Source organism: Tamandua tetradactyla, chromosome 2 (assembly GCF_023851605.1).
Source record: "Tamandua tetradactyla isolate mTamTet1 chromosome 2, mTamTet1.pri, whole genome shotgun sequence".
Classification (NCBI taxonomy): domain Eukaryota; kingdom Metazoa; phylum Chordata; class Mammalia; order Pilosa; family Myrmecophagidae; genus Tamandua; species Tamandua tetradactyla.
The window spans coordinates 196,710,944-196,954,736 of record NC_135328.1 but is presented as its reverse complement, the minus strand read 5'-3'; the positions used below and the strand labels follow the sequence as shown (position 1 = coordinate 196,954,736).

General features: G+C 45.0%; 3 protein-coding genes and 2 long non-coding RNA genes across 13 annotated transcripts; 2 read left to right on the top strand and 3 right to left on the bottom strand.

The window, feature by feature from the left end:
- Window positions 1-549: 549 nt before the first annotated feature.
- On the bottom strand, window positions 550-29,616 carry SRSF4 (serine and arginine rich splicing factor 4). The gene is made up of 6 exons (XM_077150543.1): window positions 29,390-29,616; window positions 11,307-11,449; window positions 10,296-10,408; window positions 5,844-6,058; window positions 2,283-2,372; window positions 550-2,082 (listed from the first exon to the last, which is right to left on the bottom strand). The coding sequence occupies exons 1-6, from the start codon at window positions 29,494-29,496 to the stop codon at window positions 1,215-1,217; spliced, it is 1,536 nt and encodes a 511-aa protein (XP_077006658.1). The 5' UTR covers window positions 29,497-29,616; the 3' UTR covers window positions 550-1,214.
- Window positions 29,617-29,695: 79 nt separating this feature from the next.
- On the top strand, window positions 29,696-36,956 carry LOC143674614 (uncharacterized). The gene is made up of 3 exons (XR_013171131.1): window positions 29,696-29,935; window positions 36,137-36,268; window positions 36,491-36,956. It is a non-coding gene; the product is annotated as an uncharacterized LOC143674614 (long non-coding RNA).
- MECR (mitochondrial trans-2-enoyl-CoA reductase) lies at window positions 34,139-76,839 on the bottom strand. 7 transcript variants are annotated; one of them, XM_077150550.1, is made up of 10 exons: window positions 76,821-76,839; window positions 55,506-55,603; window positions 54,933-55,064; window positions 47,897-48,040; window positions 45,213-45,315; window positions 43,973-44,075; window positions 43,001-43,074; window positions 40,800-40,860; window positions 40,566-40,638; window positions 34,139-38,731 (listed from the first exon to the last, which is right to left on the bottom strand). In XM_077150550.1, the coding sequence occupies exons 2-10, from the start codon at window positions 55,549-55,551 to the stop codon at window positions 38,574-38,576; spliced, it is 894 nt and encodes a 297-aa protein (XP_077006665.1). In that variant the 5' UTR covers window positions 55,552-55,603; window positions 76,821-76,839; the 3' UTR covers window positions 34,139-38,573. The 7 variants fall into 7 exon arrangements, 6 of the variants coding, with proteins under 6 accessions (XP_077006665.1, XP_077006662.1, XP_077006660.1 ...); XM_077150547.1 differs by lacking the exon at window positions 76,821-76,839 and adding an exon at window positions 70,029-70,047; XM_077150545.1 differs by lacking the exon at window positions 76,821-76,839 and adding an exon at window positions 69,821-69,960.
- A 279-nt stretch (window positions 76,840-77,118) lies between these two features.
- PTPRU (protein tyrosine phosphatase receptor type U) lies at window positions 77,119-180,660 on the top strand. 2 transcript variants are annotated; one of them, XM_077150542.1, is made up of 31 exons: window positions 77,119-77,254; window positions 92,958-93,089; window positions 95,948-96,219; window positions 96,738-96,819; window positions 96,919-97,034; window positions 97,406-97,580; window positions 97,994-98,287; window positions 114,461-114,769; window positions 117,978-118,087; window positions 118,443-118,644; window positions 118,992-119,094; window positions 121,647-121,920; window positions 123,177-123,213; window positions 123,982-124,120; window positions 128,697-128,726; window positions 131,360-131,517; window positions 161,156-161,346; window positions 161,978-162,053; window positions 162,551-162,627; window positions 168,442-168,478; window positions 169,078-169,175; window positions 169,268-169,384; window positions 170,081-170,235; window positions 171,069-171,204; window positions 171,815-171,964; window positions 173,886-174,059; window positions 175,273-175,413; window positions 177,520-177,645; window positions 177,759-177,916; window positions 179,086-179,221; window positions 179,483-180,660. In XM_077150542.1, exons 1-31 carry the CDS (start codon window positions 77,182-77,184, stop codon window positions 179,543-179,545), a joined length of 4,341 nt encoding a protein of 1,446 aa, XP_077006657.1. In that variant the 5' UTR covers window positions 77,119-77,181; the 3' UTR covers window positions 179,546-180,660. The 2 variants fall into 2 exon arrangements, with proteins under 2 accessions (XP_077006657.1, XP_077006656.1); XM_077150541.1 differs by lacking the exon at window positions 128,697-128,726.
- Window positions 180,661-198,798: 18,138 nt separating this feature from the next.
- Window positions 198,799-201,976, bottom strand: LOC143663979 (uncharacterized). 2 transcript variants are annotated; one of them, XR_013166264.1, is made up of 4 exons: window positions 201,842-201,976; window positions 201,583-201,655; window positions 201,408-201,489; window positions 198,799-199,491 (listed from the first exon to the last, which is right to left on the bottom strand). It is a non-coding gene; the product is annotated as an uncharacterized LOC143663979 (long non-coding RNA). The 2 variants fall into 2 exon arrangements; XR_013166263.1 differs by lacking the exon at window positions 201,583-201,655.
- Between the last annotated feature and the right edge of the window lie 41,817 nt (window positions 201,977-243,793).

Genomic DNA, 243,793 nt, shown 5'->3' with positions numbered 1-243,793 from the left:
CCAGTAAATTCATGGATGGCAGTCTGAAAAAGTGGCTTTCTATCCTTTCAAGCATGCTGCTGCAGCAGATAATGAAGGCCCTCAAATTTCCTCCCTATCTGAATGTCCTTCAACAGTGTCTCTAGGACATGGACCAGATTGGAATCACTGTATCTCCTATGACTCCTACAGAGTGAGGCTGGACAAGTAATGCAAGAGTGACTGGGTCAAAGGTCATCTGGCCAATTTTTTTTCTGCTTGAATTTCAGTCAGTTTATATCATAATGTGGTGAGGTTATGATACTGTAGATTTGATGCAAGAAGTTTAACAATCAGTACAGAAGAAGGAACTCTATGTTCATGAAGACCTCATCTGGTGATGTTTCGAGTTCCCAAACGGATTGGCCATGAGCTTTGTAAGTAGAGGAAGGATGGTAAATTCCTGGGAAATTTGCCTTTATACTGTTGGGTGAGAAAAATCCTTCAGTAAAGTGTTGGTTCCTACTCATGCTAAGAAAAGAGCAATTAAGATATATCAGAAAATGCAACTTTGATTCAAGCACTGTGAAATTTTGTCAAGCAAAAATAGTCTTTATTCAAATTTAATGGAAACAGGGGTCACTATACTTTGCAAGACGGGGAAAAATAAAATTAAAAAAAATTATTTTCCTTTTTTTTTAATATAAAACAATATAATCACAATACCAGAATATGGAACTCTACAGTTTATTTCCTATGGGTTACTGCAGGTATCAATTTCCCTCGACTGTGCTATTCACAACTTTGTTAAGTCCAAAAATATGAAACCAAGGTGGTAGCAAACTTAAGACTTAGCACTTTCACTAAATGGCATACATCAAAGGGCATCAATTCAAGGGCAAAAATGGTCGAACTCACCATACCTACCTATGTCATCATTCCAGCCTTAAAGCCGTCCAGGTACTGAGCTCCCTGTAAGAAAAGCCAGGCCTGAAAGCCAAGGCAGTTTGGATATTCTACTGTGGGCTCTGAGTAAAGGGGGGGTTTCAAAGAGAAGATTTTTTTTCAGTCGAGCAGGAAGGCCTGGCGCCGGGAGGCTTTACGGAGAGGAAGCACTTAGATTTAACAATTATAGACACACCATTAGGGGAGTTAAAAATGTACAGCAGTGACGTGTTCTACTCAATCACTTGTGCTACGGCTACCAAACATGTACAAAAGACTTCTCGGGTAGTTCCGACCGTGGTTGTAGCCAGTTAGGACCTTGAGTGGGACCTTGATCTAGATCGGGAGGGTGATCTGGAAGCTGACCTGGATCTAGACTTGGACCGAGACCGGGTTTTTGAAGCTGACTTTGATCTGGAGCGTGATTCTGATGGAAGGTTTGGTTTTGATTTGGAATTGGACCTGGACCTGGACCTGGACCTTGACCGGGTCTCCTGGTTAGTACCTGGATCCTCACTCTCCCCTTGGACTTCCCTCTGGCCAGACTCAGACTTGACGTGTTCCCGCTCCTTTGACACTGAGCGGGATTGCGATCTGGACTGGGAGCGGTCAGTGTCTTCCTTCTTCTTCTTCTTGCTACTGCCTGACTTGCTGTCTCGCTTGCCGCCCCGCTTTCTGCTCCTCTCACTCTTGCTGTGGCTATGGCTGCGGCTGCGGCTGCGGCTGCGGCTCTCCTCCCTGCTTCTCTTTCTTCCCTTCCTCTTGTCTTTGCTTTTGCTGCGACTCCGGCTTCGGCTTCGGCTGCCTCCCTTGCTCCTGCTCCTACTTCTGCTCCTACTCTTGAGGAGGTTTTTTTCCTGACTCCTGCTCTTCTCCTTGCTTCTACTTCTGCTCACACTCCCTCGCTTCTCCTCCTCCACTCTCCTCTCTTGACTCCTGCTCCTACTTTTACTCTTACTTTTATGCCTACTGGGACTTCGGCTCTTGGATTTCCCAACGCTGTCATTGTTTTGGATCTTCTCTTCCGCTTGGTCTTTACTCTTGCTGCGGCTTTTCTCTGCACTGCGGCTGCGGCTGCGGCTCTTGTCATCCTTGCTGGGGCTCCTGCTTTTCTCCTTCTTGCCCCGGCTCCGGCTCTGGCTCCGGCTGCGGCTCTTGCTTCGGGAATGGGAGCCCGACCTGAGGAGGCAGAAGGGATGTTTGAATCATGCGCCGCTATACGCTGCAAAACAGTGCATGGCTGGGACTGGCCAACGGCCACTTTCTGAACCCCTATGATTCCAGTCCAGAGCCAGAAAATTGGTAACATGATTAAAACCAAAGTGAGATATGGCACAGGTATTCCCAGCTGACCTCCTCCACTTATACCAAAGACATACCTGGATCGGGATCTACTCTTAGAATGACTGCTTTTGCTGCTCCCACTTCGGCTTCTGCTCTTACGGGAATGTCTGCTTCGAGAGCGAGACCTAGGGGAGAATATATTTTTCTTAACACTCGCTGATAAAAGTCTCTCTGATTAGAGTCAAGCAAGACAGGAGTCAATCAAGACATTCTTTCAGTCAAAAGATACAATATGGACATCTACTGTTCGCCAGGTGCAAAATCAAAAGAGAACTCTCTCTTGTGCTCTAGGCCCACAGATCCAGTCACTGTAAATGAACTACCTGGATGGCACACCTGAAATTCATAGCCCCTCTAAGGTGGAACACACAACTTACCCCCCCCCCCCCCCAACCTCCTCCTTTAGCTGAGCTCCTTATTTTCACTGATGATGCCAGGTTACTTACTCAGCATCCCCACCAAAAACCATCACCACCTTTGACTTTTTTATTGATTGCAACCCATTCATCCCTGTTGTTGCCTCCCTGGGCAAGTCAATACCATCTCTCCCTTGTTCCACAACAGCCTCCTAACTAGTATGTAACTTGCATACATTTTTGCCCCTTTCTTATCTATTTACCTTGTGAATGATTTTTTTTTTTAAATTAAAAAAAACTTTAATAAGCCCAAACTGTTAACTCTTATTTTCTACAAAAAGCAACCAGGGTTCTTTGGGGGAAATGAATGATTCCAGGTATGGGGCAGGAAATGCACAAGATGGGCCCAGAACATCTAATTATGACAGAAAAAGGGAAATTTTCAAAGACTGTGGGTACCACCACCACCACTTGTGAGGACTCTTGTCAAAAATGTCGGACCTGCATCTCAATCACAGCTTTCTAAACCTAACTTCCAGTTTATAGGAAGTTCAATGATATCAAGAGGAAATAGATAAATCTAGAATATGGGATAGTCTTAAAAAAAATTTCAAAGAAAAGTGAATGCCATGGTAGGGAGGGAGATGGTAAGGATTGCTCCACACTAAAGAGACATAAACACCAATTTTGTAACATAAGACTGGACCGGATCCTGATGGCAGAAAAAACAAAAAATAAAATACAGCTATGAAAGATATTCATGGGAATAGGGGGAATCTGAATATGGCCAGGATGTTACATGATTTTCTGGGATTTATTGTTAATGTTCTTATATTAGAAAATAGAATTGCAGTTATCCTCATTCTTAGATTTGAAGTATTTAGGGGTAAAATGTCTTAATTTCTGTAACATTTTCAAATGCTACAGAAAAATAAATATTTGGTAATGCATGGTATGTGTATACAGAGAGCGAGAGCAAGCGAGAGAGAAAGAGAGAGAGAGAAAGAGAGAGAGAGAGAGAGACAGAGAGAGCACTCACACAAATGTTAACAACTACTGAAACCAGAAGGAGGGTTTATAGGTATTCATGAACTATTTTTTAAACTCCTTTATGTTTGAAAATGTTCACAATAAGAAAACTGGAGTAAACATTTAGTAAAGTACTTTCCTATAAAAACAAGAGATACTGAAAATGGAGGACAAAGGAGCTACTCGAAGAGCCCAAGCATAAGAAAAATTATGACAGGAGCTAATGAATGTACCAAATACATAAACAGCCAACAATCCTTTCCTAATGAGGTTGAACAACTACCCTCATTACCACCTTTGGAGGTTAGGGACATTTAATATTATTAAAGTTGGTAAGTAGTGGGAAAGAATCAAACTTTGATTCTTTATTTTGCATTAATGCAAAAATTTTATTTCAGGGTTATAAAACATCAGACCAGAGAAATTTTCCCTTTTAGAATTTCATCTTAAATGCAAAAAGAATGAAAAAATTAGAAAGTCATCATTTTACAATCATCAGTGAATGGCTCTAGGTGATCATTATTAAGAAATGCTAAAAACTATTATGTGAAATACTGATGTGAAATGTTATAATGGATGGTTCAGGCTGACAACTCCTGGATAGACAGATCAATCTTATAAGTGAGCCATCCACACATCACATAAGTGATGCAACAGGAGTAAAAGTAAGTGGTCCTGCCAAAATACTGATCTTACCAAAAGAGTACAGCAAATTTGGGGGCTAGGATAAAGGAACATGTTAAATACCACACAAGGGTTCAATCAGCAGAATCTGAACTATGGGCAAGTCTTCACAATGACCCTGTTTCTTCAACAACAAATGCATGGAAGATAAGAAGGTGAAGGCAGGGCGGGCCACGGTGGCTCAGCAGGCAAGAATGCTTGCCTGCCATACCAGAGGACCCGGGTTCGATTCTCGGTGCCTGCCTATGTAAAAAAAAAAGAAGGTGAAGGCAGATACGATAGCAGTTAAGAGGAAATTTAAGGAAAGGAAAAAAAAAAAAAAAGAGAGAAAATGTTAAGAAAAATGTCAACTGAATGCAACATGTATACTTAGTTGGGATCCCAATATTAAAGCAACTGCTAAAATACATATTTGAGGGAAATCTGAAAACAAACGGTATTAAATGGTATTATGGGGTTACTGCTAATTTTGCTATATTTGGTAAGGGCATTGTGGCTTTATTAAAAAAATGTTAGAAATATATATTGAAAACAGGCAGATTGACAACAGGATAGCTAAACAATGCATCATGAGGAGGTGATGAAACAAGACTGGGAAAATACAAGTTATTAAAGCAGGATCGTGGATGGGTGGTAGGTACACGGGGATTCAGGGTTCATGAAATGAATTTCTCTGATACTGTATATATAACTAAAATTTCTCATAAAAAGTATAAAAACAAAACAACAAAATCTGGACAGCATAAAAGTATCTAATGACTTCCTGCTGCTTTTGAAGCCTTCACCTGCCCTCTGGGGTTCAGTATGGTCTGGTCTTTGCCTGCCTCATCTCAAGCCATTTCTCCATTTCCCTTCCTACATGGTCTCTACCCTGGGAAAGTCGTCCACTCCCAGGCCTGCCCAAACCCACTGTTCTCTGTTTGAAGGCACCCGCTCTCTGTCTGCTCACCATCTCCACTTATCCTTTATGGCTCAGCCTCTATGACACTTTCTTAAAGAAGGCTTTACCACTGCCCCAGACCTGAGGTGCTGTGTACATTTCCTTCAACCCCTTTATGCTGTTAAGTTTTGCTTAATGCTTGGTCTTTTCCACAAGACTCAATTTCATGAGGACATCTGCCTTGTTTACAGCTGACTCTCCAGTGCTTAGAGCAGACCCTGACACAAAGCTGGCACTCAGTATCTGCACAACAGCTGCTAAATAAGACAAAGTATCCACGACTATGTTAGTTGGCAGAGTAACCATGGACCAGTGGCCATTTGCCCCTGACCTGGTTATGATCCGGAGCACCCATGAAGACATGTAAAGGAAGGCCACTGGTTTCCTGCCTCAGAGTCAAGATTTTACTTCTATTTGTATTCACGACATGAGTTTAAGAATATACAAAAAAATGGTCAATATGAAATTTTGAGTTTTTGAATGAGATGGAACCAATAGGGGATTACAGGATTACAGGTAAATGGATTATCTATGTGCTCACTAATGAATTTATGGCATGCTCCAATGTAAGAAGACATCAACAATACCTTGAATGACTCCGGCTCCTGGAGTAGGACCGGCGTCGTCGAGAACCTGGCTTGTCTTCAACTAATCTGATTTTTCTGCCATTGACTTCAGTTCCATCTAACTTTTCCAAAGCTCTTTTCATATCAGAATAAGACACAAATTCAATCACTCCTTCATTTTTGCGCTCCTTATGAGCATCTGCATAGGTCACTTCTCCTGCCTGACGCATATAATCCTAAAGAAAAAAAAATTCCTGAATAGGTTAGGACATCTTTCTTTCACAAAAATACCTGGTGAATTATCATAAAAAGTTTTGACTTTGCTTTAAGGAGAAATGCCAACTTTTCTTAGAATAACATTTACTTTTAATTATTTCTAGCTGTCCACCTTAATGTCTTTAAAGTGTCAGGCATTAAGTGGCTGGTAGAGATGATTATATTAAATTTTTCCTTTAAATAAAGTTTTCTGTGAATATAAAAATATTCAGTTAACTATCATTTTGTGAATTTTATAGTGGCAAGTTCTTATTTACAGAAACCCATGTTGATATATTTAAGTTAGGTCTTTTTTTTCTTTCGGTGCATAGTCCAGGAATGCTGGGTCTCCCGCATGGAACGCCAGCATTCCATCATTGAACCACTCTGCACCTAGGTCTTTTACATTTCATTATAAACTCTAGAATGAAAACATGTTTAGATATTAGCAAATATCCAAGGCCCTAAATTTTATTTAAAATTATTGTTACATCATTACTTCAAAACAGATGAAAGGCAACAGAAGAGTTATTTATTGTCCAGTTCTGGGTCTTAGAAGTGGGATGATCAGAAACTAAAGGGCTCCAGGTTGTTCCTTTCTATGATTAGCCTTGAAACCCAGAGTACCACTCCAAGAACATAAACTAGTTTCATTCCTCTCCCTATGAGGTCAATACCCCCTTCACAACAAAAAAAAGTTACAATGGCCATTGCCCAGATATTCCTGAAGACTGAATGATCAAATGAGAGGGACGAGATATAACTGAGAAATTAGGATTTAATAAATGGTTGACTACTCATTAGATAGATATTTTAGTTTTAAGATAACCAGAAATAGCTGAAATCGCCTAACTGTAATCCAATAGCCTGGATCTTATAATGACTGTATAACTATATAGCTTATAATATAATTGTAAAAACCCTATTATTGACACTCCCTTTATTTAGGGTATGGATACATGAGTAATAAAATAAAGACATGCATGAAAAAAAAATGTCGGGAATATGAAAGAATACCCCTATGTAAACTTGGATATTAGTTATAGTACTACTTTAATAATCTTTCATCAATTGTAACAAATGTAACTGCTGTTATAAATAGAATTACAAAAAAGTATTATTAGTTGTAACGAATTTTCCACACCAATGCAAATATTGGTGACGGGTGGTATACGGGAATCCTGTATTCTATGCATGATTGCTCTGTAAACCCCCAACTTCTCTAATGAAGAAAAAAAAAGTAGAATGACCATCTATGTCACTTCACTATTATAGATCTCTTTTCTCCTCTTTCAGGGGACTTTATATGATCCAATGAGACAGCACAACTAACTTATTTTATTACTATTTAACCTTCTTTAACCTCTTTTGATGAGGAAGGCATTGTCTATCCCATGGTGCCAGGGCCAGACTCATCCTGAGAACCACAACCCTATGTCGTCAGGGAGATTTTCACCCTTAAATGTCTTATACCATAGGCAATTCATTTTTATATTACTTTCTAATCCATATTTTACAAAGTTACAGACATTGAGCACACGTCACTTCATGTTATTTCTTTGCCCACTGCATCATAAACATGTTTACACGACAACATATATAAACAGTCTTCATAATTATTGTGCTCTGTACTTTTCCGGAGGATTCCCCAATTATTGAACTTTTAGGTCGTAGGCAGTCTTTTGCTATTATTCACAATCCTGCAATGAACAACTCTGTTAAAAATTTCTTTACTTCAAATAAATTTACAGGAGTGTGGGGTTCTGAGTAAAAGGCAGAAAGTCTATACAATTTATCACCCAAACTGGGATATATGTGAGAGTGAATGACGACGCTATACTAGCCATGCCAGGACTGTGACTGTCTTGGGAAAATCAAGATATATAATCACTTTGGTAAAAAGGGCTTTAAGTGTTTCACCAACTTTTGTTCTATACTGCAATAGTTCCAAATTAGAAAATTATACTGATAGTAATAATACTGATAACAGCAGTAGCTAGCATATTGGATGCTAATTCTATGATAGGTATGTTTTAATTAAATTAGTCTTAATTACAGCCACATGAGGTCAACACAATCATTACCCCCTATTCCACAGGTGAGGAATGTGAACTACAGAAAAAAGTAAACTATTCAAGGTAATTCAGGTAGTAGGTGAATGAGTTGGGTTCTGAACATAAGCTGTAACTTTTGGAAAGTGTATTCTTAACAACACACCACATCACTTTCACCACTGATTCACAATACCATCAGCAGTATACCACACCACATAACTTTCATTTCAATGCCACTGGCACCGGGCACTATGAATTTACACGTTTAAAAACTAATAGCCCTGTGTTTTATTTTTGATTAATAGTATTCACTGTGCCAGGAACTGCTTTAGGCTTTTCATATAAAAATTCATTCAATTTTTACAATTACCTTGAGCAGAAATTCTTATCAACCTCATTTTACAGTTGAGGACTATGAAGCACAAGACATAAGTAACTTACCAAGGTCATGTAATCCACAGTGGCAGAGCTGGGGTTCAATCTAGGCAGGCCAGTGCCAGAACCCAGTTCTTACTGACACCTTGGCTTACTAGGAAATCTACTCTAGTTTCCTTAATATGCCCAAAGGTTCAGAGTATAAAACCATGTGAGGACACTGGCTAGGCTCCATTTTAACCAAAAATTTAAAAACTTTAAGAAATTAATTTAATACTATGTTTAGTGATACCACATGAAGGATGGGTGGACATTTTCTATTCACGAAGAGAGTAGCTTTCCAGTTTTTATGCTCCAGAATACTGGAATAATTCCTTCAGCAAAAGCAATCTTGTTGGCAGACACCCAGTAAAAATCTGCTAGAATGCTGACATCAAGCATGATGTACTAGAAAAAACACCAGAAGAGGAGTCAGGAGTCCTGGCCCCAGCTCTTTTGCTAAGATTAATGTGTGGCTTAATTTTTTCTGGATTTCAGATCTCATGATATATGAATGTTGATGGGGATCAAATTTTAAAAAGGGAGAAAAAAGGACATAAAAGTGCTTTGAAAAGGCAAAATTACATGAATGTGAAGAATTTTTAACTATTCTGAATTTTGTAAATATAATCACTCATTTTGCTGGAGATGACTAGTTTAAAGATGGAATGAAAACTGAGAAGACAGAAAACTGTGAAATTCTTTTTCATTTGTCTTTCTGAGACCACCCTGGTTAAGACACTACTCAATAAGCTTTTCTTCCCTGTCAAATTAAAAAGCAACACTGTTCTAAAAAATGAGCTGGGATAGCTACGCTAGAAGGCTAAGAAAGCACTGATACTTATTCTTATTTTTAAGCTTCTAAATTAAACAACAACAAAAACCCAACTAGGAGTCTTGCCTCTTCTGATCCCCCCTTACTGACATAAGTTACCTTCAAAGTGTGGTTCCTAAAATGGGGATGCCAAGAATGTTAGTACTTAGTATCAGGGTGCTACAGTAGGGGCCCTGTTTAAATTCAAGAATGTGGAGTCTAACAGTTATTTAATTTAAATTCAGGTGATTTGGCTACTCGAAGGCTAAGCTATCAGGTATACACTTTTCTACTGAATGGCAGATGCTAAAGTCTACATTAGTGTCAAAGATTGGTACAATGACACTAAGAAAGCAAATCTTAAGATACACTGCTCAGTGGTCATTCCATGGTAATTTGCAGAGTTCTTTTTCCTTCATGTTCCTGAAAGTTTCACATTTCACAGAGTCAAAAAGAAGTATTTCTCTATCATGGATTCAATAGTGGACATTAATTTTTGATACCAAAATTTCCTCAAGAAAAATATTCCATGAAAAACAAATAAATCTTCTGAAAGAAAAGGCCAGTTACTCTGTTTCACCAATGAGGTTTTACACTGGAAAGCTGACATCAACTTGCATGTTACAATTAATGTCACAGGAAATACTGGTGCATTGTACCTTCTTTTTTAATTGGTAAGAAACTACATCAGCATCTTCCTATAACATTCTCAACAAAGGAAAATTCATTTAACATAGATGGCCCCATAGTGTACAGTTATAGTAAGATTCTGACATCTTTTATATTGCTAGGGAAACTTTCACTGGAGACTCTCCAAATAGTTTGGTTAGTTTTGCACCCACAACATCAATAGGTGCCCGGGCCCACATAATATAACCTATTTTCCAACCTTAACTCCTACCCAACCTCACCCCAGAAGGTTAATGAAGCCCAAACCTTTAGGTCTTGCCAGCTGCATCGACTTGACAAATTTTCCACAATAAGTCTGTACTCAGTGCGGGTAGGAGGGCCATATTTATCTCGGCCACTTCTTCTATAACCATATCCACCTTTGGAAGGTTCAAATAGATAAAGATTACTTCAGAGGAGGAAAAGGAAAAATGACAGAACACATATTTCCCTTAGATAGATACTAATTAGCCCCCCACTCCCACCCTAAACAACAGCACAAGTATTTAATTCTACTCCCACCCTTAATCAAAACTAAATTGGTTTTTATTTTTTAAAAAAGCAGTTAAACATAAAAACTTAATTTGCAAAGTTAAAAGTATACATATTCGTTAATATTTATATTTAAGATGAACATGCATAAATTAAAAACTATCAACAATTTAACAATTAAGAAATAAGTAACCAAATTACTAAATCAGTTACTGGTGTTACTCACAGTGATTAAAGATTTTGTGAATTTTTATATGAAAAAAAGATTTTCAGGCACCTATTTCAGTTTAATCTCATCTGTGTCTAACCCTTGGGATCCTCACCACCCAGGTCTAATGGGGAAAGGTTGCGGTCGTCACATGGCTTCCTGTTTTTGGTCAGCCAAGGGCCACAATGGTTCAAAGAGCCACGCATGGAAAGGTAACCCAAGGTCAGCAAATGGAACAGGCAGTCATCTTAGCCTCAAAGGATTCTTTTAATTAAAACATTGAGGTCTTTGTTAAATCTATGTTAAACAATTGCAATTACAGAGAAAAAAAAAACAACACAAACACACATCATTAAACATATTTATAAAGTATTAAAACAAGATATTTGTCATTATTTTAATAAAAATTAAACATTATCAAAGACGTTTATTTGCAATGCTACATTTAAAAAGACAATTTATAAAACAAATGGCTTAAGCATCAAATTTAAAATGTAACATCAATTAATCAATAACTTTAAAATTAATATTTAATAACAAAGGCATGTGATTGATACAAATGCCCTTTAAATGCTTACTGCGTCCAGAACCGTAACTGCCATCTCGACGTGGGCCACGGGCATGCTCAACAATTACTCGCTCACCACAAAGGTCTTTGCCATTTAGTTCATAAACGGCATCATCTGCATCACGCAGATCATCAAATTCCACAAAACCATATCTATAAAAAAAGAAAACAAAATCTTGATTGGAACCATTTTGACATCCAGCTTCGCTAATACTGAAGAGAAAGCAATGAGGTTCATGCTTAGCAAAGGTTAGGTGGGTTTTGTAAACTAAGGGGTGAACTTTCTCTTCCTTTCCGCTGAAACCACTCTGCTTTGTGCCAACAGGCACTGCAAGAGGACGTGGAGACTTCTCAAAGCAGACACTTATCTTCCTAGTAGGATCATAGCTAGATACAGACCCTTCCTTTGTTCCCAAGTAGTTGCTGGCAATTGCAAAGACTTTCACAGGGATGTGTGGTATAAAGTATATATAAAAAATTATAACTGTACAAGATGGTATATTTGCTCTTTTAACATCACATAAAAATTTATCTTTTTAAAAGTCTTAGCTCAAAAGTGACATTTTAGAGAACAATGAGGCCTATAGTCAAACACTGTCTTAACAGTTAAATCTTGTTTTGGAATAATAAATCTCTGTGAAAGAAAAAAAATTAAGTTCCTTTCTTCTACTTAAACAAATTAGTTGCAAATGAATTCACTGCTCTAAAAATTATCAGTAAAAAAATTCTGAGCTATTCACTTCCATTTGATATTCAAAACTCATTTTCTATGCTGTTTAGATAGGCTGGAATTCTCTAAAATCCATATACAACAGTGCAAATGTCTTTTCACTGTATTGCTAGGAATTATCTAAGTAAAGAGGTTTGGAGGTTTAATACATACCCATAAAAAAACACCGCTACCTCCCAAATCCTATTAATCCTTTTGAAGAGTACAAGTTATGAAAACTTAAGTGCAAAATTTAAAAGATAATTATAAGCACGGCAAAACAAATGCCCTGTCAACTGTTATGAATAAGCCTTTAGTTTGGTTTAACATGGCTGTGACAACTCTTTCTTTGTGACTACTGCCTATATTTAAAAACTGAACCATCTTACTGATCATACCTAATCACAAAAGAAAGTTACAAGCAGTTTCCGTAAACTTTAACAAGGCTGTGTACTCAGGTAAACATGACTAGTGTTCCTCAGCATTTAAATGGATTCTTGCACAAAATTAAACTAAAACAGGTTAGAAGTCTCACAAGCAGTTCAACCATCCTGCTCACAAGAATATTCTAGTGTTTCTTGAGCATGTAATGCTGTACTTATTAACATATTAATTGTCAACACTCAGAACTGCCGAATTTTTCCATTACTAAAGGATTCCTTTCTAACAGGAATCTCTCAAGGTGATAGACCTTGTACTAGGTTATAATGCGTAACTAGCTAACTGTGAAAGGTTCTTTATGCTGAAATGTTTATGAGTGGCATTCAAGCTTTAAGTCACTGAATTTCAACTTCATTAAAACAAAAAAATTAACAGACAAACCCAGTTATTTAATGGGAAATATTGTGTAGCAATACAATTTAGAAGTCACCTGGCTCAATTTATGGGCTGTGAAGACTTTATAACATGGCCTCATGCTTCCATAAGCTAGAAATGCTAAGCTTATTAATAATATTGATTTGAATATGCTGTTATATTTGACAAACCAAGTCAAGCATTTTCAAACCATTGACTTACTAAAAATCTGTAATAGAAAATACATTGTATCAGTTTTTCTTTGCTTAAGCAAAATGAGTTATATGGAAAGTGTATTATCTTTTCAGAGGTAAAAGTAATTAAAAAAAAAGCCAACAAGAAAACAAACCTAACTTACTTTCTACTTTATTTCTAAATAGGTCATAAAAGACTAAAAAAAAACAGCACAACAAAAAAATCAGTCCCTTTCTTAATTTCATTGAGACTAGTCATGGGTCTGCTTTGCCCATAGCCATCACTGTCCTTGGCACCATCTGAGAGCCTCAAGCCAAGCAGAAAGGGAGGAGAGCAAGCACTCAACACTGGCAGGATGAAAAGGTCCTCACTCTTCTTTCAGTTATGAACTGGCTCAGCACCACTGGTTGACCACAACTGATCTAACATGATGCCAGGAGAACACTGGGCTCTGAGGATTATCCAAACAAATAGAAAAATCCCAATTCTTCAAAAACAGTTAGAGGTTTCCAACTACTTGAGGGTCAGTGAATACATGATCCTTATCTTTATGAGTCATGAAATTATCTCTACAAGTTATAAAATGGAAAGCCAAACTATTGTTATTAGCAAAATGATGCTTGTCAGATCTATGGGGAAATGCCATCTCCAGACTGAAAGATAGCCTTGTGTGGTTCACTCTGCTCCGAGGCTTATACGCAGAGCAACTTTCTCTCTGAACTTTCAGGAAAAGTAATAAGAATCCATTAGGTGGAGGCACATGTATTTAAAAACAAAAGTTAATGCTCAGATAGACACATCTCTCCTTGCTGCTGAGGCGGAAGCAATGTACGCATTATCAAAAATCTTCCCCGAGTTGGAGGGACCAATCTGTGATGTCAAGAGGAAAATGGCCCCAACAGTCCTTCTGTAATTAATATCCACTTTCTAAAAGGTTCCAACAAGAGGGTCACTCAGTAGTCACATTTTTTAGGGGGTAGCCAAGTCACTATAAAAAAACTGATGAGATCTAATTTATTAAACAGAAAATACTACTCTGTGAAAAGCCACAAAATCCATTTGGGGCGTTTTGATGTCAAAGTCCAGTCTGAGAATCAAATTGGGACTGGACAATCATTTCTCCCTGCCACTGACATGGTAGATAGATTTGGAAGGTTAAAACAAATATCTTCCCCCACAACAAGCCACATCTAATACAAGACTCCTATTCTGAGAGCAAACCAAAGGCTAGGTCAGTTTCGTTCCTTCTACCAAATTACTGTTTATTTAGCTCTACTTTACTGGAATAACTTTAATTTATTCAATAAACAGAGTGAATTTTCTTCCAAATAAAGCAGTTAAGACTAGATAATAAAAATATTATCCAACACTAATAAATAATCTCTATGTACTAGGTGATGCCATCTTATTTAATTAATATTTGTAATACCCAAGAGCTAGGTACCATTATTATTCCCATATCACCTATGAGGAAATTGAAGCACAGAGGATGAAGTAACTACAACGAAAAAGGGGCAGAGCTGGTGTTCAAAGCTGTGTGGTCTGGCTCCAGAGCATAAACTCAGCCATTAACAGAGGAGCAGCAAAGAATGGCCTTGGTCTCGCCTTTACTTGTGAAATGAGGGGTCTATGCTACGCTGGCTTGCAGGTTTCTCCTAACAATGAAAGTATGATAGATGACTGTTTAAATGAGCAATCCTCTGACTTAATATTGGGATAGTTTAAACTTGAAAATTTGGTAGGTCTGGACCAACATGGTAGTATTCAAAATCCTAGTCACCACAGGAATACAATAGTGACAGGGACAAATTTAATTTTTATCATTTAAAAGACTTTGTAATACTATTGTATGGGTTCCAATTTTAATTTTATTTGAACATTTTAACTGTCCCTGAATTAAATTTTAGTGCTTTTGACAAAGCAAAGCTCTCTCTGGAACTGACATCAGAGAGTCTTTCTAAATTATCTCAAATTACCTTTGGGCTTTATAGACCAAAATAACATGAAATAACACAAAAACTAATTGATTTTCCCAAATTCATTTTGAATCCTTTGTCAAAGTAAGGATGGGTATAAAATACGCACATGCATGTATGCATACATACATATGTAGTATGTACGCATAGGTGTGTAGGCTACATTTATATACATAGCTCTGGTGAGACAAAACAACGTAACAGATAAGCTCTATTTCTAACTGCAGACATTCCTCTTCTCCTCTATTAAAAACAAAGACCATCTTTCAATAATTCTGGTATGAGAATGAAAAGACTGGAGGAATTTGAGAGAATGAATCTAAGACAAATTTAAAATCCCTTTTACACAGAGATTGACAAAAACGATCCAATATTCTGCATCCTGACTCAGAGCTTTCACATCTTCCAGGCTTTCTCCTCTATGCCTATATGAAAGAATAAAAAACATGGCCTACATATTAAATAAATAATACTTTACATTTAAAAGGGGGAAAAATCTTTTCTTCAGTGTTTCTCTGCTACTGTCTTTTCCCAAACTTGTTCCTCTAGGTCACTATTTTTCTTGACAAATTTAGTTAAAAAAGAAAAAAAGGAAGAGATTGCTGCATTTTTTTCCCTGAAAATAGTAGGTACTGTGATTCTGAAGAATAGACAGGCACCTCATCTGGACAACATCAAGTAAAATCCAGACTGAAAAGTGGGTTGTTTTAAACTTTAATCTTTTTATAGATCATGGTTAATGCTCTAGTTTTCCTTATCTAATGGGTGATATCTGGCCAGCCATCTGTCAGAACTAGAATGACATTTTTAAATTAAGGTACTCCAAGATTTCAATTTTAGAAATGTTAATCATGCTTCTTCACCCAAAAAGATTTATCACCTCAGCTCACACGATTGCTAAATAAGCTTGTCCTGATGCTAAAAGCTTCCACTGATGTTCCCAAATACCACTGAGCCTTCCCGCCATGTTTTACTGAAGCAGATACAGATTATTATACTCTTTGTAAAATAGCTGAGGATAATATCTGTCTTCCAAACATCTTCACAGAAAACAGGGAGACTGGAAAAAAATTCTGTCTGAAAGATGATGAGCATGACTTGCTCTGAAAGTACTCTGATTTAACGGCTAAGTGGACAATATGTGATTAAGAGGGCGTTCAATACCAGCAAACTGATGGGAAGTGGATATGAAGAGCAGGGAAAGCAAGCCTCCATGCGTGTGACCACAGTCACCCACCAACACTGCTTACCGAGGGGCATGCCTTGGATGCTCTCTCTATAAGAAAATTTTGCCCCTTTCCAGAGGATCTCCGCTCACCTTCGTCCTAAACTGTGCCACAAGCTTTTCTTTGTATGTGGACATGACAGTCCTCAGTCACCATCAGCAGGATGTGAGTTTTGTTTTCCCAAATGGTGAGCCATTCCCACATTCACTCATTTCCTTGTAAGAACCGAACCTCTCCATGGCTGGTCAGGATTAGGGATGTTGCTGTAGCCAAGGAAAAATTTTCATCTGTTGAAGTTAACCCATGGGTTGGTTTGAACCCTTAGTCTAGAGTCAAGGGCACTTAAAGAGTACTTTAAGGGCGATTCCTTAAATCTATTTTGAAAGAAATGGCACTCAGTGGGTAGGAAACAAACAGCTTACTTTCAAAGTACTCAGTGCTGGTTCTATGTTTCAGTCAACTTGGTCTTATGTGGAAAAAAAAAGATCAACAGGATAGTAATAAAAAGGAGTCATTCTTGCTTCTGAGTAAAGTGCTTAGAAAACTGAAGAAAGACACTTCTGTAACCAACTCTCTAGTGCTCAGGTGAGGCCAACTCACAGAAAAGCTTGTGACTGACAACAGTGCGACTGCCCCTGATTCCAAAGGTATGCAACATTTCAGGGAACCAGCAGTCAAGGCCATCAAAATAGAATGAACCAGTGTCACATTTTCTGCTCTGGGTCAGCAGTTAGGGTTACAATTTGACTTTCCCGGTAACAGAGAGTTGTTTAAAACCCACAAAATAGTGCTTATTTTTCCAGCCACTAGGAGCTCCTACCACATCCAGTAGGTTCCTGAGATCCTTTTTATCCTGAGACAAGAGGCTGCTTTAGGCATTCTGGCCTCCCCTTCTTTAGCCTCAGAGGAGGGAGGGCCATCAAGGCCACCCGGAGAAGGTGGATGACTTACCCGTGCTCATGAGTGGCAGAGCTGGGGTGCGACTTCAGGGCTCACCATAACCCAGTCTGGGGCTCTTTTCACGTCGGCAAACTGGCAGTTCCTGCATACCAAGAGCTCTCTGATTAGAGCTAGTGTGGATTCCTGGTCTGCAAACGTTGGCCACAGCTCAGTCTGCACTTGATTTTTCCCCACCTTCAAAGAAGAAAACCTACCTCATGATTTCTCTTATGGATCCCCTGGCCATCTAATTTACTCCCAACAACCTAGTAATCACCTTTGACTACTCTTCTCTGGTTGCCCATTCATTCCGTTGCCAAGTTCTACAGTTTTCTCATTCTGCAGGGCTGTCTCTACTTATTTGATCAATTTATTTAATTCTAGATTATGCTACTGCTACTTTGTCAATTTTTCTCTTTATATGTAGCATGGGAAGTTAGCTGTTATATCTCCCTTTGCTCAAAGGTCTATAAGACCCCTAGATATCTTTTTTATGCCATTCTCTAAACCAGAAATACTGTGACTAAACAGGGCAAACCAAATCAATTTTATTCCAGATGCTTGAGAATGATCTCTTTCATGAAGCCTCAGAAGCCTGACTCCAGTCATTTTAGATACAGCACTCCTCTTCAAGTGTATGTATTATGTGGCAATGTTTTTATGGCTTTTCAAGCCTTGTTCTTTTGTGTGTGCTTATCCTCTCGTCTGATTATGAGCTCCTTAACAATAACAAAGGCTAATATTTATTGGTTATTTAGCATAGCACCTGGTGCACAGTAAATAATCAATTTATATCAACCATTTCCCATAACAAAATAATGTACTGTTATCTCAATTTTACAAATGAGACAACTGAGGCTTGGAGAGGCTAGCCAACTTGCTCATTACCAAGGAGCTCATAAGTGGTAGACCTAAATTTAAACCCGGATCCATCTGACTCTAAAACCCAAGCTCTTAACCATAAGCTATACTGCCTCTGTAAAGGCAGATGCTACTCCCCCTGTACCACACTCCTGGGAACAATCTTTTTCATTCAACAAACCTTACTGCTTCACTTAATGATAATCTAACTTCAGTCAGGGCAGGTTGTGTTAAAGTTTTTTTGATACAATAGGGTGAAGGCTCCAGGGAAAAAAGAAATTGATCTTAGGGCAGGGTGAAGCACCTCTAAGCTGGGGGGTGGGATATGTGACAAACAGGTTACTTTCACTCTTGTCTTTTGGTTCCCATTAGCCAGTGCCAGCCATCTGGTCCTTCCGAAAACATGTGTGGGTTCAGAACATAACAGACTGGAAGAATAGAGGAAAAATAAGATTATTCTGTGCAATCCCCATTCTGGAGGTCCCATATCAACCCCTGGAAGTCTACCTTTGGTTCCAAGGTCCAGAAAAAATTAGAGTTACACAGAGGAGATAGAAAGCTGGGCCTAAAGGTGGTGGGTTTGAATGGATACTGACAATATTAAGAGTCTAAGAAAACATTTAATTAGTTTTGCAAGGGATGGTGACTGGGACCAAAAAACAAAACAAAACAAAACAAAACAATACATAAATGGTGGGAACAAAACGGATAAGAAATCAAAGAATACTGGTAGGCTTACAGACTTTCAACTATATCAGAATTACAGCAGCATCAGAAAACTGCTCTGTTGATGGTAAGCATAAGATTTGATTTGATTTTGAGTAATTTTGAACTATTATTGACATGACTATTCCAGCCTACCAGGGCTCCCCTTCTTCAAATTCCTAATATAATTACTACTAATTTTGAGGGAATGTGTTATTGTGGGTCAAGTACTATACTAAGAGCTTTGCACACATTATATATCATTTAACTTTCACACCTCCGAGGTTTACTGTTACTTCACAGATGAAGAAGTTAAAACTTAAAGAACTTGCCTAGGATACCCAAATTCTTGGGATTCTTCAAATCTAGGCCTCAATGAAATATCCACACTGTCATGCTCTACTGCCTCTTGTATACAATGGAAAGAAGTGGTCCATAAGACCAAAAACAAAGTTTGAAAAAGATCTAGGAGAACAGAAAATCAATTTTGCCAAATTATGTTGCATAATATAGAAGACAAATACGGCAACTGATGAGAAATAGTAAATGGCAAGAAACACCATTTCTGCATCTGATGTGCTGATACTAATAAGTTGTGAAAATTTATTCGCTACCAAGTAACTAGTAGAACCAAACCATAAATTATCAAAATTTTAGCACCAGTTTAGGAACTAGAGAAAGGTAACAAATGATTAAAATACTTGTATCCCAGCCATGAGAATCAAATATATTGTTGAGAAAATTCAACTCATGACCTTCTCTCATTTGCTGAAAGAACTCGAAAGAAAAAGAAGTCAAATCAAGCCCATAGTGCTGTGTCCACAATGCATATGCCAGCTCATCTCTAAAGAGCCATTACATTTTGGGATGAGGAAAGTAGAATAGGCTAGCCTAAAAACTGATTAATAAAAGAAAAGTTTCCAGAATTGCAGAAACTAGAGCAATCTGTATCAAATTCAAATTTAGTCTTACTTTGTAAATGTTTACATGAAATCTATCTGCCAACTTGTTTAACATCCAAAACAGTTTAAAAAATGAACTAAGACTGCAACACTACTTCACTTTTATGAGGCTGCAACATATTTTTAAGCCTCTAAAATGAGACTATCCAAAAAGCAACATAATTGCAAATAGACCGTGGCTCAAACTATAACCATAACATATATACCTGTCATAACTACACAATACAATACAGAATAATGTATCATTTTGACATTTTTAAGTACATGGCTGCTTTGTTTAAAGGGAGGCCAACACAATCACACCTACGTGCACTTCAATTTTCTGACACTCATCAACATAAGGGTAAATGAAATTAAAAGGTCTCACAAGAAAAGAGGGTCAACTACTCCCTGATGACATAGTCAAGTTCATGAAGGCTCAGTCATAAATTAAAAACAATAATAAAAACAACAACAACAACAAAAAACAAAAACAAAAAATACAGCTCAAGAGACAGAAAGTCTTACCACTTTAAAATAAAAGTCTTTGGACATGAAATAGAATTACTGTATTTGTTACTTTAACTCAGTGAAAAAAACAAGTTTACACTCAGCAGACAGAACTGATTCTACACCAAAGCTACAAACACAAAACCAGTTCATACTTACCTCTAAATAGACACAACGAGAGGGTTAACAGGTGTTAAAGCCTCTTAGGGATTATGCCTCTGGGACCATCTTGGCTGTTCCCATGCCCTCATAACTGCCTCAAGGTCCCAGGGCTGCAGTCTGTTTTTCCTTCTTCTTTTCTAACTTTTTTTTTTTTTTAATTTAAAATGTTGGTTACAGCTGCCAATCAGAGCCCTATTTCTTGGGGATGTCCTTCCCCTGAAATCAGTTACTTTATTCATTTACTATTTTAATGTATTTTTCTGATTCTTTTAACATAATGGAGCAAATACTTCATTTCACCCATGTGAAAGAAATTTCTAATGAATGTCTCTGGTCTGTGATTCCTGACTCCTTTACTTCAACCTCCTGCTCACCTCTTTCATTCCTGAAGGCTGAATTCTGCTTCCCTATTTTCTCTAAGTCTTGGAGGTCTCTGTTCAGGAAGGACAGCCTTTCTGGCATATATGACTAAAGACATGGCAGGGGGATAACAACTGTCACTTATGTGCTTCTCCAGGCATCATTTACATTTCAGAGACTGCTAGACTCAGAGACTCTCATTTCGGCACACAGTTAAGGTTAGGGAGGGCATTTCCTCAAAATATGCCAAAGTACGGGCATGCCAATTGAGAATACAATCTGAACCCTCATCTTCAGGACACTCCAAGACCAGACCACTCTAGGAATGATAACAGGGCAGAGATCATTTACAGGCACAAATCTTGCCATAGTCAGCTATGACAGAGCTGATACCATTTTATAGCTTTCAAAGAGTAGCCTAAGAATCCCTATCAGTCTCCATCCAAGTTAACACCATAAGACTTAGCATCTGTGTCACCTGGCAATAATTTAATTTGTTGGCAGCCTTTGTAGAGAGACCAAAGACTGAACAGGCTGTAGAACCTGCTCTTACCCTTGGAGGCACGTCCCAAAAGGACAGGACTGAACCATCTGGAAGAAAACAGCACGAGAGCAAGCAGCATTGACTGCCATTGCCCATGCTATATTTGGACAGTGAATAAAAAAAAATCTTCAGTTGTCAAAATCATTTTGCAATTTTGTGTCGGTCATTTAATCATCCTATGCCTCAGTTTCTATTTCAGTAAAACTATGGAGAGCTCTTGTTCCTAAGGTATTTGGATAAACTTAGCTGAAAAGAAAATTGTACAAAGCACATTGCTACTATTTTAAAAAGTTTTCAAATTTCAATGTTAGGTTATAAATTCATAAATACCACTCTCATTGGAGTTATTGGAGATGATTGGAGTGCCTTTCCTCTCAAAAGTACAGTTTCCTGTTTGGGTTACTTAGAAGCATTATAAAATTTTTGGTGTCCAAATGACATTTTTTTATCTAGCCTACATTCTGTGTCTATCATCTTTTAAGAAAGGACAAATACTTTCACATGGTCCTTATATCCAAGACACCTCAGTAAGGAAGGGGGAGGTATCACACTAAGGCAAAGGGGTTAGAACGACTTGACTAATGAAAAATGTTTACTGAGACCAAACCGACCGGGAAATCCACAGCAGAGATGGGGGTCTTAAGAATATAGGGCAATTCATGCCAGTAATTTTTGGTCAAAATCTCAAAACAATATTTTCTTTTGGCAGTGACTTTTCAAAATGACATAAGTTACCCATGTCTAAGGAGAAAAACTGGCAAACTCTAGGTATATTTCTACGAGGACTAAAAATAGAGATGAACAGATACCTGTATACCAATATTCATAGCAGCATTATTTACAATAGCCAAAAGGTGGAAACAATCCAAGTGTCCATCAACAGATGAATGGATAAACACAGTGTGTTACATACATACAACAGATTACTGAGCCTTAAAAAAGAATGAAGTTATGATACATACTACTATATGCGTGAATCTTGAAAACATTTTGTTGAGTAAGACACAAAAGGACAAATATTTTGTGATTCACTTACATGAAATATTTAGAATAAGTAAATTCATAGAGACAGAAAGTAGATTAGTAGTTGCCAGAGCCCGGGGGGGGGGGAGAGGGGGGGAGGTATGAGGAGTTATTACTTAATGGGTCAAGAGTTTCTGTGTGGGGTGATGAAAAACATTTTGGTAATGGATGGTGGTGGTGGTAGCACAACATTATGAAAGTAATCAATACAGCTGAACTTTACACTTAAAAAAGAATAAAATGCGAACATTTGTACTATATAGATATGTTACCACAAAAAATTAAAATTTTTTAAAAATAAATTTTTTTGGAAGTAGGTGAATATCAATAAGAGATTTCAGTATAAAAACAACTCAGTCACATTTGTAATAGTTTACTACTAATAAACCAATGATAAAGTTATTATTGCTATATAATAGGTCTATTAATTCACAGACCCATTTCTCATTTATTATCTGTTCAAGAAATTGCTCCTGGTTAAGACATATTTGACCATTTTAATTTGTTAAATTAGCAAATGACAGGGGTGTGCCCATATATTGCTGGTGGAAGTGTAATGGGGCAGTTTTTCTGGAAAGTTATCTGACTATATGCAATGACAGTCTTAAAAAATGTTCATTCCTGATGGGACACACCAATTCCACTTCATGAAAGCTGACCCAAGGAATGATAAAAATGCAAACAAAGTTTTATGCATAGATATCCATCACAGGATTATTTATAAGAGCAAGTACTTAGAGACAAGTTAGGAGAAATGGTTGGGGATAAACAATGGGCATTAAAATTGTTTATGAAGATTTTTATGGAGTAGAAAAAGATACATTTAAGCAGAAAAAGTGGAGCATAAAATTGCATATAAGAAAAAACTGCATATTAAGACTTTGCCTATATTAAAAGGAATCTTATTTTCTACTTTATATTTTTGCTATTTTCTAAATTATCTGAGTCCATATTTATTCTACAAAGTAGTTTTTTTAAAAGTTGTTGAATTTATGCTTTATGATGAGCTTTTAAGGCTGTAAGATGAATTTTTCATATATAATTTTAAACATGTGATCAAAAATCATAATCTCCAGGGTAGCTGAGAGTTCAGAAAAAATAAAAACTCTTAAACATGGCAGGTGAAAATAAAAATACTATGTTTAGAGGGCAGTGGAAACCAAAAGCTAGCAAAAGCCGTAAAAATGAGTATATGCTGTGATTCTCAAAGTGTACTTATAGGAATCTTCCCTAAAATAATAACTATAAACGTGTACAAAGATATATGCAAAGGATATTCACCACACTATCATATATGTATAAAATAGTGAAAAACCAATGGCAACCTAGATGTCTAGCAACATAACATACAGGGAAATACTATGTACCCATTATAAATCAAGTTGTAGGAGAATACTTAATACAAGGTAAAAACAAGAAGGTAGAATGTACCGATGGCCAGAAGTTTGTTAAAAAAAAGGGGGGGGGGCACAAGAAGTGTGTGCAAGCATGTGTGTGAGAAAAGGCAAAACCTATATGCCTAAAGTCTAGTGTTATCTCTGGATGATTATCTTTTTTGTTCTTGTCTTTTGTAACCAGAAACAAACATAAGCTGTTTTGAAATGTTAAATGCATAAATAAAAGTAAAATAAAGAATGGGTCTTTAATTTTGACAATATATGACTAGGATTGTTCAAACCCTCCTTTAAACAAAACAATGTTTTAATCTCTGTTTAAGTAACCATAAAATTAATCCAGAACCAATGCCCTCCTTTTCTTCACACACATACTTGGTACATGTGAGTCCAAATGTCACATTCTCGAGGGCACAACTGACCATGAACAAAAAGGAGGTGGGATCCCTATAGGTAAAGTGTTGGCTTTTCCTTTATTCATTCCATTATCATAAAAATGATAAAGCATTTATCTGCCCTTTGAAGGTAGGGAGGGTGAAGGTAATTTCTCACAATAAGAATATACTAAGTAGTGGGGACAACAGACTGAGCCCCCAATCTTGGGGTTTGTTCATATGAAACTTAATCCTGCAAAGATAGGCTAAACCTACTTCCAATTAGGCCTAAGAATCAACCACAAAAGAACCTCTTTTGTTGCTCAGATGTGGCCTCTCTCTCAGCTAACACGACAATCAAACTCACTGCCCTCCCTCTCTCTATGTGGGACATGACTCCCAGGGGTGTGGACCTTCCTGGCAAAGTGGGACAGAAATCCTAGGATAAGCTGGGACTCGGCATCAAGGGATTGAGAAAACCTTCTCAACCAAAAGGGGGAAGAATGAAATGAGAAAAAACGAAGTGTCAATGGCTGAGCAATTTCAAACAGAGTCAAGAGGTTATCTTGGAGGTTATTATTACGCATATACAGATAATCACCTTTTTAGTTAAGGTGTGATGGAGAGGCTGGAGGGAACTGCCTGAGAATGTAGAGCTGTGTTTCAGTAGCCATGTTTCTTGAAGATGATTGTATACTGATATAGCTTTCACAATGTGGCTACGATTGTGAAAACCTTGTGTCTGATGCCCCTTACCTACCTTATCGACAGAGGAGTAAAACATATGGATTAAAAATAAATAATAGGGGGGAACAAATGTTAAAATAAATTTAGTAGATTGAAATGCTAGTGATCAATGAAAGGGAGGGGTAAGGGGTATGGTATGTATGAATTTTTTTTTCTTTTTATTTCTTTTTCTGAATTGATGCAAATGTTATAAGAAATGATTATGATGATGAACATACAACTATGTGATGATATTGTAAGAATGGAATAACCATATGGTAAGAAGGTGTTTGTATGTTGGTATGTTTAAGAAATAATAAAAAAGAGAATATACTAATAGTCAATTGGAAACCAATAAGCTGGAACATTAAACTAATTATAATATATTCCCATTATTCTATCTTTGAAAGAAAAAACAGAAACAAAACATAAACTCCCTTCAGAGATCCAGTCTAGAGAAAAATCCCTGTGTAGATTCTGGGGTTGGCAGATTCATCTCTGTATGTTATGCCTAACAATGTCCTGCAGCAATCAGGGATTGGAATTTGACTCACTGAAAGTCTTAAACAACATGTTAAAAAAAAAATTAAGTGTCTTTAATACTTCTACTTGAAGGAATTTTCAAGAAGGATGAAAACATTAGTTTTGCCTGCAAATACTTCGGTATTCTGAAAGTCCAATTAAACAGACTTGCATATTCCCTGAAAATCCTTGCTATACATGATTTCACTGTTATACGAAACACAGGTTCTGAAATTTAGAGACAAGTTTCCCTTGAGTTTTAATTCATGCCTTTAATCAATTTGGGGGCTTACCCTTTCAGGTGCTGGGCAGGTACGATAATCTTTGGATGTGTCAAGTTTTAAGAAAACCTGATATTAAGATTTATTTAAGATATAAAGATTATTGTATCAAAACAGCAACTATTATACTAAAAAGCCTTCTATACTTTATATGACTGTGAATTAACAGTTCATTTATTTTTTTAATAGCCCATAAACAAAAAAAAGGCTGCCTTTCTGTGATACTTAAAACTGCTTCAGTTCAAAACAAATCCTTTCATAAACAATTGATTTTGTAAATCTAAATAAACAGATACCATATTTAACTAAGGAAAATTATGACATTCAATAGGTGTCTGTGAGGTTGACTACATATTTGCATATATATGTGCAGATAAAATGTTAATCTGCTGTTCTGTTTGGCTCACAAGAATTTTCCAAGTTTTGTCATGAAGTGATTTACTAATAAAAGAGAATATGATCAAAACTAGTAAAAGTTACCATGGAGATGGGAATTCTCTCTATACAAGTGTTACTAATGTTGTTTCCTTGAAGCACTCCTATGAGTTTATCCAACTAGTCTCATACTGGTTCTTGCTGGAGTTAGTGTAGCAGATACGAATATAGGAGACCGTAATGAGATCTGGAGGGCACAATATGGTCCGAGGGGATCTACACCAGTTTTGGGCCCCAATCTAAACCACCTTTCTAAAATGGAGACAATCTAAAAGTGGTTGTTCTCTGACCATTTCAGAATTGACCCAAATTTTAGGGATTAGAGATGTATTTCTATGCGGAGTCATCAAGGCTATCTTAGGAACCCATGTGTTCTAAAGTATCACCTATGGTTGCCTGGTACAATAAAATGGCAGGTAATGAACTACTGCATACACACTTCTCCAAACCCCAAAAAGGTCCCCAGATCCTCTTCTGGGTACTCATGTCCTTTCTTATTTTTGCCAATGTACTATAAGTTTTTTTTTTTTTTGCATGGGCAGGCACAGAGACTCAAAAATATAAGTATTTTACATCTTATTTAATCTTGAATGCTAGCCTTTCAGTCTAACATATTTACTGACATATCTCACTTCTACCACAAAATTGAACTCTTCAAAGCCCTATCAATCCAAAATCTGTTTTTGAGTTTCAATTACTGATAATCACAATCCAGTTATGTTCAAGGATGCATCTAAGTAGGGAGAGCCGCTATCCTTCTCAGTTTCCAGAATTATGAGCTTACACGTGTTGCTAAATTATGCCATCTTTTCCTTTTGTATCCACTTCTTCCTTTCAGATTCACCTGCATTTCTGCCACTAAGTCCAGTCATTTCCTGTTTAAAATACATCTTTATCATTAGTCGTCTTCCCAGAAGTCATTTTACTGTGCAATGATTCCTGAATACTGCCAGGTCACACTGAGGGTCCTTTACTTAGTGATTGTCACACCTGTCTTCAAATTGCTCAAGTAACTTCCATTATTCATTCCAACCTTGACTCTCAATCACTGATTTCATGCATATTGTGGTGTAGTAGGAGATCTATAAGGACAAATAGTTCTCAAAAGAGACCCAGGTATTTAGGGTCTTAAAGCATCTGTCCTTCCTCTTATCATTACCCAGGTTGCTCGATTCTTCCCTCCAGAGCCTCTGAATTCCTATTCATAATTTTGAATGTTTAGTGTAAAATCATATAATTGTTGTTTCTGGTTTATGCTGTTATATTTCTAGATGCTTCATGAGGCTGATCAATCTAAGCTAGATTATTTTGCCATCTCCTCATTACCAGTTGTGGCATATCCTATTCCTGGGCACTTTTCTTTCTTCATTCCAAGCCACAGTCAATCCATTCTTCAAAGATCATTTCAAACAACTTTTTTTTTTCAAGTAAACCCATCCCAAACTTTACTTGTTTGAGTTGAAAGTGAGAAGAATCAATCCTTAATTCAAAGTGTACATGTTATAAAAATAAGCACTTAATTTACCCAAGAGCACAACTATTTTTATTATCATTATTTTTTGCTTTCTCCCCCAATAACACTTAACACAGTATTGGGTGTCTTGTTGGTTGGTTAGCAATAAATATTTGGTCAATTAACCAGTTTCCCTATTAACATTAATATCATTTTTTGATCACTGAGTATCACCAGAGTAACTTTAGAAAACAGAACTAACCAAATATGTTTTGCTATAAAAAAACACTTGCATTTGAGGATGAATCCTAATGATCACAGTCAAATTTCTTTCATTATAGCTACTACTTACTGGAAGCCTATAAGCCAAATGCTTTACGTTTATTACCCTTAATCTTTCTTTTTCATGAAACAGATTCACACAGTTAACTTGCCCAGAGCTAGTAAGCACTGAAGCTAGGATTTGGCCCAGGCCTATCTGGCTTCAAAATTCATGCTTTCCCCACAAAATTTATTCTGTCAATTTAGTTGGATTCTAAAAACAACAACAACAATGTTTTAATTTTATATCTCAGGTCTATTTCTATGTACCATAATTACAGGAACAAAATTTCATCACTTGTTTCACATACCGGCCTTAAGAACTGAAGGTCCTAATGCACAAAATGGGTAATCGCCTAAGCCTTTTACTCTAAACATTTTATTGAGGACACTTTACTCAGCAAGAAAGTAATTTCTCCTAACAATCAATATGAAATGGCTTTTAAAATCCAGACCACAATTTTAGTGTCTGGTAGTACTAATATTTCTCAAATGTGCAACTTACACTTAGTTATCTTTCATAACTCTTCAATCGTCACTTGTTAGTACTAAACTGGGGGGTAAACTGTAGTCTTATTAGACCTGTTGCAAAGTAGAGAGCTTTTTTTTTAAAAAAATAAAAAGCCAAGGTCACTTTAAAACGCGATGTTTAGTGCCCTAAAATCCTCCCCCTAATCTCTTTAGGTTCTATATCCATATTTTTTAAGGCTTACCATCTATCATTTACAGATTCCCAGTTTTCCTCCACTGATTATCTTCTTCAGGTCTGACTCATCGGTTTTCCCTGAAACTTGTAGCCCCATACGGGTCCTGCTTTGCCAAGTAGATCAATAGGAATACAAGTATCAGACCTCAATCGGTCAGGCAAAAAGTTTGCAATTTTGAGATGTGTGTCTCCTTGTATTAACTAGCTGACGCAGAAACTAGCCAAGGAGGCTACTATTCCCCAGCAGCAAATTCTACAACGACAAAGCAACTTTTTGGCAAGTTGGAGAACGGAAACCACAGTATGGAAACTCTGCACCCTTGTAGAGGGAACGGTAAAAGCTTTCAGCACGGCAAGACGATACTTTTAGAAACTATCACTACACTAATCAAACCGGAGTCTCCCGCCCAAAAAAGTGTGATATATGGCAAGTCAAAAAGGGCTTCCCTCCAAAGCTCCTGCTTCCGGGAAAGATACGTGGTGACCGTCTGATTCATAAGGCTGGGGAGAGGTTAAAAAGGGGCAGGAAATCCTGTCTGTTTTTTTCCAGCCTTCAGAGCAGGAAGATTGGTCTCTACTCCGAGACGAAGCAGGCCCCAGTCCAAGGGTCTGGGAAAAGAAAAACCCAAGCCTTTCTCGGAGCCATGGAGCTGTCCCCTCCAGCCTGGAACCCCAATTCCACTCGGATTTTCCTGCTTCGATTCCCACTCAGATCCTCACCACGGCTCCCATTATCCCGCCACCACCCCCACCCGCGCAGGCGCACTGGGCACCTGGGCCTACCCGCGCCCCCAAGACGCCGTGACTATGGCGGAGCCGGACTAGGCCGGGAGCTACTCCGTGCGGGACAGGCGTCCCTCTCCCGTCCCCGTAGCCTGCTCAGCAGTGCCGGAGTCCGTCCCCACCCAAGCCAGCCCTTCCTCTGCCCTCCTCACCCGTTTTTCAGATCCACCTCCAGGATCTTCCCGTAGCCCTTAAAAAAGCGCTCCACATCGCGCTCCCGGGCCTGGTAGCTCAGGCGGCCGATGTACACCCGCGGCATCCCGGCAACGTTGGTGGTGGCTTGGCCTGGCCCCGGCCCCCTTAGGCGGCGGCCGGCGAGCAAGAGCGCGGCGGCGGCGGCGGGGACGGCGACGGCGGCAACGGGCGGGCGGCGGGACAGACGTAGCCTAACCCGACGACGTACGCAAGCACGTAGCTCGCGAGCACGCGCCTCCCGCTCCCCCGCCCAACCCCCCAGGCGAAGGGTAACGGGAAGAAACGAGCGTTAGCTTCCCGCCCGACGAGGAGTGAAGGGCGGGGCCTGTCCTGGGGTGCACCAGCGTGAGGCGGGGCCAGATGATCGACGAGGACGCTGGCTGCGCGGAGGCCGTTCGCGCCTCCACAGGGTCTCTCGCGATCTCGCGGTGGCAGAGCTTGCCCTTCTTCCCGGAAGTGTTTGCATTTCTCCCTGCCTGGCTTGGTCCTCAGTAGAGCGCAGGGTTCGTCCTTTTGTCCCATGAACCGGGGGTGGTTTCAACTTAAGAGAAATAGCTATGAAATTAATCCTGGCCTCTAAACGTTTATGTATCTGTGGTCTCGGGCTCGTTACGCGACCTCTCTGAGCCTTGCTCATCTCTAAAAGGACAATAGGAATTACCTTTAGACTTGTTTTGAGAATTATAAGAGTAGGCGTGTAAAGCACTTAATATTATTATTCTCAGGACATAGTAAGTGCCCAATAAGTGTTACCAATGTCATTTTAAAAACAGGACGCTGCTAAAGAAGCAATGTGGTAATGGAAGGGCTGGGATTTTGGAGCCATAGGAGGCATGACTCTGAGAGTTTACTTGAACTGTCTAACCTATTTCCTCATCTGTAAAACGAGAATAACTTACACCTATCTCAATGCACTACCTAGACAGGTAAATGGGGGTAGTGTATACGGGAAGTACTTGGAATAGTGTCTGAAACGTGATAGCCCAATAAATACTGGTTCCCTTCTCAACTAGATTTACCTGAAACCACAAAGGGGTTTTGTTTTTATGTATTTATGAAAAATGTATTTATATTTGGAAAGAATAAATCATTTCAAAATTCAAACAGTTCAAACAATATACAGCAAAAAGTCTTCCCACACTTGTCCTCCAGCCACCTGGTTTCCTACTCCATATGTAATCAATATTTATGGGAAGAGGTTCTTACTACCTGAATTGCAGGAAATGTTGCATTTGCTGATCTAACACTTTAATGGAGTCTTCTTGATTATACAGTGTTCCCGATGAGAGCGGAAGTTTCACATTTCCTGGCTGGACTATTTTCTTGTGTGTTTTTTTCTAATTGAAAGAGATACCTCTACCTTCGATAAAAATATTGAGAAAAAAAAACACTTTTGTTTACCTACTCCAGAGGTAAACAAAAGTTTCTTAAATGCCCTTCTGGAGGTATTTCACATGTATAAAGCAAATAGTAGTATACTATTTACACAATTCTGCACTTAATATCTTTTGAAAATAATTCCACAAGACTATAAAGAGGAGGTTCCTCAGGACCTTTTATGGCTTATAATATATTATTTTATGCAGAGTAATTTATTTAACCACTGAAGGGCACTGGAATAACTTCCAATCTTTTGTTATACACAACTACTGAAGTGAATAACCTTGTATATACATACGTGTAGGATCTATTCCTAGAAATTGGGTAGTTGGGTCAAAGGGTATGGACATTTAAAGTTTTGATAGATACTGCTTGACTCTCCTTTAGAAGTGCCTGTTTCCACACATCTGACCAACACCAAATTATCAAACTTTTTTATCTTTCCCAATCTGATAGGTGAAAAATGGTATCCCTGGGTATTTTAATGTGCGATTAGCTTGAGTGGAGAGTCTCTTTTCATGTCTGAGCCATTACATTTCCTTTACTTTATTTATATACTTTACCCATTTTTCTGTTGTATTGCTGGCTCTTTTTAAAATCAGTTCAGAGGAGCTCATTACATATTGGGGAAATTAACGTTGTCATGCATTGCAAAATTTTTTTCCCAGTTTGCTTGATTTTGCCATCATAGTTTTTGCCATGAAAAAACATCTGCTATTTAAGGGATCAAATTTATTCATTCTTTATTTTATTTGATTCTGGGCTTTGTATTATAGTTTAAAAGTCAATCCTCACTCTGAGATTAAAAAAAAAAGAAGAAGAAAGAAAGAAAACTTCCATGGTGTGTATTCTATTACTTTTAGTGTTTATTTTTATATTGGAATCTTTGATCCATTTGGCATGTAGTAAGGTATGAAGGTCATTACATGATTATGAACTAGCACCATCCTGAGTTGTTAAATAGTCTGATAAACCCATTGTTCCCACGGGGGGGGGGGGGGTGGTGGTGCGGGGGGAGGGATGTCTCCAAAATCTGCCCCTCCTCCTGAGTTTCCTAACTCAGGGAGTGGTACCTCCATCTAGCTGAGACCCTCCTTCAACCACCACATTCACTCTATCCTGATTCTTCTACACTTGATCTTAGCCAAAAGGCCAAAAAGGAAAGATTCTTGTAAATATTCACGAATCCATGCACTTCTCTCCATTTCTGCTTACTAACCTAGTTCAGTCCTCATGTTGTCCACACAAGGCCTCAGGCCTTCCTTTTCCATCTTATCTCAAGTACCCCTTATTATGTTATCACCCTGATTTTTCTTTCATAGCAGTTACCAGTCTGTAGTTACCTTGTTCATTTATTCATTCATTCACTTTTTCCTCCACTAGAATGTATGCTCCCATATTAGTTGTTTTCTATTGTATTCCTAGTACCTACAAGGGTGCCTTTTACGTAATGTGTGTTCAAAAGAGTTATTGAATAAATTTCCCTGGACCACTTCAATGGCCTCCTATGAGATATAGACTCAGGGAAATCTGAATACTCTTCCCATTGGCATGTCAAGAATAAAATGAGGGAGTCCTGAGAAGGAGACTCGAAGGCCAATCTTGAGGCCAACAGAATCAGGACCGACTGGTGTGGTGAACAGAGTCAGGAGACTTGGCTTCTGGTGCCAGGTCTGCTGCTCGCTGTGTGACTTTGAGCAACTTACTTTGTCTCTTCTTTGTGCCTTCTTCTGTAAAGTTGTGATAAAATCTAAATGACACAGAGATGTTGTAAAAATCAAATGAAGATGACATGAAAGTGCTTGTATACTGCAAAGGATTGGGGGTATGGGGAGGGCTTTCTTCCCTTTCAGAAATGCCATCATCTCCTTCTCACTTGCCTTTAGGCCAGCCCTGCTGTTCTAGGTACTTTTCTGCCTTTAGGTGCAGGCACGTGTAGTGCCAGGAGTTCAGACTGAGTCTTTTTTTTCTCTACCATTTCTAGCTGCTTCTGGCCTGAGCCTAATGCTCCACACAAGGCATGCACTTGCCAATAAGTATGGGGCTGATAGATGCTGAAAGCACAAGAACAGTGGTGCCTGGCACACACAGGTTAATGTGAGAACATCTCTCTCCTGGGTTTCAGCCTTTCCCTAAGGGAAACCGGCTTTATTATCTCATCTCCCAAGACATTCATCAATATTATGTCAGTTGCTGTAAGGAGTTGCAGGGTTGAAGTCCTGGAAAAAACAGGAAAGAGCCAGAGGTGAAGTCACAGGGTTGCAGGGGCACCAGAGTTTTGGTTTAGGAGGTAATACCTGTTTGTCTCCTTTTAGTCTCCTGGAGCCAAGGGTTTCTCCTATTGCCATTTAAAGAGGATATTGTTTGTTTTGTGGGCCAGAAGAGGTGTCTCAACTCCACAGAGAGATTATTTATCCTGAAAATTAAAAAATATCCTGCACTTGTAAAGTATAGAAGAGATAATCCATTTTAAGTCAGATTCTCTTTTGATATTCTGTTTTGTCTCAGTCTCCTTTCCTTTTTCCTCTGCTGGCTTCTTTATTAATATTTACTATGGTAAAATATGCATACCATGAAAATTACCATTTTAAAGTTTACAGTTTACTGGCATTAAGCACATCCACAATATTGTGCAATCATCACCACTGTCTATTTCCAGATTTTCATCACCCCAAACAGAAACTTTGTACCCATTAGGCAATAACCCCTTTTCCCCTTCTTCCCAGCCCCTGGTAACCACTACTCTACTTTCTGTCTCCATGAATCTGTCTTTTCTATGTAGCTCATATTAGCAGAATCATACAATATTTGTCCTTTTGGATCTGGCTTATTTCACTTGGCATGATGTTTTCAAGATTTAGCATGTATCAGAACTTCATTTCTTTTTATGGCTGTGTAATTTATTACTTTACGGATTGTGCTGGTTTGAAGGGATGTATTTCCCTAGAAAAGCCATGTTTTAATCTAAATCCCATTTCATAAAGGCAGAATAGTCCCTATTCAATACTGTATGTTTGAAACTGTGATCAGATCATCTCCCTGGAGATGTGATTTAATCAAGAGTGGTTGTTAAGCTGGATTTGGTGATGACATGTCTCCACCCATTTGGGTGGGTCTTGATAAGTTTCTGGAGTCCTATAGAAGAGGAAACATTTTGGAGAATGAAAGATTCAGAGAGAGCAGAGCAGAATGACATAGCCATGAGAAGCAGAGTCCACCAGCAAGCGACCTTTGGAGATGAAGAAGGAAAATGCCTCCCAGGGAGCTTCATGAAACAGGAAGCCAGGAGAAGAAGCTAACAGATGACGCCATGTTCGCCATGTGCCCTTCCAGATAAGAGAGGAACCCAGACTGTGTTCACCATATGCGTTTCCGGATGAGAGAGAAACTCTATGTTCACCATGTGCCCTTCCACTTGAGAGAGAAACCCTGAACTTCATCAGCCTTCTTGAACCAAGGTATCTTTCCCTGGATGCCTTAGATTGAACATTTCTACAGATTTGTGTTAATTGGGACATTTTCTTGGCCTTAGAACTGCAATTTATTAAATTCCCCTTTTAAAAGCCATTCTGTTAACCCATAAGAAAGTAGAATACTCAAAATGCCATCATGTACACTTATTTCCTATTTTATATCTAAGGAGAGAGGATCCACCTACGGATAACCATATTTTCCTCTGCCATTTAAGACTGCTTAAGGCTTGGTTTTTATTAAAAACAAATCACAACAACAACAACAACAAAAAGCCATTCTGTTTCTGGTATATTGCATTCCAGCAACTAGCAAACTAGAACATGGATGCACTGCATTTTGTTTAACTTTTCATCTGTTGATGGACAATTTTTCCCCCCTTTGGTTACTGCGAATAATGCTGCTGTAAATATCTATGTACAAGTATCTGTTTGAGTCCCTGGTGTCAACTGTTTTGGGTATATCTGTGAGTGGAATTTGCCCAGTCCTATGATAATTCTGTTTAACTTTTTGAGGAACAGCCATATTGTTTTCTATAGCAGCTGCACTAATTTTGCATTCTCACCAGAAATGCATGAGGGTTCTAATTTCTCCACATCCATGCCATCCTAGTGGGTGTGAAGTGGTATCTCAATGTGTTTTTGATTTGCCTTTCCCTAATGACTAATCACATTGAACATCTTTTCATGTGTTTATTTATTTTCAGATCCACCGATTTTAACATTTTGCCACCTTTGCTGTATCATTTCTTCTCTCTCTCCCTCTTTTGCTGGGGCTGTTCTAGTGGTGACAAGTCCTCAGTTTTTGTTTACCTGGGCATGTCTTAATCTCTCCCTCATTTTTGAAAGATAGTTTTGCTGGATACAGAATTCTTGGATGGCAATTTTTTGCTTTCATCACTTTAAACAGTCTTCTCATTGCCTCCTTGCCACCATGGTTTCTGATGAGAAATTGGCATGTAATCTTATTGAGGCTCCCTTCTATGTGATATGTTGCTTGTCTGTTGTGGCTTTCATAATTCTCTTTATCTTTGCCAACTGAAAGCTGGATTATAACATGGTGAGTGAGGTATTTGGGTTTGTCCTGTTTGGAGTTTGTTGAGCATCCTGGATGTGTATATTCATGTCTTGTATTAAATCTGGGATGTTCTCAGCCATTATTTTCTTGAATATTCTCTCTGCCCATCTCTCTCTCTCTTTTCCTGGGACTTCCACAGTGTACATAGTGGTTCCTTAGGCTCTGTTCACTTTTCTTCATTTTTTTCTTCTTTCTGCTACTCACACTTGATGATTTCAATGGTCTCATCTTCAAGTTCACTGATTCTATCTTCTTCGAGTGCCAACTGACTGTTGAACCCTTCTAGGGAATTTTCATTTTGGTTACTGTGGCCTTCAGTTCTGTTTGGTTCCTTTTCATAATTTCCATCTCTCTATGTTTATCTATTGTTTCCCTGACCTGATTTTCTTTAGTTCTTCATCCATATTTTCCTTCAGCCCTTTGAACATATTTAGAACTGTCAATGAATGCAATAACCAGGGGAGTTGCTTCAAAGGTAAGGAAAGAGTTTTATTGAGCAAAAGCAACATGCATGTGGAGAGGTCTCAGAATGGAGGCTTGCTGAGAGTTGCCATTTGGACAGCTTTTAGAAGTAGGGTGAAGGGCAGTTATGAGTCATTTGGGGCAGAATGTCTTTGGGCAAATGGTCAGTTCATTAGCAAGCCCTAGGAGCAGGACATTTGGGCAAAAGGTCGGTTAATCAGCAAGCCCCAAGAACAGTATATTTGTGTAAAATCTTGGCCATCTGGTGAATATCTGCGGATTTTGTCACCAGCTTTCGCTTGTTTTTCTCACAGGGGAGAGGTTTCTGTTGTCACCTCAAAGGATCAATGGCATGTCAAGTCAACTAGCCTTCTTCTCTTCTTCATAGCTCCCTGGATAAAGTTCATAGTTCCCAGATAAAGCAGAAGCTCAAGCAAATCAAGATGGTTAGTATAGTTATGAACCATTCCATTTTCATAGGACCATTTAAAAAAAATGTTTGGAACTTAAACAAAAAAAAAATGTCTGGAACTATGTCTGGAATGTCCCATATCTGATCCTCCTCAATTATGGTTTCTAATGCTTTACCCTTCTTTGCCTGGACCATCACCTCGTTTTTTTGTGCATTTTGTAATCTTTTGTTGAAGTCTGGAATTTTGATATTTTAGCAAGTTATCGTTGGAGGTTAGACTTCAACTCCAAATGAAGAAGGAAAATGCCTCTGGGGGAGCTTCGTGAAGGGAAGCCAGGAGAAGAAGCTAGCAGATGATGCCGTGTTCACCACATGCCTTTCCTTATGAGAGAGAAACCCTGACGCTGTTTGCCATGTGCCTTCTCACTTGAGAGAGAAACCCTGAACTTCATTGGCCTTCTTGAACCAAGGTATCTTTCCCTGAATGCCTTTGACTGGACATTTCAATAGACCGGTTTCAACTGGGACATTTTCTTGGCCTTAGAACTGTAAACAAGCAGTTTATTAAATTCCCTTTTTAAAAAGCCATTCTGTTTCTGGTATATTGCATTCCAGCAGCTAGGAAACTAGAACATATAGAAATGTCTCTTCTTCCCTAGAAAACAGTTTCCTCCCAGTCTGTGGTCTCTGGCACTGCACTGGATGTCCTACTGTCAGTTTGTCTCAGGTAGCACAACTTGAGTGCTTTCCTACAGCATTTTATAGGAGAACTCAGTGAGCCATCTTCTACATGCAGAACAAGTTCTGAGACAGTGAGTCTCTCAGGCCAGCACCAGAAAGATTGGGGCAGAGATACAAGCTCCTGGCAAGTGGATGAGGTTTACTCTGTCCCCTCTGGAACTAGAACCAAGAATCTGCACTCGAAACCTAGGCCAGCTGCACACAGAGCTGGTAAGGGGGTGGGGGAGGGAACAGCCAGGGCACCCACTGCCTTTAAGTGACCTTTTTCTTGATTCAGCATTTGCTCTGTTACTGCAATCCTTTAACTGTTATCTGGAGCTTTTAAAAAGATGTTTCTGCCAGTTCTTGCTGGCTGATCAAAGCTTTTGTAGGGGGGGATGGAACCCTAAAGCATCTCATTGCTCCATTTTGATCCTTCTTTGTCCATTTTTTATTTGGGTTGTCTTTTTCTGTTGTTGAGTTGTAGAAGTTTTATATATATATAAATTTTTAAAATTTTTTTTGCATGGGCAGGCACTGGGAATCAAACCCAGGTCTCCATTCTATGGCAAGAACTCTGCCTGCTGAGCCACAGTGGCCCACCCTACATATTTTTGATATTAAACTCTTATCAGATACATGATTTCCAAATATTTTCCCTTATTCTGCAGGTTGTCTTTTTACTTTCTTGATAATATCCTTTGATGCACAAAAGTTAATAATTTTGATAAAGTCCAATTTACTTTTGTTACATGTGCTTTTGGTGTCATATCTAAATAAAGGTCTTGAAAATTTATCCCTATGTTCTCTTCTAAAAGTTTTATGTTTCACCTCTTACACTCAGGTTGTTGATCCATTTTAATTTTTTTACACAGTGAGAAGCAGGGGTCCAACTTCATTCTTCTGCATGTAGATTTTCAGTTTTCCCAACACCATCTATTGAAGAGACTATTCTTTCCCCCATTGACCTCTACCCATTAGATGCCTTATCATCCCCTCTGTTGTGACAACAAAAATGTCTCCAGACATTGCCAATTGTCCCCTGGGGGAAAATCACTTATGGCTGTGAACAACTGGTGTGCTGTCTATTTCCCCAGTGAGGATGGAAGTTCCATGAGAGTGGTCCAGCCACTAAGATTCCATTTCCTTGACTCCCCAAGCTGAGTTTGGTAACCACACTTCCTTGTTCATTCTTCCCCTGCCCCTGACTAAGCTGCACATGCACACCATCTGAGAAGTTAAAGACAGTATCTTACTGGCTTTTGTACCTACCAGTACCTGCCCAGGCTTTGGTTTCAGGGTGTCAGGAAATGAAACAAATGAATAAAAAGCAAGGGGAAGCTTCTTAGTGCTTTGAGGGGGCAGGTGCATTTTCATCCTTCTTGGCAGGGATGGCTTCTATTTATTATTATTATTTTTTTTAGGAAGTTCACACTTTATTAGATATTTTAAGGTTGGCTGTGGGGAAAGCCCTGGCTGGCTTCACAATCCTCCTAGTAGGCTAAGTAACAGTGAGGAGAGGAGTGGCCTGGGGAAAGTCAGTGGCACCTACTTAGGGTCCTGATACCAATCCTGCTGGTCCATCTCCCCACCCATTTGTTTCGGTTCCTCTGGGATTATTACATGATGAGAATTTGTTTTGAAGACACAAAAGGCTTCACTGAGGCTTCCAAGGCATGCTGGTAGTCCTGCAGTGGGACTTCTGAGCAGGCGGGGGCCATGAGTCGGCCTTGGTGGATGAGATCGCACAGCGTGAGGATCAGCTCCTTGAAGTGGTCTGTGGAGGATTGGAGGAAGGCAGACAGGGAGAATCAGCTGGGGCTCAGTGAGATGGCATACGGGCTTCCCTGTGGGCAGGAACTTGGGGCTGAGGTTCCAACATTGCCTCAAGAGCCCTGGCTTTGCCGGGATAACATGGGTATGGAGGCAGCCTGGTGCCCTCCTGTGGTAGATTAAATCATGTCCTCCACAAAGACAGGTTCAGGCCCTAACCCCCAGTCCTGTGGGTGTGAATTCATTTGTAAATGGGATTTTTGAAGATCCTATTAAGAGGAGGCCAAACTGAACAAGGTGGGCCTTAATCTGGTATGACTAGAGTCCTTATAAGCAAAGGAAATTCGAATATGGAAATACAAGTCATAGGAGGAGACAAAAGGAGACAGATCACCATATGACAGAGGTAGAAAATGAAAGCCAGCAAACCACTACCACAAGGCTACAGATTTCAGAGAAGGCATGGCCTGCCAATACCTTGATTTTGGACTCCTAGCTTTCAAACTGTGAGCCAATTAATTCTTATTGTTTAAGCCAACCAGTCTGTGGTATCCCAGGCAAACTAAGACACTGGTCGTGTTTAGGACAGTAAGGGCTGTGGTGGGGAGTGGCCCCAGGAGTGGTAGGCAGGCAGAGACTCCCCTTTAGGAAGCAGTGGCTGAGATGGCTCAGGCCCACAGAACCTGACTGAGGTGCAACCACAAGTCCTGAATGGTGGGAGGGTAGGATTACTCTGAGGCAGGGAAGCCTGAAGAGGCACATAGGGAGGGAGGTGTGCTCAGCATCAACTGATAGGGAACAAGTGAGATTTGCTCAGGGAAAGGGGGGACTCCCTTAGAGCAGCTGACATCCCCTCCCCTGGCCTGTCTCCCACTAAGGACCCTATATAGTACAGGAAGATGGAAGCAAAAGCCTCAGCTGAGGAGTGTTTTTCATAACAAAAATTCACTCAACATTCAGATATAATCATATCAATTTCCCACTTAAAGCACTTTAATGGCTCCTTGACTGCTTTTAAGATAGAGTCTGAACTCCTTCAAAAGGTTTATAAAGCCTTTCACTATCTGGTCATGGCTTACCAATCCAGGTTACCCTCCCATGTTCAGCCTAATGCTCCAGCTGCTCAGAACCACTTCAGTGCCCCTGAGTCAGGCTGTCTATGGTGGGCTTTGCACTTGCATTTTTCTGCCTGAAATACCATATCCACACCATCAGTTTCCTTCCCTCCACCTGGATAAGTCTATGCCATTTTTCATTCTTAGCTTCCATTCTAGTCCTCCAGTAGGGAAGAATAGTGTACTGGTTCAGATCCTGGAGCCAGAAAAACAGCCAGGATGTGAACAGACCCTAGGCAGGGAAGACTTTGGGCGAGCTACTTAGCCCCTCTGAACCTCAGTTTCCTCCTCTGTCAAATATGGCTAATAATAGTTTAAACTAATTATGATATTTAAACTGTAGCTGAGGTTAAGTAATTTGCCCCTGGTCTCACACTAGGCTAGGCAAAGCCTATAAACAGGAATGGTGGAAGCAGGATTTGCATCCAGCAGGCTGGCCCCAGAGTACGTTTTCTTTACTTGGCTGTCTTAAATGGCAGCCTTCCCTATAGTCAGCTACTCAGGACAGGGGCATTGTATGTCTTGTCCTAAGGACTAGCTCAATTTAGTCCAATAACTATTTGCAGAATGCAGTTGAGGCTGAAGACTATTTTCCTTTATCCTGCTGTGGAGTTGGAGACTCAATCACTTCTCCAGGGCTCAGAGTGGCTGGCTGCTTCTGCAACCATTCTTAGGCATTGTCCTCTCCTGTGGCCCTTAGCCTTGGGACAGTCACCCACTCACCTGGACTGTGGTCCTTCTTCCACTGGGACAACCAAAAGCCCCGAAGTTTGATATCCTTAAAAATGAGCAGGCTCTGTGGACACAGGAAGGACATGTTAGAGCTTGCAGGACAATCTTTTCACCTACTGCTTAAGGGTACAGATATCTCCTTCAGGCACAGGGGTACTGCTTGAGTTTAGACAGTTGTGAAATCAAAGAGGCAGGGCTGACACATGTCCACCCCCATCAGCTTACCACAGAGGCTGTGACTGGCTGCTTTGCCATCCCCCCATAGGTCACCATGGTTCCTCTAGGCCTGAAGAATCCAGAAAGAACAGAGTGAGCACAGGCAGAGAGAGTCCTTCTTGAACCTGCGACAGTACTTGCTCTCCAACCCCAGACCTAATGAATCAGGAGGCAAGAGTCTGTATGAAAGACAACAGACAGCAAACAAACAAGTAAACACCCTCCAGATGACTTGAATCTTTCACCAGGTTGGGAACCCAGAGACCTAACCAACCCAGTAAGGTTTGGATTAAGTGCTGTAAAGATGCATGCTGTACCAAGGAAAGCTCAAGACTGAGTTCGGTCCTGGCTCTCCTCCTACATACAGATCTGTGACCTTGGGTAATGCGGAAAACAGTCCAGGCCTCTTTCTCTTCATTTGTGAATGGTTATTCTAAGGATTGATGAGATGATGGACAAATCACTCTACAGATTAGGGACAGTGTGGGTGGGATGGAGGACGATGACAATTGTTCTCTCACTGCAAAAGGTGCCTTGTCAGTATGTGTCCTTTACCACTGTGCGTCCACCTCAGCAGTCAAACATAGTGATGCTAGAGAGGACTCTTGAACCTTCCATGCTTGATTTTACCTAAGTTTTCCTCATTCCCTGCTTTTTTTTTTAAGGAGTTTGTTGATGAAGGATGACCGAGAAGCACATTTTGGGACATAATAAGGGAGACTTTCTGTAAACTATAAAATGGAAGAAGCTACAATGTGAGAAGGGTAACTCTTTATCTTTCAGGCTGGTGGAGAGAGGAGTTTGGTCTTAAGTACTCCCTCAACGGCACTTGCTCTAAAAGTAAGCCCTTCCTCCTCTGTGTCTCCACTGCACGCTAGCTAACATGCACTGGGTATTTATTCTGCCAGGCACAGTTCTAGGCATTGTACATGTATTGTCTCAGTGAATTCTCACAGTAACCCCAAGGGAGCACTATTACTGCCCTCATTTTGCGGATGAGAAAGCAGGCCCTCCCTCATTTTATAATGATTTGTACATCTCAGTGACCCTTAAACTCCTGAGGTAGAAATATATATTGCTCCCATTTTACAGACGAAGAGACTGAGGCCTAGACCATTTTTTCATGCACTACATAAATTTTCATAGGTCCACAGCTAGCAAATCACAGAGCTGGGACTTGAACCCAGTCACTGGAACTCCAACTCCTACATACAACATGATGCCACATCTTACAATGATGTGGAGATACAGTCTGCTTCAGAGACTGCCCGGGGGAGGGCTGAAGAGGTGTGCTCTGGAGTCACATTGACGCAGGGTTAAGCCTGGCTCTCTGGCTTCCTAAACCTTGGGCAAGGTAATTACCTCTCTGGACCTTGTTTTCTTTAAGTGTAAAATGGAGATGGTAATAGGTGTTCATGAGGAGGGGTGAGGCAAGCACTCTTCAGCGTTTTTTTAGGATTATTCCTAAATAATCAGTGACTCTCTCATGGCTCTTTGGCCACACAACTCATCTGCCTATCCAGCCTGTGAGTTCTCAGGGGGTTATCTTGGTGTCTCAGCCATCTCTGTACCCAACAGATAGTGAGTGCTTAGCAAATATTTGTGAATGGAATCAAGGTTTTGATGGGATTCCTTCTCTATTCAGAATGAGTCCTCTTGGGTGCCCTTCAGCTCAAGAAGTTTATATTAAAAGAAAGTAAAAGACCCAAAGGATATGTAACACACTGTTAGCAGTGCTCATCTCTCTTGGTAAGGGTATGCTGGGTAGCTTCCATGCCTAAATTTTCCCTTTGTACTTTGATATGCTTCCACCATCATTTGTAATAAGCCTTATATTACATCTAAAATTAGAACCTAATTTTTTTAAAGCTAATATTTTTAAAAGCCAAAAAAGCTAAGAATAAATGACTTTTTAGGGTGCCCCCAGATTATGAATCCTTGATCATTTCCCTATCAGAGAAAGCTCTACAGTCTGCTTTTCCTTTGGAAAAATAAGGCTAAACTGGCCTCTTTTTCATCTACAATGGTGGAAATAGAAAAAGGAAGAACCCACTTAACTAGGGGATGACTTTGGTCCTACTTTCCTACTCAGCGTTGAGCTGACCTGGCCTTGGCTTTCAATGGCCACTGAGACTTGGACACCTGATTATTCTCCCAGCTAAAGGCTTAGAGAGCTCTGGTGAATTGGACCTGCAGGGCGAGGGACTTACGCTAAGTGCCGCAGTAGTTCTGTAGAGCTTTTCCCACCGACACAGTTGAGAGCAAGCTGGGGCTGAGGCATGTTCTGCAAAAGAAGGAACCACAGAAGGAGGAAGAAAAGAAAACAGGATGGATGCTCATGCTTCTGAACTCTCATTTTTCTCTGCCAAGAGGGACTTACTTTGTTAATTTAATCCTGTTGTCCATTGCAGGACTTGGTTCAGACCTAATTTTCTTGAGAAAAGAATAAAGAGCATCTATGTTCAGTTTCAACTGACTTCATCTTTCTGAGTGTCCCTCTTCTCAGTACTTCTGACTCAGTTTATATTGGATGCGCTGATCTATTATCTCAGAAATGTTCTCAAGTGGTGTGTATTCTTAAGGGAATATGCAGTTGGTCTTCTCAGATGAGATGGAGGTCACTTGTCACTGGATGGTGGATGTTCTAGAATGTTAACAGATAACCTAGGGCTCAGTCTTGACTCCATCATTTACTAACCCTGCAGTTTTGGTCAAGTCCTTTTTCTTTTCTGAGCCTTGGCCTCCTCATCTATAAAATAGATGATACCTACTTTATAGAGCTGTTGTAGGAATTATTAGATAAAATGTAAGGTAGTTGCTTAGGAAACTGTACTTCTTTTCTTTCTCTTCCCTCTCTGCATCTCAGTTTTCTCAGGTTCTCTTCCAGCTCCAAGATTCATACTGGGATGTAAGCTAACATTGCCCACTGCTAAACACTCAAAACTGCAAATCACATAGGGTTTTCTAAAAACTTTTTCAATTACTTCTACCTCCCTCAAAGTGTCACCTCAGGGTACTTAATGCTGTTTCCTGGCTAAGGGGAATGGGCTTAGTTCTTTAAGAACAGGTGAGGGAAGGTTTCCTATGAGGAACAATGCAACAAGTCCCCAGCAATTCTAATACAAGTCACTTTTTTCAGGGAGATAAATGTGGGTGGAGTGGTATATCCCTCATTCTAGTACCTTCCAGAAGTTTTTCATCTCAGGCTTTCTGAGTTCCTCCTCTGTGACAACATGCTCAGCTCCCAGATTCTTCAGTCTGTCGCTCAGTCTCTGGATGTCAGGTCTGGAAACCAAACACAAGCAAGGTCCTTGGTCACATCTGCTTATTTCCTCCACCTAAGGCTCCTAGGACCCCTCTGCCATAGTTATGAAAAACTGACTTCCTCTTTGTGTGAAGCTGGGATTGGGGTCTTGAGAAGGGGCCACCACCTAATTTCATCAGACTCCAACATCTCTTGGCCTCAGTTTCCTCACTAGTATAAGATTGCTGGACTGGGTGATTTCTACACCCCTGACTGCTTGAGGATGCTAGAAACCATCATGCCTAGGGAGAAGTCATCTCATTTCCTGATTTCTTCTAGGGAAATGACAACTCTACTTCTTTCCCATTCCTCTCTTTTCAAGGGACTCTTCAGAGTGCTGTGCAAACAAACTCCAGCCCAGGAGTGCTCCAGGCCTCTTTGGTCAAGATAAAGAGAATAATTTCTGTTAGCATAACTGTGGGGATGGGGAAACTGATGCAGGTAACAATTCTCCTACAGAGGCTGGACTTCATGACAGATACAGCCATATTCATGGATAGTGAAGCTTAAGGCAATTAGATGATCTGATGGAAAGAAAACAAATCAGGAAATGAAGACTGATGTGTCAGTTTTCTCATCTGTAAAACTGAGATGACAAACCTGTCCCATCTCCTTCACAACTGTATTTGGCACTTCAGAGTGCCACACAAATTCAAGGGTAAAAAGAACCTTGGGGTAGACAGTTCACAGAAAAAATAATATGGTTTAAAACATTTCCAAATATGTACTATACAAACTGTGGTTTTGAAAACATGGGGTTATCTCAAATCAAGTGTCTCAAAGACTCTTAGCTGTTTAATCAGGTATTCTCCACTTCCTTCCTTCTCTCTCTCTACATTTAAAAAATTTACTCATCCTATAGCCAAAGGCCACCTGGACTTCATTTCTGGTGGCTGACTCATTTGTTTCAGCTGCCAAGTCTGTTCGTAAGCTGTGTCCTAACTGTGAAGGCGCCAACTCATTCAAGGGCGCCACCTGGTGGAAATGTGGGCCCTTGCAGGGCAGTAATCATTTGGAAAATCCAAGTCTAAGTCAAAAGATTGGAACTTTTCACACCTTCCAGGGATGCAAGCTGGAAGGGCCCAAACTGTGATCTGGGATTAGGCCTCCCCACGCACCTGTCTCGTACCACATTGATGGTCCTCAGGCCCAGGGCTGCGGCAATCTGGATGACTGCTTGTCCCACGCCACTGTTGGATGCATTCTGGATGACAGAGTCTCCTGTGGAGCCAGGAAGAAACCCAAGTCAAGTGCTGGAGACCTGTGATAGATCAACAGATTTCAACCTGTGATCCTGGTATAGGGCAAAAGATGGAAGCTCCAGGCTCAAAAGGGACCCAGGACCTGGCAGGTAAACTTTCTAAGACCTTGGACTGCTGGTCTCTGTTCCCCCAATATCCATGATGCCTGACAGGACTTGGCAAACTCAGAGTTCACTCTGGACATAATTTAGACTCTGCTGTATAAATGGCTTTATATCCTTCATCTTCCTCTCAACTTTTAGGCCTTCAAGTCTCTGCTTAGGTTATTTCCTTGGTTTGCAATGTTTTCCTCTTTCCCTTTCTTTCCATTTGACATCCTACTTATCTTTCTAATCACAGCTCAAGTGCAGCTTCCTTCATGAAGCCTTCCCAGATTCTTCTCCCTCTCTGGGCTCCCTCAGCAATCTGCCTGCACCTCTGTTAATGTACATCCCATGGTCTCATTTTCTCCTTAATTCTATATAGGTCCATTTCTATCAACAGTTTGTACCTTCTGGAGGGGAAAAGCCATGCCTTCTTCCTCTTTGTACTGCTAATAAAGTTGCACTGCCTTGAAATGGGACTATAGCTACACTGGCAGCCCCTGAAATAGACTCATACACAGACTAGACTCATAGTCTGCGGTCAAAGTTCAAGCTTAGCTTTGGAATTAGCCAGTATGGGAGGCAGTGTGGCAGGTTGAGAAAAATGTGCATTCTGGAGCAAGACAGACTTGAATGTGGAGTCCTGACTTCACCATCTACTGTAGCTGAACTAGAGGAGGCAAGCATGACCTCTTTGAACCTCACGTACCTCCCCATTTAAAGGGATTCCTTAGGTGCATCAATTTAAGTGTTGCTATGAGTGTCAAATGCCAACCGTACCCAGGAAGTGGTCACCAAACACTAACATATTTGGTTTTTTGAGAGACAGCAGAGATTTGGTGCACAATGTGCTAGAGATAGTGGACCTCCTGGAAGAAGAGTGCCCACTCTCCTCAGCCAGGGGACAGCACGCAGGCTGTGGACCCATTAGTGGGCTGTGAAGTCAATCTAGTGGGTTGCAAGCAGAAATTTTTTCCCATGAAAATGGAAGAGAATAAAATAAAAAATAAGAAGAGTGTATCACACATATTAAGGGTAAATATTGTTCCATGAAACTTTGGTTTCCATTATACACATATATTTATATATCTGTGTACTGGGTCTGGGTCACAATATAAAATGTAATTCTCACTATAGGACTATATCCCAAGTTTGTTTAACACTGATCTAGACCATGCTACCTCAGCCCTGAGGCAAAAAAGTGTCATGATGCACAGGGGGCACTTGAGGTGGGGTGCTATCAGCTTGCCCAGAACTGTCCACTACAGTTGCAGCCAAAACCAGAGGGGGCCTGAGGGGATGTAATACAGAATACTAAAGCATCTGCTGCACTAGGGTACAAGCAAAGGTTCTTGGTCATATCTGCTTGCTTTCCTCACCAAAGGCTCCTAACCCCTCTGCCACAGTTGTGGGAACCCGAGTTTCTCCTTGAGGGAAGCTGGGATTAGGATTAAGCCAGGTTTTGAGTAGGGTCTACCACCTAAATTCATCATACCCCAACTTTTCTTGGCCTCAGTTTCCTCATTGGTATGAGGGAGCTAGAGTCAGTGATTTCTATAGCCCCCACCCACTCGAGGAAATGTGCCATGCAGGGGCAACCCTCAAACAAAGAGGATGGGAGTTTGTGGGTGACTGCCCCAGCCTCCTGTGTTTTGGACAATGACTGTACTCTATGTCAGGCACTATGCTAAAAGTGTTACAGTGCAATATTTCAGTTCATCCTCATAACTCCTTAGTCTTCATTTTAAAAATGAAAAATCTGATGAGAATCAAGAGGCCAATTCATGCAGCCACAAAAGGTGAAGCTTGAGTTCAGACCTAGTGGTTTGATATTAGGCCTCGAGCTCTTAACCAGTGACAAGGATACTGCCTTCACCACACTGCTCTGAAGATTTAATGTGCTCAATGGTGGTACTGCAAGTAAAGACACTTAAGTAAATTGTAAAGTTCTATATAAATGTTGAATGAAAATTAAAAAAAAATTTAAATTATTATTATTTTTTGCATGGGCAGGCACCGGGAAACGAACCCAGGTCTCCGGCATGGCAGGCAAGAACTCTGCCTACTGAGCCACCGTGTCCCACCCTGGATGAAATTTTTACCACTAAGTTCAACACTTTATTCAAAGCTCAGGGACTGTGTCTATATTGTCTGGCTTTATATTGCTAGAGCTTAGCACAGCTGAAATCCTTTTTGCTGAATGAAGAACTCCATCCCAAGCTCTAGGGAAAATGACCTTTTAGCAGTTTTCATGAGTGTACTCCTCAAGTTTTTTAGCATGTTTTCCAGACACCAATCTATATCTTTCTAAGTAAAAAGCAACACTACCGTACTTATCCAGGTTAGAGGCTGGCTCCAGATTCCTCCCTGCTAAGTTCCCAAGGCCTCAGGGTCAGGATTTGGGTCACACCCCAGTGGGGAGAACCTGGCTTGCTCCCTCCACTTGTGGGGTCCTACCTGGCCGCAGCTGCTCGAAGTCCATCAACATCCGGTAGGCTGTGCAGGGGTTGACACCCAGGGTGGCAGCACTCTGAAGAGGGATGTCACTTGGAATTTCGATCAGTGATTCCTCACTGAACACAGCCTCAGTCTGCCAGGTTCCTGAGCCAGGGGATGAGCACAGGATAGTGAGGGAGGATTCTCTGTATCCCCAACCCCAGCTTACTCTCTCCTCAGTAAACGAGCAGCTAGGACAGCAGACTTCAAATAATACTTAGAGAAAAAAGAAAATTGTGGAGACTACCCTATCTCTATTTAAAATAATTTTTTTAGTGTGGTTACATATATACAGCACAAAATTTCCCATTTTAACTCCTTTTAGGTATACAATTCAGTGGTGTTAACTGCATTTACAAGCCTGTGCCGCCACGCCACCATCCTTTACCAAAACATTTCTATCACCCCAAAGAGAAACCCTGTACCAATTAAGCATTAACTCTCCATTTCCCACCCCTACCCCTGGTAGCCTGTATTCTAGTTTCTGACAATGAATTTGCATAGTCTAATAATTTCACATAAATGAGATTATACAGCATTTGTCCTTTTGTACCTGGTTTATTTCACTCAATATGAAGTGTTCAAGGTTCATCCACTGAAGTTCCATTGAGTCCTTATGGTAGATTTTGTTTCCCATTTTACAAATGTGGTAATGGAGGTTCAGAGATGTTTCCTGATTAATCTAATGCCAGCAGGTGGCTAAGATTCTCAAACAATACTGGACTCAGAAGGTAGAATCAGTAACGCCATTCCAGCTAAGAGGAGCTGAGAAAGCATCCTTTTCTTATTCAGTTCTCCTTCTCATCTAAGGCAGGCTGACTCTAAGCGCTATTATGGATAAAAGCATGAAAGCTGGAGTTAAAGGCCTCAGTGTGAGACCTGGTTTTGCTACTCTGCTATGTTGAGTAAATTTCTAAATCACACTGAATTTTGGCTACTCTAATGTGTAAATGACACTGGCCACCTCCAGGAGCTGTTGTGCAAATCAAATGAGATGAGGGAAGTGAAACAATCTTGTAAAAACCTGGAAAGAAATGACCATTAGCCCCCAGGTCATATTCTATTTTCAGACAAGAGAAATCACAGTATGTCAGCACTGCCAAGACTGTTAGAGTATCCAGTTTAAATTCTCAATCAATAGGTGAGGAAACTGAGGCAATGGGAGGGTGGAAGTGACCTGCCCAAAGCTACGTGGCTCATCTGGGGCAGAGGTGGATCTGGAACCCAGGTATCGGTGCGATCTCTCTCCATCTCTCTCTTTATTCTGCACCTATTCTGAGCCAGGCATTGTGCCAGGTATTCGGACATAACACTCAAACAACACAGACATGCTCCTTTGTTTCACGGGGCTTTCAGTCTAGTGAGTAGAACTGGTGAAAAGCAAACAAGAATTGGTGAAAAGCCAAAGCTGCCAGAATGCAACACACTAGAGATGGGTGACTTTTAATAAGGGCATTTTTTATTAAAAATTTATAGTTCTTCAGAGGAAAGGCAGCTACTTCTCATCTGAGGTTGCCTGTTAGATGGGAAGGCACTCAGCGACGTCTGTTGGCCTTCTTTCCTGGCGTCTGGGTTCCGACAGCTTTCCCAGGGACAATTCCTTTCTGCATCTCCAAATATCTGAGCTGAGCTGTGAGTGCTGAGATGAGGTATGCTGAGCTGCTGAGCTCTCTTTTGACCACTCTTTTAAGCCTCCAGCTAATTAAATTAAATCTCATTTATTGTGGAAGACACTACCCCTAGCCAATTGCAAATGCAATCAGCCATAGATGGATTTTACATATTGATGACTTAAGTCCACAGATACAGAACAACGGGGCATTACCACCTGGCTGAGTTGACAACTGAACACTGACTACCACACATATCAAATACTCATAAATTATAAAAAGATAGTAGAGAGAATTACTTAAGACTACTGTGAGAAGGTGACAGGCTGACCGTTAAAAGATAGAGATGTTAGCCATTCAAAGAATAAATGAAGAGCATTCTAGGCAAAGGAAAAAGCATATATAAAGACTGGGGCAAGGCAGATATAAGAATGGAACTGAAAGAACACACTGGGGGGCAGGGTGATGGGAAGAATGGCTTGAGATGTGGCTGATGGAGCATGGGCTAGGCCAGCATTAGATAAACTTTCATGAGCTTGACCCACAGTTACCAAGAGTTACATTTTAACTCAGTGCATTTATGAATATACAAATATACATAATGGAAACCAAGGGTTCATGGAATAATATTCACTCTATGGGTGATGTACTTTCATGCTATTTGCAACCCACTAGACTGATTTCATACAACCAGTGGGTCACAACTTGCATTCTGAAAATAATAGAGGGCTTGTGCAGGGCCTTGAAGGTCACAATATGGATTGTGGATTTTGTTTTGTGAGTGGGAAGCCTCTAATGGGTTTTAAGATGAGGACTGAGGTGATCTTATTTAGGCTTTAAGATCACTTTGTGGCTGTATGGAAAAGGCAGTGGGGTAGAGGAGGGCAGAGTGAAGTGGAGAGAACAATTAGGAGGCTTTTGTAGGGGTTGAAATAATGGTGGGCAAGACCAAGACTCTGGCAGTGGGGATGAAGAATAGGAGATGGATTCAAGTTATATTTTGAAGGAGAATCAACAGGATAAGATGAGGATTGGGTGAGGGGTGTCATGTTCTTCCTTGGACAAACAGGCTCCAAGATAAAGCAGAGGGACAGACCTTAGAGTTAGAGAGATACAGATTCAAGTTCTGACTCTGCCAGTATTTGCTCCACCACCCAAAGGAAATTATTTGGACCCTTGCTGTCTCCAACTGCTGATGGCTGTGGTGTCTCAGGGACTCTTGGCTTACACTGCCAAAGTTCTTGAGTCCACCCACTGTCTGGTTTCTGGGATTCTAACAGTGCCCTGGTACCACATGCACATGGTCAGCTGTGGGTAGCAGGTGGCTGCCCATGCGATTCCAAACTGTGCTGCAGGAAAGGGGAAACAACACGGGTTTTGAAGGCTGTTCAATCCCACAGAAGGTGTGTGTGGTTGAGAAATTAAGAGATGGAGAAGCTGAAGGAAGGCCATATGAACTGTTCATCTCAGATTGAGGAGGTGCCCTGGTATTCTCTAGCCTTCACCCAGACTGGTTTTCAAATCTTCATTGTCATCTTCATAATCCCATTCACTCTAGCGCACATGTACCATACTCTGTACTCTGAGCTAGATGCTTAGTGTAGGGCTTTCTACATATGAACTGAAGGCTGCTTTCTAATTCCCCTTAATAGCACAACCATGAGCGTCCAGGCCTTGACATGGATTTCTGGGGCTTAACAGTTCCTAATCCTCTTCTCAAGAGAGCCTTGGTGGGCTCATGGTTGGCTCTGGGGGCTTTCAGCATTTTAAAGTAGAAACCCTTAGACTCTGGAATTGGAGAGACCTGCTTAAAAAAAAATCCTCACTCTCTTACTCACTGGTTGTGTGGTCTTGAATTTATCATTTACCTATTTTGAGTTTCAGTCTCCTGATCCATAAAATACAGACAATAACACCTACATCAGTGTGAAGAGAAAATGAAATGACATTTGCACAGAGACAATCACTGTGTTGCACATAGTAGGTGTGCAACATATGTTGGTTTCCTTTCCTGCTCCTGTGCCCCATGCACCTGAGGACTCCCATTTCTCACACATGTGCAGCTGACCCTTATCACCTAACACAGGGGCCAGCAAACTATGGCCCATGGGCCAAGTCCCGTTCCACTGGCTGTTTTGGTAAATAAAGTTTCACTGGAACACAACGACGTTCACTTGTTTATGTATTGTCCACGGCTATTTACAGTGCAGAGTTGAGTAGTCATAACAGAGATGACGTAGCCCATGAAGCCTAAAATATTTGTTATCTGGCTCTTTAAGTAAAAAGTTTACCTATCCCAGCTAATGCACACAGAAGTTTACTTTGCAAAGCATCAGTGTCCTCAGTTGAACTATGTAAGAGTCTGCTGAGATAAACAAGGCAGCTACTATTAGCTCCATTTTAGGGGTGAGGAAACTGAGGCTTAAAGCAGTTGTGATTTAAACAAGGTCAGACAGTGGAATTGGAAGGAGAACCTGCATCTGATTCCCAAGCCAGTTACTCTTTCTAGTGCCCTGTGCTGCCTCAGGAGGGTTTTCAGTGAGACAGTGAGTTGGCAAAGAGCTAACCACACCCTTTGGCCCAGTTTCCTCTGGGGCTTGTTGCATGTGGGAAAAGGTTGGCTACAGGCACAGGGAAAGCTGGGCAGCTCAGTACCACAAACAACTACCAGGATCCAACCAGGTAAGGACTTAGATCTGTTTAATAACTGCCACTCTTAATAAACTGCTGTTTCACGAGAAGAAAGACCCTATCTGTTTGCTGCTGTATCCAGAGCCCAGCCCATTGGAGATGCTCACAAAATGTTTACTGAACAAACTGAATTTATTATAATTCTGACAATTATAAAATCCTCATCCTTCCCGATTGGTACCTTGTTTAAAAGACTTACCTTTTCTCCAGGGAGATACCACCACCACCACCACCACACATGGAATTATATGTACATCTGGCAGACATCCTTTATTCTTCTCTTCTCAAATTCAAATGATTTTCAAGTCCTGTTATTTTAGCTCTTAAGTCTACCGCCTCCTCTATAGCCCTATGGCAATATCTTGTTCAGACCCTCATTACTGAAGTCTCAACTGTTCACCACCTGCTCACTGGCCTCTTGCCTCAACTCTGTCCCTCCAGCACAAATCTGACCAAATTACTACTCTACTTAACTCTTCAAGGGGTCCCAGCATACCTCTCCAGTCTCATGTCTATGTCTACCCATGACCCAGTCATACAGAACTCCCTGCAGTTCTCTGATCATGCTGTGCCTTCCCCTGTCACTGCATCACTGCAGGTACTGTGCTCTTTGCCTGGAAAGTTCTGCCCCTCCCCACCCCCTGACCCAGCCTCTGTCCTCTGGCTCCTCCTTGTCAGTCTTCCAGACCTAATTCAAGTATTGCTTATATGTGAAGCCTTTTCTAATGCTTCCCAAGATAGGGAATTCTTGCCTTTGCATCAACCCCTTGATTGCAGCACTGATTACACTACTAGTATTATGTGCTGTTTCCCCATTCCTGGTCCCTCATCCCCAGCCTGCACTTTGAGGGCAGGGACTGTTTCTAATCCATCTTGGTGTGCCCTTCACTCAGCACAAGGGCTGCCCATCATATCTAGTGAAATTCCTGCCACTCATGATTTGCTCAGATAGCTAGGTTCCTGTAGGACAGGGTGGAGTTGTTTTTGGCAGCTTCCCTGATCTCAGAGAAACAAAGGGTTGGTGGTAGACTTGTTACTGTCTTTCCTGCCTGGTACCTTTTCCCTTCTATAACTGCTCCTTCCTAACCTTTGGGGCTGTCAACCACAAGGCCCTACATGCCAAACCACAGGGGCTGGCAAGAGATCCAACCAGGTCAATCAGAGTGGCCCAACTCCATCCCCCCTGGTGACTGGTACAGGGAATGGGCAAGGATCCCACAGGGTCTTTCAGAGCCCTTCTGGAAGAAGGATGTGGTTGTGCTGGGGGGTGGGGGGTGGGTGGGTGGAGGGTATGATCATTTGTTAATTCTCAGGTTGCTGTAAACCTTGGGTTGCTGGTGGCCATCTATAAAAGGCATATGTCAGAATGAGTTAGAAACTGAGCTCCAACACTTACTGACTGGGTGACCTTAGGCAAGTTGATTTATACTTACTGCTGTCTCATCCACAAAACGAGAATAATAAAACTATCTACCTCAGCTTGTGGAAATTACTGATTTAATGTATATGTAAAGTGCTGAGAACAATGTTTGGCACAAAGGCAGTGAACAACAAATATTTGTTGTTATAATACCACTATGTGCCCTGTGCTAAGATCCCTTTTGAGAGTTAGTGAGGAAAGAGCCAGAGCTCCGATGATATCATTGGAGTTCCTGGATACAGCTGTGCCTGAAGCTTTCAATCTCTTGCACTTCCCAGTTTTATGAGCCAATTAACTTTTTTTTTTTTTTGGTAAAATAAGTTTGAGCTGGGCCTTTAAAAGTTATAACCCAAAGAGTCCAAAACACTGGAGTGATGTGGGAAAAATACAGAGGAACCCAGTGAACACTCTCTGTTTGCTGTGTGAGTCTGGGCAAGGGCTTCACTTCTCAAGCTTCAGTTCCTCATATGTCTGAAGGGAAGATAGTGTCTGCCCTGCTTCCCTCTTTCATAGCTGCTGTGAGAATCCATTTGTATAAGGGATGTGAAAACCATTAGATGCTAAAAAGCAAAAAGTCACAAATTGCTTCTTAAAATGTGTAAAGGAAAAATCCCAGCTCCTAACTCCTTAGCTTGGCTTTCATAGGGCTTTACCGCATATGCCCCTTATCTAGCTTTTTAGCCTTACTTCTCACTTATGCATTCCTTTTCTATATGCAAACCTCTGTGGAGGCAACATCAGACTTCCCACTATTTCCCATACCCACCTTTGCATCTTTGCTCATTTCGTTGTCTCCAAATGAAATGATTTTTATGGAACCTCTCCATGAAACCTTTTCTAACCCTTCCCCACAGCTGTCTCTATCTCTCTTTCTCTCTCTCATACACACACACACAAGTAGCCAGAAGTTCTTCTCCTTCCTGTGAACACTAAGCACTGCCTTAATCATGGTTACTGGTTTAGAAATTTCTTCAATTAGATTTTAACTTCCTGGAGGGCAGGGCCTGTCTTATTTGCATTCCTTGCTGTGAGGCAGAGATTCAGAGAATCATGGCTCTAATCAACGTAGGCCAAGAGGAGAGCTGATGTAGCACCTCCAGGGCAAAAGAAACTGAGAATTTCTGCTCACCATGTTCAGCTCCCGTCCCCTCTGGAGTCAGGTATATGGTCTTAACAACAAACCCTGCATTGCTTAATTACACTGAGTCAATGAGTTGGTGTGGGTGAAACAGGATCTGGAACAACAAAAAAGCTGCTGACATCTAGAGAAACTCACCCAAGCCAGCATTTGCTGGAATCACCCAATCTCCTGGTTTCATCCTGGTCACACTGCTGCCCACTGCTATCACCTGTCCAACGCCTTCATTCCCTCCAACAGCAGGCAGCTTGGGAAGGAGGCCATAATTTCCTAAGGGGAAAGGGCACAGAGGGTCATCCAACAATGTCTGGCTGGTGAAAGAGCATGAGCTTTGGAGTCAGATACACTTGAACCCAGTGTGGGCTCTACCTCTGATTGGCTGTGTATAACTAACCTCTTTGAGCCCTGGCTTCCTCATCTGTGAGGGGAATTACATTCTTTAACTCCCATGGCTATTGTGAGGATTAGATGAAATAATGTCTGAAATGAGCCCAACATATCATAGACCCTTCACTGTGGCTGCTTTACTCCCCACCCTAATTCTCCTAACTCTCAAAAAGCGTCATATTTTAGAAAGTCTGCAGATGGCTCATCTGGAGAACAGCTGCTGCTAATCACAGGAATTTCATACCTGCACCTGAGGAGGAAAGAAAATGAGATGGCAGCTAAACAAAAAAGCCCATTAACATAAGCCACAGAAACCAAGGTTACCTTGGATCATATTTATGTCAGATGGATTGACAGGGGCCGCCAGCATCTTCACATGGACATCTGATCTGCCCACAGCAGCCAGGTCCACGTTCTTCAGTCTAAACACAAATGCAAAGAGAGAGGTTAATGTCACCAAGGCTAGATGGGGCATCTTTCACTCAAATCCTCTCCACAAAGTAGGTCAAGCAACAGTTTTTTTTAAATTATTTTTTTAATTTTTATTTTTAAATACCAAAAAACACCAAACAAATGCAAACATTCTTAACTTTTGATCATTCTGTTCTATATATATAATCAGTAATTCACAATATCATCATAGTTGCATGTTCATCAGCATGATCATTTCTTGGAACATCTGCATCTATTCAGAAAAAGAAATAAAAAGAAAACAGAAAAAAATTCATACATACCATAACTCTTACCCCTCCCTTTCATTGATCACTAGCATTTCGAACTAAATTTATTTATTTATTTTAAAAAAATTTATTAATTAAAAAAATAAACAAAATAAAACACACATAATTAGTAATTCACAATATCACCATTTAGTTGCATTGTCATCATTTCTTAGAACATTTGCATTAATTCAGAAAAAGAAATAAAAAGACAATAGAAAAAGAAATAAAACGAACACAGAAAAGAAAAAAAAAAAGCTTGTACCTACCATGCCCCTTACCCCTTGCTTTCATTGATCACTGGCATTTAAAATAAATTTATTTTAGCATTTGTTCCCCCTATTATTTATTTTTATTCCATACGTTCTACTCCTTTGTTGACAAGGTAGATAAAAGGAGCATCAGACACAAGGTTTTCACAATCACACAGTGACATTGTGACAGCTGTATCATTATTCAATCATCCTCAAGAAACATGGCTACTGGAACACAGCACTACATTTTCAGGCAATTCCCTTCAGCCTCTCCATTACATCTTGACTTACAAGGTGATATCTATTAGTGAGTAAGAATAACCTCCAGGATAACCTCTCGACTCTGTTTGGAATCTCTCTGCCGTTTACACTTTATTTTGTCTCATTTAACTCTTCCCCCTTCTGGTCGAGGTTTTCTCAATCCCTTGATTCAAACAACACTTTTGAGCTGCCACTGCGTGCCCAGGAATTAGGGTTTGTTAGAAAAGAGGTGCTGTGACTAATTAGCATAGGATACACACAAACTCTCACTCCCTCACTCCCTAAAGTGGATAATTCCTAGTGATCTCTCCACTTGACCATCCACCTTGGGACAGAGAAGAGTTAACAGCTCTACTGGCTTGAATTAGCCCTGGGTTTTTCAAAACTTGCTTGATCATAAAAAATCACCTGGTATGCTAAGCATATACATTCTAAGGCCCAGCGTCAATCTACTGAACCAGCATGGTCAGATAAGGGATATTGAAATTCTTACAAAACACACCTATCTGGGAAACTCTGGGCCAGTCCACCTGTTATGTTTCTTTTTTGGCTTCGACACATGTAGGATAGAGGAGACATTTCTGTCAGTTGCAGAGGAAGCCCGGGAAGTGGAAAGAAGCCTCTGGATGGCTGTGACCCACTCCCAGGGGTGGTGGCCCCTCTGGGTGAGGATCCAGGCCTGATGGAAAGGATACTGGACAGGGTCTTAGGTGTGAAGCCTCACCACAGGATGGCTGTCACTTTGGTCAAGTTTCTTCTTTGCTCTAGGCCTCTTTCTCCATTGGTAAATGGGGGTGGGAGTGGGGTTTAGGACTTGATCACTCCTAAAAGCCTCTATCATTTTAAGTACCTGTGTTAATTCCCTTTATTCACCATGGGCCCTAGACACTGGTACCAATATCTTTATCCCATTGGAACTTTGGTTAATGAAAGTTCTCCAGCCAAAGAGCTTTTGAGGGAGGTTCACAGTAACAGTGTTGATGTATTACTTTTATAATTAAAAAGCAGTGTTTTTAAAAAAGGAGACCTGCAACCCAGAGGCACTGATCAGTGTGAACTCATAGGTACCCTTGACTTTTTAATTACCAGAAACTCTTTTTCTTTCTTTCTCCGCATTCCTGAGACTTCATGTTTGCAATGCTCTTCTCTGCCCGAATGTATTTAAGCAATGTTTCCTCATTTTTACTTACCAAAGATACTGCTACCGAGGTTCTTAGCATTAGGTAACAGTGTCACTACACTAAACTGATGTAATTCCACCCACTTCCTGCAGAAACCTGACCTTTTAATTATACCCGAGGGTTGATCTTGGGGTAAAAGTGTGATTTTCAAGAAATGCTTTGTACTAATAGTAATAATGATGGCCCATATTTATGAAGTGCTCATTAAACACCAAGTTCTGTGTGATCTAATTTAAGATGCAATGCTCCTGGGAATAAAGTATTAATATTCCCATTCTGTTAAGTAGGAAACGGGCCTCTGGAGATGGCGAAACTTAGGGTAATATGACTGGTAAAAGGCAGGAGGCTTAAATAAGCCCAAAGCCACTGTTCTTCCTGACCATGGTCTACCTCAGTGTCCTGAAATTAGTCTGGGATGCCCCCTGACTACAAGGAGCCCTGAATATCTGGGAATCTACGATCTGGATCATGACCCAAGCAAGGGAGGCCATCCCTCACTACGCTTGAGAGACAGCGGCCCAAAACCCCAACAGGCAAACACTCCACAGAAAATGGTTAACTAGGAATGAGTTGCTAACCATGGACAGAGAGAATAATGAAAGGGCTCTTTTAAGTATTAAGGGATGTAGGTATTTATGTCCAACTAGAGGAGAGGGAATCCTTGTTACAACTACTACAGTTTATTGAGTGTTTATGAGTTAAGCATTATGCTAAGTGCTGTTTCATTTAATTCTCAGATACTGTAAGTCTGATTTTATAGCTAAGGAACAAAGGTACAAAAGCAGTAATAATTTGCTCAAGTTAAGATCACCAAAAACAGTAAGTAGCTGATCTGATTTGAACTCTGTCACTTCAATGCTGGTAAAGCCAGCTGGTGAGGGGCTTATCCCAGACCCGACAGAGGGTAGTGAAATCAGTGACAGCCTGGATTAGCATGCAGGACTGATCTTCACTGGACCTGCCATGTTGACCCTCCTTAAATGGTATACTTAACCCTTCTGACAGAGCATAATGGGAGCACCCTGCCATGGGGGGAGGGTCAATGGGCTATGCACCTCCCCGTCAGACTAGGCAGGAAGGCACCAACCAGGAAGGTGATGTTTCTCCATGAATGTATGCATAAGCCTGCATTCTAAAGAAAAATCCCCTATGGAGTAAATGGATTCTGGACTAGCTACCCTTTTATATTATCCATACTGCTTCTCTCTTGCACTTTGACAGTTAATCAAAGATTTCTATAGACAAAGAGCATGCATTCAAGATACTTTTTTTCCTACACATTTTCTACACCCACTTCTTCAGTCCAGAATTCCTTTTCCATAGCTTCTCTATCTGCCAAGAAATTCAATGCACCCTTTAAGCCCAAGCTCAATTTTTACTTCTGTTAGATGTGTTCTGACCCACTTCCTGGCCCTGCAAAAAAAAAATCACTGGTTTCATTCTCAGTGCTCCCATTATACTCTGTCAGAAGGGTTAAGTATACCATTTAAGGAACACTTTATAAGAGTTTATTGCTGTTTAGTTTACAAAGCTTTTTCATTCATTTTTTTCAGTTGATCATGGTAAGTCATAGGTTCACAATTCCTTTTCCAAAACTCTTAGGGTTAGATGTACCCCAGAGTTCAGAACCATGTATTATAAAGACCCCAACAGGGGCTGGAGCAGCATCTTCTATTCAGACACACAAATGTTTCTACAGCAAAAGGTATGAATATTCACACCAACTGGGATGAATAAAGACCATATAAAAACCTCCTCTCAGGTCAGATTTTGCCTCTGAACAAGTTATGAACAACTGTCGATTTTCAGAGCTTTCTGGATTTTGGAATTATGTTTGGATTTGGATGCAGACCTTAGAGACTCCAGAGTCCAGCGCTCCCTTTACACTTGCTGACAGCAAAACTGGGTGCTAAGTACTCCATCAGTCTATGAGCTCATGGAGAGCAGAACTTTTAGTCTTACTTAACTTGGTTTAGTACAGTGTCTTGGACAGAGATTGTTCAATGCTTCCTAAAGAAATGATTTAACTTTTTCTCTCTAGTGAGAAATTGGGGCATAAAATTGTCAGTCATTTAGGAAATTTCAAGAGGGGGCTCAAACCAAAGGAGTTTAGCTATTGAGGCTTATACTTGTTTTTGGTTCTGGTGTTAAGGAAAATATCCCTGAAGGATGGGCTTAAATAAAAATGAAGATTATTCTTGAGAGTCTAAGTTAAGCAAAGACCCCTTGCTCTTTTTCTCACCAGAAAGTGCAGATAAAATTTCAAGAATTAATCTCCATATCTATGGTCATACAAGTAGCTCTAAGTTCTTTGATGGAGGGTGTATTTCAGAAAGTGCATGAATTTGAAGTGAAACACGCAGTCCTGGGGTTACATCCTGCCTTGGTCATTTACTAGCTAGATGGAACTCAGGACGCTCATTTATAAAATGGGGATAATATTAGAATCCAGCTCAAAGGATTATAGTTAATGTACATAAAGCATTTACTAAGTATCTGGTATACAGGAGATGCCGAAGAAATGGCAGCTGATATCAGTGGGTAGGAATATACAAGGAAACTTTGCAACAATTAGCTGGCTATACTTCTGAAAGAACCACTGAATTCCTGAAAGGAAGACAGCAACTTTTTTGAATACTCAAGTGAATTTAATTTAATAAACATTTACTGATGGCCCTACTAAATGCCAGAGACACTGTGCCTAGGGGTTTAAAGATGATCTAAAATAAAATCCCCTGCCTGGGCGCTTGGCTAAGTAGGAACCCACTAGTGGAAACACTAGGAGAAGGACTATAACAGAGGCAGACTCCTGGTGCTGAAATTGACTGAGAGCGTCTAATGTTGCTGGGAGGAAGAAAACGAGGGTTAGAAAATAGACTCTGGAAAAAGAGATACCTAACTGCGGCTTCAGGGTTAAACAGGAATCGATTGGGTAGACCTAGTAAGGAAGGAAAGCATTCTTGCCAGAGGGAATGGCAAATAATTTGACCTGACAGTAGGCCAGGCAAGAGGTGTGGTATGAGTTAGAGCTGTGGGAAGGGAGAGAAGGATTTGATAACCCAGAAGTGACAATGATTGACACTTGGTGGGGAGGAGGCAGGAAGTCTTTGGTGGCTCGTGGCTTTTGGCTTGGGCAAGTGGATATTGAGATAGGGAGGAAGGTAAAGCACATTGGGAGTGAGAGGGAAGGTGACATATTTGAAGTTCTACGCAGGGGACTTGCAGCAAGGATACTAAGCAGAGGATGCTTATTATGGGTGATTTGGTTGGGCAATTAAGTGACAAGTAACACGGATGGCCTACTAAACTCCAAGCATTGTGCTTAGCATTTTATATACATGAAGAATTCAAACACATAACGCATGCATGTATACATACCCTATTTACAGATGAAGAAGGTGAGTCCAGAAGTTAAGTAACTTGTCTAAGGTTAGTAACTGGAAAGCTTGATCTTACGTTTTACTCCAAAGCACAAACTATTAAACACTATGCCAGTATCCTCTAAACTGTGTTTGTGGAATTCTCTTTCTGGGAGATATTATTAGGTATTCTTTGGGGTTAAATATGTTTGGCAAATGCTGCCTACTAAGCTCCCTTTGTAAGATTCAGACAGCACATGAGAACTGTGGTCTCTGAGAAGTGGCTTTGTGTACTTCAGAACTTCCCAGACTTAACTTGGGCACATGAATACCAGCCTGGAGAATATCATTCCCCTAAGGAGCAGTTTTGAGAAATGTTGTGCTGGGCTACAAACCTCTCTCAGTTGTCCTTTGTCTTCTGGGGAGCCTAGCTGCTCTGTGCAAAGTGAGATTTACAGAAGTGGGAGGGAAGAAAAGTGGGGCAAAGAGAGACCAAGTAGGGATAAGGGTACAGGGGATGGAAAGACGAAGCTGCAAACACAGGTGGGTAATGGCAGGGGGCAGGCCTGACACATGCTGCATGCCCAAGGAAAGGTGTGTTGGTTCAACTGTGTCTCACCAGGGACACTACCCCAGCCTGCCCCAAGAAATGCCATCAATGTCACTGATACTGCTGTTCCCGCAGACAGTTCTAACGGCGTTGTCAAGGATACCATTCTGCCAAGACGGGAAAGAAAGTAGGGGCCGAATATGAATCCCAGGAGTTGGACCTCTGCTGTAATGCTAGCAATCTCTTCACTTTTTTTTTCTTTTTTCCAAATTAAATTCACCAGAGGAGCAGGTGGCTGTCATGGAGTGCAAATAAAGCACCCAAACACAGCCCAGCAAGACCTCAAGTCATTTTCTGGGACTGTTCATGTCCTTCCCCTGAGTCTAAAAATGCCGAGTAACCCGGAAGGATGCCACTGTCTTCAAATGACAGATCCTAGACTGGATAAGGTCACAATGCCTCCTTTGAGGCTGAGGTTCTACAACTGTGAGGTTGCATGAAGTACAAGGGAGACAAAAGCAGGCAGAAGAAAGAACCATTTAAGAAGGGGGAGAAAGAGGCTAGTACACTGGGGACTGGTTCAGTTATATTTGCCCTTTAAGGGGGCGTTGCAAGTTTGCTAAGATATCTTTTCTGTCTTCTGCCTTTAATTAGCAATGATTTTTACTTATCTTGCATCTTCCACTCAATCACCTCAAATAGGTCAATATGAGCAGAAAAGACAGGCAGGGAGAGATTGTCACTGGCTACAGGTACTTTCTCATCTGCTTAGGAAAGAGAGGAAAGAATGTACTTCCCATTATGGGGCACTGGGTGAAGGAAACTGACACCTTATACTGTTTTCCCCAGTCTGACTGGAGTCCCCATGGTCATGGACAAGCCGCCCTCTGATTTAGTGAAATGCCTGGCATGCTAGGTACATTGTTCTGCAGTGTGATTAATAATTAATAAGCAGGGCACAACTGGGCAATTGTAAAGGAACGAAGTGTCTCAGCTCACAGCTTTTAACAGCTCACCCCCCAGCAAGAGATGCTGGCAGCCTCAACTTGTGGGGATCTAAGGAGAGCTCCTTTCCCTGAGCAAAGCCCATTTTTTCCACGTCAGTTGATGTGCCACACATACCTCCCTCTCTCCATGTGCCTCTTTGGCTTCCCAGCCTTGCAGTAATCCTGCCTTCCCTCTATTTGGGATATATCTTTTTGCTCATTAGCACAATCGTGAGTGGAATCAGAGACTTAGGGCAACTTCTGCAAGTCTCTACGCGGGGTTGGAAAATAAAAAAATCAATCCTATCAATTCCCTAAATTCTTTCAACTAAGGTTACCAGAAACCTTGCAAGCCCCTTGCAAGCCGCCATCACAGACATCAGAGAAACCCTGCTTGAAAGAAGCTGCAGCCTCTGCTGCTTAGTTTGCTGAGGCCTAACTCTTCTTGTTCCAGAGAGAAAGACTGGGCCACAACAGGAAGCAGAGTCTCTGCCTGCAGCAGCTGTTGTCTCCTTGACAGGTACAAAGGAGGCTGCTACATGTAACCAAGGGCAAAGTGGGTCCTTGGTGAAATCTCCTGGCCAGGACCCCAAATTTCTAGCAACACTGTTGCTCCCTGGATGTTGCTGGAGCAGGCAGACTCATGCTGTTTCAGTTTTATAGGATTGTTGGTGCTGGAAGAACTGGTCTAGATATTGGAAAGAGGATTCATGTCTCCTAAATTCTGTGGCTGCAGCATTATGTTGAGAAAGATGTTGAGGCTTCATCTAGTTTAAGCAGGAAAGAGTGTTGTTTGGGGAGCATGGGGTAAAGAGGTGTGTAGATTCTGAGGCATATAGAAAGGGGAACTCTGAAGGTCTGTTACTGGCACAGAAGATGGGGATGCCAGCTTGCATGCCCATATTCACCACTGCTGACCTTGGTCAACCCCTGATTGTATCAAAGAATAATTGAAAAGAATGTAAACTGGAGTGAATTCCTCACTCTGATCAGTGGCAGAGTTGGGACAGTACCCAGGTCACCTGGCTCCCAGGCCAGTGCTCTTGCAGGTGGCCCCAGTGAAACCTCTTGAGCCACAGTCTAACTTTGGGGTCACCTTTGTTTCTCCTCTAAAAAGGAGACTGCTCCCAACCACCCCTGCAAGGTAGGAAAGGCCTGGAACCATACCTGAGAGCTGCAGTAGCTGCTAGGAGAGGGCCAGACTGTAATAATGACTGGCGTTGCACTGGGTGGCAGCATTCCTCCTAGGAGCTCTGCATATAGGGGGACTCCCTGCCCCTACTGCCCAGCTATTGTGCAATTCCTTGGAGGTATGCCTGCCAAGTTCCACCTTCTGAGGCAAGAATGAGGAAACTAGACCAGACAGACTTGCCTCAAACTCCATAGTCTAGTGGTGACGTCCAGATGAAACAGAATGTCCAAGCATACAGGATGTGGGATCCGGCTTAAGTTTCAATCCTGTGTCCTTGGGCAAGTTCCCTCTGAGCCTCAGTTTTAGCAGATTCCTCTCTCACAGGATGACATACTGAGTGTGAAAGAAGCACTCAATGAATATTAATCAGACATATCACGTTTTCTCTTGCCTCTGGGTCTTTGATTGGAACAATTCTATACTTTCTCTCCTCACACCATCCATCACATCTCTTGGGGGACTCAACGTCGACTTAGAATTCTCTGGTTAGCTCCTGCGGGGATGAGGCACCCTCTTCCACGTACCCATGGCACTCTGAACATACCCTATCCCGGCACTTCCCCCCACAGATAACAAGTCCCCAACTCCTGAACTAGACTGTGAGTTCCTTGAGGGCAAAGACCATATATTATCCATTTCTGCCCCCTCAGTGTCTAGGACTTAGTAGGCCGTCAATGAAAAAATGCTAAATAATTAATAAATCAATGAGTTCTGCTCCCATTCCCTTCATTCATGCCCACAATAAAGAGCTCCAGGCAATTTTAAATAAATAAAAAAAGCAGAAATCAAAATTCCAGTTCTTAATAGAACACCAAATCAGGTTTTTCTTCCAAAGTACTATAATTCTGGTTTAAAAACCAAGTCACCTTACTATAAGACATGTTTGTTTATTTTGGACATTAGCCATGACACCCAATAGATGGAGGTAGCAAAAGGGTACAATGATTGAGAAGCAGAATGGCAAACTGTGATACATTTATGATAGAATTTGGTGCAGCTACAAAAAAGCAGGAATATCAAAACACACAATGAACTGAATAAACCTTGGGGACAACGCGTGGTGCAAAATATGCGAGAAACAAAAGAACAAATATGCTAAGGTCTCTTTCAGAAAATATTTATAAGAAAATTGGAACCTAGATTGTAAGCCCTTACAGCAGCTACACTTAGTCTGAAGTTACAAATGTAGCTTCTAGATTCTGAGACACTGAATTACATGTGTATCAGTCAGTATTTCCTTGGAACTCTGAGTAACTCTGTGACACCTAAGACCCAGAAATGGAGTGATACAGCCTTAAAAGTTAGCATAGTTATATATATAATAATAGTTAAAGTAACTGAAAAAGAGATCAGGCCTCAATTAGAGTTAAAAATGAAGTCAATCTGGCTCAGTCTAAGGTAAATCAGAATGCAGGGTAAAAGATGATAGTGTATGTACTCTAGACCTTCACCTACCATATGAGACCAAAGGCAGAGAAGCTTATTATGTCTAGAACTTAATTTTTTTGTAACACATAATCTAAATCAATCTGTCTCGATAGCTCATTAAAAAGACCCAGCCTCCCAGGGTTCAGAAGAGGAACAACGCCTTGTCATTCTGCATAGCTTAATGTGATACCAGGAGACATCTCAGACTAGGGTAAGCTGATAATTAAAAAAAATACTGGTTGAGTCCCTTGAGGGACTGAAGGAGGGGGTAAGAATGGAACTATTAAAATTTCCCATCTGGAAAACTCTGGGTACCACAAGAAAATAGGACAAGCCCTTTATTTTGAGGCTTTCCCTTACGATGCTTATTTCTGTAGGGGTGAAGCTAAGACTACCCATAACGAGGCCTAAGAGTTGATTAAAGGAAACCTCTTTTATTACTCAGATGTGGTCTCTCTCTCTCTCCCCAACTCTGCAAGGAAAATCATTACCCTCTTCTCTATATGGGACATGACATTCAGGAGTGAAAATCTCCTGACAACGTGGGGCATGATACCCAGGGATGAGTCTGCCCCTGGTACCATGGGATTGACAACATCTTCTTCACCAAAAGGGGGAAAAGAAGTGTAATAAAATAAGGCATCAGTGGCCAAAAGAGATCAAATGGAGTCAAGAGGTTATTCTGGAGGCTACACTTATGCAAGCTTCAGTGAGAAAGTGCTAATTGCCATGGTTTGCTAAACTCCAACCACCATCACTCCTTTTGACTCTTAAGAACATCTAGGACTAGAATTGAGATCTTATAAAAGTTTCATGCACTAAGCCTACTTTCCTGGAATCTATAATTCCCAGAGGGTTCCTAGGTCAGATAAATCCTGAAACTCAGAGGGCCCAACATTTCCAAGATTACCAATTAATACAACCCCCTATCCTTTAGTGTGGACACCCCTTCTCAACATGAAGAAGTCAGAATGAGCATTGCCTAACGATCCCTATGGATTGGGAGAAGGATCAAAGAAGAAGGAGGAGGCATAACAGAGAAAATAAGATCTAACAAATGAGTATGACTGCTAAATCACTATATTAATATTCCTTCTAGCGTCCAATGTTTTGGAGCAGCTAGAAGGAGAAATCAGAGCTGGTGGAATGGTAGCCATCGACAATCTCTGGGATCTGTCCTGTAACCACTTGTTGAAGTGTGCTTTGAAAATTATTGCTTTTTCTTTTTTTGATTTGTGTATATATATATTACAATAAAAAACATTAAGAAAACCAAACCAAACCACTTGCATCGTTTTGGTTTTAAACAGACATTCATTTTAAACACTGAAATGTAAAAAGAAGAAATTCCCTGAGGGTAGAGTATCCTACTGTAAGAACTCATTACCTATACAACCTTGGTTCCTACCATCTGCTTCCCAAAGTTCCACAGGGCCTAAGAGAGAATAGGTACATGTCCAAGGGCTTCATAGCTTAGTTTCAGGAATTCATTTGGTACTAGCAGCAGGTAGTTGAGAAAGTCACAATGATAGGATGCTGTCTTATGAAAGCTTAAGCATCCAGAAAAGGGAAGGAGACTGAGGAAAGTATTTCTGCTCTCTTCCCCAGGGTAGGGCTGCCCTGCCTGTGAAGAGTAGACTCAGGGTCACCTGAATGACTATATTTATACTGTCTGTTTTGACCCATCTTATTACCAATTTTACACCCCATCTCATTCTGAAAATATTTGAAATGGCTGGCATTATTTCTTCAGGCATGTCTATATAGTGGAATTTTAATAATGAAGGGACATCTTACTTGTATGATTTTGGGGAAATGACTTTTGACCATCTCAAGTCTCAGTTTCCTTACTTGAAAAATGGATTATTGTGATTTTTAAATTCCATAATATATGTAGAGAACTTAGCTCAATGCCTGCCACATAGTAGATGTATAATAAATGAGAGCTGTTTTCACCATAAGAACTGGAGAACAGCAAAATCCTGCAAGGGGACCTTCAGGAACAAAAGAAGAAGAAATTGGGGTTCCCAGGCACTATTTGACAGAGAACCCAGTACTCTCTACAAGGGACAATGGTCATGAAGCCCTCTAAAATTTCTAGGATGTTTGTCATTCTCTCCTGCACAGTTTTAATTCGTTTAGATCAGCAATTAAGTAATTTTTTAAATGAAAAAGGCCAAAGTGTTTATTTAGTGGAGCCCATTTTATGGGGAGGGAAGAAACTGCAAGAGGCAGAGGAAAACAGCTTAGTAGAGGAGAAAACAGCTGGAATGTTTGGGGGATATTTCAAATGTGGACATGAGAACAGGAACTAGCTGGAGGCCTTAAAGTTCTACAACACCTGAGGTCTGGGTAGTGGACCTGTGCTACTGGGCAAAACCACCTCATCCATTCCTCCGGTTCCCAGAGCTCTGGCCCACAATGAAAGTATCACAAACCACTCCAGTGTGGGGAACACTATTCACGGACTCTGGGGAGCTCCCTGATTCTACCTGGTATAACCGGAATGTGTAAAGGACACCTGATTCTTTCTGTGACAGTGCGGATACCCTAAACCTCCTAAGACACGACCGCAAAGAAGAGAATCCCAGCCTCTGACCTCAGTCCACACATGGACAAGATAAGTCACCTGAATTTGGGTTAGAAAGGAAAGCTTCCCTTCTGAGGCAGAGAGAATTACTGCTCGCCTGACAATGTGTCCAAAGGGCACTGGTTCTCAATCCTGGCTTGGGGATCAAAATCACTTGGAGTTTTAAAAAAACACATATGCTCAGGGACTCCCTAGACCTATTAAGTACCTTAAGGGTGGGGCCTGGGAACACGTAGTCTCTAAAAGTACCAAAGGTGACTGAGATGTGAAACCAAGGTTGAACACAATGCTTTGTGTAAGTCTCATGGTTTGAACTGCTGGGAAATTACCAGGCGAGTTTTGTTTCAGCTTCCCTGACTCTCTAAGAGGAGGGAACCAGGCACAAGAGGTTGTCCTCAGCTCTGTCAGCCATCTTGCCTAACCCCTCCACACCGTTCCTCAGGGTTGCTGAACGTCCACGATGCCCTTGTCATCACCATATACCTGATTCTTCCCTTCTTTTAAAAACAAGCACAGTAACAACTCAATAAAAGTGCACTTCTTGCTGAAATTAGCCCAAAACTAACACTTTCGGAGCACCTGTTTTATGGCAGGTCCTGCATTAGAAACATAAATTACAAGCCAGCATAGGCACTAAACCATTGATCCATTTGGATGCTTTCCTGGAAATGGAACAGTGTTCCTCTGAGCTTTACCAGCTCACTATGGCAGAGTCCTCAGGGAGATGTCTTTTCAACATGGTGATTCACTATCTATGGTCAACATATAATTTTGGGGGTTACTGACTATGTGTCTTTTCTGTCTTCTTTCTAATTGCTCTAATGGCACATGTGGCTGGGCTGAGTGCATGACCTTGAATCTGAGGCTTATCACCTCCAGCCGTCAAAAAATCTAAACTGTATCTCAATCACTAAAATAATTCCATGGTTGCCTGTCCTTTGGAAAACAGTTAAGCTAATTTTTAAGCAGTTGAGAATTAAAGCAGAGTTGTAAAGAAGGGGCTGTAGAAGAGCTAGTGGGTGCTTGTGGAGATCATTACATTGATCTCAGCTCATCAGCACTATAAGTTATGCTTGTGTGTCTCCTTTTGGATGATGAAACTGAGGTTCAGAGAACCTAAGTAATCTGCCAAACACACAGTGTAAGACAGGGATTTGACCTGATTCTCAGACCAGTGCTTTTGCCTTAGCTATACTCCAGTGGCTCTACTAGTCCTTCTGAACAGCTAGAGCTATTTATTTACGTGCAGATTTATAATGATTGGCAATTCGCATACTTTTTTTATCATCCACAAGCAAAGATCCTGGATTAAGACCCAAGAGAATTTTAAGAAGGCATAATCATAAAAGTAATGAGGGGTCAGAGTGATTTGCCCAAGATCAAACAGCTCCTAAGACGCTGAGCATTCGACCTTAGGTTCATATGGCTCTAAAACTGGAGTTGCTGCTGTTTTTTTTCTTTTTTTTTAACTACACTAAAGGAAGGTTCATATATAATGCAGTGGAGAGGAAATCACAGAAGTAGGAGTCAGGAGCTATGGATTCCTTAGCCATATCGTCACAGACAAGTGACTTGCCCTCTGCAAAATGAAAACAATAATCTCTGGCCTACTTTACTAAGAGATAAGGTTCCAAATGAAATAATGAAGGAAAAATATCCTGAAAATATCTTCCACGGATTCAGGGCATTATAGAAACCAAAAAATAATAGAGGGTAAGAACTCAGGCAGGTCAGTCAGACGGGTTCAAATGTCGACTCTGCCACTTACTGTCCGTGTGACCTCCCGCAAGTGATTTTACCTGTCTTATGCGTCAGTTTTGTCATCTACAACATCAAGCGGGGGCACCTATTTAAATAAAGGACTGCCTGACACACAGTACTCGATCAATACATGTTAAGAATTATTATTTCGATTACCATTATAATTGGGCCCCTCAGTCTTCAGCTACGGGAAAGCATGAACTTTTTGAGCTATCAAATGCTCTTTGGGCTTCAGTTTCGGTCTTGCTATTCTCTGCCCCCCTTCTTCGGACCCTGGTCTTCCCTTCCTATCCCCTTTTTTCCCCTCTCGAGACCCGGGCCCCTTCCCCAATCTCGGCACTGCCTCTTACTCGACGACCTTGGGTGGATCTCCGTGGTGCGCATAGATCAATGCCCGGACCCGGGAGGACTGGGTGGATGAGGAGCAGGATGATGCTTTCGGCTCATGGCGGCCTGAAGCCGGTAGAAGGCACAGCCGCAGCAGGCCCCGGGCTCTAGCCCAGTACCGCGAGCCGCACACCCACATGGTCCTTTCAGGCAAAACAGAACCGGGCGCCCCGACTTACGTCATCCTCCTGCGACCGCGCGCCTGCGCCCCGCCTTCCGCCCCGCCCCCAGACGAAACCCGCCCACAACCTGGCCCGCTCCTCCTTCTAAATGGCTGTGTACTTTCGCGCCCCAGGTGGTGGCGCTTTGGGAGACACTGTGGGGAGACTACGTGGGAAGTGGAGGAATGTAAGGAAGAATAGCGAGGTTCCGAACCCACCAAGGCTCTACTCCCAACCAGAAGAGTCTGGGTTTGACCTAAAAGCTGTGCTTGCACCCAGGCCTGTGCTTTGGTGTTTAATTTTTGGGGCAGTCAGTTACTCCCTTCTGGCCTCAGTTTCCCCTTCCCGCTACCATTTATTGAGTGCTCACTTTGTTAGCTCCTTCATAGGCATTTAATCGCCACTACCCTGTAGGTATAGGGAGACAAAGCCTACTTTCCTAAACTGAATACGGTGGATGTAAACTGATAAAAGGCAAGAATACTGGGCTTGGAGTTAGAGGATTTGGGTTCAAAGCCTAGCCCGGCTTCTTCCTAGTGGGTTACCTTGGGCAAGTGACTAAAACTCGGGTCATTTGTACATAGGAATAATGTGCCTCCTTCAAGGAAGAGTTGAAGAACAATAGATAAACGTTATCGTGGATGTGAAAGTATTTGTCCAACCTTAAATGTATTCAGATATAAGGGAGAAATCACAAAGAGAAGAACGCTCTCTTGAAATACTCCCAGTCTACAAAGAGATTAAGAGGAACAATGAAGTGCTTTGTAAAAAAAGGGTAGTGCAGTGAAAGAGCTAGCTTAGTTTTAGGGGAGGGAAGACATGAATGTAAATAATTAAAATCCCAGATAAACATAAAAGCAGGACAGAGTAAACTGCTTGGACTCTGAAGGAGAAGGGATGGGGGTGGGGGCTTTTAGAAGAGGTGCTATTGGAGCTGGTCCCCAGACTCTCAATCTTCAGTGTCCATAAAAATCACCAGAGGCCTCACTTCAGCTACTGAATTAGAAATTGGGGAGGGGTCCAGCGAGCTAGAGTTCTAACAAGCTCCCAGAAATATTCTGATGCAGGTAGTTTGGAGAACAGGCTTTGAGAAACACGGAGCCTGTGCTTTGAAAGAAAAGGACGAGTTCCTTTCTCTGAATTTTATTGACCTGAAGTTTGCTGGCTGGTGTTCTCTCTGAGAAAAAGAGGACACTATGTCCTATAATTAAGGGTGTGGGAGCTAGACTTGGTCAAACCTGGCTTTAAGTGCTGGCTCTGTCATTTTATAGCTATTTGATCTTGGTCTCTCTGGTCTCCATTTCCTTATCCTTAAAATGGGGGGAAAATAATTGGAGCATTTCAAGGTTGAGATAGTATTTAGTAAGCAGCATTTAGCACAATGCTTGGCATAGGGAAGCATTTGATAAATTTTACCAGGGATTCATTGTGAAGATTAAATGAGAAATAGCACACTCAGGCTAGAGTTGGGCTCATAGTAAATGCTCAATAAATGTCAGTGCTTCTTTTCTTTTTTGGTTAACATATGTGTTAGTATTATGTACCCCAGAAAAGCCATGTTTTAAATCTCACTCAATATTGTAGGGTGGAAACTTTTTTATTAGACTATCCCCACAGAGATGTGATGTGCCCAGTTGTGGGTGTGACCTTTTAATTAAACGAGATGTGACTCCATCCATTCAAGGTGGGTCTTGATTAGTTTACTGGAATCCTTTAAAAGAGGAAACATTTTGGAGAAAGATAAGAGCCGACAGAGAGAGCCAACGCAGATGCTTTGAGAACAGTTGCTTCAGAGCTGACACTGAGACCTGGATGTTTGGAGATACTAGGTCCAGCAGATGTCGCCATGTGCCTTCCCATGAGATGCTAAGCAAGCCAGACCCCAGAGTTGTGTCCTGGAGATGCTAAGTGAAGGCCCACAGATGCCAAGTCAAGAACCCCCAAGGAAACAGACTGAAAGCATTGGAGATCACAAGGGACCAGCAGATACCAGCTATGAACCTTCCCAGCTGACAGAGGTGATCTGGACAGCATCAGCCTTTCTTGGGTGACCTCTTGTTGGTGCCTTTGTTTGGGCATTTTCTTGGCACTACAACTGTAAACTTGTAATTTATTAAATTTCCTTTTTAGAAGCCATTTCAATTCTGGTATATTGCTTTCTGGCAGCACTAGCAATAACTAATACAACATATATACCACATAAAATTTCTCATTTTAACCATGTTCAAGTATACAATTCGGTGGTACTAATTATATTCACGATATTGTGCTACCATCACTGCCATCCAATTCCAAAACTTTTTCAACACTCCAAACAGAAATTCTGTACTCATTGAACAATAATGCCCTATCTTTTCCACCCCCTTCCAACCCTCCCAGTCCCTGGTAACCTGTAATCTACTTTATTTTTCTATGAAAATACTTCATATAAATGGAGCCATATGATATTTGCCCTTTGTATGGGTTTATTTTACTCAACATGATGTCTTCAAGGTTCACCAATGTTGTAGCAGGTATTAGAACTTCATTCCTTTTTATACTGGATAGTACTCCGTTGTGTGGATATACCATATTTTATTTGTCCAGTCACCTACTGATGGACATTTGGGTTACTTTCACCTTTTGGTTAATGTGAATAAAGCTGTTATCAGTGCTTGTTTTTATCATTAGAGAAGAACACGGTAGGGGAAAAAATCAGTATCACAGTTGTACATTCACATACACATACTACCTGATCCTGCTTACTGTATTTGCACAGTGACACACAGGCCTATTTGTACTAGGAGGTACACAGTAATCCTCTGTTGGTAGTCTCTCTAGGTGACACTGAGCTGTTGATATCATCTTCCCTACCAGATTGGGTGCTTCTCTGGTATCCCCTGAGCAGTCGAGTCAGGAAGCTTAGAGTATCATCCAGCAGGCCTCAGCACTACAGTTTGTTCTCCCTCTATAGCCCACCTTTAGTCCAGGCTGTCAGCTCTTGTTTGAACCATGGCTACTGCCTTCTTCCTAACTGGGATCCTTTCCCTGTACCCCACCTTCCCCAATTCCTCCTTTGCCCCGTGTTTTGGTTTGCTAACACTGGTATAATGCAATATGCCAGAAATGGAATGGCTTTTACAAAGGGAGTTTATTAAGTTGCAAGTTTAAAGTTCAAATTAAGATATCCAGGGAAAGACAGGCCAGTGGGTCCAGAACACCTCTGTCAGCTGGGAAGGCACAGGGCTGGCATCTGCTGGGGTCTTTGGCTTCTGTTTTTAAACAGCTTCCCTGGGGACATTTACTTTCTACATCTCTAAACTTCTGGGTCTTGTGTTGGCTCTCTCTGTCAGCTCTGTTGGCTGTGAGCTCTCTCTAAAATGTTTCCCATTTTAAAGGACTCTAGTGAACTAATCCAGGCCCACTTTGAATGGGAGGAGTCACATCTCCATCTAATTAAAAGGATACACCCACAGTTGACTGGATTATGTCTGTAGAAACAATCTAATCAAAGTTTCCCACCCCTCCAATACTGAATCAGGATTAAAGGACATGGCTTTTCTGGGGTACACAACACTTTCTAACCAGCACACCAGGCCTTGAGAATTATTTGTTTTTCCTAACAGAAAGATCTGATTTTGTCTTTTTCCTTGCTTAAAGCCCTTCCATGTCTCCTTTTCCCCCAGTGCTTAAGGGAGAGACAGAAAAGCCACCATGCATTGTAGAACACAATGAATTGTTGATATATTAATTTTAAAATGGGGTAAAAAGAAACCATGATTCTATGCTAATTTTATTCTCTCACACCACTGACATGTACTTAAGTCTTCAGAAAAATGTATGAAGGAAAAGTACCTTAAAACAGAAATTTTATTTGCTGTAATTTTAAATAATTTTATTTATTGTAATTTAACTTGCCTTCTTGCAAATTAGGAAAAGATAGCTATCATTTTCATTTAATGGCAGAACCCCTCAGCTTGGCTTGAGGAACGCCTGGTTCCTCAGGGGATCAGTTTGAGGACCACCAATCAGGGTTCAAGTCCAATGGTCCTGAGTTGCATTCCGCATCTTTTGCCTTCGGACTCTTACGGTCTCTCTGGTTTTATCTCCTGCTGTCTGCCCAAGCATGGCCTACGATCCAACCATACCCAATACCCACTTTTCCCAGCACTTCCACATCTTATGCCTTTATCCAGGCTGCTCTTTTTGCCTGAAATGTTCTTTCCTGCTTGCTTACCTGGGAAACTCCAGGTTCAGATATCATTTCCTTGATGTCATTTTCCAACCTCCTAGGCTGAGTCAGCGAACACTGCCTTTGTGTTTTCCCAGTATTTTCTGGTCTTTAGGACATCATCTTTTGTTATTTATGTGCCTACCTCCTCCTCCAGGCAAGAGTGGGGACTGTTTGGTTCATCTCCATGACACCAGCACCCAATACAGGGCTCAGCAAGCATAGGTGTCATAAATGTTCCATGAGTTGGAGGTAATTGAATTTCCTTGTGACCTGGAACTCACTGTCTGAGGTGCTGTCTCCTTTTCTCCACACCCAGGCAGGCCATGCTGGGCCAGGGCCTTCCTTCTCCTTTCCCTCTTCTCTCCAGGAGTACAAGGATTATAGAGGTTTGATAGTGGAATTTTCTTTTCTATCTACCTGTTGCTGTGTTCTTTCTCCCTCTATCATAGTCTCTGCCATCTTTCCGAGGACAGAGTACAGGGGTTTGGAACCAGTCAGATCAGGATTTGAGTCTTTTCACCCTTTACTAGCTGTGTGTCCTTGGCCAAGTGCCTAATGCTCTCCAAGTCTTGGGTTCCACATCCATAAAATGGGGTGGATGGTAAACCCTTGTCATGAGGCTCCTGTGTGCGTGCTCTGCAAACAGCATCCTCGGCTGCTTCTTTTCTTATCCACCCATTTTCTTTCTCTGAATCTCCTTTTCTGGGTCTCTCCTCTTTGCTGTGGTATTTCTGTCTCAGTTTCTTCTCCATCACTTTTCACTGTACTTGCTTCTGTGCCTCTCTCCCTGTGCCTCTCTCTCTGCTCAATTCTGTTTCTGGTTCTTGCATGCTTTTGTCTCTTTTGACTATTCCCTGGCTCAGCCTGGAGCTCCTCAGTGCTCACGAGAGAGGAGAACAAGAGCCTGGGATCCTTTTGCTCTGCTTCCTCCTGGTCCAGGAAACTGTTGGATGGGTGAAGCCAGTCAGGCCCTGCCCCAGCTGCCCTGACTTCAGAACATGGAGGCGGGGCACAGGAAGCACCTAGGTACAATTTGAGCCCTTTGACTCTGTTCAGTGTTGCTACCTGCCAGTCAGTCTGTCCCATTCCTCTGGCCTGAAGGACAAATGCAACATCTGCCCATGGGTCCTTCTGCTTCCTCAGTGTGTTTTCCATTTAGCTGGACTTTAAAAGAAGCAGATCAGAACTTATTATTCTTCAGCTTAATGCTTCACTGGTTTACTACTCCTCTTAGGGTTTAGCCCAAAGCCTCCTTCCTTGCATTATCTCCAGGCCCTGCTGACCTCTCTGGCTGTACCAGGTTCCCTTCTTCTCCCCACCAGCTCCACTTTAGTCACCCTGGCCTCCTTGCAATTCCTCAAACCATCTGTTCCTGCCTTTGGACAGGTTGTCCTCTTGCTGCAATGCTCATTCCTGCTGATCTGCATTTCCTTCTCATACTTCAGGTTTTGGTTAAAATGTTACCATGTCATCTCCTTAGGGATGCTCTCTCAGACCACCTTATCTAAAATAGATCCCTAATCTGCTTTCCCCATAATCATATTCTTTATCACAACATTGCATCCATTTCTTTCAGAGTGCATGTCTTGGGTTGTAATTATATATTTATTTACATGTTTGCTTTTGGTCTCCCTAATCGAATGTAAGCTTTAAAAGGGCAAGAGATCATGTCTATATTCATTCATTCACCCATTCATTTACTCATTCAATATTTTTAAGCACAAATTACATGCCAGATACTGGGCACTAGGATATAAGACAAAGCTTTTGCCTTTTGGACAGAGACCAAGACAAACAAACACATAATAAAGTAGGTCCTGTGTTTAAAACTGCAGCAATCCCATCCCCCTCAGTGTTTTTTTCTGTATCCTGTGTCACTGTCTCCTATGCTATAGAATTTGCTGGTATTTTGGTTGTTTTGTTTGTGTCCTCCCACTAGAATATAAGGTTCTTGGGTGTGGGTTTTTTTTTTGGCTGTTTGGTATCTCCACCCTGGCTCACAGTAATTGTTTAATAAATGAATCCATATCCGGCAAGCATGTATTGGATAAATGGGTTTCTTGAACGGAGCTGTGTCTCTCAGCTCCAAGTCAATTCAGAAAGACTTGACTCAAATCCTGGTGCTGCTCTGGCCTAGTTCGTGCCCGTGGGAAAGTCCCCACCTTTCTGTGCCTCAGTTCCTCAATTGTTGTAATGGGGATAATAAGAGTATGTACCTCCATAGAGTTATGGTGAAGATTAAATAAGGACACGTGGGCAAAGTATATAGAAAGTTCCCTCAGTAAGGGAGGGCGAATTTGCAGGTTTTTGTGCAAGGGCTTGTACCGGATTGAAGCCCAAATATATCCTCTGTTGCAAGAGAGTAGAAGTGAGGCAGCCTTCACATGAAAAGGAAGAACTTTCTAAAACTTGCATCTCCAAAAAACCAAGAAGCACTCTTGGTGGAGATGAGCGCCCTGTCCTTGGAGGTATAAGAATGCGCATTTGGCCAAGGTAGAGGGGACTCAAGCATCAGATGAGTCACAAGGCCTGACAACCCTGTCACTGTTCCTGAGGGCGCTAAGCCGCAGCTAGGCGTGGGCGCTGAGCGTTCTTACCTGAGAAAATCGGTGCCAGAGCAGTTGTCGGTGGGTGTCCAGGCCCGGCCATGGGACCTCCAGGCTGGGAGGTGGGGGGTGGGGTGGGGGTGCCGGAGTGGGGGAGGGGCGCGCTCGGCTGACCGGCGACCGACCGGGGCAGCAGCGCGCATCGAGGCCAGCAGGGGGCGGTGCGAGACCGCGGAAAGCGCAGTCCGGCCTGACGTCAGCGCCCCGCTCGCTCGGGCTCCCGCTCTGGACTCGGCGCCAGTCCCGCGCCGCGCCGCGCCGCGCCGCTCCGGCTCGGATTCGCCTCGGGCTCGGCTCGGGTTCCGCTAGCGGCGCCCCCCGCGCCGGGCCCCGGGGCAGGCGGTGGCGCACCATGGCCCGCGCCCAGGCGTTGGTTCTGGCGCTCACCTTCCAGCTTTGCGCGCCTGAGACCGAGACTCCGGCAGGTAAGCGCGCTGTGATCCGACCTAGCTTGCCCCGCCGAGCCCCCGGGGCCCGTGGCGTAGCTCGGAAGAAAGTGTGAGTGGTGGGTGACTGGGCGCTATGAGCGTGTTCCTTGTGTGTATATCTGAGTATTGGATATACAATCATGTGTGCAACGTGTTGTGTGTCTGCTAATGTTGTGTGTCCGTGAGTTATATGTGCAAGAAAAGGTACTGTGTGTTGGGTGTCTACGAGTATGTCTGGGTGCATGTTGTGTGCATCAAAGCATTGGGTGTGCTCTGTGTCTGCCAGTGTGTAGTGTTTGTGCAGCCGAGTGGATTGTGTGTTTATTTAGTGTGCATCTGAGTTTGGTTGTGTGCCTGGAGTTGTCTCAGCAAATGTGTTGCATTTGTTTGCGTTTGTTATTCCGTAGCCGAGAGTGCTGTTTGCTGTGTGTCTGAGAACGTGTTGTATGTGTGGCCGGGAGTGCTCTGTGTATTGAGTGTGGGTCAGGAAGTGTGTGCTTGTGAGATACGTGTACGTGAGTGCAAACTGGGCACGGGTCCGGAACGTGTGTGTCCGTATGCTGTTTTGTGCGATGTGTACGTGTGGGAGCGTCTGGGGTTTGTAGTGTGCGCCGACGGGGGCTGCGTGGGTCCGAGTGAATGCCAAGTGTGCCGGGAATGCGTGTGTAGGAGCGAGATGTGAGTGTGTGTGAGTGCGTCCGTGCGTACTGGCTGCGTGTCCAGGAATGTTGCGAGTGTGGTGCGCGCCTGGGCCGTGCCTGTGTGTATGCCCGGGGCCCCCGGACCCCCCGAGGTGGCATTGGCAGTATGTGTGTATGTATGTTGTGTGTGTGTGTTCCGTGTGTAGCCGCGCGGGGCCGAACAAGTTGTCGCGGCGGCGCCCCTCCCTTCCCCCTGTCGGGCCAGGCCTGAGGCTCGGGAGGGAGGAATGAGGGGCCCGGCGGCCGCCGACTCCGACATGTCGGGCTGTTTTGTTGTTTCGCAAGTTCCGAGCCGCGCCGGCGGGCGGCTGATCGGAGGCGGTGCCTGGGCTGCGGGGGCCGCACGGGTCGTGTGTGTGTGTATGTGTGTGTGTGTGTGTGTGTGTGTGTTCGCGCACGCCTAGCGGGGGCCTCGCCGAGGGGCTGGCGCGGGAGGTGGCCGGGAGGGGCGGGTGGGGGCGCGCCGAGGCCCGGCGGCTGGCGGCCAGGAGGGGAGGGCTGGGCTGGCGGGCCCTCCCGCGGTGGCCGGGCGGCGCGGCTGGACCCACGGCGGCTGGGCGGAGGCCCTTCTGCGACGTCGGGGCGCGGGCAGGGCCCGGTCTCCGCGCGCTCGGCGCTGGCTCCTCGTACCTAGTACGAGAGCCGCGGACGCCGGCGTCTCCCGGGACACTCCCTACGTCGACTTCGCAACTTTGTGCAGCCTCCCCCGCCGGCCGGGACCGCCGTGTATGAGAGTGAGTGTGAATGTGTGTCTCCGCGCTTCTGTCTGCTGTGTGATCGCGCTCACATTGGGTGTGTTTCGGGGTCTGCTGTCTTTTGGAGTGTGTGTAGACACGTACGCGCGCGGGTGTTGGGGAATCTAAATGTGTGCATCCGGAGCTTGCGTCTGTGTCAGTGGGCCCATCGGAGTGTGTGCTGTGGGCCCTGAGTGTCTTGGTTTGTAGCTCTGAGCTGTGTGTTCGGGGGTGTTTGGGTGACTGTGTGTGTCTGTTCCAGCCCCCTACCCACCCTCACTCCCCGAGCAAAACCCGGCATCACCCCGGGACCTGCGATCCCAGGACGTTGCCGGCTCCAGCGGAGTTGCGCCAGACCTTTTCCTCTGGGCGCCTCAGCTCCCGCGTACCCACTAACTGCGCGGCTCCGGCCGGCGATCCTCGGTGCTTGTTAACCGCGAGACGCCGGAGGCGAGGATCTGAGCTCAGCCACGTGCGGGAGCCGCCTCCGCGGGGAAGAGACTCCTCCCGGCGCTCCGCCCGGGAGAGCCGGCCTTCTCGGGATCAAGTTCGCGGCCCGCCCCCTCGGGCCTCTGAAAAGGGAGCTCCTGAGGCTCCAGCGGTGGCTCCGGTAGCTGGCTCTGCGTTCGGGCCTCCCCCCGCGGCCTCGCGGCACAGCTTTAGCTTTGACCTCCCGGTACCCGAGAGGAAGCCTAAGGCGATCTGAGTCCCCATTCCCCGCTCTCCCCCACCCCCGCAGCCGTTTTGCTCACCTACCCTACCCTGAGCTGAAACAGCTGATCCCGTTACTCTACGCTACCCCCATCTCCGCACCCCGCGACGCGCACCTCCCTCTCCCCCTCACCTTTATCCCGAAAACACTTACATGCTCAGAACTCCTGCCAGTTGGGGGAACTGTCAAGAATTGAGGTTTAGGAGTGAGACCTTGAGCAAGCTACTCCCATTCTTCGGGCCTCAGTTTCCCCATTTGCCTCGGTGGTAAAAATAATGGTATACGATACTTGGTAGAAGTAGGGCTTGATTTGCTGTGGAGGGCTGTAACAGAGCCCCAGGCTGTGATCTGAGGCCAGAGGGATCTGGATTCAAACTCTGTGTCTGCTGCGTGCTTGTCCCAGCGTCCTTGGGCAAACAGCTTCAGTGCTAAGCTTCTTTTTACTAGTCTGAAAAATGGGGGTGGTGGTGCAGTGGGTAAAGTTCCTGACAGTCTTGTAACATTCTTACTATTAGAGCTTAATTCTGAGGTCCTTAGTACGGGGTGTGGATCACCTTCTTCCCCAATCTGGGTAGAGCCAACCCAGCTCCCTGAGTCCCCCAGGTAGGGGCCAGTATGTGATGGCATGTCTCTCAGCTGTACAAACTTGGTAATGTATTTTGCTGCATTCCAGCTCATTTTGTCCTGGTGGTGGCTGGAGTTGTGGACAGCAGGAATGAGGGAGAGGCTGCCCAGTGGTTTCAGGTTGGGTAATAAAGGCTTGTCTGGGCAGTGCTCCCTTCTCTCTGGGCCTGGGGGGAGGGGAACCTCCAGGTATTGGTGAGAGTGGCTCAGGGGGGCACTGAGCTCCTGGGCAGCTTACTGCACAACTCTGGTGCCAGGGAAAGTCCAGGATGGGCAGCCTGCCATCTTTCTGCTGTCACAGAAGTTAAGCTGGGCTTGTGGGGTAGTTTTTTCGTGCAGGTCTGGGTTAGTTAGAGTGCCGGGGGTGCCATATGCCCCCCCTTTCTCCTTCTCCTCTCCCAGGGAACTGCCTCCAGATGTGCCCTGTCCTTATGCCATCTCAGGGTTTCACTTGTCCTCACCCATCTCTCCCCTGCAGGAAGGCTCCAGTCTCTTCCTTCCATCATACTCTTTCTCTGGTGCCAGGGATCTTTCTAAAACATATTTTGAAGCTTGCTTTAAAACACTTCGAAGGCTCTCCATTGACTTTAGGGTCCCTCCCTCTTGGCCAGGTTGCTGGCTTTAGCTTCTGCCTACGTGGTCAGCCCCATCTTGTGGCACTTGCCCCTTATGCCCTATGCTCTGGACAGCCTGACACACTTACCAATAGCTCCTAAATGCTCATTGCCTGCAGTCTCTTCTCTGGGCCTTTGCACAAGCTGTTCTTTCTCTGCCAAACTCTCAAACTCGACCTCTCTACCTGGTAAATTCCTGCTCCTCAATCAGGTCTCAGACATCACCTCCTCCCTGCAGCCTTCCCTGATAACTCCCTGACCTAATGGAGGTTGATTGGATTTTTATGTAGCATTGTAATTAGTTTATCGATCCTGTTTCCTTTACCAGTCCATGAGCTCTTTGAGGGCTGGAACTGGGCATTTAGTTCACCTCTGAAGCCTCACTGCCAGGCACAAGGCCCGGCCCTCAAGTGCTGAGTACATTGTAGGAGGCATGAAAGAATGAATGAAGTCTAGTGGGTCAAGTTCAGAGCAAGAGTCGCCAGATGGGGGTGCACTGACTCCACTGAAGGTAGGAATTGAAGAACCAGTTTTTCCCTCTAGGAATCTGGAAAATTCTTCTGGGGGATAGTGGTGTATTGTGAAGTGGCCATGTAGAGAGTGTCATCTGGGAGCTGTGGGTAGGGGAGGTGAAATACCTGGCGGAAAGGGAAGGCAGTGGTTCTCCTGCCTGCCAGCCCCTCATCCAGGCTCCCAGCACTGCCTCCTCCTGTCTTCTAGCTCCTCCCCCAGCAGCTGGCAGGGCCAGTCTGTCCCCCAGCGCTGGTCCTTTGTGCTAGGGGCCTTGGCAGTTGATGAGGCACAGAGTCTCAACCGTCAATCTGAGCGTCTTCGGAGAGGGAGGGAGGGCGCTGGGGCAGGAGGAAGAGGGGGAACTTCCTGGCAGACTCCCCTCCATCCTCAGTCCCAGCTCTTAGGGTGGGCAGCTGGACTCACAGCCACTTTCCTGGTTGTGTGTGAGATGAAGGGAAGGGAGGACAGCTGTCATCTGCGGTGGCCCTTGCAGGCAGGGCTGGAGGAGGGAGCACCTGTGGGAATGGCTCCAGTAGGGCCTGGCCATCCCCTGGTGGAGCGTGTGCAGGTGTGACTCTGGCATCGGGGCTAAATGGTGTGTGTGTGTTTGTATGTGTTGGTGATGGGGCTTGGTGGATCCCGTGTTTGCGGGATAGGAAGAGTGTGTGTGCTAGGGGCTAGAGAGTGTTATTATAGCCTGGGGCATAGGACACATGTGTGGCCTGTCAGGGTGTCCAGCCACCTGGTTCCCCAGGAGTTGCAGGATCTTAGTCTGAGTTAGGGAGAACAGCCAGCTGTTTTGATAACCAGGAAGCCTGATGCTAGGGTTTTGGGGGACCTGAGTGTTAAGTTCCTGGAGTTTGGAGCAGAGCTGTTTGTGTGGGTGGTGTCTCAGTATCAGGGTGTGGAAGGATCAGGGTGTTCGAACATAAGGATATCCCAGTGTTTCTTGGTCTGGAGGTGGGTGTATCCTGGTGTCTGAAAGTCTCCAGATTAATGGGTGCTCAAGTGTTGGAGTGTCTCTGTTGTGTCCAGATGTGGGGCTGTCCAGACACTCTGTGTCTAGTGTGGGAGTGTCTCTGTGTCCAGGAACGGGGTGTCCATGTGTTGGCTAGGGAGTACCCGGGAGTTGACCTGTGGTTGTTGTGTCTCTTTGCACGTTTAAGTGTGGCGGTGCCTTGGTGTCTTGTGGAGGGTGTGTCTGTGTATCCTCGAGGGAGGTGCACATGTGTTGGGTGGGGAGTGTCCTGGTGATTGTGCCCAGCTGTGAGCCAGGGTCAGGGGCCATGCCAGCCCAGCCTCTGGCATTCTCTTCCCTGGGGTTTGTCTCCCGATCTTCCTTTAGGCCCCCTCTTCTGGAGGGGCGGCCAGGCAATCTAGAGTTGTTATCAAATAGAATTTTCTGCAATGATAGAAATATTCTTTACCTGCATGATCCAATCTGTGATCACTTAACAACATGTGGTGAGTTAAATTAATTAAAACAAAAATTCAATTCCTAGTTGCGCTGGCCAGATTTCAGGTCTTTAGGAGTCACGTGTGACCAGTGACTACTGTGTTGGAAAATGTAGGTAGACAACTTTTCCGTCATTGCAGACAGTTCTAGTGACAGCACTGGTCTAAAGGTCTGAGACTTGCAGCGTCTTTAGTGAGGCCTGGGCCCCTCCTGGACTGGAATTGGTCTGGATGAGGCATTACTTGGCAGCTACTGAAAAAGGTTTTGTTGAATCCACGTCCATTTTCCCCAGCCTCTTATTTCTATCGCAGTAGCCCTTTCCTTGGTCTCCATTCTGTTGCCAGCCTCTTGCTCTCCAATCCTTCTACCACCCTGTAACCACAATGGATGGGAAGAATGGGTATTTAGAGGAATTGCTGAAGGTTTGGAGTTTGAGGGCAGAAGCTGAGCTGGGGAGAGGTGGTGGTGGTGGAAGGATTGGGATGGGAAATTGGGAAGTCGTGTGGTTGGGCATATTTGATGGGCAAGGTCATGGAAGGGGGTGGGGTGCAGCTGGGGATGAAGGTAAAACTGGGGGTTGGGGACAGCTGGTAGTTGGGGACAATGGAGGATGAGGGATTGGCTGTAGGATAAGGATAGCTGAAGGTTGGGGGGGACAGCTGGTATGGGGGACAGCTGGAACTTAGGGACCAGATGGAGTCAAGACAACAGGCGGATGATAAGACAGCTAGAGGATGAGAGGTGACAACTGGGAGTGTCAGAAACCTATCTGGACAGGATAGGTGAGTCTCAGCTGAGAGAGTGGGAAATACATTGCTCAGAATGTGTGTATGTGAATGTGCACATGTGTGTACTTGTGTACCCTCGGGGTATGCACGTGTGTAAGTAGGTGTTTGTACCATTGTGATGGTTAAAGCAGGGCCTCAGGAGTCAGACCACCAGGATTCTGTTGGCTCCCGCACTTACTAGCACATAACACTGGGGCAAACCTCTCTGGGCCTCAGTTTTCTCATTTGTGAAATGGGCATAATAGTACAACACACTTCACACTTCATCGTGAAGATATGTCTATTATATATCCCTGTAGAGTTTAGAATAGGTCCTGCATGTAGTGAGCACTGTGTAAGTGTTTACAATGAAATGTGTGTGGGTTAATGTGTGCCTCCCATGTGTTCAGAAAAGTTTGTTCGTAGCTTCTGATGAAGTCCCTTTCTGGGGATGGTGGTGATGGTGGTGACCAGTTGGGTTGGCTGGTCGGGCTCTCCTCATGCAACCTTCCCCTCGTTCACCTCACTCCCTGCCTGCCCTGCGCCAGAGCCTGATCCACTAAGTCTCCCTCTCTGTCCCTCCCCTGTCCTGCCCTGCACTACCCTGCCCTAGGCTGGGGGCCAGGGGATGTGCTGTAATTGTGCAAAAGCTTTTCAGCAGAATCTGAATGAATTGTTTGCCTGCCAGTGATCTGGGACTCTGCCCTGCTCAGATACAAATACTTGGATAATGTGCTCAGTTCTGGGCTGTGTGTCCTGTGGGTGGCAGTGGCTTCATCTTGTGCCCTTGGAAAGTCACTGGAGTGGAAGAGGTTGGGAATACAATGTGGGGAAGTCCACAAGGTAGATGAGGCCTGAGTTCCCAACCAGGGGTTGAGTCAGCTTAGCCTGGCAGAGCTATAGGCGCTGAGTTTGCCAGTGATCTAGACTCCTTTCCCTTCCAGTGCATTACTGGGAGGCACCTGCAACCGTTCTGCCAACAGTTTTGCACTGTGCCGCGTCTTTGTCTTACACTGTATAATTGCAATATATCATGGCTCTGGATTGCTTTGGGTGTGTGCGATCTGGGGTAACTGGGCCCAGCATCTCAGGGCTGAGTCACTGTGTTGCATCCTTGCATGGCACTGCATCTCAACCCTACAGTGCACAACTGCACAGGAATTCCTCATTGTATTGGATGTGTAGACTCTCCTGGCTCTCTGTATGCTCTAATTCTGCATTGCCACCAATGTACCATATCTCTGTCCTGAATTGTAGATACTGCCATTTGTACTTTTGCAGCTTTCTTCTATGCTGCCTTAGTCTCCCAGAAGTAAGCATCGAATTGAGAAGATAGACTCTCCTGAGTTTCTGGACAGAAGCCCCTCATATTGCACCACTGCCTGAGACCAACATATGGTTTTCTCCAAAACCGGCCACATTGCATGTTTGCATTGTAGTATGTTTCTGTTCTACACTGCGGTATCCCGCTGTGTAATCTACATTGTGTTGGGTGTGCTCTGCTGGGTTTGGGGCATAGCTCCTCATATTTGGATAACTGCACTTTGTACCAACACATGGCATCTTACCACAACATTGCATCCTTGCAGCATGTGGCATCCTTGTATTGTACCACAATACTGCAATGTGCATCTTCTCTGCATAGGGCATGTGGACTTTCCTAAGTTTCTGGGCATAGCTCCTCTGTCTTCCACCGTTGTGGTGTACCAGTGCAGTGCACCTTTGTCTCCCACAGTGCATCTGTACCACTGCTTTGCTGCACTGCATGGGGTATGCACTCTCTCTAGTCCCAGCCCTTTATATTGTACCACTGCTGCAGCAATCCTACCCCTTTGGTATCTCTGCCTTTCACTGTATTACCACGGCAGGTGTCTACTTGTGTCCCTTCCCACGTTTCTGTTGGCAGCCCTCTTTGAACAACATCTTTGCATTGAGTGTCCCCAGTGCAGTGCACTTCTGTGCCCCACTGCACGCTGCTCAGAGAGCCTGCGCTTATACTGTAAGCTGGAACCTCTTTGTTGGGCTTCAGAACTGTCTTGGCTTTTGAGGGAAGTGCCTTTGCACAGAACTGCAACAGTGTATCTATGCACCACACTGGATCACTGCTGTGAGCCTCTCCCTGGCAACGTACCTGTTTCACCTTTGGTTGTGTGCATTCTGCTGGGTTTCAGAACCCAGGACCTTTTCACTGAACCCACCGATCCCTCCATTTTTGTGCCACTTTCTACCACTTCTCTGGGTATCTGCACCTACACTGCTCCTTGGAACTCTATCGAGCATGTGTTCTAGACAGGGTTTCTGTGCCCAAAATTTCCTTTTACACCACACTGCCACTTTTCCTTTCCTACATCTCTGGACTGCTTGGCATGCCTACACCAAGCATATGCCTTCAGTGAGAATTTATGGAGCTCCTACCATGTCCCTGTCCCTGTACTAGTGTCTGGAGAGAAGGAACTGGTAGGGCTTGAGCTTACCTCCTTGGCATTCCTCCATACACCTCTCGTTTGGCACTGAGCGCCAGCCCATTGGACCACTATGTGCTCTGCACTTCACCTGTGCGCTGGGCCTCTGTGCAGCTCTGGGTCATGCCACAGGGATGCGATACCCCACACCACATTATGCACTGATCAGTTCTGCTGTGCCACCCTAGATGCCTCTCCTGGGGTCTGTGTACACTGTGAGCCTTGCCCGCTCCATTGTGTGACCCTGTGGTGCTGCTGTATAGTGTAGAACTGCTGCACTGCAGGAGACCTATACACCTTCATTATATAGCGTTTTCTCTCGATGGTATCTGTAAAAAGCTTGGATTGGGCAGTTCAACAGTGACTCAGTGGCAGAATTCTTGCCTGTCATGCCAGAGACCCGGGTTCGATTCCTGGTACCTGCCCATGTCAAAAAAAAAAAAAAAAAAGCTTGGATCTTCTCACTGCTTGGGTCCCAGCACAGCCCTATGCCTCTCCACTCTGCCCTGCATCCCATGTAGGACCTCCATACTGCATGGCATCTGTGTGCTCTTTGCCCATTATATGTCTGCTCAGCACAGCTCTTTATTTGGCCCTTTGTCTCTACGTGACATCCAGGTCCACTTGTGTCTTCCCCTTACACTGCCAATGTGGCTATCCTACTGTTAACCCCAGGATTTGCGATGCATATTGATCAGGGAGATGGGAGTAAGTCTGGCATCAGTCCCCAGCTGCTGCAGTTGGCTCCCTAACTCCTCAGTGGAGATGGCAGGATGTTGGCATTGCCGAGCTCTGGGTTGGCTCCTGTGGGTGGTGCTGGCTCTGCTTTCTCTCCTGAAGGCCCAACACTGGGTAGCTTCCATGATTGCAGCCATGCCGATCCCTGGGTGTTTGGAAAATGGACATATGGCTGCCAGCACTGCCCTTAATTTTACATCAGTTATTCAGGGCTCTGGCTGCAGCTTCAGGGAGCGCTGGCCTAGGTCTGGATGTGTTGATCTGGGCAAGAAAGGAGTGAGGTGGAGTGGGCCAGGTCTCTGGGCTAGGGTCATGGTCCTTGATGCTTAATGGAGTGGTCACAATCAGACCAGCAGGGATCATAGAGTCAATAGATCCAGCCACTATCTGCCATCTATTACACACAGAGCTGGGGATGGCGTTCAGAGATGTAAGAATCAGTCCCAGACCTCAAGAGAAGAGGGGATGAAGGTGAGAGGAGCCTGAGATGGAGCTGTAGTTGGCGTGAGGACACTGGACAGGGATGGGTTGGGTAAGACTATCTAGAGGTGAGACCAGTGTTGGTTCTGGGGTTCGGTTGAGCTACTTAGAATAGGGGTGTGATTTCAGTTGGCTAAAAAGACCAGAATTGTCGCTGGGTTGTATTTGGATTCCATAGGCCAGAGATGGGGCTGTGCTTGGGATTCAGTGTGATCCTAGTCCCTGTGTTTGCTCTCGGATGGGAGAGGTTTTGTTTTTCCTGGGGCCACTCTTGGGACCTGGGTGTTCTGTTGAGAAACCAAAGCCCGCATTGCAAACAAGGCTCTGTTTACCTAGAGTCTTCAGAAAACTGCTGCTGTCACAGAGCACATTCCCTGTCCGGTGGTGAGGAGAGGCTGTGCACACATGCATGTGATGCTCACAAACACATACATGTACCCCCTCTACCTCACTCTCTGCTCCCCACCCCCACAGGCACATGTGTTGGCTGAATGTGCCCTTCTACCTCTGCACATAAATATCTACCTACACACCTACAACTTCAGGCACACTTCCTGGGAGACCCACACTTTCAGGCATCCATGCTCACCCTCATATATCCTTCTCACCACAGTGCCTCTGCCCTCAATCATTCTTGCTCACATGCATAGTGAAACAACTGGGATCAACTTTCCAGAGCTGGATGTCACCTGAGAGGCTCCCTATTCTCATTTCCTAGGTGAGGAAGCAGGGGATCAGAGAGGGCAAGCTACCTGCCCAAGGTCACACAGGGAGTTAGAGGCTCAGCAGGAATAAGACCCAGGGCTCCTATCTCCCAATTGAATGCCTGCAACTTGGTACTCTCAGCCCTGCATACACACTCTCATGTATTTGCACCCTGCTTATGGAAACACACGCACATGGAGGCATTGAGACCATCTACGAGGGAGAGCCGCTCCTGTACTCTGGTTCCTCCTCCATAGGTTGCTTTGCCCCTCACATCACCCCATCCAGAACCCGGCAGGATGTGGGTAAACCATCTCTGTGCCTTCCCAAATTGTGGCTGACGGTTGCTCAGGCAACCGCCTGCTAGACTGGGAGATTAGCTGAGGAATGTGGCTGGGCCAGTTTGAGCTGAGGCTGGGGGAGGTGGTGGGGGTCCTGAGTTGAATCAAGCCCCCCTCTCAGAGAGGCTGCAGGGAAACTGGGTGCCCAGCGAGGGCCTGATCTTCTCTCCCTTCCCAACCCAGTTGAGAATGTGTCCTCTATGCTTAGACTAATCTGGGGGAAGGGAGTGTGTGACTATTTGAGTGTGAGGATCTGTGTGTGTGTGTGTGTGTGTGTGTGTGTGTGTTTGTCTTGTGCTTCTCTCTGTGGGGCTCTGGATGTGATTGGGATATGTGCTGTGTGCACCCAAGATGGGTACTTGAGGTCTCTTTTCTTAGTAGTTCCTGGCATCTATCTCTGAACCCCAGACTCTGGTCCCAACTCCCTGTTGATTCTGCAGTGCCTTCTGAAGGAGCCGCCACCCTCCTCTATGGTTTATAGGGTATATCACTCCTCTCATCTGATTCCGGGCATTCCCCTGCTCAAACATCTACTGTAGCTCCTTAATTCTTCATGTCGCCAAACTCCTTGCCCTGATATTTTTGGTCTGGCCTCAACCCTGATTCCCTACAGTCGTATCTCTCATTAGTGCAACCCCTCTGGGCTCCCCTCTGTGCCCTGGACAAACTGTGCTACTCGTTGCCTTCCTTTGCTCCTCCTGGGCTCTTTGACTCAAATGCCCTTCTACCCATCGTTTCTGGCCCAATTGAAACCCATCCTCCAAGCTCAGTTCAGATGCATCCTCCTTCAGGAAGCCTTTCCCCTGCTGCCATGCCCTCCTGAGATCTCTAGCTTTCGTGGACCTCTTGGGCACCTCCAGTCCCCCCCTACCCCTCACCCTTTTGTGGCCTTGACTCCTTCTCTGATGGTCTCATATCCTCCCTCCTACCCAGACTGGGAGGTCCTATGAGGGTAGAGTGGAGTCTCAGTTACTCTTGTGCCTCTAATAATGCCAGCCTGGGACCTGCTTTGTGCAAAGTGTCAGTGGCCAGAGGTCCTGGGAATGAACTGAACTAAATATGTGGCCAGCAGAAAGTCAGGGTCTTTTTCTGTTTATACCTAGTCTCCTTGAATAAAGGTAACTGGTTCCAGTCCCAGCTTCTTCACTTTGTAGCTGTGCAAGCAGCCTCATCTCTCTGTGCCTCAGTTTCCATCTGTAAAACTGGAATAATAATAGCACCCACCTTCTGGGTCACTGTGCAGAATCACTGGCACATAGTGTCACAGTGGTGAGTGCTGGCAGCCCCACCTGGTGGTGTTGGTGTACATGTGTGCCCGTGGTTGTGTTGATGGAGTTGAGAGGGATTCCCTGCTCCCATTCTTACTCCGAACCCAAATTCTGATCTAATTTTTTCCCCCTGGGCTGGTGGCCTCAGAGTTCTCTGGGCCTCCAGTAAGAGCTGGGGCTTGGTTTTGGGGCTCTTGCCTCCTGGGCCCTCCAGGCTGGAGGTGATGGGGGCCTTTTTCCAGGGCTGGGGGAGGGCTGCTTGCTTCCATCCCAGGGTGAGCTGGGGTGCAGGTGGGAGTGGAGCCCTCCTTGGGCAAATGTCGCAGAGATGTTACTCTTAAGGGTTGTGGCTAGAATGGGTCCTGGCCCAGAGAGGCAGAGCTGGAGATGGCCTGGCCGATGATGCCAGTCAGCCTGGGCTCTGGTCTGTTGGTCTGGGGTTGCTCTGGCCCAAGACAGTCTGTGAGACTCTGACCAGGCAGAGGGAGTCATTCTAACCGAGGAGTCACCTGTTTGGGGCAGGTGGCAGGGGTCATCTGGTGGAGGTCAGGAACCACTCTGGCTGGAGTTACCTAGCTTGAGGTCAGTCAGTTCCATGGTTATTCTGGCTGAGCTCAGATGGTCGGGTGATCATTTGGACGACATTAGGGGCTACTCTGGGCAGGGACAATCAGCTGGGGGCTACCCTGGCTGAGGTCAGTCTGTTTGGGGCTCATGAACCTGCATCAATACATCTGTGGGACCACATGACTGAAGTTAATCTGAGGGTTACTCTGACAGAGATCAGATGGTCTGTGGGTCACTCTGAGTAGAGAGTTCAGTTTGGGCATTGTTCTGAGTGGGTTAGGCAGTCTGGAAGTCCTGGCGGGTCACGTGGCCTAACCCTGGCTAAACAGGACAAAAGCTGGGTTTCCTACCGCCATGCATGAGACAATCCGGGGCAGCTGCCTTATTACTTGTGAATGAACAAGTTGGATCTGAGCCCCAGCCTGGCTCTAGATCCTGGACTTACATTTTGGCAATCCCTCTGCCTCAGGGAAAACTTGGTTGAGAAGACCCTTAGGGACAGGCCTAGTTCTGGCTGAAGTCAGCTGTCCCCCTCCTCCAGGAAGCCCTCCCTGACCATCCCTGCTGGCCATTTCCCCACTCTCATGTACTGCGGATCTTTTCTAGAGGGGGGGCTGGGGACCCTCCCAGCACAGACAGGGATTAGCATCCACCTCCCCTTGGCCATAGAGCATGATGCTGACCAGGGCTTTTGAAATTGAGAAGGAAAGAGCACGTCCAGTTAAGGTCTTGCTCCAGCCCTGGAAAGAGGCTTCTGTTGTTCTGTCCCATCAGCGCAAAGCTAGCCGCATACCCACATCTCATTGTTTCACATTTTGAAGGGACCAAGAAGGGGAAAGGGAGACCCCAACAATGACCAGCTCCTTCTGTGTGCCTGACTCTGCTGCCTCTGTTTCCATGTGCCACTTTCTGTGATCTGCATAACAACCCAGAGAAGTAGGTGTTCTAAATGAAACACCTGAGTGTCCTGGAAGTGACATCATCTGGCTGCATATGCACATTGTGTGCCCAGCACTGTGCCTGGCTGTGGCCCTCACTCCCTAGTTGCTGTTTATTCCCTCCTCTCCTTGAGACTGGGAAGCAGCACAGGTCCTTTGCGTGTTGAAGGTTTCTCTGGTAGGAAGCATGGATTTTGGTGTCCAACCAACATGGATTCAAATCCTGCCTCTGTTTTTTATGTAAGCTCAAGCAGCACATATTAAGAGCTGCTGTTTCCTCAGGACTTGCTATGTGCCAAGCCTTATGCCAAGTGGACCCCACAGTAAATCCTGAACAACTGAGGCTCAGAAAGGAGAAGTGACTTGCTCATAGTTACAAGGGTTGGTAAGTTGCAGAGATTCCATCCCAAATTTGTCTGATGCCAAAGCCCACTCACTAATCGACTGTGTTATACCGTGGGTGAATTTCTTTACCCTTTGGAGTCTCAATTACCTCACCTGTCAAATGGGGAGAAGTACCATGAGCTGGAAGGCATCCAGGACAGGGCCTGGCACGATTTGTTCCTGCTTCCTAGCTATTCGCTTGGGCGTTTTCCTGGATCTTGGGTATCTCAGGACTATCCCTGATGGGGCTCCAAGCACTTAAGTTTGGCAGTGAGTGCAGGGGACTGGTTTGCTGTTACTGGTTTGCAGTGGTGTTGTCAGATTTATTAGGTGCCCACATCAGGCGTTAATGAGCAAGCTATGATATACAAACCTCATTAGCAACCAGAGGGCTTGCTCAAACCACCCCTCCTGTTCACATCGACTGCTTTCTTTTAAAAAATTGAGATAACATATAAAACAAAATTTCCCCCTTTAACCTTTTAAAAGTGTACACTTCATTGGCATCACTTACGTTCACAATGTTGTACTGTTGTCGACACCATCCATAACCAAGACTTTTTCACGACCCCAAACAGAAGCTCTACCTATTAAGCAGGAATTCCCCATTCCCCATTCCCCCCTCCCCTAGACCTCTGGTAACCTCTAATCTACTTTCTGCCTCTATGAATTTGATTATTCTAGATATTTCATGTAAGTGGAATCATACCATATTTGTCCTTTTGTGTCTGGCTTATTTCCCTTAACATAATGATTTCAGGGGTCATCCATGTTGTAGCACGTATCAGCACTTCATTCCTTTTTACGGCGGAATAATACTCCATTGTATAGATCTACCACATTTTGTTTATCCTCTCTTTGGTTGATCAACACTTTCGCGCCCCTTCCATCCTGCTTTTATCCTCACTTAAACTGTAGAATTGGTTTCAAATCATGGGGGATTTGCTTCCTCTGGTCATATGTGTGCCCAGGCCATACATGACTGCACTTCCGCTTATCACATCCCTGGAGGCAGAGCCCTTGGTTGGGGGACCTTGGGAGATGACTGAATCCCTTAAGCTTATCTACCAAAATGAGAATAATAGTGGTACCTGCCTCCAAAGGGAAGGCCCAAAGGAAACTCTGCCTTTATAACATTTATTACTGTGCCTGGAATGTCAGCAGGAGATGATTGGTGCTGATTGTTATTATTAAGGAGATTTCCGTGAGTTCTGGATTAAGGTGTTCAAGACACTGCCAGTCCTGGTATCCACTGTCAGTCCTCTCTGTGAAAACGGGGGAGGCAGGTGACAAGGCACTTGACTAGCAGTCACCAGAGGGTGGTTCAAATCCCACCTCTGCCATTAACTAGTTATGTAACATTAAGGAAATCACTCAGCCTCTTTGGGCCTTAGTTTCCTCATCTGTAAGATGGGCATAATTCTAGTCCTGATCTCATGGAGTTGCTGTGAAGCTCCAATGATATCTCAGTAATGATAACTTGGGAGAGGGCCTTGGTAGAGGGAGAGGGGGAAGGGGGAAGAGTTTTTTTTTAAATGGGAAAGAGCAATAGGGTGAGGGCCTGAGGAGAGAAAAGGGTGGGAGGAGGGTCTGCATAGAAGGAGGGAACATGGGGGGACCTGGAGGGCAACTCCAGGTGCCCTCCCTGGCTGGCAGCCCTGCCTAAGCTTGGACTAACCAGGCCCTGCCCTCACAGCTGGCTGCACTTTTGAGGAGGCGAGTGACCCAGCAGTGCCCTGCGAGTACAGCCAAGCCCAGTACAATGACTTCCAGTGGGAGCAAGTACGGAGCCACCCTGGAACCCGGACCCCTGTGGACCTACCCCATGGTGAGACTACTCCCTGTGCTCTTTCCTTCCTTTCACACCTTTCCAGGGCACACCTACCTGCTCTGTGACCTTGGGCACATTACTTAACCTACCTGGGCTTCATCTGCTTTTGCATCTGCAATGACATACATGATGCTGTGAATGTAGAACTCTCTGGATGCTGTCCCACTGTGCACATCAGGTAGTTTTATCTGTAAAATGGATGCAGGACAGGTAATCAAAGATCCTTACAGCTATCAATTAAAACCCACTTCCCCTTGCTCCCCCTGCAGCTCACCTCAGGATTGACTCCACTCCTGCTGGGTCTTTCTGAATTTTCCATTTCCTGAATCCTCCGCTCTCTTCTCCCTGAGAACCTTTGAATCTAATCTCCCCAGGGCTTGAAGATACTGACAAAGCAGTGACATTGGGGGCTAGATGAATGTAAAATCTTCCTCTGTTCCTGTCTTCCTGGAAGTCCCAGATCCTTCCTAACTTCTACCTGGTTCTGCCCCTATTTCAGGATGGGGCACTTTTGGCATCCTGAGCTCTAGAATGGAAGCCAGGAGACTAATTGCTTGGGCTCTAGTACTGGTCTTCGACTGCCCCCCTAGAGTCCTGGCTCCAGAGTTATGAAGATCTGTGTTCAAATCCTGCCTCTGTCCCTTTACCAACTGTGTGTCCTCTAGCAAATCACTAACCTCTCTGAGCCTCCATTTTCTTAACTGGAAAATGATGAGAACAATATCCATTTCATAGGGCTATTGAATAATGCCTATGAAGTGCATGGCATGGGGGTGGCATGTAGGGACTCAATGTTTACTTACCATTGTTGACGATCTTCGAGGACCCCTCAAAGTAGTACTCCTTTTTACTCCCTGGGTTCATAATCAACTGGGAAATAAAAAAAAAGGAAACACAGAAGGATGCCTAAGTATCAACTTTATTATAAGTAAAGGCTGGGTCAGAGGATATAGGATAGTGGGAGAACCAAATGGGCTTGCTGAACTGGACAGCCTATGGACCTCTTCCCCCCTGCCCTATGGCAGTACCAGGCCAGGGTTTTACTGCCTAGCCCAGGGCATGGCTGAGATTGCACGTGCTGTCAGGGGCAGAGGGACCAGCAAAGCCCTCATGATGGGACCAGGATTTTATTACAGCCATGCCACTTCCTGGCACAGGTGGCCTCCACTTGCCTCCCACTGCTCTCTCTGCCTCCTGGAGGCCCCCCATCTCCCCATTCTGTGCGTTTATTCATACTGTGCCACTCCCTGGGGCATTTGTCTCTGCCTCAGTAGGTTTCTCAGCTCCTTGTTTGACCTCTGAGCTGGTGGGTGTCATGGTCGGAAATGGCTAAGAGTGATCTGTCAAGGCACCTACTGTGGCGGGGACCCTGGGCGCTGTATCCCCAGGGCCCAGCACAGTCAGCACTCCAGTACAAGGTAGCTAGTTTGAATTCATTTTTGTAGCCCTGGCTACCATGTATGGGCTCTCTCTTCCCCACATGCAAGCAGAGGCATACCCAATGAGAAACGGGAGAAAGAAATTTAGAATTTCATGAGGGCCTTCTGCTAGATGTTGGGTATGCAGTGGTGAGAGAGACAGATGTTCTCAGACCTCTTGGGGTTCATGTTCTAGGGGAGGGTGTCATGGTTGGGGAGAGAGAGAAGGAAGGAGGCAGAGTCATGCTCAGAGAGCAGGAGAGAGAAGGAAAAGTGATGTTAACAAAAGGAGTAAATGAAAGAAAAGGGGAGGGACGGGTAGTGGGAGAAAAAACAGGGGGAAAAGAAGAAAGAGAAAGTCAGAGGGAGCGGGATGAAAAGGCAAGAACCAAGTATCACATTGGAAGGGAGAGAGACAGACACACACACAGCTGCTACCGGGAGTGGAGAGAAGGGAGGAGAAGCAGGCCAAGAGCGTTTTGGGGGCTGGATGAGCTGTCCTGGGCAGGGGCAGCTGACACACACAGGGACCTGGAGTTTGTTTAGTCTCACACCCCACCAGGACTGATCTGGGGCCACCTCCCAACTCGGGGCTTGCAGAGATGAGTGAGACCCTCTCCAGCAGAGTCTCTGGGGACCCTCCCCAAGCCTTGTCGCTTGGGATCTGAAATGAGCCTGTGTTGGCTGGCAGCTAGTCCCAAGAGGCAGTGGTCCTGGATGACTGAGAGTGCCCCTTGGCAGCTGCTGGGACTTCGCCCCTGAAAAGGAAAGCCGTAATCCTCCCCTGCTGGACCCGGGAACTCCAGCCACCCGGCTCCTCACCAGCCTGGGTGTCTGGTGAAGGAACAGGCCTGCCTTTTTCCAGATGTAAATAAAGAGAATTTGTATCCCGGAAGTTTAGACTCAGAGCATTGGTCTGGAATAGAAGTTAGAGTTTCATTCAATATCTGTTCTACACAATCATTCAGCTTGGAGTTGGAGCCTGTACTCACACACGCAGATCCACACGCCCTTTATTAGCGTGATCCAAAGGCTGGGAGAGAAGCCCCTGGGGACCTCTGGAGGGAGGGCATGGGAACAGGTGGCCTTCGAGGGCTTGTTAAGTGCCAAGCTCTTGATTCCTGAGACTAATAACCTGGTGAATTCTTGGAAGGTTGTGCATCATACCGGTCATGAACTTGGTCTGTAATCTGTAGGTGGTAAGGAACCATAGAAGGGTCTGAAAAAAGACAGATTTGTGTATTTCTTTGCTGCTCCAATCCTTTCCTTTGGGAGAAGGGCCCAGGGAAGTGAAGGGACTTACCTAGTAAGTCTGAGCTGGGCAAGAACCCCTTAACTCCTGGTGAGTCCAAATGCCTGAAGCTCTTTGTTTCTGTCCACCTCACCCTGGCCCTGCTACCAGCCTCCTCAGCTCCCACCTCTTCCTGCTCTTTCCAGGCTCCTACTTGCTGGTCAATGCTTCCCAGCATGCCCCTGGCCAGCGAGCCCATGTCATCTTCCAGAGCCTGAGTGAGAATGACACCCATTGTGTGCAGTTCAGCTACTTCCTGTACAGCCAGGATGGGCGCAGCCCAGGCACCCTGGGCATCTACGTGCGTGTCAACGGAGGCCCCCTGGGCAGCGCCGTCTGGAATATGACCGGATCCCATGGTCGTCAGTGGCACCAAGCTGAGCTGGCTGTCAGCACCTTCTGGCCCAATGAATATCAGGTGGGCTGGGATTAGTCTCTGGTCATCGGGTTGGGGATGGCGGGATGGGGGGTGATGTCAGCTTGAGGCCAGGGAGTAGTGAGCAGCTGAGATTGGAGTTGGTCTGTGTTCAGGGTCATGGGTCAATCTGTGGTCAGCATTGGGTTATTCAGTGACTGAGGTCAGTCTCAGCTCAGCAACAGAGATCATTTGTAAATAGGAATAGTCTATGGCCAGGGTCAAGGGTGACTTGGAACAGTGCTGACCTGGAAACCCTGTTTGGGTGGGTCAAGAATTTTGCTGCTTGAAGGTAACTGTCCAGGATTGGGATGCAACCATTGACCTTGACTTTGTTAGCTCTGGATGCTGAATTCCTTTCTCCCTCAACTAACTGGTTTGGTAAGGAGGGTCAGTGTGAGCTGGGGAGACCTTGATTGTTTGAGGAGGATGGGGCTGGGGTCGAGCTGAACAGAGGCTCTTCCGGGCCCCAGGCAGAGCTGGGGGGATGCCAGTGTGACAGGCCCTTCTGCCTCCCCCAGGTGCTGTTTGAGGCTCTTATCTCCCCAGACCACAGGGGCTACATGGGCCTAGATGACATCCTGCTTCTCAGCTATCCCTGTGGTGAGTCCCAGTGGGTACAGGGGTGCGCGGCCTGGGTGGTAGTGGCTCCTGCTTGCAGGGGCTGCAGACTCAGGTCACAGTGCTGCTCCATTCCTGCAGCAAAGGCCCCGCACTTCTCCCGCCTGGGCGATGTGGAGGTCAATGCTGGCCAGAATGCCTCGTTCCAGTGCATGGCGGCGGGCAGGGCGGCTGAGGCAGAGCGCTTCCTCCTGCAGGTTTGTAGTGGTGGAGGTGGGGGGGGGGGCTTCTTCCTGGCCATGACTCCCTTGCATATTACTGAGTTCCTGCTTCATCTTCCAACACCCCCCCCCCCACACCTGGCCTGTCCTGCCTCCATTCAGGGTGAGTCCTTAGGCTCCCATCTGCCGTCTTTGGTACCTCCCTTCCCACCCCACTCCCCTACCCAGAGCAGAGAGCACTCCAGGACTCCCAGCTCTCCCACCGCAAAGCAACCATCTTCTCTTCATCAGCCTTTATTCTTGCATACCCCTGTGGTGGAGCTAGTTCCAGGAGCCCGAGGTCATTCCTGGGTAGGGATGGCCTCCCTGGCACCCCTGACCCTGATACGGTCCCGTCTCCCCCGCAGCGTCAGAGCGGGGCGCTGGTGCCTGCTGCTGGCGTGCGGCACATCAGCCACCGGCGCTTCCTGGCCACCTTTCCGCTGGCCGCTGTGGGTCGCGCCGAGCAGGACCTGTACCGCTGCGTGTCCCAGGCCCCTCGAGGCGCGGGCGTCTCCAACTTTGCCGAGCTCATCGTCAAGGGTCAGTGCGGGGACATCCGCGGCGGGCGCACCCTCTGAGTGCCGCTTGGGTTGGGGTTCTGATTAAGGGACCGGGTCGATGTAGGCGCCAGGGTCTAGGCAAGAGCCGGGCGAGGTGGGGTCTAGCTGTGAGGCTCCGGGGAGGGGTTCAGCCACTGGAGGTGGGTCTTGGGGATTCTGGGGGGCAGTGCGAGGGAGGATGTGAGCTGAAGAGTGAGGGGGGCTGGTTGTCTTACTCAAGGTGGGCGGAGGCAGACTGTTGAGCCAGGTCCCTAGGGCATGGGGGTTTAGTGGCGGCTGGAGAGGCGAACTGGTCCACCAACGAGGGCACTTGGGTATGGGTGGGGGTGCGAGTAGGGACCTGGGTCTCACAGCGGCAACTGCCGGCTCCCCTCCGACCCCGTCCCCTCGCAGAGCCCCCCACCCCCATCGCGCCCCCACAGCTGCTGCGCGCAGGTCCCACCTACCTCATCATCCAGCTCAACACCAACTCCATCATTGGTGACGGGCCGATCGTGCGCAAGGAGATTGAGTACCGCATGGCGCGGGGCCCCTGGGCCGAGGTGCACGCCGTCAGCCTGCAGACCTACAAGCTGTGGCACCTCGATCCCGACACCGAGTACGAGATCAGCGTGCTGCTCACGCGCCCTGGTGACGGTGGCACCGGCCGCCCGGGACCGCCGCTGCTCAGCCGCACCAAGTGTGCAGGTGGGTGCGCACCGCCCCGGTGTATGGCGTCGAGAAGACAGAGTGGTAAAGGGCCACGTTCCAGACGTAGTATAGCCTGCATCTGGGCTTCTACAACTTTCTAAAACGTTGCGATTTTTTCTTAATCATTGTTATGGTGAAGATGATAATGATACTTTACTTTTTGCCAATTTTACACGTGTACACACACGCACATTGATTTAAAACCCTCAGCAACACCGTGATGTAGGCACCCTCCTCATACCCATTTTACAGATGCGGTGCCTGAGGTTCAGAGATGTTAAGTGACTAGTCACACAGCTAGTAAGTGACAGAGCTGGAATTGGAACCCTGACCATCTGGCTCCACCACCAGATGGTTCTTAATCCTACATCATACTATCTAGGCAAAATGAACAACTCAACACCATCAAATAGAAGTGTATTATTGAATTCCAGCTGGATTTTCTTGTCTGCAGGGGCAGCGAACTTGAGGCCTCCTGTCCCTTGTTAAAAAGGGTAATGCAGATGTAGGATCTAAATTAAGTACACCCACACCAGAGGAGACTCTAGTTTTCCAAAGTGAAATTGAGAAGACAACAGTTTTCTTGCTCTGAGACTTCAGTTTCTATTCATTGGAATTTTTATTGATAATTGTAGCCACCCATGCAGTTGTAAGAGGAAGTAGAGCGATCCCCTATACTCTTTACCTTGTTCCCAGCAATGATAACATTTTGCCAAGCTATAGTGTGCTCTCATAACCGAGGTATTGATATTGATGCGATTCACAGATCTTATTAACACTTCCCCGGTTTCACTTGTTCGTATTTGTGTGTGTGTGTGTATGTATTTAGTTCTATAGAATTTTATCACATGTAGGTTGTGTATTTACCTCCACAGGCTAGATATTGAATGAGTCAGTCATTTCAAGGAACCCTCGTGTTGCCCTTTTATAACCACACTCATCTCTCTCCTACTCCCTGCCTTCAACCTCTGATAACTACTGATCTGTCCTCCATTTATAGAATTTTGTTACTTCAAAATGTCATATAAATGAAATCATCCATATGTAACATTTTTTTTTTTTTGGTTTCAGCTTTTTGAGACATAATTCACATCCCATACAATTTACTCATTTAAAGACTAAAATTCAGTGGTTTTTAGTATATTCAGAGTTGTGCAGCCATTACCAAACAATCAAATTTAGAATATTTTATCATTCACGAAAAAAAATCCTGGACACTTTAGCAGTCAGCCCCATTCCTCCCCTCTACCACCCCACCCCCAATTTTAGGCAATCACTAATCTACTTCCTTCTCCATAGATTTATCTATTCTAGACATTTCATTTAAATGTGATCATACGTGTGTTCTTATGCAACTGATTTTTTTTTTCCTCAGCATAAGGTTTACAAGGTTCATCCATATTGTAGCATGGATCGGTCCTTTATTGCTTTTTTGTGGTCAACTATTATTTTCTTATATGGATATGTCACATTTTATGTGTCTGTTAATCAGTTGATGGACATTTGGGTTATTTTCATGTTTTGGTTATTGTGAATAGTGCTGCTATGAACATTTATATATGAGTTTTTATTTGAAAATCTCTTTCAATTCTTTTGGCTATATACCTAGAGTAGAATTGTTGGGTCATATTGTAGTTTTATGTTTAACTTATTGAGTAACAGCCAAACTTTTCCACAGCAGCTATACCATTTTACATTCCCACCAATAAGGTACAAGGGTTCTAGTTTCTCCTTATACTCATCAACACTTGTTCTTTTTCTTTTTTTTTCAAGTTGTAGGCATCCTCATGGGTGCAAAGTGGTATCTTATTGTGGTTTTGATTTGCAATTCCCTAATGGATAATGATGTCGCACATTTTTTATGAACTTGTCTGTGTATCTTATTTGAAGAAATGTCTCTTTGAGTCCTTTGCCCATTTTTAAATTGGGTTGAATTTTTATTGTTAAGTTATAGGAGTCCTTCATATATTCTGAATTCTAAACCCTTAACATATATACAAATTGCAAATATTTTCTCCCATTTTGTAGATTGTCTTTTCACTTTCTTGATAGTGTCCTTTGATATGCAAATGTTTTAAATTCTGATGAAGTCCAGTTTATCTATTTTTTTTGTTTTGTTTTGTTGCTTGTGCTTTTGATGTCTTATGTAAAAGACATTGCCAAATCCACGTTCATGAAGATTTACCCCTATGTTTTCTTCTGTGAGTTTTATGGTTTTAGTTATATGTTTAGTTTTTTGATACTGATTTGAGTTAATTTTTATATATTCTTTTACATTAGGATATCCAGTTGTCCCAGCTTCGTTTTTTGCAGGGACTGTTCTTTCTCCATTGAATTGTTTTAGTGCTGGGATTGGCTTGTTTTACTTGTTATAATTCCTGGAAATACATCCAAATTACTATGTGTATTAATAGGGCATTACTTTTTATGGCTGAATAGTATTCCTTGGTGTGAATATGCCACAGTTTGTCTAAACAGTTACCTACTGAAAGACATCTGTTCTAATTCCAGTTTTTGACTATTAAAAAAATACTTAAAAAAAGTTGCTATGAACATTTGTGTATAGTTTTTTTTTTTCTTTTTTCTTTTTTACATGGGCAGGCACCAGGAATCAAACCCGGTTCTCTGGCATGGCAGGCGAGAGCTCTACCACTGAGCCACCGTGGCCTGCCCTGTGTATAGGTTTTTACTTCTCTGGGGTCAGCACCTAAGGGTGAAATTTCTGGATCATATGGTAATGGTATATTTAGTTTTACAGGAAATTGCCAAACCATTTTTCATAGTGGTTGTACTATTTTACATTCCCACCAGCAATGTATGGGTGATCTGTTTTTTTCTTATCAGCATTTGGTGTTCTTACTTTTTTTTAGCCATTCTGAGAGGTGTGCAAAGATACCTCATTGTGGTTTTAATTTGAATTTCCCTAAAGGTTACTGTTTTAGTTGTAAGCTGCCAGAATGCAATATACCAGAAATGGAGCAGCATTTACAAAGGGAATTTAAAGAGTTGCAAGTTTACAGTTCCAAGGAAGTGAAAGTGTCCAAATTAAGGCACCGACGGAGGTTACCTTAACTCAAGAAAGGCCATTGGGTCTGGAGAACCTCTGACAGCTGGAAAGTCATGTGGCTGGCATCTGCTGGTTCCTTGCTCTGTGGGCTCCGTTGCTTTCAGCCTCTGTTCCTGTGCGGCTTCCTCGCTTTCCTTCTCCGGGTCTCGCTTTCATCTCTTGGCTTCCCTTGGCTCTCTCCAGTTTCTGACCTGCTTAACGTCTCATGGGAAGGCACATGGCAACATCTGCTGGGCTCTAAGCCTCTCCAGACATCCATATCTCTGTAGCAACTGTTCTCCACGTGTCTACATCTGCTCTCTCTGTCAGCTGTATCATTTCTGAGGTTTCTCCCCAAATTTCCCCTTTTAAAAACTCTAGTAAACTAAACAAGACCCACCTGGAATGGGTGGAGTCACATCTCCCCCCCATTAGAAGGTCACATCCACAATTGGGCACACTGCATCTCTGTGGAGATAATCTAATCAAAAGTTCCCAACCTACAGTATTGAATCAGAATTAAAAGAAGCAATTGGCCTCACAAGATTGGATCAGGACTAAAGCATGGCTTTTCTGGGATACATAATACTTACAAGCTGGCTACAGCTATTGATGTTGAACATCTTTTCATGTGCTTATTTTCCATCTGTATATCCTTTTGATGAAATGTCTATTCATGTCTTTTGCCCATTTTCTAATTAGGTTGTTTTTTACCAGTAAGTTCTGAAAGTTCTTTAGGTATTCTAAATACTAGTCCTTTGTTGGATATGTGGTTTGCAAATATTTTCTCCCTGTCTGTATTTTGCCTTTTTATCCTCTTTGCAAAGGCATTCACAAAGCAAAATTTTTAAATTTTAATGACGTCCAATTTATCAGTTTTTCTTTTTATGGATTGTGGTTTTGGTGTCAAGTTCAAGAACTCTTTGTCTAGCTCTAGATCCGAAAGATTTTCTCTCTCTCTTTTTTTAAGTGTTAAAGTTTTACATTTTACTTTAAGTCCATGATCCATTATTAGTAATTTTTGTATAAGGTGTGAAGTTTAGGTCAAAGTTTATTTATTTATTCATTTAGCCTATCCATGTCCTTCAGTGTTCTTTAAAGCTGGTCTAAGAACCATCTAAAATTTAGCTGAGTGCCTTGGAGTTCCACTCTTGGGGAGATCTTGGGTAGTGAATTGAGTGCTCCAGGGGGAATTGCTTTCTAGCTAAGGGATCTGGGACAGGTTATTTAGCCTCTGTTTTGGTCAGCTAAATGCTGCCAGAAGGCAATGTACCAGAAATGAAACGGCTTTAAAAAGGGAATTTATTACTTTATAAGTTTACAGTTCTAAGGCCATAAAAAATGTCCAAACTAAGGCACCTGGAGAAAGATACCTTGACTCATAAAAGGCCGATATCTGTCACATGGGAGGGCACGTGGCCAGCATCTTCTGGTCCTTGTGCCTGGTTCTGTTGCTTCCAGCTTCTTCTGCCAGTGGATTCCTCTCTAAGCATCTGTGGACCTTCTGTGTTCTCTGGGACACAACTCTGGATTCTGGCTTGCATCTCAAAGGAAGGCACCTGGTGATGTCTGCTGGGCTCTGCATCTCCAAACATCCCTTTTTGGGCATCTGCTCTTTATGTCAGCACTCCAAGCATCTCCAAATGTCTGCATTTCTGTCAGTTCTGAAGCAGCTGTTCTCCAAGCGTTGAAGCTTCCTCCAAAATGTTTCCCCTTTTAAAGGACTCCAGTAAATTAATCAAAACCCATCTCGAATGGGCAGAGTCATATCTCCATTTAATCAAAGGTCACACCCACAATTGGGCATGTCACATCTCCATGGAAACAATCTAATAAAAAGTTTCCACCCCACAATATTGAATCAGGATTAAAGGACATGGTTTTTCTGGGGGTACACAGCACTTTCAAACCAGCACAGCCTCTCTGAACTTCAGGCCCCTTGTTTTATAAAGTGGGGGTGCTGATAGTTATCCTTACCACATAGGGTTAGTATGAAGATTCCTTTACAAATATTTATTGAGTGCTATTCAAGTGCCAGGTACTATTTTGGTTGCTTGGATGTATGACTGTGAACAAGACAGACAGGCTACAACTGTGAAGCTCCACTCACATCTGATGGGAGGAGACAGATGATAAATAAGTAAACAAGTGAAATATTTAGTTTGTCAGAAGATGATAAACACTGTGAAGAAGAATAAAGCAGGGAAGGGATGGGCATGTGGGTGGGAGGGTTATTATTTTTAAAAGGCTCAAAAGAGTGTCTTACTGAGAAGGTGCTACTGAGCTGAGAACTGAAGGAGGTGAAGGACTGGATCATGTGGAAAGCTGGAGAAATTGCCATGGAAAGGAACTGTTCAGGCAGACTGAAAACAAGTGCAGAGGCTCTGGGGCTGGAGCATGTTTGGCCTGTGTGGAGACTAGCAAAGTCTGGTGATAGACAGGCCGATGGCAGGAAAGGTGGTAAAAGTCCTGCTGGGAATGTGGGACTCTTAAGCCATTTTATGCTGAGTGAGCCAGGGAGCCATTGGGAGGATTGGAGAGCAGGCGTCATCGCTTTTGTTTAAAGGGATCATTCTGGTCCCTTTGTGGACTGGACTCAGGCTGGTAAGGGCACTAGAGGGGAGACCATTGAGGAGGCTACTGCAATGGTCCAGCTGGGAGAGTGGTAGCTGGAGGCAGAGTGGCAGTGGTGGAGGTGGTGAAAAGAGTTTGCATGCTGGATTTATTTTGAAGGTAGAGCCACCTAGACTTGCTGATGGATTACATATGCTGTGAGAGAGCGGGAAATAGTGAGAAAGCCAAGGCTGACTCCAAGGGTTTTTTGCCTGAGTAGCAGGAAGGATGGAGGTGTCATTTGCTGCAATGGAGCAGACTGTGGAAGGAACAGGTTTGATGGGGTGTCTTAGGTCAGGAGTTCCGTACTAGAAACGTTGACTCTGAGATGCCTATGAGGTGTTCAAGTGGAGATATACACCAGGCAGATGGATATACGAGTGTGGAGTTCAGGGAAGAGATTCAGGCTGCAGATATGAATTTGAAAGTCACCACCATAGAGATGGTATAGATGATATTTAAAACCATGAGATTGGATTTATCTGGTGGTTCTCAACTGAGGGTGATTTTGCCCTGCCTCCAAGAAACTTTTGGCAATGTCTGGAGACATTTTTGACTTTCACAACTGGGGGATGGTGTTACTGGCATTGAAAGGGTGTAAGCCGGGGATGCTGCTAAACATACTACACTGCAAAGGACAGCTTCCCACAAGGAATGATCGGTTCTGGCTGAGGTTGAGAACGTCCGATTTAGTCCTTAGATTCTAAGGAGTAAGTGTAGTTGAAAAAGGGAGGAGGAGGTGTGAGGCCTGAACTCTGGGCCCCTGCAGCATTTGGGATTAAATGTAGGTGATTGCATGTATGTTACATTGAATGTATGTGATGTAGAGTGCCGAACACATAGTAAACATTCATAAATGACAACCATTATTAGTATGTTGTTTTTATGTTCTTAAAGCTACCTCTGGCCAGGCACTTAGAATAAAATAAATCAGACCTAGAGTGTCCATGGAGAATTCTCTGTTCCATTCCCTTTAATGAACAGATGGAGAAACTGAGACCCAGAGAGGAAGGGACTTGCCTCTGATCATACAGTGAGTGAAGGACCCAGATTTTGCAATGGTTGGTGCCTAATGATCTTTCCACTTCACTGAACTATGGTTATTCCCATTTTACAGATGAGCAAACTGAAATTCAGAGGTTCAGTCATGTGCTAAATCTACAGTGAGTCCACAGAGGAGCCAGAACCAAAATTTGAATCTCCTGCTTTCTAATCCAGTATTTTTGACAATAACAACAGCTGCATGTGTGAGCACCCACTATGTGTTGCTGCATACTTTACACAAACCAGGCAGGAGGAAACTGGAGCAGGGACCAGGCAGACATGACCCTGACAAGTGCCTCTGCGCCCGCTAATTTCATACTTCTGTTTGTTGACATCATACCCCCTGTGCTGGTTTGAAAGGAAGTATGCCCCCTAAGAAAAGCCGTGTTTTAATATAAATCCCATTTCATAAAGGTAGAATAATCTGTATTCAATACTGTATGTTTGAAACTGTGATCAGATCATCTCCCTGGATGATGTAATTTAGTCTAGAGTGGTTGTTAAACTGGATTAAGGGATGACATGTCTCCACCCATTTGGGTGGGTCTTGATTGGTTTATTGGTGTCCTATAAAAGAGGAAATATTTCAGAGAATGAGAGATTCAGAGAGAGAGAGAGCAGAGAACACTGCAGCACCACAAAGCAGAGAGTCCACGAGCCAGCAAACTTTGGAGATGAAGAAGGAAAATGCCTCCCGGGGGGCTTCATGAAACCGGAAGCCAGGAGAGTAAGATAGCAGATGACGCTGTATTCACCATGTGCCCTCCAGCCAAGAGAGAAGCCCTGACTGTGTCTGCCATGTGCCTTCTCACTTGAGAGAGAGACCCTGAACTTCACTGGCCTTCTTGAACCAAGGTATCTTTTCCTGGATGCCTTAAATTGGACATTTCTATAGACTTGCTTTAACTGGGACATTTTCTTGGCTTAGAACTGTAAACTAGCAACTCATTAAATTCTCCCTTTTAAAAGCCATTCCGTTTCTGGTAATAGTGCATTCCGGCAGCTAGCAAACTAGAACACCCCCTCCTTTGCTCAGGACTGTGGCTAGTGGTTGTTTTGCTGTTGGCCAGCTGTGTTGTCATCTGCTCCATTCCCACGAAGCTTCCCGTTCACAGTATTATTTATTGTGAACATAGTCGTATAACATCAGTAAAAGTTGTTTTGAAAAAAAATCACCCTAAATCTCATTATTCTAGCCCAACAGCTGCTTTAGTTTTTCTGCCTCCTTCAAATCTCTGCCCATATGCCTACAGTACACATTTTACACCTTTGTCACTTGATGTTGATAGCCTGCTGTTTTCTGCTTCATTTGCTTAGTGGTATTACATGTATTATGCTGTTTATAATTATTAGGTGAATTGGTTGTGTAGCAGCCATTGAGTGGCCTCACATTACTGGACTGTTTATCTGTTTCCAGATCCCTGTTTTATAAGTAATATGACATGACAGAACTCCATGCTTAGGATTTGTTTTTCTCCTGAGTTATTTCATTTTTATTTTTGGGTGTATGGTCTGGGAATCGAACCCCTGTTTCCCACATGCAAGGTGAACATTCTACCACTGAACCACCCGTGCACCCCTTCCTGAGTTATTTTTTAAGAATAGATAGGAATGGTTTGAAATGTGCTTTTGACACATACTGTTTTTTTAAAAATGGTTGTACTAATTTATACTGCTTCAGTACCTCATATTAGTGCATATGCATTTATTTATTAATTACTGCAGGCTGGCAGTTTGACACACATCATCATCTCATATAGCTCTCATGTTCACTCTCCAAGGTAGGAATTATTATCTGCATTTTTCAGCCAAGGCAAAGCAGGTTAGGTAACTTGCCTGAAGTGAGAGCAAGGGAGGGATGGAGATGGGACTGGAACTTTGGAACACCTGAGCCCAATCCGCAGCCTCTTCACAAGAAACAATTGAAAGCCTCAGTGTTATTGTGTACTTATCAGTGTTATTAGAATCAACACATTTTGGCCTGATTTAGCAGATGCAAAATGTTATCCTTCTTGTTTTAATGTGCATTAGACCTTTGACTCTGAGCGGTCTGTAGCCCTGTGGAATTTAAAGAGATGGGGCTTTGAGGTTCCCAATTTCTGTTTTGCCAGTGTGTGTTGGCAGCTGAAAAGAGTGTGTCTGGATGCCAGATGGTCTTTGGAAACACAGAGAGACTCATTAATTCACACCCCTCAATCAACATATCAGTCTGTAGTCAACAAACTGTTTGAACACCCTGGATATGCTGAGATTTATTTGTTCGGGGTAGGGAAAGAAGAGAAAGTGGACCTTTTTTTCAAAGTCCCCTCAGTCTAGCCAGGTAGATGGGAGGTGACACAGCTATTGGAGATCAGATTCCAGGTATGAGGTTGGGAGCTTTATCCTCCAAGACAGAGGTTGCTATCTGGTGCTCTACAAGGTGATTTTTAAAAACTTGAGTAGATTGCCAGCACTTAAAGATCTGGAAATTTCACATAAAAATCTGAATTTCTGGCTTTTCTTCACAAATAGGAGGATCTGGCAACTTTGAGCCAGCAGTCCTGCATGACAACAATTGCCTGGAGCTGAGAAGAAGCTACCCCTTTTAGATAGGACACCTAGTGTCCTGTTTGCCATAGTTCCCACTAGGTCTGTCTCACAATTTACATCACAGTTTTTATGCTCGTCTCTAACTGCTACAGGAAGGCAAAGGAAGCAGTGCATTTCAGCCGAGCCTATAGAGCTGGAAAGGAATGTGGGGCTGGCATTCCAGGGGTTGGAGATGGTGTCAGCAGAGCTTCAGGGAACCAAGACCCACACTCACTAGTGCAAAGAAAGAGGTGGTACTTTGGCTCCCAGAGACCCATGTCATTCCAGACAATCAGGGAATAAAGTGAGGATTTCTGCACAAGATGGCAAACTCCACCCTGTGCTAATTTGGAGCTGTTATGTACCCCATGAAAGTCCATGTTGTTTTAATCCATCCCTGTGGGGCCAGACCCATTGTGGGTAGGACCTTTTGGTTCAACTGAGATGCGACCCAGCCCATTCAGGGTGGATCTCAATGCCTTTTTACTGGAGTCCTTTATGAGGATAAAAGAAAGAAAATGCACAGAGACATTTGGGGAGAGCCATTGAAACCAGAACCCAGGAGAGAAGGACTAGCATACATTGCCATGTGCCTTCCTATGGGACAGAGGAACCCCGGATGCCAGCAGCCTTTCCTCAGAGAAGGTATCTTCCTCTTGATGCATTAATATGGACATTTTTCAAAGCCTCAGAATTGTAAATTTGTAAGCTAATAAATCTTTCTTGAAAGAGCCACCTTATTTTTGGTATATTGCATTCTGGCAGCTTTAGCAAGCTGAAACACAACCCCTCCACTCCAAACACATAGGAACAGTGCATTAAAATAAAACAACTGGCCAGGAATTAGAGAGGAAACCCAAGTGTATAGGTGGGCTTGCAGGTAGCAGCTCACAAGGAGCTGTGAGTAATGGGAGCCAGCTCTTTAGTGTCCACGTGGGATGGAACTTGGTGTGCTTTGCTTGTGGCGAGAAGGGAGTCAGACTCTTTGTAAGAACATAGGGGTAGTCCTTGCTCTTAGCAGTTGCTGAAGTAACTCTCTTTGGTTATTTCAGTGGACCCATGTTAGACTGGAGACATCCCCCATGCCTGTGGCCCAGGGAAGAAAGAGAAACTACTGAGTGGGAACAGGGTAGTGTTGTACTTGGGGGCCAGCGTCCAGAGCCATGCTACCCATTCTCTCCCAAGTCTTCAGGGTTAAGAGCAGGCTGGGCTGATATTTTCCTTTCCATCTTCTTTGCAAAGAGCATTCTGAGAAAATTAATCATATAAAAAATGATAGTAGGGTTGTGCTTATTCTCAAGAGGCCAAGCAGCAAAATTTTCTCACCTTTCATTAAGGCATGTCCTGAGATCCTCTAACTGGGGACACTTTGTAGGTGTGCACAGAATTTGAGAGTAGTGGAACTTTATTTCACAGGATCAGGATGCAGGAGAGAAAAGGATCATCAGAAGTAAACTTGGTTTCTTCCCTCATTTTACAGATGAGGAAATTGAGGCCCAGAGAGTGGTTTGCTTAGTATCACACAACCAGTGTGATGCAGAGACAGAGCTGGTGGCTGAACCTCTGCACTCCATTCTAGCTTTTCCTCAGGAGTCTCAGTTTCTTTATTTATAAAATGGGGTTTACCACCTGGCCCCTTCAGGTAGATAAGAGGCTGTAAAGCATAACAGCGTGCTCCTATGTGCTGGGGTAGCTGTCTTTTTCCTGAGGCATTGGTGTTTTCTTTTTAACACAACACCATGTCCAGTGTAGTTTAGAGGAGAGGGAGAAAACACTGCTGTTTCAGTTTGCTAAAGCTGCTGGAGTGCAGTATACCGGAAATGGGTTGGCTTTTACAATGGTGATTTATTAGCTTACAAACTAATAGTTCTAAAGCCATGAAAATGTCCCAATTAAGGAATCAACAGGGTAATACTTCTCTGAAGACAGGCTGCTGTTATCTGGGGTTCCTCTGTCAGCTAGCAAGGCTGACATGGCCAGCATCTGCTGGTCCTTTGCTCCTAGGTTTCATTGCCTTCAACTTCTGGTTCCAGTGGCCTCTTTTCTGAGCTTCTGTGTGTCCTCTCTTAGTTTCTCTGGGGCTTTTCTCTGTAAGATCTCTGGGTGTTTCTCTCTCAGCTCCTTGGCTTTTTCTGTCCTTTATCTTCTCATAAAGGGCTGCAGTAAAAGGATTAAGACCCACCTGGAATGGGGTGGGTCACATCTCAATTGAAATAACCTAACCAAAAAGTCCTATCCACAATAGGTCTGCACCCACAGGAATGGATAATAGCTTCAAATTAGCACACCTACCTAACACAGGCACTCAAGGACTCAGACTGAAGGAGGCTGCAGCATCTGGAGATGAGGTCTTGATGCTTATCATCAAGACCATGGCAGGGGATGAGAGGAGCAAGGGTTGCACACTGGCTTTTTTTTCTTATATTAATAAACTTATTTTTAATTGTGATAAATTATATATAACATAAAAATAATTTTAACCATTTTCAGTGGACAATTCTTAGACATCAAGCACACTGGCAATACTGTATAATTTTCACCACTATCTATTTCCAGACTGTTTTCATCATTCCAAACCAAAACTCATACTCATTTAGCTATAACTCCCCACTGCCCCTCCCCAACCCCATCCCTCGTAACCGCTCTTCTGCTTTCAGTCTCAGTGGATTTGCTTATTTTATTCAAAGTATTTCATACATAAGATTTTCAGATATACAATTTTGTGATTTTGTTTCCGGTTTATTTCACTCAATCTAATGTCTTCAGGGTTCATCCATGTTGTAACATGTACCAGCATTTCATTTTGTTTTACATACAGCTGAATAATATTCCATTGCATAGATATAACACATTTTGATTGTCCATTATCTGTTGAGGGACACTTGGGTTGCTTCCACCTTTTGGGCTGTTGTGAATAATGCTGCTATGAACATTGGTATACAAATAACTGCCTCAGTCCCTGTTTTCAATTATTTTGGTACATTCTTAGGAGTGGAATTGCCAGGTCATATGCTAATTCTATGGTTAACTTTCTGAGGAACCACAAAACTGATGTACTATTTCACATTCCCACCAGCAATGTCCTAAGGTTCCTGTTTCTCTGCATCCTTGCCTCCATTTATTTTCAATTTTTTAAAATAATAGCCGTCCTACTGCATGTGAAGTGGCATCTCGTTTTAGCTTTTATTTGCATTTTTCTGATGGCTAATGATGTTGAGTGCGTTTTCGTATGCTTATTGGCCATTTAAGTAGCTTCACTGGAGAATGTTTATTCAAATCCTTGGCCACTTTTTTGTGGGTTGTCTTTTTGTGATTGAGTTGTATGAGTTCATATATATTCTGGATATTAAACCTTTGTCAGGTATGTGGTTTCCAAATATTTTCTCCCGTCCTGTAGGTTGCCTTTTCACTTTCTTTTTTTTTTTTTTTGAGAGGGAGGAAGGGAAGGAAAGACAGAGAGAAGGAAGGAAGGGAGGAAGAAAGGGAAACATCTTTAAACATTTTCTTGTTTTATTATATTTTGTTTGTTTGTTTGTTTTTTACATGGGCTGGGGCCGGGAATCGAACCGGGGTCCTCCGGCATGGCAGGCAAGCACTCTTGCCCGCTGAGCCACCGCGGCCCGCCCCCCTTTTCACTTTCTTGATAATATTCTTTGATGCACAAAAGTTTTAAATTCTGATGAAGTCCATTTTATCTGTTTTTTTCCTTTTGTTGCTTGTGTTTATAGTGTAGAATCTAAAACTCCATTACCTTCTACATGGTCCTGAAGATATTTCCCTATGTTTTCTTGTAAGCATTTTATAGTATTAGCTCTTATAGTTAAGTCACTGATCCATTTTGAATTAATTTTTGTATATGGTAAGAGATAGGGGTCCATGGTAATTCTTTTGCAGTTGGATTTACTGTTGTCTCAGCATCATTTGTTGAAGTATCTTCCACCATTGAGTGAACTTGGTACCGTTATTGAAAATCAGCTGGCTACAGATGTGTGGATTTATCCCTGGAATCTTTATTCCATTGTCTATATGTCTATCCTTATGCCAGTACCACACTGTTCTAATTACTGTAACTTTGTAGTAAGTTTTGAAATCAGGATGTGTGAGTCTTCCAATTTTGTTCATCTTTTTTAAAGACTGTTTCAGCTATCCATGACTTCTTGCAATGCCATATGAGTTTGTGGATAATCTTCTCCATCTCTGCAAGGAAGGCTGCTGGAATTTTGATAGGGATTCCAGGGAGTTTGTTGAATGCTTTAGGAAGGAGTATTGACATTTTAACAATATTAAGTCTTCCAAACCAAGACCACAAGACGTCTTTCCATTTAATTAGGTATTTTAAAATTTCTTTCGGTAGTGTTTTGTAGTTTTCAGTGTACAAGTCCTTCACCTCTTTAGTTAAATTTATTCCTAGGTCTTATTCTTTTGGATGTTGTAAATGGAATTGTTGTCATCATATATTTTGGGGCTCTCTTGTGAGGTACATATATGTTGATAATCATTGCATCTTCTTTCTGGATTGAACTTTTTTTTTTTTATCAATGTATGATATCTTTCTGTGTATCTTGTAATCTTTCTTAAAGTCTATTTTGTCTGATAATAGTCACTCCAGCTCTGTTTTGATTACTGGTTGCATGAAATACCCTTTTCACTCTTTTATTTTCAGCCTGTTTGAATCTAAAGTGAGTCTCTTGTAGATGGCATATAGAGTATCCTTTTTCATCATTCTGTCAATCTCTGCCTTTTAGTAGGGGAGTTTAATCCATTGACATTTAAGATAAAACTGAAAAGGAAGCAATTACTTCTGCCTCTTAGCTATTTGCTTTCTATATAGCTTGTATATTTTTTGTTCTTTAGTTACTCTATTACTGCCTTTTTTTAGTACTTAGCTGATTTTTTGCAGCTTTAATGCCTGTCCTAACATCCTCATCCCACCCTGACTTACCCTTAAACGCTTGTCCTCCCATGGCACCCTGTCTCCTGGTAAAGACTGGCCGTCTATAGACTCTAGCCTTTGCCCACTCCTTCTGCCTGCCCCATGGTATGCCTGTCCCCTTCATCCGTCATCTCAACTAGGGTAGTACAAGCAGAACTGGCAGAGGCACTCCGCCCAGGCCCTGCCCTCTGCTGTCTCCCTCCTTTCCCCACAGTCCACTCCACCTGTCCCTCTCTGGCTGCTTCCTCTTGGTGATAATTATTCTATGCCAAAACAGATGGGAAAGGAAACACAATAAAATGAAAATCAATTAAAAAAATTCTGAGTATTATGTTGCTATAACTCTGGAAATTTAACTCTCCTACTCCTCTGGGATGGCTAGGTTTTAAACATTGATCTTGTTGAGAGCTGGAGCTGTCAAATTCCAAACCATTTTTACTTTAGCTAAAATAGGGAATGGAAAGATGAAAGAGGAAAATGGGAAGAGGAGAGAGAGAGAGAGAGAGAAAAAGAGAGAGAGAGGTGGGGGTTGGTGGAGAGAAGGTACTGCTTTTTAAAGATCCCTCTGCTGCTTTTGCCTGAAGGGGATGGAACAGTGACTGTCCTTAGAGCCAGGCCCCCAGAGAGCTGAAGTTGATCAAAAGCAGTGATCAGTGATAAGACCACATGCCTGTGGATTTTGGTGGGCCAGGTCCTTATATCCCACCCTGGCCCCAGCAAGTTGCATGTGGAGCCTGGGCTGCAGTTCCCACTGCTGCCTACCATACAGCTGGGGAATGGGGGATGGTAGGGCTGCACAGAGGGTGGTATTTAGAGACATTTACCAACCTCTTTCTCCAGCTCTTTCCTTGATGCCACACAGAGTTCCATTAGACTTCAGAGTTTTGAAATAGATGAGTCACACAGTTCCTGCCAGTTCAATATTTGGTTTGGTGGAGGAACTGATTCTTGGAGCTTCCTTCTGTGCCATCTTCCCACAACCCTCCTTTGTGTGCTCTCTTTAGGCAGTTGAATTCCTCATAGAGAGGCAAGGTAGTGGCAATTAGGAGCACAGTTCTGGAGCTGGCCTATTCAGGCTTGATCCAGCCTCAACGTTTACTGTCTTTGGGACTGTGGGCAAGTTATTTAACCTCTCTGTCTCCATTTCCATATCTGTAAGACAGGACTAATAATAACAGCTGCCTTATTGGATTTCAAGAGGATTAAATTAGATAAAGTATTTAAAGCTTTAGGACAATGCCTGACACATAGGAAGCTTTCAGTAAATGTTAGCTGCCATTATTATTATCATTACAAAACAGATTGTGTTTCCTTTTTTTGCTTTGGTGACCAGGGGTCTCACCACTTAATTTGAACCTTACCTTTAGAAGCTACAAAGAATCTAATGGCATGCGTTTCTGTTTCCCTAACATTCTCTGGGTTTATTTAACTGTTTGGCTTTCATTTCCACCATCAATCTGCTTTGTATTTATTATTATATCGTATTTTACTGTAAGCTGTTTCAGACCGATTTTGGAGTTAATAAATTAAGAAAAGTTCAGCAACAGTTGGATTCAGACTGGCCCGATGAAGGTCAAGATGACCTTGCATTAGGAGGCCAACTGTGTTATTAAATAAAAATTGTAGCTACCACTTTGGGGGGCTCATCATGTATTAGCCATTGCTGGACATGCTTTCTGCACATTGCTTTTATCCTCACAACCATTCTATGTGGTAGAGCCTATTATTATCCCATTTTGCAGTTGAGCACAGCAAGGCTCAGAGAGGTGAAGCAACTCGGCCACTGGTGGCCAGCCAGCCAGTGGCAGAGCCTGGATTCAAACATGGTCTTGCCTGACAGCCTGCTCAGTGTACTAGGGGTCACTTGTGCTCTTGGGGACAAAGGAAGGACGTCTGTCAGCTGACTGGTGTCTTCTCTCCTGTTTCTCCTTCTCCTCCCTTTTTGTCTCTTTCCTCCCTTTCTCAGAGCCCATGAGGGCCCCCAAGGGCCTGGCCTTTGCTGAGATCCAGGCCCGCCAGCTGACCTTGCAGTGGGAACCGCTGGGCTACAACGTGACGCGCTGCCACACCTACAGCGTGACCTTGTGCTACCACTACACCCTGGGCAGCAGCCACAACCACACCTTCCGGGAGTGCGTGAAGATGGAGCGGGGCGTCAGCCGCTACACCATCAAGAACCTGCTGCCCTACCGGAACGTCCACGTGCGGCTGGTTCTCACCAACCCCGAGGGGTGCAAGGAGGGCAGGGAGGTCACCTTCCAGACCGACCAAGACGGTAAGAGCCCTGGCCTGCTGCCCAGGGCCCTCCCGCTGACACCGCCCACCTGGGACTGAAATTTATATAGGATTTTTTTTGCTTCGGAGTAAACCAACTGTATAACAACATAGTAATGATAACTGGTATTTATTCTTTGGAAGACTTTGGGTAAGATTGGTGTATTTCTTGTTCAAATGTTTGGAAGAATTCGGCACTGAAGTCATTTTGGCCTGGACTTTTTGTTTTGACAAGGTTTTTAGAGAACAGTCTCAATTTTTAAAAGAGAAAGAGGAATATTTAGATTTTCAATTTGTGTCCATTTTGTGTTTTCCAAGGAATTTGTTATTTCATCAAAATGGTCAGATTTCTTGGCATAAAGTTGTTTATAATATTATCCTATTATATTTCTTTAATGTTTGGAGGCTCCATAGTGATACCCCCTTTTTTATTCTTGATATTGGTAATTTGTGTTTTCTTTCTTTTTTCTTAATCACTCTTGCTGTGGGTTTGTGAATGTTATTAATCTTTCCAAAGAACCGTTTCCTGGGGCTTTGTTTATTTTATTTATTGCATGTTTCTTTTCTGTTCTTTATTCTTTTTAGTCGTTTGCATTCTTTGGGTTTTATTTGCTGTTCTTCCAGCTTTTTGAATTGGAAGCTAGATCCTTGATTCACTTCTAATATATACATTTAAGGGTATAAATTTCCCTCTAAGCCTTGCTTTAGCTGCATCTCATAAGTTTTGGTATATCCTATCTTCATTATCATTCAGTTCAAAATATTTTATAGTTTCTATTATGATTTCTTCTTTGACCCAAGAGTTATGGAAAATTATGTTGCTTAATTTCTAAGCAATTGGGACTTTTCTGATTATCTTTTTGCTTTGATCTCTAGCTTCGTTCCACTGTTGTGGTATTTAATCTTTCTTTATGGCCCGGCATATGGTTAACTTAGTAAATGCTCTGTGTGCACTTGCAGCAAATGTGCATTCTGTCATTCTTGAGTGTAATGTTCTACATATGTCAAGCTAATACTCATTAAGCACTTACTATGTGGCAGGCACTATTCTGAGTGCTTTTCAGGTGTGAATGCATGTAGTCATCATGACAATAGGTTTACTATTGTTGCTCTATCAAGATGAGATAATGGAGAAAAAGAGTAACTTGCCCAAGATTACATAGCTAGTAAATAGGCAGCTGAGCTGTGATTGCAGTGTGGCCACCTGACTTCAGAGTTATCATTCTAAACAGTTGTACTCAAAGCCAGCACAGGTTCATGTTGGGCAGGGTCTTTGCTTATTTGAGGCAGATTTCTGATTCTCCACTTTGTGGAAGTTCAAAGCCTTCTGCCAGATTTCCCCAAATTCCTGGGTACCCGTGAGCTCCTTGGTCTATAGCTTTTTTTTTTTGCTGACCCACATGTGTAGTTTTCTGTTTGCGCAGCACCAGTCCAGGCACTGGCCTTCTTTGATTTCCACAAAATCCCACTCACCCAAGGCAGTGTGCTGAGCTTGCTGGGGGTGGGAGTGAGGACTGTGGAGGGGTTTATCCTGAAGCATTGAAAACAACCTCAAGGTGAATATGAGACCACACCATTTTTAAAGTCTGTGGACCTCTGCATCTCTCTACCCCTCCTCATGCCAGGCCCCCCTCCACTTCCTGGCCTTGTACGTTGTTGTGGTGGCCTCATCCCACTCTTTGTCAGGCTTTACTTGGGCTGCGTGAGCTTTTTCTTTCCCTTTCCATGTCCCACCCCCTGCTATGACTACTTGTTATTTAATATTTTATATTCAAATTGAAGTACTGGTTTAGTACGTATGGAAAGTGCACTTATTTTAAGTGGACAGCTCAATAAATTCTTACAAAATGATAATCCACCCAAATCAAGAAATAAGGTCACCAGTACCCTAAAAGCTCCCCTTTGCACCCTATCTCAACCACTCCCTCCCAAGGGGGTAACCATTATCCTGACTTAAAACACTATAGATTAACTTTTGCTTGCTTTTGAACTTTATATAAATGGAACCATACAGTATGTATTCTGTTGGGTTTGGCGTCTTTCTCTCAACTTTATGTTTGAGAGATTCAGCCTTGTGTACAGTTCTAGGGCAGTTATCCTCAGTGCTGTGTAGTGTTCTGTTATGTGAATATACCGCTATTTATTTATCCTTTTGACTTGTGTTGAGCATTTGGGTTGTTTCCAGTTATTAGCTATTTTGAAAGATGCTGCAATAAAAATCCTTGCAGATTTTCTTGGTGTAGATATCCTCACTACTGATGAGTCTGGGCCTAGGAGTAGTACTGCTGGGCTATAGGGTCGGTGTCATCTTTAGTAGATACAGCCAAACAGTTTTCCAAAGTGGTTGAATCAGTTTACACCCCCACTAGGAGTGTGTGAAAATTCCAGTTGCTGAGCATCTTCATTAGTACTTGGAGTAGACTCTTTTTCATTTTACCATTTTGGTGGGTGAATAGTGGTGCTGCCTTAACTGTTCATTTTAACACAGAGCAGCTTCGTTTTCATTGATTATTGTCTTGGTTTCAGCTTTCCCCCACCCTAGGATTTCAGACTCCCTACAATGGTTTATAAAGGTGTCTTCCCAAAGACGCTCATCTTCCTAGAAGAAATTCCCGTGCCCTCTGTTAAGATGAAACATCAGAACAAAAACAGCAACGACATTAAAACCCACACCTGAAAGGGTTTGTGCCAGAGCTGTTAACAGTATTTATTTCTGGGTGGAAGAATTATAGATGACATTTACTTTCTTTATGCTCATTGAGATTTTCCACATTGAATATATTGTTTATGCAATGAAAATTTTTTGAACAAGGAAACATCTCTACTCATAAGCCTATCACCCTAATGCAATTGTTATTTTCATTTCTCTAACAATTGTCTGTATTTTCTGAAAAACCACCCAAGTAGAGTAAAATAAGAACATTCCAACAGTCTTCTCTGCTGAAGGCAACTTGCCCAGTAATGAAAATGTCATCAACCTTTTTTTGAGTAGTCAGTAATAGATTGAACCATGTGAAATGGCTGTTTGCCCTCATTTACTCCTGGTTGGGGAGGGCTTATTATCATCCCCATTTCACAGATGAGGAGACCGAGACTCAGAGAGGTTGACTGAGTAGTTCAAGCATAATATCTAAGAAATGGCAAGGCTGGAATTTGAACTGAGGCATTTGGCTCCAAAGTCTGCTTTCTTCTGCCCTATTCCCTTGCAGTGCCTGGCGGGATTGCAGCTGAGTCTCTGACCTTCACTCCACTCGAAGACATGATTTTCCTCAAGTGGGAGGAGCCTCAGGAACCCAATGGCCTCATCACTCAGTATGAGGTGGGTTTGGGCCCCTATTCCAATGGGGATCCCCTAGTGGAAGATGGGAGGAAGACTCCCCTTCCCTCTGCTGCACACAGCTTGGAGAGAGACGTGTGGGGGGGTGAACAGAAGTGATTGTGAAAGTTTTTTTGGCTATGACCTGGGTCTCTGGCCCTGTGGGTTGTGGGGAAGAGGGCACTGAAGGGAAGAGGGAGAAGTGAAGGTGCCCAGGGTCCTGGGCTAAGGGGAACCCACAGTCCCACTGAGCCTTTCCCCTTTGCCAAGTCTCATCCCTAGCTCATCTGAAAGATGGTGGGTGGGAAGCTTCTGGGTCACAGCCCCGTGCCTGCCCACCCGCCCATCCTGCCCCCAGATCAGCTACCAGAGCATCGAGTCGTCAGACCCGGCGGTGAACGTGCCGGGCCCACGACGCACCATCTCCAAGCTCCGCAACGAGACCTACCATGTCTTCTCCAACCTGCACCCAGGCACCACCTACCTGTTCTCTGTGCGTGCCCGCACTGGCAAAGGCTTCGGCCAGGCGGCACTCACCGAGATCACCACCAATATCTCAGGTGAGCCCTGCCTGGCCTCTGCTTGGGCCCTTTGGTGGTGGCCCAGGATCTCAGGGTTCCATGGGCAGAGAGGGAGGTGGGGGAATCCTAGGGCTGGGTATAGAAGGTCCCTGCTGAGAAAAATGTGGCATTTAGGGAGATCAGGAAGGATTAAGTCAGAGGAGGCAGGAGACTGGTCAGTTGAATTAGAGGGCTGAGGTCAGAGGTCAGGGAAGCTCGGCTTAGAGGATCAGATAGCCTAAGGCTAAAGGGGAAGGGATCCGGGGACAAGGGTCAGGGAGGTGGAGATCTGGCCTTCCTGGTCCAGGTGACAGGCTCTGTGCTTATGTCCCTGTGCCCTTCCCCAGCTCCCAGCTTCGATTATGCTGACATGCCGTCACCCCTGGGCGAGTCTGAGAACACCATCACTGTTCTGCTGAGGCCAGCACAGGGCCGTGGTGCCCCCATCAGGTGGGAAAGCCTGGATGGAGGGGTGGGAGGCCAGGGCCGTAGGGAAGAGGCCCTCCTCTGACCCCAAGCCCCCCCACTCAGGCCAGCTCACCCTTTTCCTCCTTCAGTCCTCCCACTCAGGGCTTAGTGTCTGAAGGAGGATGTTCTGGGATCCTGGTCAGGCAGAAGCCGGTGGTCCCCCTTCCCCCGTCAAAACCATGGGTGGCTGTGGTGACTATCATAAGGTATCTGGACAATACCCACCTGGAAAGGTGACCATTCAGGCCAGTCTATCAGAAACCTTGTAGAAGTGAAGCTCTGGGGGGGTCTTATTCTCAATTTTTTTTTCCCTGGAAGGTGCTATCTAGGGGGACACAGGGATGGGTTTTCTAGAAGGCTAGCTAGGTCAGCTGGCCAGATTGGGCTGTCTCGCTGGAGTGGTTAAGAGCTTGGTTTCTCTACTTGCTTCTCCCTGGAGGAAGCTGGTCTTCTGATGCCACGGTGGCTACTTCTACTGCAGAGAAGGTGCTTGGAGCTAAGATGGTATTGATGTGTAGTGTGGGGGTGTGAGTGTGTGTATAAGGGTTGTGGTATGTGTGTATGAGGGTACTTGAGAGGTGAGTGTGTGTGGGAATATGAGAGCATAAAGTTGTGTAAGGGGTATGTGTGAGTACATGCTTATTGTTAGCCAGGCACTGTGCTAGGGACTTATATGCATGAGGTTATTTTATCCTCCTGGCAGGCCTGCCGAATGGGTATTGTTATCTTATTTTTCATATCAGGAAACAGGCTCCAAGAGCCTAATTAACTTGCCTAAGGCAAGTAAACAATAGAACTAGGATTTGGAACCCAGGTCTGTCTGCAAAACCTGCATCTTTTCTTGAAGTCACAGAGCCTCCTAGCTCATCTGGTCCACCCCCTTCTTCCTCAAAGGTGCAGTACACTGGGAGAGAGTGACAGCCTTTGTGTGGCAGGCGTGGGGAGAAAGCCCAAGTAGGTAGTGGGTTGCCCAGGTGCCCTTGACAGCCCCTCATTTCCTCACCCCCCTTCCCCTTCCATTCCCCTCTCCTGCTTTGTCTCCCCTCACTCTCCTTACAGGAAATGATCCTGTCCAGGGCCCATACTCAGAATCTCAATGCAGACCTAGAAAAAAATCAGGCCACCTGTGGACACTTTGCAGGAGGCTTAGGACTTTGTGCAACTGCATGTGGGAGGAGTTGGGAACCCAATGGCACCTTTTCCTTTCCTTGGCCTCTCAAGGGATCCTGTGATTGGTCAGCTTCCCTCAGGGATGATGATAGGACTGGGGGCAGGCATGATGGCTGTGTGACCTTGGGGGTGTCTCTTACCCTCTCTGGGCCTCTTATCTGCACCACGGGAATCATCCTGCCCACCTTGCGGGGTGGCTGGGAGAGGTCAGTGTGGTTACCCAGGTTAAGGTGCACTTTGTTCATGGCTGATGTTGATTCTCATCATCTCCTGGTGGGACTCGGGGCTGGGGGAAGCCTGACGTCAGCCTGGAAAATGGAGGCTGAGAGGAGCCTGGGCTGGTGTTGATAACCGCCTAGAGACAGGGAACAGGCTGTGTGGCCCAAATCCCAGGAACTTGGGGTGATCCCCCTGCAACTTCAAAGCTCAAAAGAAACAGCTGGAGAGCAAGGAAAAGGCAGTTCCACTCCCCAGAGCAGAGGCTGTCAGTACTGGGAGGTCACATGGCAAGACGTGACCCAGGCTGTGACTGGAAATATTTAAATTTATCAGCTTTTGTTGATTTACTCTGGGCTTTGGTCCACAGAGGATTTGGAGGAGTTCACAGCAAAAGCCCATTCAGCAAAGCAATAAAATAAACAGAAGCATAAAATCTGCGACCAGGGAACACACAGAGAGTGGGCAGTCAGGACCCAGGAGACAATGGAACTCGGATTTGCAGACCAGAGGCTGCCTCAGGGCTGGAAGGACAGAAGAGACCTAGGTTTAGGTGTGTCCTTGTTTGCTTGCTTAGTGACACTCCCCTCCACTCGAGTGTCAGTTCCAGGGAGCCTCCGTAGCACAGGGCCTGGCCCATTGTCTGAACTCAGTAAGTACTTGATGAATGAATGAATCTCCTCTAACCCTCGCATTTACAGAGGCCCATTTACAGAAGGGAACCGTTGGTAACTGCTGGGTGCAGCCTGAGGAGCTGGTTTGCAGGGTCCTGGACAAGGCATCGAACGTCTCATTGGGCAGGCAGGATGGGGCCTCAGGGCTTGGTTTGGGTGAGCAGGGCCCATCATGGAGGCTTTACAATAAAAAGAGCTGACACGCAGCCGCTGCTTGCTAAACCTGCAAGGTTTCTAAGTGCTGTGCCTCATTTTGTCCTTACATCTTGCTCGTGGGACAGTCCTGTGATCATTCCATTCTACAGAAGAGGAAATGGAGGCCCAGGGAGGTTAAGTGACTTTCTCAGCTAGGAAGATGCAGAGCCCAATTAGTACCCTGGTCTGCCCGCCCTCAGATCCCATGCTCTTAGCCATCGGGTGGCTCCCTTCGTCCTCGGCCTTCCTGATCGCTCACAGCCCCCCCTCCCTGTCCAGCGTGTACCAGGTGATTGTGGAGGAGGAGCGGCCGCGGCGGCTGCGGAGAGAGCCAGGGGGCCAGGACTGCTTCCCGGTGCCATTGACCTTCGATGCGGCGCTGGCCCGTGGCCTGGTGCACTACTTCGGGGCGGAGCTCACAGCCAGCAGCCTGCCCGAGGCCATGCCCTTCACCGTGGGCGACAACCAAACCTATCGCGGTTTCTGGAACCCACCGCTTGAGCCCCGGAAGGCCTACCTTATCTACTTCCAGGCAGCAAGCCACCTGAAGGGGGTAAGGGCCCCTTCAGGGTCGTGGTGGGGGCGGGTGGGGTGGGGTGGGAGCCAGGTTGGGGACTTCTCGGAGCTGGCCCACCACAGAGGCCAGAGCTACAGCTGGAGACCCAGACGACTCTCCTCACTTGCAGCCTCCTGCTCCTCCACGAGCCCCGCCCCTCTCCTGAGCCACGCCCCTTTCCTGAGTCCCACCCCCTCCCCTGAGTCCCGCCCCACCCCTGTGTCCCGCCCCTCTCCTGAGTCCAGCCCCTCTCCTGAGTCCCATCCCACCCCTGGGTCCCGCCCCTCTCCTGAGTCCCGCCCCTCTCCTGAGTCCCACCCCACCCCTGAGTCCCGCCCCTCTCCTGAGTCCCACCCCACCCCTGAGTCCTGCCCCCTCTCCTGAGTCCCGCCCCACCCCTGAGTCCCGCCCCTCTCCTGAGTCCCGCCCCTCTCCTGAGTCCCGCCCCACCCCTTAGTCCCGCCCCTCTCCTGAGTCCCGCCCCACCCCTGAGTCCCACCCCTCGCCTGAGTCCCGCCCCTCTCCTGAGTCCCGCCCCACCCCTGAGTCCCGCCCCTCGCCTGAGTCCCGCCCCTCGCCTGAGTCCCACCCCACCCCTGAGTCCTGCCCCCTCTCCTGAGTCCCATCCCTCTCCTGAGTCCCACCCCACCCTTGAGTCCCGCCCCTCTCCTGAGTCCCGCCCCACCCCTGAGTCCCGCCCCTCTCCTGAGTCCCACCCCTCTCCTGAGTCCCACCCGACCCCTGAGTCCGGTCCTCCTGGTGTCTGGCATCTTATCACAGAGTCCTGCCCCCTCTCTAAGGACCAAATCTTCTATCTCAGGCTTCTGTTTCCCGGGAGGAGTCTGCCTCCGGTTCTTCCTTTCTTGACCAGATCTTGAGGCTTAGGCCCCATCCTCCTCATTGAAGCTCTGCCCTCTTTCTCAGGTGGAAGAGAGAGCCCCCTTGGGATGCTCTCTCCCAGCCTTCTCTTTACCTAAACAGATCTCTGGACTTAGGCTCCACCCTCATTTCTGAGGCCCCACCCTGACTGTTCCTTTCTCTCTTCCCTCTGATCTCCTGTGCCTCTCCTGAGGCCCTATTTGCAGTGCCCTTCCTCCCTGGTGCCCCTCCCAGGGCTTCCTGCCAGGTGGGGTGTCCTTAGTTACAGTCCACATACAGCAAAACCTTGACCAGGCCCAAGAAACGCTGCCCGAGCTGTGGGGAGGGTCAGGTCGGGGCATCAGTGGAGCTGAGACCCCCATCTGTGCCTCCAGGAGACCCGGCTGAACTGCATCCGCATCGCCAGGAAAGGTAAGCCCCCCTGGGCTTCTTCAGCCCTTCACTGGTGGGCTCCGCGCCTGCCTGGCTCTGGGGAGGTGGCCCTGAGGACCCAGGGCTGTGGGAGCAGAGGTGGGTGGCAGCAGGCCTGAGAACAGGAGGGGTGTCCTTTCTGGGCCCTCATGTGGCCCACCTCAAGGGCTGCTTCTGCAGGGCTGGACAGCAGGGCTCATCCGAGCCCCATTCCAAGCCCCCACGGTGGTCATAGCAGGGGTCTTGGCGGGGATGTGGCCCGTGGCTGGGCACCATTAGGGTTGGGTCCAGGGTGATGGTTTTCCGTGGCGAGAGAGAGAAGTGCAGGTGGTGTGACCCACGTGTGGGCCTCGTCCCTGCTTCCACCCAGAGGGTGTGGTTGGTTCCCCCTCCTGAGGTGTCCCAGCCATGCCAGACACATAATTCTCTCCTCCCATCCCTTGCCAGGAGAGCAGAAGGGTGAGTTTGAAGGCCCCAGGTATCCTCCACCCCCCCATGCACTGAAAGATGGGGAGGAATTGAGAAGGCAGAGCGAGGGAGGCTATTCTTGATAGGGGAAAGTGTAAGCAAAGACTTCTGGCACAGGAGCGCAGGTTTTACGGGATGGCCAGGAGATAAGTCTGATTAAAAGGCAGGGTACATGTTGGGGATGAGGAACAACTGTCTCTGTGTAGCCCAGCTTGTCCCTTGGGGCTGGGACCCCTGCAGGCAGGAGGTAGTTGATCCCTATCTCCCCTCTGACCCTTTGTCCTGCTTCGTTCTTCCCAGCTGCCTGCAAGGAAAGCAAGCGAGCCCTGGAGGTGTCCCAGCACTCGGAGGAGATGGGGCTCATCCTGGGCATCTGTGCGGGGGGGCTGGCTGTCCTCATCCTCCTCCTGGGAGCCATCATTGTCGTCATCCGCAAGGGGTGAGTGGAGCCGGTACCCTGGCTCACCCACTGCACCTGTGCCTCCGACGCCTGGCGGGCATCGAGAAACAGTGGCTGGGGACAGCTGGGACAGTCGCCTGGAGGGTGTGTTGAGAGCTGCCAGCCTGGATGTCAGGCCTGTGGATGGAGCTGAGCTGGGCAGTGGGAAGCCAGAGACTTGGCACATGGAGCTGCCCTGGGGTGGCTTGGCTGGAGCCCCAGTGTGGCTGGTACCAGGTGCCATTCTCCAGGGAAGGGTGCTCAGTGCCTGCTACTGAGAGGTGCTGGAAGCTGGCACTACCCTCCTGTGGCTGCTGGGGCTGCTCCAAAAGGGAGGCTGTGGGGGTGGCTTGACTCTGACTTCCCGGCCCTCTGCAGACTTTCTGTCCTCTTATCTGCCCTGACCACGGGCATGTGCAGTTGACCCTGAATAGTGGGGATGGTACTCAGTCCCCTTTAGATCCTGGGCCCCCAGCCATGGCAGTTGCAGGCCCCCTACCCTTACCCTTCCTTGTAGGCTCAGCTTGCCCTGAATGCTTCCTGTTGATCCCTGAGGAGTCCTCCTGGGCCCAATACTGAGAGAAAACCCCTCTCCTGCCCCTTCGTCTCCCAAGCTTGAAAGGTCCGGGCTGTGTTTGTGTGTGGCGCATCTCCTGGTGCATTTTTTCCATGGGTAGCATGAATTCCAGCACATCTTAGAATCTAAAACTTAGAATCCTGGTATTTCAGAAATCTAGGAAAAAAATTCTGTGAGTCTCAGAATTTCAGAATTGTAGAGGCTTAAAACCCCAGAAAATGCAAGTTGCCATGGAATTCAGGGCATCAAGTTTAGTGGTTTTCAAATCTTCTGAGAGCACAGAAGCTATCTTTGAAACACCACAAAAATCTCTCCTGGGAGTCTAGTACAGGTTGTAGATGAGGGCAGAGCAGCCCTGGTTAGAGCTGGGGTGAGGGCTTCTGGGACCCCTCTGCTTGCCACCCCCCCCCCATTCCCCATCAGGCAGCCCCCCAGGATACTGTGGTCCAAGTGCCTAAATTGAGCAATGGAGATGCCAAGGCCAGAGAGGGCAGAGACCTGTCCGAGGCCACCCAGGGAGGCAGAGGCAGGCACCTCTCTCCCCACCTGAGTGCTGGCTTTTGTAGCTCCTGCTGCTGCCAGGCTGGGAACACATGGGTGAGTTGGCGCTGGATATCAGGGCTGCTGGGTGCAGATAAGTAGATTCCAGGGAGCTGAGAGAAAACTGGCCAGGAGCGCCTTGCCTGAAGCCAGGTACCAGCAGGGGAAGAGAGTCTGGAGATGGGACATGCCAATGGAGTGGGCATGAGCAGATGGCCTATCCCAGAAGAGGGGCTCTCGCTTTACCCTTTCTTAATCCCTGCACAGCTTCATGAGACAAAAAAATGTTAAGTATCATTTAGTGAATAATTACTATATGCCAAGAGCTATATATGCTTGGTCCACAAAGACCTCAGTTATTGAGTGCCTACTGTGTGCCAGGCGCTTTCCTGAAGTAATCAGGAAGTGGAGCAGATAGGGCAGGACATTCCTTATTGGACCTTGACCCGTGAGGCAGCTTTTGCTCCCTCTTTGCCAACAAAGAAACTGTAATTAAGTGACTTGCCCGTGTCACCCACACGGGGCCTGCTGTGAACCCAGGCTCTCATGTCCTCAGGTAGGAAGGGCCTCCTCACCTCTGCCACACAGTGGGTGCTCCGTAAGTGACAGTTCCCTATACTTCTAGCAAGGTTTTGCCTTATTAGGGTCCTGAGAGGTGAATGAAGGTTTGGGGTGGGGAGTTACTGCAGAGAAGACTGTAAGAAAGGTATCAGATTGGGCAAGGTTGCAGGTGGTGTTTGAGGTCCTAGAAATCTAACCCTCAAGTAGAGAATATTGACAGCATGCCATCCACCCCTCCAAAGAGAGTGTTGGGCCCAGGAGGGGATGGGTTAGAGACACAGCCAGGGCCCCTTTAGGAAACCCTCTGTCTTATGCAGCTGCTACCCCCATAAACCCTTCCAGGCTACCCCTGAAGCCTGTGAAGCAGCTACCAGGCTTCCCCCCTGCCCCGGCACCTTCTTTCTTCCTCTGAAAGCCATTCATTTCCTCTCTGCATCCTCCTGGATCCTATCCAGGCTCTTTCAGAGTCCACTGTTCTCATCAGGGCTCCCCAGTCTGAATTGTGGGGTGCCCCTGGGAGAAAGCAGTTCTGGCACAGAACAACCTGGCATGTGAACTTAACTGACAGTTGAGGAGGTTGCTGAGGGAGGGCTGTGGCAAATCCTTGTTGGAGGAAATAGGGGGCTCAAGGGGTATGGGAAGCAATCTGGGGTCAGCTGGGAGGAATTCTCAGCTTCTCCATCCTGCTCTGGCTGTTTGGACAATCAGATTTGATGGAGCTGACCTTACGCCTGGTCAGGAGAGTTCTAGGGCGTGGAAGGGGAGGCCTGGCCAACCCTGTGAGTCAGGTCCCCTTGTTCTGCTCCCAGATTTCCCACTCTTCTTTGCACTTTCTTCAGCCTGCACTTTTTCAGTTATTTATTTGTGCTTTGCTCAGTGTTTATCTTCCCTCCTTGATTGAGAGCTCAATGAAGGCAGAGAAAGTTTTGTCCTGTTGGCTACTGTGTCCCCATAGTCTGGCCCGTGGGGTCTGATCCTCCTGGTCTCTCCACCCACCACCCACCCCCAGCCTCGCTGGTGGGGAAAACCTTTTGGGGAGGGAGGCAGGGAGGTGCTGCTCACTGACCCCTGCTGAGCATGTGCTTCCCATGGCTTTAACCTCACAGCACCTGTGGAGGGAGGGGGGAATTATTCATGACCTCACTTTTTTTAGAGAGGAAATTGAAGCTCACATCGGTGGAGATCGTTAATTTATTTTCACTTCTTTACTGATCATTCAATTCAATAAAACATTTATTGAGGGATTGTAATGTGCCAGGCACTGTGCTGGGCCCTGGGGATCGCTTGGTGGGTAAAACAGACCAGGGTGCTGCCCTCTTTGAGTCAGTGGGAAGACTGACATTCAACTAGCAAAAGCACAAATGGGTAGAGGGATTACAAATTGTGGTAAGTATGATTAAAGAAAGAATAGGGTGCCTAAGGTTGGGGTTTAGAGATAGGGTAGGGAACACAATTTCGTTGGCAATTGTAGGGGAGTGGTTAGGGAAGACCCTTTTGAAGAAATGACATTTCACGGGAGACCAGAAGAATGCCACTCCTCCAGCCACCGGGGCTATGGGGACCTGGATCCCCGCCCCCAGGGTCAATAAGCCATGCTGTGTGACCTCGAGCCAATCTTCTGACCTCGCTGGGCCTCAGTCTTCTATGCTTCTCTCTTCTTGCCTTCCCACAGTCTGCAAGATTTCCTTGTGAAAACTATTCCTTGGGGTCCCTGCTGATGGGGTGATGTGGTGGGTGAAGGGAGGATCCCTAGAGGTGCCTGGATGGGGAGTGCAGAGGTGGTTCTGGGGTCAGGGTCCTGAGACAGGCATCTGGAAGCCTCAGCCCTGGTCTGGACTTGGCTGCTGACCCACAGAGTGTCCAGGGCAGACACACTTGTCTCTGGGACTCCGATTTCCCCTCTGGGGAATGGGAATCAGCCCTACTCTGCTTACCACTGTGGGGACTTTGCTGTCATGTTGGGCCTCTTGGCCCAAGCTGTGCTTTGGGTGCCCCCATGAGGGGGCAACTTGGCTCCTTTAACAGGAGCATCTGGGTAGGTGAGGGGGTACCCCTAGGTTTGCCCTGGGAGTCCTGCTGGAATCCTCTCTGTCCCCTCCCTGCCCCTGGCCATTCTTCCCCTCCCCGGCCGAGGTATATGCAGAAAGCTGACCTGGGACAAAGGGGCCTGCAGGTGCGAGCAGCTTCACACTGAGGGTGGGGGGCTGTCTACAGCGGGTGGAAACAGCACTGGGTGAGCAGTGGTTACCCTTGAGTGCTGCGTTGTCTATGTGTGAGTGTATGTGTGGGAGTGTCCATGCCTATGTGTGAGTGTATGAGTATGTTTGTGTGCGAGTATATGTCTTTGTGTCTTTCAGTGTATATGTTCAAATGCATGTGTGTGAATGTGTGCATGCATGAATATATGTTTGTGAGTGCATGTGACTGTGTGCAACCATGCGTGTGTGTGTATGTATATTAGTGTGTGTTTCTGTTTGTATGAGTGTATGTGTTAATGTGTGTCTATGTGAATGTCTGTGTGTGAGTGCACATTTGTGTGTCTGTGTCTTTGTGCTTATTTCTCTGTGTATGTGAGTGTGTGTCTGAATGTTTTAGAAAGCTCTGCTCCCCCCAGGCCCTTTCCCTTCTGCCCCCTCCCTCACTCCAGCAGCAGTACCCAGCACCCAAAGGAGGTTCTGGAAGGGCCTTTGGGTCCTGGCCCTCAGCTGCTGAGCCCGGCCTGCCTACGGGACAAGGAAGGCTCCTCTGGCTCATCTCCCACCCCCCAGCCCTGGACAGTCCCCTCCACAGCACAGAAGCACCCAGGCCCCTCCCTACTGGCTGGGCGCTGCCCTCAGCCCGGCCTTGCTGGAAGGAAAATGGACACAACTGTGCTGTTCTCTCTTTGCACGCTGCCAGGAGAGACCACTATGCCTACTCCTACTACCCGTAAGTAGCCCCGCCTGGGCCTTTGGAGTCCCGGCCCCTCCTAGGGTGAGACCCCCCTCCACCAGGCCTGTGTCCCCAGGTGCTCCACGGCCACTGCTGTCTCTGGTGTCCCACCTGCTCTGACCTCTCTGCGTCTTCCTCCTGGTGTGGCCCCTATGAAAGCTGGTCTTGTGGCCAGGTTCCCGGGTTCCAGACCAGGCTCTGCTGAGTCCCCGGGCAAGTCACTTAACTGCCCTGAGCCTCAGTTTGCTCTCCACCCCTGGAGGCAACCCATGGTTTGAACTGTCCATTCTTGCTGGTTGCAAGGACCTCCCAACCCCAAAGTCTGTGTCTGGGAGTGTCCTCACTTAGGTCCTGCTCTGGCGTCCCCAGCACTTGTGCTTGCGTGTGTGTGGGGGAAGGGGGATCCAGACCTCCTCCCTGCCGGCAGCTCTTCCAACAGGGCAGACAACCCCCAGGTCCCAACCAGCCGCTTCTCCAGCCGGGCCAGCCCTCGGCGCTGCAGACCCACCACTGCCCGGGCCGTCCTCGGGGCCAAGCCCCGGCCTCAGTCCTACACAGACCCCTCCCAACAAGCCGTGGCGCAGGAGCTATTATCACTCCCGTTTTACTACGAGGCAACTGAGGCCTACAGAGGTCCAGGGCCTTGTCAGAGGTCCCAGAAAGTGCCAGAGCTGGGGTTGCAGCCCAGGCCTCCTGCCCACTCCACAGCCTGCTGATGCAACTGCCTTTCTCTGTCCCCTCTTTCTCTGCAAACCTTCCAGAACATTCTCCCACCTGTGTTTCTTCCTCTTGCACAGCAGGCCCAGATGGCCCCAGGCCAGCTCAGAGGGCAGTTGGTCTCTCATCTCCTCCCCTGGACCCACTACTTGCATCAATGTCTCCCAAAGCCACATCAGCTTTTCCAGTAACCAAACCCCTGTCTACTCACACTGAGCCTCCAGCTCGGCGTCTACAGGAATGGCTGACAAGGCAGTTCTCCCTCCCTCTCTATTTGTGCATTTCACTTGTGAACCTAAATGGGGAACATTCCATCTGCTTCATCTCACATTGAGACCAGTGGAGGCCCACAGTGTTAGGGCCCCTCCTGGCCTCTGTCCTCTGTGCACCTGATGGGTTTGGATTTGTAGATCTTCTTCCAGGGAGGCAAAGAGTTCTGGACTGGGAGCAGAGCCTGGTGGCACTCCACTGGAGACTGTCTTCTGGTCGTTGACAGGCCTTTTTTGGCACCATTGTTCAGCCAGCTTTATTGGTTGTCATCTGTCCATTATCCTCTGTCTGTCTTCCCTGTGGCTTTGCTGGTCCTTGGCCTGTCCCTCCCTCTTCCTGTCCACTTTCCCAACTTCTTTCTCTCCTTGTCATTGTCCCTTTAGTCTCTCTTCTCCCCCTTCCTTTTCTGAATCCTAATTCTTTCTCCCTCACCCCACTCCTCCCCTTTCCTTTCTTCCCTCCTCCTCCACCTTCTCTCATACTGGTCATCAAAGTCAGGGCCAACAGAGCCTTCTCCTCACCAGCCCCCAAAGGCCCTGGCTTCAGTGAGGAGATGCCAAGATCCTGGCAGGTGGGCCTGGGGTGGGAGGCCGGGCCCTCAGCCATCTGTGGTCCAGGCTGGAAAGGGTGTGCTGACCTCCACGCCCTGCAGCAGTGGTCCTCAGGCTGAGCAGACAGCCTTCTCCTTAGCACAAGAAGGACATCAAGACTCTGGCAGGAGAGACATCCAGAGGTCTTCATGTCCTCTCCAGCCCCAGGGAGCTCTTGAGTCCAGGACTGGATTTGCCTACCTGGGAAGACGCCTTCACTGGCCTCCTTGTCCTCACTGATGATCAGTGTCCCTGAGCCCACGTTACCTGGAAGTTCTTCCTCAGGTCTACCCCACATCCTGCAGGCTGTAGGGCCGAGCTGGGGAATGGTCCTCTTGTCTGGAGCCTTCCCTGTGACTGGGCCTCTCAGACTTTTCTCCATCCTCAGTGCAGGTCCCAAGTCCTTTCCCATGGGAAAGGGAGCTGCAACCCCTGCATCCCCACCCATTTCTTCCACTTTCTTTCTAGTCCCTCAGGAGGCAGGAGTCACAAACTGCCATCTTCCTCTCTCAGGCTGGCCTGGAGGAAGGAGCTGGGCAGATGGGCATTTGTGGGAAGACAGCCCCTGTGTGGATTTCTCTTTACAAGTCTCCTGTGGTGGTGGGGGCTGTCCTGGGGGCTTCTGGGGTAAGGGTAGTAAGGAGAAGCCAAAGTTGGAGTTCATTCTGTGCCCTGGGGTAAATGCCTGAGCGCTAGCTGGGCTCTACCCTAACTTTGTCAAGAAGGAAAGAGTGTAGAAGGCCTTCCTTCCCATCTCCTGAGCTTTGGGCCAGTGGGACTTAGGACCTGGGTCTCAGCCTGAGGCCACTGCTGCCCCATCCCTTGCACAGGTCCCCAGAGCCGGCACCCTGTCCAGTCCCTTTCGGGAGAGGCAGCAGCTCTCTGGGTCTGTGGATGAAGGATGGAGGCAGAGCCTCCGCAGCATCCAGAGATGCTTCTAGGATGATACCTGCTCCTGGCCTCGAGGCCTCCCGACTGCTGGGCCTCCCCAGCCTCTTCTGGGCGCTGTCCAGCAGCTCAGTGCCCACCTCTCCTGGCAATCCCCCTCTGCAGGAAGCCGGTGAACATGACCAAGGCCGCCGTGAACTATCGCCAGGAGAAGACCCACATGATGAGCGCCGTGGACCGGAGCTTCACGGACCAGAGCACCCTGCAGGAGGATGAGCGGCTGGGCCTCTCCTTCATGGACACCCATGGCTACAGCCCCCGGGGTGAGTGCCTGCTCCTCCTGCCCCTTCCTCGTGGCCTGGGCCTCCCCTCCCCGGACTCCTGGGCCAACAGGACTGAGCCCCCCAGGGCCCTCCCACACCAGATGGGAGCTGGAAAACCCCTAAGCAAAACTTATGCATTTATTGTGCTCCTGCTGTGTACCAGCACTGGCACTGGAAATACAAAGAAGCACAGCTATTAATTATCCTTGTATTGGAGGAGTTTTAGGGTAATTGAGGATTCAGCCACAAAAATAATAGGAATGTGATGTTGAACGTGATTGCACAAAGTGTTTGGCAGTTGGGGGTAGGAGTGGAGCTCCGTGGAGAGTAATGCTATGTGATAAGAGGGGATCAGAGCACAGCCTTCCCACTGATTGAGTGCCTGCTCTGTGATATTGGAGATCCAGTGATTTATAGGGAAGGCTCTGGAGTCACATAGACCTGGGCTTGCATCTCAGATCCTTTGGAGATGTATGACCTTGGGCATGTCACTTAACCTCTCTGGGTGTCTGTTTCCTCCTCTATAAAATGGGTCAGCATCGTGGGGCTGCTGGGAAGACAAAGTGGGATTGTGTGTGCAAGTCATTTAGTGCTGTATTTGCCATATATAAGAAGAGTGTGGTGAATCTCAGCGGTTATATGTCAGGAGCTGTTCTAAATTTCTTCATCACATATCTTTTTGTTCTATTTAGTATTGATTTGTACAAAGCATAATATAAAATGCTTATAAAAATTTGAAAGCACAAAAATCCAAATGGTTGTGAATGACGCTGGTGAATTAAAACATTATCTGAAAAAAACAAAAACAAAAAACATCTGGTTGCTCTTCCCTGATATGTCTCCTACCTCCCTCTTAGATGTAAATATTCTACTGAAATTTGTGCTTATAATTTTCTTGCCTTTTGGGGGATAATTTCACCATATATGCATGCATCCCCAAATAATGCATTATATAGCTTTACTCATTTTTGAGCTTTATAAAAATGATATCACACTGTTTTTCAACTCAGCATCATGTTTTTCATGTGGATATTTTGCTGAGGTTTGTTTTTTCTAATGTATAGTTTTCCATTGTATGACTATATCACCATTTATTTATCCATTCTGCCATGCATGGATATTTAATTTGTTTCACCTTTTTTTTTATTACAAATGAATAAAACTGTGAACATTCTTGCATGAGTCCCCAGATGTACGTGCACAGATTCTAGAAATAGAATTGCTGGATTGTGGAGTGTGTGCATGTGCAACTTTTCAACATAGGGCCAAATAGTTTTCCAAGGTGGCCATGCCTCTTTCCATTCTCAGCAATAGTATGTAAGAATTTCATTATTCTCCGACAAAATTAAAATGTGCCAGGCTTTTTAATTTTTGCTGAACTAGTTGGTATAAAATGGTGATTCTCTATAGTCTTAATTTGCATTTCTCTGATTACTAATGAGGTTGAACATATTTTCAAATCATTATCGACCATTTGGGTTTCTTTTTCCTTGAAATGCTTTTTCGTGAAATGGCTGCTCATGTCTTTTGCCTAATTTTCTATAGGGTTTTCTTCTGCATTCTGTGTGGTTTTTAGGAGTTCTTTATATATTTAGGATAATAATCATTTGTCACTTATGAATTGCAAATATTTTCTTCCAATTTGTGGCTTATCTTTCCAGGTTATTTATAGTGTCTTTGGATGAACAGGAGGTTTTTATCTTAATTTGGTCAAGTTCAACAATCTTTCCCTTTATGGTTTTTTTTTGTTGTCAAGTGCATGGGCTGGGAATCGAACCCAGGTCTCCTGCATGGAAGGTGAGCATTCTAACACTGAACCACCCATGCACCCTCCTTTATGTGTTTTTGTGTTTTCTTAAAGAATTTCTTCCTTATCCAAGGTCATAAAATACTTTTCACTTTTTCTAGAACTTTTGATGATTTCCATTTTACATTTGTATCTTTATCCATCTGGAATTGATTTTTGTGGATGGTGTGAGTTAAGGATTTTATTTATTTTACACTGGGATAACCAACTATCCCAGCATCATTTATTATAGGCCATACTTTGACTACTAATTTACAGTGCCACCTTTATCATATTTCACATTTCCTGTATACTTAGTTGTTTCTGAGCTCTCTGTTTTTCATCAGTCAGTTCAGTGACCTTTGTGCCAATAACACACTACTCAATTATTGTAGCTATCTAAATCTTGCCATCTGAACCCCCAAGCCCTCTTCATCAAGGATGCCTTGGTAATTTTTGTACTCGTTCTTTTTCTTATAAATTGTAGAATCAACTTGTCAAGTTCCTTGAAAAACTGTGTTGGGAATTTCGACTGTGCTTGTATTGAACCTATAGATCAATTTGGAGAGAGCTGACGTCTTATGAAATTGTCTTTCCATTCAAGAATATGATGTATCATCCCATATATTTAGGTCTTTAATGTTTTTTTAATACTTTTCTCCATAAAATCTGGTTCATTTTTTGTTAGATATATTCCCAGGTCCCTTTACTGTTCATTGCATTTATAAGTGGTACACTTAAAATATTAAAATTTTCTAACTGTTGCTGTTATTTAGAAATGCAGTTGATTTTTGTACATGTATTGATCTTATATCCATATTCCTTGATAAACTTTCTAATTAATCCTAATTCATCTATAGAATCTTAGTTTTTCTGAGTACTAAGGATCTGTGAATACTTTTAGTCTGTGTAGTCTTTCCCATTTCTTGTCCTTTTTTTCCTTACCTTTTATATGACATTAAAGAAGTGGTTATAGTAGGAATCCTTATCTTGTTTTCTGATTTTAAAGGGAATGTTTCTAACATTTAGACACTGATAATGAAGTTTGCTATAGGTTTTTGGTAGAAATATTTTATCAAGTTAAAGTTCTCTTCTATGTTTAGTTTGCTGAGAAATTTTATTTTAAATGGTCATTAAAGTTACCACATGCTTTTTCTGCACCGGTTGTGATGATCATATTTTTTATCTTTAATGTGTTAATGAGGTGAGTGACATTTTTAGATAAAATCCAACTTGGTCATGATGCATTATATATTTTATGTATTATTGGATTCAGTACACTTATAATATTTTTCAAGATTTTAAAGCCATGCTCTTGTGTGGTTGCCCTGTAATTTTTCTTTCTTTTACTGTCTTATCAGATTTTTGGAATCAAGATTATTTCAGTCTTAAAAATGTGTCATAGACTGTTCTCTCTTTTCCATATTCTAGAAGATTGGAATGAGCTACTCCTTGAAAGTGTCATAGAATTTACCTGTAAAACAATTCTCATTTTGTTGTTTTCTTTAAGGGAAGATTTTAAACTTTTGAATTAAAAGTTTTGAATTTATTTAAAGGCAGGAAGGACCATTCAGCCTTTCTATTTCTGTGTTTTTATTTTTATTGACAAAACAAAAAATATACAAACATGAACATTCTTAATATATGAACATTCCATACTTAGTGTATGATCAGTGGCTCACAGTATCATTACATAGTTGTATATTCATTACCATGATCATTTCTTAGAACATTTGCATCACTCCAGAAAAAAAAAATAAAAAGAACAAAGAAAAAACTCATAAATACCATACCCCTTACCCCTCCCTCTCATTGACCACTAGTATTTGCATCTACCCAACTTATTTTAACATTTGTTCCCTCTATTATTTATTTATTTTTTATCTGTATTTTTTACTCATCTGTCCATACCATAGATAAAAGGAGCATCAGACACAAGGTTTTCATAATCACACAGTCACATTGCAAAATCTTTATCATTATACAGTCATCTTCAAGAGACATGGCTACTGGAAACAGCTCTACAGTTTCAGGGCTTCCTTCTAGCCTCTCTAATACACCTTAAGCTAAAAAGGGGATATCTACATAATGCTTAAGAATAACCTCCAGGATAACCTCTCGACTCTGTTTGAAATCTCTCAGCCACTGACACTTTATTTTGTCTCATTTCTCTCTTTACCTTTCAGTCGAGAAGGTTTTCTCAGTCTCTTGATGCTGAGTCCCAGCTCATTCTACGATTTCTGTCCCATGTTGCTAGGGAGGCTTACACCCCTGGGAGTCATGTCTCATGTAGAGAGGGGGAGGGTAGTGAGTTTGCTTGTTGTGTTGGCTGAGAGAGAGAGGCCACATCTGAGCAACAAAGAGGTTCTCTAGGTGTGACTCTTAGGCCTAATTTTGAGTAGACTTAGCCTATCCTTTGCGGGATAAGTTTCATATGAACAAACCCCAAGATTGAGAGCTCAGCCTATTGATTTGGTTGTCCCCACTGATTAAGGATATCAGGAATTCTTCAAATGGGGAAGTTGAATTTTCCCCCTTTCTTGCTGTTCCCCCAAGGGAACTTTGCAAATGCTTCTTTATTCACTGTTCAAATCACTCTGGGATTGAGCAGGACATCACACTGGACAAACCTACAAAATTTCATGCCCTATTCAAAGTTCCACGTACTTATGGTGTTCAATTAAACTGTCCATATAAGTTAAATTAGGAAGTGCACTAGTCAAAATGTAAATTTTATACCAAATAAACATTTTTTGTTTTAGTCTCACACAGAAGTGGAAATTTAAAAATGTGAATGACCATCTATTTTCAGCATCTTGACATATTGGCATTCCTTTGTTCTTTCTCATGCAAAAACACTTTTTAATTTGTACATTTAGTCACTATCATTGTATACTCTAGGCATTCCTAGATTATATCATCTCAGTCTTTATCATCTATCTTTCCTTCTGGTTTCATTTGTGCCCCCAGCCCCCCTCCCTTATCATGCTCACATTCAGTTTCATTCAGTGTACTTACATTATTGTGCTGTAATCAAGTAGTATTGTGCTATCGATTTCTGAATTTTTACAATTAGTCCTGTTGTACAACCTGTATCCCTTCAGCTCCAATTACCCAATTTTCACCTTATTTCTATCTCCTGATGACCTCTGTTCTTAGCTGATATTCTCCAAGTTCACTCACTAATGTTAGTTCGTATCAGTGATACCATACAGTATTTGTCCTTGTGTTTCTAGCTAATCTCACTCAGCATAATGTCCTCAAGGTCCATCCGTGTTGTTACATGCTTCATGACTTTATTCTGTCTTATAGCTGCATAATATTCCATCATATGTAATACCACAGCTTGGTTAGCCACTCCTCTGTTGATGGATATTTGGGCTGTTTATATCTCTTGACACTTGTAAATAATGCTGCTGTAAACATTGGTGTGCAAATGTCCATTTGTGTTCTTGCCCTCATATCCTCTGAGTAGAGATACTTAGCAATGATATTGCCAGATCATATGGCAGTTCTATACTTAGCTTCCTTATAAACCACCAAACTGCCTTCCACAGCAGTTGTACCATTTTACATTCCCACCACAGTAGATAAGTGTGTCTCTTTCTCCACATCCTCTCCAGTACTTGTCATTTTCTGATTTATTGATAATGGCCATTCTGGTGGGTGTGAGATGATATCTCATTGTGGTTTTGCTTTTCATTTCCCTAATAGCCAGGGAAGCTGAGCATCTTTTCATGTACCTTTTAGCCATTTGTATTTCCTCTTCTGAGAAGTGTCTGTTCATGTCTTTTGCCCATTTTGTAATTGAGTTGCTTGTCTTTTTGCTGTTGAGTTGAACAATCTCTTTATATATTCTGGATACTAGACCCTTATCTGACATGTTATTTCCAAATATTGTCTCCCATTGTATAGGCTGTCTTTTTACTTTCTTTACGAAGTTCTTTGATGCACAAAAGTGTTTAATTTTGAGGTGTTCCCATTTATCTATTTCTTTCTTCAATGCTTGTGCTTTGGGTGTAAGATCTAGGAACTGCCTCCTATTATAAGATTTATAAGATATTTCCCTACATTTTCTTCTAAAAGTTTTATGGTCTTAGATCTAATGTTTAGGTCTGATCCGTTTTGAGTTAATTTTTATGTAAGGTATGAGATATGGATCCTCTTTCATTCTTTTGCATGTGGCTATCCAGTTCTCCAGGGACCATTTGTTGAAGAGACTGTTGTGTCCCAGGTGAGTTGGCTTGACTGCCTTATCAAAGATCAATTGTCTATAGATGAGAAACTCTATATCTGAACACTCTATTGATTCCATTGGTCAGTATATATATCTTGATGCCTGGACCATGCTGTTTGATTGCTGTAGCTTCGTAATATGCCTTAAAGTCAGGTAGTGTGAGACCTCCAACTTCATTTTTCTTTCTCAGGATATTTTTAGCTATTCGGGGCAACCTGCCCTTCTAGATAAATTTGGTTATTGTTTTTTCTGTTTCTGCAAAGTAAGTTTTTGGGATTTTAATTGATATTGCATTGAATCTATAAATCAGTTTAGGTAGAATTGACATCTTAATTATATCTAGTCTTCCAGTCAGTGAACAAAGTATGCCCTTCCATTTGTTTAGGTCTTCTGTGATTTTTTTTTTAGCAATTTCTTTTAGTTTTCTTTGTATAGGTCTTTTGTATCCTTAGTTAAATTTATTCCGAAGCATTTTATTCTTTTGGTTGTAATTGTAAATGGGATTTTTTTCTTGATTTCCCCCTCAGATTTTCTCATTACTAGTGTATAGAAACACTACAGATTTTTGAGTGTTGATCTTGTAACCTGCCACTTTGTTGTACTCATTTACTAGCTCTAGTAGTTTTCCTGTGGATTTTTCTGGGTTTCAACATATAGTATCATATCATCTGTAAACAGTGAGGATTTTACTTCTTCCTTTCCAATTTTGAGGCGTTGTATTTCTTTTTCTTGTCTAATTGCTCTGGCTAGAACTTCCAACACAGTGTTGAATAACAATGGTGATAGTGGACATCTTTGTCTTGTTCCTGATCTTAGGGGGAAATCTTTCAGTTTTTCCCCATTGAGGAGGATAGCTCTGGGTTTTTCATATATTCCCTTTATCATGTTGAAGAAATTTCCTTCTTTTCCTATCCTTTGAAGTATTTTCAACAAGAAAGAATGTTGAATTTTGTCAAATGCCTTTTTTTGCATCAATCAAGATGGTCATTTGGTTTTTCTGCCTTGATTTGTTGACATGGTGTATTACATTAATTGATTTTCTTATGTTGAACCATCCTTGCATACCTGGAATGAATCCTACTTGGTCATGGAGTATAATTCTTTTAATGTGATGCTGGATTCTATTTGCAAGAATTTTGTTGAGGATTTTTGCATCTATATTCTTTACAGACACTGGTCTGTAATTTTCTTTTCTTGTAGTATCTTTGTTTGGCTGTGGTATGAGGGTGATGTTGACTTCATAGAATGAGTTAGGTAGCCTTTCTCCTCTTCAACTTTTTTGAAGAGTTTGAGCAGGATTGATACTAATTGTTTCTTGAATGTTTGGTAGAATTCACATATGAAGCCATCTGATCCTGGACTTTTCTTTTTTGGTAGCTTCTTAATGACTGATTCAGTTTTTTTAGTTGTGATTGGTTTGTTGAGATCATCAATTTCTTCTTGAGTCAGTGTTGGTTGTTCATGCCTTTCTAGGAAGTTTTCCATTTCATCTACATTGTCTTGTTTATTAGCATAAAGGTGTTCATAGTATCTTCTCATTACCTCCTTTATTTCTGTAGGGTCAGTGGTTATATGTCCTCTTCTATTTTTTATTTTATTTATTTGCATCCTCTCTCTTCTTTTTGTTAGCCTTGCTAAGGGTGCATCAGTCTCATTGGTTTTCTCATAGAACCAATCTCTGGTTTTGTTGATTTTCTCAATTGTTTTCATACTCTCAATTTCATTTATTTCTACTCTAATCTTCATTATTTCTTTCCTTTTTCTTGCTTTGGGATTAGTTTGCTGTTCTTTCTCTACTTCTTCCAAGTGATTTTTGCTCTTTCTTCTTTTTTGATATCAACATTTAGGGTAATAAATTTCCCTCTTAGCACTGCCTTTGCTGCATCCCATGAATTTTGATATGTTGTATTTTCATTTTCATTTGCCTTGAGATATTTACTGATTTCTCTTGTAATTTCTTCTTTGATGCACTGGTTGTTTTAGAGTATGCTTTTGAGCCTCCATATATTTGTGAATTTTCTGGCCCTCTGCCTGTTATTGATTTCTAACTTCATTTCTTTATGATCTGAGGAAGTGTTTTGTATGATTTCAGTCTTTTTAAATTTATTGAGACTTGCTTTGTGACCCAGCAAAGCAAGTCTGTCCTTGAGAATGATCCTTGAGCACTTGAGAAAAAAGTATATCCTGCTGATGTGGCATATAATGTTCTATAAGTGTCTGTTAAGTCTAGTTTTTTTATTGTATTATTCAAATTCTCTGATTCTTTATTGATCCTCTGTCTAGATGATCTGTCCATTGATGAGAGCGGGGAATTGAAGTCTCCAACTGTTATGGTAGATGTGTCTATTTCTGTTTTCAGTGTTTGCCTCATGTATTCTGAAGCACTCTGGCTTGATGCATAAATATTTATGATTGTTATGTGTTCTTGTTGAATTGTTCCTTTTATTAATACATAATATCCTTCTGTCTCTTTTAATTGTTTTACATTTGACGTCTGATTTGTTGGCAATTAGTATAGCTACTCCTGCTCTTTTCTGATTGTTTTTTGCAAGAAATATCTTTTCCCAATCTTTCACTTTCAACCTATGTTTGTCCTAGGGTCTAAAATGCATCCCCTGTAGACAGCATATAGATGGATCCTGTTTTTTAATCCATCTTCCAGTCTATGTCTTTTGATTGGGGAGCTTAATTCATTAATATTTAGTGTTATTATTGTAAGGGCAGTACTGTCTTCTATCATTTTGCCTTTTGGATTTTATATGTCAAATCTAATTTTTCGTCTTTTTACCTTTACTAATAGTCTTCTTTTCTACACTCTTCTCCACACCTCTCTGCTGTCTTTTCCTATCTGTCTCTATTGCTCCTTTTAGTATTTGTTGCAGAGCCGGTCTCTTCGTCACAAATTCTCTAAATGATTTTTTGGTCTGAAAGTGTTTTAGTTTCTCCCTCATTTTTGAAGGGCAATTTTGCTGGATATAGAATTCTTGGTTGAAAGTTTTTCTCTTTTAGAATCTTAAATATATCATACCACTGTTCTCGCCTCCATGGTTTCTGCTGAGAAATCTACGCAGAGTCTTATTGGGTTTCTCTTGTATGTGATGGATTGCTTTTCTCTTGCTGCTTTCAAAATTCTCTCTTTCTGTTTGACATCTGACATTCTGACTAGTAAGTGTCTTGCAGTATGTCTGTTTGGATCGATTCTGTTTGGGGTGCACTGCACTTTTTGGATCTGTATTACTTAAGTTTTTCATAAGAGTTGGGAACTTTTCAGTGATAAAAAGCTGTGCTGGCCTCCACGGTTTTGGGAACTCACAGTTCTGGGTGGGTTCACAGCTGGTCCAACTTGTCCAGACTCGTGTATGCTGTGTATCCGGTCACTAATGTGACCCCAGAAGTTGCTCTGTACTCTTCCTGGCTATTTACTAGCTGTTCTGGAGGATGAACTAAATTCTACACCTCACTAAGCCGCCATCTTGGAACTACCTGTTGCTGTCCCTTTCTATTTCTTTTTAAGGCACTTGTAAGTTATATTTGTCTAGGAATTCATTTCACCCAGTTTGTCAGGATTTGAGTCAAGGTTTCCCTGACCCCAAACTCTGGGCGTATTTTCTCTGGGCCTTTGTCTGACACATAAAACATCAGCCACCCAGCAGTACTCATGAAAGTTATTCCAGGTCATGAAAGTTATTCCATGTCATGATGGGGTAGGGAGAGCCTAGGAGGACCACTGGATGACTGCTTTGAAGCTGAGGGCTGCTTCTTACCCTCCTTCCCTCTCTCTCAGATACCCTCCTCAGCAGTGGGCAAGGTGGTCCTTGAGGTTTCTCAAAACCCACAGGGCAATCAGGGCAAGGAGATGAGTAGCCTGTCTTTCCTGGGCCCAGGAGATGGAGGGTCCTCTGGAGGACATCATTGTCCATCATCTTGTCCCCTTCCAGTGGCTTTATTTGAATAACATCATGTGTTGTTCTTAGGCTCAGCTGCAAGCTGACCCAATTTGGTTCTGACTTCCTTCCTCTGCGTATTATAACCAGGTGGGATTTTTTACTTGTCCTCTGCCGTTACAGGTTGATCCCATGCCTACCTGTGGGGCTGTGTCAGGGCTGCCAGCCCTTCAGGATCTCTGGAATGAACTTTTTGATTTCCTGCCACCCTCCCTTGCTCCTTTCTTACCTGGAGAACTCTTTTATGGAGCTGTTAGCATGAAGTCTACAAAGAGCACCCTCTTTTTTGATGTTCTCTTATTTCTTTATTTGACCAGTTATATGTTTAAGAAACAATCCTGAAAACAGAATGAAGTTCCCATATATCATACCCCTCATCCACAAATTTCCCTATTACCAACATTTTACATTAGTGTGGTACTTTTGTTGCAATTAATGAACCAATATTATTAATTATTATAATTATATTATTAGCTGTAGTCCAGAGTTTACATTAGAGTTCACTCATTGTTTTGTACATGTCTATGGTTTAAAAAAAATTTTGTTCTAGTAATGTATATGCAATCTAAGATTTGCCATTTTAACCACTTTCAAGTATACATTTAATTGATGTTAATTACATTCACAATGCTTTGCTGCCACCATCACCATCCATTACCAAAACTTTCCCATCACCCCAAACAGAAACTCTATACCAATTAGGCATTAATTTCCCATTCTCCATCCCCATTTCTGTCCCTCATAACTTGTAATACGTCTGATTTCATAAATTTGCATATTCTGATGATTTCATATAAGTGAAATCACGTAGTAGTTGTCCTTTTTTGCCTACTTTATTTCACTCAGCATATATCTTCAAGGTTGATCCATGTTGTCGCATGTATCAGCACTTCATTCCTTTTCTGGCCTAATAACTTTCCATTGAATGCTTATGTACATTTTGTTTATCTATTCATCTGTATTGTATACTTGGGTTGCTTTCCCATTTTGGCAATTGTGAATGATGTCACTATAAACATTAGTATGGAAATATCTGTTTGAGTCACTGCTTTCAGTTCTATTTGGTATATAGGAATAGGATCGTCAGATCATAAGGTAATTCTATGTTTGATTTTTTTGAGGAACCACCAAACTGTTTTCCATAAAAGCTTAACCAGTTTACCTTTCCCACTAGAAATATATGAGAGTTACTATTTTTCCACATCCTTGTCAACCCTTATTATTTTCTGTTTTTTTAATAGTAGCCCTCCTAGTGGGTGTGAAATGGTATCTCATAGTTCTGATTTGCATTTACCTAGTGGCTAGTGGTGTTGATCATCTTTTTATGTACTTATTGGCCATTTATATATCTTCTTTGGAGAAGATATATTCAATCCTTTGTTCAAAATACAATACAATACTGGCATTTTAATTACCCAGGAAGTTACCATTCCTGGAGGTCTTTATTTCCTAATGCCAATTTAATCTACCACCAAGTGTCCCTCATTCCTTCTAGCATTGCTTGTAGGAATGTCTAGTGGTGATGAATCTCCTGAGCTTTTATTTATCCAGGAATATCTAATCTTTCTTTCATTTTTGAAGGACAGTTTTGCCAGATAAATGTTCCTTGTAGGCAGTCATTTTCTTTCAGCACTTGAAACATCGTGTCCTACTGCCTTCTTCCCTCCATGATTTCTGATGAAAAATTGACACTTAATCTTATTCTTTGCATATGATACGTTGTTTTTCTCTTGGAGCCTTCAGGATTCTCTTTCTGTCTTAGGTATTTGATAGTTTGATTATAATGTGTCTGGGTGTGTATCTCTTTGAATGTATCTTGTTTGGGGTTTGCTGGGATTCTTGGATGTATATATTCATGTCTTTAGTTAAACTTTGGAGATTTTATGATATAATTTCTTCAACTATTCCTTCTGCTCCTTTATCCCTTTCTTCTCCTTTTGGGATTTCCACAGTATACATATTGGTATGCTCTATGGTGTCCCACAGTTTTCTTAGGCTCTGTTCACTTTTGTTTTTTTTCCTTTGCTCCTGACGCTGAATAATTTCAATTATCATTGTATTTGAGTTCAGTGACTCTTCTGCCAGTTCCAATCTGATCTTGAATCCCTCTAGGTAATTTTCAAATTTCAGTTATTGTGGTCTTCAACTCCAGTGTTTGTATTAGTTTCCTTTTTATAATTTCTGTCTCTTTACTGAATATCTAATTTTCTTCATTTTTTCTGGTATCTAGTAGTTCTTTGACTGTGTTTTCGTTTAGTTCTTTGAGCAGTTTTAGATAGCCTTTTTTTAATATGTCCAAAGTCATATTTGTTGATGGCTTCTGTGGTTTTACCTTAAGCAAGTTTTACTATGAGCAAGATCTAGGCTCAGAAAAGATGGAGTACACATCTCTTATACAGGAGGGCTAAACTGTGAAAGGTGATTTTTGCATTGTTTTTTTTCTTTTTGGAAATAAAAGCTTATTGGCATACAGCACACCTTTTTTTTTTCATATTCATTTGCTAAATCCTATCTTTTCTGTTATATTCCTTCTCTTTAAATAACATATATACATAAAAGCAATGAATTTCAAAGTACATTGCAACACTTAGTTGTAGAACAGATTTCAGAGTTTGGTATGGGTTACAATTCAGTCTGTTTCTGTTAGCTCCTGGTACTCAACAAAATCTCTGTCATCTCACTATATGGATACAGACTTAAGGAACAGATGGTGCATGGACTAAATCCCAGAGTTAATGCTTTAAAATATTAAAATGCAGAGTGTGCAAAAAAGATTATAAGACAAATAAACCAGAAATGATGGCCCATCCAAAGTAACAAGATAAAAATGCGGAAGCCATCAACAAAGAAGACTGGACTTCAGAAAATACAAGAAAAGACGTAAAAGCTTGTCCTTGTGCTCAAGGAAATAAAGGAAAACACAGAGAAAGAACAAAAGAATATCAGGAAAAGAATGAATGAACAATATGAGACTCTCCATCCCCAGGAGTCAAGTCCCATGTTGCCAGGGAGATCTACACCTGTGGGAGTCATGTCCCATGTAGGCAGTGAGTTCACCTGCTGAGTTGGCTTAGAGAGAGAGGCCACATTTGAACAACAAAAGAGGTTCTCTGGGGATGACTCATAATTATCAGTAGGCTTAGCTTCTCCTTTGTAGAAATAAGTTTCATAGGGGTGAGCCCCAAGATTGAGGGCTCAGCCTAATGAACTGGTTGTCCCCACTGCTTGAGAGAATATTAGGAATTCCCCAGATGGGGAAGTTTAATATTTCCTCCTTCCTCCCCAATTCCCCAAGGGGACCTTGCAAATACATTTTTGTTCTCTGCCCAGATTACTCTGGGATGTAATGGAGCATCACACTAACCTGTACAGCCTAACAAGATCTCACGCCTTATTCAAGATTCCATGTAATTATGGCCACCACCTCTTCTTGATAAAACACTCAGGAGAACTGGGAATAGAAAGAAACTTTGTCAACAACATTATACATAGTGGTGCAAGACCATAAGCCTTCCCTCTAAGATCAGGAACAAGACAAGGATGCCCACTGTCACCACGGTGAGTCAACACTGCACTGGAAGTTCTAGCCAGAGCAGTCAAGCAAGAGAAAGAAATAAAAGCATCTAAATTTGAATTTGAAGAAGTAAAACTTTCCCTATTTGCAGATGAGATGATCCTATATAGAGAAAATCATTTAAAATCTACAACAAAGCTGCTAGAGCTAATAAAATTTAGCATAATTGTAAAGTACAAGATCAACGTGCTTTCTATACACTAGTAATGAACAGTCTGAAGAGGAAATGAAAAAAATTCCTTTACTGTAGTAACTAAGAGAATCAAATATCTAGGAATATATTAACCAAGGAAAATAAAGTTCTTATACATGGGAAATTACAAACCATTGCTGAAGGAAATCAAAGAAGAATTAAGTAAATAGGACATTCCCTGTTCATGGATGGGAATATTAAATATTGTTAGGATGTCAAATCTATCCAAATTGACTTATGGATTCAACACAGTCTCAGTAAAAAGTCCAACAACCTTTGTAGAAATGGAAAAGTCAATCTTCAAATTTATATGGAAGGCTTAGGGGTCCCGAATAGCCAAAATCATCTTGAAAAAGAAGAATGAAGTTGGAGGACTCAAATGTCCTGATTTTAAAATTTATTACAGAGCTACAATAATTAAAACAGCATGGTACTGGCAGAAGGACTGATACATAAGCCAATGAAATTGATTTGAGAGTTCAGAAATAAATCCTCACATCTTTGGCCAGTTGATTTTTGATAAGTGTGCCTAGTCCACTAAATGAGGGAAAGAATAATCTCTTCAACAAATGGTGTTGGGAAAACTTGATATCTGTATGCAAAACAATGAAGGTGGATCCCTATCATACCATATATAAAATTAACTTGGAATGGATCAGAGATCTAAATATTAAACTAAAACTCTAAACCCCTTACAAGAAAACCTAGGGAAGCATCTTTAGGACCTCATGTTAGGCATTGGTTCCTTAGATTTTACACCAAAAACATGGCAAGAAAAGAAAAAAAAAACATGATAAATGGAACTTCATCAAGATGAAAAACTTTTACGTATCATGATTTCTTCTTGAAAGTAAAAAGAAAATCTACATAATGGGAAAAATGTTTGGAAACCATATATTCAATAAGGCTTTAATAACCAGGTTATAAAGAAACCCTACAATTCAACGAGAAAACAACTCAGTTAATAAATGGGCAAAACACTGGGGTGGATATTTCCCCAAAGAAGATAATAAATGACCAAAAGACATAAATGAATAGAGTCTCAAAATCATTAGATATTAACAAAATGAAAATCAAAACTAGAATGCGATCCCATTTCACACACACTAGCATGGGCACTGTTAATAAAATGGAAAATAATAAGTGCTTATTTAATAAGCACGAGGAGAATTAGGAACACTTATTCATTGTTGGTGGGAATGTAAAATGGTGCAGCTGCTGTGGAAAACAGTTTGATGGTTCCTCAGATGGTTAAAAGTACAGAATTACCATATGTCCTGTTATTCCCATTTCTAGGTATATACCCTAAAGAATTGAAAGCAGGAAATTTGTATTACACAAATAAACATTGCTTTGAGGAATATTTAAAATTTTAAGCTTGCATCAGAAAAAAAGAAAGGCTTAATTTCAATGATCACAGCTTTCACTTTAAGTAACAAAATAAACAAACAAAAAGAACAGCAAGTTAAACCCCAAGTAAGAATGAAGGAAAAATGTAAGAGCAGAAGTAAATGAAATAGAATATGGATAGACAATGGAGAAAATCAAAGAAATAAAAGCAGATTTTTTGAAAAGGCCAGTAAAATTGATAAATTCATAGCAAGAATAACGAGGGAAAAAAAGAGAGACATGCAGATTGATAACGTCAAGAATGAAAAGGGGATATTATTATAGATCCTACAGGCACCAGAACGTATAATAAGGGAATACTATAATAATTTTTTTAATTTAATAATTTAAATGAAATAGACATTTCTTGAAAGACATTAATTACCAAGTTGGGGGCAAAAAAGAACAGAAAATCTGAAACGCCCTATACCTATTAAAGAAATCAAATTTCTAATTAAAGCTTTCTCATAACTCAAGACTTCACTGATGAATTCATTCAAACGTTTAAGGATGATATAGTTCCAAATGAACAAAATTCTTTGAGCAAATAAAGGAAGAAGGAATACTTCCCACCATTTTATGAAGCTAGTATTATGTTAATTCATTTTTTAAAATTTAACTTACTTTGTATTATTAAACCAAAACAACATACAAGCATGAACATTCTTAACATGCAAATATTCCGTGTATGTTGTACAATCAACGGCTCACAGCATCATCACATGATATGTTCATCACCATCATCTTTTTTTTAGAACATTTGCATCACTCCAGAAAAAGAAATAAAAAGAAAAAAGAAAAAACTCACACATACCATACCCCTTACCCCTCCCTCTCATTGACCACTAGTATTTCCAACTACTCAATTGATTTTAACCTTTGTTCCCTCTATTTGTTTTTTCTATACCCCTTACCAGTCCCTTTCATTTTCACTAGTATTTCAATCTACTCAATTTATTTTAACATTTCTTCCCCCTATTATTCATTTATTTTTAATCCATATTTTTATTCATCTGTCAATATTATAGATAAAAGGAGCACCATGCACAATATTTTCACAATCACACAGTTACATTGTGAAAGCTATATCATTATACAATCATCTTCAAGAAACATGGCTACTGGAACACAGCTCTACAGTTTCAGGCAACTCCCTCTAGCCTCTCTAATACACCTTAAACTAAAAAGGGGATTCTATGAAATACTTAAGAATAACCTCCAGGATCATCTCTCGACTCGGTTTGAAATCTCTCAGCCACTGACACTTTATTTTGTCTTATTTCTTTCTTCCCCCTTTAGGTCGAGAAGTTTTTCTCAATCCCTTGATGCTGAGTCCCAGCTCATTCTAGGATTTCTGTCCCACGTTCCTAGGGAGGTTAACACCCTTGGGAGTCATGTCCCGTGTAGACAGGGGGAGGGCAATGAGTTTGCTTGCCGTGTTGGCTGAGAGAGGGATAGGCCAAATCTGAGCAACAAAAGAGGTTCTCTGAGGGTGACTTTTAGGCTTAATTTTAAGTAGGCTTAGTCTATCCTTTGTGGGGATAAGTTTCATATGAAGAAACCCCAAGATTAAGGGCTTGGTCTATTGATTTGGTTGTCCCCACTGCTTACGAGAATATCAGGGATTCTCCAAATGGGGAAGTTTAATTTTCTCCCTTTCTCGCCATTCCCTCAAGGGGACTTCGTAAATATTTTTTTATTCACTGTTAAGTCACTCTGGGATTTATTGGGGCATTACTCTGGACAAACCTACAGTCTCATGCCCTATTCAAGGTTCCATGTACTTATGGCGTTCAATTAACCTGACTATATAAGTTATATTAGGAAATGCAGTAGTCAAAATATAAACTTTGTACCAAATATATTTTTTGCTTTTGTCTCACACATAAGTTAAAGTTTTAAAATATGAATGACCGTCTATTTCAACACCCTGCAGTATTGACATTCCTTTGTTCTTCCTCATGCAAAAGCATTTTTAAATTTTTTTTTTTTAGGCATTCCTAGATTATATCATCTCATTCTTTATTGTCCATCTTTCCTTCTGGTTTCATTTGTGCCCCCAACCCTCCTCCCTTATCGTTCTCACATTCAGCTTCATTCAGCGTACTAACGTTAGTGTGCTACAATTAGGTAGCATTGTACTATCCATTTCTGATTTTTTACAATCAGTCCTATAGCACAATCTGTATCCCTTCAGCTCCTATTACCCAAAATCTACCCTATTTCTATCTCTTGATGGCCTGTGTTCTTAACTGAAATTTTCGAAGTTCATTCATTAATGTTAGTTCATATCAGTGAGATCATACAGTATATATCCTTTTGTTTATGGCTAATCTCATTCAGCATAATATCCTCAAAGTCCTTCCATGTTGTTACATGGACTTTATTTTGTATTACAGCTATGTAATATTCCACCATATGTATATACCACAGCTTGGTATATACATCAACACACTCGTCTGTTGATGGACATTTGGGCTCTTTCCATCTCTTGACAATTGTAAATAATGCTGCTATAAATATTGGTGTGCAAATGTCCATTTGTGTTCTTGCCCACATATCATTTGAGTAGATACTTAGCAATGGTATTGCCAGATCATATGGCAATTCTATACTTAGCTTCCTAACGAACTGCCAAACTGCCTTCCACAGCAGTTGTACCATTTTACATTCCCACCAACAGTGGATAAGTGGGCCTCTTTCTCCACAGCCTGTCCAGCACTTGTTGTTTTCTGTTTTATTGATAATGACCATTCTGGTGGGTGTGAGATGATATCTCATTGTGGTTTTGCTTTTCATTTCCCTAATAGCCAGGGAAGTTGAGCATCTTTTCATGTGCCTTTTAGCCATTTGTATTTCCTCTTCTGAGAAGCATCTGTTCATGTCTTTTGCCCATTTTGTGATTGGGTTGTTTGTCTTTTTGCTGTTGAGTTGAACAATCTCTTTATATTTTCTGGATACTAGACCCTTATCTGACATGTTATTTCCAAATACTGTCTCCCATTGTGTAGGCTGTCTTTTTACTTTCTTGGTGAAGTTCTTTGATGCACAAAAGTGTTTAATTTGAGGAGTTTCCATTTCTCTTTCTTTCTTTCACGCTTGTGCTTTAGGTGTAAGATCTAGAAAACCTCCTCCTTTTATAAGATTTATAAGATTATTTCCCTACGTTTTCTTCTAAAAGTTCTGTGGTCTTAGATCTAATGTTTAGGTCTGATCCATTTTGAGTTAATTTTTTGTGTAGGGTGTGAGATATGGATCCTCTTTCATTCTTTATCAGGTGGCTATCCAGTTCTCCAGGGACCATTTATTGAAGAGACTGTTCTGTCCCAGGTGAGTTGGCTTGACTGCCTTATCAAAGATCAGTTGTCCATAGATGAGAAGCTCTGTATCTGAACACTCTATTGATTCCATTGGTCAGTATATCTATCTTGATGCCAGACTGTTTGAACACTGTAGCTTTGTAATATGCCTTAAAGTCAGGTAGTGTGAGACCTCTGACTTCATTTTTCTTTCTCAGGATAGTTTTAGCTATTTGGGGCACCATGCCCTTCTAGATAAATTTGGTTATTGGTTTTCTTCTTTCTGCGAAGTAAGTTTTTGGGATTTTAATTGGTATTGCATTGAATCTATAAATCAGTTTAGGTAGAATTGACATCTTAATTATATTTAGGCTTCCAAATCATGAACGTGGTATGCCTTTCCATTTGTTTAGGTCTTCTGTGATACATATATATATATATTTAGCAATTTCTTGTAGTTTTCTTTGTATAGATCTTTTGTACCCTTAGTTAAATTTATTCCTAAGTATTTAATTCTTTTGGCTGCAATTGTAAATGGAATTTTTTTCTTGATTCCCCCCTCAGATTACTCATTACTAGTGAATAGAAACACTACAGATTTTTGAGTGGTGATCTTGTAACCTGCCACTTCGTTGTACTCATTTATTAGCTCTAGTAGTCTTCCTATGGATTTTTCTGGGTTTTTGACATGTGGTATCATATCATCTGCAAACAGTGAGAGTTTTACTTCTTCCTTTCCAATTTTGATGCTTTGTATTTTTTTTTCTTGTCTAGTTGCTCTGGCTAGAACTTCCAACACAATGTTGAATAACAGTTGTGACAGTGGACATCCTTGTCTTGTTTCTGATCTTATGGGGAAAGTTTTCAGTTTTCCTCATTGAGGATGATGTTCGCTGTGGGTTTTTCCATATATTCCCTTTATCATGTTGAGGAAGTTCCCTTCTATTCCTATCCTTTGAAGTGTTTTCAACAAGAAAGGATATTGAATTTTATCAAATGCCTTTTCTGCATCAATCAAGATGATCATGTGGTTTTTCTGCTTTGATTTGTTGATATGGTGTATTACATTAATTTATTTTCTTATGTTGAACCATCCTTGCATACTGGGATGAATCTTACTGGTCATGGAATATAATTCTTTTAATGTGATGCTGGATTCTATTTGCAAGAATTTTGTTGAGGATTTTTGCATATATATTCTTTAGAGACACTGGTCTGTAATTTTCTTTTCTTGTAGTATCTTTGTTTGGCTGTGGTATGAGGGTGATGCTGACTTCATAAAATGAGTTAGGTAGCCTTCCCTCCTCTTCAACTTTTTTGAAGAGTTTGAGCAGGATTGATACTAATTCTTTCTTGAATGTTTGGTAGAATTCACATATGAAGCCATCTGATCCTAGACTTTTCTTTTTTGGGAGCCTCTTAATGACTGATTCAATTTTTTTACTTTTGTTTGGTTTGTTGAGTTTGTCTGTTTCTTCTTGAGTCAATGTTGGTTGTTCATGCCTTTCTAGAAAGTTGTCCATTTCATTTACATTGTCTAGTTTATTAGCATAAAGTTGTTTATAGTATCTCTCATTATCTCCTTTATTTCTGTGGGGTCAGTGGTTATGTCTCCTTTTCCATTTTTTATCTTATTTATTTGCATCTTCTCTCTTCTTCTTTTTGTCAACCTTGCTATGGGGCTGTTCTAGTTTGCTAGCTGCTGGCATGCAATATACAAGAAACGGAATGGCTTTTAAAAAGGGGAATTTAATAAGTTGCTAGTTTGTAGTTCTAAGACCGAGAAAATGTTCCAATTAAAACAAGTCTATAGAAATGTCCAATCTAAGGCATCCAGGGGAAAAATACCTTGGTTCAAGAAGGCCAAAGAAGTTCAGGGTTTCTCTCTCAAGTGAGAAGGCACATGGTGAAAAGGGTCAGGGTTTCTCCCTCATCTGGAAAGGTATGTGGCAAACACGGTATCATCTGCTCACTTTCTCTCCTGGTTTTCTTTCATGAAGCTCCATGGGAGGCATTTTCCTTTTTCATTTCCAAAGGTTGCATGTGGGTGGACTCTCTGCTTCTTGTAGCTATGTTGTTCTGTTCTCTCCGGATCTCCCGCTTTCTCCAAATGTTTCCTCTTTTATAGTATTCCAGTAAACTAATCAAGATCCACCCAAATGGGTGGAGACATGTCTCCACCTAATCCAGTTTAACAACCACTCTTTTTTAAAATTTTTTAATTAAAAAAAATCACAACAAACAAATACAAACATTCTTAACTTATGATCATTCCTTTTTACATATATAATCAGTAATTCACAATATCATCACATAGTTGCATATCCATCATCATGATCATTTCTTAGAACATTTGCGTCAATTCAGAAAAAGAAATGGACAACAGAAAAAAATTCATACGTACTATTCCCTTACTTACCCCTCCCATTCATTCATCACTAGCGTTTCAATCTAAATTTATTGTAACATTTGTTCTCCCTGTTATTTATTTTTATTCCTTATGTTTTACTTGTGTGTTAATAAGGTAGATAAAAGGAGCATCAGACACAAGGTTTTCACAATCACACAGTCACATTGTAAAAGCTGTATCATTATACCATCATCTTCAGGAAACATGGCTACTGGAGCACAGCTTTACATTTTCAGGCAGTTCCCTCCAGCCTCTCCATTACATCTTGACCAACAAGGTGATATCTATTTAGTGCATAAGAATAACCTCCAGGATAACCTCTCAACTCTGTTTGGAATCTCTTAGCCATTGACACTTTGTTTTGTCTCATTTCACTCTTCCCTCTTTTGGTCGAGAAGGTTTTCTCAATCCCTTGATGCTGAGTCTCAGCTCATTCTAGGATTTCTGTCCCACGTTGCCAGGAAGTTCCACACCCCTGGGAGTCATGTCCCATGTAGACAGGGGGAGGGCAGTGAGTTTGCTTGTTGTGTTGGCTGGAGAGAGAGACCACATCTGAGCAACAAAAGAGGTTCTCTTGGAGGTGACTCTTAGGCCTAATTTTAAGTAGGCTTGACCTGTCCTTTGTGGGATTAAGTTTCATATTAACAAACCCCAAGATTAGGGGCTCTGCCTATTGCTTTGATTGTCTCCACTGCTTGTGAGAATATCAAGAATTCAAGTTGGGGAAGTTGAATTTCCCCCTTTCTCACCATTCTGCGAAGGGGACTTTGCAAATACTTCTTTATTCACTGTTCAGATACTCTGGGATTTATTGGGGCATGACTCTGGACTAACCAACAAAATTTCATGCCCTACTCAAGGTTCCATATACTTATGGTGTTCAATTAAGCTGTCCACATAAGTTATATTAGGAAATGCACTAGTCAAAATATAAATTTTGTACCAAATAAACATTTTTTGCTTTAGTCTCACAGATAAGTTAAAATTTTTAAATATTAATTACCATCTGTTTTCAACACCCTGCAGTAATGATATTCCTTTGTTCTTCCTCAAGCAAAAACATTTTTTAAATTTGTACATTTAGACATTATTTTACACTCTAGGCATTCCTAGATTATACCATCTCAGTCTTTATCATCTATCTTTCTGATTTCCTCTGTACCCCCAGCCCTCCTCCCTCTTTCATTCTCACATTCAGCTTCATTCAGCTTAACAACCACTCTTGATTGAATCACATCTCCAGGGAGATGATCTAATTACAGATTCAAACATACAGTGCTGAATAGGGATTAGAAGAAACAGCTGGGTTTATAAAATGGGGATTAGGATTAAAACATGGCTTTTCTAGGGTATATACGTCTTTTCAAAGTGGCACACGGTCCATCAATCTTATTGACTTTCTCATAGAACCAAATTCTGACTGTGTTGATTTTCTCAATTGTTTTCAATTTCATTTATTTCTGCTCTAATCTTTGTTATTTCTTTCCTTTTGCTTGCTTTGGGATTAGTTTACTATTCTTTCTCTAGTTCTTCCAAGTGAACAGTTAATTCCTCGATTTTTGTGCTTTCTTCTTTTTTGATATCAACATTTAGGGCAATAAAATTTCCTCTTAGCACTGCCTTTGCTGTATCCTGTAAATTTTGATGTGTTGTGTTTTCATTTTCATTTGTCTCGAAATATTTACTGATTTCTCTTGTAATTTCTTCCTTGACACACTGGTTGTTTAAGAGTGTGTTGCTGAGCCCCCATGTATTTGTGAATTTTCTGGCCCTCTGCCTGTTATTGATTTCCAACTTCATTTCTTTATGATCTGAAAAAGTGTTTTGTATGATTTCAGTCTTTTAAAATTTATTGAGACTTGCTTTGTGACCCAGCATATGGTCTGTCCTTGAGAATGATCCATGGGCACTTGAGAAAAAGGTATATTCTGCTGTTGTGGGGTGTAATGTTCTATAAATGTCTGTTAAGTCTAGTTTTTTTAATTGTATTATTCAAATTCTCTGTTTCTTTATTGATCCTCTGTCTAGATGATCTGTCCATTGATGAGAGCAGAGAATTGAAGTCTCCAACTGTTATGGGAGATGTGTCTATTTCTCTTTTCAGTGTTTGCCTCATGTATTTTGGAGCACTCTGTCTTGGTGCATAAATATTTATGATTGTTATGTCTTCTTGTTGAATTGTTTCTTTCATTAATACATAGTGTCCTTCTTTGTCTATTTAATTGTTTTACATTTGAAGTCTCATTTGTTGGCAATTAGTATAGCTACTCCTGCTCCTTTCTGATTTTTATTTGCAGGAAATATCTTTTCCCAACCTTTCACTTTCAACCTATGTTTGTCCTTGGATCTAAAATGCATCTCCTGTAGACAGCATATAGATGGGACCTGTTTTTAAATCTATTCTGCCAGTCTATGTCTTTTGATTGGGGAGTTTAATCCATTAATATTTAGTGTTATTATTGTAAGGGCAGTACTGTCTTCTACAATTTTGCCTTTTGGATTTTATATGTCATATCTAATTTTTCTTCTTTTTACCTTTACTGATAGTCTTCATTTCTACACTCTTCTCCACATCTCTTTTTGCTGTGTTTTCCTGTCTGTCTCTGTTGCTCCCTTTAGTATTTGTTGCAGAGCTGGCCTCTTGGTCAGAAATTCTCTCAGTAATTTCTTGCCTGAAAATGTTTTAATTTCCCCCTCATTTTTGAAGGACAGTTTTGCTGGATATAATATTCTTGGTTGTCAGTTTTTCTCTTCCAGTATATTAAAGATATCACACCACTATCTTCTTGCCTCCATGGTTTCTGCCAAGAAATCTACACATTGTTTTATTGTGCTTCCCTTGTATGTGATGGATTGCTTTTCTCTCGCTGCTTTCAAAATTCTCTCTTTCTCTTTGTCATTTGACATTCTGATTAGTAAGTACCTTGGAGTACGTCTATTTGGATATAATCTGTTTGGGGTACACTGCACTTCTTGGATCTGTAAGTTTAAGTCTTTCACAATAGTTGGGCAATTTTCATAAATAATTTCCTCCATTGATTTTTCTTCTTCCTTTTCCTTTTTCTTCTCTTTCTTGGACACCTACAACATATATATTCTTGTGCTCATGTTGCCATTCAATTCCCTGAGTCCCTGTTCATATTTTTCCATTCTTTTCCCTATATTTTCTTTTGCTTGTTGGATTTCAGATGTCTCATCCTCCAGTTCATTAATCCTATCTTCTACCTCTTGAAATCTAACATTGTAGGCTTCCATTGTTTTTTCATCTCTTCTCCTATGCCTTTCATTCCCATAAGTTCTGTGATTTGTTTTTTTCAGACTTTCGATTTCTTCTTTTTGTTCATTCCTTGCCTTCTTTATATCCTACCTCAATTCATTGATTTTTTTTTTGATGAGATTTCTGTGTCTGTTTGAACATCCTGAATTAATTGTTTGAACACCTGTATCTTAATTGAATTGTTGGTTTGTTCCTTTGACTGGGCCATATCTTCACCTTTCCTAGTATGATACATTATTTTTTGCTGGTGTCTAGACATTTAATTTCCTTAATTAGTTTATTCTGGAGATTGAGTTCACTTTTTTTTTACCTAGGATTTTCTTGTTGGATGACTTTGTTGTCTGTCTGTTCTTTGACATTCAGTTCAGCTTATTCTGAACCTCTAGCTTAGGTTTTGTTTAACAGATCAGAATTTTTCAATTCTTGTTTCTTGCTCTGCCTATATGGTGCCTTTATTTTTACCCCTTAGGAGGGTTTACTTAGGTATTATAGACCCCAGCCAGAGTTTCTCAGACAATACTGGTGTCTTCTCAGGAGGAAGGAGTCACCTGGCTCAGTTTTCCCCAAGCATGAGACCCAGCAAGTTGAAAGGCTTTCCTATGAAGCCTCTAGACTCTGCATGTTTCCTGTCCTGCCCAGTATGTGACACTTGACTGCCTGCGGGTCCCACCAGCATAAGGTGATGTGGTATCTTTAACTTCAGCAGACTCTCCCTGCTGGGGCATGGTGGAGACAGAGGAGAGGTTGTAGGCTAGCTTTAATTGCTTCAGTTTTCCAGACCCTCAGGTCTGAATTCCTTGAGGGAAGGATTCCACCTGAGCTGGGCCCCATTCCTCTCCTAGGGAAGGCACAGCCTCCAGGGAATTAATTCCTTTCACCTGTCCAGCTTATTTGCCTCTCAGACAAGCTTAATTCCTCCTTTACCTGGGGCAGTTGGAGCCTGGAAGCCTGCAATTGTTTGCCAAGAGTAGTTAAGCTGTGGAAACAGAGCCACAAAAAAAAGAAAAGAAAAAAAAATCCTTTTCAGTGCAGGACTCCTGTTCCTCAGGTTTGCCAATCAAGAGCTTGGTATGTTGCTCTGTGTATCTCCAGGTCCTATGTGCCCCCTCCTTTCCTTTAGGGCTTAGACTCGTTCAAGTATTTTGTGCTGTTTGATCTGAAAAGAACTGTTTTTTTGTTTTTTATTTTTTTTTCTTTTTCCATCAGCCCTGTCCCCTCTGTGCAGGGGCAAAACCCAGCAATCTCCCCTTTTACTCGAGGTTCAGCTGAGCTGGGGGCCTATTTTTAGGAGTCAGAATTTGTTAATTAATTCCACAATTGGAGCTTGGTTGTGCCCAGCCCCTGCTGCTGGTAAAGTCCCTTTCCTTTCCCCTCTGGGAAGCAGCCTGTGGGGGAGGGGCGCCGCATCTTGGGGAACTCACGGTTCTGGGTGGGTCATAGCCAGTCTGGCTGGTCCAGACTGGGGTACACTGTGTGTCCGGTCACTGACGTGGCCCCAGCCATTGTTCTGTGCTGTTCCTGGTTATTTACTAGCTGCTCTGGAGGAGAAACCAAATCCCACACCTCCCTAAGCCGCTGTCTTGGACCACCCTCTCCAAGTATGTTACCTATGTTGATTCTTAAAGCACAGACAAAAAAACTGCAAGTAAAAGGAAACTACCGATTAATATCCCTATGAACACAGACACAAAATTTACTAAGAAAATATTAGCAGGGCAGTGTGACAGTGGCTCAGTAGCAGAATTCTCATCTGCCATGCTGGAGACCCAGATTTGATTCCCGGTGCCTGCCCTTGCAAAAAAAAAAAAAAATTGCTATAATTCACCAAGGTGATAGACTAAAGGAAAAAACATGACTGCCTCACTAGATAGAGAAAACATCTGAAAATTTAAGCACCCATTTATGATTAGAAACAAAAATTCCAGCAAACCAGGACTTCCTCAATCTCATAAAAGACATCTACAAAAACATATAGTTAATATCCTATTTAATAGTGAAAGACTGAATGCTTTCCCCCTAAGATTGGGAACAAGGCTAGGTTGTTTGCCATCAACACTTTTATTCAATATTGTACTAGATGTCTCAGCCAAAGCAATGAAAAAAAGTTATGAAGGAAGAAGTAATATTGTTTTTATTTTCAGGTAATATGAGTCTTTCTGTAGAAAATTCTATTAATCTAGATAAAAGCAACGATGAAGTGAATTTATCAATGTCACAGAATACGAGGGCAATATAAAAAAGTCCATTCTATTTTATATGCAAACAACTGGAAAATGCAATAAAAATATCATTGGCAATAGGATCCAAAACTACAAAATACTTGGAGACAAATTTATCAAAATATGTGTAATATTTGTACACTGAAAGAAATTAAAGCTGCCCTCAATAAGTGGAAGATAGAGACTCAGTGCAGTCCTAAGCAAAATCCCAACTGGCTTTTTTTTTTTTTTTTGTAGAAATTGACAAGCTTTTTCTAAAACTTGTGTGAAAATGCAGACTTCTAGAATAGCCAAAGCAATTTTAAGAAAGAACAAAGTTCGAGGGCCAAATGCTATACTATAATGCTACATTAATCAGAACAGTGTGATATTGGCATAAGGAGAAATATTGATCCATGGAACAGAATAGAGAGCCTAGTAATTGACTCTCAGAGACCCTCACATATATGGTTAATCGATTTTCAAACAATGTTCCAAGGGGGATAAGACAGTCTTTCCAACAAATGATGCTGGACTAACTGTATATCCAAATGGAAAAAAGTTGAATCTCAACAGTATCTTACCTCATTCACAGAAATTAAAGTTGAAATGGATCATAGACTAAAATGTTGAGGTTAAAGTGAAAAAACTTCTAGTGGAAAACATAGAAGAAAATTTCATGAGCTGCTGCTAAACCAAGATTTCTGAACTAGACCATGCACAGCATAGATCATTAAGAAAGAAGGAAAGGCAAACCACAGATTGGGAGAAAATAGTCACAATACATGTATCTGACATAGGTTGTGATTTGTATCTGGAATATGTAAAGCACTTTTACAGCTCAGTAAAATAAGAAGAGAAGCTAATTAAAAAATGGGCAAAAGATTTGAATGGATGCTTCACAAAACAAGATGTATGAATGGTCAATAGCACAATAAGCTCAACATCACTATTTAATCAGGAAAATTCGAATTAAAACTGTAGTGTGATGCCACCCCACGCCCTCACTAGAATGTGTTTAATTAAAAAGACTGTTTTAAGTGTTGATGAGAATGAGATGCAAGTGGAACTTTCTTACATTGTTAGTGGAAGTGTAAAGTGGCTATTCAGAAGTTTCTTATAAACACATGCTTACTCTATGACCCAGCAGCGAATCCGCTCCTAGGTATTCACCGGACTTGTACATGAATGTTCATGGTGGCGCTGTTCACCACATCCCAAACCTGGAAGCAGCCCACATGCCCATCAACCAGGAGAATGATAAACAAATGTGATCTATTCCTGCCGTAGAATACTCCTCAGTGATAAAAAGCAACAAACTATTGATACACGTAACATGGGTGATCTGAAAAACATGCTGAGCTATAGAAGTGACATAAAAATGTGTGTACTGTGTTATTCCATTCACATGAAACACTAGAAAAGGCAAAACTAGTTTGTAGTGACAGTTCAGGACATGCAACTGATTGCAAAGGGTCAGGAGGAAACTTTTTGGGAAATGACGGATATTCTCTATTTTAGCTGTGGTGGTCACTGGGGCATATAACTTACTGAACTTCATACTTCGAATGGAAGTATTTTATTTTTATGTTAATTATGCCTCAGTTAAGTAGATTAAATAATTAAAGGGTTGGAACTAGTTGGGGGTCCATCTTCCTTTCATCACTGTCTGCCAATCTTACACCCATGATAGGCAATTTCATTCTTCTTCTATAGGAATCATTATGTGGTTATCTTTTATATCATTAAGCACATTCCTGCCAGGGAATCCCATCCTGGGCCACCATATGGGTGAACAGTCAGTCCCCAGCAATATCTCAGCATTGCCAGTAATATTCATCCTGTGTTAAAAACATCTTGTAGGTCAGCTATCCAGTTAATATTGCCTGACTTTCCTTTGTCAATGTCTTTTTTTTTAAATTGTATAGGCTTTGTTTGTTTTTTGGAGGGCAGATATTCCCAGGTAGGGTAACACATGAAGCTATGAGTATATTCCTGTACGATCACAAAGTGCCTCAAAAGCTGTCTCATTTAACCTACCCTATAGGCCTATGAAGGGCCTGGCTTCTGTCACTCACCCACCGTACTCCCAGGTTCTGGCCAGAAACCAGCCTGGGTCCTGGCCAGGAGTGTGTTTGTGTTTTGGAGCGCTCAGTAGGGCATCTGTGCTGTTGATCATGGGTTCATTCTGTCAGTTAGTCATGAAGTGGGAATGAATTACAAGCCAGGCTCTTCTCCTCACAGACCTTTCAGAGCAGGGGTGAGATGTGATAAACAGTGTCACAGAAGGAGAATCATGGGTGCTCCTGGAACCAGGGGAACCTAAGGAGGGTCATTTTGGCTGAGCCATGAACGATGAGTAGGAGTTCACCATGCAAAAAAGAAGGGAGAAGGGTATTCTTGTCAGAGGAAACAGCATGCAAAGGCACAGGTAAGTGAGGGGCAAGGACCCAGACCCCACTTGGGGTCTCCCACTGGTCCCTTGGTCAGCTCAGGCCTGGGTAGAGAACAGCTGTTGGAAATGCTGAGGGCTGGCATTGAAGAAACCTTTCCCAGCCTTACACAGGAGGGAAATGAGTGTTGAACAAATAAGTGTGTGTGAGTGTGTTTCCGAAGAGGGTTGGGACTGGGTGGGGCTGTTTTCTCATCCTGGAGGCCAGGGGGAGATGTCTGTGAGATGCTGACCTTAAGAGTTAGGGGAGCCAGGTGGGCCTGGGGGTGGGGGACAGTTTTTCCGGGAGTGTGAGGGGAGGGTGGAACCTCTCGACCTGTTCCCGGGATCCGCTGAGCAGCCGCACAGGCTGACAATGGAAATGCTGGCGCAGGAGAAACGCCTCTATTCAGGTGTCTCGCGCTCATCTGCAAAGGCGGTGGCGGCGGCGGCTAATTTCGGGATTTGCTTGAACGGGGGTAATTGCTGCTAGTCGTCGCTGTTCCGGGTTGTTCCCTGCGAGAGAGGGAGGCAGCAGGGGGCGGCTGGCACGGCTCGGCTGAGCACTGTCCCCTGCGAGCAGCGCGGTGAAGTCTCAGGGGTGGCGCCCCCGCTGGAGCACCGGGATGGAGTGAGGGGTCCCCGGAGCCCAGCGCAGCCGGGCTGCGGCCCCCGAGGTCGTGCGAGCTGACGCTCATTTTACGGATGGGAGAAGAGCTGCAGGCAGGAAGGGACGTGTCAGGGTCACACCGGAGGGCCGGGCCGGGCTGCTGGGCTCCAGAGAACCACGCGGCCGCCGTGCACACTGTCCGCGCCCCCTTCCCTCCCTCGGCCCCGGGTCCCCGAGGGCGTCCCCAGGTGGGGGACGCGTGGGTATCAGGGCCTTTTCTCTGACCGCAGGAGAGCAGCGCGGCGGCGGGGTGACCGAGGCCAGCAGCCTCCTGGGGGGCTCTCCGCGGCGGCCGTGTGGCCGGAAGGGCTCCCCGTACCACACGGGGCAGCTGCACCCTGCGGTGCGCGTGGCCGACCTGCTGCAGCACATCAACCAGATGAAGACGGCCGAGGGCTACGGCTTCAAGCAGGAGTACGAGGTGGGCGCCCGGCCTGCCAGGACCCCTGCCAGGGCGCCCCCTTCTCCTCGCTGCGGATCCTGACCCTCACTCGGACAGTCCTCAAACTAGCTTAGCCCTTTTGGTCGTGACCCTCACCCTCATTCTAGTTCCACACTGACCTGGAGTCTCACACTTCACCTGGATCCTGATATGACTGTTAGCCTTAACCAGACCCCTGACACTGACTCTGACCTCTAACCTAACCCTACTCTGACTTTGACCCTGATCCTTATCCTAAGCCGTGTTTGAACTTGGATTTGAATCCTATCCTACCTCCATCTGCACTCTGACATGATCCTTATCCTAATCTGACCCTGATCTTCACCTTCTCTCTGACCCTCATTCTAAAATTTCTCTGAACTCTGACCTTGTTATTCCCTTTTTCCCAGTTCTCTAATCCACACTGCTTGGTTTTGAACCTGGTTCCTGGCTGATAAAGGAATATACGGTGATTTTATCTCAGGTCCCAAGTTTGGCCCGGAACCCAGCCCTACTGTGGTCTACCCTGTCCTGCCACGTCATCCTGGCTGAGGGGAAGGGGTCTGATGAGTTGGGGTGGGGGTGGGGGGTGGTTCCCTTCTGTACTGACTACCGCTTTCTCTTCTGGCAGAGTTTCTTTGAAGGTTGGGATGCCACGAAGAAGAAAGAAAAACCCAAGAGCGGCCGCCAGGAGGCTGTGCCTGCCTGTGAGTCTTGGGAAAAAGGTCCTTGGGCCTGGGGGAGAGGGTATTGGGGGTACAGCACAGCCAGAATGAGCTCAGATCATTCTCAAGAGATGACAGGAATACTGTCCACCTACTGTGTAGTTGTATTGAGTGCTTAGTGAGGGCAGCCCCTGTGCTGAGACTGATACACCCATTATCTCATTTATTCTTTATCAAAAACCCTGTGAAGTGAGAAATAAAATCCCCATCTTACGGATAAGGAAACTGAGGCTTGGAAGATTAAGACCCTTGCCCAAAGTCTCACAGCTAATAATAACCTGAGCAGCCCTCTGCCTCAGGCCTCCTTGAGTCCACAGTCCAGACTCTAAGCCCCGGCCTGGCCTGCCTCCCATGGTGCCCCGAGCTTACTGGCCGACCGTGGGCTTCTAGGCCTCCAGACGCCTTCTCTGACTACTCCAGCTCTCGGCAATCCAGTTCAGCCCCTGCCCAGCCCCTGACCACCTGCTCTGTGTTTACAGATGATCGGCACCGAGTGAAACTCCACCCGATGCTGGGAGACCCCGACGCCGACTATATTAACGCCAACTATATAGATGTGAGTGCCTCGGCCCTGCCATTCCTGCAGTCCCTGGCCATGCCCTGAGCTCCTCTTATATGCGGGATGCTGAACCTTGCCCTCCCCACTCCCAGCTCACTGTCCAGGCAGGGCAGAAACCTGTCAGGGGATAAGCAGAGGTTCCAAGGGCTGAATTCTGAGCACTCCCATGTCCTGCAGTCAGTGTTGGGGAACTCAGAAGAGGGGGAGGGTACAGGGAGCTGGAGCCATCAGGGAAGGCTTCCTGCAGGCGGGGGTCAGCCTGGCAGCTGAGCTGAGTGGGGGGGTGGGGTGGGGGTCTTTAGTAAAGCAGAAAGAAGGGAAGAGGTGAGACAGGTAGGCCTAGAGGTGAGGAAGGAGCCCCTCTGGATGAGAGGCTGAGAGGCTTGAAGGGTGGGATTCCAGTGATCCAAAGTGAAGCTGAAGAGCTAGGCAGGGGCTGGACTGTGAAGGCCCCAAATGGCAGGCTAAATAGTTTGAACTTTTTCCTAGGGACACCAGGGAGTTGTTAAAGTGTTTTGACTATGATCAGAGTGGTACTTCAAGTATAGTAACTCAGGTTTATTGAGCAGGTACTATGTGCTAAGCACATTATGCCCAATATATCATTTTGTATGATCTCTACAACAACCCTATGAGGCAGCTAGCATCATGGCCTTACTTTACAGATGAGACTGGGGCTCATCGAGAGGAAGCTGTTTTAGGTCACACAGCTAGTGAGTTGGGAAGAAGGGACTCAAACCTCAGCCTGTCTGTGGCTCCCAAGCCTTTGTGCTAACTGCTAGGCTGTCCTGCCATCAACTACAGTGGCTGGGTTTGGCTGGACCGAGATGGAGGGGTCAGAGACAGGGCTACCAGCCAGGAGGCCTAGCTTGGATATCAAACACAAGTAATAAGTCTATTCTCCAGGACTGAATGAGGGGTGAAACACGACAGGGCCCAGAGACCCTGCTCAGAGTCTTCCCTGCCCCACCCTGAAAACCAAATTTGGGAGTGAATCATTTATTCACTTATCAAATATATTTTGGACACCTACCCTGTGCCAGGCATTGTGCTTGGCATGAGGGATACAGCAAGGAATAAACAGCACAGACATTGTCCCTCCTTCCCGTGAACATGTGTATTCTAGCAGAGGAGGAAGACAAATATAAATACAAATAAAATAATTTCTGAGAATATGGGAAAGAGGCCAGAAAAGTGGAACGACTTTCTCAATGTTACACAACTTAGTAGCAGAGCCAGGGCTAGTCATGGCAGGCTGCATGGAAGAAGTGGGCTTGAGCTGGCTCTGAGTGGCCTGAGAAGAAAGGGAAGGACATCCTGCCTGGGGGAACAGCATAAACAGAGGCTTGGGCGGGAGGAGTAAGGCATGTGCCTGGGGTAGTGAGGTGGTCAAGGACTTTGGAGATGATCTACTCTCTCCCTCTTCTTCTCTGCCCTGGGGCCAGCTGTGCTGCACCATGTTTCCCAGAATCCATTGCCTTCTCCCCTACCTCCCACCTTCCACCTCCCATCCTCTCCCTTGGCTGGGGTGAGGACTGGGCCTGGCCTGTTGGACTTGGGGAGCTTTGATGACAGGGAGCCTCTCCTTGGACTTCTCCTTGGTCCCTCCAGGGACACGCCACTACACCCTCTCTGGCCTAGCCTGGCCCATCTGTCTCTGCTCTGCCTCGCCTGCTCACATCGCCCATTCTGGCCGCCCCTGTGCTCCGACCACCTCCATCTGCCTCTGGCCTAATTTCTGTCTCTTTTGCTTTATACTGTTCCCTCAATGGAATCATTAAGATTCGGATAAACCGAGAAGTAAGTATCTCTCTTCCCCTTTCCTCCTCCTCTTGTCTGTCTGACTGGCTGTACCTCAGACTCTCTCACAGTCTCTGGCTGTCTCTCTCTCTCTCTCTCTGTCCTCCTTCCCCTCCACTGTGTGTCCAATACCAACCGTCCATTTCAGCCAGGGGCCACCCAGGGCTGAAGACTCAGCAGTACCCCTGTTGTCAGCACTCCCCTCCCACCCTCTACTGCCTTGAGACAGGGCAGCTGTGTTGGGGGGTGCTCCTCCAGGCCCCTTCTGCACTGGCCTGGCCACCACCTCTGTTACCTTTGACCCCCAGTCCCCGCATTCCGGATGAGTCCTCGCTAGCTGCAGCTTCTGCAGGGCCTGAGGAGGGGCTGCGACACGGGGGAAGTCGCCCTGGGCAGCCCTGTCTTCTGCTTGGGGATCAAGGTCTTCCAGGAAGCGAGGACAGCCCTGGGTCATTCCCCTAAAACTGGTTTCCATAATGTTCAAATCTCTTCCTGATCATCAGTTTGCTTGAAATGTAGTCCAGCCACTTTGCTTTCCATTTAGCCCTAATTAGAAATTTTTGGGGGGGCGGAGGGGTGTGGATGGGTGTTTGGGTAATCTGTTAAAAAAAATTGCCATCTTTTTGGCCTCTAAGAAAAAACTAATTCATCTAAGTATGCTCTGATTTTAGTAGATATATATAATTTCCACGATATTTGATAACCGATAGGATTGTTGGCTATCTTACGGGTATTTCTTCTATTTTGTCTTTTTTATTTTAAAAGTATCTTTATTATTATCAAACTTTCAGACAATGTCAGATGCCTAATATATAAGGTGAAAAGTCCATCACGGTTGCATCTGCCAGGGATGACATTATGCCATATGGGCTTCCAGATTTGCCTCTTTATTTTGGCTGTGCTTATACAGTTGATTTGTAAAGTTCTCATAATAGAGGCTCGTGGAATGGAATGGATATATCCAGCCCTAGTGCCCTTTTAGTGGGTAAAGAATACATACAGGTTATTAACATTTAGCTTCTTACCTCTCAATTGCGCACTCAAAAAACTCACTCTTAAATCCCACCCACTTAGTATTTTATTGTCAGACTTTTAAGAAATACCCCTAGCGGACTTGGCTTCATGATACTGCAAATATCAGTTAACAATATTGTCACTGACTTAGCACCTGCTGTGTGCCAGACACTTGTGATACATTGAAAGATGTACCACCCTCTGCAAGGTAGGTACCATATTTACCCATTGGACAGATGGGAAAGTTGAGGCTTAGAGAAGTGAAGTCACCTGGTCAAGGACATTTGGTTCTTAATTGGCAGAGCTGTGCTCTGCCCACCCTTATACTAGACTGGTGGGTCTCTCCATCCAGGGAGCATCAGAATGCCCTAGGGGTCTTGCCCACAGTGCAGGTGCTCAGGCCTTCAGCTCCATTCAATCAGAGAGTGCAGGGAGAGCCCAGCTGTCTGCTCCAGGAGTAAGCTTGTAGGATGAGCAGATGCACCCTGGAGTGTAAAGACCAGTGTCCCCTAATGCTAGTCTCTAAAGAGGGTGTATTCTAGGCGATCTCTTATCTTCCTTTAAAATCTGATCATTTTAATCTTTTGAATTTCAGTGTATTCTATGTAGTATAATTTTGTAATAATACACATGTGCAATTAATAAGTTAATAGGAAGAGAGTATTACCTGCTGAAAAACTTTTTTCAAATAGGGCTGTTTTAATAAAATAGGTCTTGTGGCCACTGCACCTACTGTCTCCAAAAAGATCTACGCCAAATGACAAAAGAGGAGGACATGGAAACCATGCAGAAACATACATAATTGGGTTAAATTTTTGACTGGTTATATTGGGCAAATTGATCAATTTTAACTTTTTTTTTGGGGGGGGGCATGCATGGGCAAGGAATCGAACCGGGGTCTCCTGCATGGTAGGCATGTATTGTACCACTGAACCACCCATTCCCCCCACGTTGATAAATTTTCATTGAATTCTGTTCCTTAGCTGTTTACTGACAGTCATTTGAGTTCTGGCCCTGAGCTGGGCACTGGAGGAACAGAGGTGGATGAATCACATGAGGCCCTGCTCTTGTGGCCCATTCCTGGGCAAACTTATTTTAGGTGGAGTAAACTGTCCCCATCTTACTCCTACAGGGCGTGGGGAGGGGTCGGGAGGGGGAAGCCACTGGCAGCCCCTTTAGTGGGCCCCACTCTCATCCTCCGTCTCCATTCCCCGTCCGGGCTTGGTTGCCCTGCAGCCCCATGGAGGACTGGAAGCAGAGGCAACGGCTTGAAGCAACTACTAGGCTTAAAGTTCCTAGCAGTGGGGGCTGAGTGACTCTGGGAGGCTTTTTGTTATATTATGTTTTGATCATTTTTATGGGAATGGTATGTAGGCATACAATAGAATCTGGTGTGTGTGTGTGTGTGTGTGTGTGTGTGTGTGTGTGTGTGTGTGTCGCTGTTATCCTCACATCATAGAGGAGGAGCAGAGGCTTAGGGAGGCCTCGAGCCCAGCTACTTAAAGTGTGTTTCGAGGCCCTGCAGCATCGGCATCACCTGGGAGCTGGTAGGAAATGCACAGCTCCGGGGCCCACCCCAGCCCTTCTGAACCTGCCCTTAAACAAGTTCTCCAGGAGAGTCCTGTGCACACTTTAAAGGCTGAACAGCGTTGTCTTAGTGCTCAGAATCCCACAACTGCTACTTGGCAGATCTCTGGCTTGGACCCAGGTTCATCTGACTCCAAGATTCAGATTCTTCACATCCATAGGAAACCACCCTCCACCCCAGGAATTCTTGACATCCACACTATTTGGATCTCGAGGGGCACCGTTTGACATTTAAAATAGTACTAGTAATAATAATGGCTGCTATTGACTAATTATTGCCAGTAGTCAATAAAAAAAGTCAACTAATTATTGGCTTTGTGCTACATGCAGTGTCAAATACCTGACAGGTGACTATGTGCCCATCACAACAGCCGTGGGAGGTAAACACTACGATTATTTTCATTTTACGCATGTGAAAATCGAGGCAGAGAGAAGTGCAGGGATTTATTGAAGGGCACACAGCTAGCAAGAGATAGAGCTGGGTTTGAATCCTGGCGGTGTGACCTTTTGGGCCCTGGAAGCCCACAGGGCCGGAGAAATTGCTGGGGCCAGGCCTGATGGTTTCCCCTTTGCCAGTCCTGCTGTGTTTCTGCCCCATTCCGCCTTGCCTGTGCTGACCCCTGGGTACCTGGTGGGCTCTGTGCCCCCGAGAGATGAGGCCTTGTGGGCAGCTGCAGCCCTGGGGGTGGGCGTCGGGGTGGGGGGCTGCGTCCTCTCCTCAACCTGAGGGCTCTGTGGATGGAGGATGAAGTAGCTCTTGGCCCTCTTTTGTGGCAGTTAATGCAGGGAAAGTGCTTAATACGTGACCATAACAGGTTCTCAAAAAATATTTATTGTTCATTTTAAAGATTAAAAAAACCAACATTTTTACCTAAGCGCCATCCTAAATCTCCTCATTTACTCCCTGAAGCCTTCATCTGACCCCCTGGGCTCTGGGTGACTCTGGTGTAGGGGGGAGGGTCCTGCCCTTCCTTCCCCATTCCCTCTGCCCCCACCTCGGGGGCTGGAATAGTTGACAAGACCCAGAGACCCAGGCTGGGGTTTGAAATTGATTAAAACCTCTGGGGCTTTGGGTCCGGGGCAAGGTCACCCTGGACAATTTGTCCTAAAATAAACATCCTGGTTGTAAGCAAACTGTGGATAATTGTCCCCAGTTTATAGGTGGGGAAACCCTCGAGATCAGAGAGGAGTTGCGTCCTTCTTGGGGTCACACAACAAAGGTGGGGTTAAGCCCCAGGCACTGATGTCCCTGCTGCACGTCCCTCCTTACTTGGGGACTGGGAGGACAGGGTCACTCTGGTTAGGAGGTCCTGGGGATGAGGGTGGGACAGTTTGCTGAGGGGAGGGAGGGCAAAGGAGGTTCGAGGGAGTGAGGGGCCCTGGGGTCTTACCATGCTCTCTTCTTTCCAGGGTTACCACAGGTCAAACCACTTCATAGCCACTCAAGGTATCTGGCACCTCTGCCCATGTGACCTCCCCACCCCTGTCTGCCCATCAGTGAGCTGCATTGCCCTCTGCCTGCCTTTCTGCTTGGCTCCTGTCTGTCTTCCCATGAGTCTGCCTGTCTGAGCCACTCTTCGGTGGGTCTCCTGGAATCTGGCCATGCCAGCCTTTGCCTGCTGTTGTGTTGTCTCTGTCTGCTTTCTGTCCCATCTGTCTGTCTCCATGGGGTGCATGCAGAAAGGGCTAGCCAGGCCCAGTCCTCACCACATATATTCTGCCTCTCAGTCTGCTGGCTGCCTGAGCACATCAGCTATGTCTCTTTTCCCAGATTGTCCATCTGTCCATCCCTCCTAGAGATTTGTGCCATGGACCAAGGGTCTGGCCCTCCAGTTCTGCCTCCTGGGTCCAACTCAGGATGACCCGGGTCTCCCTGCCAGACCCTCTCATGATACTGCCCACCCCAGGCCTGGTTTGGCTGTTGGTGGGGTGTGGGGGGTGTATGGGCAGGAAGCCTCATGGCCTGGGTGGTGGTGCTGGGCAGCAGCGTGTGCTGGCCCTGGGCGAAGGCCTTGCCTCAGGGTCGAGCACCTGCTGCACCTCCAGGGCCGAAGCCTGAGATGGTTTACGACTTCTGGCGCATGGTGTGGCAGGAGCACTGTTCCAGCATTGTCATGATCACCAAGCTGGTGGAGGTGGGCAGGGTAAGCAGGGCCTCAGGGTGGGGTGAGGAGCCTGGGGCCTGGAGGGGGGGGCGGTGAAGGGGCCACTGAGACCAGCCTTGTGGGGACCGCAGGTGAAATGTTCCCGGTACTGGCCAGAAGACTCGGACATGTATGGGGACATCAAGATCTCGCTGGTGAAGACGGAGACTCTAGCTGAATACGCCGTGCGCACGTTTGCCCTGGAGCGGGTGAGTTGTATCATCCCTTACCTCCCTCCTCCACTCCCCCCTTCCCCGTCTCCCCCAGCCCAGCTGTGCGGAGGGGGCTGCAGGGGTGAGGAGGGCACCTCTGGCCTCCATGGCGAGGCAGCTACTCGATAACTGCTGGAAGGGTGGGGAGACGGCACCTGTCTTTGCTGGTGATGCCAAGAGGCATTGGGATAATGAAGATGAGGAGGATGACTGCTGGCAGGCATTTTGACTGTGCTGAGCCCATTACACAGTCTCTTATTTAGCTCTGGAAAGCTCTCTGGGATTAGGTGGGCATCATTAGCCCCATTTTACAGATGGAGAAAGAGGTTGTCTCTCATACGAGGCTGCAGGGCCAGTGACTGGCCGGAGAGTTCCGTCTGTCCACAATCCCGTTTGATCTGCTCTGTAGAATTCTTTAAACTGAAATGATCTCCTGGGGTCACACAGCAACCTGGTGGCAGTGGTGGGCATTTAATAACACAGGCTTAATAACATCAGGCAGCTTGGGCTCTAATGTCTGTCCAGGGTGGTTTCTCCTCTTTGAGCCCCAGTTTTTCCATTTGCACAACGGGACGTTATGCCCACCTCGTAAGCTTATCTCACACGTGAGACGATCACTACACAGCCTGGCACACAGTAAGTGTCTAAGAGATGTTGGCAGTGGTTGCCTGTGTATCCTGTTGTCTCCCCCAGAGAGGCTACTCTGCCCGGCATGAGGTCCGCCAGTTCCACTTCACAGCGTGGCCAGAGCACGGCGTCCCCTACCATGCCACGGGCCTGCTGGCCTTCATCCGGCGAGTGAAGGCCTCCACGCCCCCGGATGCTGGGCCCGTGGTCATCCACTGCAGGTGGGGCTCTGGGGATCCAAGGAGAAGAGGGGCCAGAGAGAGTCAGGATGGGAGTGGGGAGGGGGTTCAAGGTCCCCAAAAGGGAAAGGCCTGGACTTCTCCTGCTTGGAGACAGAGGAGAGAAGAGAGAATGGCACCAAGGCTCTTGGATCTTTGACTCTTAAGTTGGCACTCCCGTGTGCCCCTCTGCCCCAAGACCGGGGGAACGCTTGGTCCCGATGTTGAGAAGGTGCTAGAGACACAGAGGTGGTGAGGGGTTGGCGAAGCACCTGGCAGGATCCAGTCCGGTTTGCTCTCCCTCAGCGAGCACTCACTGCACGCCTGCTGTCTGCTGGTTTAGGCCAGATACTGGAAGGATTTCATCATCTCAGGCCCAAACCCTTTGGTTTCCCTCATCTCTTGGCCTTCCCTGCAGCCCCTGACCTTCACTTTCTCTTCCTTTCCCAGATCTTGACTTCACTGGCTTCTGTGACCCCTCCTGCCTTCCCCCTGCTCTTCTTCCTCCCTGGCTCCTCATCTGGCCTCTTCAGTGGGGACCCAGCTCCTTGTTCTGGTCCCATGCCTGTTCTCCTTCTGACAAGCTGAACATCTAACTCACGTGGCTTCAGCAAGCCCCCGCAAGCCCTTGACCTCTATATCTTGTCCTGGTCCCCCTGCCATTACTCTTCCAGCTGCCTTCTTTCTGGCTTCTGCTGGAAGAAGCCTCTTTGTGTCCTCTGTCCCCTGTGTGGTGTAGATATGATCAGGTGCCCTAGTCAGCTTCTCTCTCTTCTTCTCAATCCCGGGCCCCTTCTGCAAGGCTCTGATCTGACCTGGGCCCGCTCTCTCCCCAGCGCGGGCACCGGCCGCACAGGTTGCTACATCGTCCTGGATGTGATGCTGGACATGGCAGAGTGTGAGGGTGTCGTGGACATTTACAACTGCGTGAAGACCCTCTGCTCCCGGCGCGTCAATATGATACAGACTGAGGTGTGGGGACCCAGCCTTGCCCCTGTCACGCCCTCCAAGACCTGGATCCCTCCTGGAGGAGCCCAAGGCTGGTGGGGTGTGAGAGAGTGTCCTTAGGCTCCTCCCTACCCTAGAATTTTCTCTTGTTCTTTCTTATCCCAGAACTCAGGCTGCTGACCTCTTAGGATCTCCCCAAACTCAGCTCCACTGTCTTCTGTTGGTTGAGGTCAAACAGCAGTGGGTCAAGGGCATGGCTCTGCAGTCAGGACATAACTGGGTTTATATTTTCATTAGGCTTGAGAACTTGGGCTGTCCCCTCACCTCTCCGAGCTTCTTACAGCACTGTTATAGGGATGAAATGTGAGGTATGAGCATAAAGGCACAGCACAGTGCCTGCCACAAGGATGCTCAATAAAAGTAGCTGTTATTATCATTATTATCATCATTTTCCCCATGCTTGGGCTAAAAATGTCCATGAACAATTGTTTCAAATAAGGATGGGCACCAGTGACTTGGAATACATGATTGGACTCCATCTCAGAGCTTCAACCTTGAGCTTGCCTCACCCTAACCCTAATATCCCTGCCCCCAAATCTCCACCACTGTTCCTGCGTGTTCTCACCCATTCCAGGAACAGTACATCTTCATCCACGATGCAATCCTGGAGGCCTGCCTGTGTGGGGAGACCACCATCCCTGTCAGCGAGTTCAAGGCCACCTATAAGGAGATGGTCCGCATCGACCCTCAGAGTAATTCCTCCCAGCTGCGGGAAGAGTTCCAGGTGTGGATGAGTGTGTGTGTGTATGTGTGTGTAGGTATATGAGTTGTGTATGTATGTGTAGATATGTGAGTGCTGTGATGTCCTCCTTGCCGTGGGAGTCACTTTGGGCCAAGCAGGAGGGACCACACTGAGAGTCCAGCTAGAGGGATGTAGTTTGGCTGCAAGGAAGGACTTTGGGACAGTGGAGGAAGTGGTACATCAAAGTGGTTAAGAGCCCGGACTTTGAAGGCAGATAAAGCTGATTCACATCTCGACTGACGTAATTAAGAGCACTGAGTAGCCTTGACAAGTCGCTTTGCCTCGTTAAGCTTCAGTTTTATTCCTCATAAAAAAAAGTTAATATCTACTTTATAAGGTTTGTAATCATCAAGATTCTTTTGGCTGAAAGTGACAGAAATATAGCTAAACTGGCTCCTGTAACTAAAAGTTCTGAGGGTGATGCAGCTTCAGTTGTGGCTAGATCCAGGGGCTCAAATGTTGCTGCCAGGACCTAGTCTTTGTCCAGTTTTAGTTCTGCTCTCCTCCATGTTTGGCTTTATTCTCAAGCCAGCACCCAGGGATCCAGCAGTGTCAGGCTCATGTTGTCTCTACTCTCAGGAAATTCACTGGACAGAGGCACTTTCTGCTCCCAATATCCCACAAAAAGTCTTAGACTATTCCTGAACTAGTCACTGGGACCAGAGCGTTGGAACACACTGATAGGTCCCAGCCTTGGTCATACACCCTAGGCCTGGTTCCCTGGCAGGGGGCAGGGGGCGGGGAGGGGGTTGGCGGGATAGGGCCACCTTACCCAGGTCACATGGACCAAAATGGGTTCAATTTTCATACGATGAATTGCTGCCCCTTCCAGGGTGGAAGGGGGCTGATGCAATCAGTTATTGCCATGGTCACACGGGTGTGCTTCCTGAGGGATAGTGCCGTCACGGGGCTCACCACTGGTCTCTTGTCAGGAGGTTGGAATAGCTTTGGTTTTCTGGAGACAAGTGTGAGAGCGGTCACTAGGTGGGCAGAGCCTCAGATGTCCTCTGTCCTCTAGGGTTCCTGCGAGAGTTCAGCAGGGTGGCAAATGCTGGTGCCTGATGCTCTAGAGCTGGCACAGAGTGTCCCAGTTTTGTTCTTGGAGAAGGTTGTTGAGCTTTGGGATTCATGATAGACTGGGGCTCCTTGATAGGGATCCTCAAGAACTAGAGAAAAAAACTATGTGTACCATTGTGAATGAATGAATCTGGAATGGCATAAGGCATGAAGGCAGGGGGATGGAGGAGATGACCTTGGAGTCTCTGGCTTGACCTAGTACAAAGTGTTCAGGACTCGCATTCCTTTCAGACCAAAGAATCACCACCTCTGCCAGCTACCTGGGATTTGCTTTGTGGAAGAAGCAGAGGCTTCAGGGCTTGCTGAATGGAAGGGCCTGATAAGTCAACAGTGATTATTATGCCTTCTGCTCAGTGAGCCCCAGGTGTGCCAACTTAGAGCTTGGTGCTTGGCATTATCTCACTTTACCCTCTTAACAGCCACAAGGGGTAGGTATATTATGAACCCAGTTTATAGTTGAGGAAATTGAGACTGAGAGATATAATAGCTTGAAGTCACATGGGTGAGTGAGGAGGCAGCCCATTTGGCATCCAGAGCTCTGTCCAGGTCCTGCGTGGCCTCGTGGGCACGTGAGAAGGTCGTGACCTCTACCCCACCTTGCACCCCCGTGGAGGGGACTCCTGGCCAGATGATCTCACAGGGGAGCCGTGGGCCCAGGAGGTGGGGACCTGGGTCCCGGCTTTCCTTCCCTTCTCTCTGGACCCCAGTTTTCTTATCCATAAAATGGGGTGAATGACCCAGCCCAGTCTCCTTCCCAAGGCTGTGAGGAGACCCAGCAGGCGCTGGACGTTACCCCTGCCCCCATCCCTCCCCCAACTCCTTACAGACGCTGAACTCGGTCACGCCGCCGCTGGACGTGGAGGAGTGCAGCATCGCCCTGCTGCCCCGGAACCGCGACAAGAACCGCAGCATGGATGTCCTGCCGCCCGACCGCTGCCTGCCCTTTCTCATCTCCACGGACGGGGACCCCAACAACTACATCAACGCGGCCCTGACTGATGTGAGGGCTCAAGGGGACGTGGGAAGGTCCAGGAGCTGAGGGCTCTGAAGTTGGGGACCTCCTCTGCCTTTTCTGGGGGCCCTCCTGTGGGGTGATTTTCCTACCTCAGTGATCTTCCATTCGGGGCACTTGAGTGGGGGCCAGGGTCCTGGAGCTCAGGCAGGGCTGGTTCAGGCCCCAGTGGAGCCTGGGGCAGGATGAATGCTTCAGGGGGCTTTGGCTAGGGAGGATTAGCTGGGCTTGGGGTGTCAGGCCACTTGTCCAGAGTGTGGGGAATTTGTCCTGGGGTGAATGAGCCAGACCTGTGCCAGCCCTCGGAGCCTGAAGGAGGACCAGGTCAGGAAATGGGGGTTGTAGGAGAAGAACATTGGGAGATGCAGGGGGGCATGGCACAGGGTGGGGTAAGGCAAGGCCCCAGGAGGTGACTGAGGGCTGGAGCACTGATGGAGAGAAGGTCAGTGCAGGACCCACCTGGCAGGATGGGCTCAGGGAAGGGCGAGCAGAGTCAGTGCCTGCTCACTGCTCAGAGAGCCTGAGCTGGGGCCTCAGAACCGTGAGTCATGGAATTGGAGGGGCCATAAGAAATTAATTTAATCAAAAGTATTTGTTGAACCCTGTATCATGTGCTCAGTATGGGATATACCCAGAAATCTGGGCTTTGCATTTGGGGTGGGGGGGGCACAGCCAATGTAACAAATACATAATGGAATATTATACTATGAAACATTGCATAGGTAATTTCTTCAAAAAAACAACCAGGTAGAAGAAGTGTTTATTGTAGGTTTTGGTGTGGGTGTGTATGACTGTTTGCCATGAGATGGAGGTAAGGGAGGGCTTCCTTGAGGAGGCAGCAGTTAAACAGGGACCAGAACAAAGTGCAAGAGCGAGTCACGCAGCATCCGAGGAAGATGTTCCAGGCAGCGGGCCTAGCAGATGCCGAGGCCCTGAGGCGGGGACAAGTGTGGCCGGCCTCTCTCTGCGTTAGAGAACCTTTTGCTGTTCAGTTCCTAGAATCCCATGGGGCTTGGGCACCAGAGACCTGGGGGCCACGCTGTCAACGCAGGCCTCAGCGCACCCGCCAACCTCTGAAAGGCGCTGGGGGGCTGAGCTGTCCAGCTCAGGGTGGGCAGGGCGGAGAGGACACACTCTGCCAGAGGCTTGCCCGCACCACGGGCCGCGACCGGGGTCCTGCTGAGTCCTGGTGTCCTTGCAGAGCTACACGCGGAGCGCGGCCTTCATTGTGACCCTGCACCCGCTGCAGAGCACCACGCCCGACTTCTGGCGGCTGGTCTATGACTACGGGTGCACGTCCATCGTCATGCTCAACCAGCTGAACCAGTCCAACTCCGCCTGGGTGAGGGCCCCGCTGGTGGGCAGCAGTTTGTTCAAGGGCACTGTCCTCAAAGGCAGGCGTTTGATCCCAGCTCTGCCTGCTTGTTGTGTGACCGTAGGCAAGTCCTTCTCCCTCCCAGAGGCACGGTTTCCTCATCTTTAAAATGGAGAGTGTCAGACCAGAGCAATAGCGCTCTTCATTAGAAGATTACAGTGCCAGGGACTCTGCTTTATGTTTATGGTTCTATTTACTATCTTACATGACCCTGGCATGAAAGCTTCAGGTGAGAAAATCAAGACCCAGAGAGGTGAAGCAAATTCTTCAAGGTCACATAGCTGGGAAGTGGTAGAGCTGTGCCCCCTACCCCGGGCTGCCTCCTTTCAGAGCCTCTGCATTTTTAGTCATTCAACCAAACTGCCCATTATGGAGGCCTTTGAAGCAGAGTAAAATTTAAGCCTCCTTATTCTCTGGCTCTGTGACCTAGGGTAAGTTGAGTTGCCTCTTTGAGCTTCAGTGTCCTTTCTGTAAAATGGGGACTATACAGGACCCGGTCTCCTTGGGTTCCTGAGAGGCCCATGCGAGACAGATGTTAGATACTTAGCACTGTGCTAGGCCCAGCAGGTATGGGATGGCAGGGATGAAGATGATGATGAGGTGATGGTGGCTTCTAAGTCATTCCAGGTACTGGCTCTGTGACCACAGCTCAGGAGTGGCCCCTCCAGCAGCCTGCTTCCTTTTGGGGCTCCAAAGTGCAGAGCTCCTGGGAAGTGCAGATTTCCATCCTTCTGGACCCAGGTGGCCATAGCCTCTAGCTCACCTCCACTCGAGCCTCCTGCTGCCCCAGCTATGGGCCGCAGGAGGTCAGGAGGATTTGCTATACAATGAGGTTGACAGCCTCTTAATGGCTACCTCAAGAAGACGACATTAACTTTTATGAATCAGGCACTTGATGGAAATGACCAGACCTGCAGAGAAATGGACTCTTAGAGCCTGGGTGGGGATCTGGAAGGAATCCCAGCTGTGACAGGGAGGGGTGCCCTGGCTGGGGTGGAGGCACCCAGAGGGAGGCTTATGTAGACATCATTTACTGATGACCTATCTGCTCATTCATTCAATCAACTTTTCCCATGGGCTCCTCTGTGCCAGGTCCTTCAGTGGGCAGTAGGGAGACAGAGGGAAAAGACAGCCCCTTCCAGGATCTTGTGGTCCAGAGGGAAGTAGGTACAAAAATGGTTGGTGACAACACATAGGACAAAGGGCTATCAGAACCTTCACAGGAGCATGGGGGAGCCTGGGAAGGTAGTGCATTGGGGAGGACTTCCTGGAGGAGGCAGTGCCTAAGCTGAGAGTGGGAAGAGTAGAGTTAACTAGGTGAAGAACTCGGGGAAGAGTGATCAATGGAGACAAAACAATATGTGCAAAGGACTTGCCAGGATCCCAGGCAAAAAGAAGGTAGTGTCCTTTCCTCATGGGGCTGTGGTTAGAGATGGAAGCAGATGGAGTGCAGTGCCATTCTGGAAGGGAGCTTGTGGGCATTGACAGATGGGGAAACTTGGAACAAGAGAAAGGAAGGGCTGTGCCTAAGCTCTTGGCAGAGCTGAGGATGGAAGGTGGGCTCTGAACTGCCTAGCCTGGTGTATAGTATATGTGCTACCTTGAGTCTGTGGCCTGGCTGTGGGGTGCATTGAGGATCCTGATGCCCTGGGAGGGCTCTGGGCCTGGAGTCAGGGTGCCGAGCTGTGTTGCAGCATCGGGGTCACCCCACCTCTGTGAGCTGGAACTGAAGGGCAGAGGCAGTGAGGGCTGTGGTGGGGTTCTGGGGCAGGTGGGATTCATCTGAGGCCTAACCCTGGAGGGAGGCAGCTACATGTAGGTGTGTCTGTGTGCATGTGCCCATACGTGTGTGTGTCCATGAGTGTGGTAAGGTGTAGATATATAGCCATATGGCCGTGGGTGTCAGTGCAGAATGCACTGGGGAAGGTGGGTGCTCTAGACTGATGGAGAGTGAGGGGCGGGCCAGGAGCGTGGGAACCCCAGGGCAAGTGTGGAGTGCTGGGGGTGGGGGTGGGTGGCAGCTGTTCCCCGGCTGTTCCACTCAGCTCTCGTCTCTTGGTGCCCGTGCCCCAGCCCTGCCTGCAGTACTGGCCAGAGCCGGGCCGGCAGCAGTATGGCCACATGGAGGTGGAGTTTGTGTCGGGCACAGTGGATGAGGACTTGGTGGCCCGTGTCTTCCGGGTACAGAACATCTCTCGGGTGAGCGTTGGGGGGAGTCCAGGGTGAGAACCTGGGTGGTGGCTGGGACAGCCTTTAGTGACCCTCCTGAGGTCACCCGGTGCTGATGTCCTCCTGCCTGTCCACGTCCCCAGTTGCAGGAGGGGCATCTGCTGGTGCGGCACTTCCAGTTCCTGCGCTGGTCCGCATACCGGGACACGCCTGACTCCAGGAAGGCCTTCCTGCACCTGCTGGCCGAGGTGGACAAGTGGCAGGCAGAGAGTGGGGACGGGCGCACTGTTGTGCACTGCCTGTGAGTGCTGGCCCTGTGGGAGGGTGGGGGCAGGAGGTGGGGCAGAGGTCCAGACTGAGAGACCCCCCAAGGCTGGCACCAAGACGCCTGGGCTCACAGAGGGCTGTGGCCTGTTTTCCCTGGAGGGACCCAGTCAGCTTCCAGGGTATGGCTTCACCCTGAACAACTGTCCAGTACCCTTTGTGTGACCTTTGACCTTGCCAGTTAAGTCCTGTGTCTGCATATTTTACCTTATGAAGATGGTAGGACACTTTAAGCCAAAAGAATTCCAATCTTTGTTCATTTATGCACGTGTGCAACTCTTGTATGAATTCATTCACTCATTCATTCATATACATGCCCTCATTTATACACTCATTTATTCACTCATGCCTGGGTGCATTCACCTTGGCTCCCCACTTTTTGTGCTTTCAGCAATGATTGGCCCTTCTCAGTGCCAGGCTAGGGACCTAAGTCAGTCAAGCCTGAGGGGCTAGCAGTTCTAGTGGGAGAGTCCCTCACACCCCAAGAGCACCCCACACCCTGGAACCACAGGGCATGAAGGAGGCGAAGGACATTGGGAATGGGAGCGACTGTGGGACGGGCCTCGTGTCTGTGCCTTGTGTGTCGGTGTTGCAGGGGCTGTGATGGGTGTCCTCAGTGTTCGTTTTCCATCTTGCTGTTGGGTTTTTGCTCACTGTTCCACTGTCCTTCTCTGTCGCTGTCTTTGACTCAGTGTCTTTCTCTTAGAGTGTGGCTGGACTCTTTTCTTTCAGAATCTGCTGTCTTTTCTCCTTGAGGATCTATTTTCCTAGATGTCTTTGGATGCCAGTCTTAGCTTCTGTCTGTGGCCCCTGTACATTTGGGTCCTGCTGCTCCCCTCTGGGCCCTCTGCCCCCGAGACCCCCACACCCACACTGTTCCCTAGTCCTGTCTTTCACCTTCTGGGCCCCCTGACCCTGCCCCCTCCCTTCTGGGCCCCTGGCCCCGCCCCTTCTCCCTTGAGGGGGGCCGCCCCCTGACCCCGCCCCCTCCCTTCCGGGCCCCCTGACCCGGCCCCCCATCCCTTGCGGGCTCCTCCTGTCTTATAGGTTTCCCTGCCCTGCTCTTCGCTTTTGGATTTGCTGGGCCCATCCCTCACCCACGGTTCCGGGATCCCACCCCGAATCTTTTCTGCCTCTCCACTTTAGGAACGGGGGTGGCCGCAGCGGCACCTTCTGCGCCTGCGCCACGGTGTTGGAGATGATCCGCTGCCACAGCCTGGTGGACGTTTTCTTTGCTGCCAAAACGCTTCGTAACTACAAGCCCAATATGGTGGAGACCCTGGTGAGGAGTCATCTACCCCAGGCCCAGCCCTTCTAACCTCAGGGTTTCACGCCGGGCCAGGTCCCTCAACATCCACTCCCGCGAAGGCATCCTCTACAGTTGGGCCCTGGGATCCAGTCCTGTGGTGTCAGAATTTACTCTCACTGGCCCCCTTCCCCCAGGGATGTGCCACGGTTCACACATACCCCCCTGCTGCCACTCTCCCACCCAGTATTAAGGAGGACTGGGCTCAGATTGTTCCTCTCCCTCTTCCCCACCCAGGACCAGTATCACTTTTGCTACGACGTGGCCCTGGAGTTCCTGGAGGGGCTGGAGTCAAGATAGCACGGGCCCATGGCCTGGGCACCCACTGCACGCTCAGGGGCAGGCCCACTGTCCGGACTGGCGAGGAAGACCTGTGCTCCCAACTCTGCTCAGCCCTAGCCCCCATGGGGGAAAACACTGGAATGGGCCCTGGGCCATCTTGGTGCCCCCCTTCCACAGCAGGCAGGGTCTTTCACCATTATTGGGGGCCAGCAATGGGCCAAGGAGGAGCTTAAGCCAGGCTGCAGCCCTGCCCCACCTCCATGGAGTTCTCCAGGCCTGTGCCGAGAGGTGTGGCACTGTCTGGCAGTGCTGACGGACTCAGAACTGCCACCTTTGGGAGACCCAGGCTCAAGTCCCTTAACTCCCTTCCAGCCTTGACACGTGTGAGGCCCTGCAGAGGGTGTGTCAGGTCAAAGTTTCCATCCAGCTTGGCTCCCTCTGGCTATGGGTGGAAGATGAATGGGGACGTGGCATCTAGAATGCCATCTGGCCCAGTCTCTGAGGGTCCTGGGGATGCTGGGCCCTGCCTTTATTTGCCAGTGGTTCTTCCCAGTCCTTCCTACATCTCACCGCTCTCTGCAGCCCCTGGAATATTTTGCTCACGATCCTGCCCCACCTTTGCTATCCTGACAAGTGCTCTGAGCTTCCCTGAACCAGGATCTGCCCATCCCTATCCTGCCTGACCCATTGTCTGCAGAATGAGGTCACCTTAGCCCTCTCTTCCCATCACGTTCAGGCCTCACGGGCCTAGTCCTATGGAGCCCGAGGCAGTGGCAATCTGCAAGGCTGAACAGCACCCCCTGGGCAGGCTGCTCACTGGGGAGGGGGCGGTCCCAGAGCAGGGGTACTCAAACGCCTAGAGTTTGGAGGAAGAAGGGGTATTTTGGGGTGGAGGATCTCTGCTTATTTTGTTTGCTTATTTTGTGTGGTTTTTTTTTTTTTTTTTTTGATGGGTGGGTGGAAAGGTCTCTTTAAATGAGGCAGACCACACCCCCATTCTGTGCCTCAATTTCCCCATCTATAAACTGTAGATATGACTACTGACCTACCTCGCAGGGGGCTGTGGGGAGGCATAAGCTAATGTTTGTAAAGCGCTTTGTAAATAAACGTGCTCTCTGAATGCCACAAAGCGACCCTGTGTGTGTCTGACCTACCTTACTGGAGCCGGCTCACCTGCCTCCTGCCTCCTGCCTCCAGTGGACATGAGGGCCCTGGTCTGGGGTTCGGAGGCCCCCACAACCTGGTGGGGGTGTGGACCAGAGCACCACTTCAGAGTCCTTCCACCTGCAGAGGCAGTTCTAAGGAGCCTGGCCATTGCTGCATCCACCCAGGTCTTCCGGCTTTATCTTCAGAAGCCCCTAGGGTCGCAGGGCTTTCTGTCTCCTCACTGGGGGCTTGGATCATGTTTGAATTCTTCTGTGTAGTGTGGAAGGCTCAGGCCTTGGTGTTAGGTGGTCTTAGCTCTACTAAGACTCTGGGCACGTCAGCTGTCCTCTGCACGCCTTGGTTTCTCATTTGTAAAATGGAGCTGAAGCTATCAGGATCAGATGAGACAGTGATTGTTAAGTGCCTTAGTGGTATCTGAGGGCCAAAAGGGCTCAGTTTACAAATGTGCAGAGGAGGTGGGGACAGAGGAGACACACCATTGAGGAGGAGAATCCAGCTGTCCGAGGCCAACCTATTCCCAAGGCTTCCTTGTTGGGTGGAGTGGAAGAGGTGTGGACTGGGAGTTAGGGACCCAAGTCACTCTTGGCTCTGTCACTAACTTATTATGTGACCTTGAGTGGAACACTTTTATGTTTCTGGGTCTTGGTTTCTTCATATGGAGACTTGGTGAGGTTTTTCTGGCTCTAGGATGCAATGATTCTATTCACTCACTGGTTGACTCTGCCTCAGTTTCTCTATTGGCAAAGGATATGGTCCATTCTGACAACCTCACATTTCAACATGCATTAATCTGAATTTAAACTGTATTGAGTAGCTATGATCTCACTGGGCTGGATAGACCACGGCAGGACCCCTGCCCTCAATCTTAACTGACCTCTAAACCTTATCTAATGGATCACAAATATATGCCACAGATACTGGCCAAGAAATAAAAGTGTGAGTTGTTTTGGTCATTAGAATGTGGCAAAAGTGACATTGGGTGAGTTCTGGACCCTAAGACTCAAGAGTCAGTGCAGCTTTTGCTTTTGCCCTCTTGGAACTCTGCCTTAAGACTGCCATTTGGGAATCCTGTCTAGTCTACTGGAGGGTTTGAGGGCACATGGAAGAGAATCAACTGCCAAACCTGTGAATAAAGCCATCTTGGACCTCCCAGCCCCGCCAACCCATCAGGTAAGTGGGGCTGCATGAATAAATCTAGATGAAGGAACTGCCCAATGAAACCAAGTCACTGGGAATGATAATAAATTTGTTCTTTCTTTTAAGCCAATAAGTTTTGGGATCATTTGTTATGCAGCAAAAACTAACTGATACACATGTTCAGGGCAGTGTGGATGCAACTTCACTCGGCCCCATCAGGTGTTTGCTCCATCAAATGACTATCACCTTCAAGGGCAGGGAGGGCTTCTATATTCATCCTGGTGTATCCATTGTCCAGCAAAGGGCTTGTCTTGGAGCCAGTGCTCAAGAAATGTGGCAGGAGGGAGAGAAGGCAAAAGGGAGAGTGAGCCTGACTGTTTTTCTGACTAGTGGCCCTAATAGCCTTTCAGAGGAGCTGGGATGGCAGGGGTAGTAGGAGGAGCACCAGCCCCAGAATCAACAAGCCAAGATCCCAACCCCAATTCCATATCCCACCAGCTGGGTGGCCTTTTATAAATCCCCTAATCCCCCTTTGGCCCAGTTTCTTAATCAAGGAAAATGAAAATAATCATATCCACCTTGCAGGATTTGTTCAGAGAACTTTTTAAAAAAACTAACATAGTCCCTGAAGATATCGTTGGACCTCAGTAAGTGTCTTCTCATATAATACTAAAATCTCTGGGTAATAAAAATGGTGATAATATTTTTTATTTAACACCTATTACACAAAAGGTATAAGATAATTTACACCCTTTGTGCATTATTTAATCCATACAACAACTCTTTAAAGTAGGCACTTCTATCTCCTCACTTTTCAGATGTGGAAATGGGGGCTCAGAGAGGTGCGTTTATTCACTCAAAGTCACACAAACAGTAGATGGCAGACTTGGGACTTGCGCCCACGTTTAGGCCAATAACAGTCTGTTCCTTTAACTGCTCTGCAACCTCTCTGAATCTTGTCATAAGCCAGCAAATCCCCTTGATGCAACACTAGATGGGTAGTTTGTGACCTGGGCACTGATTTTCAAGTGCTGTGAAATGTGTCAGAGGTGGAGCCTCATGGGCGAGGCGGCCTGGAGCTCAGGGAGATGACTGACCCAGCCTGGCCTGCGCAGGGCCATAAGCTGAGCAGGGGTTGGCTATGAGCCTCCATCTGCCCAGAGCAACTAGGGTTTCTACAAGCACAGGCCAGCCAATTGGTAAGCATCGCCAGGAGCTAAGTTTGTTTCTTTATGTCATTATAAATCTGACCATAGGAGGTGGCCAAAGCAATTATTATTCCTTATCACCTCTCTGCCAGCCCCTAACTGGCATGTGTTATATTTCCTGGGCATCTGGAGATGGAGCTGTGACTTTGATGGATGCCAAGGCCACTTGCATGGCCCTAATTGAGAGTCGGGTCTGGTGGCTGTCTACATCACTGGACTCCAACTGATTTCCCTCACTGACCTCCCTGGGCTAACCTCCCCTGGTTCACCTTCCCAGCTCACCTGCCCAGGTTTACCTCCCCGTGCTCACCTCCCCAGCTGAGCGCCGATGGACAGGAGCTTATGGGGTTCAGCCTTGACAGCTCCGTGGCCTAGGATGGTGCAGAAAAAACGGTGTCATTTTACTGCCAGAACCTGCCGCAGAGTGGTGGAGAGATCAGGGACTCCGGCATCTGAGGCCCGGGTCTCAGGGCCCCCTCCTAGTGGGAGTCCTGACCTTCAGTAAGCCTCAGGCCTCTCAGTGGAGAAGTGGGAGAAGGAAAACCCATTGGGCTGGGCCACTCCCAGAGCAGCTGGAGTCTGAGTTTATGGGACTGGGAGAACCTGTGGTTTTAGAGAATGGAGGCTGTAGATGTGGTGATGTGAAAAGCAAACCTTTACTTGGCACTTCCAGTGCCCGGGGCACGCACTCAGTTCTCTGTGTAGATAGTCCTGTGTCAGCCTCCAGCCGAGCCTGTGAGGTAGGCAGGCTCATCATCCCACTTTACAGATGAGGAGGCTGGGGCTCAGAGAGGTCAAGCAAATTGCCCAAGTATACAGAGCTACCGAATGTCACACAAGCAGCAGCAGCCAGGGTGATCCTTTGTGAAATATAAACCAGAGCACATATCTTATCTGCTCAGACCTTCCAGTGACCTCCTATTGCCCTTTCATTAAAAGCCAAGCTCCTCACTGGGAACTCTGAGGCCCTCCCTGATTTGGCCGCTGTCCCCTCTCTGACTGTATCTTTCCTGCTCACTCTTTTGCTCACCTGGCCTCATTTCTCCTTGTCACCCCAAGCTCTTTGCCTTTGCCAGTCTCTGCATGTTTGGTTCTTTGGTGTCCAGTCCTCAGCTCAGATGTCCTTGTTGAGAGAGACCCTCCCTGAGTGCCCTGACATGGCCCCTGCCCCCGCTGCCCCTCACTCTTGTCAGACCCACAGTGCTTTCTCATGGTGGGTGATTAGCTTGCTTAGTCATTGGTGGCTGTGCAAGCAATGAGAGGGCTAGGGCTATGTGGCTTTTGTCACCCTGTGTCCCCTGCACTGAGCATGGTGTGTGGCCTATGCCAGGCACTATGAATAAAAGTTGCAGAGATGAGACTTGAACTCAGGTCTTTCTTGCCCCAGAGCACATCACAACACAGCATCCTCCCAGACGGTCAAATGGCTTTGATGCCATGAGACTGGATTACAGTCCCGGCTCTGCCACTAGTATGCTATGTGGCCTTGAGGAAACATCTCCCCTCTCCAGGTCTTAGTCTCTTGATCTGTCCACTGAGTAGGTGGAACTAAGTGCTTTGTAGGAGTTCCTGCCAAGTTTGACAACATCAGATTCAAATCTCTCAGTAAACAGTGGAGCTGACGTTGCTCAGTGATGCCCAGGCCACTGGTCTAAGTATCTGCTTTCTGAGCCTGGTTAAATCATGGTCATAGTCTGGGAATCAGTCTAAAGGGCCTGAGCACCTATCCCAACAGGTCCTTGCATAATACCTAATGCAGACATTGTTCCTAGTTTTCACAGCAATCCTGGGAGGTAGATATTACAAAGTCCATTTGATATATGAGGAAACAGGCTCAGAGAGGTAAGGTGACTAACTAAGGTCATACAGCCAAAAAAATACAAGGTAGAATTAGAACCCATGTCATTTGACGCTATAGCCATTGTTCTTGTAATCTTCACAGAAATACAGGCAAAATCTAAATCTGAGCCACAGATTTTTATTGATTGGTTATGAATCAGTCTACCCTCTTAACACTCACCCAAGCTCAGCCACAGGCAGCAATAAACAGGCTGAGACCCACAGTCAAATAGCTGTCCCAGGTTCAGTGCCTGCTACCTAGTAGGCCTGCAGAAAATGCTGTTGAACAGAATGACTGAACCTCTGTTGAATATGCAGATGCTGGGGGTGGCTTGAGTCAGCAGGAGACAAGTTGCTGAGAAAGCTTTTTCGAGAAAAATGAAATGCATTTCAACTCACTTCCTACTTTTTCCCAGGGGTGGGAAGAGGGAACCTGTCCAGGAATTTTATTTTCTTTTCATTTGATAACTGAACAATGTGGTTTTTGGGGGCTGTGTGTATGATCTGAATGCATATTCTGTCTTAAAAAAAAAATCTTCTTGTGATAGCACACATACACATCACATAAAATTTGCCACTTTAACCATTTTTAAGTATTCATTAAGTGGCATTAATTACATTTTCAGTATTATGCTACCTTCACCACCATTCATTACTGAAACTTTTTCATCATCCCAAACAGAAACCTGCACCTGTTAATCAATAATGCCTCATTTTCCCTTGGCGCTTGGTAACCGCTAATGTATTTTCTGTCTCTATGAATTTGCCTATTCTAGATATTTCATATAAGTGGAATCATATAATATTTATCCTTGTGTCTGGCTAATTAAACTAAGCATAGTGTTTTCAAGTTTCATCCATGTGGTAGCATGAATCAGAACTCCATTGCTTTTTATGGCTGAGTAATAGTCCACCATATGTATGTGCCACATTTTGTTTGTCCATTCATCAATTGATGGCCACTGGGGTTTTTTCCACCTTCTGGCTATTGTGAATATGCTGCTGTGAACATTGGCATTTAAGTTTCTCATTGAGCCTGTTTTCAATTATTTTGAGTGTATATCTAGAATGGAATTTTATGTCGTATGGTAATTTTATGTTTAACTTTTTGAGGAGTTGTCAAACTTTTCCACAGTAGCTGCACCATTTTCCTTTCCCACCAGCAAAGTGCAGGGTTCCCGATTTCTCCACATCCTTGCTAAGTTATTATTTTCAACTTAAAAAAAAATAATAGCCGTCCTAGAGGGTGTGAGGTGGGATCTCAAAGTGGTTTTGATTTGCATTTCCCTAATGACTAATCATGTTGAGAATCTGTACATGTGCTTATTAGCCATTTTTATATCTTCCTTGGAGAAATGCCTATTCAAGCCTTTTTGCCCATTTCTTAATTGGGTTGTTTGTCTTTCTCTTGTTGAGTCGGAAGAATTCTTTTGTATATTCTGGATTTAAGCCCTTATCAGACATGATTTTACAAATATTTCTTTCCATTCTATAAGTTGTTTTTTCTACTTTTTTGACAATGCCCTTTGATGCAGAAATTTTTTAAAATTTTGATGAAATTTGGATTTATCTACTTTTTCTTTTGTTGCTCGTGCTTATGGTGTTATATCTAGAATTTCATTGCCAAATCTGAGACCATGAAGATTTTCTCCTATGTTTTCTTCTAAGAGTTTTACAGTTTTAGCTCATATTTTTAGGTAAATCCATTTTGAGTTAATTTTTGTATTTGATGTGAGGTCAGTGTAATGGTAATTTCATGTTATGTTAGGTTATGGTGTCCAGTTTTCTTGTCAAACAAGTTTGGCCTGATTGTTACTGTGAGGACGTAACTCATCAGTAAGTTGTTTTCATTACATCAATTACATCTACAGTTGACTGAGGAGGTTGCCTACAACAATGAGAGAAGTCTCAGCCAATCATTTAAAGACCATAAAAGGAGAAGTGATGCCTTCACCAGCAGAAGGGAGGGTTTCCCTCTTTAATTCAGCCAGCCAGCTTCTCCTGGAGGATTCATCAAAAACCTTCGTTGGAGTTCCCAGCTTGCTGCCTGCTCTATGGAAGTTGGACTTGCCCATCCCTACAGTTGTGTGAACCAATTCCTGTTGGTTCTGTTTCTCTAGAAAGCCCTGACTAATACATTTGGGGTGCAATTTCATTCTTTTGCATCAGAAATCCAGTTGTTCCAGCACCATATGTCGAATAGACTATTCTTTCCCATTGAATGGTCTTTCTTGGCACTCTTATTGAAAAACAATTGGCCATAGATATGTTTTTTTTCTTCCTGACTTTCAGTTCTGTTCCATTGGTCTTTATGTTTATCTGTATGCCAGTCTCATACTTTTTATTACTGTAGCTTTGTAGTAAGTTTTGAAATTGAGAAGGGGGAGCCCTCCAACTTTGTTCTTTTCAAGATGGTTTTGGATATTTGGGGCCCCTTGAAATCATGGATTTTCATTCTTTTTGAAGAAAGTTGGAGAGTTCTCTCCCCAGGGCTTGCCTGTTCATCCCGCTCCCCACCCCCCACCCAAAGGCAGAGAAATCCCTGCCTTTCTAGCCTATTCCTTACCAAACCTTTTCTTCCTCCCATGCCTGCGAACACATCCCCGCAATTCCAGTTATCAGTTTCTCATCTCTCACCTCCAAACATACCTTCTTTGCCCTACTTTGTGACCTTGGAGTTGGACCCTGTATATAGTTCTCTTGCCAGCTGATACAGTGTTAGGCTTTGTTGGCAGAGGGTGCTGGAGGGAGACTGCCAGGCAATAGTGGCAGGAAGGCACTGACTTTCAAGGTTCTAATCTTTGTTACCTCTTTTCTTTCTCTCTTCTCTCCCTCCCTTACTCCTTTTTTTCTAGCACAGAAGCTAAGGCTCATTGCTGATCACCTCAGAGGCTCTCATAGACCAGTTCCAGATACCCCTGCAGGCCTCACCTTCCCCACCTGGCATCCTCTTCTATAGAGTAGCTTCAGCCGCAGGTTTGGATGATGCTGTCACCTACAGAGCTGCCTCAATGGACCAGCACAAGCCCACACTCTCTGGCAAGTTTCTTAGCCACTAGTGGCTGCATATGCTTGTGGTAGTCACTCCCTCATTGAAGAGGACTGAGTCTCAGCCTTACAGGAGTGCGTTCTCCTGAATCCTTAGTTCCTTCATTATTTACTGTCTTTCAGCCTAGACATAGCATGTGCTTTTCTCGTACCTGTTGTTTCTGGGACACTTAGAGTCCTCTTTTTGCCTCTTTTAGTAGTTAACTATCTACTGCTTGTTAATCATTTTTTTTATAGTAAAATTTCCAAGTTCAAATTAACGAAATGGATACTGTCTCTTGACTGGATCTTAAGTGGCATAGAATTGGTAGCAAGGGCAGTCCCAGGAGACAGACCCTAAAAAATGGAATTTTGATTTGGTTTTATTGTACCCTTGGGCTTGAGCACAGTGCTGAGCACCTTGCCAATGAGAATCAGGATGCCTAGTAATCTACGGCTTATGGAATCATAATTAATCATGCTATTATGCAATGCTAACTGAAGTAAGTATCTTGGGAGCCGATGTGACTTTTGCACTTGACTGTTACAGTAGTAATGATGATTGCTAGGACTGTGGTGTGGGGTGGATTCTTGGATGCACTGTAACACTTACTGAAAGAAAATGACAAATTCAGGTCATTTAACTCTCAGTTCAAATCATAGTTTGAGAACCACAGAACTTCCATGGCAGCCTTATAAGAATTTCTTATTCTCTGTAGCCACAGGACTGGGATTGCTCAAAATCAAACATGTAATTTTGTGTGGGTTGAAGAATTAAAATGTCACTTGAATTTCCAGCACTGCCATTTCTCATATGAAAGTTTGGACATAGACTTGGAAAGAATGGACCCTAAAACTTGAAATAGGTACATCTGTTTGGATTTAGATGAATGGAAAATCTCAAATCCCTAAGCCACTCTGAGTGTCCCTTGCCAATGGAAGTACCTTGCCCTCTTGTATCTGAAGAAACCAGTTTTCCTTTGTTTAAAAACCCTGTGATAACCTTATGTGGAGCAGTGTCTTGAAAAGGGACACCCATTCTTCTCAAGACAAACCACAAGCACCCTTTGTTGCGTCTAGATCCATAATTAGGGTCAAATTTTGGCCTGCTCCAAGAGAGTAAGATATATATTAGGACCCAGGAGGACACAACAATAAACTGTAAAGATTTTGCTAATGATGAGATTTGGCATCATCATGGGGGAATAAATGTAGTAGTTGACTCTAAGGGTGGAATATAATATTAAATCATTCTGAATTCATCGATAAAGATTCGGGATTTAATGCATCTGAAGATGGCTCTAATGGCTTATTTGGCTATTGACTAAAACTTAGAATTGAAGATGGCTTATGTTTAATGAGTTTGAAGTGCCCAAGCTTCCAGGGCATGATGTGGAAGAGGGAATGCAAAGTCTTAAGGATATGGGGATATTGGGGTAGATTGATCACCTGTGATCTACACAGCCAACCCAAAACTATGTTGCATGAAAAGTCCCAGAAGACACTTCCATCACTAAAGGCATTGAAAACTACACTAGTGAGGGGAACTACTGCATCATCAAGAAGCTCACCTTTGTAGGCAATGAATTACCATGGAGTATGCTGCCATTCAGATAGGCACCCTAATTTCATGGGGATGATAGGACCCTGGAATACAAGAAGCTAAGTGATATCACCAAATGCCAAAGATAAGATGAGTGTGTTTACTGTAAAAAGTAGCATGGGATATACCAATCATCAGAATTCCTTGGCCCACAGGGATTTTGGTGGTGACTCATTGATCACTGTGTCCCTGGGAAAGAAATTACTGGACAACCTACAAGAGAATTACATGACCAAAATAACAGAAAAAAATAAAACAAAAAATTCTATGTCTGGTGGCTAAAACCTGATCTGAATTATTACCATGGAGAATTGTGGTCTTTCATCCAGTTTTCAAACCTAAGCCAATTTACAGACAAACACCCTGACTGAGGAGGAGGGAAGATCCTCTTGAAGAAGGTTCCTGCATGTAGCATTGTAAGTGTATACCATCATTTTTCCCCCAAGCCTTACCCAAAGGAACCTGTGGCCATTTCTTAGTGATTGTGCACTTGGGAAAAGGTATACCCCAGACCTTTGTGGAATTACTAGACACTGATTCCGAATTTATATTAATTCCTGGGATGCAAAATCCCACCATGGTACCAGTCAAGATGACAGCTTAGGTAGTCATATGGTAGATATATACCAAGTGCATTCAGTTGACCATTTCCCCAGATCCTAAATCTATAACTGGAATACACATACATGGCAACTGGAAAAATCTCCACTCTGGGTATTTCACTTATGAAATGATAGCCATTATGGAAGAAAGGGATAAATGGGATTTCCTGGAACTACCTCACCCTACCAAGATATTAAATTGGAATTAACTGTATTCCTGGGAAAATTTAATAAAGTATTTAAAACATATAAGGATGGTGATTCCTATCACATCCAATTTTACTTCCCCATTTTGCCTTTGAAGAGGTTGGATGGATTTTGGAGAATGACTAGATTGCGGTCAACTTCTTCGGGAGATGACTCCAAATACAGCTGCTGTCCCAGATATAGTATCTTTACTGGAGTAACTCAGTATAGTTCCTGACACTTGATACATAGCTATTGACTTGTCTACTGCTTTTTTGTCCATACCAATTTGTAAAGGTCACATAAACAGTTTGCTTTTAACTGGAAGAGCCAACAATATACCATCAGAGTTTTGTCTCAAGATTAAATGAACTCTTGCTTTCTACCGTTACATATGATCTTCTAGACGTTCCAAAAAGCATCACAAAAGTGCACTATACTGTGACCAACTGATTGCACCTGCTTAGCAGGAAGTAAAAAACTTTAAATGTTTTAGTACCACACATGTGAACTACAGGGTGGGATATAAACCCCACAGAAAGTCAGAGGTTTGCTACTTCAGCGAAGTTTCTGAGAGGTGTAACATGTCAAGATAGCCACTCCAAGTACAAGTCAGGTTGCTACATCTTCACTACCCACCGCGTAAAAAGAGGCATGCCACTTGGTAGTCTTTTTAAATTTTATGTATATGTGCTACTTTGACTCATTTACAAAAGTCTCCATAATGCTGCTAGTTTTTAGTGGTGAACATAGAAAAAGAGGGCTCTGCAGCCATCTGAGTTCAGTTCAAGTCCTTCTACAGCTTGGTCTTTATGATCCAGCAGATCCAATGTTTATCAAAGTGTTTATAGCAAGTAGGGATGCTGTTTGGAGTCTCAGGCATGCCCTAATAGGAGAGTAACAGTGCAGACTTCTAGGATTTTAGAGTAAATCTATTTCGTCTTATGAATATAACTCCTGAACAACAGCTTCTGGCTGATACTGACCTGTGGTATCTGGCTGCCTATCTATGGGACATCAGGTGACCATGTAGCCTGAACTTTCCATCATGAACTGAGTGTTGTATGAGTCACCTACCCATAAGTTTAGTTATATGTGTCAGCAGTGTATCATCAAATGGAATGGTATAAAAGGCTTGGGCATGTCTGGAAGGTAGAAATAAGTTGCCTGAGTCAGTGGTTCAGACTCCTTCAATCTCAACTCTTATTTCAAAGACTCCTCTTCCTCAAATAATGCCTATGGCTTAATGGGGAGTTTCTCGTGATCACTTGACTGAGGTCTTGTTTACAGATGGTGTTGCATGATATGCTCGTACCACTAAAAGAAGAAGGCCACAACATTAAGCCGAATTCATGATTAACCCTGAGGGAAAATGGAAAATAAAAATCTACAGTGATTAGAACTTCAAAAGGCACATTTGGTTGTCCATTTTGGAGTAAGAGAAGGCCAGAAGTGTGGATCTACATTGATTTATGAGTAGTTGTTAGTGGTGGCTGGATGGGAAGGGTCTTGGAAGAAACAGGATTAGGAGATTGAGGACAAAGATTCTGGAGAAAATGTATGTGGATGGACCTCTCAGAATAGGCACAAATTGTGAAGGTTTGTGTCCCATGTGAATGCTCACTCAAGGGAATCCAATGAGTCTTTTAATAGTCAGATATACAACATGACATGCTCTGTACCCATCTTTACACATCAATCCCTGTGCTTGTTCAATTGGCTCATGAATTAAGTGGCCTTAGTAGCAGGAATGGAGGATTTGCATCCTCTTAAAAATACGAATTCCCCCTTACTAAGTTATCCTTGGCTACTGCCACTGCTGGATGCTTAGTCTTCCAACAGAAAAGGCCAACACTGAGCCCAGAATCTGGCACCATTCCCTGGATGGACCAGCTACCTCCTGGTGGAATGCTGATTTCACTGGACTGAAAGGGGCAGAGATTATTCCTCCTTGGAATAGAAACATTTTCTGGATATGGATTTACTGTCCGTACCTGTAATGCTTTTGCCCATAACACCATCCATGTACTTCCAGAATGCCTTATCCACAGTTATGAAATTGTACACAGAGTTGCCTCTTATCAAGGAACTCATTTCACAGCAAAGGGAGTGAAGCAGTGGGCTTGTCTCCATGGAATTAACTGGTCTTACCATGTAATCCAACACCTGAAAATGGCTGGCTGAATTGGATAGTGGAATGACTTACTGGAGGCTCAGTATAGTGCCAGTTGGGAGACAAGCCCCGAAATGATGCAATATATGCTTCGAATCACACATCGACATATAGTGCTGCCTTCCCATCATTAGACTACATCGGTCCATTAATCAAGGGGTAGAAGTGGGAGTGGTTCTGCATCAGGCAAAGCCCAATTAGGAGATAGAAATCACATGGAATTAACTAAGAGGGAGTAAAAGGAAACAATTAAGAATACCATAAGACTGAACTAAAGCATGCAATGAATGAAACTTGGAAGGGAGGGAGGATCCTCTCTATCGCTGGGATTCAGACCTCATTGCAGAGTGTGTAGTTGCAGTCTACTGGATAGTAGAAAAGTTAACTGGGTTGTTCAAGCCAGAGCTGACCAAGGCTAGTGGGCAAAGAACTGCATGCTCATGTGCTTATGAAATTCGCTGATAAACTGCCTGCAGGGGGTGCTGTTGAACTTGCCAGAAAGCCAGATGGGGCACTGGCTGGACTCAGAGGAAGGCGGCCAAGAAGTTCCCCTTAGAGGCGTGTGTTGGGGAGAGATAGGAAACCATCATTGGGAAGCTGCTGGTAAGTGAGTTGACGTGGGGGTGTGGTGCTGCTGCTGATATCACTAAGGGTGGGCTCCATTGAGTGTCTTTCATACAACCTAGTACTGCAGGAGCAAGAAGCAAAATACACTGGAACAAGGAAGAAAAGTCCCTTTCTCTCTGGTGTCCTTCCAATGCCATCTACTGACGAAGATTAACATCATTGCAGCTCACAAGGAAGAAATGTTCTAGTATCACAAGCAGGCAATGAAGGGTGGATTTGGGGGTGAGAAGCAATAAATGACAATTGGCACAGGCTTCTCTATTATTCCAAATAACCTACTTGTAGAGTTTTTGCTTCCTGTCTTAGCAAATCTGTGCTCCGCTGGCTCTTTGTTCACAAGAGGGAATACCATGGAACTAGACAATGATTCTAATGAATGGGAGGATGAGACTGACACCTAGCTCTGAACTAAAGATCCTATATTAAGATCCTATATTACTGAGCAACCAGGCAGATAAAAGGGTTACTCCACTGGATGAAATGATTGATCCCAATGGCCATGGGGAAATTGGGTTGCTGCTACACAACGAGGGCAAGGAGAAGTATATCTGAAACTCAGGGGATTCTCTGAGGTAACTTTTAGTACTTCCATGACCAACGGTAACGTTTGTGGAAAACTTCAGCAATTCCCAAAATCAGGATAATTGAGGACTCATATCATAAAGAATGAAGTTTTGGATTACTCTTCATGGTAAGGACCCAACTAGCTGAGGATTCTGTTTGAGGGCAGGGAAATCCCGAATGTGTGGTGAAGAAGGAAGCCATAGCTATCAATTACAGCCTTTAACCAATTATGGAAATGAAGTCAATAGTAGCTCTGTATATTTTTCCCTGCTTGTTACATATATAAATTTAATCTATAAATTGGCATTTCTTCTCTCCCTTCTCTTTATTATTTATATACAAGAATGTCGTTATTTGTACAAAGGATTGTACAATTTGTGAGATGGAAACCTAGAATTGCTTTGTTAGACAAAGGATCTAGCAGCTATCACCTTATTACTTTTCAGCTCCAATCCACCCTTCTGTCCCCTGCTTTGTGGTATTAGAGCTGGACCCTGTAAACATTTCTTCTTTGCCAGCTGGCGAAGTGTTAGCCTCTGTGAATAGAGGGCACTGGAGGGATACTGGGAGGTGAAAGCGGCAGAAGGCCATTTCATTTCTGGTTTTGCAGCTTCTTCCATTTTCTTTTATTCCGTGTGGGAGCTGTTCAGTGGCATTTACCTCAGCAGCCATCACAGGCTTGCACTGTTCTTGGTACTCTTAAGCTATGCTCTCTTGTAGCTACTTTTACAGACCAGCTTTAGCCATACCCTCAATCACTGCTAGAGGTAGTACATTTTTCAGGCATCTGCTATTCCTTTATTCTTTAGAGTTCTATTTTACCCTTTTTAGTAGTTAACCCCTTTTACTAATTAATGATTCTTTACATTAAATTTTTTACAGTCAAATTACTGGTGTAGGCTCTGTCTCCTAATGGACCCCGACTTATAAATCCCCCATTTCATCATCTTGTCTCCTTTGCTGCTTCCATCTCAGTCCTTTGACTGTGCTCCCTCTTGTTCTTCTCATCGTGGCTTTTCTCCTCACCTCTGCCTCTTTCAGATCCATTTTGAGCATAATTCAGTTACTGTGCAAAGAAAAGCATGTGGTAAAGGACTGAAGAACGTCCATGCCACTGATTGGATTAGTTCTTCACAGGATGCCTTGCAAAGAAAGTAAAATTTCACAAAGCTGATAGGGTGGAAAGAGCTTGGACTTTGAATCAGGGTGCCTGGATTCTAGGCTTGACTGAGTATCCAGAAGATACCTATGCATTTTCCAGATGGAAAAACTGAATAGCAGTTGTGATAAGCTGCTCCAATTAACTGCCAAATGCTCACCCCCCACCCCCTACTCATACCAGTTCTCTGTTCTCTTGGGTTGACTGGATCTGGTTATCTCATTATTCCAATATATTATTCCAGTTAATAACGTGGTTCTCAACTAGGGGCAATTTTGTCTTCCAGGAGACAATGGGTGAGGGATGCTACTGTCATCTAGTGGGTAGAGGCCAGGAATGCTGTTAAAATATACTACAATGCATAAGATAGCATCCCACAACAAAGAATCATCTGGCTCAAAATGCCAACAGTGCCGAAGTTGGAAGCTCTGAATTAATAGGTGTAGAAATTGAGGTCCAGAGAGAGGAAGAGACTTGCTCAGGATTACACAGTAAGCGAGCAGCAGCTTGGATGAAAGCCTAGGGTCCTAACCTCCCAGCTGGTGGGTCTTTTTAATCCTTAGTCATTCTTCTCCCGGGTGGAAAGGAGACTGGAAGGCAGTGAGGTCTTGCTCCCAGGAATATTGTGCCTGCTGTTGGCTAGTGCTCTCCTATCGCCACCCCCTGCCCTGCCAAACTCTAACCATTTTCCATTGCAACCATCTGCTTTCTCAACTCCTGTTCTGAGCTGCTGAGAAAATTGTGCTCAGTGACTAATAGAAACACTGCTAAGAAGTAAGAACCAACAGACGGTGGCTCCAGCATTGCCAATCCTTTCTCTGACCTCCTATGGTCTGCTCCCACTCCGCTTACCTTCAAGGAATACTGGAGTCCCCAACCCCTCACCATCAACTCCCTCCCTCCCAACAGGTAGCCTGACTTCTTCCAGTACTCCCCTTTATTCTCAGCCATCTCAGTAACAGAATTTTTCCTCCCGTGGTGCAAGGCCAATCCCTTCCCATCCCCTGGATTCATTCCTTTCTGTCTCTGCAAGGGCCTGTCCCTATGGAGTATTGTATCTCCCTTCCCCACTTGTCAGTTCCTCCAACTCTGCCACCTAAGACTTCCCTGCATGCCGGCTGCTCAGATGTCCCCCGTATTTAGTCCTGAAATAAATTATTCCCTTGAAATCTGCTGTTTCTTTGAGCCACTTTTATTTCTCCTCTCCCATCACATATTATTTCAGTTGTCTGGTTTAGCCACTCCCCATGTGAGTGAGTTGAAAAACTCCTTCTTACAATTCAAACCCAGCTTTCTTAAAATACCATTGATGTCCACCTCTATCTCCCATTGGTTCTCTAAGTTCTTCTTCAGCTACAGTCAGTTCCTGGTATGTGGACAGCTTCCAACCTCAATTCCTGCATTTCTTTCCTTCTCTGCATGAGATATTCCTCCATCACCCAGACAGCTTGCTTCGTAGTGTGACAGCTGTCAGCTACCAGTGCAGGGGTCAGGGGCAGGGGGAGTGAATGCCCTTAGAGTCAGTGGATAATTGTCCCACCTCCCCCATCCTCCAGGAGGGTAACTGCAGCATCTTCCACGTGGCCCTCAAGAGGTCCCCAATAGGACTGAGCCCCAGTTGTCCACAGCTGTAACCCACTTGCGAACACCCACTTTACTGGCTCTTCTCCCTGCCAGCTTCCCTCTCTCCCTCCCTTATTTGTGCTCCCTGGGGTCACCTGTCAGATAAACCTCCTACACCAGAGTCCTCATCTCAGGGTCTGCATTCGGGGAACTTACCCTAAGGAAGAAGCCTGCCATATAGGACCCACGAGGCTGTTAACTGCACCCTCTTCCTGCTCTCTACTAAATATTATTGTATTTTGTGAGACAGAATTTCCCCATTTAGGCTTCTGTCATGTGTGTTTGAATGAGTGCATTGAGGGTGAAGGCAAGCTCTTAATCTCCTCTGTATCCCCATAACCTGGCACATCACCCCAGCACACTGATGTCCAAGGAATGTTTCTTGAGTGAATGAGTGAGTAAGTGAATAAATGATTAAATGAGTTTCCAAGGACTCCTATGTTGAGTGAAAGACCCTGCAGAATGAATACTCCTAGTGCATGTGCTCTCTCACCTCCAGCCTTCTCCTATCAGCCCCTGCCCAAGCCCAGAGGCCCATCACTCTGCTATCAGTTGGCCATTCTACCCTCTATAATACAGTCTACCCTGGGCAGCCCAGGATGCCTCCTACCAGGATAAGTCCCCAGAGAAGTGGTCCTCTTGGTGGGAGATTCCAACTCTGGCTAAATAAAGGTTACAGGAACCAAGTGGAATGCTATGATAAGGTGACATAAATCAATGCTGCCTTCCAGCAGATGTTGCTTTGAAGGGATGAATTTGTCCCAGCAGGACTTGGGGGTTCATTCAAAAGCACTCGGAACAACCACCTGCTACTTCTGATGTGAACAACTTTGGGGAATGGTAATTTCTACAAATTAACTTATTCAGCCCCCAAACCAGCTTGCATGCAGGATTTCCAGAAAGAGAAATTAAAATTGTTGGGGGAAGTGAGGAAGCTACTGTCAAGCCAAGTAGTAGCAAAGACTATGTCCAGCTTTGAAACCCCTGAGGGAGCAGGATGTTTGAGCCAACCCAGGTGTTGGAGGACTCTAACTCAGCACCCTGGTTCCAGGAAACATAATTTTACAGTTGAGAAAACAGGCCTGTGATGACAAAGGAGGTTATCTCAAGGTCACAAATGTTGAGTCAATAGCAGACCTAAGAATCTCAGTCTTAAACCAGATAGCTCCTTCCCCCATTCTCCTCAAATCTCAACTTTAAAGGTAAGACAAGGTAAAAATTGTTCTAAAGTTAAAACAAAACAAAACATCTTCGGTTGACTCACAGGTTGCACCGCCATTTTGTTATAGGAACTAGCCTGGGAATTAGGGACCCTGGGATCTGATGATGGTTTTGCCACTCCACTTCCATGTGACCCCCTCTTTGGGTCTCACTTTCTTTATCTATACAATGAGGAAATTGATGATCTCTAAAAATCCATGACATCCTAGGCCTCAGTTTCTACCTTTCAGCTGGGTATAATGCTCTACTTAAGATATGAGTAGCAGGTGAAGTCCAGAAGAAACTCATTGGCACATTTGTGTGAAAGGAAACAGTGTTATCATGACTCACACATCTGCGGCAAGGTGGTGATGAGGGCACAGCTAGTTTCACATCTGAGCTGATAGAAGGAGTGAAGGAGAAACCAATGTGTCATCTCCCAGCCAGGAAAATCTGTGGGACTGGAGGGCCTGGATTCCTTCCTCAGAGGGTTGGGGTGTCTCTGAAGCCGTATTTCCTTGCTGTCGCAGTAAGTGACATGGAAATCTCAGATCTCAAGCTGCCTGTCCAAAAAGGCTTTGGCAGTGCTGGGCTGTGGGCAAAGAGCTGGGAGATGGAAAGAGAGAAAGGGAGGAGAAGGAAGACTGGGAGGAGGAAGACTAGCATTATTTTATGATGCAAAGTGAAAGCAGAAAGTATGGGTTTCAGAATAAAAAAGATCTGATGTTAAAGGCTAGCTCCACTGACTAAGTAGATGGGGACTTTGGGCCAATCATTCCAACTTTCAAAGCCTCAATTTCCATATCTGTAAAATGCAGGACGAGGAAGCACTTCTTTCTTAGGAATAATCTTGGCAAAGTGCTTAGCAACATGCTTGGCCAGAGTAAGTTCTTAATACATAGTATCTAGAGTGGCAGCAGAAGTGTCACAAGCAGTTACAAATTTACAAATTAGCATGTTGTTCAAGGAGGGGCTGCAGCACCATCCAATTGACTATGGATACAAGATGAAAAAGGTCTTGTTCATAAAGAGGAGTGGATAGATTTGTCTAAGTTAAGAGAAGCTTAAAAAGGCACAGAAAACCAGATTACACATCAAAGAAATGCAGTAAACACATTTTTATTTTATTAATAATAACAACTATTTTTATCTGGATAATAGCAATTATTTTTTGAAGGCAATAGTGAGTTCATTTGCTAGTGATGGCTATGCTGATTAATATAATGAGAAGCTGAAGGCAAAATTTCAACTGAAATTTTAAGCTGAAGGCAAAATAGATCAACCAGAAAGAAATGCAAATGGAGAATCATGCGTAAATGACTTGCAGGTTATGTGAAATAATGGGTGTGGACATTAGAGAGAGGGAATGCAGAGATTCAGTGACTGGGCTCTGACTGTGGGACAGTCACCCTGGGGTACTCACTGGAGTTATCATTCAATATCAAATGAGGCATATCAGGTGAAACAACATTCCTCAAATCCCACAGTGGATTTGAAGCCTAGACTCTATTTCAGTTTTCTGTGCCCAAACTGACCACTCATCAAAGTAACACCATGTTTTTGGGCTGGATCTTCCCATGCTTTCAAGATCCAGCAAGATTGGGAAAAGGGCAGGCTGGTACTGAGTGATATTGGCAGCTGGGGTAAGGTGACTTTCCCTTCAATCATGATAGACTGGACAGGAAATATAACCGGGGATCAGGGTCCACAAAGCCAGAAGGCTGGATGTGCTGAGCTGTGTGTGGGACTCTGAAGTTTCTGGAGGCTTCCCTTTCAGTTCCACCAAGGAGGAATCCCCCAGTTTCCTCCCAACATGGATTCCAGAGCTTGCTCTTCTTAGGAGATGTACCTGGGTGGTAAGACCACAGGGCTATGGGTAGAGAAGGAGTACAGGGATGCACACAGTTTTGAATTGGGATAAAATACTAGCTAAATATTTGTCCTACATTTTCCATCCTAAGTAATTGAATTATGAGATGCCAGCTGTTTTACTATGCGATATGTACCATCACACACAGTCTATTACATGCATGGTCAGTCAGCCACTCACATGCACACAGAAGCAACCACACACACACACACACACACACACACACACACACACACACACACAACACAAAGAAGTTCTTGGGGGTTATTTTCCTTCTTAAAACCCCTGAAGGTCCTTAAGAAGTGGAAACAGCATGTAAATCTAAGAAAATTTATTTTCCTGGGACCTATAAATGTCGTACAAGTATCCTAATCATGTTCCTCAAGCTTCCCTCCCTCCCTTTCAGCTCTACCTTGCCCTGAGCATTCTGTCCCAAGTCCTGAAACTGAAGGGGCAACAGTAAGGAATGTTCACTTCTAAGCCCTCAGAGGTGTTCACTTTCTTGGGGTCTTTTCTGAGCCACCTTTCATAGAAGCATTATGGTCTGAACTCATCCGTTGAAATAGTGTAACACCATTTCAGCACCATGGACAGATCTCTCCACTCTTGGAGAAAGCTGAGCTCTACTTCGAAAACCTTAAGAAGGAGCGAACTGGGAGCTTCCGGCTAATTGATGTGAAGACATGAGGACACCCAAGTTACTGGGAGGCCTGTATCCTAACAGTGCTTCGCTAAGCTGCAGCCACAAACTCATAGGATCTCTGAATTGTCCAATTTAACATTTCAAATCCATGTTAATCTGCCCTCTATGATATACCCAATTGTTTTAATATAAAATACAAAATAAGGGGCATTTCCACGATCTAAAAGTCAACACAGAGGGAAGATACCCTATGCCTATCTTATGGCTCCAGGTACCTGTGGGCACACTGTCCACATTCCTCCAGTAGAGGGTGTGAGTGTGTGGAGTACATTTGCCACAGGGTAAAGCTCTCCTTAACTTGATATTCAAGGCTTTTCTGTTCAGACCTCTGAATAATGACATGGGGAACCATATCATCATTCATCATTTCTCCTTCCCACTTTCCCTCCTGCCCTACCCTCACGTTACACACGTGAACTGCACAACACACACACACACACCATACACACATACACAGATCCCCTTTAGAACCCCTGACTCATTCTCCAGAGCTCTTTGGATTGTACTCTTTCTACCTGGTAGAGGTGGGTCCCCTACCCTGCCTTCTCTGCCCCAACTTGTCAATACAAACATGTGTCCTCTGAGCGATCTGCAATGCAGCCTATGTCAGAGCAGTGGCTTTGCTGTTTTTAAAGAATAAACGTGGATTTGACCCACTGATCAATTTCAGACTTTGAGTCTGTCCTCAGGTAGATGCTCCCTCAATAACTGCCATATCCATAAGGATAAGACTGCAGAGACTCCCTGAGCCTGGGTGCCCAGAGGATTTTTCTCCCTTACAATCTACTTACTGCTCAGTGAACTGTCAACAGAATCACAGGTTCTCTGTGAGCTGAGGTCTCCCGCATGCAACCTGTCTGCTAAATCACTTCCTGCTTCTCTAGCATGAGTCAGGGGTTCTAGGGTGGACAGATGGAAATGTAGCTGATACTTTTCTTCAGTCCTGGTCCTGATCCTGGCAAGTCAGAGCAGGAAGGAGTAGCTCTCACTGGTCAGTGGCCCCCATTCACGTCTGCTCTGTGCTAGGCCTGTCCTGGGCACTGAGGTGGCAGGGATGGGTTGGACACCATCCCCGCCTTTGGGGAGCTCACAGTTTTTCAGCGGGTGGATTAATCATAAACCAAGGACCAGAGAGTATAAGTCAGCCCAGGCCTCACAGCCTGATAGCAGGTGGGACTGGGAAAGCACTCACGGCTCTTGAAGACACTCTGGCTGCTTGACAGGATCAGAATGTGTTCTCGGGGTTCCAGGCCACTGTTAGTGGGGAGGGGTTTCTGGGGGAAAGAAAAGTGTACAAGGAGATGACTCTAAAGGAAACACACCTGACTCGACTAAGCCCCACCCGGTCCCATGAACCAAAGCCCAACCTGCTGCTGCTCTCTCTCCATCTCCATCAAATTCAGTCCTTGAAAAATGGCCCTGCGCCAATTAGAACCTTTTCTGCTTGAAAGAAACAATAAATGGGCTTAAACAAATGTGGGAATTTGCTAACTCAGTTAAGTGAGAACTGAGAAATGTTAACAATTAACAGAGGAAGATCTACCCAGAGGTCATTAATTCAGGGGCTTAGACAGTGGCTCCATTTCTCAGACATTCTCTCTCTCTCTCTCTCTCTCTCTCTCTGACCTCTTCCACCTGTTGCCTTCACTCCTGGCTTTTCACACTCTCACTCCATGGTAGCCCAAGGAGGAGACAAATTTCCTTCTGGAAGCTTCTTCTGAAGACAGGACGGCTGCTTTTCCCAGAAGCCCCCACAAACATCTCCCTGCCTTTAATTGGCCTGGGCTGGGTCACGTGCCCACTCCCTGAACCAATCACTCATCCAATAGGAGGGGATCTGCTGACTGGCTTAAGCCAATCAGGATGCAGCCCTGGAGCTAAGGCTGGGCCCTTCCTACCCAGACCGCTGAGCTCAGGCCTCCCTAGAGGAGAGTTGGGAGGTCTTGATGGAGAAGGTGAGATGGAAGATGGGGAACAGAAAGAGCTGTGACAGGCATCTTCACCTGAGGTGATCAATAGCATCCAGAGAATGCAAACTCGTCCCTACAGCCCCAGTCTCCTTTCCCACTTCCCACCTTATGCTCAAGCCATGCAGAGCGCACCTAGTACCCCCTTACCCCATGCCGCTTCCTGACTCCGCACGCTGGCCCTTGCTGTGTCCTCCATCTGGGATTCTCTTCCCCTCGTCCATCCCTCAGACCCCAGCTCGAGCTTCCCCTGTGCAACTATGGACTCTGAAAACGAGTCAGTTCTGCTGTGGGTTCCCTGGGCACTGCGTTCTGTCCAGTGTCATTGGCGACACCATTATGCCAGATTTCCTCATTATCCTCGCCCCTTCCCCCCACCTGCAGCCTCCACCCCCCATACACACAGGATTTGCCAGTTCCTTGAAGGTATGGACCCCAGACAAGTCTTAATTAATCTCCCTGTTCCCAGCCTCTAGCTACAGCCTGGTTTAGAGTAAGAGCTCAATAAATACTTAGTCAATGAAAGAAAATGTTTGCAGTAAGACAGGACTTCTGTGAAATTGTTTGCATTTTAACAAAGGACAGAGCCTCAAGCCATAGGGACAAAGCTCCAATGATGGAATTTCAAGCCCCAGTGAGCTGAGGACAGAACTTTCCTCCCATTGTTTGGTGCTTGGAGGAGTTAGTGGCTGTTTCATCAGGTGGAATTTTCCACTCATGACTTTCCAGTGCAAAAAACAATCTGCACTGGAAACACTAAGTATGTCATGGAAACAAATGGCTTTCTGGTGATAGGAAACTTTTCTAATCCTGCTGGGTGTCTCTGCCCTGGTTCCGGTTGACAGAGCTTTCCCGCCCGTCAGCCTGTGGCATTGCCAGGTTGACCCTTCCTCTTTCCCAGCCCTTGGGTATCCACGGAGCCCCAGCCCAACTCTCAGCAGTGAGACCCCACTGTTGGTTGGGGATTTGAGGAAGCCTTAAGTATCTAGTTCAACACACATATTGTTCAGTTGGGGAAACTGAGGCCTAGAACGGGAAAACACCTGTTTAGAGACACACAGTGTGCTGGTGTTTGGCTTTCTTGCCCAAAGACTGCCTTTAGCTTCCCTCTCTCTGGGGAGGTGGTGGGCAGCCAGTGCTGGCAAAGCTCTGCTGAGAGGAAGGATCTGGGAATCGGGTTTAGTGTTATTGTTATTGGTGTAGAAATGACAGCTGATCTGTGAAGAGCCAAGTGGGAAAAGAGAAGCTCAAGTCCGGGGAGGGGACAGGGTGGCTGCTCCCTGCAGCGGGGAGAGTGATTACTACCCAGGCAGTGTCCTCTCCGCCTCTGCTTTCTGCCAGTTTATTAAGCATCTTCCTCCCAGTCCTGGGCTCGGGGGTGGCCTCAGCCAGTCTGACCCCCCTCCCAGCTCTCTTCACAGCAATGGTGGCTGACAGAGCATCGAAATGTGGGAGCCAGGAGGAGCACAGCTCCCTCTTCTGCACAGCCACCTCCCGGGCACGTCTCCTCCCTTGCACTGCTCCCTCCCCTGCACAGGCCCTTCCCCTGCCTAGCCTTCAGCACCTCCTTGTTCCAACTTCACTATGAGGTGGGTGTGCACACGGACCCCATTTACAGATGAGGTGACTGAGACCCAGAGAGGTCAGGCCACCTAGTGAGTGGCAGAGAGGATACCCAAACCCATGTCCTTGCGGCTTCGGAGAGCACCCACTCTCACACCCACCACCCTCAGCCTGTCAGTCCACTGGGCCCTGCCTGCCCCCCAACCAGTGCCCGCGGGCCAGAGTTCCCTTCTCTGGATTTGGGATTTCTTATCTGGGAAGCAGGAGTGACCACCCCTCGCCTTTCTGCCCTTTGGGGAGTCTATGATTCCTCCTCCCCCGGGAGATTGGGTCATGACGATTCCAACTCAGATGGCAGTGTAAATATGAGCACCTGCTGTATGCCCTGCCTGGACCACACTCATGAGCTCATCAGGCCTCACGAAAGCCCCGTGAAGTAGGAAATCTCAGCTCTGTATCCTGAGCAGGGGGCTGAGGCTCAGAGAGGTTTGGGAGCTCACCCAAGGCCACACAGATGGGAAGCCATAGAGCCGGGACCCTAAAGCTGATCTGTCAGACCCCTGAGTTGTATTCTTTATAATTCCAGATCCTCTCCTACCCATCCTGCAGGGTTGAGCCTCCTGATACCTTGGTCAGGGATGGCTGTAGGACAAAGTAAGGCGGAATTTAAGGGGGAACTTTTTTCATTTAATTTCACTTTATTTATTTATTTTTAGTTAAGGGGAACTTTAAAAAAGTATATATTGGGTTATGTCATGTCTTCCCATTTAAAAACCCTACTCTGAACCAGCACCTAAGAGGCCCCACGTGGCTTGTCCTGCCCAAACCCCACCCTCATCTCTTGCCATCTCCCCCTGGTGCTCCTGTCCTGCCTCCTGGCTGTTCCTGGAACGCGCCCTGCTCCTTCAGGCCTGGCTGCTCCCTCTTCCTGGAATGTTCTTCTCCCTCCCCGCCCCTCCACCCTCCACACTGCAGCCAAAGAGCTTTAAAAACATAAGTCTGGCTGCATCACCACCCAGCTCAAACCTTTTCCACTGCCTTTGGAAAAGCCTCAAGCTCTTGGCACAGCCAGCGTGGTCCCATCTGACCTAGTCCTTGTCAGGTTTCCAGCTTCGGGTGGCCTCAGTTCCTGGGATGCCCCTGGCTCCCTCCTGGCCCCTGGCCTTCATACAGGCAGTTCTTGCCACCAGAGAAGCTGTTCCCATCCTTTTTGTCTGACCAGCTCCTACTGACCCTTCTGGTCTCAGTTCAAATGTTTCTTCAGTGAGATCTTCTCTGGACCCACCAAATCAAGCTCTGTTTCTCTTTTTTCCTAGTGTATAAATCTCTGTAAATTCTCTCTACTGACTCATACACTTTTTTTTTCCTTAATGGTTATCTTGTTCAAATAAGGACCCAAACACAGTCTCAATTTCTCAAATATGTCTCAATTTTAATTTTTAAAACAGTTAAAAATTAGTTTTATTTAAAAATTCCCCCAATCTACTGTATCCATCAAAGCAACAATTCTCCCCTCTCCCCTTCTCCTCACCTCCTGGTAACCTCTAATCTAATTTTTGCCCCTATGAATTTGATATTTCCAGATATTTCATACAAGTAAAATCAAACAGTATTGGTCCTTATGTGTTTTGATTATTTCACTCAGCATAAATTTTTCAAGGTTCATCCATTTTGTGGCATGTCTGAGAACTTCCTTCTTTCTCATGGCCAAATAATATTCCATTTTATGTATTTGGTTTATCTATTCATCTGGTGATGGAAAATCAAGCCATGCTATTCTTCTCCCTCATGGTGCTTCATCCAGTGGCTTCAAGATATAATCTTCCCAGTTTCGAATTATATTCATTTGTTTATCTATTTACATCTTGCCCCTAGACTGAAAGCTCCCTGGGGACAGGGAACTTCCTGTAGTGTACACAAAATAGGCACTAAGAAAATATATTGACTTGGAGAGCGAATGAATGAACAAAGTTGAAGGTCCTCAGACTCCTGAATGAGACAGAGACCTGGTGGCAGGGTTCCCAGGAGAGCCTGACAAGTACCTACTCCCCAACTGCCTGGTGAGTGGAGAACTCAGCAGGGATGCTGTCACCGTGGCTACACACTCAGCAGCCCGCTGCCCAGTCAGGCCTGTGTTTAATTCCTCTCTGTTCCACTTATCACTTCTCCCAGGAAGATCATAACATTTTTCTTTTTTGCAATTTTTTTGAAAAATCTTAACATTATACGAACACTGCCATCTAGCCACATGCATTCTTTTTTTTAAAAAACTTTTTTTATTAATTAAAAAAATTAACAAACAAAACATTAAGATATCATTCCATTCTACCTATACAATCAGTAATTCTTAATATCATCACATAGTTGCATATTCATCATTTCTTAGAACATTTGCATCGATTTAGAAAAAGAAATAAAAAGACAACAGAAAAAGAAATAAAACGATAATAGAGAAAAAAGAGATTATACATACCATACCCCTTACCCCTCGCTTTCATTTACCACTAGCATTTCAAACTAAATTTATTTTAACATTTGTTCCCCCTATTATTTATTTTTATTCCATATGTTCTACTCTTCTGTTGATGTAGTAGCCAAAAGGAGCATCAGACACAAGGTTTTCACATTCACAGAGTCTCATTGTGAAAGCTATATCATTGTTCAATCATCATCAAGAAACATGGCTACTGGAACACAGCTCTACATTTTCAGGCAGTTCCCTCCAGCCTCTCCATTACATCTTGGATAACAAGGTGATATCTACTTAATGCATAAGAATAACCTCCAAGATAGCCTCTCGACTCTGTTTGGAATCTCTCAGCCATTGACACTTTGTCTCATTTCACTCTTCCCCCTTTGGTCGAGAAGGTTCTCTCAATCCCTTGATGTTAATTCTCAGCTCATTCTAGGGTTTTTCTCAGTCCGTTGATGCTGAGTCTCAGCTCATTCCAGGATCTCTGTCCCACGTTGCCAGGAAGGTCCACACCCCTGGGAGTCATGTCCCACGCAGAGAAGGGGAGGGTGGTGAGACTGCTCGTCATGTTGGCTGGAGAGAGAGGCCACATCTGAGCAACAAAAGAGGCTCTCTTGGGGGTGACTCTTAGGCCTAAATTTTGAGTAGACTTGACCTATCTTTTGTGGGGTTGTTTCATATGAACAACCCCCAAGACTGGGGGCTCAGCCTATAGCTTTGGTTGTCCACACTGCTTGTGAGAATATCAAGAATTCAGCTTGGGGAAGTTGAATTTCTCCCCACTCTCACCATTCCCCGAAGGGGGCTTGCAAATACCTTTCCAGTCACTGATCAAATCATTCTGGGATTCATCGGGGGATCACTCTGGACAAATCAACAAAATCTCATGTCCTACCTGAGATTCCAAGTACTTATGACATTCAATCAAACTATCTGCATGAGTTATATTAGGAAATGCTCTAGTCAAAATCTGAATTTTGTAACAAATAAGCATTTTTTGCTTTAGTCTCACACATAAGGTGACATTTTAAAGTATTAATTATCATCTATTTTCAGCACCCTGCAATATTGACATTCCTTTGTTCTTCCTCATAAAAAAACCTTTATAAAACTTGTACACTGTACATTTCACTATTATTATACACTCTAGGCATTCCTAGATTATACCATCTCGATCTTTACCATCTATCTTTCTTTCTGATTTCATTTATGTCCCCAGCCCCCCTCCCTCTATCATTCTCACATGCAGCTTCATTCAGTGTTTTAACATAATTGTATTACAGTTAGGTAGTATTGTGCTGTCCATTTCTGAGTTTTTGTATCCAGTCCTGTTGCACAGTCCGTATCCCTTCAGCTCCAATTGCCCAATATCTCACCCTATTTCTATCTCCTGATGGTCTCTGTTACCAACAGCATATTCCAAGTTTATTCACTAATGTCAGTTCATATCAGTGAGACCATACAGTATTTGTCCTTTTGTTTCTGGCTAATCACACTCAGCATAATGTCCTTAAGGTCCACTCATGTTGTTACATACTTCATAACTTTATTCTGTCTTACAGCTGCATAATATTCCATATTATGTAAATGTCACAGTTTGTTTAGCCAACTTTCTGTTGATGGACATTTTGGCTGTTTCCATCTCTTGGTAATTGTTAATAATGCTGCTATAAACATTGGTGTGTAAATGTCCATTTGTGTCCTTGGCCTCGTGTCCTTTGAGTAGAGACAGCATATAGATGGGTCCTGTTTTTTAATCCATTCTGCCAGACTATGTCTTTTGATTGGAGAGTTTAATCCATTAACATTCAGTGTTATTACTGCATGGGTAGTACTTTCTTCTACTGTTTTGCCTTCTGGATTTTATATGGCATATCTAATTTGCCTTCTTTTTACCTTTACTCATAGTCTTCCTTTCTACACTCTTCTCCACACCTCTCTCTTCTGTCTTCGTATCTGTCTCTAGTGTTCCCTTTAGTATTTCTTGCAGAGCTGGTCTCTTGGTCACAAATTCTCTCAGTAATTTTTTGTCTGAAAATGTTTTAATTTCTCCCTCATTTTTGAAGGACAATTTTGCTGGATATAGAATTCTTGGTTGGCAGTTTTTCTCTTTTAATAATTTAAATATATTATCCCACTGTCTTCTCACCTCCATGGTTTCTGCTGAGAGATCTGCGCATAGTCTTATTGGGCTTCCCTTGTATGTGATGGATTGCTTTTCTCTTGCTGCTTTCAAGATCCTCTCTTTTTCTTTGACCTCTGACATTCTGATTATTAAATGTCTTGGAGTATGTCTATTTGGATCTCTTCTCTTTGGGGTACGCTGCACTTCTTGGATCTGTAATTTTAAGTCTTTCATAAGAGTTGGGAAATTTTCAGTGATAATTTCCTCCATTAGTTTTTCTCCTCCTTTTCCCTTCTCTTCTCCTTCTGGGACACCCACAGCATGTATATTCGTGTGCTTCATATTGTCTTTCAATTCCCTGAGTCCCTGCTCATATTTTTCCATTTTTTTCCTATAGTTTCTGTTTTTTGTCAGATTTTAGATGTTCTGTCCTCCAGTTTTGAAATCCTATGTTCTGTCTCTCATAATCTACTATTGTAGGTTTCCATTGTTTTTTTCATCTCTTCTACTGTGTCTTTCATTCCCATAAGTTCTGTGATTTGTTTTTTCAGACTTTCAGTTTCTTCTTTTTGTTCTTTCCTTGCCTTCTTTATATCCTCCCTCAATTCATTGATTTGGTTTTTGATGAGGTTTTCCATGTCTGTTTGTACATTCTGAATTAATTGTTTCAGCTCCTGTGTGTCATTTGAATTGTTGGTTTGTTCCTTTGACTGGGCCATATCTTTAATTTTCCTGGTGTGATTTGTTATTTTTTGCTGGCATCTAGGCATTTAATTACCTTAAATAATTTATTCTGGAGGTTGCTTTCACTTCTTTTATCTAGGGTTTTCTTGCCAGATGAATTTGTTGTCTGTTCTTTGACATTCCGTTCAGCTTTATCTGGACCTTTAGCTTAAGTTTTGTTTACCAGAGGAGGATTTTTCAGTTCTTGTTTCCTTGCTTCTTGCCCTGCTTGTGTGGTGCCTCCCCACCACACACACTTAGGAGGGTCTACTTAGATATTATAGACCCCAGCCAGATTTTCCCAGACCAAACTGGCCTCCTATCAGGAGGAAAGAGTCACCTGCGTTGGTTTTCCCTGAGGGTGAGACCCAGCAGGTTGAAAGACTTTCCTGTGAAGTCTCTGGACTCTATTTTTCTTATCCTGCCCTGTGTGTGGGACTTGTGTGACTGCAGGCCCCACCAGCATAAGATGATGTGGTACCTTTAACTTTGGCAGATTCTCCCTTTTGGGGGTGTGGTGGAGATGGAGGAGAGGTTGTAGGCTGCTTTTTTTTTTTTTTTTAACTTTTTTTGTTAATTAAAAAAAATTAACAAACAAAACATTTAGAAATCATTCCATTCTACATATATAATCAGTAATTCTTAATATCATCACATAGTTGCATATTCATCATCATGATCATTTCTTAGAACATTTGCATCAATTCGGAAAAAGAAATAAAAAGACAACAGAAAAAGAAATAAAACGATAATAGAGAAAAAAAACTATATGTACCATATCGCTTACCCTTCACTTTCATTTACCCCTATTTCAAACTGAATTTATTTTGACATTTGTTCCCCCTATTATTTATTTTTATTCCATATGTTCTACTCTTCTGTTGATGTAGTAGCCAAAAGGAGCATCAGACACAAGGTTTTCACATTCACAGAGTCTCATTGTGAAAGCTATATCATTGTTCAATCATCATCAAGAAATGGCTACTGGAACACAGCTCTACATTTTCAGGCAATTCTCTCCAGCCTCTTCACTACATCTTGAACAAAAAGGTGATATCTACTTAATGCATAAGAATAACCTCCAGGATAACCTCTCGACTCTCTTTGGAATCTCTCAGCCATTGACACTTTGTCTCATTTCACTCTTCCCCCCTTTTGGTCGAGAAGGTTCTCTCAGTCTCTTGATGTTAATTCTCAGCTCATTCTAGGGTTTTTCTCAGTCCGTTGATGCTGAGTCTCAGCTCATTCCAGGATCTCTGTCCCACGTTGCCAGGAAGGTCCACACCCCTGGGAGTCATGTCCCATGCAGAGAGGGGGAGGGTGGTGAGACTGCTCGTCATGTTGGCTGGAGAGAGAGGCCACATCTGAGCAACAAAAGAGGCTCTCTCGGGGGTGACTCTTAGGCCTAAATTTTGAGTAGACTTGACCTATCTTTTGTGGGGTTAAGTTTCATATGAACAAACCCCAAAACTGGGGGCTCAGCCTATAGCTTTGGTTGTCCACACTGCTTGTGAGAATATCAAGAATTCAGCTTGGGGAAGTTGAATTTCTCCCCACTCTCACCATTCCCCGAAGGGGGCTTGCAAATACCTTTCCAGTCACTGATCAAATCATTCTGGGATTCATCGGGGGATCACTCTGGACAAATCAACAAAATCTCATGTCCTACCTGAGATTCCAAGTACTTATGACATTCAATCAAACTATCTGCATGAGTTATATTAGGAAATGCTCTAGTCAAAATCTAAATTTTGTAACAAATAAGCATTTTTTGCTTTAGTCTCACACATAAGGTGACATTTTAAAGTATTAGTTATCATCTATTTTCAGCACCCTGCAATAATGACAATCCTTTGTTCTTCCTCATGCAAAAACTTTTTTAAAATTTGTACATTGTACATTTCACTATTATTATACACTCTAGGCATTCTTAGATTATACCATCTCGATCTTTACCATCTATCTTTCTTTCTGATTTCATTTATGTCCCCAGCCCTCCTCCCTCTATCATTCTCACATGCAGCTTCATTCAGTGTTTTAGCATAATTACATTATAGTTAGGTAGTATTGTGCTGTCCATTTCTGAGTTTTTGTATCCAGTCCTGTTGCACAGTCTGTATCCCTTCAGCTCCAATTACCCACTATCTTACCCTATTTCTATCTCCTGATGGTCTCTGTTACCAACAACATATTCCAAGTTTAATCACTAATGTCGGTTCATATCAGTGAGACCATACAGTATTTGTCCTTTAGTTTTTGGCTAGTCTCACTCAGCATAATGTTCTGTAGGTCCATCCATGTTGTTACATACTTCATAAGTTTATTCTGTCTTAGAGCTGCATAATATTCCATCGTATGTATATACCACAGTTTGTTTAGCCACTCCTCTGTTGATGGACATTTTGGCTGTTTCCATCTCCTTGCAATTGTAAATAATGCTGCTATAAACATTGGTGTGCAAATGTCCGTTTGTGTCTTTGCCCTTAAGTCCTCTGAGTAGATACCTAGCAATGGTATTGCTAGGTCATATGGCAATTCTACATTCATCTTTTTGAGGAACTGCCAAACTGCCTTCCACAGTGGTTGCACCATTTGACATTCCCACCAACAGTGGATAAGTGTGCGTCTTTCTCCACATCTGTAGGCTGGTTTTAATGGCTTCAAATTACCAAGCCCTGGGGTCTGAATTCCTTGATGGAGGGATTCCACCTGGGTGGGGCTTCACCCCTCCCCTGGGGAAGGCTCAGTGTCCAGATAAGCCCCTAAAAGAGCTCACTTCTGCCTATGCCTGGGGCAGTTGCAGCCTAAAAAGTCCTGCTGCTGTATTCAGAGGCAGTCAAGCCTTTGTAGATACACAGCCACAAAAACCTCTGTTTCCTTCTTTTTTTCCCCCCTTTTTCTGTCAGTCCTGCCTCCTTGGTGCTGGGGCAAAAATGATCAACCTCCGCTTTGATCAGGTTCACCTAAGCTGGGGGCCTATTTTTAGTAGTCAGAATTTGTTAATTAGTTCCACAATTGGCGTTTGATTGTGCCCAGTCCCTGCTGCTGGTAAAGTCCTTTCCTTTCCCCTCTGGGAAGTGGCCTGTGGGGGAGGGGCGCTGGCCGCCGTAGCTTTGGGAACTCACGGTTCTGGGGGGGTACTCACAGCCGGTCTAGCTGGTCCAGACAGGGGTATGCTGTGTGTCTGGTCACTGACATGGCCCCAGGAGCTGTTCTGAACTGTTTCTGGTTATTTAGCAGTTGTTCTGGAGGACGAACTAAAACATGCACGTTGTTAAGCCGCCATCTTGACCCAGCTATCATAACATTTTGACATTGCTGAGGGGCCCAAAGTTGTGACCACATCAGTGCACCACTGGACTGTCAGGCAGGAGGCCTCTGCATGCCTTGAAGTTCTCCAACCCAACAGGAGGCCATTCTGTCCTTCCCTTTTTCAGAAGGACTTGTCCCTCTGGTGGGAGAGGTTCCAGGTTCTTGGAGGCTCGAAGTCAGTGGGAATCCAGAGGTGCCAACAATTCTTGCCCACCTGTCTTTTAATAGGAGCTCCTAGCTTGACATGCGATTAGCTGAATAAATGAATTCGTCTAATTGGTCCATCTGATTGCTGATAGGGGGCAGCTGCTGAATGGTTCCTCTTGTGATTTGCTTGGTTAATAAACACCTTCCTCTCCAATCCTGGATTATTCTGAGGTATCCACCTTTCTGTGGTTTATTCCTTCAGTCCACAGTTCTGGAAGCAGTTTAGCAGTGGCTGGGGGCCCTCAGGCACACTTAGGACATTTACCCCCACCAGGGGCCATGGGGATTGTGGTGGGGGGTCGAGTCCTGGCCTCCAGTCCCTCCCGTCTTCACTTCTCTTTTCATCACCATACAGAGAGTCAGAGGCCAGATTCTTGCATTTTTCACCAGGTCTGTCTTTTGAGCCCTTTGACCCAGCTCCCCCTCTGCCTTTGCTGACCCCATGGGACCTCAGTCTAACCTCTGTGGGCCTAAAGGGGTGGGCTACTGTCACATCAGGGAACCTCCTCTTCTCTCAGGATGCAGTGAAGCCAAAGGCACACTGTGGTCATGGAGTGGGCCTCTGAGGTGTGCATCTAACCAGAGTCCTTCCCTTCCTTTCTGCTAATGGAATCCTCTGCAGTAAGGAGTCAATTCCATGTGGTGCAGCTGGGATTGCTGGCTGGGGTAGTCACGTGACTTAGCCAGGGTCTTCCCTGAGATTTGACCTTGGAGACAGCTCCGTCTCTCTGCTTCTCGCTTCTAGGCTTGCTTCTTTTCTGGAGTTTGGTTCTTCCCCTTGCGTGCAGCTTTTATTTTAAGCATTTAGATTAATCAAATCTTACAGTCATAGTCTTAGAACCATAACATGATAGTGTTAGAATTCATTATTTCATTTAATAAATATTTCCTGAACATCCACTTTGTGTCCAGCTCTGTGTCAGGTGCTTGGGATATAGGTTGAACAACACGGGACCTCATGGGTGGTCCACTCTGGAATTACAGAAACTCAGACTTCAAGGGGCTCTGGTGGGCTTCTCACCTTTTCACCCCTAGAAGAGGAAGGCCTGTGGAAGGACTGGCCTGGGAAGGGAGCGCAAAGGAAAGTAAATTGGGAAGATGACCCCGACCCAGGGAGGAAACCAGGAAGAAAGCACGTGTGGAGGGTGGTGTTCCCTGTCCCCTGCACCATGGCGATCAGTCCCCATGGCCTCCTCAGCCTCTGCCATTACCCCAGGGGGCAGGGGGGGGGCGCGAACCCTGCCGGAGGCTGCCAGGAGCAGCGCTGCCCGGGCCCCACGGGAGGACGCAGGAGTGGCAGTGAGGGCCTGGCCACCGTCCCCGCCCCCGATGCGTCTTATCCCCCCATTGTGGCCACCGCCAACTCCGGGCCCGCTCACCCGCAGGGCAGGCTGCCCGGGCTTGGGCACTGGGGGACCTCTGCGTGGGTCATGGAAGAGCCCCCTGCAGTGCAGTGTCTGGGGAACTCCCCGCCCGGGACGCAAGCCTGGTCCCTCCCGCTCTGTTTGTTTCTCCAGCAAACAGCCTCCCTCGATGGTGGTGATGCCCGAGTCCACCCGCTGGCCAGCCAGGCTTTATTTAAACCCTATCCAACAGATAAAGTTACTCCTGATTCCATTTTTAAACTTTAATTACATATAATCATTTCAACAAAATAGACGGTGGTTTTTCATGTTTAACTTTCTTAGTCATAAGTGTGAAAGTCTCTTTCTCTAAAACAAAAAGCACACGGGCTGAGCCGTGGTAGGGGCTGAGTTTACTTTTGTTAATCAAAGTGATTCATGCGTAAGGTTTAAAAAAATCAAACAGTACTAAGAGGCAGAAAGAAAAGTAATAGCTCCAGACTCCTCCACTTCACCCCCTTCTGCTCCCTGGAAGATACTATTATTATTACCCTTTAGGAAATGAGTTTTAATTCTTAGCTGTTTTTTTTAAATCTATGCTTAGAGCCACCATCCATAGACTTCCTGTTACTTTGCAAGGCATAAGCTCATTTTATGCCCTCTTCTCCCCTCTCGCCAATAACGCTGTATTTTTAGTGCCTTTATTATCTTGGAAACTTTAATCGACTTCTACATTATTTTTGAAAAAAGAATGAGGTATACATTTTAAGGTAGCAGGAATGAATAGTTATCAGGCCATGTAACTGAGAAGTAGAGGGCTTGGGGAATCCAGATCTACTTCCCTTTGTTGGCCCCCCTCTGGGGCAGCTTCCTTCACCCAGTCAGAGAGAAGCGCAGGCTATTTTGGGTCCCTATCAGTTGTGTGCTGGAGCCTGTTTGGCTCGTCGCCTGAGAGTTTCCCGTTAGTCAGGAATTCTGGGAGTTTGTTGGTAAACTGTTGGTAGCATGACAAACCGGTGGAAGTATTTTATTAATTGATCTATTCATTTATTTTTTTCTGGTGGGAGTATTTATGCCACAGAAAGTGGTGAATGCTACAAATGGGGCTTTATTTATTTTTTCCCCTAAGAGAGGAGGTTCACCAGAAAACCACGGGTTCTTCTTTAGGATCTTCCTAAAACTGGCTACAGTCAAGGGACAGAACCAAAAATCCCAAAGGTACACAAAGCCAGGAGAAGTGGAGAACCAGGAGAAACCTAAACCCACATAGTTTGGCTCCAACCCCTGCACTCGAGTGAGCTCTTGAGCCTTTTAGTTAGTGTTTATTGGGCTCTTTCTATATGCCCTGCTCTGGGGCTGCATTGTGAGCTAAAGCAGACATAGCACCTGTCCTCCTGGAGCTGACAGTCTAGTCCTCCTGGAGCTGACAGTCTAGTCAGGATGGACAGACACTAAGAATTCCATAATTTAATGTGAATTTGCAGCTGTTATTAATGCTGCAAAAAAGAGGGGCACAGGGCTATGAAAACATATTCTTTTGATTGGAGATTTGATTTTGACAAGGAAGGCCGGAGAGGACATCCCTTAGGGAGTGCTGCCTGAACTGGAATCTGCACTGGGGCAGAAGGGACTGAGAAGCAGCTGTGGACCTGGAGAGCCCAGGGAGGAGGGCAGGAGGTGCTGTGCAGAGCCTTGCAGACCACCTTTGGGGGACTGTCCTTTATTCTTAGGATGGGGGCACCAAGAAGACTCTGAGCATGCCAGGAGAACTAGGAAGGGGAGGCAAGTCATCCATGTTTTCAGATGTTTCTGCTGCTGCCAGGTGGAGAATGGATTGTCTTAAAGCAGGAATAGAGGCCAGGAGTTCTGTCAGGGAGTGGCTGTGGCTGGACAGGTCCCTTGGTTAAGACAGGGTCCCCTACCTGCCCAGGCTTCACCCACCCTCCTCCTAGAGTGGGAGAAAAGGATCCCATGCCCAGACAGGGTAGCACACTGAGAGCTGTGTGTGCAACCATCTGGGACTCCCAAGTGCCCAGGAACTGCCGGTGGGAAAGAGTCCCCACTTTGCTTCTCCTTGCTGGAAGGTAAATGTTTTTTAAGTTTGTTTGTCACCCAGCAAAGAAGTCTTAACTCTTGGAAGCCACTTGAAATTCAGGAGGGGCCACAGTGCTCTTTCTCAGGTTGATTTCAGCTCTGCAGTTCTTCCCAACACAGATGATTGGGACGGCACAGGGTAAAGAATATTGTAAGAATCATGATTAAACAACAATGCTAATAAGAATAAACAAGGCCTCCATTTTCTGAATAATTACTACTTCCCAGACACTGACCTGTTTGCTCACAGGAGCCTCAAAAGAGCCCAGCAAGGTTGTTGCTCTACCATTTTACTGATGAGGAAACTGAAGCTCAGAGTGGCTAAATAACTCGTTCAAATTCCTTGTCAGTCTGACTCTTCTTTCTTCTTTGCCACCATCTGGCCCTTTTGCAGTCTGTAAGACGAAGCTGGTCATAATGCTTAACTCACTGTCCTCTTATGAGATAGAAACAAGATGATGCATGTAAGAACTTTATCATGGGGCCCGGCATAGCAAGTTCTCAATAAACCACTAGTTTGCTATTTCTTTTAGGATTGTGATTTGATCCCCAAAGGGAGGCTGGCTTGGGTTACCTCTTCTGACCCTGTCACCCTGCATTGGTGATGTCTGTGTGGGGAGGGTGGGTGGGTGGGGCGGTGGTTTATTTATTCCTCACCCCCAACCTCAGCTGGAGCAAAGGCGAGAGTCAGGGAGGAAAATCAGTTCAGGGAAGGCAGAGGAGCTACAAATTCCTCTGAGTGCCTTGTGATTTATTCATCAGCTCCTCACAGATACCACACCCTGTCCCTCCTTCCCAAACTCCCGCTTATATCCTCCATTCCTGACTGTCCATATACAGCCAGGCAACGTCCCTTTACTGAAGAGGACCGGGTTTGGTTTAGGATGAGGAGTCCTGATGATGTTACTTAATCACCGAATGACCTCAGGCAAGTCCTTGGACTTCTGAGGCTCCGCTTCCTCAAGTGTAAAACGGGAATCTTCTCAAGCTAGTCACTCACTCCTCCCAGCACCTCTGAGAGGCAGGGGTTATTGCGCCCACATCTCGGGTGGAGAAGCTTGTTCTTGTGTGGCCCCTTCTCTGCCCCGCTCCTACCAAGGGGAAGGCTGGGGGCCTGCGGCTCTACTGTGGACCTGCACTCTCCTGATCTGGGCACACCTGTACGTGGAGGCCCTATGTGGTTGGTCTCAGAGGAGGGCCAGGTGAGAGGAGGCTGCCTGGACAGGGAGAGACTGCTCTGGCCTCGGCCAGACTCTCCTGGCTCTAAGTGTCTGAGTGACCTCCTGGGGCCCTGGTCCCCATCTGACTTTGTGGGAATGGACCAGATGATCACTAAAAGAAATGATGCTGTAAACTGACATAGAAAAGAATGAACAAAAGAAGAGAATGAGCTCAGGTTGAAAAAGATGGATTAAGCCTCCTTGAGGGGGGCCCAAGGCGTGGAAGGAGGGGGTCAGAGAGCAAGGGCCGCCTCCCTGAGGACTAGCTCTGGCTCCCAGAGAACCTGCCACGGCACCGGTGGGGAATGAGCTGGCAGTGCAGCCACACTCACGGGAACCTGGGGCGGCACGGCGGGCAGATGTGCGGGATCTTGCCCATCCTTTAGGGTCTGAACCCCCCCACCGCGCTGTGACCCCATTGTACAGATGAGGCGGATGGGGCCGAGGAGGGATGCAGCTCGCTGGGGATGCAGAGCCAGGCCTTGAACCCGGGTCCCGCCCAGCACGCAGCCCCCCCACTGCAGGGGCCCAGAGGACACCAGGGCCTGCCCTGCGGTCTGCGTGCTTGGGCGGGTCATTGTTGGTTTCCATCCACCCAGAGGCACCGTGAGACGTGGGGGTGTCGCACAGGGAGGGTGAGCGCCGTGACTGTGAAGGGGCAGGTGGCGGCTGGAAGACCAGTCTCGGGGCATGTCAACAGGAGGAACCAGAAAGTTCTGGTTTCAAATCCCGCTCTGACTCCTTCCTGGGTGATGTGGGGCCAGTCATTTAACATCTCAGGTCCTGAGTTTCCCCAGTGGGAAGATGGAGCCACTGCAGAGCCCCAGGGAGCTGACGCAGGGTGGGCGCTTAGCACCTGCTCCCGTGGGTGCTCAGGAGGTGTTGGCTGGTGCCCTTAGGTGCTGCCTGGGGACTAGAGCTTGGAAAGCTGAATGGGCTCCTTACCTGCCGAGGCCCTTCTGCAGGGGGTCCGAGCCCAGGGCTCCGGGAAGGCCCCGGTTGTGCCTGCTGCTGGGGCTTCACGGGCATCTAGTCTAGTTCCAGGACACTCAGCACAGGAGCAAGCGGAGGCTCCCAGGGGGGAGGTGACTCCCCCAGGCTCACCCAGTTTGGAGACGGTAGAGCCACACTCGGGGCCTCCTGGCCCCGCAGCCTGAGCCTTTTCCTCCCCTGGCCCTGGCCTGGCTGTGGGTGTTGGGTCTGTGGCAGCGTCAGGACGGGGCAGCTCAGCCCCTCTGAGGTCTGACATCAGGAAAGGCAGCGAGAGCGGTGCACATCTGCAGCCGGGCCCTGCTGACCCCGCCCGCCAGCCCCCAGTGACTGGACCAGCAAGTGTTTTATTACTTACATCACACCCAGTGGTTATTACCCCTTTGGCTGGACATTGAGACATTGCCTCAGTCACCAAAGGTAGAAGGTGACAGAGGAATTGCTGGATCAAGGAGAATTAGCCTGACAGGGCAGGGGTGGCTGGAGTGTAGACAAAGACCCAGGCCACAGGAAGGGCCAGCTGGGGGTCCTGGGAATGGACCAGCGACCCCGTTATCCATGGGGCTTTCAATGCTAAAACAGGCAAAATGTGATGCAGGTCACTCCAATGGAGACACAGGCCCTGTCCTCGAGGAGCTCAGAGGCCAACAGGCCTGGGGACAGCCACCGTGAATGGGCTGGGGCAGGCCCAGACGGCAGTGTGCCAGTCACTTTCCACATATGAACTCAAATTCACCCTCACAGCCACCCTGTGAGGAAGGTGCCATCAGCATCCCATTTCATGGAGGAGGAAACTAAGGCCCAGCTAGGTTAAGCAACTTGTCCCAGGCCACACAATGGGAAGTTTGGGGGGGGGGGCCAGATTCCAACCCAGCCAGGCTGGCTCTGAGGCCGAGCTTTCCGCCTCCCACGTGCTGTGACGGTGACAACAGAGCCGGCAGTCACCGGCTGGTCATCTACCTTCTCTAGCCATATCTCATTTATGTTCTCCATGCCCCCCAAGGGTTACTTGCCCACTCTACAGATGGGAACCGAGGTCCAGAGCGGTCAAGGTCACACAATGGGCAGGAGGCAGAGACCGGATTTGAACCCAGGCCCTCTGACTCCAGAGTCCGTGCTGTCCATGAGGTCAGCACCTGCCCCAGGGATAGAGGCCTGAGACTTGGGCCTGAGGCATCAGCAGCCCCAGGTGACTGGGAGAAAAACCGGAGAACAGAAAAAACCTCAAAGTGTTTCCTCTGCTGGGGTATGTGCATTTCAGAAGAGGTTTTCTGGCTAGGGTAGTGCTTAAACCTACAGCCTGACGCACCCATGGGGGAAACTCAGACATGAGCAAGCAGAAGGTGGAAGACCTGAGGCCCTCACCTGGCAGGTAGTGGCTGCAACCAGCGAGAAGTTCCCCTCCCAGAGCTGCTGAGCATGGTCCCATGTTGAACGGAGACGTGGCCCTTAATTCAGGCTCAGACAGAGATGGAGTGCCTTGAGCTGGGTCCTCCAAGTAGCGCGTAATGGCTGTGCTTAGGAGATCTCTTATGGCCAACATTTAATTTCCTCCCACTGTGCAAATAACAGGCAGTGGTGGCGGCACCGGGAGACGTGGGAGCACAGGCGGCTTCAATGACCACAGATAGGGGTGGACTGGCGAGTGTGTTTGTGAAGGAGGAGAACTAATGGCTCCACAGACTTTAAATCAGACTCTTTCATGGGGAGACCCTGCTCCATCACCTGGCCTTCATTTACAAAGCCTCTTTCTCGAAGATGCTGATGTGCTGGGCTTTGAGAGTAGTCCTTGTTCTGGGTGTGTACATGCACGCACACACACACACACACACACACACACAGAGAATGGATGTGCATCTGCCACCACGCTGAAAATCCTGTGACTAGGACCTATGGGATAAAGTGTTTCTCTCCAGGCCCCCACCTCACTCAGTCTCCCATAACCCAGCAGGAAAGAGTCTGAACACTCCCTGCCTCTGTTCCTGCAATAATGCTGTCAGGTCAGCACCCCCATTTTACAGAGAGGAAGCGGAGGCTTAGAGAGGTTCAGTACCTTTTTGAGATCACGCAGGTGGGAAGTAGCAGAAGAGAATTCAGATGTTGGCCGGGTCTGGTTGCAAAGCCCAGACTCTTTCCATGAATACAAGTGGTCATTCAATTTTAACATCATAAACCTTTTGGATGGACCAAAATCCAAGGCTTCTCATTCAATAGACTCCTGGCAGGGTCCAGGAATGGGGATTTTAGCAATTCTCCCCACGTGCTGATGCAGGTGTTAAAGAGCCCATGATGTTTGGAGAAACTTCAGGTTCCTTCCTGCTTCTGAGGTTGGAGAGAGCAGCACAGAAGGATGTGGAGCCTGAGCCTGAGTGAACTTGGACTTTTAGAAGAAGTGCTGGTGGGGACGACAGTTAACCCAAGGAATAGGGACAGCTGCAGGTGAACGTTCAGGGATGGACATTAGCAGAGGGTGGGGAGGGAAGAGCCTACCCAGAAGCCCCTCGGGTGGACCCCTGTGCTGTTTGTAAGGAGGTCATGTGGCTGTTTCAAAAGCTCCCGCCAGGCCCTTTTACGGACTTCCCTTGCCACCCAGCTCTGCCCCCACATCAGCAGCCAACTCCTCCAAAACTTACCTTCTTTTTTTTTTTTTTTTATTAATTAATGGAAAAAAAGAACTTAACCCAACATTTAGAAATCATACCATTCTACATATGCAATCAGTAATTCTTAACATCATCACATAGATGCATGATTATCGCAAAACTTACCTTCTTGAAGTACAAAATGCGATCTGTCCATATTGACGTGTGCTGGGAGATGGAAGAAACTGTGGCGTCCTGTACAGCTGCTCTGCTGCCCTTGCCTCTATAGCCTTCTTGGGTGTGTAAACCCTGAGGGTCCAGTCATCCTCCTGTGGTGGTTCCTGGTGGTCCTGACAGGTTCTTGCAGGCACGAATGTTGCTAAGATGTTCTGCATCAAGGTCATGGGCTCCTGGGGTCAGGGTGAACAAATCTGCCTGAACTGAAGTTCTTCTGGACCAGCCAAGCGACGTGGGCCTCAGACCCCAGAGGTCACATACAGTCACTTCTACCCATTGCTTCTGTTCCTTGAAGCAGTTTAATAACTTACAGCCCTCTGGTCCTGTCTGTAACCTGGGCTAGAGTCCTGATGAGGCTGGAACTGGGCTTCTAGGCACTGGGGGTGACCTTTCTCCACCCCAGGGAGGACAATCCTCCAAAAGGGAGCTGGTGGGTCTCAGGGTTCACGGCTGAGCAGATGGAGTCTAAGGGATGGATAAAGGAGTGACCAAGACCTCTCCTGCCTGCCCCCTAAGCTCTTGACACATGCTCAGGACATTCTGCTGGCTCCTGAAGAGGCTGGATCTAACAGCTGGAGGATGAGGGTGCACATGCTGACCACATGACTTGGAGCAGGTGCCTTCAACGGTCTGGGCCTCAGTGTTGTCACCTGAGAAATGGGACAATAATGGGACCGCCCTGACAGGGTGCTTGTGGGGAATGAATGAGGCATTTGGGAAGAGGCCTGAGCCCTGTAAACCAGCTCCATGCCCCTGCCCCCTTCTCCAGCGACATGACCTCAGAGGGCCTTGCTTTTCTCTAGGACATGTCCTCTCTCAGCATAACAGAAGGGCTCTCCTCAATCCCAAACATCTATGGTTAATTGTTTTTTAGCAAGAGTGCTAAGACAATTCACTGGGGAAAGAATAGTCTCTTCAAAAATGATGCTGGGAAAACTGGATATCCATATGCAAAAGAAGGAAGGTGGACCTTGTCCATATACAAAAATTAACTTAAAAATGGATCAGGGCCACCAATGGTGGGTCAGTGGCAAGAATTCTCACCTGCCAAGCCAGAGACCTGGGTTTGATTCCAAGAGCCCGTCCAAGCAAAAGATAAATAAAATAAAATATATGTGTGAGTGTGTGTTTTATATATATATATATATATATATATATACATAACACACACACACACACACACACACATATATATATATGAGGATCAGTGATAACATAGGGGTAAATCTTCAAACCTTGGCTTTGGCAATGGATTCTTAGCTTTGTCAATAAAAGCACCAGAAACAAAAGAAAAAATAGACAAGTCAAACTTCATATACATTAAAAACTTTTCTGCATCAGAAGCCATTATCAAGACCGTGAAAAGAAAATGAAAAGAAAGGGAGAATATTTACAAACTGTGTATGTAATAAGGACTCAATATCCAGAATATATAAAGAATACTTGCAACTCAACAACAAAAGACAAATAACCCAATTAAAAAAAGGGCAAAGGAGCTGAATAGAATTTTCTCCAAAGATGATACATAAATGGTCAAGAGGGTGCAGGTGGGGCCTTCCCTGTCTTCTTACAGGGCTGCCACAAGGCTGACCGATCCAGCTGGCCCCTCACCATTTCCCTGTGGCTCTCAACATGAACAGAAGCTCTGCACACCAGTTAGGAGCTGGTAGTTACAGACAAATCAACCACAAAACAATTCAACCTGCACCCTAATGGCCCGGTAGTGATTTACACATTCGCACTCGTAATAGTTCATGATGCAAATGAATGCTTTTGAAAAGAGCTGTAGCTTTAGAAGAGGTCATGAATTCCCCAGATTCATCTCCCTTAACTTCTTCCACCAGAATGAACATGAGACACTCATTTAAAAGAAAACCAGGTAGCAAGCGGTAGAATGGAAATTCTGCTTTTAACAAAACGGGGTTGAAAAGGAGAGGCCATGTTTTCCCAAATGGTATTTGATGAATCTCTCACATATGGGGACTGCCTGTTTGTTCATGAAGGCCTGGAGCAGGTCACACACGTCCCAGTGCTTCTCTGTGCTGAAGGGGGGTCCCTGGGGTGCAACATCCCCCCTCCTTTGGTGACCCTTCCCAGCCCTAGGGCATCTGACTCTGGTCCCCCGGTGCCTGCTGCCCAGCCCTCCTCTCCTGGAGTTGCTCTGGCTGCAGTGTGTCTAGTTAGTCTGAGAAGGGATCCCTGCTGATGGGTAAGGGAGACGGGCCCACAAAGCCCTCATGGGTGCTTCCTGGAGTCGACGCACCCAGCTGGAGGGGTCCAAACACAGCCTTTTAAAAGTGTATCATCAGCTACTGCTGTGATATCTCTGTGTAAAATACCACCTAAGACACAGTTGCTTACAGGAGTAGGCATTGTTTTTCTTATTTGTGGGTCTGGTGATGGGCTGGGGCAGCCCCATTTCAAGTTACAAGTTGGCAGGCCTTGGCTCCAGGCTTCGGGATGTGCTTAGGTCTGCTCCATGTGTCTGATCCTCTGTGGGTCAGTGGCTGCGGAAGACGTGTTCTTGTCGTAAAAAATGGCTTGAGCACAAGACGGCGAGCAGAAACACGGATGCTTTTCAAGGACCTGGTTCAGAACTGGCAATAGTCACATTCACTCACATGCCTTTGGCCAATACAAATCATGTGGCCGAGACTTACACGGGTAGGGTAGAGAAATATTCTCTGCTTCAAGGAGGGTGGTGAATATTTGCTGAAAATGATTCAAACACTTGCAGATTTCATAGGGCAAGTCACCCTCCACCTGTAGGCTTTGGAATCCCTTATGTGCAGTTGTGGAACTGGACATTTCCTTGGTCTTTTCCATGCTCAATTCTTTGTGATTCTCTGACCCCTTGACAATAGGGTTCCATTACATTTTCTCAACCCAGTACTTCCTAGGCTCTTTGGGGGCTGTAGAGCTCAGTAGTGTGTAGGGGCTGGGGTGGGAGGCTAGAATCCAGGGTCCCAGTCCTTCAGGTCAGCAGGCCCCCCCGCCCCCCCCCCACAGCAGGCACGATGTCCCGTCCGCCTTCACAGTCTTAGTCCCCAGCCTTTGCTCTCCTCTCTTTTCCTGGCTTTTGCTCCCGAAGCCTCCAAGCCTCTGTGATACACTCTCCCGCTCACAGCCAGGGTGCATCCCTTGAACCTGATGCCAGTTCCACCTTTCATTGTGACTCTGCCCTCTCTCTCGCCCCCCCCCAAAATTCCATTCCCTCTTCAATCTGATCTCAGGATCCCACCACCCCTAAAACCCAGCCCACCGAGTCTTGACAACTCTGGGAGATCTGCTTCCCCTTCCTCATCATCTGGGTGAGGCACCCGCACCGTGGATTCTTCATTCTATATGAATGGAAACCCAGGGTCCCTGACAGATGTGTGCATGCTTTGGTTGCATTTAAATTTCTCTTCCCCATTCAGTTTCATTCCTTTCCATCCTAGCCTCCAGCCTCCCATTGCTGGGGCTTCTGTCTCTCTCTCTCTCTCTTTCTCTCTCTCTCTCTCTCTCTCTCTCTCTCTCTCTCTAAGTCATCCTTTTGTGTTGCTGCAAAATTCCTTTCAGCTCCAGCAAAGTCAGTCCTGGCTTTGCATAAGGTCCAAACTCTCCTGCTTTCCACCTTCTTTCCCGCCTTCCTAGCCAGGTACCAAGTCCTTGTTCTCTAAGCAACAAAGCAAGATGGAATAACACTGTGAGCATGAGAGAAAGGTCTCTCCCTGTGGCCATAAAAGCAACTCTTCGTGAAGCACATGAACCAGGCCATGGGCCCCTCCTTGTGTGCACACTGGCAGATATACTCCCCATGGGCAGGAGAACCCCTTCCTCTTTATCTGGAGGACTGAGGAGAGCCCAGTCCCCCTGGGCAGGAGAGCCCTGCAATCCTCATGATGACAGCTTGTGACCACAGAACTCTTCCTGTGTGCTAAGCACTGAGCCAGACTCTTCAGGCACTATCTCGGTCCTTCCTAGAACTCTAGCTAGTGGGTACTATTAATATCTCCATTGCTCAGATGACGACATTAAGGCTTAGAGAAGTAACTTGGCCAAGGTCATGCAACAAGTTAGCAGTGGGGCAGAGCAAGAGACCCAGGGCTGTCCAAAGTGTATAAGATTGCATCAGCCCCAGCATACCCAGGTGCCCTTACACCAGGGAGCACCCCATATGCACCAGGAAAACACTCGGATGAGCAACATCCTCATGTGCACTGATGAAAAGCCTTCTTGTGTGTGGGGTGCACAGACCCCATGTGCATAGTCCCTCTTGTGATAACCTCCGGTGAACACAGCTGACCCCCTGTGCCAGGGATTCTGGATCCAGCCTGGAAGGACTGCCTGTGGTTGGACTCAGTGATGAACCCACTTTCAGGTACACCCATAAATACTTTCCAGGAGTGATGGACTCCAAGCACAGGGGTCAGTTGGTGAACCACTCACTAATACACTAGTGTACACTAGTACACTTTCGTTAAGTGCCACCGTGCTTCTAGCTCATAAAGCAACCCGTGAGCATGATGGGATCCAGAAGCCCTGGCCCTTCCTCCCTTTAATCTGATTTGCCCACTTAGAAATTCCCTCATGCCCACTGCCCAGCCTGGGTAACTGCCTTCCTCCAGCAACAGAGGAAGATAATTAACTGTGCCCATTCTGGCTTAATCGGCTCCAATGTAGGGAAGGCGGTCGTGATGGAAGGAACACATCTGCGATGATGTGAATTATGGACTTCCATTGCTTCATCACCCATGGTTACTGTCTTATTGTTGCTCTTTCTGGAAAATTAAATTAGCTCTGTCTTTCCAATCTTGTTCTCTGGGAGGAATTAAACCACAGTGGGCAAAGAGGGCACTAGTCATAATGGGTCCATTGAGCCTTTTCGAGCATCCTGTGTCTTAAAGGCCCACTGTTCTGGAAAATACCAGGCAACCAGATCTCCTGGGGATGCAGTTTGGGGCATTTGGAGTTGGGCATTTGATTCTTTCTTATACCAGACATGGTTAGCAATCCTAGTCCAGGGCAGCATTCTGTGCCTCAGTTGTCCCATAAGTAAACTGGGCCCAATCCTGTGTTAGTGTGAAAAACACAACCCTGGGTTCTGGAATTCTGAGTGAAGGCTGGCCTTGGCTTTGACAAGTGGACTTTGTAATTCCACCCTGGCAGTGTGAAGGATGTAGAGAGAGGACGGCAAGCAAGTTGGAGGGTCCATTTTTAGATTCTAACTCAGGGTGACTTCTTAGGCAACTCCTAGTCCTCTGATTGGAGGAAACCTCCACTCAAGGGGCTGCCCAAACTCTTCTGCATATTTACCTCTGGAACTTGTTAAAAATACAGATTCCTGCACCACAGAATACAATGTTTCAAAAAAAACCCATGGCCTGGGAATCTGCATTTCCCAAAGCATTCAGGATATTGTTGGTAAAGGAAGTTTATAAATAAGAGTTTGGGGACTCACTGCTCCAACCCTAATGCTGCTAACTTTTTTGTGGGATCCCAGATATAACCAGTGTTCATCAACATCAGTTCTCCTCTCCTTCCTGGGCTGTGCTTCCCAGCTTCCCTTGTAGTTGGGTGGGCGATGTGACTAGTTTTGGCCATTGGGTAGTAAGTGAAAGTGACACCTGTCAGTCACTGGGCTGAGACAGAGAACAGACTTTGGAAGCCTTCCAGCTCTCTACCCTTTTTCCTTGGAGATCATGGATGCTGCATGCTGAGAGGTTTGAGAGGTAAGATCAAAACAGCCTGGAGCACTGGATCAGCAGCTGTCCTGAGAGCCACTGACCCATGGTGGCCTTGGTGAGAGATAAAGAGGCAGAGATAAATTCCTGGTGGGTGAAATTTGGGGGTGTTTGTTACTACAGCATAACGCTAGCTTATCCGAACAGAGACCACTTTGAAAAATATGGTAAAAACTATGGATCTTCTCCTTAGGAAAATGTGCATTTACATATAAGTATGAAATTTGGTCTACCTAAGGTGTCTCCTGAGCTCCCTTTTCCTCCCTCAGATTTAGGAAGTATTGACTCAAGTCCCTGCCAATTTTACCCTCTAGGACCTGACTTATGATGATGGTGGCATTTCCCTCCTATCACTGCTTCTTTTTCTTTCTTTCTTTTTTTTTCCTGCATGGGCAGGTACCGAGAATCAAACTCTGGTCTCCAGCATGGCAGGCGAGAATTCTGCCACTGAGCCACCATTGCACCACCCTCACTGCTCCTTGTATCCACTCCCCTTCGTTGATGGCCTCTGGGGCTCCAAGCTCTCCTCTCCCACCTACTCAGAGCAACCCAGCCCTGTGCTCCCACGCCATCCGTGGGGGTATAACCTCTCTAGGTGGCCGGGAGAATGAAGGGCATATGGGAAAATAATTATAATTACATAATTAATCACTATTTGTTTGAATCTGTAATATTAAGTTTGGCCAAATTTCAGGGGGTGAGGGTTTGCTTTCTCTGAATCTCATCCTCTCATCCATAAACCCAGATTATTAAGCTGAGAAGATTCCCAGAGACCCATGGGGAATTCTCCAGGCCTCACACATGTTTAATGCAGGCTGCCCAGAGAATTTCACAGTCAGAGACTGAGCCCCGCCTGTGATGCCCCATGCCTGATGTGCCCCCCTTACCCCATCTCAGGGGCATCTCAGGCATGGCTTGGGGCCTCTCCACAGGTTTCTCTGGCAGACACTGGTTCTTGCAATCGTGATCTGCTATTTACTTCTCTGCTTAAGGCTTCATTTCTTCAGCTGGTGGAGAAAACACCAAACCAGGATTCCTTCTGCCTGAGTCTTTTTATGCCTGCAAAGGGCTGACCTGCAGCTTGACAAAGGGGGAGGCTCCCTGAGTCACCCAGTCCTGGATTCGAGTGCGGCACCTGCCACTTGCAGTGGTGTGAGCTTGGACAATTTGCTTCACAGCTCTTGGTCTCAGTTTTCCCAACTGTCTAATGTGGGCATTGTACTAGATGGTCCCTCCTGTGCTCCACATATACCCTACTCTCTGGCCAAACTGGGTGGCTCTCCATTCTAGAACAATCTCTGCCTACCTGTCTTTGCTATAATCCAAGGCCTGGTTCAAATGTCAAAAAATCTCTCCTGACCCAACAAGAACTGTCACTGTTCCTGGGACCCCCCTAACTTGTGGGTAATAGTCTTGTTGGCTACAATTCACTTTCTGCCTTTATCTCTGTATATTTCAGACTTTCGCAGTTTGAAAAGGCTAATATATGAATATCTACTGTATGCCAGATTTGGTGTGAAATGCTGCGCCAGCATCAACTTTTCATTTTTGTATCAACCTGCAAAGTAGACAGGATTATCCCCATTTCATAGAGGTTGACAGTGAGACTGGAGAGGTCAGGTGACTTCCCCAGTTCCGCAAACAGTAAAGGGCATTTGAACCCAGGGCAGCCTGTCTCAGGGGCCTCTCACAATGGGCACTGGTTGCAGCCTGTTGCATTGCTGTGGGCTGTGCCCACCTCCAGCCCTGGTGGCTTAAACACCATCAGGCAGAGCCAAGAGGCTCTGAGGCTACGGCTTGGTGAGCAAATGTTCTCCCATCAATGCATCTGATTCAAAGTGAAGGCGAGTGGAGAAGAAGCCCCTGCTAAATGCGGGCGGATTCCCATAACGTCTCTTCGTCGTGGAGGGCACACGGGTGGAATGCAGAGTACGTCTCGGCGGCTGCATTTGGGAGAATTAATTTCTCCACTTGGGGCTTAGATTTCAGGCTCTTCTGAGCCATGTCAGGAGATGGCGGAGCAAAGAGAGGTGCGGGCGGGGGGGAGGGGGAGAAGGGTGCGAGCTCGGAGCACGATGTGGGGGGCAGCCAGCCCCTGCCTCTCTCCCGGCTCTCCCCTTGCCTCCTCCATCTCTATTTCTGTTTATTATTCTTCCCCCATCTCTTTTTGCCTCATTATATCCTATTCTATTCCCTCACCCCAATCCTCTCTCTCTCTGCCTGTGTCTATTTTAACCGGCCTCTGTCTCTCTGTATTGCTGTCTAGCTGTCAAGGTGTGTTCATATAGGTTGTGCATACACATTTCTCGTGCTCTGTGCCTCTGCCTCTTTTTTCAGGTGTGTGTTTATCATTGTCTTTGTATATATGTGTGTGTGTGTGTGTTTTTCACATGGGCAGGCACCGGGAATCGAACCCGGGACTCCGACCTGACAGGTGAGAACTCTGCCACTGAGCCGTTGTCCGCCCTATATGTGTGTTTTTGTACCTTTTGATCATTTTCTGTATTTACTCTTTCTAAATATTTATTTGCTGGTCTTCCCTTGCTGTATGAATCTCTTTTTTCTTCTTTTTCTCCCTGTCTTTCTTTTCTTTTTGTCTATAGTCTCACCTGCATCCTCATCTCTCATCTTGTATGTGTGTCTCCCTTTTTCCTTCCGTGTGTGTGTGTCTGGATGTGTGTGCCTCCTTCTCGGTGTGCGTATAAAGCTCATCTTGTCTCTTGTCTCTATTTCTCAATGAATCAATTTATTTCTCGCTCTCTCACTTGCTTGCTCCTTCCACCCTATATTTGCTGCTGACACCAGCATGGAAATCTGGGAGATTCAGACCTGCGTCTCAAGTTCCAAGGATGGATAAATCATAATTTAGGGGCAGGTGGGCAGGTTCAGCTCATCCTCAGGAAAGGAACAGACTGCAAACCTGAGGGGCACCTGGAGACATTGTGTCCAGGTTTAGTGGGAAAAACCCTGGGCTCAGAGCTAGAAAATCAAAGCACAAGTCCTACTTCTTCCACTTCCTGTGACCTTGTGCAAGTCATTTCATCTCTCTGAACCTCAGTTTCCTCATTAATAAAATGGTGCATCCAGGTAACCAGGCAAACACTCCTATCTGCATTATTACATTTATTCCTCATAGCCCTCCACTAAGGTGGATGTTATATTCACATGTTACAGAAAACTGAGGCTCGGAGGGGTGAAGGCCACAACAAGCTGGAGGCAGGTTCCGAGCATGGTCTTATTTGACCTAAAGGGCCTGACACTGGCATGCAGTTGGTGTTAAATGGGTGCCTGGGCCTCTGCATAGTCCCTGCTGGTCTCTGGGGCTCTGGGTTTCCTCCCCAAGACCCTCCCACCCTAGCAGCCCATTTAGGGTGAAAGGAGAGGACAGGTCTCTCCAGGGGACCCAGCGATACAGCAGGAAGGGCTCTGCAGGTCACAGCATCTGCCCCCCCCCCCCCCCCCCCCACTGACTTGTTTCTAGGGCAGATCTACCCAGGTGCCCTTGACGACAGAGACAGAGAACGTTTCCTCTCTTGGAAAATTGCATTTGAATGTGAGAATTCACTGGCTCCTCCAAGAACTCCCAGAAGACCCTCAGAGGGGCTGAAGCCCATCAGAGATGGGGACACAGACTCAGGAGACCTGTGCTCTCTTTTCTGCTCCCCTGTTCACAATGTTGATGCATGGATCCCATAACCTGCCCTCTCTGGGCCTCAGTTTCCCCCATCTGTATCATTAAAGGACTCAGACCAGATGGTCTTTATGATAATAATAGCAGCAGCAGCTGGTACTTACTGAGCACTTGCTGCTGGCCTGTCTGGCACCAAGCTCTCCACATGGGTTATTACACTGCCTCCTGCGGAGGCATGGCTTATTATCCCCATTCTACAGGTGAGGAAACTGAGCCCAGAAAGGCTAAATGCCCTGGCCCCAAAATGTATGCCAAAGCTTGCCCCTTTGTCAGCAGCAGACCTTTTCCATCGGGTGAGGGAATCTCTGGGGCCTCTCACAATGATCACTCCCCTCTGACCACATGCACACTCCTGTGTAAGTGCCTAAGAGTGGGTTTGTTCTGGGGTGCAAAGATAGCAATATGATGGGAAGGTGGTACAAAGGCACTGGGTTACCAAGGAGAGGGAGGAAGCCATCAGGGGAGGGGTGCCTGGCGAGCACCCCAACATCCTATGTTGGCTGTGGAGTAGCCTTCCCCTCTACCCTGCCTCCGACACCTGCTGGACTCTCCCTCAACTGTCACTCTGCAGGATGCTCCTGGAGGTCACGTTCCCTTTCCATCCTGCAGGCTTGTAGAGCTCAAAAGAGCAAATAAAGCAATGGGAGATGGTGTCCTGGGTAGATCTGCCCTAGAAACAAGTCAGTGGGTGGGGGCCAGATGCTGTGACCAGCGGAGCCCTTCCTGCTGTATCACTGGGTCCCCTGGAGAGGAAGCAGAGAGTTCTGTCCCTTCAGTCCATCCTCACAGCCACCTTTGGGGGACTGAAGACCCCCCCTGGGAGATCCCCTGAGAGATATTGTGTGATCACTTAGTTCAGGAGCTGGCTCAGTGTAAGGGTGTGATTCAAGCAATAAATCACTACCACCAGGACCAGTGCTGTTTCTGCTGGTAGGAGAGTGGGGGCTGATGGGGTGGCTTGGCAGGGAGGCTGACTGGTTCTAAGTGAGCTCCGCAGCTCGCTACCTGTGAGAACTGAGCCGCTCACTGCTCACCCCTGACCTCAGTTTCCTTATCTGTAAAATCGGGGACCATATATATCCCTGGTAACCTGCTACCATCACCTCTCTCAGGGCCTGCTTAACAAGGGGGGTGACCCTGGGGAATGAGTGAGCTCCCTGTCGCAGGAGGTGTGTAAGCACAGGCCTGGTGGTGAGGTCTGGCAGCAATGTCATAAGAAGTATTTCTGTACTAGGCTCAGTTTGATCTTGAGTCCCGGTGTCAAGAGGGCTGTGCCCCATTTCCTGGGATGATGCAGAACACCTGAGGGGTGTCCATATTCCCCTGACCTTCCTGTGGGGACAGGACCCAGGAGGAGAACATCTTGCTGGAGAATGTAAAGAGCTGAAGGGCCCACACAGCTCCATTTGCCTGCTAAGTTCCAGACATTGGGTTTCCCAAGGCAGAAGAAGGGTGGGACTGGGATAAGGGCTGTTGCAACCTCTGGGATGGGCAGGGAATAGGGAGAATATGCAGAGGAGCCTAAGGGAAGGAGATAGCTCGGGCTCAGGGATAGAAGCTTGGGCTGGGTCAGACAAGTCCTGGGTGTGAGTCTAGGATAGCCCTGGGACCATTCTTGGGCACATCCCTTCCTCTTCTTCCCAAGTCTGAACAATGCCACCTATCAGTGGAGGTTTGGATTCAGTGCTTTCCAGGAGTCAGAAGTAGCCGCTGCTGCTGTGTGTCCTTAGGCAATCTCTTAACCTCTCTGAGCTTTTGCTTCTTCAGCTAGATAATAGTGGCTGCCCTCCCCAATTCACAGAGGCATTCTGGGAACCAGGTCATATCTGCGAATGGGATGTCAACCATTCATTCATTCAGTAAATCTTTGTTGTGCACCTACTATGTGCTTTGAAAAGTCTGCACTTTCTTTGCCATTCCAGTTATTGTTTGACTTCATTTTGCCTCCCTGTGGAATGGGTTGCCTCCCTCTCTGAAGCTTAGGGCTATCTCTTCCCCTCTGTGCTCTGTGGCCAGTCCAGGAATGGGATGGCTACCCTGCTCTGAGGACTCCCGGGAGTAGCATTTCTGGAACTATTCAGGGACCACAGGTCTGCACTTTCATCAATTTCTTTGGTTCTTCCCAGACCATGCATCACCCACCCCCCCGCCCCCAAATTCTTTGCTTCAGCCTCTAGACTTCCAGAAACCTTGGAAAAAAATATGTTTAATGAATGAAGCATTAAAATGTTTACAAGAAACAAATAACTGGAAGCAATCTATTTAGTGAGCACCCACTGTGAGCAGGTCCACTAACCCCCAACAACCTCATTTACAGAAGAGGCACTGAGCTCCAGAGAACTTAAGCCAAGGCCCAGGGCTATGCAGCAGCCAGGGTTGCTGTCCAGACAGACTGGCTTGAGCCTGAACTCAGCTCCGCAGGGGAGATGGAGTGAGGAAAGCTTCTAGGTGGAGAAGGCAGGAAGATCAGCGGGCCCTAGCAGGGGCCAGGCACCACGCATGCCTTTTCTTCCAGCATCGCTAGTCCTCGCATTTCCCCAGAAGGTGGCTGTTCGCTCCATTTCCTGGTTGAGGAACTCAGGGCCCCGAGTGCCGGCCAAGGCCTCATGGAGGACGTAGAGGATGGGAGCTGGACAGAAGGGAGGACATGCAGGTCAACCTCTGAGGCCCCTTTAGGGCTGCCCATCACCAGAGGCTAGAGGTGTGGGGAGGGGCAGAGAGGGGGTCCTGGGAGAACGGAGTGCTCCCGGGGGAAATGAGAGGAGGGATCCATACAAGAGAATCCTTCTTTATCTCCCTCTTTCTCTGTCTCTCTGTGTTTCTGTCTCTGTGTCCCTATGTGTGAGCACCTGTCTGTCTCTGTCACTCTCTCATGCTATCTTGCTGTCACATGCAAACACACACACACACACACACACACACACACACACACACACACAGCTAACTTCTGGCCTCTAGCCCAGATTCTGCCTGCTATCTGGGAGCCTGGCCCTCCCTTCTCGGGGATGCAGCAGTGGCTCGGTGGCTGGCCAGGTTCCAGGTGACTGCTTCCCCTGGCCTGGGGAACAGAAGCAAAGCCGAAGCCCCTGGGTGGATGGAGCTGGAGAGGCGGGCAGAGAGCCAGGACCTCAGTGGGGGCCCACCTGAACCCGGGAGGAAAGGGCTGGTTTTCAAAGCTTAAGCATGCTGAGTGTTTTATTTTTAAATGTTTTTTCTTCCCTTTCACTGGCTGATACCTCCCTATCGTCCTCTTTTCCAGGTCACAAGAAGACATTGCATCAACAGCAAAGAAATGATTGAACAGTTGTTCAGTGTCAAAGCCTTGCAAAGATGATACTATTTAATCCTTAATACAGCCTGTGGGGTGGGGATCGTTGTTCCCGGTTACAGCCAAGAAAACTGAGGCTCAGATATGAGAAGTGAACTGTTTGAGTACAAGCGACCGAGCCCCTCTCTTTCCTCTCTATCCCATGACAGCTCTGAACTCATCTCTGTGGTTTTTGAATTTCGAGACGATGCTAATTTGTGAAGAAAGTCAGGGAGAGACTGGGGTAGTGGCTGGACAGGAGGACAGAAGCCGGTCCCTGGCCCTGGCCCCTTCCTGAATGAGAAGGTGACCAGCGCTGGGGTCAGTGACCTTCCTGCGGATGAGCTGTGAGAGGAGGAGCTGACATTTGTCTTTCCTGAGCTGAGCCCAAGCTGCCTCCACCCCCCTCAAGGATAGACCCAGCCCCGACTTTCTCTCCTGGGAAAGTCCTGGCCACTGTTTTTATTAGGAGCAGTCACTGTCCGAGTCCCCCTGTCGCTGGCCAGGCTGGGTCAATGCAGCTGGATCAGGGGTTTTGGGCAGGGGCTTGCCAAGACCCACAGTCCTAAACCTTTCAACTTCTAACTTGTCACCTTTAACTCACCACATCAGCATTTCAAGGATCAGTGACTTTCCTTCTCAGGGGTTGAGGAGTCTTCCAGCTGCTCCTGGCCCAGCCCCACGTGACCCAGAAACCTGCTTCCATACTCATGGGTGGTCCATGGCCCATCCGGACCCCTTGCCTGGCCCCCACTGCTCCTTACAGCAGCAGGACGGGGCTCCTCCAGGCTGGGCTGAGCGTGGCTCACTCTGCACAGGGACGGCCCCGGGGAGGACCTGGGGCTGCAGGGAAGGAGTGGAAGGGGGCCAGTCCTGTCCTCCAGTGTCCACCTGTCCCAGCCGCCCTGGAGCCTGCCTCTGGGGCCTCATGGGACAAGTCCATGAAAAGTCCAGGGAGATGGGGCTAATAGAGCCTCCCAGGAGCCGTTATGAAGATTCAAGAGACAGAGTGTCTGGCCCAGTCCTAGCTCAGTCATTGATCAGCTGTGTGACCAAACCCAAGTTAGTTGGTTTCTGTGAGCCTCAGTTTTCTCCTCTGTGAAATGGGATGATCACCATTTATTTCTCACGGGCTTGTTGTGAGCAGTAAAGGAGCAGATGCATGTGTGTCGCTTCGAGCAGTGCTCCGTGCGTGCGTGGTGGGTTCTCCGTCACCGGCAGAGGAGCTGAGCTGTTGTTGGCTCCTGGTTTCCAGACACAGATTGCAGGATGACAGCTACAGAAGGAGGAGGCAGAGCTTCTGGGTTTTCATCCTTAACACGTCTAAGTTTAGGACTTGGAACAGGAGGGGACATCTCCATCTGCAGGGAGAAACTCAGGTCTCTGCTTCCAATGGAGACGCACTGAAATCTTTCCCTGAGCATCTGGGGAGCGGGAATAAGGATGGTGCTGGATGGGGCCCCTGGGGACAAGACATGGGGAGGGAGGCAGAGGGGTGCCTAGGAAGGGTGGTGGGGGTGAGGGGAGCTAGAGAGTGGATGCTCTCCTTGCAGCCCCCCTACACCTTTCTCTCATTGAATGGGTCAGCCTGAGGTCCCAAGAGGGAAAGACCATCATCCAAAATTACACCACAAATCATTGTCCAGGTTGGGCTTGGGACCCAGGTTTCTTGACTCCTTGTCCAGTACTCTTTCCCCTTAGGCCCCCTCAGGGAGTCAGGGAAAGAGGAAGCTGGGTGGGGCAGGGCTGACCTCCAGGGGAATCTCGATGGAGCTTCCTTCTAAGCTGGAACTGATCCATTTTTATCTCTGAGCTGGTGGGATCACCCCTGATTGACAGAAGAGGAGTCTGAGGCCAGGGAGGGCCTCACCTATCCTCAGCTGGTACAGTGTATAAGCAGCAGTGGAGGGACCTAAGCTAAGAGCTCCTGTCTCCAAGCCCAGTCAGTATCCATGAGCTGATTCCTTTAATTAAAAACCTCACCTAAAGCTTTAACGCAAAAGCTAATTTTATTATAGTTTTCATGTTTTGCACAAACCATGCCCACACACCCGTCGTCTTGTAACTATTTCCATATGTGTCTTTTTCTCTGGGGCCTTGAGGCTCCTCCTGCCTTAGTCAGCCTCTCCTTCTGCTGCCAACCTCCCAGTGCTGGCCACAGTGTGGCACAAAGTGCCTGCTCTATTTATTTCCTAATAAAAAGACAGCTTGGGTGGTCCAGTGGGAGATTAAAAAGAGATTTACTATGAGACGATTAACCATAAAACCACAGGTTAAATCAACATTAGACAAGGAGAGGGAGTGGGAGAAAGGAACTGCTGGAAATGTTGGTGAAGTGGGTTCGCACTCACAGAAGTAACCAGCCCACTGCCACCTCAAAGCCTCTTCCAGAGCCGGCTGAGGGGGACGCCAGGACCTCATCCTCTCCTCTCTTGCTGTGCAATTCCAGGCATGTCCCTTATACTGTCTGGATTTTGGTTTCCCGTTTATCTACTACAGAGGCTAGACTAGAAGCTTCTTGCTTGGTACAAATGGAAAGAGCATGGTTTATGGCAGCAGGTGGACTGGAGCTTGGGTTCTTGTGTGGTTGGGTCCTGGGAGTGGCCTTAGGCAGATGTCTTAGTTAGGGTTCTCTAGAGAAACAGAATCAACAGGAAATATTCATAAATACAAAATTTATAAAAGTGTCTCATGTAACCGTGGAAAGTAGAGTCCAAAATCCATAGGGCAGGCTGTGAAGCTGACGACTCCAATGTAGGGTCTGGATGAACTCTACAGGAGAGGGTCACCGGCTGAAGCAGGAAGAGAGCCTGTCTCTTCTGAATCCTCCTTAATAGGCTCCCAGTGATTAGATTAGATTAAGCATCACTCATTAAAGATGTCACTCCCCTTGGCTGATAACAAATGGAATCAGCTGTGGATGCAGCCGATGTGATCATGATTTAATTCTATGAAGTGTCCTCATAGCTACAGACAGGCCAGCTCTTGCCCAACCAGACAAACAGATACCACCACTTGGCCAAGTTGACACATGAATCTGACCATGACAGCAGATCATGTCTTCAAGGCTCTGTTTTCTCCCCATGAGGATATTAGTAACAGTGATGATGATGATGATGATGATGATGATGAAGATAGTGATAGTAATAATAATGATAACTAACATTTATTGGGGACTTATTATATACCAAACACTATATGTTCTAAGTTTTTAACATGTATTGAGTAGTTTAATCCTCACAACAGCCTTATGAGGGGGTACTATCATTATTTCCATCTTGAAGATATTGTGGATTTGGCAGTGAGGTGCAGTGGCACCCTAGAGAGCAGATTCTTGGCCAGTTTCTTTGGCATTGCAGTGGGCTGTTTCCTGCTTGTAGCCTCAGCAAGCTTGTTCATCATTCTATGGCCTACAGCCACATCCACTCCAGTGAGGTCTGAACCTCATTGGTGTTGGGGGAAGAGGTAGTGCTTTCAAATTTGTATATTCCTTGGATTCTCTTTCTCAGCTCTGTATATTGGCTGTTTCTATTTATCTTAGACTTCTCTCTTTACCTCTTACTAGTTAATATCATTATTTATCAACTATTCTTTATATCAAGGTTTTCCTATTAAAATTAATATGTGGTCTTATCTTCTGACTAGATGCTGATGATATAGAATTGATCCTGGGAGTGGTTCCCAGGGTATAGACCAGCAACAGTGGTGTTTTTTTGATATAACTTTTTTAAAAATATAAAAACTATTCTTAGCTCTGGTCCATTAAAAACATGCTATCCTATCAAGGGATTGAGAAAAACCCTAGAATGAGCTGAGACTTAGCATCAAGGGATTGAGAAAACCTTCTCGACCAAAAGGGGGAAGAGTGAAATGAGACAAAGTGTCAATGGCTGAGAGATTCCAAACAGAGTCGAGAGGTTATCCTGGAGGTTATTCTTATGCATTAAGTAGATATCACCTTGTTGTTCAAGATGTGATGGAGAGGCTGGAGGGAACTGCCTGAAAATGTAGTGCTGTATTCCAGTAGCCATGTTTCTTAAGGATGGTTGAATAATGATATAGCTTTCACAATGTGACTGCGTGATTGTGAAAACCTTGTGTCTGATGCTCCTTTTATCTACCTTGTCAACACATGAGTAGAACATATGGAAAAAAATAAATAATAGGGGGAACAAATGTTAAAATAAATTTAGTTTGAAATGCTGGTGATCAATGAAAGCAAGGGGTAAGGTGTATGGTATGTATAATCTTTTTTTTCTTTTCTGTTTTTGTTTTATTTCTTTTTCTATTGTCTTTTTATTTCTTTTTCTGAATTGATGCAAGTGTTCTAAGAAATGATGAATATGCAACTAAGTGATGATATTGTGTATTACTGATTATATATGTTAATGTTTTATTTGGTTTCTTAAATTTTTTTAATTAATAAATAAATTAAAAAACAAAAACAAAAACAAAACAAAAAAAAACCATGCTATCCTTCAGATTTTGCCCACAGGCCATTATTTGAGTCTCCCTGTACTAAAGTGACTGTCTATTAGAAAAAAGGAAATACCCACACCTCTTTCAGATTACAGATTCTATGGCCCATTGGTCAAAGTGAGGACTTATGATAGTCAGGTGACAAAAGGAGTTTTATTTCAGGTTCCTCTCCCAATGTGCTAAATTGTTTCACTAGTTTCTGAAAGTGTAATTAGAATGGGAATTCTTAAAAACTGGTCTTTCATCTCTCTTTTCTTGTGAGCATGTCTGCATGTCTTCTCACATGTGTAGTCAATAAATATTCTATCTGCTTACTCTATACTGCCCTGTGCCCTTGAATTCTTCCTCACGGCATGGCCAAGAACCTGGAAACCGAAACGAGGTAACATGTTTTGGTGAGCCAGTCAGGAGACCCTTCTCTCTGCCCATTTGGACTGGTGAGTCATGACTATAACCTGGAAAGCTTGACCATGTGCTTTCACTTTTTCTTGAATGGCTCTCTCTCCTTATTTCTCTCTTTCTCTCTCTGAATCTTGGGGCTTAAGATCAAGTTCCCCAGGACATAAACTTGGTTGACCTCTTCGGAGGTGGCAGGAGCCTATCTCTGTGCCATGTACATCTAAGGAGACTCAGGGCAGTGGGTGATACTATCCTTTGGGACCTAACTGGGGGCTTCTACCCATGTTGAGCAGGAGTCCAATGGGGACTTAAACCAAATCCAGTGCCCATCTCTCTCTCTTTCTCTCTCTCTTTTCCTCTCTCTCCCTCTCCTCAGATCTCCAAGAATCCCCTGCCCTCTCTTTTCCTCCTTGCTGAGGACCCAGACCCTTCCTCCTACTAAAGGTCTCACCTCCACAGAGGTCCTTTTCCCTGCCTCCATAAAAATTGCCCTCTTTCTCCTCTGACTGAATTTCAGTGCCTTCTAAGACATTCCATCTGTTGTAACACACAATTCTGGGCTATGGATTCTTATACCAAACAAGTTGTTGTCTTGAACATTCTAGGTAGTCACCTCTGGTTAAGGCTACAATATTCCATACTTCTACCCCTCTAGTTGCCTGAAAAGCATACTAAGCCACATTCATTAAGGAGCCTGATTTCCTTCTAGCTTGATCATGGCAATACCTGGGGCAGGCACCCAGGAGATCCACACCCCCCAAAGTTTCTTTAATTGTGGAAAATACTTTCTATTATCTTAGGCAGTACTCAAGGCAGTAAGTTAAGAGCACAAACACCCAGAAAGATGAGTGGAGTGCCTCAACAGCTTTGGGGTGGTACTGGGCCTTCTGTCTCCTGAATTTTTGAGGACCCCAGCATAGGGAGCCTGATCTCATGCTGCCAAAAAATCGGCACTCAGAATGGCAGGCTGGCAACCCAGGATTCCAGGCACTGGTATAGAAATCTGCCTATTTTTTCTTTTTGTCTCTCCCTTCCTTAGAAATGAGTGGAACTTCCAATATTCCAGCTGACAGCCCATTGGGCTGCTTGTTACAAAATTGGAATAATCTTCCCACCATAGGGCTAAAAGGCTACTGCAATACTGCCTGGCCCCAATATCACTTGGAAGACAACCGATGTTAGCTCACGAATGGAACAGTCAGCTATAACCCTAACTTACAATTAAATCTCTTTTGTAAAAGGGGGGGAAGTGGCAAGAAATTCTTTACCTACAGCATTTATAGCCCTCTATCAAGACAAACTCATGAGGCCTTGCCTAATCATGGGAATTGATGGTAGAGCTAAAACTAAAACCTTCACTACCTCTCTCCTTTGTAAGTTCAAAGACACTCTAGCATACCTTCAATTTCTCATTGTTCCTGGATGCTCCACTTCCTTCTAAGAAGGGATCTTCTTTACTCCTTGGGGGCTACCTTAAGACTAGTAAATCAGGCAAGCATTTTACTTGTTTGTCCCAAGGCCACTACTAAAACCGAAGCTTCTTGGCATCCCTCCAAAAATATCCTTAAGCAAATGAACCTGTTTGTATGGCATAAAGGCATCCCAGGGAGAGCCTGCTGAGTAGCTGTCTCTGCATTCAAATTTTCCAATCCTAGATCTTAAAAAACACGCTCTTTTGCATCCCTTTTCACCCTAACTCTCAATACCTATTTGCTTTTAAGTGGCAAAAACTTAAGGGTACAATTTCTGCCCTGCTCACTTAGAAGGTGCTTCCCCAAGGGTTTTGAAATAATCCCTAAACTTCTAAGAGTGCCTTAGCAGCAGACTTTGCTGACCTCCAGTTGCCTCAAAGCACAGTCTTGTGAAGTGTTAACCTGATAAACTAATATATTTCTAATATAAAAATAAACTTTAGTCATTACTAACTACAAGCCCTGAATGGATGTGAAAAGTTGTGGAAGGTTTAAGGAAGTAAGTTTTCAATCATTGCTAACTACAAGAAGTTAGTAAAAAAATTTGTAAAAAGAATTATAAAAATAAATTCTGTCTATCACATTCAATGCTAATCAAAATTTAATGTCTGTTTATAATATTAAAAACCTTTGTGTAAATCTGTATTTGCACACAAAACTGGAATTTAGTTCTCTCTGTAAAAATAATGTAAATTGATGGTCTACTCTTAGTGATAACAGCTTTTTCTTAACCATTTAAGTACTTGGGCTAGAAGAAAAATTGTATATCATATCAGAATAATATTCTTGTTAATGTCTATGATGATCTTACCCTTTATTTTGGAAAACAGGTCTTCTCACTCTTAAAGAAAAACTGTTACAAAGGATTTTTCCTCTTACCTTGTAAAAGTAAGGTGCTAAAATACTTTAACATAGTACAAAAACATATTTAAAAGTATTACAATACTTAAAAATTTTCTATCCCTCTGTTAGCTAAATTTATTTAAGTAAAGTGTTATTCATATATTTAAAAACTGTTTAAAATTCCTAAAAACTTAACAATATTCTATCCTAATATACTAATCTGTAGAATGTTAAATATTATAAATCATAGAAACAATGAAAATTGCTTGTCATTTACACTACTTAACTCTAAGGCTTCCCTAAAAGGATTCACAGTCAGCTATAAGTCAAAACTTCATCTTCAATAAAAAGGACTTTAAAAGAGCAACAAGGAAAGTAGATAAATTATATTCTATCTGCTAATTAACAACCCTAATAATTGTGTAAAGGTGAAACAGGACAAAACTTCTTATATAGTTTGTGGTTAATAACCCCAACTTGAGACAAACTGTCAAATGTTTTTTTTTCCTAAAGTAGCTTCATTTAAAATGTTTATGAATAATTAAGGCTTAAATCGTAAGCTCTTATAGTAATCACATTTACTCCAGAGCTTTAACTGTTATTTCAAAATTCTGAAATACATAGCTCTTTGTATAACCTAGTAGTTACCTAAAACTTTAAGTATCTGTGTAACACCTAAAACTCAAAATTAAAGTTCTCCAGCTCTGACAGTCAGCATTACTCCATACAGTAACCATTAAAAAACCATATATTTAATATATCACACTATCTCATTTAACCTGTCTAGTATTTGCAAAGTCCCTTGAGGGACTAAAGAAAAAGTAAAAGTATTAAACTTCCCCACTGAGGGAATTCTTGCTGTTCTTTTAATAGGAATTCCCAATTTAACAGGCCAAACTAGAGTGAAGCCAAAACCTACCCCCAGAGACTTTAACTCAGAAGGCAAAACTAACTGCACTCCCCTGAGATCCAAAACTATAAAAAGGGGAAAAGACTAAGTCCTGCATGATCACACAGTAGCATAGAAAGAGCAAGGCTTTCTCTCAAATGTCAACAAAAAATATCCAATTTCTTAAATGCCATGCTCCTGCCAACAGAAACAGCTGTAATTCATTGTCCTGGCCATCAAAAAATAATACTAATATCTCTGGAGGGAATAACTGGGCTGACACGGCAGCCAAAGCCACAGCCCAACCAATCAAGACCTTTCTAAGCCTCATTCCTACACCTTTGACTTGGCACATGTGCCCTCTTATTCCCCAGTTAAGCAGGAACAAGCCACCCATCTAGAATTCGCTACTGGACCTGGAAAATCGTCATTTCCTTCTTTCTTCCCCAGTCTCACTTGGCTAATGCCTCTCCTAGGCCTGTTCACTTCCAACCTCTTATTATTAATCAGCCCTTGTATTTTTGCACTTCTCACCAAGTTGATTTCTTCCATACCAAACCAGTGCTGATGCAAGAATTTTCAGCTATTCCAACCACCCCTCCAGACGTCTCCCTTCTCAAATGATAGCCAGAAAGCTCTATATCCCATCAGACAGGGTCTACACCAACAGATAAGTTGGAAGCTGCTACCAAGGACAGGTGCTTGTCCTTCAGTAACCCTTACGATTAAGGGACAAGAATTCTCTGGGGCGGCGGGGAGGAGTTGAGGCAGGCGAGAACATGGAGAGAGCAGAGAGAGAAAAAATCTGTGAAGGAGCCTGTTTTAGTCTGCCAAAACTGCCAGAATTCCACACACCAGAGATGGATTGACTTTTAATACAAGGGGATTTATTTAGTTAAAAATGTATAGTTCTTCAGGGGAAAGGCAGTTAACTCATCGGAGGTTCTCTCTTACATGGGAAGGCACAGGGCGATGTCTGCCGGCCTTCTCTCCCACCTCCTGGGTTCAACTGTTGAATAACCTAGCTGTTGAAAGCTGAGTTCAGCAGCTTTCCCCGGGGCAATTTCTTTCTGTATCTCTAAATGTCTGGGCTCAGTATGAGTGCCATGAAGAGGTATGCTGAGCTGCTTGGTCTATGCTGTATTGAGTTCCCTTCTGACCTCTCTCTTTAAAGCCTCCAGCTAATTAAATTAAACATCACTCATTGTGGAAGGCACTCCCCTCCGCTGACTGCAGATGTAATCAGCCATAGATGAGTTCCACATGCTGATGATTCAAGCCCACAGCAACAGAAATAGGCACAATCACCAAGTTGATACCCGAACCTAACTACCACGTGTCCACCACTTGTCAACTTGCCAGCTATGTACATCACCTTAAACCATACTTAAATAGCAAAAATTCTCTTCTGGCGCTGGATCTGTGAAACTCAAAACAAGTTATTTGCTGCCAATGTGCAAAGGAGGGGCAGTCATAGGATACATGTTTTCATTTCCATAGGGAGAAAGTGGAAGGAACACAGGGGTCACCAGACCCAAACAGTTCTGAAAACCTGCAGGGCAAACTCTGTTGGATTTCAAAGTCTGAGAGTCATTTATCATCAGGGCTTTAGAAAGCAGCAGTCCCACCCTTTTCAAGGGCCCATGAAGCGGCCTTATTCTCTCCAAACACTGGGGTGGTTGCAATCTTGGGGGACACTAGGGAGACCACCTTTTCTTGGCTCCACCCTCTCCAAGCTTCAGGGAAGCATCCACGGTCTCTGCCATCTCTGGGGCGCATGCTCAACCCCTCCAGAACAATCCAGTGGCAGCCAGGCTTTCCCCAATCCCTGGCTCATGTGTTCCACCCTCTCCACTGCCTTGGGTGGCACAATTCCTCTGGAGTAATGAAGTGGAAGCCCTGCCGTCTATTCCTGGGGCAAACTCACCCTTTCCAC

Bases quoted from the DNA above. Each gene is read 5' to 3' on its own strand.
- SRSF4 (XM_077150543.1), bottom strand. From the start codon at position 29,496: ATGCCGCGGGTGTACATCGGCCGCCTGAGCTACCAGGCCCGGGAGCGC. The intron at 10,409-11,306 runs GTAAGCATTTAA...AACCTTCCAAAG, and splicing joins CAGTTACGGTTCTGGACGCA to GTGGATATGGTTATAGAAGA. The intron at 6,059-10,295 runs GTTTGGGCTTCA...TTTTTTCTTTAG, and splicing joins GCAGCTGGCAAGACCTAAAG to GATTATATGCGTCAGGCAGG.
- PTPRU (XM_077150542.1), top strand. From the start codon at position 77,182: ATGGCCCGCGCCCAGGCGTTGGTTCTGGCGCTCACCTTCCAGCTTTGC. The intron at 174,060-175,272 runs GTGAGGGCTCAA...GTGTCCTTGCAG, and splicing joins TCAACGCGGCCCTGACTGAT to AGCTACACGCGGAGCGCGGC. The intron at 177,646-177,758 runs GTGAGCGTTGGG...CCACGTCCCCAG, and splicing joins GGGTACAGAACATCTCTCGG to TTGCAGGAGGGGCATCTGCT.
- MECR (XM_077150544.1), bottom strand. From the start codon at position 69,988: ATGTGGGTGTGCGGCTCGCGGTACTGGGCTAGAGCCCGGGGCCTGCTG. The intron at 44,076-45,212 runs GTGCGTGGGGAG...TTTGGTTTCCAG, and splicing joins ATCAATGTGGTACGAGACAG to ACCTGACATCCAGAGACTGA. The intron at 38,732-40,565 runs GTGAGTGGGTGA...AATCCTCCACAG, and splicing joins GAAGAAGGACCACAGTCCAG to ACCACTTCAAGGAGCTGATC.